General features: G+C 42.2%; 4 protein-coding genes across 6 annotated transcripts; 3 read left to right on the top strand and 1 right to left on the bottom strand.

The window, feature by feature from the left end:
* Positions 1-8,408: 8,408 nt before the first annotated feature.
* Positions 8,409-28,599, top strand: Gemin8 (gem nuclear organelle associated protein 8). The gene is made up of 4 exons (XM_059251041.1): positions 8,409-8,492; positions 16,855-16,893; positions 19,060-19,516; positions 28,153-28,599. Exons 2-4 carry the CDS (start codon positions 16,891-16,893, stop codon positions 28,407-28,409), a joined length of 717 nt encoding a protein of 238 aa, XP_059107024.1. The 5' UTR covers positions 8,409-8,492; positions 16,855-16,890; the 3' UTR covers positions 28,410-28,599.
* A 43,960-nt stretch (positions 28,600-72,559) lies between these two features.
* Gpm6b (glycoprotein M6B) lies at positions 72,560-227,488 on the top strand. 3 transcript variants are annotated; one of them, XM_059250248.1, is made up of 7 exons: positions 72,560-72,753; positions 208,200-208,386; positions 213,659-213,815; positions 218,421-218,592; positions 220,921-220,994; positions 222,362-222,427; positions 225,416-227,488. In XM_059250248.1, the coding sequence occupies exons 1-7, from the start codon at positions 72,750-72,752 to the stop codon at positions 225,563-225,565; spliced, it is 810 nt and encodes a 269-aa protein (XP_059106231.1). In that variant the 5' UTR covers positions 72,560-72,749; the 3' UTR covers positions 225,566-227,488. The 3 variants fall into 3 exon arrangements, with proteins under 3 accessions (XP_059106231.1, XP_059106230.1, XP_059106232.1); XM_059250247.1 differs by lacking the exon at positions 72,560-72,753 and adding an exon at positions 180,592-180,988; XM_059250249.1 differs by lacking the exon at positions 72,560-72,753 and adding an exon at positions 180,592-180,988 and having other exon boundaries at positions 223,869-225,533.
* A 2,275-nt stretch (positions 227,489-229,763) lies between these two features.
* Positions 229,764-268,888, bottom strand: Ofd1 (OFD1 centriole and centriolar satellite protein). Its single transcript, XM_059250215.1, has 23 exons — positions 268,559-268,888; positions 268,296-268,394; positions 264,450-264,650; positions 261,842-261,910; positions 261,727-261,757; positions 258,442-258,549; positions 255,668-255,804; positions 255,182-255,355; positions 253,264-253,370; positions 250,750-250,869; positions 249,077-249,150; positions 247,642-247,733; positions 246,194-246,383; positions 245,076-245,206; positions 244,322-244,433; positions 241,950-242,561; positions 241,309-241,483; positions 239,316-239,416; positions 236,845-236,958; positions 232,258-232,415; positions 231,487-231,639; positions 230,910-230,977; positions 229,764-229,890 (listed from the first exon to the last, which is right to left on the bottom strand). Exons 1-23 carry the CDS (start codon positions 268,565-268,567, stop codon positions 229,848-229,850), a joined length of 3,078 nt encoding a protein of 1,025 aa, XP_059106198.1. The 5' UTR covers positions 268,568-268,888; the 3' UTR covers positions 229,764-229,847.
* A 71-nt stretch (positions 268,889-268,959) lies between these two features.
* Positions 268,960-282,846, top strand: Trappc2 (trafficking protein particle complex subunit 2). Its single transcript, XM_059250214.1, has 6 exons — positions 268,960-269,075; positions 275,747-275,819; positions 277,836-277,947; positions 280,143-280,285; positions 280,957-281,044; positions 282,698-282,846. Exons 3-6 carry the CDS (start codon positions 277,855-277,857, stop codon positions 282,794-282,796), a joined length of 423 nt encoding a protein of 140 aa, XP_059106197.1. The 5' UTR covers positions 268,960-269,075; positions 275,747-275,819; positions 277,836-277,854; the 3' UTR covers positions 282,797-282,846.
* The last annotated feature ends 5,512 nt before the right edge of the window (positions 282,847-288,358 follow it).

The raw sequence follows: 288,358 nt of genomic DNA, 5'->3' as shown, positions 1-288,358 counted from the left end.
TAGTTGGGGGTTACAATTATCCATTTGGGGCAGTCCTGGACAATTCCCAGGCTTTGTCCTTGAGCTGCCATGGAGTCTGGCTGGCCTAGCACATATTGACTGTGGGGGCTGACTCAGTGGCCCAGGCTCTGTCCTTGAGCTGCCACGGAGGCTGGCTGACCTAGCACATTCACATTGACCCATGCACGTAGCTCTAAGTTGGTGAGGGGTCCCAGACAGTAAACAACTGGCTGAACCTTGAGCAGTCAGAGTACATGCAGAAAGGGAGCTACTGCAAGGACTATGTCTTTTGTTCATGGCCCTCCCAGAAACTGCTTGCTCAAGTCTCAGGAAACTGAAATCGAGGCCTGATCTATGAGAGAAGACTGTGTAAGGATTATGTCCTTAATTATGTCACCAGCCTGTGATGGTGTCTCAGCCTAAAAAGTGGGCGTGCCTTCTCTGCTCTCTCCTTCCGCACTCTCTCCCTCCGTACTCTCTCCCCTCTGCACGGTTTCTCTCTCTCTCTCTCTCTCTCTCTCTCTCTCTCTCTCTCTCTCTCTCTCTCTTTCTCTCTCCCCCCCCCAATAAAGCTCTAGAAAGGTAACCATGGCTCGTGATTCTTCAGTCACCGATACATCCAGTGCTCTCTTCCATCGGCATGGCCGCCTCGAGCGCCACTGCTTAACCAACAGACTGAGCACCTGTTATGGTGGCTGCTTGGTTCTTTCAAACCCATACATTAAAATAACAACAATATGGATATGAATTAGTCTCTTGAGAGTTCCCCACATCTCAGTAAACTTAAAATTAAGCTTTTATTGTTTGTTTGCTTAGGGCTTTGGTTTTTAGAGACAGGGTTTCACTGTGTTGCCTTGGCTGTCCTGGAACTCACCAAGCTGGCCTGTAGACCAGGCTGGCCTCGAACTCACAGAGTCTGCCTCTGCTTCGGATTAAAGTGCTGGGGTTAAAGGTGTGTGCCACAACTGCCCAGCTGAAAATTAAGCTTTTGACCATAAAATTTAAGTTTGTAAATAACCAAATAACCACAAGTACCGTTCCATTTTATTTTTACTATTTCATTTCACCACAACTTATTCCCTCATAGTATAGTAGATTTTGATAATAACCAAATAAGATGTGGTCCAGTTCTCAGGAATCCCTACATGGAGTGGCAGGCAGTAAGAGGTAGATGAACAGTTGTAGAGTTCCCCGCCTTGCAAACACTAGATTATCCTTCAACAAAAGGCTCCAGTAGAAGAGAGCCACTACTTTCAACATCACAGCCCTCTCCAGGGGCCTGGATCCAATGACTGGTCCATGTCTGAGAACAAAGGCCCTGCCACCTCAGCCCTCCTTCCTACAAGTCAGAGTAGCCATTCTGGTTCCTGGGATTGACACAAGGTCCTACTGTTAGGCTCCCATCCAATCAAAACCCTTCTTGCTACTCGAGGGGTTTTTAACTGGGGGTGGTCTGATACCTATACACTAGCGTTTGGCAGTGTTGAAGTGGGGGAAGGGTGCTGCTACCGGCATCTAGAGGATAGAGACCAAGGATGCTGCTAAGCCCCTTAAAGTGTGCTGGACAGCCTTGACCACAGAGTACTACCCTGCCCAGTATGTCAGTCAGCCACCACTGAGGGTCTCTGCTCTACCCAACCCTGGGTCTTCCTCCACCTTTCCTAGGTATGGTCCCAAGGTCGTTTCTTTACTAACTGCCCTATACTCTGAACTCCATCCTAACAGTCAGCTCTCTAAGAACAGTGACACAGTAACATCTCCAATAAGAGACCATTGGGGGTTTACATGTGTAAGAGAGAGGTTATTGCATCCATTCGTAAACTTAGAAAATTTAAAACAGAGGATTAAAAGAGCGCAAAACCAAACTGGAAAGACTGACACTAAGTGTAAAGAGTGCTTAGTAATGATGCTGACAGTTACTCTTGCGTTTGCTTCTACAATTGGGGTGTGTGTGTGTGTGTGTGTGTGTGTGTGTGTGTGTGTGTGTGTATGTTTTTCTACTGTTTATGAGACTGATGTGCCACGGAGGCAGATTTTATCTTACTTAGAAGTGTGTGTGTGTGTGTGTGTGTGTGTGAGAGAGAGAGAGAGAGAGAGAGAGAGAGAGAGAGAGAGAGAGAGAGAGAGAATGAACTCCAGGGAGCAATTGTGGAGAACTCAGATCATCAGGCTTGCACAGAAAGTGCTTTTACTCACTGAGCCATCCCAACAGCCTTGGTTTGGATTTTTTTTGAGACAGGTTCTCTCTATGAATCCCAGGCTGGCTTCAAACTCTCAATCCTCATATCTCACCTCCCTGGTACTAGATCACAGACAGAGCAAGTGATTCCTAGTCTTTTCCTTTGTGCTTCAACTACTGGGCTTTCCAAGACTTGTATTGTATTGCTGTAGTTGTTGTCTCTTCCTGCTCCTCCTTCCTCCCTTCCTCCCTCCCTCCATCCCCTCTCTCATTATCTGCTGTATTAAGCATGTGTTACTTTTGTAACATGAGATGGATGTTCTAGTTGCAAACAGAAAAAGAAGGCACAGTCAATGTATGAAAAGCAGTGCAGAGAAGTAGATGAATGGTAAACAGTACACCAGGAAAAGTCTGCAGTGGTGTCCGAGAGAGAGAGAGAGAGAGAGAGAGAGAGAGAGAGAGAGAGAGAGAGAGAGAGAGAGAGAGACTGAAAGAAAGAATGGTGAGCCTAGAAAAGGTGAAGAAATAAAGGCAGGCCGATTTTGACAGAAGGGGGACCGAAAGAGAGAACCGGGAAGGAAGAAGACCAAAGAGAATGGACTGGAAGACCCATCGAGGTATTGGAAGGATCAGAGAAGCCAAACAAGTTTGACGCTCTGAGGGACGGGAGTAGAAAAAAAAAGGAAATGATAATGGAGGAGTGAGGTGCATTTGTACGAGAATGGAGAGCCTCTGAGGCTCTGGGAAAGATCCAGGAAAGACCGTGACTGCAGCGGCCCAGGCAGGAGAAAGGAACAAGGAGCAGGGCTTGGATGGCAAGGCATCTTGGAGTGATGACATGAGCACCTGATCTTGTCAGTAGCGGGGCAACCGGCCATTGAGAGGGCCTGGCTGGTGAGTCACGAATCCCAGAACAAGGACAGAGCATAGGAGAGGACCTAAGAGAGACAGGAACTGAGGATAGGCCGAGGTGTTCCTAGAAAGCTGCCCTTTGTCTTTTGAGAAGGTGTGTCATGTAGCAGAGGCTGGCCTCAACCTTGTTATGTAATCAAGAATGACCTTGAATTTCTGACCCGCCTGCCACCACCTCCCAAGTGCTGCTGTTACAGGAATGCGCACTTCAACCACTAATTCCATGACTCGTGGGTTCTAGGGTGGGATAGGGAGGTCCATAGAACCCGTGAGATTAGCTATGGACTCCTCAGCTCCGCTGCATCATCCACACCTGTACGTCCCATTTGGGGGCATAGCCTAGGGTTACTCTGTGCTACTTCCGCTGTAGATTACCAGCCTTGGCATGTGGGACTTTACACTCGTCTTACTTTGCCACTAAGTTCTGTCTATCTCTCCTTCTACTGCTGGGATGAGCAGGAGTGAGATTTGGCAAACTGTGGAAAGGAGGGCAGAGCTGGAACCTCACTTCTTAGGTGCATGTCTTCCTATCCTTACCATGCAAGCCATTCCCAGGATGGTCTAAGGCAGTGGTTCTCACCCTTCCTAATGTTGAGGCCCTTTATTATAGTTCCTCAGGTTGTGGTGGCCTCTAACCATAAAATTATTTGGTTACTTCATAACTGTAATTTTGCTCCTGTTGTGAATCATCATGTAAATATTTTTGGAGACAGAGGTTTGCCAAAGGGGTCACAACCCACAGGTTGAGAACTACTGCTCTCAGACTACTGTGCTATACAAACTGTAAAAACAGAAAAATGTACATTACTTGCTTAAAGGAGTGGTTCACAGCCAGGAACAATCCTGTGCCACAGAGAACATTTGACAAGATTTCTATCTCTTAGGAATGAGGGGCAACATGAGACACCAGGTATGTTTCTAAATACCCTACGATGCATCAGACAGCCCCCACATGTGTTACACAGCCCCAAATGCCAATGGTCTCAAGTGTGAGAATACAGTACTTTAACACTCCTCATCATGGGTAACCTTTTAAATATTTGCATAATCTGAAGTTTAAACCAGAGCAAAAGAAAGAAAATGCTAGATGAGGACTGACCAAATTATACATTCCCACCAGGTGGCGCTACAAGACAAGTAATCCAATCTCCCCCATCATTTCCAAGTCCTCTCACCCTTTTTTCCCCCCTGTGGGGAATGACCAGCTTCTTAAACAGAATTCTCACATTTTATTTTATTCACAGTAATTTTCCCTTTAATCATAAGCAAATGTATCACATGCCATCCACACATTTATGTTGCTGTCTGTGGACAGCATTAATTTCTGCGCTAAGGACTGGGAGGGTTGGGTTCTCACATTTTAGGTGCTCACTGTTAAACACCACCAATGTTTTTATGCAACCAATTTAAAATAAACAACAACTAACATTCAGCCAAGAGGAGAGCCACCTCAATCAGAGATGAGGGGTGAGAAAATCTGCTAGCTTCTTGACTTTGTCTTCAGCTAACTTTTTGCTGGGCACCTTGACCACCTGAAAGACAGAAAATTCCAAAAGTGCTTTGTCTTTATGACGGATGAGTTGCGACATTCGAACCACTATTGAGCAGTGTTGTGGGCAAGTCCTAAAACAATAAGTCTCAACTGAGGGTGACTTTGCCCCCAGGAGACAATTTGGCAATATGTTGGGACACTTTTTTTAGTTGTCACTTGTAAGGAATGCTACTAGCGTGTAGCAGGTAGAGGACAGATATGCTGCTAGATATCTTATACAGGGCAGTCCTCAGAACACAGAATAATTCAGCCTCAAATGTAACTAATGCTGAGAAATTGTATCTGGTAGGAAGGGGTATGCAAAGGGGTTTCCCTTTCCCCCTCCCACTGAACAGAAAAAAAAAAGGTGCCATGGTAAGTCAAATCGGACTAAGCTCTCAGAGTCAGGAAGGCAAGATGGATGAAGCTAAAAGACAGGTAGAGGATGAATTTCTCATCCCATGGAGTTTCCACATTATTCTGGACTCTTCACTCACTATTATGAGAGAGAAACCTACTTCTTATCACTTTGAACCACTCATCTGGATCTCTGAAACAAAAGCCATGACCCCAGCTAAGACTCCTAGCAATAGTGGAGAGGGTGCCTGAACTGGCCTTCTCCTATAATCAGATTGGTGACTACCCTAACTGTCATCATAGAGCCTCCATCCAGTAACTGATGGAAGCAGATGCAGAGATCCACAGCCAAGCACTGGGACAAGCTCTGGGAGTCCAGTTGAAGACAAGGAAGAGGAATTATATGAACAAAAGGTGTGGTGATATTGTGTTCCCCAATATATTGTGTATCCTAATAAACTTATGTAGGGTCAGAGAACAGAACAGCCACTAGACAGACATAGAGGCCAGAAAATGGTGGCACACGCACCCTTAATCCTAGCATTCTGGAGGCAGAGATCCATCCGGATCTCTGTGAGTTCAAAACCACACTGGAAACAGCCAGGCATGGTGACACACGCCTTTAATCCCAGGAAGTGATGGCAGGAAGCAGAAAGGTATAAGGCGTGAAAACCAGGAACTAGAGCTGGTTAAGCTTTTTAGGCTTTTGAGCAGCAGTTCAGCTGAGATCCTCTTGGATGAGGACTCAGAGGCTTCCAGTCTGAGGAAACAGGATCAGCTGAGGAATTGGCAAGGTGAGGTGGCTGTGGCTGGTTCTGTTTCTCTGATCTTTCAGCGTTCACACAATATCTGGCCCCCAGTTTGTTTTCATTAATAAGACCTTTTAATATTCGTGCTACAAAGGGAGCTCAAGATCATCATGACGGGGAAACCCACAGAGATAGCTGAACTGAGCTCTTGGGGGCTCATGGACTCCGCGGACCAACAGCTAGGGAGCCTCCACATGTGGGTGACAGTTGTGTAGCTTGGTCTGTTTGTGGGGCCCCTAACAGTGGGATCAGGACCCGGCACATGAGCTGGCATTTTGGAAGCTTTTCCCCATGCTGGGATGCCTCGCCCAGCCTTGACACAGAGGAGAGGAGCTTGGTCCTGCCTCAACTTGATATGCCATGCTTTGTTGACTCTCATGGGAGGCCTGCCCCTTTCTGAACAGAGAAGTGGATGTGGGGAGGGTAGACAGAAGGTGGGGGTAAGGAACAAGAAGAGAGGAGGGAGAGGAAACTGTGGTTATGTAAAATAAATGAAAAAAATTAATTAAAAAAATAAAAAGAAAAAAAAGCCAAAGCAATAGTAATATAACAATATAGTGTACACATATATACTGGTGTGTTTGTGTGTGTGTGTGTGTGTGTGTGTGTGTGTGTAGATATCACAGTATTTCAGGATATTTCAAATAAATTTACTTTAAGTCCCACCTTGTTCTGCCTTTCCTAAGAGTACCCCAGCTCTTTCTCATTATATTACCCTCTTTTCTTTCCTTCTTTTCTTCCCTGAGGCTCCAACTGATTTGCCTGCTTCAAGATATACCTGACATTTCCCAGAAGATGCTCACATTCCTATAAATACACACATCACAGCCCTTTCTACCCATAGATAAGTCATTTCTTGCCTAAATCAAACTGCGTGCGGGGGAAGGTATGCACCGTCCCTTTCTGCAACATATTCTTCATATAATTTACTACAATATGCCAGGTATGGTAGTGAACACTTTCCCACCTGGAAAATAGGAGCAAGAAAATGAGGAATTCCAGTTCACCCTCGGCTACATAGTGAGTTCTATCCCAGGCTACATAGACTCTTTCTAAAACAAACAAACAACAACAAAAAGGAAACATAATTGCACTTCCATTTACTGTCTGTCCTCTCTACCCAACCAACTGTCAATTTTATGAAGTAAAAAAATTGTCTTGTTCACCAGTGTACATTGAGTAGATAAAATACTGCTCTCCATTAGAATCATTATTTACACTACATATACAATTTCATGTTCTACTGGACACATTAATCAAGTAAAAATATAAAGATGAAATTAATCTTACTCTTATTGAAGGTAAATTCTCCTTTCCTAGGGCAAGGATGTTTTCCCCTGGAACAGAGCTTCATGTGGCTGGCCTCAGATTCACTGTGCAGCCAAAGACAACCTTGTCTCCATCTCCAGAATTCTGGGGTTACAGGTGTGTCACCATGGTCAGTTTTAAGCTGCACTAAGGGTATAATCCAGGGCATCAGGTATGCTAGGCAAACATTCTGTCAATTGACCTATATCACTGCCTGGTAGAAGATTGCTTAAAATTTGAGATAGTTAAGCCAGACTTGGTGATACATGCCTTTAATCCCAGCACAGAAGGGGCAGGTGAATCTCCTGTGAGTTCAAGCCAGCCTGGGCTACATGGTGAGTTTCAAGCCAACCAAAAGTGAGATTGTGTCAACAACAACTAGATATTTTACATTCTTTTTTCAATATTAACTCTTTAAAATATACTGTGGAATTTACTTCAGCACATCAAAAACTCTCATATTTCAATATCTCAAAGCCACATGTGCCTAGACGCTATAAGACAATGCAGACACATAGCACACAGTAGGCAGTTGGTATATATTTGTTAAATATTCATTAATTCTACTTTGATTCGTCCATATTACAATAATAACAAGGTAATACTGTCTCACTATTGACACTGCCTAATTGTCTTAGCCTTTTGTTTGGCGTTTAAATTGTCCCCAGTTTTCACTTTTTGGAATAATCATGCAATAAGCATCTGATCCAAATCCAGTTTTCATTGGAACAAAGATATGGCACATTTTGCCAACAAATTCCACTTAGACTTTTAGTACTTTATATCTGGTTATTAAGGAATCTCCTGCGACTCTAGCAGGGCGTGTACTGCTGATGATTATGATGACAGAATTATTGGTTCTTTTTTTGTCTGAGGTAGTGCACAGTATATCAGGCTAGGTACAAGTTAAGGTTGAAAAATAGCAGACTGAGGCAGTTAAATACACAGGGCTCAGAGCTGAGTGAATCTGTATTTTCAAAGCAGTGGCATTTCTCACCCTCCATTTTAGTTAAGTAGGAAGAAAGTGAAAGCTAAAGAAAACTGAACAAAAATGGGAGCTAACGGTCCCGCTTCGGCTCTGGCTGCGCCCTGGAACCCAATAGGCACTCGGTTCTCGGCCGGGACCGCCCTCTAACCGCCTTCGCCGCTCCGGGACAGGCGAATTTCCTTCCCGCGCCGCCCTCCCGCTCTCTGTAGCCCCGGACGCGAGGTGACGTCAGCCGCCAAGGCGGGACTTCCGTTCTCCTGGACCCGAACCGGAAGCGCGTTCCTAGTTGTCCAGGCAACACCTCCCGCCCTCTTTGTGTCTCCTCTCCCCCCCCCATCCCCCCCCTTCGCCGAGAACTGGGCCCGTGGTTGCCCACCGCCTGAGATCTGCAAGCTGCATGCCCACGAGGTGACTTCGGGGACTGATGGGTTGCTTTGGGGGAGTAAGGGAGTAGCCTGGAGGCCCCAGCCTGGAGTACTGTCTTGGCGGTGATGTTGTGGCTCTAATTACCATCATCCGGCGGCACGAGGTGGTTGCAGAGACCCATGAGAGTTCCAAACTCTAACATATTGTTTAAAGAAGCCTAGTTCTAATTTATGCTCTCAACCCCATCGTGCTTCCTAATCCTTGGATGCCTGCTAAGAATTCTGATGCCCCCACCAAATTTCCATCCAAATCTTTAGAAGTGAGGCACAAGCATGGGAACTTTTTTTAAGTTGTGATTCAAATATGTAATTCCAATGTGCTGTAAATCATCGTTTTGCAGTAGGTCTATAGGTGAATTTGATTTTGCCTATCCAGCCCTAGCTTGGGACACATCCTTGGAGGGATGTCTAAGATATTGGCTCATTTTTAAAAAAAAAGTTTTCTTTCATCTCCCTTGCAGCTTTGAGCTCTGTAGGTCAGGGCTCTCAGTGGAAATTACCTAACAGGCAAGTTCACAGTGAAGTGTATAATCCCCTCTGTTGACTGCTGCACTGGGAAAGTATACAAACTAAAGTTGCAGAGAGATATTTTCATTCTAAAACTATTTTACAGCTGGCAGAGAAATATTTTGTGTTTCTTAAAATCCAACGTTTAAGGAGAAATTGAGATAAGACGGACTGCAGGAAATTAAACATTGCTGGAGTATAGCTAGATAAGAGAGTTCACAATCACAATACGGAACATTCAGAATTACTTCTTTACGTTAGGAAATCCACTGATAAAGCACTTGGACAGTGAATGCAAATTATAACTGTTTGATTAAGGCCAGATAAATTGAAAATATATTAATGTGTTTAAATGTACTTCGGAGAACATTTGGAGCTTTTTACTGTTTAAGTTACTGCACCCTTAATAATTTGGGGGAGCAGAGGTAGGAGAGAATATTATCAGGATACAACAGACAATTTCAACAATTCCAGTAGCCTCCAAAGGCAGGAAATAATACCTGTTATTCTCTCTGTTGGAAGAAAAATGGGATGGCCAGGAGGTGGCGCACACCTTTAATCCCAGCACTCAGTAAGCAGAGGCAGGTGGATCTCTGTGAGTTCAAGGCCAGCCTGGTCTACAGAGCGAGATCCAGGACAGGCTCCAAAGCTACACAGAGAAACCCTGTCTAGAAAAATTAAATTAAAAAAAAAAGAAAAGAAAAGAAAGGGAAGAAAGAAAAAGAAAAAAGAAAAGAAAAGAAAGAAAAATGGGAACTCTAAAAGGAATAAATTGTAGGATTTATCCCTCCAAATAAGTGCCCAGAGCAAGTACAGTATTCAGAAAAAGAAATTAGCATGGAATTTTTAGGAATATGTTTCTATAGAAAGAAATTTGAAATAAGTCTGTGGAAATCTAAAAGTGGCTTTAACTGCTTAAACTACAGATTTTCACTGCTGTACCAATTCTTTGGAGTGTGTGCTCTATTGGGCCCCCATTCTTTCATGGTCACACTAGGCTATGTTGTATGAAAGACACATGCCTGAAATGGAACAAACGCCATCTGTTCCTTTTGAAATGGATTCTCATTGCCGATCTCTGTTGTCCCCGTTTTCTGTTCTCCCGTTGTCTGTGTGATGTTCCTGACTCAGTACCCTGCTCTTTCATGGCCTTGTAGTTCATTTCTGATTGACACTAGCCACATAAGGGTTCAGTGGACTTGCAAATAAAACCATTCACAAATGTTTACCACCCTTGCTGGGAAATTAAACAATGTCTTTCTGTGGGTGGAATGTGATTTGTATGAGAGGAGAAGGGCAAGAGTTGTTAACTATCTTCTTTCGGTCTTCTCCCCGACTCGCCACACCTTCCTTGTGACAACACTTACTGCCACACCCAGACAAATGTAAACCTGGGCTTGAGAGAGTGAAAAGGAATTAAATAGTACTTGTCTCCCTCCATCTTCAGCTTTAACGGGGGCTGTTACAGACAGAAACATAGTAAGATGTGTGCCTGTAAGCAGGCCCTGTGTCCAGCTAAAGATGGAGTTTGGGGGTTGGCAAGGTGGCTCGGTGGGTAAAGGCACTTATCATCAAACCTAACACATGCACACAATAAACAAATGTTCTTGTTTTAAAAATGGAGCTTGGAATTAGGCCATCTTTAGTGTCTAAATGACAAGAGTAGGGACCATACAAAGCCGTAGGAAGAAATCCATGAGGTGTCAAACCTGATGTGCTCAGCCAGCTACCACAACCAGCTAGGGGTGGCATGGAGACACCCAGAGTAGGAGGGCAGGAAGCAAATTGTCAGAAGTCGGCATGTTATTATTTTTCCTCATTGAGCTAACTGTTGGTGTATGTACGATTGAAAGGCATCTCTGATGGGGTTCGTGTTATATGTTCATTCAAGCAGAGTTCTTAATCACATGGGACTTAACTTCCGTTACTCAGGGCACCTTCATTTGCTTTGTTTTAGTCTCCAGCATACTCCTTCTTTGTGGCAGTGTGTTCTGAGGGTCTAAATTACATCCCCAAACTATCAGTCTGGCTCGGAGCCAAATCGGTGGGAACCTCAATAGGAAAGTGTTGATTCTCCAGGCTGTAGCCACATAGACTAATCCAATAATTGATTTTGACTCTTCCTTTGCAAAAGTGAAAGCAGATGAGCTTTCACGGATTTAATTTTCAAAATTGTATGAAAAGAAGAAAAGGCAGAGAGAAAATTCCTGTTCTAGAATACACCATTATAGTTTTGGAGGGTGTTTGTGGTCTTCACTCTCGGGTTTTCATCCTATATTTATAAGAAATATATTCCAAAAAAAGGAAGTCTATAAATATGCAATAAAAAGAATACATACTTTCAACAGAGTTTTCAACAAAGCACTACAGGTGCTTTCAACAAAGCCATTTATAAATGGAGTTTTTTAGTAATTTAGTGGAAATAGTCACATTTTATCTGTGGAAAAATGACAAAGCTTTTAACTGTTGTTCTTCATGTATAGTTATGCATTTAAAATTATATCTTTCAGAGCAAGCAAAGACTGCAGAACAAATGGGTTATTGGGTGGTTTTGTTTGTTTGTCTTTGTTTTTTTTTCCTTTTTTCTTTTTCTTTCTTTCTTTTTTTTTGCCTTAGAAAGGCTGTATGGGAAAATATATCATTCAAGACTGGGAGGCTCTGTCTTGTCAGTAGGCCTCAGCAGTGTTTAGTGAATGACCTCAATGCTGGTGTGGTTTTTTTCCTCCCTTCTTTGGTGGTTGAGGACAATGAATGGTCTCTGTATTCCCCAAAGCTCAGCTGGGTGGTGACCATGATGCCATTGTGTTGGCTGTGGAGGGCTGCCCAGTTTGCAGAGCTGTGGATCCGGCCTTCCCTGACATTGCCAATCCCTTTTCTCTCAGTTCTACCAGCCCTTCAGAAGAAAACTTGTTCAGTCCCTGAAGGCTTGTTCCAGAAGGGAGTAGGAGAATTCGGGGCAGGGGCAGGGGAAGGGGGCGTGAAAGGTAAAATGGAAGACTTTAAGACCCGCTACGCCGCCCCCCCCCCCCACCTCCCTGTACACTTGCTTTTCTTGAGATGAGAATGCTACTGTAATGCCTGGGCATGTTGCAGTGTTGGCTTTGCCAGGGATGCCAAGTTATTACTATTAAATTCTTAGCCAGCTTTAAAAATGTTACCAGACTCATTTGGAGAGGAGGTGTTTTTAGGAGCACATACCCATTTGCAAGGAAGACTGTGTCTGTCTACTCAAAACCCTGCCATACCTGCTTCTTCATGTTGCTGTCTAGCATTGGCAAGTTAGCTGTCTACGTCAGAAATCATGGGCCTCCCCATGCTTTCCACTGTTGATTGATACTATTTCACTGGTCTCTTTTGTTATCGCTTTTTAGAAAAGATTTATTTATTTTTGTTTTACATGTATAGGTGTTTTGCCGCATGTATGTAAGTGCACTACATTCCTATAGTGCCCAAGGAAGCCAGAAGACACATGGGATTCACATGGGATTCCCCTGGAGCTGGAGTTACAGATGGTTGTGAGCTACTATGTGGGTTCTGGGAATTGAACCCATTCTCTGCAAGAGCAGCAAGTGCTCTTAACCCCTGAGCCATCTCTCCAGCCCTTGTTGGTGCTTTTAATTAAGTCTTTCAATATCTATGAAGAGCTTTAATAAATGTTCCAATTTCCTTACTTATTCATGGAAACATTTCTCTTCTTTTGCCCCAAATAGTAGGAATCACTTACCAAGATTAGAGTTGATCCTAATTTCTTTCTTGTTTTGCTAGTCTTATGTAGAGCCTAATAATTTGTGAGATATATAAGAATTACATGATTCTGCCGGGCGGTGGTGGCACACGCCTTTAATCCCAGCACTCGGGAGGCAGAGCCAGGCGGATCTCTGTGAGTTCGAGGCCAGCCTGGGCTACCAAGTGAGCTCCAGGAAAGGCGCAAAGCTACACAGAGAAACCCTGTCTCGAAAAACCAAAAAAAAAAAAAAGAATTACATGATTCCTCCACTGACTTCCAAGTAGAAAGTGAAGAACATTTGGAATGCTCAATATATTAGGGATAGAACATAATATTATCATATTAACCTAAAACTGTAGTCAACAGGATGCTAGGAATTGATTTTAATGTTTTAAAAATGTGGGAGGGGCTTGTTTTGTTGGATTTTTTTAAGCAAAGATGAACATTATATAAAAATGATTATATGTGGCCCACAACCCTAAAATATTTCTTATCTGGACCTTTACTGAAAATGCTAGCATAAAATATGAAGAGTGATACTAGAAATACTGAGCTAATAATTATATAAAGCTCAGTGGAAATTGCTATTCCTTCAACGTGTTTCTCTGTGTTTTATCTGATTTGAGTTTTTTGTTTTTGTTTTTGTTTTGTTTTTTTTTTGGTTTTGGTTTTTGTTTTTAAAGACAGGGTTTCTCTGTGTAGTTTTGGTGCCTGTCCTGGATCTCGCTCTGTAGACCAGGCTGGTCTTGAACTCATGGAGATCCACCTGCCTCTGCCTCCTGAGTACTGGGATTAAAGGAATGCACCACCACCGCCTGGCCTTATTTGAGTCCGAAAGATTAATTTGTAAATGCAAATCTCCAAACTCTTCAAAATTATTCATTTGAATATCTATAGGATTTTGGGGATCCTAACATGTAAAGGAATATGGTTTGGGAATTCAGGAAGGAAAAGTATCAAAGCCTAGGGTGATGTGAGCATTTCTGATATCCAGCCCCAGTGACACTACTCAGAAGGATGGCAGCAATTTGATTTTAAGTATTCCAGTGGCCAAAACGAATTGAATTCCTTTTCTACTTGGTATTCAAAACCAAACAAAATTGCTAGCAAAGTTCCTATAGTCCATCATTGACATAAATTGTCTCTTTCCTTTATGGCCTAAGTCTTCAAAGTGTCTGGGAGCTGGACCGGGTCTAGAACTCTGTAGAGTGCTTGCTTAGCTTGCACAGGGACCATGGCTCTCTCCTCAGCATGAATGACAGAATTTGATTAGTTAGTTATCTTACGTCATCTTCTAGGTGGTGGGACACCAGGCTCAACATGAACCATTTCTGGTTGGGAAGCTAAAACTCAATTTCTTTAGTGAGCAAAGATGGTTTTCCTGGCTTCTGGCTTGCAGAAATGCTTAGCGTGAGCATAGTGTCACTACAACCCTGCTACCTAATTATTTGTTGAACCAAGTCATAAGCAACCTCCAACTCGTTTGAAGCCCCTTTTCATCATGGCCATTGACATGTTAGCTGCTGGGAAAATGTCACTAATTACCCTTAAACCTCTTCAAGGCTTACCTGCTTTCCCACACTACCCAAACATCTCGCTGTAGCAGAAGAGCCTCAGCTGTCTCGTAGATTTTCAGAATATGCTAGTACCTTTAAGACCAGATTGGATCTTCCCAATTATAAGTCAAAACAAGATTTGACCTATAATAAATATTCATTCACAGTGGGGTTTACATTACATTTGAGATTATCAGACTTGACCCACTTCTATCATTTGTAAGGCATGGAATAAAGTCTAGATCCCAAGCAGTTTGCTTTGGTTTACTTTTTTTTTTTTTTGACACCTATATAGCTCAGGCTGGTCTGGAACTTGCTAATGTAGCCAATTCTGGCCTCAAACTTGCTATTCTGCTTCAGACTCAAGAGAACTGGGATCACAGGCATGTACTGCCTCACCACACCCAACTAGGAGATGCAAAGCTCTTGATTTCCAGATGACACATGCTGACTCTTGGACTTCTCGTATTTAATTCCTATGCTCTTTGTTAACCTAGAAAACAGATTTGATTAAGACACTCATGGAGTTCACATCGATGTCATTGTGTGCTGCAGACACTGAAAGCTCTTCAGGCTTCATTGATGGAAATATGAAACCTGGCTTTAGTGAATTAGCCACTTACAGGCTTCCTTGCAGTTGAGCACTTAGGTGTGCACTGATTTCTACCATAATTGCATTTGCATTTTATTTTGTTGGATGGTAACATACCCAATTACGGACTATTTTCTATTTCCTCCGTAGCCTATAAAGAGCATTAGCTGCTAGCTGTGTTTCCAGGAAATGGACCCTGTTTGAAACCTTTAAATTAGAGTTGAAAAGATCAATTCAGCTTACACCCTCACTGCATTTGATAACTTTCTCTCGGTTTCCATCCACTGTGTGTGTGCATATCCCTGAATGCAGGGAGGTATGTGTGTTTAAGAGAAGTCTGTAGAAGGTCATGGCGACCCTCTTAGCAATGCCCTACTTGAAAGCTTGTTACATTTCATTGTGAATGATTCTCTTTAAGATAAATCTGAAAGCAAGGATAGACAGTGTGACATCTTAGTTTTTAACATACTCATGAAAACATTTCACTGAAGTCACAAAATAGGTCAGCTTTATTTTGAATAGTTTGGGGCTTTTTTTGGAGTCTTGTCTTCTAGTTAAGTAAGACAAATGGGGTTTCTTCGGGATCTGATTTCTAAAGGTTCTAAAAACTTAAGTATCACATTGTTTGTGTTTTTGTTTCATACGATCTTAAAGTTATGTGCATTTTAAGATTTTTTTGTTTAATTGTTTATCTGTTTGTTTGTTTTGACACAAGATCTCTGTAGTCCAGACTGACCTTGACCTCATGATAATCCTCTTGCCTCAGCCTCCCGAGTTTTGGAATTACAGGCATGTACCACCACGCCTGATGTAACTATTTTAGAAGTACTTTCTGGTGTTGCCAGACATTTTAGAAACTCTAACCAAGGAGAGGAAATTAACTTTTAATTCATTATTTGTGTGTGTGTGTGTGTGTGTGCGCGTGCGTGCGTGCGTGCGTGCGTGCGTGTGTGGTGTGTACAGGCCAAGGTCAGAGGACAACTTTTGGAAATTTTTCTTTCCACTGTGGGTTCCAGGTCATCAGTCTTGTGTGGTAAGCACTTCTACCTGCTGAGCGGTCCCAACCGCCCGAACCTTTATTTTAAATGGGTAGTAAAAGATGTGCAGGTGGAGCTGAGACCTCACTTTTTAGCTAGGCCATTCAATGGATGAGTGAGTGGACACAAGTACATTGGTGGCTAGTAGGTAGGAAAAGGAACAGTACTGGCAGGGCAGAGCTCTTGGCCAAAAGCTGTTAGATCATCAGGCCATGCCTCAGGAGCCTCCTGCAAGGAAGCAGGATGATTAGGGAAAGAATATCCTATGAAACCAAAACCAAAGTGGAGGCTGGAGAATCCTCTTGTTTGAAGAGGCTTCTACAAGTCACAAACTTAAGGCAAGACCTAACAGAGGATTCCAGTCAGTCGGAAAGATAGTCTCTTCTCATGCCTCAAGATTGGGCTGGCAAGATGGCCCCATGGGTCAAGATGCCTACATAGCACCACACCTGACAACCTGAGTCAATCCCGGAGCCCACAGAAAAAAAGAGAACTAACTCACTCACATGTGACTTGCACACACACGTGCCATGGCACACACAGCACACCCACATACATAATAAATAAGAAATAAGTGTTCAAAAGGCTTAAAACTAGTAAAATAATATTGTAGGCTTGGAGCCCATGCTCCATACATTATTTGTATACACATACTAAGTTATGTAGTTATTTTTATAGACTTTTCTTTCAGTAAACAAGTAGCTAAGTACACGACCAGGCATGGTCCTTTGACTCAGTTATACCTAAGGGGATTGCTCTTCCCAGACCGTGAGATCATAAGCCAGATGACAGGTTCTTGTTGCATGAAGATCAGGCGTGATGCTGGCAAGGGGCAACCTCTTAAGAGCTATTCTGAAGACCACGAAATAACTGTGACTGTCTTATAGCAGTGCTGATCAAATGTTCATGCTGTGTTTGTCTTTCAGTGCCCACTTGGACTTTTGCAGTCAGAGATAGCAGCAATGGTAAGATTACCTAGTTTTCTTAGGAATTTGGTAAAGTTAGTCTTTGTTGACATTTAGGATGGGGATAGAGCTCAGTGGTAGAGCACTTGCCCAGCATGCACAGCACCCCTATGTTCAACTCCTAGCAGTCCTTGATAGGCCCGTTTTACAATGCTGAGCCAAGGAAAAGGTGTCTGAGTATCACAGATCCAAACACTCAGAGTTCAAAAGTGTTTGTACACCAACACAACACACTAAATATTTCAGATGTTGAGGTAGTACAGATTGTGGATTTCCAGTAATATATATATACAGACATTCCAACTGCCACTGAAATCTGAAACACTTCTGGCCCCAGCATTTCAGGTAAGGGACACTCATCCTGTCTATCAGACAACTAAAAATTAAAGCACCATCTTATACGTGTTAGAGAGATGTCTCAGACATCGAGGAGTGGAGTAAGCCAGAAGATAGTAGGAAACAAGAAAAGGAACCAGAGGCTAGTGTGGTCATTAGAATTGGCAGGCCATTTCTAACTTGGAGCTAGTACAGATAGCCAAAATGACAAATGTCAGGAACTCTTTCTTGTCTTACAAAAAAACAAAAACAACCAGTAAAGTAGAAATGGGACTAGTTGGGAAGAACAGCATTAGGAGTGGGAGGGGGTGAAAGAGGGTAATGGGGTGAATATGATCACAATACATTACGTACTAGTATGAAGTTGTTGTCCTTGAGACTGTTATCACATATACTAATGAAAAACTTCAAATGAACTCTTATTAGAAATATTGTGAATCATATGAAAGAAAGCATTTTTGAAGAAAACAATATTTGTCTCTGTCCTCAATGTCATGGTTTCTTTTCCTGTTGTTGTGATAAAATACTCAGATAAAAGCAACTTAAGGGAGAAAAAAATAATTTTGCCTCCTAGTTCAAAGATCCAATTCATCATGGCAGTAATGTTGCATATACAGTCAGGAGCATGGGGTGATGAATGCATGCTTCTGTTCCATTTATAACAATCTAAAATCCTCGCCAGGAAATGGTGCCACCTACTGGACAGGTCTTCCTGACTCATTTAACATAATCAAGATAATCCCCCCCAGGAGAATCTAAAGCTGCCTCTCAACTGATTCTAGATCCTGTGATGTTGTCAACACTAACCATCACATCATATAAGCCTCCATAACCTTCAGCTATAGTCCTGTGGGTAACTTAGGAAATATATTACATTTGCCCCCTGGCGTGGGTACAAACCTATTTTACACTTTTTCTTTCTTTCTTTCTTTTTTTTTTTAAGCTTAGTAGCGTCATCAGGGGAAGTAGGTATTCTTCGGTAGATTAGTGTAGTGGTTTGAATGAGCAATGTTCCCTCTAGGCTGATGCAATTGATCACTTGATCCCCAGTTTGGTGACACTGTTTGGGGAGGTTATGAGAGAGTGTATAGCCTTGCTGGAGAAAGTACATCACTCGGAGGGGGCTTTGAGAATTTATAGCCTTGTCCCACTTTCAGTTCACTCTCTCCTTCAAGTTTATGGTTGAAGATGTGATCTCAGCTTTCTGCTCAGGCTACTGTGTCTGCTGCTTGCTGCCATACCTCCCAGCTGTGGTGCAGATTCTAATAGGTCTGAATAATAAAAAACCGGAGTCAGATAACAGGATGAAAACGGAAAGATCAGAGGCAAAACAGCCAGCCACTAGAAAGACCTCTTACCTCTAACGAAATCCTCAGACTGAAGGGAGCCGAGCTCCTCTCTCCACCCCTGCCTCATCACTTCCTGTTTTCATCTCCCAATGCTGGGATTAAAGGCATGTATCTCCCAAGTACTGGGATCAAAGACATGAGATTCCAAGTACTGAGATTAAAGATGTGTGCCACGACTGCCTGGCCTCTAGTGGCTAGTTCCCACACTCTGATCTCCAAGCAAGCTGTATTTGTTAGAGCATAAATAAAACACCCGGCCATAATGGACTCTAACCCTTTGAAAGTGCAAACCCCTCTTTAACACTTTCTTCTATAAACTGTTCTTGCTTCTGTATTTTTATCACAGTAACAGAAAAGTAACTGATAACACTTAGTAAATAGCTGTTGGTTAGTTGCTTAAACATTTGAAGATTCTCTGAAGGATGAACCATGTCTGTCTTATATGTCCATTTGATGTCTGTCTTATATGTCCATTCCATAGACATCAAAATGGAGAGCTACTGCATCTTGGTATTCTCACCCAGTATATGCAAGATACTGGCGACATTATCATCATGCAATGTTTTGGATGCGAAGCCACCAGAATGCCTACAGAAAGTCCAGGGATTCCCATTTCATGTCCCCGTGGTTCTCCCCTCATGGAGTTCTTCCGTGGAACTCTCTTGCTTATGAGGCTAGGCATCCTTGGAATTTTCAAGGCCAGCACACGGCCTGGCAGGAGCCTCCCTACAGAGTTTCACATCTCCAAAGCTCTGGGCTGCCTCTGTGTGATAGCAGTAGAACCCAGGCCTCCACAGGAGAAGATGAAGCCCCGCATGAAGACGAAGAGATGGAGTCCGATTCAGATAACGAAGTAGAATGCGACTTGAGCAATATGGAAATCACCGAGGAGCTCCGCCAGTACTTTGCAGAGACCGAGAGGCACCGAGAGGAGCGGCGTAAGTTTCAGGCCGGTTACCTTGTACTCTTTCCACTGCCCTGACATTTGCATGTGCTTTCTTCTCTAACACACCAAGTTCTTTTAGAACTTTCCATTCAGGTACAGTTAGTAATCTAAATCTGGTCCTGAGCCCAGAAAAAGTATGCTGATGTTGTACCTAAATTATATTGGTCCTCAGAGTTTTTATATAGGACTGTTCATTTGAGTTCCTAATAATATCTCTGCCATTTTTTTTAGCATTAGACACTGAACCAGATAGAATGTGTGTGTGTGTGTGTGTGTGCGCGCGCGCGCGCCCTCCCTCTCTAATCCATGCAGCAGTCCCTCAAGGCATGGAACTCATTTTACAAATGAGAAAAGTGAGGCTTAAGGAGCTTAATTACACAGCTACTCATTTACTGTTAGGATTTAACTCTTCCAGACTGCACTCTACCATGCATCTTTCCCTCGACCATGCTTCTCCTTGACACTGCTAGGTTTCCCAAATACTGTTATGAATCTGAACACTTTCCTGGGACAGAGCTCAGAGCTGGTCCTATAAAGCTCCCTGCAATGTAGAGTCGGTGTGAACCTACACAGAATAACAAAATGCCTTGCACGTACAGCTTTCCTGTTTGGTCCATCCTACAGGTTAGAGCATTGCAATAAAGGTCTTACCACCATACATCCAAAAGCAGGAATTTTTCTGTTTAACATTGCCAGTGTTCACTAGACCATTTATTATTGTTATAAGTGCCCTTGAAAATTTACAGATATTTCTTTCCTATTAAAACCAATATTCAGTCTCAATACACCTTTAAGTAGGGTCTCATTGTGTATTTTATGCAGAATTTTCATTTGGTTGGTTGATTGGTTGGGTTTTTAAGACAGAGCCTTCCTGTATGGCCCAAGCTAACCTAGAACTTATGACCCTCCTGCCTCAGCCTCCTGAATACTGGAAGTAAAGATATGCACCACTGAGGCCAGCTCCTTGCCCAGAATTTTCTAATAAACAGACACCTAGAAGCTTCAAAGTAGGAAAGTTTCCTTTCCATTTTAAAATATCTGTGCCCTCTTAACAATAGATTAGCATTTATTGATCCCCAATGGATGAGGAACTGAGCAGCAGACTTTGGATGAACTATTATTTCCTTTAGTGAGTCTTCACTAAACCATTTGTTCTGTTATTTTTACCAGTTTTCTTCTGATTAAACTGTTGATTTCTTTGATGCATATTAGAAAATATATCCACGGGCTAGATTAATGCCTCAGCAGTTAAGAGCACTGACTGTTCTTCCAGAGGACCCAGGTTCCATTCCCAGCATCCACATGGCAGCTCACAACCACCTGTGACTCCAGTTCTAGGGGATCTAATGCCTTTTTCTCACCTTCAGGGACACAAGACATGAACATGGTGCCCAAACATATATGCAGGCAAAACACTCATGCATAGTCAATTAAAAATAATAATTAAAAAGAAAGTGTATCCAAACAACTGTATGAAAACAATACTTTGTGTTTTGCACAAAGTACATTTTTTGTTATGTTTATTTATTTATGGGGGGGACTACAGGTCAAAGGACGTACTTGCCAGAGTTGGTTCTTTCCTTCCACCATATGGGTCACAGGAATTGAACTTGTCATTGGTCTTGATGCTAAGTGCCCTTACCCACCAATCCATTTCATGAGGCCCATAGAGTACATTTCTTTCCTTGATCCCCAGAAATAAATTTTAGCTTTTCTCAAAATTCATAGAAAATGGTAATTAGTCTAATTTAAGACATATACCACAAATGAAGAGGTAAGGTGTGGAGCATGTTCACATGTACTTGTAACACTATGAGTTACAGCATGGGTTAGATAGAGAACATAGGATTTTGCAAAATATTACTGCCAAAGAAAGGCATATCTGGATTTTGTTTTGTTTTTGGAGACAGGCTTTCTCTGGGTAGCCTCAGCTGTCCTGGAACTCACTCTGTAGACCAGGCTTGCCTTGAACTCATAGAGATCCGCCTGCCTCTGTCTCCTGCGTGCTGGAATTAAAGGCATGGAGTACAACTACCCTGCTACATAATCTGAATTTTTAAAACTTAACATTTCAGAAGTAGTCAGCCACTGTGAGTTAGACAGCCCATCGCCATCAGTGAATTGTTCAGCCTGGACTGCCAGCATGTTCTTGTCTGTGTCGTCTACCCTTCCCAGTGACTTACATCGTCGTTAAATGATAAAAACACAAACCATGAAGTAGGATGAGGAACCCCGGAGGGTTTTATGGAGATGACTCACCTGATAAAGTGCTTGTCTCACAAGGGGAAAGACCAAGGATCGTATCCTGGTACTGACACAAAAACTGGCCAGCCATGGCATCTACCTGTAACCCCAGTACTTGGGAGGCAGAGATTTGATCCCCAGGGCAAGCTGGCTTTCTAGAGTGGCCTTCCAGGAAGCTCCATGTTCATTGAAAAGACCCTGCCTCAATAAAAAGAAATTTTTTTAAGGTAGAGAGCAATCAAAGGAGCCCCCAACACCGACTTCCGGCGTCTGCAGGCACTCGAGTACACACAAGTTCTGAAGATAGGGCTGTAGCTCAGTGCTAAGGTAATTGCCTAGTATGTGCATCCCCAGCAGAGCAAAAAGAAAAAACTCCTTTTGTGTGTTGGGACTACCTATGCTTTCCATTATGTTATGTCATCCTTTCCTCTTAACATACTTCCTCCAAATACTACTTATGAGAAAATAGACACTTGTTGTAACATTTTAAAGGTCAGCTGTAGTTTCAGTTATTAGGAAAAATACGTTTAGCTTTCAGAAGGGGAAATTTTAGTCATAAATGGCCATCAATTGAAACTGCATGATTATTTCCCTGATACTTAGAAGGAACATGAATGAAAGTTAACATCCCCCATAGGAAAGTGCGCCCTCCAAAACAAATATTGCCCCTGTGGTCTTGGTGCCAGTCAGGTCTTTATCAGATGTGATTCAAGGGTGGTTGTTGGCTCAAAACAAGGACATGTTCTCAGAGAACATGGTATTCTTAAATGAAGTTGAAGTAAAATCCTATTTCCAATGAACTGTAGAAGAGTGTCTGTGGTATACAGCCCCCACACAGTTACTGTTACAAACAAGTGCTAGAGCCAGTGTCCACGTGGAAGGATGGCCGTTGACAGGTAGCTGTGGAGAAATGGAGCGGGCTCTGGACTTTGACCAGTACCATCTGTTGGGAATGAGAGAAAAGGTAAGTTCACTTGGTGCTTAGACTACTGTGGTATTTTTCCTAAAGAGCCCAGATGTGTTTGTGCATCTCATGGGAAACATTGGCTCCATTATGTTCTGTATATCCCATTCTGAGGGTTTCCTCTGCTGTGCCCATAGTCAGTGCACTGAAAACCCACCACTTTCTCCCTCGGTCTAGAAAACCTAGAGCATATAGCAAGGCTTACAGTGCGGTGTTCCTGAGCTGTTTGATTTAGGTAATGTGATTAAAGTATGAAATCACACTGACTATGCGCCATTCCTCCATCTGTATTCATCTCATCAGTACAGATGTTCAGAAGAAAAAAAAAAGCAGCTATCGAGATGATGGATGTGGAAGGTCAGAGCAAATGGAAGGGGCTGGGTAAATGCACTTTCCTCGTAAAAGCTGAAATGGTGATTGTCCACTAACGTCAGGGTTCCATTTAACGTGGAACAGTGGACACAGAACGAGGAGACCACTCAAATGACTCTGCTTGGCAGGCACCTGTGTTTTGAGTCTGTTGCTGATGAGCCAGAAGGGCATTCTTAATGTATTCAAGTTTGTGCTGTCCCTTGGTTGTGCTATCATCATTAACTTTGGCAACATAGCAGAAAAATCTCATCAGAAAGGCATGCTAATCTTAAAAAAATGAGGGGAAATAACATTCTTTAATACTCATTATTGTAGTGCTTTGTCTCTCAAACGGTTCTGCCTTTGAGCTAATTATCTGTGGAATATTTAATGAGTGTTTTCCTGCTGTGTAAAATTTCCCTAAAGTCCAAGTAGCTTCCTGTGGTTATTTTTTCCCATTATGGATTTTAATTCTACATTAGTAATATCTCTTTTTAAAAATCATGTTTAATTAGGTGTGGGGAGGTGGGGAAGGTTATAAGAGTGTTAGTATAATGCCTATAGAGGCCAGAGGAGCCTGGAATTATAAGCAGTTGTAAGTCCCCTGCTGTGGGTACTGGAAACCAAACCTGGATCTTCTGCAAGAGCAGTCAGAACTCTTAACCACTGAGCCATCTCATATACCTATCTCATATATATACATATAGATGCATAGACTTGAGGCAGAAACATGTCAAAACCATGTACCCTAAGCTTAGATGGAGTCCAGTGATATTTTTCCTTTAAAATATATTGCTGATTGGAGATGGGGTATGTTTATTTTGACCCCACATGAAAATGATTGTATTTGCTTTATAGGGTTGCTGTAGAAAATTACAGAAAATTTAATGGTGAAATGGTAGAGGTTTATCTTTTCAAATCCCAAATCAAGGTATCCTCAGGGCTGCCTTCTGATAAAGGCTCTAATACTTTGTTTCTGGCAGCTTCTGTTGTCTCCCAGCATCCCTTCACTTGGAGCATTTTCACGGGCTCTGTCTGTACATGGCTTTCCCTGTGTGTCTCTGTGTCCTTTTCTGTCTCATAGAAGGTCACTGTCATTAGATTTAGGGTCTGCCCTAATCTCGTACAATCCCCCCATTATCTTTAACTGTCTGTGAAAACCCTCTTTCCAAGTAAGCTCCCATTTTGATGCTGCGGTGGTAAGGAAATGCTGCACAGCCTGCTTCAGCCCTGTGTTGAAGCGGGGATGGACCTCTGAGTGCTGTTTTGATTTGTAGTTAGTCAATTCCCTTGGCCAGATGCCCTTAAGTTAGTCAGGCTTTCCGTGGCTGTGACAAAATACCTGTCAACCAGAAAGGAAGGATTGATTTTGGCTCAGAGTTTCAGAAGTTTTATTCCAAGGTAATCGCATGGAATCATGGCAGAGCATCAGGTGGGAGCAGAGAGAACATGCCTGTGCTGATGGGCTTCCTCCTGCTAATCCTTTTATTCTCTCTGGGCCCCAGGCTTTTGAGGGTCACCACCCACATTCATGACAGGTCTTTCTTCCTTGGTTGATCATCTAGAAAAATACTCCACACATGCAGAGGTGTGCTTTACTGTATCGTAGGTGTCCCTCAGTGCGGTCATGTTGTTAATCAAGACTCACTATTAGAACCCTAGGAGAAAACAGTGTTCGGTAACATTGAGTGCTAGCGTTGTTTGCAATTTTAAGATGACCCAGCCTGTTTTCCATGCAAGGCAACCATGCAGCTGTCTCCAGTGTGATGTTGATGTTACTCGGCTTCAGTTGGATCATTTACTATCCAGTGGTCTGAGCCTTCACCTTACCTTGACAAAGAAAATGTGGAGGGTTTAAGGACCCTTTCTTTCCTTGGGAGGAAGGAAGAAAGCAATGACTAATAAACAGACTAGTTAGAGGCCTTCAAGCCCCTTGTGTCCTACAGTTCTTGGTTCTCTAAATCTGCGTATTCTAAAGCAGTGGTTTGCAACTTTCCTTATGCTGTGACCCTTTAACACAGTTCATGTTGTGCTGACCCCAACTGCAAAATTATCTTTGTTGCTACTTCATAACTGTAATTTTGCTACTGTTACGAATTGCAATATAAGTATCTGTGCTTTACAATGGTCTTAGGTGACCCCTGTAAGAGGGTCTGGTATCACAGGTTGAGAACTGCTGTTTTATAGTATTTTCAGACACCAACTGATCATAAGTACACAGCCTGTTGGTCAGAGAGTATTTAATTTCGAACTAAATTGTTGAGTCTATGATACAGCCCAGTTGCTCAAGTGCTTGCCTAGCCTGCCCAGAGCCTGAAGATCCATCCTCAGCACTGTCTAAACCAGGCATGGTGGCACTCTACTATAATCCCATACCTCAGAGGTACAGACCATAAAATAAGAAGTTTGAGGTCACCTTGGCTACGTAGCCAGCCTGGGCTAAGTGAAGATCCCAGTGCTTGTTAACACTTTGTGTCTCACCGGGCAATCTAAGGTTACTTCAGAGTTCTGCCAGAAGAACCAGAGGTGATTGATTCCAGGACTGCGGTGGGGATGAGCCCAGGGAAAAGACAGTCCCCAGCTAGGCTTCCACCCGATCTCCCACATCAAAAACACAGCAATCTATAGCAATAAGAAGCAGATAGAGAACTGTCGAGTGGTTTTCCTTGACTCAGGTTTTTTGTTTTGTTTTGGTTTGGTTTTGGTTTTTGTTGTTGTTGTTGTTATTCCAGTAGAAGTGAGGTCAGAGGTGAAATGACCGTTTCCCCTGGCTAATTGGGGCCCAGTTCATTCACCGTCAAACTCCTACCAGAACTCAGGTTTAAGGGTGTAGAATGTGCATACCTCTGAGGACTGAGCAGCAGAAATGCTGATGTTTTAAAGCTGGCAGAAAGAGCAGTGTTTTCAAGCAAATTCTTGGTGACCTCCGGTTCATTTGTGCATTAGGCCTCTTATGTGCATCTTCCAGTAAAGATCAGTACACATCTCTTTTCTGTGGCTTCACAGTCTTTTGCCTTATTATCTATTACTTCCCCACGTGACAGTAAAATGCAGATGTTCTAAGACAACAGTGGCCAGATATGTGTGGACAAGCCATATCTATCTATCTATCTGTCTGTCTGTCTGTCTGTCTGTCTATCTATCTAGCTGTGTCTATGTCTATGTGAGTGCCAGATGTGTGGGGTGCTCTCAGAGCCTCAGACCCTTCGGAGCTCGAGTTACAGGTAAATGTGAGCTGCCCCACTCGGGTGCTGGATTGAAATGTGTATCCTCTGCAACAGCAGTATGTGCTCCCCAGGGTCTCCTCATGCAGTTCTGGCTGTCCTGGACTCACGATGCAGACCAGTGTGGTCTGGAACTCCCAGCTGTCCCCCTGCTTCTGCCTCCGGAGTGCTAGCATTAAAGGCATGTGCCATCAGGCCTAGCTCTATCTGTTCTTAATAATGGTTTCAAGTTTGTAGAACTCCTTCTTGCCAACTGCAAGGTGTTAGTGATAAAGAACTGGATTTACAAGGGTGACTGCGAATAGCTGTATAAATGTCTTCCCTTCACACTTGATTAGCTCACCGCTGTCTTCCCTTCCAGATACTAGCAGAGAATGGCCCAACAAGGGAAGAGTGATTTATGCCATTGTTTGATTCCCCTGCAGCCATCTTGACTCCTTATCTTGAGGCATTCCTCTTGGTAACAATAGCAGCTGCAGATAATGTGCTTTCTGCTATCCATTTCCCTCTTGTCAGAGTCACTTGCAAAATCTGCGGGAGCCGGCTCCATTTTACCCTCTGCAGCATCGCTCTGCTGACATTTTTATGTGGCTATTTACATAGGAATAAAAATTATACTATTGGGACTTGATGTGGTTTAAACAAAAGTAGAAAGGGGGCACACGTTGAATAAATGCCCATTTGACAGAGATTGACTAAATTAGTAGACTTGCAGGTTTCACCTGGGCCGAGCTGTGAAATGACAAGTGAAACTCCACACCTGGAAAAGCAGATTCCTCATGTAGCAGGGAGACACTGAGTCAGATGCAGAGAGGTCAGCCCACGTCCATACCTCATTTGTGGTAGTAAGAACTGCTTCTTGGGGGCTTGAGTAGATGCTCTGGGTAAAGCCTTTGTCATACACGTGTGAGGATCAGAATTAGGACCTCAGCACCTGAAATCCCAGATGTGCGTGGCAGTCCACCTGTAATCCCAGCATTTGAGAAATGGAGACAAGGTCTCAGGAGCAAGCTGGCTAAGCAGACTAGCTGCGTCAGTGGGCTCTGGGTTCAAATGACTGAGCCTGCCTCGGTATATAAAGTGGACAGTAATTGAGGAAGACTCCTAACATCAACCTCTGGCCTCCATGTTCGCATGTGGGCAGGCACACCACACGCATGTGCAAAAGGAAAGAAAGGAAGTGGGGCTGGTGAGACAGACAGCTCAGTGGAGAAAGGCACTTGCTGCCGAGCCTGATAAGCGGAGTTTGATCCACAGGACTCCCAGGGTGGAGGAAGAGAGCTGACTCCCGAGAGTTGTCCTCTGACCTCCACACGTGGCACAATGTAGGCACACCCCAGATCGATGTAACCTTTAGAGATGTGCTTCTTGAGACACTGGACGTTGAAGGAAAACATCCCCCTCGTGGGGGAGCATTGCATGAAAGTAAACGAGGACTGCCGTTCGTGGCCCAGCCGAGGACAAGAGGAAGGCACGTGTTTTCATTTTTTCTCTTGTATTTTCAAGGTCTGCTGCAGAGGATTGGCAGATTGGAATGATGGCTTTCTTGGTGGCATTTTGCCATTTCTGTCAGTGGCTAGTGGCCCCTAAGAAGTGAACAGTGAGCTTTGTGGCTACTAATAGATAATGGGAATCTGTAGGTCATGCCTCAGGATCTGAAGACTACCTCAGCTGCCCAACAGGGTCCATATTTACCATTGGGAAGGGCAACAGAAAGACCTCAGGGGCCACGGGCAGCATGTGAGTTGTAGTGGCATGTGAATTGTAGTAGCAGTGGTGGCAGCATTCATCAGATCCTCTCCCTCCTGCATTTGCATAAATGGTCATGGTCTTATCCATTCCCAGGGCGGCAACAGCAATTAGACGCAGAGCGCCTGGAAAACTATGTGAATGCCGACCACGGCCTGTACTACAACCACCACCGGTCAGCGGAGCCCCCATCTGAGAAGCCTGGGGAGCGGCGCCAAGCGGAGATGAAGCGCCTGTATGGGGACAGTGCCCCCAAGATCCTGGCCATGGAGGCTGCTGTGCAGCTGAGCTTTGACAAGTACTGTGACAAAAAGCAGCCAAAATACTGGCCTGTAATTCCCCTGAAGTTCTGAGTCCTGGGCACAGGGACCCTAGGGAATGCCTCCAGAACCCTCTTACTTTTGGATGTGTTCTCTTCATCTCTCCTGGGCATTTTTCAGAGAAAGAGGCCTAGATACTGACACAGTGGATACAGCCTGTCAGCAGGAGGTGTACTGTTGCCAACACAAGGAATGCCATAAAGCGATAATCATGTGTATTGTACTGGCTCTTGATTTGCTCTCCAATAGTTCATTGAAATTCTTGCCTAGAGATACTGTCTAGTGCTTTGCATTTGTAATTTCCTTCCTTAAACCTTTCTGGATATCACAAAAGTCTTAAGGCACATGTCATCTTTTTTTTTTTTTTTTTGAGACTAGTTCTCATATAGCCCTAGCTGGCCTCAAACTCTTAAATCCTCCTGCTTCCACCTCCCAACTGCTAGCTTACAGGTATGTGCCCCATTCTGGGCTCTAATCCACGTATTCTCACTGACTGTAAGCCTTTGGTTCCCTCTGAAAAGGAGGCAAGTGTACAGTAAGACAAATGCCACTTGTCACTCGGCTAGCTGTCAGCCTGCGTGCTCTATAAAAGGCCTGAAAGTAAATGCTTTGGGCTTGGCAGGCCATGTGGTCTGTCTCAGAACTGCCTAACCCTAACTTTATAGCATAAAAACAGCCATGGATACTGAGTAAACAAGTGGATGTGACTCTATTCCAATAAAACTTTATTTGTAAAATACAGGCCATGGACTGGATTTGATCTACATCTGCTGCTCTAACACAGTGAAAATCACCCATCTGACATTATTGTTACCTTGTTTTCTGTCCAGAGCTTGGATGTCAAACAGAACTGGTAGCAAGGAACAATAATGCCCAAATCTGGTCACTCTTGCAGGCTCTTTGGTTGTCAAAATGCACAATTGAGCTCTTATTGCATATAGTAAATACCAATTTGATAAGCAAATACATCTGTGAGAAGTAAATCTGAACATTGACGGAGCAGTCCATTTGTAGAAGCCAGCTGCTTTTTAAGTAAGTTATTACAGTGCATTGCGGGGGTGAGCCAGTGTTGACCTGAGAAGATTAGCACATCCATCAAAGGTTGGTGGAAAGATTTCTTATTGGCATGTTTCTCCCTAGGAACACACTTAGCTTCCATCCAGCCCCTGCCCCGAGACAAACACATTGCTCTCGGCAGCCCCAGGTGTTGATTTGTTCCAGGCTCTCATTTTATTACTGGCATTGCAATTTAGGCTTAGGTACTGTAGACAGAAATCAGAATTCACTTGCCCCCAAGGTGACACACGACTAAAATTTTCAATGTTCGGTCTTTCTCCTTTTTCTTAGAAACTCTAGCGCCTCGATGATGGAAATTAATGTGACTCAGACACAAACAAGCCAAAGCCTGTTTCAGCAGCAGCAGGTGCTGAGCTGAGAGGACAGTTTTTTAGACCTGCCTTAGAGATGCTGCCATGCCATCCCACCACTGCTGACTTCGTTACCTTCCTGTGTCGGTGCTTCTCTTTGCTCATTGAAATGAGTTCCCCTCACTGCTGTTGCGAAGACCATTGAGCAGTGCCTATAAAACACAGTGCTGACCGCACAGTAAATAGTCAATATTTATATTACACATTCCCTCTTTTTAAAATGCCGTAAAATGTCAAAGGGAGGGGGTCCAGAATGTAAAACTTCCACATATGGAGAACTCTTTCCCGGTCCACTCTTAGTTTCTGGATACCTCATGCCCACCTGTAATTTCTTCCTAGGATAATTCATGATAGAATGCACCCATTGCTTATCCGTTTCTCAGCAAATAATTATTGAATATATTGAGTATCCCTTCCAATTAGCTACACCATAGTCCCCTCCCTTAGGGAACTTGCATTCTAGGCAGGGACACAAACGTGTGCACTATGTTAATTACTGTGTGTATGCACTGCTAGAGGCATCTGTAAAGGAGAGAGCTTAGGGCAGTGGCAATATTTGTGCCATAGTAAACTATGCCCATGTTCAGAGAGTTTGGGACAAGGGGAAGATTTAAGGTGAAAAGAGGAGGGTCAAGACAGATATTTTGAAACAATATCCTCTACCACAATGACTAATAACCAAAGTGATGTCAGAGTTGAAGAAACAGTTGCTTTGTAGAGATTGACCTAAGGGATTCCATTTTGCTGCAACAGCTTTAGTTGCGTGCTTGTTTCTGCTAGCAGCAAGCTCCCAAACCAAGGCCATCCTAGAGCCTAGCAAGAGTTGCTTCACTAGATCCAGAGATGCTCTTAGGCAGGAAATTCCAAGGGATTTAAAAACCCCATACCGTGAAGATCAAAGCCCAAGCATTAGAATTAATATTCTCCTAGAGCTATTTCCTATCAGAGTTTCAGGAGTTCATTTGAGAACCAGGTGCAGAGACCGGTTCATATTGCATATCCTACCACAGGGCCAGAAATGTAGCTCAGTTGTGAGCTTGCTTGCCGAGCATGCATGAAGCCCTGGGTCCTATCCCCAACACTCCATAAACAAGGTGCGGTAGTGTGCACCTGTAACCCCAGCACTGGGAGGTAAAGGCAGGAAGATCAGGAGTTCAAGGTCATCCTCAGATACATGAGTGTGAAACAAGCCTAGGCTGTATGAAAGCTTGCCTCAAAGGAAAAAAAAAACCAATAAATTTATCACAATGTGGAAGCATGTAGAGTATTTACAAGACTATTATGAATTATCCCACTGCTAATCAGAACCATGGTAATTAGGATAACATTCCATACCTTTCAGATAGGCAAGTGTATGGCCAGGCAGTAGAGAGTCAGGAACTCCCACCAAGGAGTATGGGGCCATCTACCTTTACTGCTATGATGAAACACCATGACCAAAGAGCAAGTTGGGGAGGAAAGGGTTTATTTAGCTTACTTAGTTCTCACTGAAGGAATTCAGGACAGGAACTCAGGACCTGGGGGTAGAAGCTGATACAGAGGCCATGGAATGCTGCTTACAGCTTGTCCCTCATGGCTTCCTCAGCCTGCTTTCTTATAGAACCCAAGACCACCATCCCAGGAGTGGCACCACTCACAATGGGCTGGGCCCTCCCCCATCAATCACTAATTAAGAAAATGCCCTACAGCTGGGCGGTGGTGGCACATGCCTTTAATCCGAGTACTTGGGAGGCAGAAGCAGGTGAATGTAAGGCCAACCTGGTCCACAGAGTGACTTCCAGGATAGCCAAGGCTACACAGAGAAACGCTGTCTCAAAAAAACCAAGGGGAGAGGAATAATGCCCTACGAACTTTCTGGCAGCCTGATCTTATAGGGGCATTTTCTCAATTGAGGGTCCCTCTTCTCTGGCGACTAAAGCTTGTGTTGACATAAAACTAGCCAGCACAGCCTGGTAGAATTTTTTTTATTTTATATTTAATTTTATGGGGGTTTGTGGCTGAGTTTCATGGAGCCCAATCTGACACCACATTTTCTATGGATCAGAGGATGACCTTGAACTCCTGACCCTCCTGCCTCCATCTCCCTTGCATCCAGATCAGTTTGCAACCCTGAGATTAGACAGATGTTTATGGTCTGGAACAGACAGCCAAAAGTATCTGCATAGACATGGGCTTTAGGACTTTAGCTCCAAGTGGAGAAGGACCAGGGTGCGAAAAGCTGCTTAGGGTTGCTCTGGCAAAAACTTCTTCAATTCTGTTGTCCAGAAGGAGCAAGAGAGCTGTAAGTGGTGGTGCAGCACTGGGGAGGCAGAGACATGTGGATCTCTGACTTCAAGGCCAACCTGGTCTACAGAGTGAGGTCCAGGATGTCAGGGCTGTGTAGAAAGACCCTGTCTCAAAAAGTAATAATAATAATAATAATAATAATAATAATAATAATAATAATAATAGAAAAATGAGCAAGAGATAATATTAGTAGTAAGGGAACAGAGTGTGAAGTAGTTAGAGCTGGAGAGGGATAGCCCTAGGCACTGAAGGGAAAAGCCCAGGTAATGGGGACATTGACACAGATCTCAGAGATCCTGTGGTACTACTTCCTAGTCTGAGGCACTTGTCCAATTCCTTTACATAGCAATGGGAGACTTGGCAGATACGATGAAGTGAAAGATCTCATAAAGGGAGGTATGTTCCTGTATTCTCCACGTGTGCTGTGTCATCACAGGCATCATAATTAGAAAGGCTGCTGGGTTGGAGTGACAAAAAGAATATTAGAAGCAGAAGTCTAAGACATGACTGGAAAGAGTGAAGGACAGCCACCTGCAGCCTCCAGAAATTAGACGTCAAGAAAATGGATTCTCCCCCAAGAGCGTCTAGAAGAAATGAAACTTTTCATAGGCCTTGATTTTAACCCTGGGAGATTCGATGCAGACTCATGCCCTCAGGAAGTGTAAGAGGATATATCTGTGTGGCTGAAGCCATTGCATTTGTGGTCATCTATCAGAAAGACAAAGCAGGAAACTGAGATAGGAAATGTGAGATTGATTGGTGATGCTATGTGCTGAGCACTTCATGTACACTACATGATTCCACCCTTAAGGGCAGTTCTTTATTGCCCAGATAGAGAAATGAAATCAGAGGAAGTTGCCCAAAGCTGGCAAATGAGGCCACATCAGGAGTAAAGGTTGATCTGTGTTTTGAGTCTCTCTGAGCTCTTGTCTCTGTGCTACACTCTTCATCTGCAGATGGACGAAAAGATTTAAGTGAGCCCCAGATTTCTGGCTTGGGAGACTGAGTCTCTGTAGTGGGTAGCTGTTCCAGCTTTGACCTGGAAGTACTAACCCCATTGAGGCTTCCGGTAACTGCCATGCCTATGAGGCAGGGCCGAGACAGGAGCCCTTAAGACCTGAGATCCAGATGTGCCCGCTCTCTTGGTTCTTGGATCCTGGACGCTGGAGGTAGACAGAGCAGATTTCTACAGAGAACCCTGCTGGACTGCACTTCACCTCTCCCAAACCCTGTAACCTATCCTTTTACTTGTAAGTTACCCCACAAAATAAACCTCCCGTTTAACTACGTGGAGTTGCCTTAATACTACCACCAATAAGTGTCTGTCTCCATTGCCTGGGATTGCAGAGTGGTTGGATGGGCATTTGCTGAAAAACTGAAGGAGAAGTCTGAGGCCAAGGCAGAAACTCGTCAACTGAGGGTCTGTTTGTGGGGGTATATTTTGTGTGAGTAAAATAAACCATTTAGGATGGCTACAAAGACTAAAAGGAAAGAGAGCCAATTGTGGAACATAAGAAGACCCAGTACTGGGAAGATAAGTGGAACAGAAACCTCAAAACTATTATATCAATAAAAGAAGCAAGATAGAACACACACACACACACACACACACACACACACACACACACACACACACGCTGAATGATTTCATTGATATGAAATGTTCAAAGTAGGTAAATCCACTGAACTAGAAAATGAGTTAGTGTTTGCCAGGACTGGGAATTGGGTGATACTCTTGCTGACAGGGTCCTGAAGCAGTGATGGAGCCACATGGGGAAATGCACTGAATGTACGTGAGACCTAGCTAAACTGGGTTTTAGAGTGGACTTGCACTGTCTAATCCATTCAGAGTCCTAACCACCTCTCTAAGGTTCCAATTGAAAGGACCGAGCAGATGCCATAACAGGCTGCTCAGTCTTCTCTCAGAGATCAGGCCCCAATTTCAGTTTCCTGAGACTGAGCAAGCAGTTTCTGGGAAGGCCATGAACAAAAGACATAGTCTTCGCAGTAGCTCCCTTTCTGCATGTACTCTGACTGCTCAAGGTTCAGCCACTTGTTTACTGTCTGGGACCCCTCACCAACTTAGAGCTATGTGCATGAGTCAAGGACAGAGCCTGGGCCACTGAGCAGCCCCCACAGTCAGTACGTGCTAGGCCAGTCAGCCTCCATGGTAGCTCAAGGACAAAGCCTGGGACTTGTCCAGGCCTGTCCTAAAATGGTATCTGTAACTCCCAGCAAACGCTAGCCAATTAAAAATTACTAACACAATTGCAACTCACATAAACCAATCCTGAGTCTGAAGACCGTAAGACCCCTTTGCTTTAAAAACCCTCCCTCATTGCTACTCAGGGTCTCTCCTGCTCTGCTGCTGTGTCAGATGGACGAAGAGTCCTGAGTTAACTCGTAACAATACAAAGACTCTCTGCTTTTGCAACGGATTCAGTCTCTTGGTAGTCTTTGAGGGACTCTGGGTATAGCACCAATATCTCTTAATATCTCATATAAGAATTAATTTCTGACTGAATTTCAGAGGAGACAAGTCGTATTTGAAGTGGAGCAGGTTTTCAGTGTTACAGTTTGGACTCTGAGCAACTTTCAAGTCTTTACAAAGGCCTGAACTGAACAAACCCATTTCCCACAGGATCTGTTTGAAGGAAATAACAGCGATGAGAATCAATGGGACTGAAACGGAAAGTGGCAGTGAAACAGGGGACAGAAGACAGATGTGAGAGTTGGAGCAGAAATGACAACTCCATCTTTCTAGGTGTTCCAGCCACTCAACCCGTTCAGTTTTCCAACCGATCCATCGGAAATCTGGCTGGCTCTGCTTAGATCTCACATCACACCCCTGCCACCCTACCTGCCTTAGTTACTATTCTATTGCTGTGAGGTGACACCATGATCAAGAAATTTTATAAAAGGCAGCATTTAATTGGGGGCTTGCTTATAGTTTCACATTGCTAGTCCATGATCATCATGTCGGAGTGTAAGGCGGCAGGTAGACAGGCATGGTGCTGGGTAAGTAGCTGAGAGCTCACATCTGATCCACCAACTGCAGACAAAGAAAGGGCAAAATTGGGCCTGATGTGAGCTCTTCAAACCTTAAAGCCTACCCTCAGTGACATACCTCCTCCAACAAGACCCCACCTTCTAATCCTTCCCAAACAGTTCCACTAACTGGGGACCAAGTATTCAAGCATATGACCTATGGGGGGCATTCTCGTTCAAACCTCCATACTATCCAAATACGACTATCTGTTTCAAATCAGGAGTTTTTTCAATAGCTTCCTACTCACCCTTGCTTTCTTATAATCTCTTCTACACAAAACTCTCTGATTTGTTTTGAATGTAAAATGTCCCCCATAGGTTCATGTATTTGAACCTCTTTTGGTAGGTTGTGGTACATATGGAACCTTTGGCCAACCTGGTGGAGGTAGCCCAGTGGGGATGGGCTTGAAGGCTATACTTATTTGCTGGGCTGACTACCATGTCAGGGACTCTGGTACAGCTTCCTGCCACCATGCTGCTGCTCTGCCATGCCTTTCCTACCATGATGGACTGTGATCCTCTGAAGCCATGAGCCAAAATAGCCCTTTCCTCCCTTCCATTGTTTATGTCAGGTATTTTGGCCCCAGTGATGAGAAAAGTAACTAACAGAACCTCTAGGTGAAGATCCACATAAATCATTCCCCCCACACACACCTCTACCATACCCAAATGTCACTTAGAGAGGCTAGATGATGGGTACCAGAACACAAGAGAAATTAGTCTAGTGTTCTATAACACAATGGGTTGACTACAATCTATAAGTTTATGATGTAGTTCAAAAGATCTAGAAAAGTATGAAGGTTTCCAACTCATAAAAATGATAAATATTTTAGAACATAGAAATTATCCCAAATCAGTCAGTACATATTTACACATATACTGAACTATCATATTATACTCCTTAAATACTTAACAAATATGACGTGTCAAAAATAAGACATACCTTAGAAACCAAATTAAGATAGCTCACCAGGTAAAGGTATTAGTTCCACACAAGCGGGGACCCAAGCTCCAGCCATGCCTGGAACCCATGTAAAAAGTTGGATGTGTAGGTAATCCCACTTATATAGCAAGCTGGGAAGCAGAAACAGGAGAACCACCCAGAAGCTAGAGGGGCAGCTAGCCTGGAGTATGCGGTGTGGCAGAAGCACTGAGGGGGGAGGGCATCTTTCCCTCACCCATGCCACCACATGGCAGACGAGGAGGATGGGATCAGCTGTCCCACTCTCATGCCCTCAGGGCCATCTCACCTGTTCCCCTGGCCCTGCAAACAGAGTCAGCTCTATAGTGCTGTCCAGGCCAGATGTAGGACCTGCTCTTCCTCGTGCTTCAGCCGGTGAGGGAGAGGATCAGTTCTTCCTAATGTTGCAGCCAGTGAGGGGTGGAGCCAACTCTGTGCAGCCCTATTCTATCAGTCTTTGGTGATATCAGAAGCCATGGACATCAACAGAGACCAAGATTGTTTCAGGGCCATGAACCTAGACATGGGCCCCAGTATCAACCCAGGCTGAAACATCACCATGGCCCTGGGTGGCAATCAGGCCACCCACCTCAGCCTGCTCCTCACCACTTTCACCTCTTTAGATATGCCCCTGTCCACAGGATATAAACCATTCTGTCTCTCTCTCTCTCCCATACCACACCATACATTTGCTCACCATAATAGTGCCCAACTGCCCGGTGACTCAAGGGGGCCTGTGTTTTCTCCTTGGAGCCCAGGATGGACTGCCCTGGTCTTTGTGTGAGTCTGCTTGTCCCACTGTCCATCATAGTGCTAGGCAGTCTACCAACTTCTTAACTTCTGTGGAGAAGTGAAATGAGCAAGTGTCCAAGCAGCCCCCATTGATCTTGAACTCACTATGTAGCTAAGAGTGCCTTGGAACTTCTGATCCTCCTACCTCTGCCTCCCATGTACTGGGATTACAGATGCTGAGGATTGAACTGGACTCTAGGGCTTCATGTGTGCTAGGCAAGCCCGCTACCAACTGAGCTACAATCCTATTCCTAATCACTTGACTCTTAAATTACGTGCATGAATACCTTTCATTTGTTTGATATTAAATGCTAGAGAATAAAAGACCACAGACCCATCCTCACTCCTACCTACCCCATCCCTGAGGTAAAGACCTCCATTTCTAAAAGAAGCTAGAAAAAAAAAAAGAATGGAAAGCCAATAACTCCTTCTGGCAAGAGTGTAGGCACCAAGTACTCTGAAACCAACTAGGAGGCTCAGTGGACAGCAACTGCTCTAGGTCGTCTTCATCTACTAACCACAGGGAGGGAAGAAACATCTGGTCCCTCCTTAGTGCTGTGAGCACCCATTTCTAGTCCTTTTCCCAGCTGCCATACTGTGCTTGGGGTAGATGAGTCACATGAATAGCTTTGGCCAATGAGATACAAATAGAACTCATTATAAACCTGCACACAATCTTCCTTTCTGTTCCATTCCCTGGGTCCTAGAAACACCAGAACTAGATGATGTGAGGTCCGGGCTAATGACCTTCATTGGGCTGTGAGTGAGGATGCAAGAAAAAGGGTTTAGTTCTTGGACAACCTCAAGTCATTCCCACAAAGCAATGTTGGTGCTCATGACTGCTGCATGAAAGGATCATGGCAATGGGGGAGGTGATTTTGAAGAGGCCACAGGGTGACTAAAGGCCCAAGTGTTCTAAACACAGGACATAACTCAAATTTATAAGGTGTCAACTCGTGTAACTTCAAGCAGGGCACAGCCTAGTCTCAACAGCCATTGCTACCATCACTGAACAGTCAAGGAAACAGGGGAGGGTAGGAGGAGTATGTGTAATGCATTCTTACTTAACTGAGAAGCTGGTAGATGCTTATAATTCTAGTTATTGGGAGGTGAAGGTATAAGTTCAGAAGTTCAAGAAGATACATAGGGATTTCAAGGCCTCCCTGGGATGCTGGAATGGAGGTAGGGAGAAGAAAAAGAAACTAGGAACCCAGAAGACGGTCAAGAGGCATCAAAAGTAACACTGTTGACTGGTGGGGTTGGGGACTGAATTCACAACTCAGATACCCATGCTGGGAGCTACCTTGCCTAAGAGGCTGCTTCCTTCTGCTGCAGTAGTCATCCTGGGAGTTTAATGCATTGATTGCCTACTCCATTATCTAATCAGCCCACACACTGCCTGAATTTATCACCAAGCAAACTGCTGTTTGTTTTTTAACAGGAAAATCACCATCCTGAAATGACTTGGAGCGAACTGCAGTCTCAACAACGGTTGCCTTTGAAATCTATAAGCTAAACATGAGGCTTTTGTGTTCTTTCACCATGCCCCTGAAGGTCGTTTTCTCTCCAGCTTAACTTCTTTGTAATAAAGACAGCCAAGAAGAGAAAATTTTTTTTAAAAAAATGACTCCAATGGAATATTTCTGAGACATACTATTCAGTAGAAAAAGCAATGTAGAAGAGTCTGGATGGAATAAAGGCATTTGTCTAAATGAAATAAAAAAATACATATGAGACAATTCCTCTGAAGGCATATATAAAACACTATGGTTGAGCATAGAGGTCTGGAGCAGGACCCCATGGGTATCAATACTGTAGGCCCTCACAGCATTGACTGTTCCTGTTCTGTGACTGAGACTCTTTAGGGCCACAGTGTCTTCTCTTGTTCAGGACAGGTGGACGTGCCCCAAAAGTCACAGGAACCAGACAAGTGGAAATTGGAGAAATATGCCAATTCCATAACATTTGGGGCAGCCTGATCCTAAAGTGTGAACTCTGCTGGTTCCCAGAACTCCGGGGGCTGATAGGGCTCCAGCTGCCCATGTGCAGACCTACTTCTCAGTACTCCCTTTTCCAGCTGCCTATTTTCCCACTCCAACAGCTTCCAAATCAATTACAGTTATAGCTCAGGGCTGGTTTCCAGAGAAGCAGTGCTCTCCAGCAGAACTTTCTTCAACGATGGAAACATTTCCACAGTCCAGTGTGGTAGCCAGTGGCCACATGTATCATTGAATGCAGTTTCTGGGTCACATTTGCAAGATTTCAGGTGTTCAGCAGCTTAGTGGATAGCACATCCGTCATCAACTCCAGTTCTATTGGACAATACTGATTTGCAGTCAGCACTGGTGAGCAAACATTGCATCAAGAGGCAAGCAGCTGGGACCAGTAGGATGGCACAGCCATTAAGAGCATGTGCTGCGCCGGGCGGTGGTGGCGCACGCCTTTAATCCCAGCACTCGGGAGGCAGAGCCAGGCGGATCACTGTGAGTTCGAGGCCAGCCTGGGCTACCAAGTGAGTTCCAGGAAAGGCGCAAAGCTACACAGAGAAACCCTGTCTCGAAAAACCAAAAAAAAAAAAAAAAGAGCATGTGTTGCTTGCTCTTCCTGAGGACCTGAGTTTGGTTCCCAGCACCTTCATGGGGCAGCTGTCAACCTCCTATAACTCCAGCCCCAGGGTATCTAATACCTCTGGCCTTGTGGGGCATGTGCGCTCACATGCACATGGCCACAAACAGACACATGTAAGCAGAGAATTTTAAAATGGTAAAACTAAAATATTTAAAGAAGCAGCAACAACAAGGACCATCAAGATGGTTCGGAGAGTTAAGGCACTTGCCGTCCAGCCTAATGGCCTGATTTCAATTATTGGTACTCATTTGATGGAAGGAGAGAAATGAATCCCACAAGCTGCTCTCTGACCTCCACCAGTATACACATGCAAACTCTAATGTTTATAAATATAATAAAAATCAAGAAGCTATGTTTATTTGTTTGAGATAGGACCTCTCTATGTAGCTCTGACTGTCCTAGAGCTCATTATATAGAACAGGCTGGCCTTGAACTCATAGAGACCCACCTGGCTCTGCCTCTCTAGTGCTGGGAATAAAGGTATGTGCCACCACACTGGGCTTAAGCAGCTGTCTTTAAGGCAGTTGAGAAGTGATGAACCTCTCTGAGCCCATCTGGAGTCTAGGTATAGAGTCTGTGTGAGAAACCTGTTTTGAATTCAGGTATCTTCCCTATGACCCCTGGGTGCCAGCTAGAACAGTTCTGCTGCAAGCTCTCATGACAGAAAGCAAATGAGGCCAAGGCACCCCTCCCATCTAGGGGACACAGCCCCATGCCAATGCACACTACTGTTTAATATTGTCACACAACAGACCTGATGATAATTACAGAGGTCTGCCAGGAGGACCAGGCTTCTGTGTTGTTGGTTATTTTTGCTCTTTTGGAGAGCCCGCCACCCAGCTCCCAAATAAATCACACATGGAGGCTTGTTCTTAATTATAAATGCTCAGCCTTAGCTTGGCTTGTTTCTAGTTAGCTTTTCTTAACTTTAAATTATCCTGTCTATCTTTTGCCTCTGAGCTTTTATCTTTTTTATTTCTGTATACCTCTCTTTCTTTCTTTCTTTCTTTCTTTCTTTCTTTCTTTCTTTCTTTCTTTCTTTTTTTCTTTCTTTCTTTCTCCATGGCTTGCTGTGTAGCTGGGTGGACGGCCCTTGATGTCCTCCTCTCCTTGTTCTCTCCTCCTCTCACTCCTAGCTCTCTCCTCTCAGATTGCTCCTTCTATATATTCTCTCTGCCTGCTGACCCCGCCTATCCTTTCTCCTGCCTCGCTATTGGCCATTCAGCTCTTTATTAGACCATCAAGTGTTTTAGACAGGCAAAATAACATAGCTTCGCAGAGTTAAACAAATGCAGCATAAACAAAAGTAACACACCTTAAAATAATATTCCCCAACACTTCTGAACTTTATTTTTATATAACATCTTATTTATCTATTTATCATTGTATGTGATGTGTGCATGCCTCTGTGTGTGTGTGTGTGTGTGTGTGTGTGTGTGTGTGTGTGTGAGAGAGAGAGAGAGAGAGAGAGAGAGAGAGAGAGAGAGAGAGAGAGAGAGATGATTGGTACCCATGGAGACCAGAAGAAGGCCCTGGAAACTGGAGTTAAAGACGGTTGTAAGATACCATGTGGATGCTGGGAATTGATCTGTTTCTCTGAAAGAGCAATCAGTGCTGTTAACTATACAGGAAACCGAGTCTCAGAGAGAGACTTCTCTCCAGCCCCATCCAAGGGTTTCTATAACCAAGTGTGTGTCTGCTAGCTTTCCATCACCACAACAAATCCCCAAAATAATTCATTTAAAGGAGGAAAGCCTGTGTAGCTTACAGTTGCAGAGATTTCAGTCTATATGGTCACTTGGCCTCATGACCTCTGGGCAGAAGCAATAGTGGAAGCCTATGGCAGAAAAGACTGCTCACATCATATGATGAAGAGAGAATGTCAGCCATGATGACACATGCCATTATTTCCAGGCAGAGGCACGCTGATCTCTGTGAATTCAAGGCCAACCTAGTCTACATAAAGAGTTCCAGGCCAGCCAGAGTTACATAGTGAGACTGTTTCTCAAAAAAGGAAGGAGACAGAAAGAGAGAAGGGTGAAACAAAAAGAAAGCATGCATACACCAGCAACCTAACTCTCTCCTACTAGGCCTCACCTCCTAAAAGTTCTGCCATCTCCCTATAGTGCCATGCACTGAAAACCAAACCTTCAGTCCGTGGACTTTTTAAAAAGCCATGGAAAGGTTCGGTAGAGTTATATATGTCTGAGATCACACAGCCAGTGACCCTAGACTCCATCATTCACGCTCTTTATCCTTTACTGCATCATCTACTTACAAACAACCATCAATTTCACCTTGGAGCTAGGAGATCATTCAGATTAAGAGAATGCTAATAAATAATAGAATGGGCATTAAATGTATAAAGCTTGGGTTTCATTCATCTTACTCAGGAGTCACACTGGAAAAATAAGATAATTTCATCTCTCTGAGACTCGGTTTCCTGATCTTCAAAACAGGGATAATACTGTAGCCTATCTCATAGAACAGTTCAGATATTAGATGCTAATGTTTCAAGCCCTGGGGAATGATGTTTCTAAACCAGCCATGGTCATCCAGTGATCCAGTTCTATATGATGACTTCTTAAGATAGATGATCCTAGAGTTTCCTCCTTGAAAGAAAGCAAAGACCCACTCCTTCCAATTTTGGGTGGTCAGGAGAGAGTGTTCCAAGAGGGCTTAGTAGAGCTGAATGCCTGAATTACTCTGTCAACTTCCTACCTTGTCATATAAAATTATACCTCTCCATGAAAGCCACTTGACCTGTAGCCTCAAGCTTCTAAACCATGGCTCATGGTCTCTAGAAGAAGGGTCTGAGGCATGCCATGCATGGGTGCAACATGCATGCCTGTGTCTCCATGCATCTGAAAATGGACAGTGTCCTGGGGAGCTGAGTTTCCATGGCCCATCTCAATGAAGACATGTCAGGACATTCCTATGTTCCCAAGAAGAAACTGAAAGCTGAGACAAAGTCAAGTCATATAGAGTCTTGACATAGAGAAGAAGGACAGCTTAAAACTGTTTAAAGGTCGCCACATCGACACAGATGTGTTTACATTTCAAAAGAACACAGTAAGTTCTTTCTTACTTACTGGTTGGCACTAATCCCAAAAACCAGCATTGGAGACCAACATAAAGAAGGCACGGTGAGCAATTTTGGCTCGTCTTGATTATCTCTACTATGTGATGTTCTTCCACTGGAGTAGATGTCATGCTTGATCTTAGCCAGAAGTCTGAGAATTGATCAGACGGAAAACTGACTTTTTAAAAGCTGGTTACAGGGAAAGACTGCATTTCCCATTACCCCTTGCTGCTAGTTGTGGCATGTGATTACATTCTAGCCAATGAGATGTGAGCAAAAAGTTCCCATGGCTGCTGCCAGGCTTCTTTGAAAGACAGCTGGCACATGTACACTAAAGCATTGTTCTTCATCTCTTCCTTCTGCTGCCCTGAATTCTTACATAGCAGTTGGACTCTTGACCATGATTTTCAACCACAGGTGAGACGTCATGCTCTGGGAACACTGGAAAAATGAAATGAGTCTGCATCCTCGGGACTGGATAAAGCATAATAGCCATATCGACTCTGAGTTACTCAGTCCTGACTTTTTGCATGAGAGGAAGTTTCATTTCCTTGAGCTGCTATGATTTGGAGTCTGGAGTCTGTTACTTGCAGCTGTACCTAATCAATTTTGATCAGTTGCCAGCCATGGTGAGAGAAAGCCCCCGATGAAGATGGTGAGGATCTGGGCTTTTAAAAATGAAGGGAAGTGAGCTGGGTGCTGCTCTGGAAGGATCATGAGTTCAAGGCTAGCTAGGCTGGACTTTATAGGGAGATCTTGGCTTAAAACAAAATTTTAAAAGCTGGCTCTGTGGATAAAGCACTTGCTGCATAAGGACCTGAGTTCAGATCCACAGAACGCACATAAAGCCAGACATGTTAGCACATGTCTATAATCTCAGTGCTCTATAGTGAGATGGGAGGCAGGGGCAAGAGAATCCCCAGACGCTCACAAGCCAGCTAGCCTGCTGGACACTGTGGCTGGCAAGAGACCCTGTCTCCAACAAAGATGAAGACGGAAGGCAAGGGACCAACATCCAAGGTTGTCTTCTGACCTCCACACATGTACTGTGGCACATGTGTACACACGTTTACGTACATGAACCACAACACACACATAGGGGTGGGGAGGGACGGAGGGAGGGAGGCAGACAGACAGACAGACAGACAGATAGACAGAGATTAAAAGAAAATAGATAAAGGGAAGCCAAAGCCACGGCAGACTGTGCCCATCATTGATTCCCAACTCACATCTCCTGCCCACCTGTGCCACATTTATAGTAACTTGCTCTTTCCGACTTTTCATTTCCCTACAAGTAGTCAATTTCCTTTCTATTTTTGCTTAGGACCATTTCCTACGATATTTCAAGGGTCTTTTTTTTTCCTTTGAAGTACAGTAGAAATAGAACTAGTTACCAAATAGAAACAACACAAGTAGCAGAGAATCTCATTATGCACGAACCTCATTATGCAGGAAGTGAAACACAAAGGGCATAAGAAGCAAGTTTCTAAAAGGAAGCCATAAAAGGCATGGCTGCTCTCTCTTCTGTCACTCCCTTCCACTTTCCCTGGGGTATGTGGCACTCCCTGCACAAGATTCTTTTTATGGTAGATGTGCACATATGTCATTTCTGTCTTAGAAGATAGTGTCTCTCTAGGTCACAAAAGACCATTGTTGCACAAGTTATGAAGAGAAGACTATTAATCCATCATGTACATTTGCCAGCACAGTTCTTTTATGTCATCTTTCCAGAAAAAAAGTGGGTTTTGTTCTAGTTGGAAAAGTAGAATTCTGACAGAATATTTTGTGTTTGTTTTTGTTTCATATAAGGAAACAAAATATACTGAGCAAATATAGCTATAAAATAGCATTCCAAACAAGAGGGATAGGGAAATTGAGAAAGGGTAATGGGGTAAATAAATGGAAAATGTGTATGTATGAAAATGTCATGATGAAACTCATTATTGTGTATAATTAATGTATGCCAAGCCCATAAAAACATTGAAAACATATCATTCCACAAACGGCATTAATAGAGTCTCATTTTGTTTGTTAGATTGTTTAAAAGCCTAAGAAAAAATGAAGATCTTCTAAAGACACTCTTGTCTTCTTCCTCCACGCTGCCCTCGAGGAGGTTGCTGTCTCTTTCATGTCATCATGATCATCAAATAGAGGACCAAGAACTTCATCCGACACCAACAAGACAGATATGGCAAAATGAAGCCATGCTGGCAGAAACCAGAGGTGTGGACAACAGGGTGCATAGAAAATAGAAAGGCCAACTCCTGACGTCCACCACTGGTTACAGGAGAAAACCAAGCACATGCTGCACAAGAGCTTCCTAAAGTTCGTGGTCCACGCATCAAGGAGCTGGAAGTGCTGCTGATGTGCAACAAATCTTACTGTGCTGACATTTGCTCGTGTTTCCTCCAAGAACCGAAAAGCCATCATAGGAAGAAGAGCACAGCTGGCCATCGAAGTCACCAATCCCAACACCAGCCTTCAAAACAAAGAACATGAATAGATAGTACACATGCATGTCTTACTTGTGCTTAATTAAAGCCACAAAAACTGAGAGAGAGCCTGTGGGAGCCATTCTCTTCCAAGCAACCACAGGGGGTTCACTAGTTCACAGGATCTCCTTGTCCGTCTTCCCAATGTGGCCACATTGAATAAATCTCCTTTTTCTGTTTTCCACTTAAAAAAAAAAAAACCAAGGAAGTCAGTCAATCCATAGAAATAATCATCTATGGAGATTAAGATGCCAATACATTTCAGTCCTGTTTTTCTACTCAAGTTTAAGAGGAGCTGTAAACTAAATCAGGGTCCAAATAACAGACATGCAAATATCAACTTGATCACTGGTAAGACGAACGTGACTTTAAATCCAGGTCCAGGGCTGAGGATGTGACCCAGTTGCTAGAGTGCTTTGCCTAGCATTCACAAAGCCCTAGGTTGCATTCTGGAAGTGGAGGCAAGAGGAACAAAAGATCAAGGTCATTGTCAGCAGCATAGTAATTTTGAAGCTAATCTGGGCTACATGCAAACACACACACACACACACACACACACACACACACACACACATCTATATTCAAATGAGCATTGCTGTTTCTGGGGACTGTGTCCATCCTGTAAGCTCTTCTCTCTCATTATCAGAAGGCTAGGTTTATTCAGGCTAACAATGTGATCAGCTAAAAGACTACAGTCCCTTACCCCCCTTGCAGCTAGGCATGATCATGATATTAGTATTTTTCTAGCAAGAGCCAAGCCAAACTCTTGTGTGAGACTTCTTGGGCCACGTGAAGAAAGTTTAATCAATGAAAAGTTGCCTTTTTCATCCTTTCTTCCGTATACCTGCTTACCATTTGGTATTCTGATATAGTGCTGGTGCTCCAGATGCCACCGGATCATGAGGTAACTGGAAAATGGAAGCATTTTCCAGGAGGATGAAGAAGGAGGGTAAAACAGTTTGTGTTCCTGATGACCATGGAGTTGGAGCCACCATAGCAGCCCTAGAATTATCTTTTGTGATGATAGAGGGGGGGGAAATTCTGTCATCTTTAAACCACTGTTATTTAGAATTTTTCTTATGGAAAGTCACATGCCTTAGGTCACCTGATAATCATGGAGTAGTTTCTTAATGCTAACCCAACCCTCTTAGACCATAGTGTCTTGGAGCTAATCTTCTCTGTGTTTTAACTGAGAAGTAGAAGTGCCACTTTCTTTTTTATTTATTTATTTATTTATTTATTTATTTATTTATTTATTTATTATGTATGCAGAAGAAGGCACCAGATCTCATTACAGATGGTTGTGAGCCACCATGTGGTTGCTGGGAATTGAACTCAGGACCTCTGGAAGAGCAGTCAGTGCTCTTAACCTCTGAGCCATCTCTTCAGCTCAAAGTGTCACTTTCATTAAGTTATAATGAGAACCTTATGTGGTCACCTGAACTTCAATTTTTGATTTTTAAATTCTGATTCTAGCTTCCAATCTCTACAAAGCTCTTTTTTTTAATTGTTCAGGAAGATAAAATAACTAGTGAATAAAATACCTTCATAATTGAAACATAGCCCTAACACCATTTTGGAATGCTGTTCAAACTGGAGCCCTATCACCCAGTGGTAAATTATGACATTTTCCAGAAAGTCTGTATATGTTCATAATGATATCTTTATACATAAATGACATATTGTCACCAATTTACTCACAAATGGGAATATATTGAGGTCTGGTTTGTATTCATTGTATCTTACATAATTACAGATAAGCTGTAGGTCACATATCAAACAGCTATAGGATACTGCATTGTATGGATGCAGAACAGCTTTATTAAACAGCACTCCCTTATTACTGGACAATTCAGTTTGTGTTTGTTTTGCTGTGCTGGGGATTGAAAGGCAGGACCCAGTGCATGCTAGACAAGAATTCTACCACTGAGCTTGGGCTACAAATTTGTTTTTTCTTTTCTTTCTTGCTTTCTTCCTTTGTTGTTGTTTAAGAGTTCTTTATTTTGTGTGAGGGGCACATGTCACAGCATGCATGTAGACGTCAGAGGGTAACTTGAGAGAGTTGGTTCTCCCCTCTCAACACGTGGGTCCTGAGGATTGAACTGAGGTCATGTATGAGTCTTAACAATAAATGCCTTTACCCACTGAGCCATCCCTCCAGTCCACAGTTTTGATTTTCAAATGGAAAAAAATACTGTCATGTTCATCCTTAGACATAAATCTTAGTGTGTGGGTATGTGTGTGCATCTATCCACTAAGCAAAAGTGACCTCTGTGATTTAGCTTTATCCACCCAGTTTTAATAAATAAAACAGTTAATAAGCAAGCAGATGTGAAGTTACACACACACACACACACGCACGCACGCACGCACGCACGCACGCACACGCTCATCTCGCTGCTAAAAAACAAAAGTGCATTAGGGAGGCAGATGGGATGGTTCAGTGGATAAAGGTGTTTGTGTCTAGCAACCCCAAGTTTAATACCTGGAACCCAAGTGAACATGGAAGGGCTTTATCCTTTGACTTCTCCATGTGCACTGTGGCATGCACAATAAAAATTATAGTAAGAAATAGTTTGAGAAGAGAAGAGAAGTGTCCCAGGATATGCCAACAGGAGGAGGGCTCTGTCTCTTGCCCTGCCAAATGTAGTCTTGTTTCATGATGATCAAATGGACTGTGGAAATATGGTGCTTCCTACAAAAAAAGGGGAAATGAATCCCATGACAGGGTAAGAGTGTGGGATGGGAATCTTGAAAGAGAGAGGTGTGCATATTTAATTGTGTCTAAAGAAGGCTCACTGTGAAGGTGATGTGTGGGTAAAACTGTGAAGAGGGGAAGGGGCAGCTATGTTGGTGCCTGAGAGAAGAGTGCTCACAAGCCCTAAGACAAGCATGTGCCTGGCCTATTCAAAGGACATCAAGGATACCAGTGTGACTGGAAAAGAGAGAGAGGGTAGGAGAAATCCCACAAAGTTTTGTCAGCTTTCCTGAGGACACTGCCTTGATGAAGTGCTAAAGGATGTTGAACAGAGACAGGAAATTCATTCATTTCAAAACATCCCGTTGGCTGCTAGAAGAAGCAGTAGAAAATCAAGGGGTGGTAGTACTGAGGGCATAGTTCGGTTGCTAGAGTGTAGCACAAATTCTAATTGGTCTTAATAATGAAACCCAGAGTCAGATATTAGGGTAAATGCTAAAAGATCAGAGAAGTAAAGGAGCCAGCCACTAGAGAGACTTCTTACCTCTACCAAATCCTCAGACCAAAAAGGGGTGCGCTCCTGTCTCCTCCCGCCTTATATTACTGTCTCCACCTCCCTAGTGCTGGGATTAAAGGTGTGAGCTTCCCATGTGCTGGGATCAAAGGCATGATCTTCCCTAGTGCTGGGATTAAAGGTGTGAGTCACCACCACCACCACTGGCTCTGTTTCTCTTTTAGACTGGATCAATCTTGTGTAGCCCAGGGTGGCCTTGAACTCCTGATCTTCCTGCTTCCTCCTCCCAAGTGCTGGGACTAAAGGTGTGTGCCAACACTGTCTGGCCTCTATCATTACCTGGTGGCTAGCTCTGTATTCTGATCTCCAGGCAAGCTTTATTTGTTAGAGCACAAACAAAAGATCACCACACTAGAGTGCTTAGCTAGCATGTGAAAGAAACCCTGGTTTTGATCCCCAGCGTCATATTCCAGGCATGGTGGCACACATCTGTAATCCCAGCACTCCAGAGGTAAATGCAGAAGGAGCAGAAGCTCAGAGTCATCCTTGGCTACATAATACATTCCAGGCCAGCCTGGGCCACATGGCCACATGATACCCTGTCTCGTTCAAGATGGGCCTGGTTTACATAGAGAGTTCCAGGCCAGTCATAGTGACATAGTAAGACCCCATGTTTTTTTTTTTAAAAAAAAAAAACAAATAAACAAACGAAAAACCCTTGGATGTCAGTCCTTGCCTTTCACCTTGCTTGAGGTAGAGTCTTTTGTTCATTCCTGTGAATGCCAGGCTGGCTGGCCTGTGAGCTTCTGGGGATTCTCCTGCCTCCAATTCCCATCTCACAGTAGAGTTCAAAAGCTGGGATTTACAGACATTCACTACCAGATCCAGCTTTTTACTTTAGTTCTGGAGATTTGAACTCAGGTCCTCACATTTGCACAACAAGCATTTTACCTACTAAGGCATCTTCCCCACTTTATATCATTAAGTCTGTTCTATGACTATATAAATTTCAACCCGACCATCCCACTAAATTTTTATTCTTGTAGGTTCTTTCCACTTTTTTTTTTTGCTGTTGTAAATAATGCTTTGATGTTTATAAATAATGCTTCAGCGAAGACTTTTATGCATAAATTTTAGTCTGTTTTTTAGATTCATTTGCCTGAGGACAGAATACAGAGATGGAATTAGCAAGTCAAATAGAACATGTTTTAGGCTTTTGATAGTCACTATCAAATTGCTCTCCAAAAAGGTTATACCTATATAAATTCCCCAGGCTTATGAACATCATATACAACCTCAAAGGGGAAAAAAGGTCCCTCATTAGCATCCTCCTCCTTTAAAAAAAGGGGGGAGAGTTCTTTTTATACTAAGAAAGTGCTAGAGTTTCACACATCATATGCATGGCAGAGAGGGTGAAAACTAAGATTCTGCGCATGAAAGAGTCGTTAGAGCTTTCAGAGCAAAGCTTCAGTTAAATTGTGGTACAGCTTGTGGATCATATGAAAGCAAGTGTGCTTTGTAGGCATAGAAGCAGTCATGACTAAATATATGTGGTTGCTAAGATACTAAGCTGGAGACTAGGAATTAACTTTTCACACCTTCTCCTCCAATGAGTCATTTCAGGACTAGCCTTCTCCTCTTGTTAAATGGTATGGCATGGAAACATTTGGAACAAATTGGTGTTTGGCCAGAAGGAAAAGAATTGCACAAAATGAGGACAAGATTTAAAAAAAAAAAAAAAAAACAACAACAACAACAAAAACGGAGGATGTGAGTTCTGAAACAATGTGTTACGTTGTCACTCCATGCCGGTCAGTCACTTGATTCTTTGAGTCAAATAATGGAAGAATATTACTGCTGGGTTAATATGATCTGATCTCTCTCATAGAGCTTTCATGAAGAGCACATGCATACTAATAAGTGACAAAGTGGTCTCGGATGTTATGACTGCTTTGAAGTCTTGGGCCCTCAGCTTTGAGTGAATACTCATGCATAAAGAGGGCCTTGAATGCCGCAGATTCAACAATCTGCTTCTGGGAGAATCTACTCAAAGGGGAAAAATAGTGAATCAGGTCTGAGCCTCTAGTTAGAGTGGCATTTCCTCAAGAACAATGATTGTATCTCATTTGCCCACTAGCTAGACTGTCTACAGCCCCTAGTAAGACAAAACGGGCTCATTCTCTCCTGTTTTGTGTTGTATCTCAGGATGAGAAGGGGTCTAACAGGAATTTCTTTGCTGCCTCTGGGCCTCCTGTCCTCCATCTTGTGTTTTCGTCCCTCTAGATTGCCAGTAAAGCATGTCCCCAAAGACTCTGTCAGCACCCATTATACCTCATTGGAAGCCTGTCCTGTGAATGTTACAATGTTCTTTTTCTTTGCAGACTAGTCAGACTCTACCAGCCTATCCTGATGTCTCCTCCCTTGGACCAATGTCGGTTTCTACCACAGGCTTCAAATGTCTCTGCATAAAAAAATGGATGACGGGCCTGGGAGTCTGTCTTGGTTCATAAAGTGCCAGAGTGCTTGCCTAGCATGTACAAAGGCATGGATCCCATTCCCAACACTGAAAAACAACAGTGGCAGTGGTGGTTCATGCCTGTCAACTCAGTTCTCAGGAGATGGAGGCAGAAGTTCAAGATCATCTTCAGCTACTTTTCAATTTCAAGGACAGCTTGAGCTATTTGAGACGCAAGACTGTGTCGTGAGAGCACACAATCAAGCATGTGTGTGTGTGTGTGTGTGTGTGTGTGTGTGTGTGATGCATGCGCTGTGTGTGACACACACACACACACACACACACACACACACGAACTCATTTTTCAAGTCTCAGGTCACAACAGGAAACAAATACCAAGTAAAAATGAAGCCCTTTTCTATCTGACTTCCAGAAACAGTTTTAAGCCAGTCTATCTACACAGATACATTATTATCTACTAACTGCTTTTATGCAAACTGATATCTAGTATTCCCTTGGTAACTACAAATGTAAAGAATAGAATAACAACTTGAGGTTACTGAGGCCCAATACTAGATGCTAATTGTGATGAGATCTTGTCTCTAAATAGAAAAGCAGAAGATGTTTTTAAATGTGGTCTTCCTAAATTCAATACTGGAAACCTAATTTGATGGTTCTCGGGCATCTGGTGATTCTGAATAGTAGCATACTTTCTAATAAATACGAATGCTTGTGAACCGCCCCCAGAGATTCCAGTGGAATTGATCGGGGTAGGATGTGTGTACATTTTAAATGTTCCCCAGGGGACTGTATATGCAGCCGGGACTGAGAACCAATGCTCTGAAGTGTCTGGGCTTGGGATGACTTATCTTCTAATTAAACCACAATGGGCTTCCGGGACATGTATGTAAAATATTTTACTTGCTCATGCACTCTCTCTCTCAAACGCCCTCACTGTCTTGCTTTCTTCTTATTTACCCAATAAATTGCTCTGAGATTTTGCACTCTGCTCTTCTTCCACACAACACAAACCCGAAGTCTGATGGTTCAAACTGAGGTAAGCTGGCATCTTTAGAGCCCAGACCATAGCAGTAGAGAAACTAGTCTATAAAAGGATGAGGTAATGAAGTTAGCCTTCTACTTCAGCTTGTGTTGTGTGGGTGGCTCTATGGAAGAGAGGGCAAGGGAGAAGCCTGGAGAAAACATTGCCATGTGGGACTTTAACAAACCTTCGTGAAATTTCACACTTGGAATAAGGCACTCCAGGGCGGGATTCCATCTGACTCCCCCGTGGTGGATGCCATGTGGCCAGGAAGTAGGCTAAGATTCTCTAAACCAGGCACTTCCCTTCTTTTTCTTTGGGCTTCTTAGGAACTGTGACACTTGGGTAGAGGATATACTACGTTGTGTCTCAGTATCCGTGACCCCAAAGGGCCTTTGCAGAAGCTCTGCCTTGCATGAAGGGCATGAATCGTGCTGAAGCTCTGATTGAGAGCGCTCAGCAGGCTGGGGTCATTTTTTTTTTCTTTTTTTGGTTTTTCGAGACAGGGTTTCTCTGTGCTGTTTTGGTGCCTGTCCTGGATCTCACTCTGTAGACCAGGCTGGCCTCAAACTCACAGAGATCCGCCTGGCTCTGGCTCCGGATTGCTGGGATTAAAGGCGTGCGCCACCACTGGGTTCCTCTTTCTCATGGGCCTCATCCTTGCTGCCTCTCTCAGAAAGACAGTCACCAAGCAGATATTCAGTGTATGTAGAAAAAAATGCTCTCAAAATCCTCAATATTTCAGTAAACCACAGAAGCCCCTGATTTGCCTTTTGCCAGCTTCAGAAACGGTTAACCTCAAGACTCACAGGCCTTGAGACTTTTGCCATTGGCCCTCTTATGAGTGTGAGTTGTGAACCACAAAGGCATAAGACACAGAATTGTAATGACACAGGTGCCTCTCGGGTATCATGTCGTTCCAGAAGTGACTTCCTGGTGTGTATTGATGAACCAGGAGGTCTTAAAAGGCTTTGGGCTACAGGCTCCCTGGCAGCCACCTAGCTGGGCTCTATCCCAGGGTCCCTAAACTAATCATCTCCTTGGCAACCAGCATCAATGCAGGATTCTGATAGGCATAAGTGCTAGAGGGGCTGAGCAGGACCATTTTCTCAGAGAATTGTGTTCTCCCAGGGGCAGATTCAACTGGTCCTCCACTTGCATTCAATTGTTCCAGTCAGGGTTTCAACCATGGCAAAGATGAAAGAAGGGAAAATCCCGGCGGACAGGGACACTGTTCACAAAACAGCAACGTTGTAACATGTCTTTTGTCTCAGTGCCTTGTTTCCATTTCCTCCCAATACTGTGTTTCTGTTGTTGCTGTAGCATAACTAATTTTCAGGGTAAAAAAGAGTGCTGGCCCACCCATGGCTCAGTGGGTAAAGATACCTGCTGCCAAACTTGACCGCCCGAGTTCCAGCCCAGAGTCCTAAATGGTAGAAGGAGAGAAATGACTCCGAGTTGTTTTCTGACCTCCACACCCTCCCAGTGGCAAGCAGGCACCGCCCTCTGCACACACAAAAGAAATACATGCAATTAAAAAAAAAACAGTGAGTGCTCTTCCCAAGGCCCATAAAAAATGGAAGAAACGAGTCTTAAGATATCTGCTAGAAGATTCTAGAAGTAAGTTCATGGAAACTGCTCAGGGCCAGATATTTGCCTTCCTGCCCTACTCAACATTAACTGATTTGCAAAGACACATTTAATGGAAATCTAACGAACTAGATACATTTCTTACTAATGCTAGAACATGCCATGCTGCCTACAGATAACAAGTCTTCTCATTCCAGGCCAACCTAATTCAAACTAGCTGGGGGCGGGGAGCCCCAGAGCCCCAGGAGAGGCCTCTTGACATTCACACTCATTTCTGGGTTTGACATGTCACCAGTTTGCCAGATCCTGATTCCTGTCATATCATCAGATTTTGGATTTAATCATCGACCAGAAATAAAGCAAGCCATTCTGCAGGGTAGGTGGCTGTGGGGATTTAGAAGCTCTGCCATGAACTTTTAGGAACCTGTGAGACAGAGCAGTACACAGGTTTTTTTTTTCCTGTCTGAGTCTGAATTTAATTCTAGGTGTATTGGATTCTACATTAAACAGATTTGTAGACATTGCTAACTGTGGTAACAATTCTTTCCTAGGATATAAGCTCTCATATGCATAGGAATTCCACCCACCTCTCTGGACAAGGAGTCAAGACACTCAGGCTCTAGCCTTGACCTTTCCTCTCAGTTACACTACCTTCAACACTTTTCTCAATCAGTCTTTCTCTCCCTCTCTCCCCTCCCTGTGTGTGTCTGAATGTGTGTCTCTGTCTCTCTTTCTGTCTGTCTCTCTGTCTCTCTCTCCTCTCCTCTCTTCCTCCACCCCATCCGTCCCAGTCTCTTTCCTTTAAACTAAACCAGTTCCCTCATGCTTAAATTTGAATGTCTGCATAAATCTATTTTCCCCCTGAAACAGGGTCTCCTGTATCCTAGGCTGACTTCAGATTTGCTATGTAGCTGAGGATGACATGGAACTGCTGATCCTCCATCTACTCCTCCTAAGTGCTGCGATCACATGTTTTTGTAGTGTGGCTGGAGACCGGGGCTTCATAAGCATGCTAGGCATGCCTCTACCAACTGAGCTACATTCCTAGCTCCTGTACAATCTATTTCAAAACCTTCCCAACATCTAAAATTCTAACTGAATCCAAAAGCCATTCCCCCAAATATTTTTAAATGAAATAAATGAGGGACTTGGGTATAACGCAATAGGAACGTGAGTTTATCAATCACAAAGCCTGATTTGATCTGCAGCGCCCTAGCTCCCCCTCCCCCTGCCCCAATTCAGGAATATAAAGAAATGGGAAAGGAACAAGAAAAATGTTCATATATATACATATACATATACATATACATATACATATACATATACATATATATATTCAGGCCTGATTTGTCTTAACTCTGTGACCACCATCTTTTCATCTTATTTTAGTGAGAAGGATAGACACTTTTAAAAGGAAAAAAAAAGGCAGAAATAGAAAGCAGAGGCACAGGAAGGAAAAAAGAGACGAAGAGCCAAATCGCGTAGTGACAGAAGCTGCAGCCCCCGAGCCTGCTGTTCCCCACTTCTGCCAGTAGCCCTGAGAACTGTGACAAAATACAACCCAATGAGATCACGAGAGCCCACCCAGGAGCAGGGCCCATTCCCAGAGATCCCAGCCCAACTTACTCCAGCAAATAGTTTCGGAAACTCTTTTTCATAGAAGAGGAGTGACAAGCTCGGGTCTTAGGACCTTGCAGGGAGACAGAGGAGACAATGTGTTCCTAAGGAAACAATTTCAGAAAGTGGAGAATCTAGTCCAAGCCTAAATGATATAGGCAAGATGCTGTGGAGAACAAAAGGCCCCATGTGGCTTGAGGGAGCTGTGGGAGAGGTGTGGAGGAGAGGACCTGATGGAGCTTGAGGGCTGGGTGGTAGGGATGTGTGCAAGGGGGACACTTTCTAGTTCATCCCACTCTTCATGTAGTAGTAGTTGTATTGTATGTGTATGCAGATTCATACATGTGGAGCTCAGAGGACAACTTTTGGGAAAAGGTCCACTCTAGGTTACTGGGATTCCAGTCAGGTCATCGGGTTTGAAAGGCCATCGGGCTTGAAAGGCCATCGGGCTTGAAAGGCCATCTTGACATCCCCAAATGCATCCATTCTTTCTCTGAAAATGGCTCCAATAATCATGCCACAGGCCTTTGGATGACAGTCTCCCATTTTTCTTCAGAAATTCAGCTATTGTTTTTGGTTCTTTGAGACAGGGTGTCAAATCTAATCCAGGCTAGCCTGGAGCTTATGATATAGCCCAGGCTGGCCAACAGTCACAGGAATCCTCCTACTCTTCCTTGCTAGCCCTGGGATTATAGGGATACATCACCATGCCTGCTTCAGTTGTCGTATTAAATCAGCATGCATGTACATACTGTTAGTGAACGAATCAGCAGGGGTTTTCCAAAGGACTCTTTGCTAATGTTTGAAGAAGATTTCTATTTCCTGTTAATGTGAGGTTCATTTCCTGAAAAATGCTTTATTCTTTCTCTTTTTTTCCACTAAGACCTCAACCAGTTGGCAGACTTGTTCTCTCCCTGGGGATTTTACATTGTTAGTTTCAAGATGATCCGCTCATGTGAGTGATTTATTGCTTCTTCTTTCCATTCCTCCATCTCTGGATTTCTATGTTTAGGTTGAGAGGCCAGGGGGCTCAGACGAAAGAAGATGAATTCTCGAATGTGATGGAGTTCAGTTTCACTCAGTGGAATGATCAGATCCTCCGAGGCAGACAAATGGTCTGGCTTCTACACTGGCGGACAATTTTTAAAAGATGCTCAAGAGAGCCCAGCATGGTGGCTCACTCTTGCAACAATTCTGCTTTCACCTCTGCAGATTTGAAGGCAGCCTGGGCTACACAGGAAGACCTCATCAAAAAAAAAAAAAAAAAACCTTACTGTCAAGACTTTGTACACACACCACAAAAGTATGGTTTGAAGAAAGATGAAAAAGGCAAAGCCCTGCAGAATTGGGGCTGTAGCTCCATTGATAGAGTGCTTGCATGAAGCCCTGGGTTCTGATCCCTGCCATCACTGGGCGATGGGTGAAAGCAGGAGCACCAGAGTTCAAGGATATACATAGAGAATTTGAGGCCAGCCTGAGCTACACGAAACCTTATCTTTAAAACAACAACAAGCCTGTGGACACATGTTTGGAGCAGCATTAGTCATAGTAGTCTTGACCTAGAAGCAACTCAAATATCCAAAACAGATGAATGAATGGATAAACAAAATATGACCTATCTGTACAATTGGATAGTAGGTGGGCCAGCAAAGGAATGGTAGTGATGGTGATGCGTGCCACAGCATGAATACATTTTGAAAACTTCATGCTAACTGAAAGAACCTGACATAGAGGACCACATTTTTATGGTTTTATTAGCATGTTAATTATATGTAATTATATAATAGTGTATATATATATATATATATAATGTAGTTTGATCATATTTACCTCCAGTTCTCCTTATCTGTTCCCCTACAGCTCCCACTGATCCCCTTCCCCTTTCTGCTTTCATGTATCTTTCTGTGTGTGCATGTGTGTGTGTGGGAATGAGTTTCATTAGTGTTGCTTATAGGAGCATGGGCATGGGGTTATTTACAGGAGTATGGGCAGATGTCCATATTCGTAATGAATCTATTTAAATGAAATATTCAGTATAAGAAAGTCTGTAGAAACAAAAAATATAGTAGTGAGGTTTCTTTTAAAAATTTATTTTTTCTTTTGAGTGTATGTGTGTGTCTCTGTGTGTCTGTCTGGAGCTGGAGTTGCAGGCAGTTGTGAGCCACCAGCTGTGAGTGCTACGATCCAAACTTGAGTCCTCTGGAAGAACGGCATGCGCTCTCTCTCTCTCTCTCTCTCTCTCTCTCTCTCTCTCTCTCTCTCTTAAAATTATTTTATTTTATCTTATCTTATTTTATTTTATGTGTATGGGTGTTTTGCCTACTTGTATGTCTGTGTACCACATTGGTGCCTGGTGCTCACCAAGACCATAAGTAGGCATCAGGTTCCCTGGAACTAGAGTTACAGATGGTTGTGAGCCTCCATGTGGGTACTAGGAACTGAACAAGTCCTCTGGAAGAGCTCTTAACTGCTGAGTTACCTCTTCAGCTCCAGCAAGTGTTCTTGAGCACTGACCCATCTCTACAGTCCAAGTGGGTTTACTTTTAAATAAAACCCACATTTCCATTTTTTTCCTTCCAAACCAAAAACTCATACTGGGCTGATTTCTCCTGAGTGGAGAACTATGGTGGTGAAATTATATTAAAAAAAAAAAACTGATTAAACTCTACACAAATGCCTACAGACAACTAAGGAATATTGAAAGCAGAGAAATAGTCTTCCTTTGGGAAAAGCACACCCATTGATTATCTAATACCAAATGGTCAGTCCTAAAAACATATATACACATATACATATATGGGCTGAACAGGTTATGTTTAGGAATATGTGTATGTACATATATACACATGAATATACATATACATACAAGCATGTAATAACAATTAATGAAAAAAAAGGTCATGAACTTGAAAGAGAGCAAGGAGGGGTATATGGGAAGGCTTAGAGGGAGGAAAAGGAAGGGGGAAATGTTGTCATTATGTTATAATCTCAAAAAATAATAAACATTTCAAAAAATACATCCTTCCCCATTCCTTCCTTACCGGGAGAAAAAATAGAGGCATTCTCCACCCTGGAATATCATGCCATACAGTGACCAGAAGGAAAAAAACCTTAAAAATATTGTAAGCCTTTATTTTCTCTAAATATTTGTATAGGTCATTTCCTTTTTTCAAAATCAGCCCTAAAGATGTCTCTCTATGTCTCTGTTTGTGTATGTGTGTCTCTCTCATGTGTATGATACATGTGCATGCATGTGTGCATGCATATGTGTGTGTGTGTGTGTGTGTGTGTGTGTGTGTGTGTAATTTGAAGTCTAGACACTGTGGACACCTGGTAGGAATCACTGGCTTTGAGGACACCCACAAGCTGGAGAAAACAGTTTCCACACGAGGGCAAAGCCAAAGTCCCCAGCCTCTGGCTCCTACTGGGGCTTTTTTGGTAGGGGCCAAATATTTGGTCCAATTACATTGGCCCAGGGTCTAGCATAATAGGTGACTGAATATCAATCATAGAACTCAGCTTAGATGAAATTGGGGTTCCTGGTTGGGGATTTTGTCTCCCTGACAGTGCTAAAGTTGGCTGCTTTGTACCTGGTACCCCAGAACTTTGAATGAGACCCAAAGTACATTACAACTGCAATTTCTCTCTTGGGTGAAATCCCAGACACCAAAAAAGGAGGAAAATGCATCTCCTCCATCTTCTAAAGAATCACTTAATCCTGAGAGAGTGTAGCCAGCTTCCTTTTAAAGTGCCAGGGCTACTAGGCAGGAAGGGCTCTCTGAAGTGACCAGAACAGTCTCCAACCAGATCCCATGTCCCTCCCTCTCTGTCCAGCACCTCCCAGCATTCATTAATGCTAGAGAGCAATTGGAAGTAACCGCTAATTGCTGTAGACCAGTTTCTTTCAGAGCCAATGAAAGCATTTGAAAATTTATTATGGTGCTGGTTGCTACCGGAAACCACTGAAAGAAAAACAAAAACAAACATCTTAAAGATTTATATCACTTTGGATGAGTATGAAAAACGCAGGGTCAGAAATCAGATGGCAATGACTCACCTGCTGCTCCTTCCTAATACTGTGCATCAGAACAGTGATAATTGATGCAATCTGTTTCGAACTCAGTCTTTTCTTTCCGTTTTCAGTCTTATGTAGCCCAGGTTGTCCTTGAAACTCTGAACCTCACCTTGACCTCCCAAGTGATAGCATTACAGGTGCCAGGAACCACGCCCGGCTCAGTGAAGCACTCTTGCTGGCACAAACCATCACAGGGCACATTCCATAGCCTGCTTTGTCAGAAGACCATGCTGAAGTCTGAGCACACAAGGCCAGAAGACAGGCATTGCTCCCAGCAATATCACGAAGCATTTCTTAGAGCTAGTATCATTTGGGGGAGGCAGCAACTGGGTTGAGTAGACCAGGAGGCAGGGGAAACATATTATTACTCTGTCATGAAATCTAGATGGAAAACACCAGGTTTTGTGCTTGGAAAAAGCAAGCTCCTGATTTACACTGCTACCTGCATAAACAATGTGTCAGTGTTGTCTCGTCTTGAGCTCTCTATGTAGCTGAGGATGACCTTGAAGTGTTGATTCTCCTGCCTCTACTTCTGGAGTGTTGTGGTAACAGGCATGTGCCACCATGCTCACTTTATGCAATACGGAGATGAAATACAGGTCTTCCTGTCTAATAACCAGCCACGCTACCAACTGAGCTACACCTTTCCCTTGTCTTAATAAACTCACTAACTATGCTTCCCTCTGGCACATGTTATAAGTCTTTGCAGCCTATTCAAAGCTCCAGCTTTAGCTGAGAGGCAGTCCCCGAGGGGGAAAGGACACCCTGTGTTTCTCTAGCACCCTTGGTACCCTCAGACCCACTGGATGAGAAATCCTGCCAGTGAAGTCCAGGACATTCAAGCTCCTCCTATGATGTGGTACAAGTTACCATTTGATCTAGAGACTGGCAGAGTTTCACTTCTCTCAATACCAGAAGTAGTAACTGGTAGAGTGCCTGCCCAGCGTGCACCAGGCTCTGGGCTGTATCACCAGCACCACATAAACTGGTTGTGGTGGTTTGAAAGAAAATAGCCCCCAAAAGGAGTGGTACTATTAGGTGTGGTGATATTTCATTTGTGCTGAAATGTGGTGATATTTTATTTGTGCTTTGATAAATAAAGCTTGCCTGGAGATCGGGGGGGGGGGGGGGGGTTTCAAGGCCACGAGGCCAGCCATTTTAAGTAAACAAAGTCAGGCAGCACACGCCCTTAATCCGATAACTTAGCAGGCAGGGTCTCTGTGTGTTCAAGGCCATATTAGAGAACAGAGTCAAGTGTGGTGACACACGCCTTTAATCCCAGTACCAACCATAGAGACCTGGAGGTCTATACAGACAGACAGTGACAAGGAAGTGAGGTAGCTGGGCTAAGAGCCAATGAGAAGGCAGAACATCAAGGCATATAAAAGTGCGGGTAGACAGGAAGTAGCTCACATTTGGAAGCTGTAGAGTTGATGAGGTAAAGTTGGCTGGTGGCTTTTCCTTTTTCCCTGATCTCTAAGGCTTTCATCCCTATATTTGGCTCTGTGTTTTTTTAATTTAATAAGACTGTTTAGAAATCTGTCTACAATTAGGAGGTATGGCCTTCCTTGTTAGAGGAAGTGTGTCACTGTGGGAGTGGGCTTTGAGATCTCATTTATGCTCAAGCCATGCCCAGTTCGCTTCCAGTTGCCTGAAGGATCAAGATGTAGCTCCTTCTCCACTCTCAGCTCCTTCTCCAGCACCATGTCTTCCTGCACGCCACCATGTCCCACCATAATGATAATGGACTAAACCTCTGAAAATGTAAGCCAGCCCCAATTAAATGTTTTCCTTTATAAGAGTTGCCATAGTCATGGTGTCTCTCCACAGCAATAAAAACCCTAAGACACTGAGTGTGGTCAGCATGCCTGTAAACATAGGACTTGGGAGGTAGAAGCAAGAAGATCACAAATTCAAGGTCATTTTCTGATATATAGCAAGTTCGAGGCCAGCCTGGGCTACATGAGATCCTGTCTCTAAATATATAAATAATAAATACACACACACACACACACACACACACACACACACACACACACACATATATATATATATATATATATATGCTCTAGCAGTAATTGGTGGGAATTCGACAAGAAAGCCAAAAAATAAAGAGAAGGGAGAGGAGTAAGAGGAGTAAGAAACAGGAAATCAAGAAAAGACAGCTTGAGAACAGTCAGTGACTATGAGTAAGACACTAGAACAGCAAGGCAGACAACTGCTGGGAGCCCAAGCCAAGGACTCTGTGGGAGTGGGAGAATGGCTTCTGAACAGCTACTGGCTTCTGCCAAAGGGCGTTGGCTATGCCATGCCCCTCATCCCCCACTTTGGCATCCCCTGAGGACACACTTGGCACCTGGTGAAGTGCTAGAGAGAGGGTTTGAACACATACAGACACAAATCTCTCCACAAGAAATGAACACTAGGTTTAGAACTCCATTCCAGAGATCCAATGCTTCATCTGATAAAACCTGCGTGAAATGAGACAACCAAGAAAAGCACCACTCCACGCTACCAAAGGGGAGCAGGTATCAATATTTGGATAAAGACATGTGCATGAAATTAAACCCATACTTCTACCCAGCAACATAGAAACATAAAGGAGACCAGAGAGAAGGCTCAGTCGGTTAGGGAGGTTGCTGCCAAGCCTGACATCCTGAGTTGGTTCCCTTGAATCTCCATGGTGGAAGGAGACAAATGACTTCCAAAGGTTGTCCTCTAACCTACACACACACACACAGACACACAGACACACAGACACACACACACACACACACACACACACACACACACACGGTCTTCTAAAGACTCCATGCCTAACAAGGAAGATGAGGTAGTACCTCGTTGGGCCCTTCCAGGATGACCCTGGACTCTCAGAATGGGGAGATATTGTATAAGGGATAAGGCCTGCACCATAAATACATATCTAAGTATGTTATCTATTCATGTTCTTAACAACCTCTTAGGAGAGTTATGGCTCCTCTTCCATTCTACAGAAGACAACACTTGCTCAGGTAGATTCAGATCGTGAAATGTACCACAACGCAGGTAGTGCCAGAATGGGTTTGAGCAGCTGCTGGCTTCTGTCAAGGCAAACTGGCTATGGTGTGAACCCTGGCTCCACATCAGCATCAGCATCCCCACATCCCCATGTAGACAGGCCTACTGCATCACCTGGTGAGCCATGGGCAGGGTCGGAATTAGAACTTCAGCCCACCTACCCTCAAAGCTTACCTCTCCCCTAACTCCATGAGCGCCTTCCTAGCTGAGTGGACTGTGCGGGGACCAACAGATCAGCATCACCTCATCACCCACCCTTCTTAATAGGATTTTATACTTAAGCAGTTGCCCCAGCAGCAAGGCAATAGACACACACATATGTCAGGAAGGCAGACCAAAGCTCCCCACCAGCAGAGAGGCTCAGAAAGCCTGGTCTTGAAAGCCACTGCCAAGGGGGCAGCTCTTCCAGAGAGGAGAGGGGTTTTGTAAGACCTCAATCTGCTCATGCCACCCACACAGAGCCCCTTAGCACAGTAGAAACCAAATGCCTCATAGCTGCACGCCTACATATTTTTTTTCATGGCCTTTTGCTTTGATACAGAGATGTACGCGCTCAAAGGTCGATCAGCATTGGCATTTTGTGCGATAAGCTTATGTCCCAGACCCACTGTTTTCAAGCACACGTGGGGCTGCAGGAAACACAGGACACAGACAGGATAATGGGCATGCCATTCAATGGCAAAAAAGAACGCTGTGCTTCATAATTGCCTCAGAGCCAGTCATTCGGCAGTACAAAGGGGAAAAATTAACTGAGATAAAATTCCCTTTTGGGGATGTAATTATGATTATTCTAAACCAATTATTATTCATTTTAAATATTGGGAAATTGTTCCCCAAATATGACCTGTTTGGTGATAGAAAGCTACTTCAATTTAATTTAAATAAAGGACTTTGGTTCTATCTCAAATTCAATTGCATTTTGAGACATCAAAACAAGTATGAGAGTTCTTAGAATTATGAATCACAAACACCTTGTTTTTTTTGTTTTTTTGTTTTTTTTTTTTTAGAGAACATTATGTTGGCTGACTGGCACGCTAATGTTTTATCCTTGTGTGTGCTATGCTTTTATTTGTGACCCAAAAAACACAAAGGATATTTTGAAACCCATGGCTAGGCAGAGGGACAAAGCATGAATAGAAGTATGGTTGGGGGCAGATTGGACGACAGAGAGATTACTTTCCTCTCCTTTGACAGGGAGCGAATAATAAAAATAAATAAGTATGTGGAAGGAAAGAACAAAATGGAAGTGGCTACCATTCTGAAAGGGGGGACTGAATTAAACTGAGTGTAGGAAAGACAAAATACAGAGGAGCTATTCTTTATATGGCCAACCCAACCCTTCTAGGGTACTACGGTGGGGAGACTCAGGCTCTGCTAATAGGGCCTGGTACTGGGTCTGTCTTCTCATCCATTAATTCATTCTTTCCCTCAATAACCATCCAATGAGAACCTCACAACAGGAAGAGGAGGACATGGAGAAGAACTCGGCCATCTTCAGGGTCAGTCAGAAATGAGAACCTCCACTATGACTTGAACATTTGTACCTGCAAATTCATATGTTGAGATCTCCAGGATAATAGTATTGGAAGTTAATTAGTATCCTTATAAAGGGAATTCCATAGCAATTCTTAGTCTCTTCTACCACATGAAGACAGAGGAATGGGGAGATGGCTGTCTGTGAACCAGGAAGCAGCCCCAGCAATAAATAATTTGAAAAGATAAAGAAGGAGAGGGGGGAGAAGGAAGGAAGGAAGGAAGGAAGGAAGGAAGGAAGGAAGGAAGGAAGGAAGGAAGGAAGAAAAAAGAAAGAGAAAAAAAGAAGGAAGGAAAGAAAGAAAGAAAGGGGTTCAAAGGGATTAGATAAGAATTTCTGGAAAGAAACCCACAAGCAGCCTACTCAGTGCTGCCTGCCTTCAGTGGGAGAGGGGCTGGGTATTGAACCCGAGACCTTATGCATGCTAAGCAAGCACTCGACCACTGATACACTGATGCTGGTATGAGGGAAAGGACAGTGTGAAGAAGCTCTTGTGGCTCCAGCCAAGCAGTCATCTACGGCCATTCATTCCACAGCTAAGGTACTACCCCATCCTGAGACTAAACCTTACCTTCTGTCAAGTTTTCATAATGTGCCTCATATTTGCTGAGTCCTATGGGGCACTCTTGGGCAATGTGTAGTGTGCATATATGAATGTTGGTTGGGTAGAGCTGAGCATATTTGAAGAGAAAGGGCTTATGGAGTCATCATAGCAGGTGGCTGCCCACCCCCAACATCATTGCTTTCCTGGATCAAGCTTCTAGAATGAATAAGGATGCCACTCAACTTCCTATCTGGCCTTCAGGAGGTGGAGAAGCAGCGCGCGATGAGCAATGAGAGCAAGGAGAAAGCGTATCAGATGGCCTTGCTAGAGCAGCTCTTTGACCTTGCTCACAGTGTGGTATGGGAAGCAGCTCCTTCGCCAGGAGACATGGAGTTACGACATAAACTGCAGCTCTGGGATAGCTGTTCCTCTTGCTGAGGTTTTAAGTGGCCCTTGCTCACTCGGATTTTGGAAATCACCCTGCCAACAGGTGCTTTCCCCAGCTGAACAGCTGCACAAGCCCGGACCTCTGTGTGTGCTAAACAGAGGAGGGTATTTTTCCACAACAGAAGTTCTTCAATCCCTATGGACAACATAGAGAGACGTGTGCTGCACAATCAAGTTCTATCCAGGTGGCTGAAAACAACAGCGCCTAAAGAATGCTGGCCAATGACTTGAGGTCAACCCAAAGGAAGAAAGATAGAACAGCCGAGAAAGGTAGCCAGGAACAGTAGAAGGAACAGTGAGTATGTCCAGTAGGAGAATCAAGACTAGAAAGGATGATGTAGGCAAGGCATGAGGATCTTTTGGACCTGAACAAGAACTTTAACAACTTTCTTTTTTTTTAGGCTAGAGGTATATCTCATGGGCATGTGCCTAGCATGTGTGAGGCTCTGAGTTCAATCCCTTGCACCCAAACAAAACATGTTCAAAATTGCACCAATTCAAATTCAGTGAACAAAGACTTGATGGGATGCTCGAAACAAACAAGATTCGTGCTCATAGGAAGCATTTCATTTACTGAGTGAAACTGACAGGAAAGAAAGACTGTGAAGGGATGAGAAGATGGCTCACATCTGATGACTCAAGTTTCATCCTTAGAATCCAAAAATTTACCCTCCAACCTCCACATGTATGCTGTGGCACATGCACATGCATGAGCACACATCATCACCACCACCAACAACAACAACGAAAACAATAAATAGGGATCAGAGAGAAACTCAGTTGGATAAAGGTGCTTACTGACATGGTAGGCGAGAACCAATTCTCAAAAGTCCTCTAATCCAGGTGTACTGGTACTTGCCTTTAATCTCAGCACTCAGTCAGGAGAATCTCTGTGAATTCGAGGCCAGCCTGGTCTACAGATTGAGTTCCAGGATAGCCAGAGCTACGTAGTGAGATCCTGTTTAGAAAACAAACAAACAAACAAACAACAAAAAAAAACCCAAAATGCTGTTCTCTGACCTCCACATATGTACACACACACACACACACACACACACACACACACACACACACCCCACAAATTGACTAATTATTAAAGGGGGCATGCTTCAGTGCTAGAGTTCATGCTTAGTATGAATGAGACACCAGGGTTCTGTCCTCAGCAAAGAAAGATGAAAGAAAGTAGGAGAGATAAGAGAGGGCAATGTTTGGGTAGCAGCGAAGAACAAGCAGAAATTGTGTCCTGTGAGATAGAAGGAGAACAGGAATGTCCTGGTTCTCAGAGGTTCAGATAAGAAGCTGCCCGGAGAAGAATGTAGGGATGCAGAGCAAACATCCTGTCTTGCTCATGGCCGTTATTTGTGTCCTTGATAAGAGCAATTGCAGAGACAGGGTGGGGGCACTATACTTACTGAGGGGGCAGGCTTCCAGAGATGGGGAAGGTAAGAAAAATGTGCACAAATATGGGTGACTTTCCTGAGGTTTGCTGAGACAATGATACAATGTCTACAACAAAAGGGAGTCAGCTCAAATGACCTGATTAAAAGTTATGGTTCACAATAGACAAAAACAAGCAGACAAAAGAGCACTGTTATTGCAAGAGCAGAGTCCTAGGGAAGGAAGAAATCAGACATTTAGAGAACTCAGAATTTAGAGAACTTTTTTTTTTTTTTTTTTTTTGGAGACAGGGCCTCATGTATCCCAGGCTGGTTTCCACCTTACTATATACCCAAGAATGACTTTGAACTTCTGCTTCTCCTGTTCCCAACTCCCTAGTGCTTGAATTACAAGTATATGCCACTATGTATGGTTTATGCAGTACTGGAGATGAAACTCAGGACTTCATGCTTGCTACTCAAGTACTCTATCAACTGAGCTCTACCTGAATCTGAACTGAGAGAAGTGTTACAATTTGTTCCCATTACAGTCATGGTCTGATGGGGAACAACGTACATTGCATACTCACCTAATCCAAAGTAAATTGAAGCCCTGACAGGGTTTAGGAGAGGTATTTGGCATGGTGAAATGCCACTGGGTTACTGGATTCAACCAACAGGTCAACCAGGACTTTAGGGAGCAGATGATCCTCAAGCTAAGAGCCTGATGCTGAGAGAGATGTAGAGAGAAAGAGGAGGTAGAAGTGATATGCACAGAGGTCCTATACTGGAAGGTAGCAGTGAGGGTGTAAGCTGGAGCAGGAAGAATCAGGGCAGGTAGTAGGAGGTTAGGGTTAGCCTGGGCATAGCCTGGAGGGTGTTGCAAGGAGAGCTGAAAATATAGATAACTAGGGATATGAATGTATCCCCACCGTGATGGCTATAATGAAAAAGCAGAAAACAGCAAGTGTTGGCAAGGAGGTGAGGACATTAGAGCCTTTCTGTACTGATGATGAGAGCATCAGATGGCACTGCTGTTGTCTAAGGCATCACGAACGTACCAAATGATCCAGCAGTTCCAACAGGTTTAAAAGAATTATAATCAGAAATTTGAACAGATCTTTGTAGACCGATGTTGAGAGGAATGTTATTCACAGTAGCCAAAAGATAGATGTCTGAGTCAAGAAAATGAGTGACATTTATACAATGGGAAATATGCAGCCAAATAAGTGAAAGAGAGTACGGAAACATACAGAAGTGTGATGTTAAACAAAAGACGTCAAACACTGAGGCTACATGAAATATTCCACTGATAGGAAACATCCAGAAGAGGACAATCTATAGGAACAGAAAGTATGTTGATAGTGGTTAGGGCATGAGGGAGGGAAGAAATGGGGAAACAACAGCTTAACTATTCACTAGAGCTACACAGTGTTAGTGTTTCTCTCATAGTGTGAATACGCTAAATGTCACCAAGTTCTACTTTACAATACCTCATTCTGGCCCGGTATAGTGGCATATGCCTTCAATCCCAGCACTTGGGAGACAGAGACAAACAGATCTCTGTGAGTTTGAGGCCAGCCTGGTCTACATAGTAAGTTTCAGGATAGCCAGGGCTTTGTAGAGAGGCCCTGTCTGAAAAAAATTAGAAAGTCTAAATTCTATGTTATGTGAGTTTTACCATGAGAAAACAATAATGACAAAGAATCAGAAAAGCATACTTCTAGAATGTTTCCAGCCTGAGACAAGAGAGACTTCTTTCTTGAGCAGCAAGATATGGATATGCTATTGAGAGCCCCTTACCTGAAGACTGACTTTGGGCCGCCCTGGAATGCTTGCCATAGGATAGACAATCCAGGATGCTGAGATATTTTTAAAACATTCCTGAAATGTTGTAAACAATGATAACTTTGACTTTTATAGCAATCAAGGAAGCTTCGACTAGCTTGGAACGGTTTTTCCAAGACTGTTAATCTACACTGTGAACTGAAATTCTCTCAAATGAGCTGCACCCTACTTTGAACCTTCAACAAAGGCTGATTGACTGATTAGAATTGAAAAGATTGTGGCATGGTTGGAATTGTGCGTGTCCAGAGCTAAGTTATCTTGGGATCTCTTTAGGTCCCTTAATAGCCTATCTGTGTGTTTGATCTAACATCTTTGAGACTTTTAGGTAAAATCCTTTTGGAATGTACAAACAGACTCCTAGCTTCCATCAACCCTACAGCTAAGAAAGTCATCAGATAATATCTGAGGCCTGTAGCAAAGATTTCTCCCATTTTCCCATAGTAACTCGACGACCTAATGTTCCCACTACTGTATTTTAAACGTGTCTTGATGCCAGTGAGGTGGTTTGTCGGGGAAAGGTACTTGCTACCAAGCCAGACCACCGACTTTATTCCCAGGATTCACATGGTAGAAGCAAGTTATCCTCTGCTACAAGCACACCATAGCAAGTGCGCACACACACACACACACACACACACACACACACCCCACACACACACACACACACACACACACACACACACACACACACAATGTAATAAAAATTGTGTCCTTTTTAAAAAGACACTTAGGACTTTTTTTTTAACTGTGTTATTTGAGGTAACCTGAATCTGTGTTCCCTGACCATGATTACACATATTTTGTTCCAGAATAAACTGTTTTATCTCCTTTGAGGTGACAGTTGTGGTTTTCGTTGTTGTTGTTGTTGTTGTTGTTTTGGTTTGGTTTGGTTTTTTTGAATCAACATATCAAATTCATTTTTTCTATGCTATAGGAATGTATAGAAAGAGTAAGAGAGATAATTTCCTGTTGTTAGAAGTAATCAGCTACATGGTGGTTAATGTTAACTGTTAACTTGACACAACTTAGAATACTAGAGAAAAGAGTCTTCATGGGGAATTATCTAGATCAGATTGTCCTGTGGAAATGTCTGTGGAGGATTATCATGATTGTTAAACAATGTAGGAAGACCTAGCCCATTGTGGGTGGCACCATTCCTTAGGCAGGGGATCCTGAACATATAAAAGAAGAGAAAGCAGCTGGGCAGTGGTGGAGCACACCTTTAATCCTAGCACTCAGGAGGCAGAGGCAGGCCAATCTCTGAGTTTGATGCCAGCTTGGTCTACAAAGCTAGTTCCAGAACAGCCAGAGCTATTACACAGAGAAACCCTGTCTTGGGGGGAAAAAAAGAGGAGAATGTTAGGTGCGAGTGAGCAAGCAAGAACTCATGCATTTGTTCCCTCTCTTGATTGTGATGAGATGCTTTAAGTTCCATCTTGACTTTCCTGCAGTGATGGGCTGTCACCTGAAACTGTAAAGCAAATAATTTTTTCTTCCCTAAGTTGCTTTCTGTCATTATATTTTATCACAGCAGCAGAAATAAAACTAGAACAGGTTAAATACTTTGGGAGCTGTATGAATGGTTCATTTTAAAGTTTGATCTGCAGATGCAAGGAGACACTGTCAGATTAGCGCTAGTCTCCATCAGGTTAGCCACGGTCTTGGGCATTTGTTGTCAGTCCCTGATGTACTGCTGTGAACTGTGATCTAAACTCACACATGTGGGAAGCTTGGCCATGGTACAAAAATATGGAATATCAATGAAAGACCTGGAGACAAACATGGCCCAAACTGCTGGACTGAGATGCTCAATACAAACCACATTAAAAAAAAATGCTTGCCAATTGCTATGCTATGACTCACAGGAGCAGCATGAAATGACCTACGTTTTACAGGCAGGATCTGTTTTTAGTCAGCTTTGAAATCCAAAGCCCCCAGGCTGCTGCTCATTTCTGTGTGCCCTAGTCCTTCCCACTTCTAACCTTGGACTCTGTAAGACCCGGCCACAGGATGTAACCCTTTACCCCATTCTCTAAGCCATAGCCCAGCTGGATACCAATTCTAAAAGAGGGCCCCAGGATGGACCCCAAACCAGCAGTCTGGAAACATCTCTAAAGGTACCGTAGTAGAGAGGACAGAGATGGGCCCTCCTACCTGTTTATAATGCTCAAAATTCTCCAGAGATGGCTAAATGTCTCTAGGGCCTCTGGGGGATGGAGAGCAGGACAGACTGCTCAGGGCAGGGTCACAAAACCCCTTTTGGTTGAGAACCATGGAGCTAACTCAGCCAAAATTTTGCTGTAGCTACTTCCTGACAGTTGAGCAATGGTTGTGTTCCTGGTTTTGTTTTGTTGTTTTATTTGCCACGCTCTCTTGCCGTCTGATAAACATCCTTTTGCATTCATTTTAGCTTTAACCGTTTTTATTTACTGAGGAGAGAGTCTCAGAAGGGGACTTATTAGGTCAGGGACAATGAATATTTTTAAGTCTCTTGATAAACACTGCCAAAGGGCTTTCCAGAAAGCCTTGCCCAATTTATTCACCCACCTGCAGTGTATCTTGCTTTAATTTGTTAAGACTTTGGTTGCTTAACATGAGAACATTAGTTTTATTTTAAGAAAGTATTTAGTAGGGAATTCAAACATGCTGGTTAGTCCATCTTCTGCACTCTGGTTTCCCAAGATTTTCTTAGACTTTTGGGGTCAATTGCTTGGTGAAATCAGTCCACGACACTTGCAAAGTGAGGGAAAGTTTTTATTAAAATGTGACTTCCCTTTTTAATCATAGCAACCCATTGTGACTACCTCCAATATTTAGACAGCTGTTCTTTCTTTTCTATGGTTAAAGAAAATCTATTATGTCTAGGCAATTATGGTAGCAGACCAAAGAGTTGACTATCATCTCAGTGCACAAAACTTTCCAGTTCTTGGTCCTCAGGTAGCTCACAGAAGCCATAAACATGCTACTTCAGCTGGGCGGTGGTGGAGCACGCCTTTAATCCCAGCACTCGGGAGGCAGAGCCAGGTGGATCTCTGTGAGTTCGAGTCCAACCTGGTCTACATAGTGAGATCCAGGACAGGTTCCAAAGCTACACAGAGAAACCCTGTCTCAGAAAAAAACAAAAACTAAAAACAAACAAACAAACAAAAAAACATGCTACTTCTGATTTCAAATGCCCAAACCCCATTCTGGTGTTTTAACCTCATTCTGGTGTTTTTGCTGTTTCCTAGGAGTCTGTTGAGGTATAGGAACAAACCAAAGGGCTCTTCCAAAAACCAGGACTTGACATGGATTCCTCTTGTCTTCACTCAGACCACCTTGGACATTCTGTTCTTCACAGGCAGCCGCAGGTAGTCACCTGCGGTCGGATTCCTGTGTAAAGGTGCACTCAGGACTCATTCAAAGGGATTACCCAGTAATAGGAAAACTGAAACCTGTGAGATCCCTGCTGCTTTACTACCGCACGAAGATAGGGTAGGAATGATTGTTCCCGTGGGATTGTGAAAATGAGCCAGTGATCCGCCTAGCACAAATCTCTGTCCTTTTATGTAAAATATTATTAGGCTTTCTAGAGCTCTGCCTTGATAAAATCTTTCCTAATCCAATAAATTTCAATAGATGAAATGTTCGCTTCCTCCTCCCTTTCTCAATCCCAAAGCCTCTCTCTTCTGGCTTAAATGTCCCTTAAATGTACTATCTAGTGTTACTGTTTATGTAACCCTCTGTTCAAGTATCACGCTGTATTTCCAAAACCATAAAGGAACACAACATAAAATATTCCCGGTGAACATCGGCCTCTGGAACTGCCAGGGTCTTAGGGCTTTTCTAGTACTTCTGTTGACAGGAAGGTTCTTCTCTTTCTAAAGAAGCAGGAAGAATTTAAACGCCTGACACTGTTAAACCATTAATTCGCTTAAAGGCTCAGCGCAAGGCCTGAACAGCTGGAAGCTGGCACAAATCTGTGGTCTCCAAGAGCCTACCAGGGTGGGCTTCCAGGGGTCTAGACAGCTGACTAACTATGGACACCTCCAAATCTGATTCCACCCAAGACTAGCGGGTGTCATCTGAGCTCTTCTAAGTCACTTGTTACCCACAGGTAACTCCAGTCGGTGGTCTGAGTGAGGTCTTGTACCAACACGATGACTCTGCCGGAGCAGTGTGGGAGCCCTAAGCCTGGAACCCACCTACGGACGCCCTGATGAAATAGGTGGTTCTAAAATGCCGCTAGGATTGAGGCCCAATTGATTAAGTCACCACCTGCAGCTTGTGAGCTGTGCAAAAGATGTCAGGAGGTGGGTTGAGGCAGCTTTGCCCAAGGCTACCCTTGGAGCAGTGTCCTCATCCTCAGTTTCTTTATCTGTACAACGGGTGGTGGCTAAGACCTCAATCCCCCACCCCCTCCCTCTTAATTGTACTAGTTTTCATCTGGAGCGTAGATTCACGCCCCCAAGATACTAGAATCCCGCTCCCCTCTTTCTGCATTTCCCCCCTCTTGCTTCTCAGGTTTCCATGCCCCTAGCTCCAGGGTCGCAGTGAAAGCTGCGGGCTTGGCAACAGCGCGGGCGCGGCCACTGCCCCCAGCCTGGCCCTCGCTCCGGGTGCACAAAGCCCCCGGCGCTGACGTCAGGGCCCCTCTCGGCACGGCCGGCCCCCAGTGCAGGCGGAGCTGCGCGGCGCTCCCACCCCGGCCAGGAGCGAAGAGCCAAGCGGCCAGCCCAGCTCAGCCCAGCGCAGCCAGCCCGGAGCCCGGCCCCGCGCACGTGCCCGCCAGACCTGCAAACTTGTGCCACCGGCTCTCGTGCGTCCCCGGGGAGCCCAATCACCCGGAGCCCGCACCCCTCCCGCCAGTCTCCAACCATGGGTAAGTGATCGCGCTGGCCCCATGCCACCGGCACGGCCACCACCACGGCCACGGCCTCTCGTCCCTGCCTCGCAGAGGGGCGCGCCCCGCCCTACCCCCAGCTCAGGTGGCGCTACTTGAGCCACCTGGGTGACCCAGTCCAGACCGGTGCGGGAGGGGAACGGAGGTTGGAGGTGGGAGGGGCACCGCGCAGGTGTCCGCAACGCCCAGGTGCTCCTCCTTGCCCCATCCGCGGGGACGTCCCCACTCTAGCTGCACCCACACTGTACCCTGGCGCGTGCCAAGCGCGGGAGCTAGAGAGCTGGGCCCCGCGAGGGGTGGCGAGGCGGGGGGTGGGTGTGGGTGTCGGGCAGCGCGTCCCGGACTGCGGGCTCCTGCTTTATTTCAAGGGGTTGGTAGAGAGTGGCTTCTTGCCCATTTCCTGGGACGATCTCCCTGTCACCCGAGTTCCCAGCCCTGAGTCCAATCTTGTGTCGCTCTGCGGTCCTCCAATTCTCCTGAAGCCCAAGGAAACATCTGTACCCCCCGCCCCCTAAAGCCAGGATCTTCCAAGAAAGCTCCTTTCTCGAAACCCAGACCTTTGAAACTAGCGAAGTGGAAGGGGATGGGAGGGCACAGGATGGGACATATGGTGAGTCTCTCTTTGTCCCCACTTCCAACTGCCTAAGTGGGACCCCTGAGCAGGTGGAGCCGGTGAGAAGTGGGTTCCAGTGCAATTGGGGAACGACTATCAACAGCGAAAGACTCTGCTCAGGGAAGTGAGAATCTTTCACCTGCCCGGAGGTGGGTGTTAGGCGGCAGGAGAATCCTTTCTGTCACTTCCTAACACCCCGAAACGCTGCCGTCAGCAACACGTCCTTAAACCGGCACCATGGGGAGGGAAACTCAAGAGCTCCTTGGAAATAAGCCTTGTGCCGCTGCTCTTAGAGCTCTGTCTGAGAAAGGGTTTCCTCTCTGCTTCCTTATCGTTCTCTAATGACAGCTCCAGCCACAGCGCCACGAGGACTAAGAAGGGATCCTCGGAAGTGTTCCAATGTGGAAAGCAGTGGGCTTAACCACTGAAGGTTAACAGCCAGGGCTTGGGAGTCACAAGCAAGCCCTCAGCTCTTGCCACTACAACTCCCTCCTCTGAGTGTGTGGGGGCGGGGAAGTGATTTTCTTTTTTAACTGATTAAATTTTGGGGAAGAGATAGTAAGGAGGACACATAAAAGAAATCTGAAATAACTTTATATTTAAACAATTTTAAAATATGTAATGATCAAAATATGAAAGAAAAAAATTCATCCCAAAAAGTTAGATGAAAGCTAGGATAAGCTTCTTCTCGAAAGAGGAGAACTGAGTGGCATGTAACTCTGGGTCTTACTTATTTCAGTGTCCTCTTGGGAACAGTAACCATCCACTCAGTCTCCCCTTTAAATGAGGTTTCATACACAAAAGTCAGAGGAGGACAGTGGTGCAGCTTGTAGCTGCTTTAGCAAACATTGCTGTCCAAGATCATCGCAGTTTCACAGCCCTGCAGGATCGAGGAAAACACAAGCTCTGCTGAAATGAAGTTCTTTCTGGTGTTTGAACTCTAGACATTGAGATTCAGATGTTGAACTTGAGCACAGAATGAGCACAGGAGCACCTTCTGCACAGTGGGCTTTGAAGTACGCTGCTCTTTATTGGGGGTGGGCTTTGTTTTTAAGTGGGCGTGGAAGGGAGCTGCAGTTCTCATGAAACAAATATCCAAGCCAAAAGCCTGCTCTCAAGGAAGTACTTTGTGCCTCGGACAATTATTGGTTCTACACTGCAGTTGCCAATTTATGTTAATTTGTGCATACTTCATTGCTTCTGGCAGTAGCCTTGGTTTTCGTTTTGTAGTTTACGTGAAAAAGCAAGTTCCCTTCATGCCAGAAAGGAAACATACTGACTTCCTTTAAGTTCCCAGTAAATACACTACAGGGCCATGAACTGGCTTTATTTTTCCAGATGTTGTTAATTACTGAATGTGCCCTTGTGAATGCGCTAATTCAAATGAGTTAATGCCGGGAAATTTCTGACCACTGGCCCATTCTGTTGATTCTTACACACACATCACTTCTTAACCTAACATCAGTTACATCACTGGTAAAACAGATGAAATTTGTAGAAATAAAAGCCTCTTTGGGTTTGCACTTTAAGCTATTTAAAAACAAGAATAAGAAGAAAGAAGACACTTTCAAAGAAGAACTAGAAAAAAAAAAAAAAACAAGATAAAGAACAGTGACCAGACATATAATTCTATCTTTTGGTGCATCTTCAGAGAAAATGAGTTTTTATTGCTCAGTCAATTGATTTTCTTTTCTGCCCTGTTTTAGCTACCATTCACATACAATTCACACATTTGAAGCATACAAACCAGCAGGTTTTGATACAGAGTTGTGTAACTATTGCCCCTGTCTTCACCCCCAAACAAACCTGTGCCCATTAGCAGTCACTCCTCATTCTCTCCTCCCTCCAACCGTAGCAACCACTATCTCTATGGATTTAGCTCTTCCCGATGTTTTGTGTAAATGGAATGAGCCAATTAATGTTTGAACTGTATTGGACTATTCAGTAACTTGGAATATTTGGCACAATGAAAAGAGTTGGTGGACTGTTTATATAGATAGAGTACACCAGCTAAATAAGTATGCTGAGACTAATTATTTCTCCCGCTAAAGGGTTGGTTCTACATAGCACAATGTGTCTTCTCCCTACCAGTATTACTCTGTTGTATCTGATGGGAACCCATTTGGCCAACACAATTTTGATTTTGCTTTTCTGCTCATAGGCTTGAAGACATAGTAACTAAACAAATTCAATGCCATAAATTCTCAGAAGACAATGAGCCATATATATGTATAGAGAGAAATGCTGACATTCTTTCATTAGCTGTCTATGACTTTAAGGGTATGTGAAGTGATCTGATGTCACAAAACATGGATGTAAATAATTATTTGACCCATTTTACAATAAGGGAATGTGTTTTAGTTTAAGACAGGTTCTCACTATGTTGCCTAGACTGTTTCAAACTCATGGGTTCAACTGATCCTCCTGCCTCTGCTTCTGGAATAGCTGGGATCAAAGACCTCTACACCTAGTTGACAGGAATGTTTTTATGATTATGAAATAAAATTATTTCACCGTTTCCTTAAAAAATCGTTTAAGTTATATATGGTGGCATGGTAGCTCACAGCTGTAAACCTCAGCACTTAGGAGATGGAGGCTGGAGGATTTGGGGGTTCACTGTCATCTCTGGCTATATAGGTAGTTTGAGGCCAGCCTGGGCTACATCAGACCCTGTCTCAAAAAAAAAAAAAAAGAATACGAAAGGGCCAGTGTGATGATTCAGCTTGTAAAAGTGCTTACTGTACAAGCTGGCCAACATAAGTTGAAGAAGAGAACTGATTCCCAAAAGCTGTCCTCCGACCTGTACATGCACACACAGACATACACAAACAGTAGATGAAATTTACAAGAAAATCCAAGGCCACTGAGATGGCTCTGCTGGGCTGATAAAAGAGCTTGCCATAAAATTCTAATGATCTAAATTTAATCCCTGGACCCCACAAAAAATGGATTTGGTGGTGTCCATCTGTAAACCCAGAACTTCTAGTTTGAGATGGGAGGTAGAGAAAGAATTGCCCGGAAGCTCAGGAACTAGCTAGACTAGAATGCACAGCAAGGCAGAAACAACAAGAAAGAAGTTACCTCAACAAGATGGAGACAACCCACTCTGGAAAGTCGTCCTTGGCTTTCACATGCATATCACTGGCAAGTGGGTTCTCTCTCTCTCTCTCTCTCTCTCTCTCTCTCTCTCTCTCTCTCTCTCTCTCTCACACACACACACACACACACACACACACACACCACACACACACACACACACACACACACACACACTTTTTTAAATTTAATAATGGTGTATCACAAATCATCTGGGGATCTTGGTAAAAGACAAGTGCCCTGATTCAATCAGCCTGGGAACAGCCTTGGTGACATTTCTAAAAGTCACACCAGCACTGCTGCTTCTGCTGCTGGTAGTCCAAAGCCAGAAAATAGAAAAAAGCCTGAGAAAGTTAGGGACCTGGTCCATGCCCCCAGCTTACCCTCAATACGGTATGATCAAGATACATCATTCTCACCTCTTCAACCTCAGTTTACTAGGGAAAACAATCTATAAAATGACTTCCTTAAATCCTTACAATCTACAAGTGTGTAATTTAGGGGACAAACATAAGAGAGTAATGTTATGCTTGAAAAACAGGAGCAAACAGCTCCCTAATTGTTTAAACACTGTTTGGTTCTGTCAAGGCAGCAGCCAGACCTCATTTGTAGTTGGGTAAAATGCTGGCATCTTCCATGTGCCCGCCTACAGGATGGTGGCTGTTCTCCAAGGCAATGGGTGGAGGGATCCCAAAGGATGCCTTCTTTAACACTTCCAGCTTTGGTGTCTGCCCTCTTGTCTTTACAGAGCTTTTCCTGACCCGACACCCAGGCTGTGCCCCAAAAGGAAGCAGCACCCTGAAGATCCCTCCATTACAACATTTAGTTCTGGAAGTTGGCTCAGGAATTCAGATGCAATTGGAGACAAAAGAGTGGTGTCCTGATGCATAACTGGGCAGGATATGGTCCCAGCATGTGCTAGGCAGCCTCCTTCTGAAACTAAATGTCTAGTAAGGAGCCCACCCGGGGCCTCAGAGAGGCTCTTTTCAAAACAGACTGAAATTCTGAGTAAGCCTCAGACCAAGTCCACTGAGGACTGTTTGTGACAAACAAGAAGTAATTGATTCTTTACTGTATTTTTGCTCTAGCAGTAGCTGTTGGCCAAACCACTCAGCCTCCCTGGGGGCTTTTTAGAGGACAGTGACATCCGGAATCAAGCAGTTGGATGCTTTATTGAAAAATGTCAAAGTGGCAAATCCTATAAAGTGCCATGTCTATGTCCTAAATGTTTTAGTTATCTTTAAACATTAATCGGCTGAAGTTTTGTTGTTGAGTCAAGGCCTTTCTTTGACCAAGAAATCCTGATTGGAATTGGGATTCCTTGAAGTTTTCCATATATGAATCATAGCCGATCAGTGGCTTCTAATGACCAGTTTGAGGTACTTTTAAAGGAAAATGAGACACAAAGGTGCTCATATGCAGTTTGTGCGCAGAATCCTTTCACATTACCCACCCTACTCCCCCCAAACAGTTTATTGCCATTAATTATTTTGGCAACTATTTTCCAAGTGACTCATTTTGGATAAGACTTTGCAAAGCAATGGATCCGGTTTGAAAAGAAAGAAAACTTCCTTTGGGGGCTCATATTTCGTTAGTTTATGCAATATTGAATTAATTTGCATAATTATGATAACAAATATAACTGTTATGAATACCTTTTGAGACAAAGACAAAGGACTCTTCTTAAGTACACAAACTGATGAGAGAAGTAATACTTATGCTCGGGAGAAGATTCTAGAACCCCAGCTTTGTGGACAGTAGTAAGTATGGTTTAGAAAGAGAAAAGAGGATGAAAAGTGTTTTAGTTACTTGGTCTTGATGCTGTGATAAAATGCCCTGACAAAAGCAACTTGAGGAAGAGTTTATTTGGCTCATAGTTTGAAGGTGCAATCCATATGGTAAAGAACCCATGGCAACAGGAGTTTGAAGCTGCTGGTCACATTCCAGCCACAGGAGACAGAATGATACTCAGCTCACTTTCATTTTTATGGAATGATGCACTCACAGGTAAGGTGGGTCTTCCCACCTTGACTAACTTAATCTAGCTATTCCTTACAGGTATGCCTGGGCGGGGGGCGGGGGTGTGCTTGCCTTGTAGGTGAGTCAAAATCTTGTCAAGATGACAGTATTAACCATCATACAAGGCAATGAAGTGAGTGGGGTATGTTGGGCGAATGATGTTGGTAAGAGCACTTCTATTATATTTTGGGGCCATAGTCATCATAACACAATTGATCATGGTCTCACATATTGGTATATTTATTAGTAATATGCCTCCCTCGTAGTTCAAATAACCAACTGTTTCAAAAGCAGAGGTTATTCCATGCATTGTGGCTGCCCAGTGTTCATTTGAATGATCAGCATATTGTAGGAGCTCCAGACATATCTGTTGGAAAAAATATGTAATTTATCATATAAGATGCATCTTATTAAGGTATACCTATAATAGAAATATGTGGATTTTAAGGTATGCAAAATCATTATAAACTATGATAAACCATACTTGATTAAATAGCACAAATAACATCACAGTTTAATAAAACTAATATTTGTATCACAGCATTTCATGGAGTGACAGACTTTTAGCATTGGAAATCACCTTCAAAGTAATTCCATTACTTCAGACATATCTAGACACAAAAACAATTTACACAGTAGTTTGAATGTTCCTCCGTTGTTGTTGTTGTTGTTGTTATTGTTACTGTTTTTTACCTTTAGCTTTTCTCCTGATATTAGATTTTCTTCTCTCTGGTGAAAAATAATTTCTTCTTGTCCAGTTTTTGAAGTTCAGGAAAGTTAGAGGAGAGCTACTTTGTTTCAGTGAAATCTCTCATTGCCTTGAGAATTAAAAGTCACCCAAAGTTTCATTTTTCCATTCTCAACAGTGTTAGGATTAAACCAGCTTTACCACAGTGCCTCGCAATAAGATGTGCAGAATGGACTGCAAGCCTCTGCCTTCCTGGTTAGTACCATACCCCAACTGGAAGACTATTAAAGGAATGGGGGGTCCTGCTCAGGTACACCGAGGACTTGTGCTATGTCTTGAAGCAAAAAATGGACAAGCATAGGCGCTGTCCTCCGATACCCAGCTATTTTACAAGAGCCGATGGACAAGGTCCTATAGGGAAAAAGAAAACGAACATTGAAGGAGCTGTCTGAGACAGAACATTCAGGGCCTGTAAACAGATAAGGAAAGAAAGGCAGGAGCCATGACAGAGCTTGTTTTGTGGGTACCTTAAGGAAATGAGAATGGTCAGATGTGGAGGAGTGAGGAGATCTGAGGCCAGACTGTTCAGTGTCATGCTTGAGAAGAAATCAATCATTACTCTGTTAGCCATAGAGAATCATGAAGGGAGTTTAAGCAGGCAAGTGACAGCTGAAGGCTCCTGAAGGGACTGAAAAGATGCCCATTAAAACTGGACATGGTAATGCAAACCTGTAATCCCAGCTACTTGGCCAAGTGGAGGCAGAGGCAGGAAGATTGCATTTGAAGGACCATCCAGGCTACACAGGCAGTTTAAGGCCAGCCAGGACAACTTAATGAGATCTTCCCTCAAAATAAAGTTGGTGTTACTTTAATGCGGAAAGAGAATGGAGAGATAGCTCAATCAATAAAGTGTCTGCCCTGCAAGTATGAAGACCTGAGTTCAATATCCAGAACCCACGTCAAAAAGCTGGGCATGATCCCAAGGCTGGGAAGGTAGAAACGGGTAGATTCCTGGGCCTTGCTGGCCAACCAGCCTGGCCGAATCACTGTCTCAAAAACCAAAATGGACAGTACACAGTGCTTGAAGAATGACACCATGGTATCCTCTGGCCTCCACCTATACACACACACATGCACCTGCACATACATGTGCACCTACACAGTGAACATATCTCTCTCTCTCTCTCTCTCTCTCTCTCTCTCTCTCTCTCTCTCTCTCTCTCTCTCTCTCTCTCACACACACACACACACACACACACACACACACACACACACACACACGGAGGGGGTTAGCTTGGGAAATAGCTCAATGGCAAAGGCTTTCCTACCATGTACAAGGCACTGGACTCCACCCCCAGTATCCCCCAAATTAAAACAAAACAAAGCTAGAAAAAGCCCCACTAACATAGAGGGCTTTCGATCTGGTTGTAAAATTGCAAATAAAAGTATAGACAGAGTTTTGAAGACTGAAACCCCATCTCTTCTCTGAAGGGTGTAGGGGAAGCTCGCATTGAAGGTGTGCTGAGAGGGAGGATGGAAAGAATGGGGCTCCCATGCAGGAGAGGTAGGTGTGAGCAAGGTGTGTCGTGGTATCCTAAAGAAAGTACCTGGACATACAAGGAGTAGGTGTCGGGGAGAATAGAAAGCAAGATTTGGGGTGAGATGGCTTAGCAGATGAAGGCACTTGCCACCAAGCCTGGCAATCCGAGTTTACTCTCCAGGACCCACATGCTAGAGTTTTGAGGACCGACTACCTCAAGTGTCATCTGACCTCTGCACACACAGCACAGCGTGCACACGTACATACAAACATGATAAATAAATGTAATAGAAAATTCAAATAAGGAAAAAAAGATTTGGTGGGCTGACAAAGAGCCAGGCGGGAGTGATACATTTTAGTTTATTATAAATGGGCACATAGAATCTTGCAAATCTATTATTGCCTCCCTTTCAAGCACACAGAACAAAGTGTGAGCTTCCTGGGTTGCAGAGAGATAAGGAGTAACTTAGAGGTGACTCGTGATTTTGAAATAGAATACCATCCCTGTCTATTTATTTGGTTATTGTTATTTTTTAAAATGTCTGCTGATTCATCATAAAGGATTTTCTAGAGCATACAGATGGAGAGGTACATAGGGTAAAGTATGGGAGGAGACACGAGGAGCTTCCATGCCCTCTCTTGGTACACTAACATCACAGAAACTCTATGGGCTTGGCTGCCTAGGAGCTTCCTGTCCCCTCTCCTTCACTTTTTGTCTTTTCAGCTTTTTAAAAATTGGCATATGTTAATTCTATATAATAATGGGCTTCATTATGGCATGTTCACATGTGTATATGTGATTTGATCATATTCACCCATCATTGCCCTCTTGTGCCCCATTCCCACTGGTGCATTTCAGAATGCTTAGCAGCATCCCTATCTGAATATTCCCTATTTATAACAACCAAATGTCCCCAGATATTGTCAGATAACCTTGGTGGACTAGGGGCTGGGGACGGGGCCATACTGAGAACGGTTTAAGAGTAAAAGGGAAGTGGAGAAGTAGCTCAGTTGGTAGGGTGTATTTCTCATGTGCAGGAAGCCCTAGGTTCAGTCCTCAGTACCTAATGCCAATAGCACATGCATATAATCACAGCACTTGGGAGGTAGAGGCAGGAAGATCAGAAGTTCAAAGTCATCCTTGGCTACATAAAAAATTTGAGGCCAGCCTGGACTACATGTAATCCTATCTCCAAAAAGGAGGTGGCTGCTGAAAACCTTTGTGCATCACAGTATCAAAAAAAGTCAGAGTCATGGCCTCATTGAGGACTTGGTTAAGCACATCTGCAAATCAGGGGACCTCTGGTTAAAAAGGTCCCCTCTTTCCAGGATGAATGCTCGCTTTCCCCCTAGCTTAAGAAAGTTGTATTTTGTTTTCATCCTTTTCTAACATTACCAGACAGGATTATACTATAATGGGGAGCATGGCATACCATGTGACCCACGCCTTCCTTGAAGTAAAATGGCACTATAAATCATCTCAATATTGCAACACCCTGTCCTCCCACCTCTCCTGGAACGAGATGCCTGTTTTACCTTGGTTACTTTGTCTAATGCATAGTGCACTTTCTTACTCAAAGGGCTCTATCTCTGAAGTTTGTTTTGCTTACTAAAGTTGTTGACATTATCCTTCCTTGTTTCCAGTAAGTGGAAAGACATGAAGGAGCTAATCACATCCTTAATTACCACAATGGCCTTTCCAAATTTAGACTTCATCCCCTTAGCTAGAATCAAATCTAGCCAGCTTAAGGCTTTAAGGCCGCCTTCCTACCGGCTGTCCTTAGGGCGCATGGCTGTGTCTTCACTATGTTTTCCAAGTTCAAGAGTTGGATACAAGACTGACTTCCCCGTTGTTGCTCAGAGATCCTTCTCCTATAGCTACTGGATCTTCCTACTCTCCAGTCTTAACCCACCCCGGTGGAAACTATAAGTCATTGTTTCCCCAGAGATCTGATCGCAGTTGCAAAAGATGTTTAAAAAAAAAAAACAAAAAACAAACAAACAAACAAACAAACAAAAAAACAGAAGGTACACCAGAAGTGAAGATTGGAAGGAGTTTAGAAATTCTGTTATTTTATTTTATTTTATTTATGTGCACCAGGTTACTGTTTTAGGTGGAGACGTGTAACTTTTACAACCTCTCCCTTAAAAGACTGTTTCAATGGTGGGTTTTCAAATGGGAGCTTGAATTCAGACATCTGTTCCTTCACACAGTGAGCAAAGAATAGAGGCATAATTAGCAAAGTAATGCATGCACTTCTGATAACTTTATTTGATGCAGCCCCTTATTTCATATTGCCCCCTTCATTTTCTCTCTTGGCATGCTCTGACAGTTTCCATAGTAAGTAAAATAGAATCCAGAGCATTAAAGGGCTGATTCTCCAGTGTGAATTACGGCCATTTCGCAAAGCTACTGTACTGGATTACTGAAAACTCTTTGGAGCCCTATTACATAATGAAGGCTTGTCATAAATCCTGTTAGATGTTTTATAAGAGGCATGGATATTCAAACTCATTTGAAATTTGTTGGCATAAGATAGCCACGAAAAGTGGGCAGATCATAAGTGTACAAGTTCAATATATTTTTACAAGTGCAGAACATGGGCCTGGGCATATTTCTCTGTGACTGAGTGCTTGCCCAGCATGTGTGAGGCCATGGGTTCTGTCCATACCACTGAAAAAAAAAGCCAAGCATGGTGGTGGACTTTTTAATCTCAGCTCTTTAGAGGCAGGGGCAAAAGGATCTCTGTGGGTTTGAGGCCAGCCTGGTGGTCTACATGGTGAGTTCCAGGACAGCCAGAGCTACATAGTTTTCAAGAAAGGGAAGTAGAAAGAGGAGGAAAAGGAGGAGGAGGAAGAAGAAAGGAAAGAGGAGAAGAGGAAGAAGGAGGAGGAGAAGGTGATGGTGGTGGTGGTGGTGGAGGAGGAGGAGGAGGAGGAGGAGGAGGAGGAGGAGGAAGAGGAGAATTATTGGGAACCCCTCAGAAGCTTCTCTCAAGGGGCCTTTCTGTCATCCCCACTAAGGGTAATTACTAATTTTCAGCAGTATAGTTTTACATTTTATATTAATTGAATCATAGAGTATAAATGCTGACAGCTTTTGCTCAATATTAACTGTTATTTTAAAACCCAGGGATATTTTCTGTCTGGAAGACAGGCATGTTTCTAAATCACTATGGTTAGAAGCATTTATGAAAAGCCTTTGTCTATAGAAATTTAGTAGAAAGGGTATAAAACGTGGGTTTGTACCTCCTATTTTATGAGTAAAACCTCACCACAGCAGCCATGAGAGAACTTGGAAAAATACTTGAAGAGAGATGGGCTGTTTGCATGGAAAAACAGGATGGCACTGAAGAGATTAGGAAAATAGTCTATCCCCATGTGCACTTTGGAGAGGGAAAGTACAGGCTGAGGAGCTACAACGCATGGAGAGGAAACTGCCACTGTTAGCTTAGATCATTCAGGAAATGATCAATATGGATGCTTTCTGGCTTCAGGATATAAGGCTGTAATAGATGCCAGGGCCTCTCTCCAATGAGTTTCCTGAATAAGATGGAGTTTCAGGATGTCTCTAAATCAACCATAATTCTTCAGAAACTGATGGTAAATAGAGTGCAAGGTTGGAAAAAGTTCCGAAGGACTGTGATGATTTCTGATTGTCATCCTGAAAATATACAAATAGATACAGAATTGTCTTTGACAAACTACTTCTTCATGTGTTATTTGGACATACACAGCTATAACCTGCCTGTCTTCCCTCAGTGAGAAGTTTTATCTTCTTGACCACAGTAAAGACACCGTCAGCACAATGGATACTTTATTGTCCCAAATTCTATCATGTTATTATAGCTTTCTCAGTGACGACTCTCAGATATTCTCCCACCAGGAGCATGTAAGAATTTTAGCTTCTGAGTGTCTTCAGCTTTGGTTTAATTATACGGTTTAGTTTTTAAAAGTCTGGTAGGTATGAAATGGTATTTCGTGATTTTTATGTTGAATTTCCCTTAGAGAGGTTGAAAGTGTAGGCTAGGTTCTTGGCTACTTGGGTTTTGTCTTCCATTTATGTCCTTGTTCGTTTTCATCTATGTTTTGGGTCCTAATCTTTAGAAAAGATGTGGCTAGCGTGAGTTTTTCCTGTATGTTACCCACCTTTAACTTTGCCAAACGTGTCACATTGTACTGAGTTTTCAAATTGTCAGAAAGCCCCAATGATCAATGTTTCCTTTTACTACTTTATCATCTGTGCTTTTTATCTTCGACTCACTTAAAAATCAATCTTAGCTGCGTGGTGGTGGCGCACACCTTTAATCCCAGCACTTGGGAGGCAGAGGCAGGAGGATCTCTGTGTGTTCGAGTCCCACCTGGGCTACAGAGTGAGTTCCAGGAAAGGCACAAAGCTACACAGAGAAACCTTGTCTCAAAAAACCAAAACAAAAAAAAAGAAAGAAAGAAAAAAGAAAAAGAAAGAAGGAAAGAAAAATCAGTTTTGTCCATAAGGTGAGGAGAACTGGTTTTCTTTTCCTTTGTTATTTCTTTTAAAGGTTTAACCAAATTATACTTTGAATTTTTCAGTCTTTATTTGTCTCTGTTGCGTGTGTGTGTGTGTGTGTGTGTGTGTGTGTGTGTGTGTGTGTGTGTGCTTATGTGTACTGATGTGTGCATGGGCACACAGAGATAGAGGAGACATCTATCACTTATTCCCTGAGACAAGATCTTTCATGAATTTGGAGCTCACTCAAGTTTGGCTTGGTTTTTGGTTTGGTTTGGTTTTTATTGGGAAGGGGGATTGGGCTGGTAGCCAGCAAGCCAAGGCAATCGCCTTATCTCTAGCCCACCCCTCCTTACCTCAGCATCAGAGTTCTAGATGTCCATAACAAACCTAGTTTTTTTAAGATTTTATTTACTTTTATGTGTCTGTGTGAGTGCCAATATGTATGTACGTGAACTACATATGAGCCAGCTGCACACAGAAGTCAGAAGAGGGGGTTGTATCTCCTGGAACTAGAGTTACAGAAAGAGCCACCACATGGATGCAGGAAAATGATCCCAAGTCCTCTGTAAGAACAGCAAGTACTCTTAACAACTAAGCCGTCTCTCCAGCCCACGAACTTCTGCCAGCTTATTATGTGTCTGCTGAGAATTTGAACTCAGGTCCTATTTGTTGGGAATTTCTACTCTGACCCTACTCTCCAATTCCAGACCCCGCCTCTCAGAAAGCCCACCAAGGATCAATTGGCTCCTCCTCGAGAGATGTTCAAGACCACGCCTACAGGGTATTTAAGACATGGTCCCTAGAACTGCCATGTGATTTCTCTCCTGCTCTCTTCCCCTGAGAATCACCTAGGGGTGCTTTGCTCATTAAACCTAGACTTTTAATTCGGCCTGATCTGATCTATTGCATCGGTGGAGAAACTCAATATTGGGATACGGAAACTTTTCACTAATGCTTGTACATCAAGCACTCCCCAACCCTTTAGTCCTTTTTCTCCATCAGAATTTTTTTGTTTTTTGGTATAGAGTTAGGCTGAAGTGTGTTATTTTATATAAATCTGTATAGAAACCACACATAGTGTGTAATTCATCCTTTTTGTGCTGGTTTTATATTTTATGCATATATATTACGTGTGTGTGTGTGTGTGTGTGTGTGTGTGTGTGTGTGTGTGTGTGAGAATGTGGCTCTGTGGTAATATAAACAGCCTTGATTATATCCATTTAAAATAAGCCTGGCAATCTCACAGAAGTTTCTTATTTTAGCTCTTCTTCACTGAGTTATTCTTGGTCTTTGCTTTGAGAATTAGCTTTTCATGTTCCACAAACATCCCTGAGTAGGATTTTGAGTGGAGTTGCAGTAAATGTACTGACCAGTGTGCTGATCGCATCTTCAGTGATTTTGAGTCTTCCCATTTGTACACATTTGACCTTCGTTACACCTCCCAATACTGATTTCACATCCTCTTACAATTATTTTAAGGTCCCTCATAGTATCTGTAGCTTTTTAAAAAGTAAATCAAATAAGGTCAAATCTAATTCCATGGAATGTCATGCCCATGGTTCCCTTCTATACACTTGTAACTTTAGAAAATCCAGATAATGGACAAACTTAGTCAACTAAATGAGTAAATTGTCAATACGGGAAAGTTGATTCTGAGTTACCACATACTAGCCTGTTGGTAAGAGCTATATACGATAGCTGTGCGACACTCTCACTGCTTCTGGGTTTTATTTGTTTGGGTTTTTTTTTTGTTTTGTTTTTTACAGATAGCCTCATTTAGCCCAGGCTGTCCTGGAGCTTGATATACAGCTACGTCTGATCTTGAACTCTTTTTTTTTAAATAAACATTTATTTTATTTTTTGCACTAGGTACAAAATCCCAGATCTCCACCTCATTAGTGCACAGACCTAGTCCTCATTTTCTTGTAACTGCTCTGTCTAAAACTCTATCATTTATACAGTTAGTTCATTGGTGGTCATTTGAATCACTTCCAGATTTTTGCTATTGCAAATGATGCACACGTCTAATCATACACTGGCAGTGTGCCTCCCAGGTAGATCTGTAGAAAGGAAATCATCGAGTCCTGTGCAAGTGCATCTATGCAGCTTTTCTAGATGTTACTTACTTTTTTGTGGCTGTGATAAGATACCACAACCAAGGCAACTCATAGAAGAAAGAGTTTATTTGGGTTTACAGTTGCAGAGGGCTGGAGTCCACGGTGGCGAGCAAAGGCAGAGTGGGGAGATGGGGGGCAGGAGCAGGAAGATGGGGAGAACTCTTTTTTTAAATTTTTATTTTTAATGTACATTTGTGTTTGGTCTGCATGCCTACGTGAAAAGTATCAGATCCCCTGGAACTGGAGTTACAGACAGTTGTGAGCTGCCATGTGGTTGCTGGGAATTGAACTCAGGAAGAGCAGCCAGTACTCTTAACCACTGAGTCATCTCTCCAGCCCCTGGTCTTGAACTCTTGATCTTCTGCTTTCACCTCCTAAATGCTGGTATTACACATGTGTACTACCATGCCTAGCTTTGAAAGTTGTTTTTTGTTGTTGTTTTTGGTTTTGTTTGGAGACAGGGAACTCACGTAGTAGAACAGACTGACCTCAAACTTACAGAAATATGTCTGTCTCGGCCTCCTGAGTACTGAGTTTAAAGGCATGTGCCACTACTCCCAGCTTTTGAAATTATTTTTAATGGAGCCATGTTAAAATTTCATAGTCTCCCTTGGTGTACAACCATCTTCAATAGAAGGAAATCTTCTACATCCAACTTAAGCCCTTTCCTTCTTCCTTGTATTGTGCAGAAAGACTGGAATTTGAGGCCCATCTTCAGGGTCTTTGGGGTCCTAAACAAGATCCATTCTATCATTATGTGGAAACAACACTTTAGCATTTAAAGTGTGGTTCCAAACTCATGAGCTCCTGGAGAAATTGTAAAACCAGCAGCTACAGTTGCAGGATATTCTCCACTGCCCACCAGAGTTCCTTCTTGGTAGAAAAGCTGATTTGGATTCTCATTCTATATCAGTACGGCCAGGAGTTCTACGTTCTTTGTGGAAATAACACTACTTAGAAAAAGCAGCATAAGTAATCTTCTAAATAATAATAACTCATGGGGCCAGCAAGATGGTTCCGCGGATAAAAGTGCTTGCCACCCAAGCCTGGCACCCTGAGTTTAATCACCCAGAACCCACTTAAAGGTAAAAGAACCAACTCCATAAAGTTGTCTTCTGACCTCCATACATGGCCTCTCATATAATAGATAATTTTTTTAACTTGAGAAGCAGATGCAGGAGGATCACTGTGTGTATGAGGCCAGCCTGGGCCACATAGCATGATGCTGTCTCGAAACAACAACAACAACCCCAAAATCAAACAGCCAAAAAAGCTGAGAGTGGTAACACATGCCTGCAGTCTCAGCACTTGGTAGATGGAGGCAGGAGAATCAGTAGTTCCCAGTTGGAAGAGAAATGGGGGGGGGGGGGAGAGGCAATTTTCCATTATATCTTAGCAATGTTTAAGTGTTACTTCCAAATTCAGTGATGTTACTTGTGAAAAAAAAAAAGAGAAAATTTTATGGTCGATTCAAGATTACCTAGTTTCCCTAAGTAATTTAATGGAACACTTCTCCCGGAATATTTTACATAACTGCGAACCCTGGGAAGAGGAGGCCAGCAGTTGGCCTGTAGCACGGGCTTGATTTATTTCAGAAAGCAGCTTATTCAGCCGTCAAATGAGATTACGTGTGTGGCTGCTACCCATCACTTCATAGAAATATTTGTATTCTTCAACAAGGCCTCAAACTCTTATTTATTTATTTCAAGGGCAACAGAAACCATAAATGTAATTTTCCTAAAGGATAACTTTGGGAATGTGATCTTTTAATTTTTATTTCGTTTTATTATGGGTAGGGGAGGCTTTCTCTGTGTAGCCCTGGCTGTCCTGGAACTCACTGTGTAGACCAGGCTGGCCTCACACTCAGAGATCCACCTGCCTCTTTAAAAAGAGTGCTGTTACTGTCTCATGGTCAGTGAAGACCCAAACCAAACTTGTGACTGCTTTTTGTGCCCATCTGTGGCCCTTCACTTACACACCTAGTCATGTTCAGATTTCAGCAGGCTTAATGGCCGTAGCCATAAGAACCCATTCTCAGGGTTCGCTTCTTTTATAATCTCTTTTGTCATTGGGTTGATTCATAATGTTAATGTTTTACAATTTAAAATTGAAGTCAAGGGCTGTGGGTATACAGAGTTACTGGTGGCCTTGGAATCTCTCTCCGACACTGCAAAACAAAAATAAATAAATAACAAAGTAAATCAAATTGAAATGTAGCCTAAGGGTGTTCCTTAATGGTAGAGCACTTGCCTAGTGTATATAAGGTCCTGGGTTCAACCCCCAGCACTGTATAAACAAATGGATAAATAAATACAATGGAAATATAGACTCAGGGTGTGGTTGAGTGGGGAAGTATGGGTTCAGCATGCTCAAGACCCTAACTTCTGTCCATAGCACCAATAAACAAGGACAGAAATAAGTGTAACTGAAGTCTAAATTTAGATGTGAAAATTAGCTTATTTTTATTTTTTTACCGTCTTATTTTAACTCTCAGGGATTTGTGTAGACACAAAAGAATTACTTCTTTGCAATCAAACTACAGTTTGAACATGGCAAATGACATATTAAAAAGAGAAAGCAGGCCAGGGACATAGCTTTGTCTGCAGAGCTCTCACCTAGCGTGCATGAAACTTGGGACTGATCTCAAGAACCTCATAAACATGGGCTTGGTGAAACACACCTGACAGTGAAGGACTGGAAGTTCAAGGTCATCCTCAGCTGCTTAGGGACTTCAAGGCCAGTATGGACTGCTAGAAAACTCTTTAAAAAAAAAAAAAGAAAAGAAAGAAAGAACGGAAGGAAGGGAGGGAGGAAGGGAGGGGGGAAAAGCTTATGCCGAAGTAACTGCATCTTTCTAGACAAATCCCACTCAGAAGCAGATGTAGTCCCAAGTATCATTCTTTACTAGTAACAATGCCAACCTCCTCAGGATAACTCTCTTGGTACTCACAGGACTCTTACTATGAACATGCAACTGTGGCTGTTTTTGAGACAGAGTTTGCTTATATATCCCTGAGTGGCCTAGCAGCAGCTATGTTAGACTAGGCTAGACTTGAGCTCCTAGGTGATCTTCCTGTTTCTGCCTCCCGAGTGCTGAGTTTATAGGCATGTGCCACCATGCCCATCAACACAGCATTCTTTATTATTAAAAAAAGGGGGGGCCGGGCGGTGGTGGCGCACGCCTTTAATCCCAGCACTCGGGAGGCAGAGCCAGGCGGATCTCTGTGAGTTCAAGGCCAGCCTGGTCTCCAAAGTGAGTTCCAGGAAAGGCGCAAAGCTACACAGAGAAACCCTGTCTCAAAAAACCAACAAAAAAAATGGGGGGGGGGGACTGCAAATCATGATAGCGTATACAAAACTGCACTGTATGAGCTTCAGAAAAGCCTTTGTGCCCTAAATGTTCTGTTTATGTGTTATTTAACTTTTCTAGCCAACACTCACATAATTAATGTTACAACAACAAAAAGAGAGGATGGAATGCTGAAGCAAACCAATTATTTTTTCATTCATCATTTAATTTGAAGCAATAGGTTTAACCTTTTTATATTTTGAGAGCTGCTAATGAACAGTATAACGGCTGGTTTAAGTATCAGGTTGCCCTGACTTTCCAACAGCTGCTAGGTTGAGGAGTATGAATTACACAATATTTGGGCCTTTAAATATATATATATAAGCATGGCTTTTTCATATGGTTCATTCAAATGTGGCCTAATTGTCCAACATGCTATAAAAGGGGGGATAGAAGCCATAGTCTCAATCTCAGACCCCAGGATTCCTTCCAGACACTTACTCTTGCTCTAAAACTTTGTCCATGATGTCATAATGTCATAGGTTCGTTCCGATCAGTCTTTAAAAGACACTGGTTTTAGGATCCTCTGTAGACCTGGAGTCGCTCTCACAAATGCAGTCCTGCAGAGGCATAGGAGGCCACTCTCCCTGCTGCAACTCCTTTGCCGAAGCAAAGATCTAATGTCCTAGTGTCTGTCCTCTGCAGATGCTGCTGTCTGCTCAGCTGTGTGCAGTGCCTGTCTGAATGGATGCAGTGTGTGGACAAGCAGAGGAAATTCTGTAGCTGGGTTCAGCCTCTTCTTTCACTTAGAGTTAATGAATGCTTCTGTGAGTTTTGATGTTGGTGTATACAGTTGATGATAGGTAATATTTAGAGGAAAGCATTCTTCCTGTATATTGAGTTGAAATTGTTCAATCTATATATATCATTTCCAAATAATTATTAAATGTCAACTGCTTATGTCCATGCAGTTGAATTATTTCTGAAGATATTTATGCCTCTTGTCAGTCAAGGCCTCACATAGAAGTGTACTTTCACATAGAAGTCTGCACAGATTGTTAAGAAGTCTTATTTTTAATTACTTATACACAATTATTAACCAGTCGTGAACATTATTAGATAAGAAAATAATATTTCTCTTTGATGGTGAAAAACAGGGAAGCCTGTACTTTGATTTCCTAGAATTAAAAGTTGATCTATGGACTGGAGAGATGGCTCAGTTGTTAAGAACACTGACTGCTCTTCCAGAAGACCAGAGTTCAATTCCCAGCACCCACATGGCAGCTCACAATGGTCTGTAACTCCAGTTCCAGGGGATGCAAAAAAATTTTTTTAAAAAGTTGATCTATGGGCTATTGAGATGGCTCAGTGGGTAAAGGTGCTTGCCACTGACCCTGCTGACCTGAGTTCAAACCCCAGGACCCACATGATGGAAGGAGAAAATCAACAAGTTGTCCTCTGACCTCCACATGGGTGCTGTGGTGTTTGTGCCTCCCCCTACACACACAGAAAGAAAGAGAGAGAGAAGTAGATTTGTTTTTAAGATTTAGCTAATTAAAATTTAAAAGTTCATCCTTATATGAAACAGCAAGTAATAGAACCTTACTCATTAGATAATTTACTTATATTTGTAGACATTTTTTTGTAGTGCTGAGGATAGAACCCAGGGACTCATACATGCTAGGCAAACACTTTCCACCAAACCACATCCCCAGCTCTAACTGACTTATATTTGAAAGCAGGTACTTGTTCTTGAAAATATCAATGAAAAAAAAATCATAAAACTCCATATTGGCTAGTGAAGAAAATCCCCAAGCATGATGATGCATGGTTGTAATCCCAGTATTCAAGAGACTGAGGCAGGAACATCATGAGTTCTATGCCAGCTGGGTCAATAGAGGGAATTCAAGACTGGCTTGGGCTACAGAAGGAAAGGCTGTCTCAAACAAACAGAAGGGCAAACCAACTCTCTTCTTACTTCCTACTCCCAACCCCAGTCCATCTTTAATGATACCTGCCTGAGCAGTAAGATACTATTTGAAATCTTTATGAAGAAAAAGTTAATGGCTGTGGACCCTTGCCTGAACTTGAAGGGTCATTACATGGTGAGTCCAAATAAGGAAGTTAGAGGGCTTGAAGTGTTAAGGAAGTAACCACAATGAATAGGAAGGTTTCCCTCACTGTACATCATCTGCCTAAGGAACTAGAGGTTTTCTGTGCCTCCATCTTCCTGTCTATAAATGCTGTCGCAAAGGTCTACTGCTTGGTCTTTACACTACCAGCTACAGCAGTACCTGAGGAGAAAGGCTGTAGCCAAGGTCCAAGCTCCAGATGGCCACAGTAGCCATTTGGGTTAATGTTTCTACCTGTGTTGATGCCATCAAAGGCATCCTTTGAGGTGTGGTTTTCTTTCCTAGCCAGCCTCTCAGATCTCCTGGTGCACATTCATTGCTAGAGGGCAGTTTTAAGTGTACGTTACACACTTACACCTTATACTCTCCAGCCCTTGCCTTCGAAGTGGACTCCAATAGTCTGGTGGCACAGACACTTACAAGCAGAGAGATTTGTTTATTTTTATTTTTTCCTGGGGAGTGTGGACATGTCATGGCACACAAGTGAAAATCAGAAGACAACCTTAGGAAGTCAGTTCTCTCTTTCTACCATGCAAGTCGCTAGGATCTAACTCAGGTTATCAGCCTTGGAAGCAAGTGCCTTCCTTTGCTCTTTGAGTTATCTTGCTGTCCTCAGAAGAGAAGTTATGATAAAAGTAAATGCAAAGCAATAAAAACATATTCAAGAAAACATTTCCTGTGGTGATAAAATACTACTTTTTTATTTTTTATTTTATTTTATTTTATTTTTTTTGGTTTTTCGGGACAGGGTTTCTCTGTGTAGCTTTGTGCCTTTCCTGGATCTCATTCTGTAGACCAGGCTGGCCTCGAACTCACAAAGATCTGCCTGCCTCTGCCTCCCAAGTGCTGGGATTAAAGGTGTGCGCCACCACCGCCCAGCCGATAAAATACTACTTAACACATACATGTGTGTATATACAATTCTGTCTTCTTTTACATTGTAGTTGCCTGTTTTCATGACTATTACCAAGTTTCACATTTTACTTACATCATGTGCTGCTCTTTTTGCAAGTGAACAATCTGCTGAAATGAAATATGCAGCTGAGAAGATCCTGACCTTTCCAAAAGGGCATTTTCTGAATGTAGCAAATTATCATTGATAGTGTTATGCAATTTGGAAAATAAAGATGGTTGGGGATAAGACTGATCAAAACCACAAGTTGTACAGGATAGTCAACCATAAACGTCAGTGGCTCTAAATGTCCTGATGAAACATCAGCATTACTTGGTGCTTCCTTCTTCATAAGCCTCATGACAATGTCATGACCTGTGAAAATGAACTAGAGCGATGGTGAGGTGGCTCAGACAATACGAGTGCTTCCTGTTCAAGCTTAGCCACCTAAGTCTGATCTCCAGAAACCATGGTAGGAGGAGAGAACTGACTCCAATCTTAATTCAAATGCTCGATGAATTCTAGTCTCAGATGTTACTGTCTGATCTTGCAATCCAGTTAATTATTTCTATATATTTATCGCCTATGGTAAGTATCTTTGGGGGTCACAGAGACACGCTACATGTTATTATTCCTATGTTAAGTTTGCAGTTAAATTAGCAAACTGTACTTAGTTGATTTAAAAATATCTACAGTTTGATTGCTGGGAGAGAAAAGGAAAGAAACCTCTCTGTGTAACTTCTTCCTGTCCAGTGACCAAGTCTTCGTTTAACGGGCATGTCACTTGATCATACACAGTCTGGAGAAATAACAAGTTATTTAACAAAGCACTAACGTGACTGAAAACAAATGTAATATTTTTAAAAACTACTGTACACGTGTGCTTGCCATGTTAACAGAGTGAAACCACCTTAGTGGAGTGTTTCTTGAAAATCCACAGACACAGTCATTGTGTCTTGAGTGTGACAGGAATCTTCAGCTGATAAGCCATCACTGAAGCCACTGACTTTTCACAAGTCTGTGCAGCACCTCATTTGAGCTTGTCAGTCTGCCCCTCCCTTCTGTTGTCACAGAGGTCCCTTAAATCTTAAATACCTGTTTAAGCTGGAGCTTCCTTCCAACAGGCACACATTTATGAACAACCACATGCTCCTTTCAAATATATATAAGCAGTAAAGTGTGCTTCATTCTTTCCCATTCAGTAGCCTGGACTAGGTACCCAGGAGTGGCCCCATCTTAGGACAGTACATCGGCTAATGTGGCAGCATTGACAGCTCTGCCTTTTGTACAGGACTGCTTTGCAAATGGCTGAGGCTTGACATTCACCGCAGAAAAGTAGGGAATATTAGTTTGTGGAACTATTGGGTTCATATTGATGAAATAAATATGTCCTGCTTTGGATATAAGCAATGACAACTGCCTTTTGTTTGTTTCTTCCTCTGTTTAGATTTCCATTCCAAAAACGTGGGGGCAGCATAGGAGAGAGATTCATTTCAGTTGAGAGCTTCTTTGCTCCACTCTGGCTGTTATGGAAACCTTTCACTGACAGTGTCTGTATTTCTGTGTTTCTATCTTTTGAGTGGCTTAAACAAGCTCCCTTGGTCACTGGGAAAATAAAATTATAGTCGTAGCCTCCCAAGGGCAGGCTCAGAGCCTACTGCCTACCGTGCCCTTCCTGCTCTATACCCATGTGTCTCCTTCCCCTGCTGAGGGTGGGTCCCCAGCAGCTGAGGCTCATGCTGGGCCTTTCACAACCGCTTGCGGGGGATGGGTAAGTGGCAGATGCACTTAATTAGCAGACATATTTCGAATGCAGGAGAATGAGCTTTGACAAGAGTTTTGAAGTCAGGACAAAAGGACACTGCTGTTATGAGTCAACTTGATTTTCACAGAAACTGGAATACATGTATGTATCAGTTAAAAAAAGAACATAAGCATACACATGAGACATATAGCTCCCCCTGCCCCCGTCATCTATGAAAGAAGCATATGTCAGCCATATACATAGATAATGTATGTGCTAGCTAATGTGTGTTGCTTTCATGACAAACACAGTCATTGTTCATATATACATTATATACATATATGATATATGCACATATATCATATATACATGACACACATATTTATATAATGGACTGAGCCCCTACTATGTATGCACTATTCTAAATGCTTTCCTTGATCAGACATTGTAATCCTTACCATATGACTGAGACCACATAGCTTGGAAACATCAATACCAGTCAGTGTTTGAAGTCAAGAACTCTGGCCCAGTTCTGGGGCTCTTATCTCCTCTTAGTGGAGATAGTGCAGTTGATAGCATTTAATGGCACCATTGGTTTGGTTTGGTTGGGGTGAGCGTTGTGGGGGACAGGTAGGAGAGGAGTGGATGAGGGAAAAGGAGAAGAGAGAGTGCCCTGTCTCTTCCCTGAGTGCTAGGATTACAGATATGCACCATCATGCCTAGTTTATTCAGTGCTGGGGATGGAACTCAGGGCTTCATGCATGCTAGGCAAATACTCTACCAACTGAATATACTTGACCAAGTATATACTTCTTTATATGGATGCTTTTTGTAGTTACTTTTAAACAATTTTTACATTATTTATTGTGGGGAGAGGTATACAGAAGTGCATGTGACAACTTGCAAGAGTCAGTTCTCTCCTACCTTGTAGATCCTGAAGATGGAACTCAGGTAGTCAGGCTTGGCAGCAGGAAGGCAATATTTGGGGGATTTACTCCTAGATTTACTATGGACTAAACCTGTAATCAGACTGTTCAGCATTTCCTGTCTTGATGTTGGTCTTCTCCGTTATTTAAAGAGAAGGGTAATAGGACAAAGGAAGTGCTGAACATCATGTGTACTTGTTGGCTGGGGAGAGTGTTGGGCTGGTAACTTCAACATCACAACTTAGGGCAGTGATTCGGGTCAGCTACGTGATTGACTAGTGGTGAAGAATGCTCACATTTGCTTTAGCCCAACACATTTTCCAGCTCCTTGACAACAGACTCCACCATCAATGAGCACGGCGCAATGGGAATGGTTTTTCTTTGCAAGAGATCTTCCTTGACTTCGCTCCATTTTGTAAATCCAATACTTCAGCTCTCAGTAGAGCAGCCTGCTCTGCTGATCTTGCCAGGCCAGGACCCAGAGAAAGCATGGCACTCAAGCTTGTCCAAACTTCTTGGTAGGACTTTCTTTCAATAGAGTTTGGGATGGACCAATGAGCAGCAGTTAAACAGTCACAGACACAGAATCTGCATTTGGAAGTCAAGTTGTGACCAGAGTTTTTAGGATAAAAGTCTAGGCTCTACCACACACTCCGGACATACCAATGAAAGAAATGAATAATAATAGAAAGCAGAGAGAGAGGGAGTTTTTCACTGTGGCCACATTGGACAGTGGACTAGATAAAGAGGTACAATGCCCGTAAGTGTCTCCAGAATACTGGCGTGAGTTTTTGACTTAGAAAAAGAATTCGAATCGGGGTGGAGATCTGAATAATTAAGCAGTCCCAGCCATTCTGAGAACACGTCAGGTTTCTTTCTGAAGTCCATGGCTACTTTAGGTTTAAGACAATTAGACGGACTCTCCTGGAGTAGCATGCCTATGCGGAATCAAGCAAGAGTTACGACCCAAAGTGAATGAAATGGGTGCAAAATGAAGGCAGAGGGAGGTTGCAGGTTTTCATCCTGCATTTAGTTATGCTGTGAGCACTGTGAGTCAAGGCTTTTCAGCAAAAGCAGCTTCACAGTGCCTGTTTCCAATTTGGTTGAAGCGATGATTTTTAAAGGGTGCAAATAACAGACATCACCAAGGCTTCTGTTGCTGTCTGTGCAACATGGCTGTCATTAGCCATTCCAATTTGAGCTACTTAAAATGAAATGAAATGCAGTTCTCTGAACACATTTAAAGACTCCAGTGGCCACAAATGGCTAAAGGCTACTAGACTAGACAACCAAATATAGTACATTTCCATCATCCCCCCAAAAATGACATCAAATGGCACTTGTCTCCAGCAGTAAGCTTGGAATGGGAGTTGAGATGATCCTGTTTTAGCCTGGGATCATAAAGGCTCTGGACCATATCTTAGAAGTACGCTAAGCCTCTGAGAGCATATCTACCCTATAACTGCTGCTTCCACACCCTTGTGTGGAGCAATATTGTGATGTCAATGTGTGGGTCAGGTAAAACCATTATCCTTTTGGCTTGCAAATGTGTCCAACCTGCAGCTTCATCATGCCTTCCATGTGCCCAGCACTGGTTTTCCCCTGGAGTGACTTGACTTGACAATGAGAGCAAATGCCAAGCCAGTGTATTCTGTATCCACCCTGTGTTGGACATAGTGACTGGTGGTGTTCTTTTTGCATAAGAACAAAGGTGCATCCTAGCTATGCACTGTTCTCAACTGGAGAACTTTGAGAATGCTAGTGCCTAAGTGTAGGTCCCACCCACAAAATTTGGGTGTAATTCTGTAGGATGCTGCCCTGAGCATGGGGAGTTTTTGTACTTGACATGTGATTCTAAAATACAGCTGGGTGCATTGAGCTAGACTATACCCAGTGATAAGGAGTGGCTGCTTTTGAAGGGTGGCCGAGCCACTGCTTATTAAAAGGCTACACAAACCTGGACGGAAGTGGCTGCTGGTTTTCAGAGGATTCTGTCCAGGGCCTTTGTTTGTTGGTTTTTTTGAAATAGTATCTCATGTAGCTGAGGATGACCTTGAACTCCTGATCTTCCTGCCTCTATGTCCTGAGTGCTGGGATTACAGGTGTGTGCTACCACACTCCATTTATCCCATGATGGAGACTGAACCCAGGAATTCATGCATGCAAACACTCTACCAGGTAAACTATAGCAACACCAACACCCAATCTTTTTTTTTTTTTTTTTTTTTTTGAGATGGGGTTTCTCTGTGTAACTCTGGCTGTCCTGGAACTTGTTCTGTAAACCAGGCTGGCCTCAAATTCAGACATCTGCCTGCCTCTTTCTCCCGAGTGCTGGAATTAAAGGCATGTGACACCATGCCTGGCTTTTTAAATTATTACAAGGTTTCTCTCTCTGTAGCCCAGACTCACTTCAAACTCATAATCCTACCCCCACCTCTCAAGGGCTGCATAAGCATGCATCAGCACTCCTGGCCCAGGTCTACTTTTTTATCAGGGATAGGAATGCATGCCTAGCACATGAGTCAACCCCAGGAATGATGACGTTAGGCTGAAAAGAGTAGACACTGGCTGACAGGTGCTAGAAGCAACACTGACAAGTTAGAAGGAAAGATGCACATATCTAAAAAGGAAACCCAAAAGGAACACAAAGAAAAAGGCTGTTTGATTATTTGAAATAAAGCCAGTTGAACATGCCTATGATATGGGCAGCTTCGTTGAACAGCTGTGTTGAGGGTTAGATTCATTGACAGTTGCAGCAGTTAAGAGGAAGCCCTAGGAAACTGTCTTAGAGTTAAGTCTGGCTTCCCTTTTTCTTCCAGGATGATCTGAGATGCATTTGGCATCCTCTCTGTGCTTCATTCCCCTGCCCCATTTAGTGGTAATAAGAAAAGGCACCCATCTCGTTCCATTGTGGTGATAATTCAATGATTTGTGTGAACTGAAACTCCTGGCCTACTCTCAGCATCTATGATTATAAATTAAAAAAAAACATGGGCTGTGCATGCAGCTTGTACAGTGCTTGCCTAGCCTGCTCAAAGACCTGGATTTAATCCCTAGCCCCAAATAAATTGGGAATGGCGGTGCACTCCTGTAATCCCAGCATTCAGTGGGTGGAGGCAGGAGGACTAGAAACTCATGGTCATTCTCAGCTACTTGATGAGCTTGAGGACAGCCTGGGATGCATAAGACCCTGGCTTCAAAAAACAAAATTAGTATCAAGTTGGTCTTCATCCTTATCAGAATAAAGAGCCTACTGATAGCCAGCAGAGTAAGTCATGGCATATTTAGAAGCAGTAGGGTGCATGTTAATAGGGGGACTGAGTGTGAAGTACATCAGAACTCTGTGTAGCATCTTGACAAGAATTCTGTGAACCTAAGAGTTCTAAGATAAAATGTTTTAATAACTTGTTACCACAGGAATACTGTCTTAGTAAATGGGAATGAGTTATTTATTCATCACTCAACAAATATTTATATGCTAGCCATGTGCTCAGTAAACCTGATACTAACCCTTTTCATAAAGAACCAACATTTTTATTTTCCATGTTCATGGGGAAGATATTTCTAAGATACATATTTCCATATGTATGCTTAACCAAATTGGATTCATGTAAAATTTTTGTTTACTTCAAAAAATAATTTCATGTAGAAAAAGTCAGGAGTGATGGTGTATACCTGTAATCTCAGCACTTAGGGGGCGGGCAGGAGGGTCAGGAATTTAAGGCAAGTGTGGGCTCCATAGCACCCTGTCTCAGAAGGAAAAAAACACAACCCAATAATAATGATAAAGCACTAATAATACTTTTAGATAGAGAAATGCAATAAAACATCACAACCTTTCTGTCTACTCTTCACATTTGTTTACATAACTGTAGTACTATGATCAAAACCAGGACATTGGCACCAGCACAATGCTGCTAACTAAGCCAAGATGTTCCTCTGGACCTCACTAGCTTTTCTTCCAATGGCCTCTTCTGTAGCAGCATGCAGTTCAGGATCTCACATGACATTTAGTTCTCATATCCCCTCAGTCTCCTCCATCCCATGATAGTTCCTCACTCTTTCTATGGCTTTCAACTTCAATTCTTTAAAAAAAACCAGACGGGGTCTCATGTAGCTAGTAGGCTGGTCTCAGGCTCACTGTATAGCCAAAGCTGACCTTGAACTTCTGATCCTCCTGCCTCTATCTTTCTTGGTGTTGGGATTACAGGTATGCAACGCCCTGCTCCATTTTATGCAATGCTGGGGACAGAACTTAGGGTCTCATGCACTGTACAAAATGTGCTTCATCCCTAGTCCTTGACCTTGAAGGATGTAGATCAAGTGTTTTGGAGCAAGTCCCTCAACTTGGATGTGTCTGATGTTTTCTCACGGTTTGGGGTGTACATTTGGGGCACAAATGCCACACATATGCTATCAGGGGACATGTCATGTCAGTATATCTCATTACTGGTGCTGCTAATCCTGATAGTTTACTTAAGGGCACATCTGTAGACTTGAACTCTTTTTTTTAAGGTTTTATATTTTAGAACATTTTAGATTCACAGCAGAATGAAGAAGAAGGTACAGAGATTCAAATTGGGATCTATTTTCATAAATATCTTTCATAATAGACATACATCCTTTGTGTACCATGTAACAATATAAAAATGATGTGGGAAATATTATGTTCACATATAAAATGGTTTCAAATAGCCCATGCTTCTGACTTTTCGTGTGTCCTTTTTGTAATTTGCCTCCTTTCATCTCATGGGTGCTCTCAATATGCTTGCTTGAAGGTGTCAAAGTTCTGCTGCTGGCAGTGTTTGACAAAGCAGCTCATCAAGCTGTTAGAATTATGTGCAGAGGGAGGGAGGCTATGAAGCTAGACTTGAGAGACTGCTCAGGAAAAGAAGCACATTAACTTTAGAGCATATTCCTGGAAGCATTTGGGTTTTGCTGGCTTTTGAAACGAGTGTACACTATTTACAGCTCTTTTTTTTTTTTTTTTTTGGTTTTTCGAGACACGGTTTCTCTGTGTTGTTTTGGTGCCTGTCCTGGATCTCGCTCTGTAGATCACGCTGGCCTTGAACTCACAAAGATCCGCCTGCCTCTGCCTCCCGAGTGCTGGGATTAAAGGCATGCACCACCGTCACCTGGCGCTTACAGCTCATTTTATATCATCATCATCATCATCATCATCATCACTATTATTAATTATTTTGAGAAAAGGTCTCACTATGTACCTCTAGGTTTCCTGGAACTTACTCAAGCTGGCCTTGAACTCACAGAGATCTGTTTGCCTCTCTCTCCCAAGTGCTGGGATTAAAGCAGCATTAAACCATACTTGGTTACTGCCCATTTTAAAGTTTCACCAACTTATATTAGAATCTGGCTTTAAGGGTACATGTTGAAGAGTAACTTATAGCCAGGCATGGAGGCACATACCTGATGTAATGCCATCACTTGAAAGATGGAGTCAAGGGGATCAGGAGTTCAAAGAATTTCAGGCCACCGTGGACTACTTGAGAGTCTGCCCCAAAAGCAAACAAACAAACAAAATGAATTGAGTCACATAAACCTGTTGGGAAGCTCTACTTCAGACCCACTCCTCCAATTCCAGATCCCACCCCTCAGAAAGTCCGCCAAGGATTGGCTCCTCCCCTGTAGAGGTTCAAGACCATGCCTACAGGGTATTTAAGACATGGTCTTTAGATCTGCCATGTGATTTCTCTCCTGATTTCTTCCCCTGAGAATCACCAGGGGTGCTTTGCTCATTAAACCTGGACTTTTAATTTGGCCTGATGTGATTTATTGCATTGGCAGAGAACCCCAATATTGGGGTACAGAAATCTTTCACATCCTACATAAAAATTGTGGCTTTACCTCTCACTAGCAAGTTCCTTAGCTTTCCAAGAAAAGCTCCCTGGGGTAGATACAAGAGTTAAAAAGAGGGTGCGAGTGATGTGTTGAGCTCTACATCTGTCACTGACAGACTGCATTTACTAAAGCAGTTCCACAAGATTAGAGTGGAGCTGATGTGGGATGTGCTGTCCCATGTTTGGAATCCCAACACTTGGCGAGACTAGAGCAGGATTAGTAGGTTTTGAAGATTATCCTGGGCTACAGAGGAAGTTTGAGGCCACCCTGGGCTATATGAGATCCTATCTCAAAACAAACAACAAAATAGTAATAGAGATGAAGAATTCCTATCACCTGGTGACAAATGTGTTTGGGGTGAAGCTTGTATAAAGAAGCCGACCATAGAGCATTGGATCATTGGTTAAGAGCACTTGTTAGGCAATCATGAAGTCCAGAATTCAGATTCCAGCATCCACATAACAAGCTGGACTCAGTCTCCTGTACATGCACTATAACCCCAATAATAGGGACAGAGGAATGAGGGCAGGAAAATGTTGTTTTACCTTCATCACAGTGGCTGCACTTTAAACTATTAGCCAGACAATGTCTCTGTTGCTGCCACTAAAGGTAGATTTAACTAAATCTCTATGTAGTCAGAAGTTTTTCTGTGTCCCGCCTGGTCTACAGCCACTCAGACCCAAGTAAATACACAGAGGCTTATATTAATTGTAATGCTCAGCCATTAGTTCAGGCTTAGTATTGACTAGCTCTTACACTTAAACTCAGCCCATTTCTGTTAATCTATATGTCGCCATGTTTTCTATGGCTTTACCTGTGTGTCCTTACATCTCTATCATTTTAATAAAACTTGAGATGCAAAAGCTAGGGCAAAAACCTGTGAGCTCAGAGAGTTGGAATAGCAACTGGCTAACTTTCTCTCTTTGCTGGCCCTGGAAACCTTTCACACCACCCCATCTTCAGACCTGTGAGAGCCAAGCCTAAGGCTCATAGGCCTGGCCAGAGGTAGGAGAGGAGGTGCATGACCAGGAACTGCAATAGTGTCCCCAGCTCTGGAGTGCCAGTACCCCTCACTGTGGCAGGCATCCCTACCCAGCACACTGTTTCTACTTAGTGGGAAAAAGGCTGTTTAAGTGCTCTGCTGTATGGCAGAACTTCTTAAAGGAGCCATATCTTTTTTTTAAGAGAAACAAGAGAAACACTGGGGATGCTAGCTTTATTTACTGTAGTTTTTGTCTTCTTTTTTGTTGTTGTTTTCTTTTGGTTTTGGTTTTGGTTTTTTGAGACAGGGTTTCTCTCTGTAGCAGCTCTGTCTCTCCTGGAACTCTCTCTATAGACCAGGTTGGCCTTGAACTCACAGAGATCTACCTGCCTCTGCCTCCTGAGTGCTGGGATTAAAGGCATGTACCATCCAGCTATTTACTATAGTTTTAGTCATCGTCTTACAAAATATTCCTTCTACTTATACAGCAAGAAGTTCACTGTAAAATAATGTGCCAGGCTAAGCTGGCAGCAGCCTCACAAACATTACTTCACCTTTTCTTGGGCATGGTTTTATCTCACATTATTCTGTTCATCCTCGTCCCAGGAGCTTGAGGCTCTGCCTTGTGTGGGCCATTCAGCCTAGTTGGGTAGTAAGCTATAGCACCTAGCTTTGAGTAAGTTCACCTTACAGTGATTGAACAATGACAGAATTCTCAGAAGTTTGTTAAGCAACACAGGAGCATACAGGATAAGGGCCCCATCAATGACAGCTTTGATCTTTGATGTTATCCCATATGGCTCTTGTGGCCCCTTGAGAATTGACAGACCACAAAAGGCTAAACAACTAGCTTTACATCCTTCTAAATCTGCAAGTGGGTTATAGAACTAATGGGAAGCTGCCAGGCAGCAGTGGTGCACGCCTCTAATCCCAGCACTTGGGAGGTGGAGCCAGGCAGATCTTGGTGAGTTCAAGGCCAGCCCCAGTCTACAGAGCGAGATCCAGGACAGGCACCAAAACTACACAGAGAAACCCTGTCTCGGAAAAAAGGAAGAAGAAGAAGAAGGAGAAAGAGAAGGAGAAGGAGAAGAAGAAGAAGAAGAAGAAGAAGAAGAAGAAGAAGAAGAAGAAGAAGAAGAAGAAAGAAAGAAAAAGAAAAAGAAAAAAAGAACTAATAGGAAGCATAGAAACAGGAACAGTAGAAGATGCTTAGACGTTGATTCCCTCACCTTTAAGTGCAGTTAGACCATTCTCAACTTGGTAGCCCTGCCTTTGTGGCCATCAGTCCTGAGTTCTGGAGATAACTTCAGAATACAAAAGGACACGCCAAACCCATGACCCCATAACTACCACATAACTTGACTGTGGAGGCTCATGTCAATATATCCTAGCTCTCAGGAGGCTGAGGAGGATCCCTTGAGTTCAAGATCAGCCTGAGCTTTATGGATAATGGAGTTCCAGGTCAGCCTAGGCTACATAGTAAGACTGTCTTAAGCCCTTCCTCTTTTCCCTCCAATCCCCTTATGACATAACTTATTAAGGAATCATGTCTGAAGTGTTCAAGATTTTTTTAAATTGATATTTATGTATGTATGTGCATCTGTATGAATCTATGCTCTCTCTCTCTGTCTGTCTGTCTGTCTGTCTGTCTCTCTCTCTCTCTCTCTCTCTCTCTCTCTCTCTCTCTCTCTCTCTCTGTGTGTGTGTGTGTGTGTGTGTGTGTGTGTGTGTGTGTGAGAGAGAGAGAGAGAGAGAGAGAGAGAGAGAGAGAGAGAAGACAACATCAGATCTCTTGGAGCTGAAGTCACAGCAACTTTTGGTCCACCCGATGTGGATGCTGGGAAACAAACTGGGATCCTCTGAAAATGCTCTTAAACACTGAGCCATCTCTCTAGCCCCCTGTATGAGGTTTAAAAGCTTATTAAAATCGGTCTGTGAAGTTGATGTGGGAATAATCTCATCACTGGGAAAAACACATGGATTTGGGAAATTCTTCTTTCCCAAGAGATACTCTGGTTTTTGAATACTGAGTATTGCTGATGAATTCCCAAAATATGAAGTCCAATGAGTTGGGTATTTCTTACAAAATAAAACCTTAAAAAGAAAAGACCCCTCAGTAATAGAGCTCTTGACTACCAGAGATGAGGTCCTAGGTTCAAGTCCTGTTAGTGGCAAAAACAAGCAATACCATAAAAACTAGGCTAGATTGCCTCTTTGTCTAGTTAGGTTATAGTTGGAAAGATAGGATTATGTGATTGACATGTAGTGTATCCATTGACCATAAAATTTCTTTTAGTCTTAAATTGATAGTTCAAAGGAGTCTCTTTATAGCCTAGCTCTGAGAAACTGTTGATTTTTAAAATATGGATCAAATATTTGAAACACAGTGGCCAATCAAAGCAAATCTGGTTCCCTTCCCCCTCAGCAATAGGGACATGGTGTCCTGGAAACAGCCGGACCTCTAACTAGATCCCAGTTGAAGCTGAGCCTCTAGAAAGGGTCTTTAGAATTAAATTTGGCTATTAGCCCAGATTTACTCAAATTTGTAACAAGCTCAGCTTTGTATCCAGCATGCCCTGGCCCCCAACTTTGTAAGTGGTTAGGGGAGGGGAAGTGGGAGGAGGCAGTGGAACAAAAGACAAAAGCAGCTGCTGGGGAGAGAACCCAGCCAAGGGAGAGAAGAAAAACAATTCCCTCACAGCAGCTGTGCAGATTCTCCGAGAAGCAAGCAGCCATGGATTTATACTGGATCACTCTGGTGATTCTGACACTTTCAGGATGTTCTTTATCAGGGGAGAAATGAAAGGCAGTCTGGGTAGGAAGAGGAGGAATTAATGCAGAGATGAAGTGGGATCAAGAGACCAGTGACTGTTAGATCAACACAGCTTTTATCTGGTCACAGCAATTCTGGGCTGGTGTTTACTATGTAACATGAAGATGGGTTCTGAAGTCAATTATGACTATGATTTTGTTTTCTGATTTATTTTTTAAGTGTGATCCCATTATTTCGTGAATAAAAGGTATAGATGGCTCAAGCTGAATCTTCTCAAGTCCAAGACCAAATGGGTTTTCTTTTCTTTTTATTTATGTATATGAGTGAGTGCTTTACTTGCATGTGCATATATACCTGGTGACAGCTGAAGCCAGGAGAGAGTTTCAGATCCCCTGGGACTGGAGTTAACAGAGGATTGTGACCCAAGCCTCCTAATAGGTGCTGGAAATCAAATCCAGGTCCCCTATTAGAGCAGTAAATGCTCTTAACCACTGAGTCATCTCTTCAGTCCCAAATAGGGTTTTGAAAAACTATGACAGTCAAAGAACAATATGGTAGAAATTGGGCAAACGGGAAGGACAGGCTGCCTTCTGTTATGGGAAACTATTATAAGAAATAATTAAAATTACTGGCTTTAGTAGAGTACTTGCCTAGCATTCAGGAAGTTCCAGCCATAAACCTGGCATGGTGGTGCATGACTGTGGTCCTAGCACTCAGGAGGTAGAGGCAGGAAGATCAGAAGTCCAGTGTCATCCTCAACTACATATAAAGTTTGAGGCCAGCCTGGGCCACATAGGACCCTGTGTCAAATAAAGTAAAGCTAGAATTACTGGAGGAACATGGAAGAGGCTAGACTAGCTGGCTCTTCTTGGAAGTGCCCATCTCCAAGGTTACAGATGGCTCATGTGTATGTAATACTACTGCCACCCTACTTCCTAGCACCAGAGGCCTTCATTTTACAAGGGAATGGACATTGTCTCCTGGCATGTTGCCACTAGGGCTAAATAAACTGCAGAGAATTCAAATGAATTCTTAATAGAGTCACATTTGCGCACAGGCGGGCCTGGGGAAGGGCACCGCACAACTGTATAGAAAGAATTTGACTTGTTTTCCTCGTGGGGCTGGGAGTTGGACCTAGGGCCTCACACGTGCTATAGTGCTCTGCCACTGAGCTACACTCCCAGGCCATACAAGTGATCCAATTTTTCTTGAAGGTATAAGCAGGTTTAAAGTTGAAGAAGACTATTCTGAGCCTCACTCTTTCTTGGGTTCAGAGAAAACCTGCTTGAACAGTGATGGCCTGCTGCCTCAAGTTCAGAATTGTTCAGGAGGCTTGGAGGGTAGGTGAGGCCCTAAGTAGGTTAAACCTTAACAATGAGCTTGGATTCTACAGACTCCTACCCCGCAGAGGGTCAGGCCTGAGCCCCACCTAGTCCCTGGGTTTCAGAGAGTTCCAGTTCACTGAATGTCCCTGTGCCCCCACCAGGTGTGACCAGCTCAGCCTTCAGTGGGTCCCACTGATCTTCCTCTGGTTCAGCTACCCTTGGTACCAATCACAGACACTCACCCTCAGCCCTTCCTTGTTAAAATGTCATGACTTGCTTATGTGTATTATTGAGGCTCCACAGAGACTGTCAGCTCTGAAATCTAATGGGTTTGCAATTTGTTGGTGAAGAGAGCCCCTTCTCCTGCATAGTGATGCATTGGTGTTGACTAGCCTTGGCCATGAAGATGACCTTGAGCCACCCTGCTCATGCTGGTGTCTCTTCCTAGAGGCTGGCCTCACATTGGAGAAGTTCCAAGAGCCTGCACAGCAAAACCATAATGAGCAGGAGCTTAGGGGCAGAATGCTGATGTGCCCATTCCGCTAACTATGTGCTTGGGAAGGGCCTCTCTTTATTCTCTCTGAACTTCAATTTCCTTGTCTGCGAATCAGGGATTGTACTTACTTGATAGGATGCAGTCAAGACTAAATAATAGACTGACTCAAGAAAAAGTGCTTGGCCTGGTGCATGGAACACATTCAGTATTTGAGAGGTAGTATTTGCCTGGCTGGTCAATAGTTGGATGCCAGGGGTTTGCCTGGTGTAAGTCCAGGTTCTGAGTCATGTATACCCAGAGATGCCCTGAGATCCCAATGTGAGAAAAACAGGTGGTGATGTCTGTATCAAGGAACTCACCTGGCAGAGTCACAGTGGACAGTGGTACACCAGGAGAAGACCTCCTAGACAGACTGGTGTGATGTAACAAAGCATGAAGTAAGTCCGTCCAACACTCTTATGGTCCCGATATCTCTGTTGCTCATTCATAGAACCTAGTAGCCAGCCGTAGAGTCCTCAGATGGCTCCACAATCACCCATAGAATAAGCCTAGGAAGGTCTCACTTGGAGGGGAGGGTTTTGGAGATCGCTCCATTGGGGTAGAGTGCTTGCCTTGGAAGTGTGAGAACCTGAGTTTGATGCTCAGGACTGTAAAAAAAAAAAAGAAAAGGAAAAAGAAAGAAAGAAAGAAAGAAAGAAAGAAAGAAAGAAAGAAAGAGAGAAAGAGAGAAAGAGAGAAAGAGAGAAAGAGAAAGAAAGAAAGAAAGAAAGAAAGAAAGAAAGAAAGAAAGAAAGAAAGAAAGAAAGAAAGAAAGAAAGAAAAAGCCAGGCCCAGATTCGCATGCCCATAATCCCAGAACAGGGAAGACTGAGACAAGCAGATCCCTGGGGCTTTCTGGCCATCTAGCCTATCCTACTTGGCAAATTCCAGACTAGTGACAGACCCTGTCTCAGAAAATAAAGTGGATGATACCTGAGAAATGATACCTAAGGTTGACCTCTGCACATGTACATATGCACAAGTGCACAGGGATGCATATAGACAGATCCCTCTAAGTATGTATCATGTGATTCTCCTTTTGTCTTGATGGAGCTGTATCTTCAGTGTGTTCTCTGGACTGGGTCCTGTGGGCTTCCTGTGGGCTCAGCCTGTGGCACTGTGGGTCATGTGATTGAGGTACCAGTGACTCACAGGAATTATTCAGGCCATTGTGATGATGAGAAATGGGCTTCACTGTCATGGCTCAGCAAGGGCTCTGTGTGTGGGTCATGGGCCCTGAGAGGTTCAGACAGGAGCCTGAGGTTCTCAGTGATTTGCTGCTCACCTTTAGGCAGCCCCTGCAATCCCAACTATTGTGACAGAATAGAAGACATGTTAGACTAAACATCAGAGACGGGGACCTCTACTACCTCTCTGATCTTGGGCAATCCAATTCACTGAACCTCTCTATGTGCTTAAGTGACTGTCAAAAATAGTGTAATCCCTCCCTAAGCAATAAGTTAGGGTAAGGGTTAGGGTTAGGGGCTAGGGTTAGAGTTAGGTGTTATGGTTATGGTTATGGCTATGGTTATGGTTATGGTTATGGTTATGGTTAGGGGCAAGGGTTAGGGTTAGGGGCTATGGCTATGATTAGGGGCTAGGTTTAGGGTTAGGGATTATGGTTATGGTTAGGGGCTAGGGTTAGGGTTAGGGGTTATGGCTATGGGGAGGCATGGTGGAAAGATGTGAGGCAGCTGGTCACCTTGCATCCACTGTCAGGAAGGAGAGAGCAAGGAGTGCTGGTGCTCAGCTCACTCATTTCTTTCAGCTCAGTACTGCAGCCCAGGGAATGGTACCTCCCACAGCTAAGGTAGGTCTTCCCACCTTAATTAGCATAATCTAAATAATCCCTACAGGCACACCCAGAGGCTTGTCTCCTAGGGGATTCTAGATCCTGTCAAGGTGACAATCAGTGTTAATCATGACATTACCTCAACCATGGTGATCCTAAGTCTAACAGGAAAACCACACCCACCCAGATGACATAGTCAGCTACCTTTCGGCTCTTACTCAAGCCTAGTGATCATGACACAATTCTGCACTCAAACCAACCAATGAGTCTCTCTCTGAGAAGCTCATATATGCAGTGTAAGTCTGCACTGTCATCTTTGACTTCTGTGTGACAACTTTTAGAAATTCCCTGTAACAAAATGTCCTTAAAATCCAAGTTCATTTAATGAATTTGTAATAAATAAAAATAAGCAGGCAGATAGACTTCGGTTTGCTGATCCCTTTCCTGGCTGCGAAAGTTTCCTGGCTCTAGGTAAAAGTTTCCTGGCTCTAGGCCTGGTGTGTGGCATATGTTCCGTACTTGAGGGGTAGCATTTGGGGTGGAATGGGGCATCTAAATTTCAGTATCTAGTTGAGCAGGAAGAAATAATAAGTGGAAGACACCAAAGGACTTCAGTCAGATCTCAAGATCTGCTCCAGAAGTAGACTTCCCAGAATCCCTGGGACGAGCATGCACAAGTCTCTGGAGGTTGCCTCATGACCTTCTCTGTCTGTCTAGACTTCAGAACAAATGGTCCTCGTTCCTGACAGATTTAAGGGAAGAGTGGAAAGCAAGTCAGATGGCTCTGAAGTTCCCTCTAGCACCATGACAGGAAGAAAAGATTGGGCAAGAACCATATTTCAGACTCCAGAAAATGAATCTTCTTTTTAGACAAGGAAATGGGACATTCCAGATGTTCATACCAGAAAACCAAGGCATCGAAAGCTAGTGAAAACTCAGGATGAAATGAAACTCTCCCTGGCTCTGTAGAAGCAGCTGATTTTCCCCATACTTGCCCAGCTCCCTGGTGCCTGGCATGTTTGTTTTCGATTCTGTCTGTTTTCACAGCTGCCTCAGTGAGCACTTTATGCTGAAGCAGTACAGGACATCTCCCGCAAAGAGACAGGTTGTGATTAAGGACTGCGTCCACATTTTTAGTCAGTTCCTAGTTTTCTCAGCCTGGCTCAGGTAATTTCAAACTATGTTTTTTCATCCAGTCCTCAAAACAACCTGTTTGGAGAGTTAGATAATAAGGATCCAAGCAGGTCATGCGGGGTCTGTCAGCTGCCGCCTGTGTTCAGCACATTGTATGACTTGGTGAATTTTTGACTCTATGGAAACTGAGAAGTGGAACGTAATGTTATGTATTGGAAGTGTCATGAAGAAAAAAAATGGGCTTCCAGAAAGCTCTGCTTGGGGCTTCAAGACTATAGTTGGATCTGATTCTCAGCTAAATGCCCTCCAGAAAAAGAGAATACTTTTGCATATGGTATATCTGAGATTAAGAAATTAAGATGGGCATGGTAGTACATGCCTTTAATCCCAGCACTCAGGAGGCAGAGACAAGGGGATCTCTGAGTTCGAGGCCAGTCTGGTCTACAAAGACAGCCAGAGTTATGCAGAGAAACACTGTCTCGGGGGCGGGGGAAGGAGAAAGAAAAGAAAAAGAGAAATTAAACAGCTAGAAGATTTTAAGTTTTTTCACCACAAAGAATAGAAGTTTGAGGAAATTAATATGTTTCACTTGATTTGAATTGTATAACGAACATTACAAGGCACCCTCATTGGTATGTACACCTTTTGTGATTTAGTGTTTCCTGTGTAGTGAGACAGGGGACTGATGGCACTTACTTCAGTACTCCCTTGCAGTCTTAGTTTTTAATTAACAATTTTTTGATAAGGTCTCATGTAGCCCAAGTTGGCCTGAAACTTCATATATAGTTGAGGATGACCTTCAAACCCCCAATCTTCCCGCCTCTACTTCCTAAATGCTGGAACTACAAGTGAGCTCTACCCCATTCACTTTACAGAGTACAAAGACTCCAACCTGGATTCTGTGTGTGCTGGGCAAGCTCTCTACCAGCTGAGCTACATCCCTAGCTCAAGAGTGATTTAAAGAAATTAGTGTGTGTATGTCACAGGTGTGGAGGTCAGAGGACAACCTTTTGAAGTCACTTCACATTTTCCACTGTTATGTGGGTTCCAGGTATCAAACTCAGGTCACCAAGCATGTATAGAAATCTATTGGTTCTGCCGGGCGGTGGTGGGCACGCCTTTAGTCCCAGCACTCGGGAGGCAGAGCCAGGTGGATCTCTGTGAGTTCGAGGCCAGCCTGGTCTCCAAAGCGAGTTCCAGGAAAAGCGCAAAACTACACAGAGAAACCCTGTCTCGAAAACCACCCCCCCCCAAAAAAAAAAAGAAATCTATTCGTTCTGAGAATGATCATTTTTAAGCCACCCCATGTTGGTCACATTCTAGCATAAGTGACTGTACACACTCCAAACTTTCCATTTAACTTCCTGCTATTTAATGCTATTTTTTCTAGATGCAATAAGAGAGACTCGTCTCTTTATAGATGTTCTATAACATGATAAAGTTCTGTTTGTGATTTATCCAAAATCTGTACAAGAAAGAATAGCTCTATTTGCCAAAGGAACAAAATTAATGACATTTCAAACCTGTAGCTGAAGATGGTGTCTAATGAAGAAAAGGAACACTCATTGGGTGCCAGGTCTCCGTAGTTGCTATGTTGTGTCTTCATGGCAACTCTTTCAGGTGGTAAGTGAGAAATGGAGGTTCAGAAGTGATCCACTCCAAGTCATGGCTGCCCAGAGCAGTGTGATCCCAGACTGTCCTCCGCCCCACTGTTCACTGCCATTCTGTATTTGTGTGTGTGCCCTCTGTGTATTGTTGACCACAGTCCATGCATTCAGCAAAGCTAAACTGGCATCTTAAGACTTAAAATTCTATTTATGATTTACTGGGAGGGGGACACCTCATGTGCTTTCATATACCTGTAGAGGTCAGAGAACAACTTTTGTGAATTGTTTCTCTCCTTCTACCTTGTGGGTCCTAGGGATCAAACTCAGGTCCTTAGGCTTGGAGGTAGCGCCTTTACCCTCTAAACCATCTTGCTAGCCCTAAATTGGCATCTTAGAAGACTTTGCCTTTTATCATATTTTTAAGCCATTTTTGGTCAACCTATTGTTTCTTTTGTGGTGCCGTGAATGGAACCCAGGGTATCATGCTTGCTAAATGAGTGCTCTACCACTAGGCCATACTCCAGACTAGTCGCTACACTTTAAACAGCAAGATCCTAAGAAAGCATAAAGGCAAATACTATTTTATTATCATTAGTTCATCTTTTAAATTTTTTTAGAGAGTTTCTCATGTGTCCCAGGCTGCCCTTGAACTCACCGTGTAGACAAAGATGACCCTGAACGTCTGATCCTCCTGCCTCCACCTACCAAGTGCTGGAATTAAAAGCCTGCACAACCATGCCTCATTTATGTGGCGCTGGGTATTAAACCCAAAACCTTTAGCATGTTAGGCAAGAGCTCTATTAACTGAGGTATCTTTTAGTCCTTAAACTGTTTTTAGAATTCTACAAAGTCTAAAGTAGTGGTTCTCAGCTGAGCACAGTTTGTTGTCCAAGACCATTTGGTACCATCTGGTGATATTGGCAGTTAGTGGTGGAAATCTGGGAATACACTACAGTGCCAAGATAGCCTCCACCATAGAATGATGTGGCCCCAAGTGTCAGCAATACTGCAGTTGGAAACTCTTCTTTTGAAGAAATCACATACTTATTCTCCCTGATGCAGCACAGACTAACACAAATGCCCCCTCTTTGGTCAGAGTCATCTTGACCCAGCCTGTTGGTACCACATAGTTTATAGTGGTGAAACTTGGCAGTTGCCATGAATAGATACCTTCAATTGATTTAAAGTGAGAGCATATATTAACTACAGTCTAAGTAAACACAGGTAATTAAGTTAAAAGGAAACCAGTCTGGGCAGCATGAGATCTACAGCGAGACCTATGTATACCACAGAGATCTTTGAGTATCTTTGGGAAGGGTGGATGCCTACTCCTTACAGAATGTGCATGTAGTGAACTGACCCGACTCTGCATCCATCGGTGCCGTTACTGGAGTGGTATGTGAGTGAGTCCAGCTGGACATTTTTGGAACAAGTTTAGGACATTCCTTGGACTCTTGACTATGACTTGCAGCTGGGTAACAAAGTGGTGCAGTATTATGATCTGCAGACCTCAGATTCTCTGCAAGGAGAGAAATGTCCCAGAATTCTCTGTGGAAGAGTTTTCTCTTCCAGGAAACAACAAATACAGACTGATACACAGAAGTTCGTATGCTTGTTAACAAACCACTCTTGTTCCCTAGGACATACATATGACAGCATCTGGATTTTTCCATGCAGTGATAGAATCACTTTGTGGTTGAATCATTTAAAACTACAACAGCAACAAGACATTGGAGTAGATTATCTGAAAATGGGCTGCTTGAAAGCTTTCTTTTGTTAAGTGTCATTTTCAGCATGTGTTAAGAACAATTTAAGGGGCTAGGGCTGTAGCTCAGAAGGTACAGTTTTCATAGCATGCAAGAAACCCCGAGTTTCAACCCAGCATCATAAAAAGCTAGGCATTGCGGCACACACCTATAATCCTAGTACTTGGAAGGTAGTTGTAGAGAGGATCAGAAGTTCAAAGTCATCCTCAGCTATACAGAAAATCCAAGGACAGCCTCAACTACATGAGACCATGTCTCAAATCAAAACAAAAAACAACAAAGAAATATTTTTGTAAGTTAACTATAGTAGAGACACTGGAGGACAATGCAATAATAAACCATTGCCAGCTAGAAAGTACCAATCTATTTGTGAAAATAAGTGTTGAATCATTTCAGATGTCTTTAATGCTAGGCAGGGGTGGTACACGCCTTTGATCCCAGCACTTAAGAGGCAGAGGCAGACAAATCTCTGGGTTTGAGGCCAGCCTGGTCTACAGAGTGAGTTCCAGGACAGCTAGGGCTATGCAGAGAAGCCCTGTCTCAAAAAAAAAAAAAAACCAACCCTTGTTGACTGTGACTACCCATGGCTGGTGAGGCCATGGACCCTAGAAGAACCCCTATTGCTGCCACTTTCCTAAACCAGTGTGATTTCTAGCTGCCTTTTAAGTATTTATCCTTATAGCCACAGATAAATGTAGGTCTCATCCCTCATCTGAGAAGCTTCCCTTTGCAGTAGATAGAGAGCATTACAGAAATCCACAGCTGGTCAAAATGCAGAGAACAACAGAGCATGAGCTGCCCAGTACCAATTGATGTAGCTATAATACAACACTTGCACTCAAAACTCAGGGAGCATCACAGAAGTGGGGCAGAAAGACTGTAAGAGCCAGAAGCCAAAGACATCAGCTGTGAGATAGTGTCTCTTACATATGGCAGGAAAATTGCACCTATGAAATCTCAACAATACGGTCACCTAAACAAGACCCGAACAATGCCAGTGCCAATGCCAATTGACATGCCAACACAGATCAGGGCAATCTCACAAGGCTGTGCCCTTAGATGTAGAGCTACAGGCAGAACTACAAGCTCAACTTTTATATGGATATAGAGGGAGACTCAATCTTCTCCAGGGACAAGCCACCCCAATAAGTTATCTAATCCCAAGTGTGTATCTTAAAGTTTTCCTGTATCTCAGCCTGTCAGTGGTCAGGACAAATCTCTCTTACCCATCAGTCCTACAGCTACTAGGACCCAAGTAAACACACAGAGGCTTATATTATTTACGAACTGTATGGCCATTTGTTCAAGTTTATTTCCGACTAGCTCTTACATTTAAATTAACCCATAATTTTTATTTATGTTTAGCTACATGGCTTGGTACCTTTATCCAGTTCTGCCTTCACATCTTGTTTCTCCTGGTGGCAGCTGGCACTGTTTCTTGACTCAGCCCTCCTGTTTCCAGAATTCTCCTCTCTCTTTGTCTTGCCTATATGTCCTGTCTGGCTACTGGCCAATCAGCATTTTATTTATCAATCAATCAGAGTAACACATTCACAACATACAGAGCCATATCCGCAGCACAAGTGGTCAACACTAAATGCATATACATATGAGCAACACTAAATGGACACAGCAGGAGATATTTGTGTATGTGTGTGTAAAACAATAAATAATTTATATATAGTAATTATACATAGCAATAATGAAAGAAGAGGTCATAAATTTGAGTGGAGAGGGGTTACAGGGAGGAGGATGATAGAAGTAATGTAAATAAAGTACTCATGTATGATGTTCTTAAAAAATTAAATTTAAAAGTCTAATTCTGTCAAGTGACCATGTAAAAGTGTAGCCAAACAGTGCATACCTGTAACCTCAGCCCTGGAAGGTCACAGACAAATATATCTGGAGGCTCACTGGCAAGGCAGCCTAGCCAAAATGGTGAGCTCCAGTTTTGTGAATAAATATAAGGTAGAGAAGACATCCTGAAGTCAGCATCTGCCCTCCATAGGAAAATGGGAAAGCACATGTATACACACACACACACACACACACACACACACACACACACACACAATGGTACATAATTTTTAAAAATAGATAAGAAATGGAACACTTAAGATTTGGGCTAAGCATGTTATGTTCCATTACAAGATAAAATAAAATAAAACAAAACAAAATTCTCTTAACCATTGATTCTATCATGTGAAATAAATGTTTCCTATTTTTTGTTCCTGCAAGTAAAGTCAAATTGATTAGTTGAACCAACACAGTTGCCCTCATTTAATATTTAAAACTCTAGACCGCCCTAGCTTGTACTTATCTCTTTATAATTTCTGTTACAGCAAACCATGTCAAACTGAGAGTATACAACCATTGTCTACCTAGGAAACCACCTAGGATTTCCTGTGGCCCACTGTACTATTTAACACTGTGTTTTCATTTTTTGGTTAAAACTAGCTTTCAGAAGAATGAGGTGAACAGCTGGCTTTGTCTGTTGTAGTCTCCATCTCTGCATAGTTACCATGTCTCTCTCCCTTATGAAAAGGGCACCTTTACCAAAATTCTAGCAAGGCTGGCTCTTCTTATTGTCTTCAATTTTTAAGATAAATTAATTTAATGTATATTTTATGGTTATTTAATTTTTTCATAAGCATTATTTTAAGGATTTTCTTTTTTCATTTTGTTCTGTTTGAGACTAGGTCTCTTTCTATGAGCCAGGCTTGCCTGGAATTCACTATGTAGCCCAGGCTGGCCTTGAATTCATGGCACTCTCCCTGCCTCAGCCTCCCAAGTGTTGATTATAGGTGTGAGCCTCCATGCCCAGTTCCAGATTACTTATTAAATTCTGACTTCTAATATTTTTTAAAACCCTATTTGTATCCCAGCTCTTCTGTCCCATTAGCCACATATGGCACGATATTTCTTCTGGAGAAGTGGGGTTTGTGAGGTCTGGAAAATCCTTTTCCTTACTAGTCACTTTCCAGAAGAAGTTGTTAGCAATTGGCTATGATTTTTTTTCCTTCCACAATGATAATCTGTTGGGTTGTGCCCCCCCCCCCAAGTTTTAGATCCATTCCAAAATACACATGGATTTGACCCAGGAATTTTGCTAAAAGAATATTATCCCTCTCCAGGGAAATGAAAGCTGCCTATTTCAACACAAGTTTAGAACTCCTTAAATCAACTATAAATGAAGAAAAAAAAAAAGTACCAGAGCATTATGCTCTGGGGGAAATTGGACTCATTCGTTTTCCTGTGGCTTTTGCCAATGTCATACAGAGAGGCAGGATCATAGCAGGAGGTGCTGAAGAGCTAATTGTCGCCCCCTGGGCTGTCATGATTATGTGGGTAAATTCAGAAGCCCTAAAGAAGGCAAAACATCAGCCAAGAGGCCCCAGTAGACACTCTCAAATTAATATCTCCCCCATGATGAAAAGGAAACCCCAAGTGAAAATATTTTCAGGACAAGGAATGGCAGGCTCATTCGCATCAAAAGGATGTAACGGTTCAGGGAAAATAGTGAGTGTGACTTATTTTATTGTCATTTCTATTTCCTAGGGCTGAGCAGTTGTCAGAGAGGAGAGGGAGAGGGAGCATGTGGGATGCCCGCTTTGGTTCACTGTGTACACAATCCCCCCATTTTTGAGCAAATCTTTGTTTTATCCTTCAAATAGATTCAAAGCAGCACACCCCTTTATTCCAGGTGCCAAAGATAAAAGTGAGGTGTTTCTGTAGCTAAGTGCCCTCCCTGCCTTGTTTGGAACCAACCTCGGATCTGCTGAATTCTTTTTTTTAAAGTTAGATACATTTATTTATTCATGAGTGTGTGTTCACGTGTGTGCATGTGTGCATGCCACAGCAAATGTGTGGAGCTCGGAATACAATTCAGGTCTGTAAGTTTTAGTGACCATCCCACCAAATCCACGTGTAGTTTAAGGATGAAGTCTTGTTATAAAATGACTACCTCATATCAGAGTTTGGTAAACTGTGACCCATGAACCCATAATTTTGCCCACCATCAGTTTCTGAACAGTCTGTAAACTAAAAATGATTTTTACCTTTTTAAATTGTTGAAAAAAAGTAAAAGGGCTAATGAGATCGGTAAAGGCCACCAAGCCCGATGACCCGAGTTTTAGCACCAGGACCCACATCATAGAAGGAGAAAACAACTTCCAAAAGCCGTACTGTAGCCTCCACAAGCACACTATGGCATGCCTGTACACACACACACACACACACACACACACACACACACACACACACACACACACTAAATATATAAACAAAAGAAAATAAAAGAATATTTATGAAGAATAAATTTTAAGAAATTCAAAAAAAAAACAACCCTGTGTCCATAGTAAAGTTTTATTCCAACACAGGTCTCTTGTTTTCATGAATTCAGGCTTTTTTATAGAATCTTCCAGATCTCTCTATGTTGCTTAGTCTGGCCTTGAATTCATGAGCTGAAGTGACTATCCTATTTCAGCCTTCTAAGTACTTGGAGCTACACATGGCACCATGCCTGGCCAGGTCCATTTGTTTGTGTATTGCCTATCTTTGGCTGTGTTTTTGTCAAACTGAGAAAGTTGACTCTTTGTAATACAGGCCACCTGTCGCTCACAAAATCCTAGCATCTTCACCGTCTGGCCCTTTATGGAAACAGTTTGCTGGTCTCTGAGTTAACTGATCCAAGTTGTGACTGCATTGCGTCTTATTAGATAACTCTCCAAAGGCAATCACAAGGTAACATTTCTTGTAGATAACTGGCTGTTGCCTGTGATGAAATGTAACCCCTTGCTCTGAACAAGGCCACGTGAAAACATGACTACAACTTCAGCCTTGAGTTATTCAGTTGTGTGTGTGTGTGTGTGTGTGTGTGTGTGTGTGTGTGCAAGTATGAATGTGTATGTGTATGTGCACATAGGAAGGTTAGAGGTCTACCTCCTCCAGTGTTTTTCCTTAGAAGCTGCCCATCTTGGCTTTAAATAAAAAACTTATTTACTGTTTATGTTTATACGTGTGAATGTGTGGTGTGTAAGCAGGTGTGTGTGGGCTCGTGTATCTCCATGAATGAGCATGGAGTCCACAGAAAGACAACAGGTGTCCTGTTCTATCACTTACTCCTTTGAGACTATATTTGCCACTGAAATAGAGTTGTGTTGGTGGCCAGCAAGCCCCAGGGATCACCCTGTCTCTGTCCCCCACAGCACTGGGGTTATAGGCATAGGTGGCCAGCTTCTTTCATGTGGGTTCTGGGAATTGAACTCAGCTAAGATTGACTTCAGTTTCTCATGCTTGCAAGGCAAGCATTTTATTGACTGAGCTTTCTCTCCAGCCTGTAATTTTTCCATCTTAATACTGAATATCCCAGCCCTCCTCACCAACACACTCAGTATAAGCATGTTTAAACTTTGTCTCCTCTTGACCTACTATGATGTCATTGAGAGCTGCAAGAAAAGTGGCGAATTGGAATATTACCTCTTTCCTCCAGCACTGTGGTCAATAAGAAGGTAGGAACTAGTATTTGACAGGAATAGGAGGGTTTTTTTTTCCTCTTTGAGGGTTTTATATGCTCACCCTTAAACTCAAGAGAATTAGGGATTATTTCATTCTTCTATGCATCCTGAGAACTTCTGCAAGGTGGATGCTGTCTCTTACAGATCATGGTGTTTCTGTCATGCATTAAAAGCCTCAGGTGTGATGTGGTTTGTTTGTATCTATTTTCCCAGGAAATAGTAATTATTACTATGAAGATAGGGCCCCTTATGTAGCCAAGGCTGACCTAGAACTCTCAGTCCTTCCGCTTCAGCTTCCCAAGGCATGTGCTACTATGGACCGGGCTCAGGGAACATTTCTTGATCGCCTCTGTCTGCAGGGGTGGATAAGACACATCTCTTGGCCAACCCTAGGGTGAGATCCCCTGATCAGAGTAATGAGAACTATGGTTCCTGAGATGGTACTTTCCTTGGTAATTTTTTCACTCTTCTGGATCATGATGGGCAAATTGCACCCAGTATGTCACGTGCCTTTATTATTGGAGGAAAGTATGCGTTTCTGTGTGGAAAATCGTTCTGTTTAAATAGCCATATTTGCATTGATTTGTCTGAATCTGCTGAGTGCAGTTGACTACAGGCACAAAGAACAGTAACACAAGCCTGTGTGAGTCTATGACTAAAGATTTTGTTGTACAGAAGGAGTTTCCGAGAACAGGACTAAAAGGAAACTATTCTATATGTACTAGATAAACATTATTTACTTAGGCCCCAGATTTTGTCTGAAGCAGTGATTATTCCCAACTGTCTCCAAAAAGTCAGACTGGGAACAATCTTGGAAGGCTACCTGGCATACTGGGAGGGTATGTTGAATGTTCTCTCTAGTTCTTGAGAGATCTTAGTTACAAAGGATTCTGCTATGACTTGCCAAATTAGTCACCACATCCTCACGGAAACTTGAAGGCAGTATGAGGATGCTGAAGCTAGAGAACGGCTGTGTCTGCAGGGACATTCTTGAAACCCTTTTGGTACACCATCTTTATGTAGCCAGGCCCCTGCCGCCATTTTGAGCATCTGCCTTTGCTTCAGAAAATGGCTTCAAGAAAAAGAAATTATGTCTATCATACCCGGGAGCTATGCTAGACAACAGGCTCAAATGTTCCTTTCCCTGCCCCGACAGGAAATGTTTCTTTGGTCCACAATTTGCTGCCCAGGTCTAGAGCACAGCCCCAGAAAGAAAAATGCGCAGTGCTTGGTAGGCAGAAATTTTTGCCCGTGGACATTCACAAGGCTGCATTGTGGAAACAGAAGCCGTTCAAATTGTTCATTGTTCGGAGGCCCCCTACTTTGGCAGCCAGAAGCGAATTCATTCTGCGGTGATTGGCATAGTTTTCTTCTGTTTATTTCATGCCATGGGTACAGCAATGCTGAAACTTCTTGCTTGGCCTCTTACCTCTCCCCTCCGGCACCCCCTGCCCTGCTGCTTTCCAAAACCTGGCCACAGGCTGAATTGTGCCCGCCTTCCTGAGGTCATATGCAATGGTTAGGTAGCTATATTTTCTCCAACTCCAAGGAAAACACACTTTGTTCTCACATCTGGGGGAGCTAGGAGGCCAGCAAATATTTATTAAGCACCCACGGAGTTCATAGCATGTGTTGGGCCCCCCATGGGGGACTGCAAGCTCAGACAAATGGTAAACACAGCACGTTGCACCAAAGTGTGGCCTCCGAAGCTTAAAAGGAAATTAAGAAGCCATCCTTTCACAGTTAGCAGTTGTTGTTTTTATCCAAGTTGTTTTCTGTAGCTGGAAAGGAAGATTAGCATGTCTGTCATAGTCTTCTTATGAATTCCAGAGCAGTTGTTTCTGCAGTGGTTGTGTGCATTTGAGTCAGCTGGGGTCTGGTTGCCGATTAGTACTCTGCAGTTTATAACTACTTTCCAGGTCCGACGGGAGGCTGCGGTGGATGGACTGGGTACCCTTGGGCAGCTAGTGCTCCATCAATGGGGCTTGACCTTGGCATCAGGTGGGATCACCTGGGGCCTTTTCAGAACTGCTCCTGGGTCAGGAACTGGCTTAGCAGGTAAAGGTGCTTGTTGCCAGGCCTGACAGCCTGAGTTCCATTCCAGGAACCCACACGGTAGAAGGCGAGAGCCAACTTCTTTCTGCAAGTTGTCCTCTGACACATATGCACACGCACTAAATAAGTGCAATTTTTAAAAATATAGAGAACAACTCCTGGCCCAGCTCCACCCTCAGGGATTCTGTATTAATTAATTCTCTAAAGTAGTGGTTCTCAACCTTCCTAATGCTGCAGCCCTTTAATACAGTTCCTCATATTGTGGTGACCCCCAACCATACAATTATTTTTATTGCTATGTCATAACTGTCATTTTCCTACTGTTATGAATCATAATGTAAATATCTTAGGTGACCTGTGACTGCCCACAAAGGAGTTGAGACCCACAGGTTGGGAACCACTGCTCTAGAGCATGGCCTGGGCAGAAGGGGGTTTAGAAATGCCTTAGGTTGGGTCCAGGGATGGAGCCAGATAACTAGTCCAAGGTTCAGCCCCCAGCACAACGTAAACAGGATGTGATGGCACAAACCTGTAAACCTAAGAAGCAGGGATCCAAAAGTTCAAGATCATCCTTGGCTATATACCAAGTTTAAGGGCAGTTTAGCTACATGATACCCTGAGATGAAGGAGGAGGGGTGGGGGGAATCTTGTGATTTCTTGATCATTGATTGGTTGGACCATAAACCATAGGCTTCCCTGATTGTAATCTGGAAACATCAGGCTGTCCTATCTTCACATTAGAGTCAGAATATTTGCTTCCTAGTACTTAGGGCATGAAACCAACCTGGCTTTGTGTTACTGAGTGGTGCCCTTCCTCACCAAATTGTCACTTTCTGACAGCAGGGACTAAGTCTGCTTTATTTGTCACAGGATCCCTAGTACCCGGGAGCATTCCTGGGATTTAACAACTGTCCCACAAATATTTGCTGGCTGGATGAATCTGGTAGGGCATCTGTTAACTTCCTTAGGGACAGGAACTCACTTACCCATGCATTCATATTTAATATCTCTGACTTCCAGCCCTCTGGCTGTGAGATGAGTCGTGAGATAGGCAACTTGAGGTTCAGTACTGTTTTCGTGATGTTATTCTTTGGAGATCGGCATAGATTAGAATCACTTGGAGTGGTTTATGCCCATTAATGCCCAGGCCACAGGCTACAGATTCTCCTTCCATTGACCTGAGGGCCTGCCAACCCTCCAGCCTTTATAAAGGAACCCAACAGATGCCAGGGTTTTGAACAGTCAGCTAGGTCCCTGCTTCCCAGAGTGAGGTCTCAGGACCAGGAGTTTCGGGAAGACTTCAGGGCTTCTTTGAGACATCTGAGTCACAAGTCCAGCAGCCCGAAACTACTTAGCCAACGGCCTCAGGTGAATTGTTTGTGTGTTAAATCAGAGAAGCCTACAGGCCCCTTTGTTGTGAATGCGGCACTGTTTTAGTTGCGAGCTGGAGATCGGCTGGCTGCACCATGAAGGAAAATGTTGTGTATTTCTGGAGGCCACAGACGCCGGCAATGCAAAATTAAAAATAGTCCACAGAGAAAGAAGTATTGTTGCCATCCGAAGCAGTCATGATTCTATTTTCAATAATTGGCTTTGGAGACAAAAGGCACAAAGCATTTTTTTTTAATTTGCCCTATTTCATTTCTAGTCCCAGCTCGTAACACCACCACCAAACAGAACAAGAGAAGAGAAGGGGGAAAGGGAGACCCCAAAGAGATTAAACAAAATAACCTTAGCCTATGTTGAAGAAAAATAAGAGGCAAAACGCTACATCTTTTTCCTCCAGAGAATAGAATGTATTTCCTGTTTGCTTTTACCAGAGGCCTGGACATAATGCTTCAGCGTGTGCAGAGCTCCTGAACAAAGAATGTTCAAGAAATGGCCGAGAGGCCTGAGTTGGAACTGCCAAATATTGGCTCAGTTAGAAACCATGTGACAGATGAAGATCTTGATTTCATTTACCAGGGCAAAAGGCAATGTGCACGTTTCTATCCTTTGTGGGTTCCCATGGGAAAAAAAAAGGAGGGTAATTAATGTTACCCACAAAGAGTTTCTGCATGTACATTAGATCTGTTAGGGCTGAGAATATTTTTCTAGTCCGACCTCATAAGCAATGGCTTTCTTACAGCAAGTGGGCTTTACAGTAATCCCTGGCTGCTTACAGAAATATTTGAAGACTCTAGGGGCTGGAGACATGGCTTAAATTCCATCCTTGGCAACCATGCAAAAAGGCTGGGCACAATGATATGAGTTTGTAAGGTGGAGCCTGGTGGATCCCTATGGTTCCCTTGCCTAGCAGGCCGGCATAGCTTATTGTCAAACCCAGAGTTCCAGTAGAAGACTCTCCCTCAATAAACAAGGTGGATTGCACCTAGGGAATTGATACTGAGATTGACACCAGCACCCCCCCCACACACACACACACACCATGCACATACACCCACGGATATACACACAGAAAAAAAATTAAAACATGAGCGCACTTTGCCGCTTTTTCTTAATGTTGATTCCCATTATGAGATGATGGGAGATGTTATTACAGTCCCAGAAACATGGCCTCTGAGTGTTGAAAGGGGTCATGAAATGCAGTGCCACCCCATCTGTTTTCCTGCCCCTGTCACTTGTGTAAAATATAAAGGCTGCCTGTAGGTAGCATCAGCTACCTGATCCGGGGCTGTAAGCCTGGTGGGACACAGCAGACTCACAGGAGGGCTTGAGAAGAGATCACTTTAGAGCAAAAGCACTGCAGCCAACTGCTGGCTCTCAGGGAGGCTGTCAGTGGGATGCGCTGACTGTCCTCTGGTTGCACCTTGAGGGGCTCTGATTGATTGGACTTAGGGGTAGAGCAGCAGCCGCAACAGAATGCTTCTCCAAGTGGTTCTAAGGGCAGCTGGTGTTAAGACTTCCTTCTTACACACCACTGCCCTTCTGTCCTCCATTTTCAGTTCCTGGAGAAGCAAAGTAAGAAAGGATGGCAAGCTAGTGATGGAGAGTGCCTAGCGGCCTTCTGATAGTCTCTTTAACCCCTGCTGTCTTCACAGCCACTGCGAGAGGGGTGTGACAGAGTTTGGTATGACGGACACGGAGAAGAGTCGGTACTGTCCCCTCTAGCAGCCTCACCTCTGTCTTCCCTCTAGGTAGCCCCCCACGTCCCCTGGAAGGAGAAGCCTGAACTCTTTCCCCTGTGCCCATGTCATTAGATTTCCACCTATACCCCAAATGAAAACACAAAAGCATCCTTCAGTGGATGAACAGGCATGAGCAGGAACACACTTGCTGGAAGATGAAGGGCATCTTTCCTGGGGACACTTGTAGCCGAGCACCCAACTCCACATCTTAATAAGAGTGAAAACTTCTATATTTTTTTAAATAATTTATCTTTATTTTATGTGCATTGGTGTATGCATGTATGTCTGTGTAAGGGTGTCAGATCTTAGAGTTACAGACAGTTGTTAGCTGCCATGTGGGTGCTGGGAATTGAACCCAGGTCCTCTGGTAGAGCAGTTGGTGCTCTTAACCACTGAGCCATCACTCCAGCCCCGAAAACTTCTATATTTTGACATCAGTTTCTTCAGTGATAATAGCTTGGGTAGAGACTGAAGGGAGAGAGAGGGAGCTGGGTTCCATGTTGAGAGCTTGGTAAAGGAGTGATATCACTGGGAGAGTGAGCCCTGAGAGTAGTGTGATGCCTTTTCATGTACGCAAAAACAGGAAATGTAAGAGGCCTGGAATGACAGGATTATATAGGGATGCTATCCGTTCCTGGCCCTGTAATGTCAACAGTGCTGGGAACTTATAAATAGTGCCTATGTGTGAAAGCATTTTTCACATGCTCCAGCAATGCAGCTATATCCTGATACATACTCTACTGTAAACATAAAGATGGAGGAATGTACTAGGCACAGGCAATGTTTACACATTTCTCTGGAGAAAAATGGTGTGGACTACAAAGAGATCAATTTAGCTCCTAAAGGCATTGGGTTAAATTAATCATTGATTAAATGTGGAACTTCAGGGTGAGCTTTTGCTTGCTAATTCATTAGCTGAAATTTGAATAAATTTGCCTCCTTGAGTATGTTGAATACTAATTCAGCAAAATCTTTTTGGCTCACAACCCAGAAATCAAGAAGCATTTTATGCTCATGAGTCAGAAAATCAGGAGACTGGCATGGAGAGCAAGGTCAAGATTTCACCTCTGTTGCTGATTGAACAAATTACAAATGCAGTACAGATGTCCACATGTAAATTCTTTTGTTTTGTATTCATTTTCTGTTCGGTTTTAGTTTTCAAAAAACTCATGTGTTTGTGTGCGTAGGGTTTGGGTTTTGTTTTTGTTGGGGGACAAAGTCTCCTGTAGCCCAGGCTTGCCTCGTCCTCCTGAGTTCACAGGTGTGTGCCATCACGCTCAGCTCAAAAAGCTCAGTTATCACATTTGAAAGCAGAGGGGGTGAAAAACTAAAACCACTCCAAACTCAAGTGAAAAATCAGGTTGGACTTTTGAGTATAAGGCTAACCTCTTCTCTTTTGGGTCATTGTAGTCAGCCAAACACCCTGACTGTACTGAAAGGAATGAAGGTTTTGGACCCATAATTGTACATATTTATGAGTACAGTGATACCTTGATAGAGGTTTATAGTGTGTAGTGATCTAATCAAGGTAGTTAGCATGTCTACCACCTCACAGGCAGTTTTAGTGTCTTTGTGTTGTGAACATTCAAATTCCTTGCACCTAGCTATTTTGAAATTTCCAAGAAATTAAATATACTTGTCCTATTGTGTTATAGGCAGGTTTCTGTCATCTTGACACAAACTGGAGTCACCCAAGAAGAGGAACCCTCAATGAAGGAATTGCCCTCATCAGATTGGCCCGGGTACATACCTGTGGGGCATGTTCTTAATTAATGATTAGCGTGGGAGTGCCCAGCCCACTGTGAATGGTGCCCTTCCGAGGCCAGTAGTCCTGGGCTGTGCAAGAAAACTGGCTGATCAATCATAAAGAGCAAGCCAGTAAGCAGCATTCCTCTATGGTTCTGCTTCAGTTCCTGCTTCTGAGTTCCTACCTTAAGTTCCTGCCCTAGCTTGCACTTGATGATGGACCTTGAAGTGTGAAATGATTCAAACCCCTTCCTTCCCCAGGTTACTTTTGTTTTTGTTTTTGTTTTTGTTTTTCGAGACAGGGTTTCTCTGTGTAGCTTTGCGCCTTTTCCTGGAACTCACTTGGTAGCCCAGGCTGGCCTCGAACTCACAGAGATCCGCCTGGCTCTGCCTCCCGAGTGCTGGGATTAAAGGTGTGCGCCACCACTGCCTGGCCCCAGGTTACTTTTGATCATAGCGTGTATCACAGTAATAGAAAGCAAACTAGAACAGCCATCGAGCTTTAACTTCCAGACATCTGGGTGTTGTCTTCTGTCTTTTTGCTCTGTTTCTTCTCAGTGATGTTGGCCGAACTCAGTGCCTCCCTACATGGAATGCAGGCCTGGACATTTATTTGAACAGTAAAGAGTTACTTTTTTCTAAGCAAGTGCTCTGCCATTGAGCTACACCTCTCTCCCAAGCATTTCTTTTTCCAAGGTAGCAAGTGGCAAGCAGGATAACTGATGGGCTCTTTGGCACTTGTGTTAGCGAACATGTTAGTTTGGGATAAAAGTCAGTGAACTTTCATATTTTAATGATGCCATATTTTAATGAGCCAATCTTCCACATGTATTTGATGACAGTTAACTTATGCATGCTTTACCAACTAGTAAGAAAAACAGTACAGGATCTAGAGAGGTGGCTCAATGGTGAAGCACACTTGCTGCTCCTGTAGAGGAGTCCAGCACCCTCTTCTGGATTCCTTGGGTACCTGGACACTTGTAGTATACATAAATATATTCACATACACGTAAACATAAAATAAAGAATAAATACACATAGACATAAAATAAAAAAATAAAGCTCTTTTTTAATGTGAAGGCTATTTGGTTCTCAGCATCCACACAGGTAGATCACAACTGCCTGTGAATCCAGTTGCAGGAGATCTGGCACCCTCTTCTGGCCTCCCCAGGCACTGCATTCATATGCACTGACTGCACTCATGTGCACAAATCTCCCACTCCCACATGCATATATACACATAATTTTAAAAGGTTTTAAGTGGTACAAATATATTTTTAAATACCCTGTTCTGGGAACTCAGAGCCAGAAAACTAAACTCCTTTCCAAACAAATTACTCAATGTCTCCTTAAGTGAGATGACACAAAGTATGTATACATGTTCGACAGATGTTGCCTTCCCCCTCCCCTCCCCCTTTCTCTCCATTTCCTTCTCCCATAAAGATTTCAGGGCAGACCAGGATCATGTCGTCTAAGTCTTTCTCCTACTTGGATCCTTTCATGTTTTGAATGCTATGCAGGCAAGACGTTGTATATTTCCTTCTGTCATTGATTTGTATCTTTCTTTCTGATTTAGAGTCTTTGGCCAGGAATGCAAGCTCAGTTATCTAATGTCTATGGAGAAAATTCAGCCTACTTCATGATATGATGTATTATAGTTTATAGCTCTCAGAAGGAAAAAATGAGACAATATAGAGACATCATTTCTTTCTTTCTTTCTTTCTTTCTATCTTTCTTTCTTTCTTTTTGAGACAGGGTTTCTCTATGTAGCTCTGGCTGTCCTAGAACTTACTCTGTAGCCCAGGGTGGCCTCAAACTCACAGAGTTCCGCCTGCCTCTGCCTCCCGAGTGCTGGGATTAAAGGTGTGCATTACCACCACCTGACTAGAGACACCATTTCTTACACTGTATTTCCCAGATCTTGGTGGGGAGCACATACTCTCACGTTCACGTACACGTGTACCTAGAGGCTGATTACTGATATCTTCCTCAGTCAATCTTAACCTTATTTTCTGAGACAGGGTCTCTCACTGAACTTGGAGCTCACCTATTTGGCTATACTGCCTAGCCAGCAAGTCTCTTCTTCCCCAGAACTTGGATTACAGACACCCAGCTTTTTATACGAGTTCTAGGGACAAAATGCAGCTTCTCGTACTTGCATGAAAGACATTTTACTGACCAAGCAATCTCTTCAGCCCCAGCTCCCAGATATTTTAATGGCAGCAAATAGAGACGAGGTCAAATCTACAGACTCTTGAGCGTTGGGGGTTTGCAGTGTCTCTTGGCAGACCCTTAAAAGTATTTCCCCGGGTTTCAGAACAGCACAGAATTCTATTCAGGCAACTGAGTGTTCTCTGCTTGAAACCGGTGAAAGACAGAACATTAGAGTGTTTAGTTTTGTACATTGGACAAGTTAAAGAAAGCATGGTGAACTTACTTGACATTCAGTATCAAGAGGACTCTGTGGCTGGAGAAATGGCAAGTTGGGTAAAGTGCTTGTGGACACAAGCATGAGGGACCTGCCTCCACATTCCCGGAACTTACATAATCAACTGGGCATGGTTGCATGTGCCTGTGATCCCAGCACTTGGGAGGTGGAGGCAGGAGGATCAGAAATACAAGGTCATCCTCTGCTACATAGTGAGTTCAAGGCCAGCCTGGAATGCACAAGACCCTATCTCAAAACTGAAATTAATAATAATAATAATAATAATAATAATAATAATATTTTTTTAAAAAAAGCTTCCCTAGCGTAATGACTTGGTTCCCAGCCTTGCAGATTTTGGAGTTTTTGTTGTTATTGTTTTGCTTTGTTTTGTTTTATTATGTATACAGTGTTCTGTCTGAATGTGTGCCTGCACAGCAGAGGAGGGCACCAGATCTCATTACAGATGGCTGTGAGCCACCATGTGGTTGCTGGGAATTGAACTCAGGACCTCTAGAAGAGCAGCCAGTGCTCTTAACCTCTGAGCCATCTCTCCAGCCCCAGCCTCCCCAATTTTGTTCCAGCCACTCCTGAGCGCTGCTCTGTTCACTCTCTGCCACCTTATTAGGTGCTCTAATAACACTAATGCAGGGTTTCTGTCACCTTTCCATGCCCCTGGAGACAACCTTGGGATCCTGTTACATTGGCTTTCTTGAATACCTCAATGGGCTGTTCAAAATCTAAAAGGGACTTCCTTCTAGGAGAGCAGTATGCCAAAGAGAACAAACTCCAGTCAAAAGCAGCTCTGGCTGGTGGGTGTTTCCTTTAGCTTCCTGGAGATTAGGGGAGGGGTTCTTTTGGGGAGGGTATGGAGGAAGTGTCCTCTCCTGCCCTGTGACCCAGGCCTTTTGGTGACATTGAAATGCACAGCTGGAACTTTGGGACCCAAAGAATGGCCTTGCCTGTGCACACACATGAGCTCCAACCAGCTTTCCAATTTAGGAGTAGAGATAGTGTTCTGAAATTACCCCAGAGGCTTGTCCATTATTCCAAAGGGATGAGACAACATCATGGCATGTGATGATGTCACCTCCAATGCTGCCAGACAACGGCCACACTCAATGTCGGATATACAGCACTCCATCGTGGCCACTGGATTCCCTTGGGAACAACTCTTCTCTTGTTCACTGTCACCAGTGGTTTTAGGTGAATATTCTGTGACTTGAGCTTGCACAAGCTGACAGAAGATTCCCGCTGCCTCTAGAGTCAGCCCATAGGCCATCTTGACAAACAGTAGATTGTTCCAGATTACCCCAGCACGTCTGTCTGGATCCATCTCTGTCCAACCACGTTTCATTTCTGTGTGTGTCCACATGCATACATGTGCCTGCATGTACTCACATGAGTGCATGCAGAGGCCAGAGGATAACGGTCGGTGTTGTTCTTTAGGTGCTGTCTGCCTTGTTTATTGAGACAAGGCCTCTCATTGGTCTGGAACTCACCAAGTAAGCTAAGATGGTGTGCTAGCAAACACCATAGATCCTCATGTCTCCCCCTCCCCAGTGCTGAGATTACAAGCATGCACTTACTTTTTTTTTTCTACATGAGTTCTGAGGCTTCATGCTTACCTTACAAGTACTTTACTGACTGAACCATCTGTAGTTCTGTGAATGCTGCTTGTTCAGCTAGCTCTTACTGGACAGACTCTGACATGTGCCTTCTCGCATCTCCATCTGAGTCAGCCCTGATCCTTGGGGCTTGCATGATGTTTTGATGCTTTTCTACCTGCACTCGGCCATCAGCTTCTCAAGGACGGAGATGGGTACCAATTCTCTGTGCTCAAAGGCGCTTGTTACTATTTTTGTCTTTCTATTGTTGGGCTATTCTAGTAACAACTGGAAATTGCAAAAATAGTTTGTGGGGGCTGGGGGTGCAGCTCAGCAATAGAGCAAGCTCCCAAATTCAAAAGTTGTATCCCCCAGAGCCTTCAGAATGTGTTACATGCACTCAGTGTTCTGTGAGTCTTCATCAAATCTAATTAACCAAGGAATATAACATTTGTAGTCTTTCTTTTCCCCAATTCTTAAGTTGTTCTCCTTAAACCCCAGAGAAGTCTAGCCTTTTTCTTTATGAAAATGTTTTATTTCATTCTTAGACAGGAGTCTCGTTCTTTATTTCTATCTGTTTACAAGCCATTAAAACAAAGATTTTGACTGCCTCACAATATCTTCCTTAATCTCACTCTTTTTGAATAAGAATAGCATTAATATATCTGTTGTACGTTGTTGGCAGCTTACGTTGAGATGTGTCTTTTTGCACAATATGTGCTATTGAGTAGTCTCATGGCTGTTGCTCAGGGTAAGAAAAGATGACATGGTGAGCTTTGTTATTTAAAGCAGCCCGGTCTTTTAGATGCTGTGTTTAATTTTTAAAAAGACAAAGTACAGCTTAATGAAATGAGAACTTGTTATTTTAGTGAGGGAAATTGTGAAGGATAGGATACCACAGAGACATTATTTAAACAAATGCATTCATTATGATTTTATCTCGTGTTTCTGAAACAAGACCTCACATAACCCAGTCTGGCCTCAAACTCCCTCTTCGTCCTTCCTGCCTCTACTTCCCAAGTGCTAAAATTACAAGCATTCATCACAATGTTCAGCTTAGGAACTATGCTTTTAATATGTTTGGTTTTGGGTCATTTATTAGGCAACATTGCAATAATGAAACCATCTGGATCTCTTGAGCGTGTTTCCATGGCCCTTATGTGGAATGAAGCATCTCTTTGTAATCTATGTCATTTAATCTAGAACATGTGGCAGGCATTGTTCTAATTGGTCCATTTAATCCTGAGACTGCCTTATGAAGTAAATACCATCACACCTTTTTATGGAAAAAAAAAAAGGATTGGAGAGATGGCTCAGTGGTTAAGAGCACTGGCTGCTCTTGAGGAAGACCTGGGTTTGATTCCCAGTACCCATATTGTGGCTCATAGCCACTTGTAACTCCTGTTCCAAGGGATCTGATGCCCTCTTCTGACCTCCACAGGGACCAGGCAGGCATGTGGCAAATAGACATACATGCAGGCAAAACATTCACACAACTTATTTTTAAATAAATAAAGATACAAAAACAGAAAAATTGAGATTATATTTACACAACATAAAGTGGATCATTTCAAGGTGAAAAGTTCAGCTGTGTTTAGTAGTACATTGACAGTCTTGTACCACCCCAGTTCCAAGGCATTTTCATCACCCACAAAAGAAACACTGTCAGCATTCTTTATGATTATTATTAAATTTATTCATTTATTTTACATCTCAACCTAAGTTTCCCCTCCCTTCTCTCTTCCCACTTCCTTCCCTTCCCTCCCCCCACCCTCCCCCATCTATTCCTCCTCTGTTTCTGTTCAAAAGGAAGCAGGCCTCATCTTAAGGTTAAGGAAACATATGGAGTGAACCATTCAATGAACTTCTATGCTTGACTGATGGAGTCCACATGGGAACCTGAACCACCCTGTACCACTTTAAAAACATCAAGCTTGCAGTAGAAAATTGGCTCAATGATTACCAGCACTGGCTGCTCTTCCAGGGGACCCAGGGTTCAGTTCCCAGCACCGACACGGTGGCTCACAACTGTATGTAACTCTAGTTCCAGGGTATCGGATGCCCTCATCTGGCCTCCAAGGGTACCAGGCATGCTTGTGGTGCACAGTCATACATGTAGGCAAAACACTTATACACATAACATTTTAAACAATTAAAGACCATTACACTCAAATCTGAGCTCTCTCTTGTGTCTCAGCTAGTAGCAGAAAAGCACTTGACTTCATCGTTGTCAGTGAAAAGCAGGTGATGTATCTTGTGGCTGCTAACACCTCAGAGTGACAAATTTCTTATGCTATTTCCATGAGGAAATCAGGCAAACCCTTCTCTCCTTTTGTTTCCCTTCAGACCCTCATTCTGCAAACATCGTATGGGGTGGTAATTCTCCCGTTCCTGATGTTTTGTCTCTACATCTGTCTCCGTTAGGACTTTACCATGCATGTTTCTGAAGGTTTCGGTACCTTCACCATGGCTGAGGCTAAGTGTGGAAGTCCTAAAGGAGTGTGTGCTCTGAGTCATATGAGCTGAGGGCACTTGCTTGCCTTACCTGGCTTTGGTTTTATCCTGGACTTCTTAACCAAGGTCATATTCAGTCGTTATTTCTCCTTCCATTCCTCTCTTCCCTCTGTTGAATCCTAGGATCCTTTTTACTTCTGATTCTTTGTTCTGTTTCTCACTTACTTCAGTCCTCTCTGACATCCCCCCTGCTCTACTAACACCCTAAATGTGGGCAATCTTCATTTACCTTCCTGTTTGCCTTTCTCTACAGATCCCTCACACCCACCCTTGGATCTTCCCATGCAATCTGCATTTCCTTGTTTTTGTATTGATGGATTCCAAACCCACAATTCTAGCCCTGTTTTCTTTTTCACCCTCAGCCTAGGTAGCCATGCATCCTGTAAAGTTAGCCTGTAAAGTCCAAATTTATTTTGTTCGTTTGAAATCATTATTGAAAATATCCCTACCACTCTCAAAAGTGACATATAGTGAGCTGGAGAGATGGCTCAGCAATTAAGAACACTTTATAATGTTCTTACAGAAGACCTAGGCTCAGTTCCCAGTGCCCACATTGGCAGTACACAACCATCTGTAATTCCAGTTCCAGGGAATCTGATGCCCTCTTCTGACCTACCCAGGTACCGAATGCAGACAAACACCAATACACATAAAATGGAAATAAATCTTTGTTTTATTTTCTAATGACTTGTAGAGCTGATCAGATGGTTTAGTTAGTTAAAGCACTTGCTGCACACATGAGGACCTGAGTTCAAAACCCCAGAACCCATGTAAAAGTTGAGCAAGATCATGTGCATGCCTATAACGCCGGTGCTGAGAGGTGTAGAGATGGGAGTACTGATGGGGCTTGCCAGCCACCAGCCTAGCTTCAGATTCAGTGAGAGACTCGGTCTTGAGGGAATAAGATGAAAAGTGGCAGTGCAATCCCTCTGCCTCCTGGGGAATTGATAGAGCAGGACATCCAATATCCTCCCCTGGGATCCCTACAAGTACATCATCATACATCTTTCCCAATCCCTAGCCCTCAACCCCCACATGCACATATAAAGTGACATATAGTAATCATGTTTTTAGTTTCTCAAATCTATCAACCTTTTAGTCTTTAAATGTTAGATGGAGAATTCCAGAAGTTGGACTCCATTTTGAATAGTAGAATGAAATATTATATACTGTCTTGGGCCTCGATGGGAATCATTGTCTGCTTAGTATATCCACATGGTATAAGCTACCCATCCATTAGGTACATGGTAGCTATTTTAGTTATCAAAATGACTCTCGTGGTATCATAGTGCTTGTTTTCAAATTACTCTTATTTTCCTTAGTAATAATAATTGTGGCACTTGGGAGGTACCTAAGAGAAATGCTTCCTTTAAAACAAAAGATGAAAGTTCTCAGCTTAATAAGGAAAGATGAAATCCATATGCTGAGGTTGCTAAGATCTACTCTGGCCATGAGATTACAAAGAAGGAAAATTAAATTTGTATTAGTTTTGCTATCACACTTCAAACTGTAGAAGTTCTATCTAATAGTGCAAGACAAGTCCTTAATTAAGATGGAAAAGGTGCTACATTGTATACACATTCTGTCCTATGAATGTTCTGGGGAATTCATTGGCAGTTTGGAGCATGTTCTTCATGAGCAAGGGACAACTGAATGGTTAACATACTGAGACTTCTTCTAAGCCCCTATTCTACTAGTGGAGTCCACAGGCATGTGAAATACAACAGATGGAAAGAGTCAAACTTCTCAGTGTCTTCTCTAAAGACACTTGGTTTTCCTCTGTCTGTCTTAAAGGCTCCACTGGTCATCTTAATTTATACACAGAAATGAGCAATGATATTCTTAAGCTTGACATTGTCTCTAGCCTCTGGCAGATACCAAGTCAATATGTTGAGCCCATGAAAATTCGTTCTAAATTCAACTTGTCAGTAGAGAACCTTAGCAGAACCCACCTTAGCCAGATGATCAAGGTGCATGTCAAAAAGTAACATGGATCAATAACACATGTAAGTATCATTCACTCCTGATACCACAAGCAGTGATGTAAAGAGCATCCTTATTTTGATTTCCCTTCAAATGCACAACCTCAACCAAACAAGAGGAAGTGTCAACTAAAGGCAGGGTGAAGATTTTTCTCCAAAATATGTACCCAATCATCTTGAAGAGAGTCAAGGTCATAGGAAAGACTGAGACTGTCAAATTAAATTAGACCAAAGATATTTGAAAAGTAAACATGGTGCAAGATCCTAGGACAGAAAGGGGATAGTACTTGGAGAACTGGTAACTTTCAAGTAAGTGCTATAGTTGAGTACCAAGTTTGGCTGTCCAGTTGTGAGGACTGTTGAATAGCAATGTAAGATGTTAACAGAAGAAGCTCAGTAGTAAGAAGCTCAGAACTCTTATGACATTTACCCATTGAGACAAGGTCTCATTTTGTAGCACAGTTTGGTCTTAACTTTAGAATCCCTCTTCCTCCCAGATGCTGGATTACAATGCTTGGCTCTATGACATTTTGACAACCCTTCTGAAAGGCTAAAGTAACCTCAAAACAAAAATAGTTGTTTAAGAAATTGGAAGGTTATTGTGTCCTGAGAGGGAAAAAAAAGGCCAAAGAGAAGATAATTATTTCAACATGGAAATTAAATCAGATAACCAGAGATTACAAATTGAGGGTCCCACATTTTGTCACAATTCCATTTTTTAACAATTAAAACAGGATTTATATACCACATAATTCACCCATTTAACGTGTACAGTTCACCATGTTTTAGGATAGCCACAAGGTTGTGTCACTATCATCATAGTCTAATTTTATTTTTTAAGATTTATATTTATTATTTTAACTATATGTATGTGGTGGGTATATGCACATATGTAAGTGCTCACATGGCTCAGGGTTTTCAGCTCCCCCTGGAGCTGGAGTTACAGGCAGTTGTAAGTCACCTGATGTGGGTGCTGGGAATCAAACTCAGGTCCTCGGGAAGAGTGGTATGTGCTCTTAACCACTGAGCCATCTCTCCAGCCCCACCACAATCTAATTTTAGAACATTTTCTTCCCCCTAAAATAAAGAGTTGGGTATGTGGTTCAGTGATAGAGCACTTATCTGGTATTCTAAAAGCCCTGAGTTCTATCTCGAGTACCTCAAAAAAGAAAAAAAGAAAAAAAAAAAAAAAACTCATTCTCTGGCATCCAACATGCCTTCTCCACTTCTAAACAGCTCTAAGCAACCCTCATTTCCTTTCTGTCTCTATAGGTTTTCTTATTCTACATCTTTATTTTAAGTGAAATCATACATGATCTTTTGTGTCTGACTTCCTTCACTTGGCACAATATTTTTTGAGGTTTATTTATGTTGTAACTTCTATTTCATTCTTTTCCATGTTTCAGCATTGCATTGTATGGGTATATATGTACTACATACATTTATCCCTTGACCATGTGATAGATACCTAATATCTCTGGGACCATTAGCACAATGATCTTTGGTCAAATTCTTCTGGATAATTGTTTCCTAGTCTCCCATGCTCTGTATATCTGTTGTTTCAGAAGACAGAGTGTTGGGAATCGAGAATCTGCACATTTCCACATTTCTGAGCATCCTACCCAGTACTATTTACTTATACACATAATTAACCATGTTAGAAAGTCTTTAGAATTAAGGCAAGAAATGCTTCCCTGGGGTTCCAGAAATGGGGGTTGGGTGTCTTATTTTATGTGCAAATCAATAATCACTTTGGAGAATTATGCAGTGAATTGCTTTATTGAATAAGTGTGAGAAAGGAAAGATATTACTTGTCCAAGAATGCTATTGCCAAACTTTGTGGAAACAGAATGTTTTCTGTGGAAACAGCATACGTTGCTTTCTAGGTCATAGAATTTCCCCTCATTTGACCCAAGGGGTAAAGGAAAACTCTTATGTAACCATCATGTTTTAAAAGCTAATCTTTTGCTTGTGGGATGGTTAATAACCAACACTAGACAATTTTACCTAAGGAGAGATGACTAAGAGCCTATATTTTGCTTTTAGCAAGAGTTGATTTACATATCTAATTCATGTTCTATTAACAGAAATAAATGAAATAGAAGGGGAAAGCCCAGGCTTGTTTTGGAGTTGAGTTAAAAGTTCCATGGTTCCGTTCAGTTGTGAAGGCAATCTTCTAAAGTCAAGACCAGAATAAACCCTGGAAACTTAACTCTAAAATGTTGGCCTTTTATTTTAAAAAATCTGGAATTTTCAGCTATTGTATAAAGTGATTTTTAATGCAAAGCATTTCCTGTCATTTCAATGACTCTTTCTAATAATACTTTAAAACATATTTGCAAGCAATTTAAATTTCCATGAAGAATTTCTCACTTCCTGGAAAATTCTTTACCCTACTTGAGTTTTTTTCAGTGCTGATGTTTCACTTGTGCACAAAATGGAGGCATTTTTTCAGAGTGTGGAGTTCAGGAAAGGAAGTGGCCTAGGTATTTCTAATCCACCTACATGCTCTTCCATATGGTTACTAGACTCCTTGTTAAAGACAGTACACATCCAGAATGGAACATGGATATTAGCATTCCTATTTGGGTCCTAACATAGATGTTTACCCAAAATAAACCCATTCAATTGTTTTCTGTTGCTGTTGAGTCTGCCCCTCATCTTCTATATTAGTTACATTTCTATCACTGTGACAAAACACTATGACCAAGTCAACATATAGAAGAAAGTGTTTGCTTGGCTTATGGTTTCAAAGGGATAAGAGTCTATCTTGGTGGGGAAGTGTGGCAGCAAGCAAGCATGGTGGCTGTTGCAGTGAGCTAACTGCTCAAATTTTCAACCACAAGCATGAAGCAGAGATTGCAAACTCAAAATGGTGCAAGTCTTTAAACTCTCAAAGTCACCCCCAGTGACATACTTCCTCCAGCAAAGCCACACCGCCCTAAGCCTCCCCAAACAGTGCAACCAACTGGAGATCAAGTATTCAAATATCCAAGACTATGAGGGACATCTCATTCAAACCACCACACCTTTTTCCCCTGTCTTGAAATCATGTATTTAGTTCCTAAGACCCAGACATTTGTCCTCATGACATTCAATCTTTCTAGACTCCCCATCTTTCTGGCTTTCCATGTTCCTTTACGTACACAGTTAATTTTGTCATGGCTTGGGTTGACCTTACTTCTTGGCTTCAAACCACTTGCGTGGTTCATCATGAAAATACCAATAATGTAATTTTAGACATTGATAAATGTTGTGATTTGGATATGAAATGACTGTGCGTTTGAACACTTGGTCCCCAACTGGTGATACTGTTTGGAAAGGTCCTGGAGCATTTAGCCTTGCTGGAGGAAGTATGTCACTGGAAGTGAGCCTTGCTGTTTTAGAGTCCAGCCCCACTCTCTGTTCCCTTTCTATTTCCTGAGTGTAGATGCAATGTGGCCAGCCAACTTCTTGCTCCTGCCATCATGCCTTCGCTAGCCTATGCTATGTCTTCCCTGCCATGATGGGATGTAACCTTCTGCAACTGTGAGCCAGAATAAACCCTTGGTCCCTTAAGTTGTTTTGTCAGGGTATTATATCATAGCAACAAGAGAATAATTGATACAAATAGAATGCAGAAATACCTGCATCCCACTCAGCCACTTCATACTTGATCACTGCTTTCAGACACAGCTTCAAGATCTTTTGAGAAGCAATCTCACTGAAGGACTTTCTTCCGGATTCCCTTTTGAACAGGGGAGCTTGAAGCTTTAGCAAATCCCTTGTGATGCTTAATCTTGATTGACTGGAGCTATGACTAGGAAAGGCAGGGAGATAGCTCAGTTCATAAAATTCACTTTGAAAGCATGCAGACCCAAGTTCAATCCTTAGCCTAAATAAAATGTTAGTCATGCTAGTGTATGTTAGTAATCTTGGTGCTGAAAAAGGTGGGGCAGGTGAATCCCCAGGGCTTGCTTCTAGCCAGATTAGCCTTCTTGGCAAGTTCCACATCAATGAGAGACTCTGTTTCAAAGAAACAAGGTGAGTGGTGTCCAGGGAATGATCCTGGTGTTGTTCTGTGGCTTCCGCATGCATGTGCACTCTTGGACAGGGACACACATATGTACACATACATAGTGAAAAAAAATGTATGCTTATGAGATTAGTAAAGCATGTGTCTGGCTATGTTTTTGAGGATTTTTCCAGAGAAGACTAACTAAGGAAGACCACCCTGAATAAGAGCAGCAACCATTTTATAGACTGGGTGCCCAGGTGAAATAATAGGGGAAGAAGGAAGAAATGCAGATTTTTTTTTCTCTCTGCTTCCTAGCCACCATGATGAGAGTAACTTTGTTCTACTGCATCCTCCTGTCATGGTGTTCTGCCTTACCACAGACCCAGAAACAAGGAGACTGAAACTATGAGTCCAAATAAGCCTTTATTTATTTCCTTAAGTTGTTTACTTCAGGTATTTCATACAGTAAAAAAACTTGACCAATATACCTGTCCAAATCCTGGTAGTTGGTAGCTAGAGTATTTCCTGAGCCTAGCAAGGTAACCTTATCAAAAGAAAGGAACAGAGGCTGCTCTTGCATCTAATAATCACTGTACCCACTCCTAAGTACTCACACAATATTTCTCAAAAATCTATTGTAGACTTTTGGCTAGGATGTATATCAAGTTCCTCACTCTATGGTTGTTAAAACATATATCTTCCTTCCCCTTTTTCAAATTGCAGATACGTTTTCTGCTATGGAATGTCTTCCTGTATGCTGTGAATATGTATTGCTTTGATTGGTTGATAAATAAAGCTACATTGGACTATGGCAAGGCAGGTTGGAGCCAGGTGAGAAAATCCAAGAGAGACAGGAGAGAAGAAAGGAGAGTGGGGGCAGACATTGCTAGAAGCTGCCAAGAGAAGCAAGATGTAAAGTACCAATAAGCCACAAGCCACATGCAAGGTATAGATTTATAGAAATGCGTTAATTTAAGATATAAGAGCTAGCTAGCAAGAAGGCTGCCATGGTCATAGTTTAGAAATAATATAAGCCTCTGTGTGTTTATTTGGGTCTGAGCAGCCACAGGACTGGACAGGACACAGAAACACTTCCAACTACAGTTTTCCTTACCCCATTTAGTATTATAGGGGAAGACTTAGTTACTTTCTTTAGTGTCTTCACTAGAATGCTTAAATTTGTTCATAATATCTTCTAATCATTTTGAGACCTCAGGTTTCTTTTCCTTCAATTATTTTTCCCCTATTCTTTTCTGACCAAAGGTCACTTTTTCTTGTCCAAGCAGACAATGCTTTTGTTATTTTGTTTTATCTTATTTTGTGAGATAGGGCCTCATATAGTCCACACTGGCCTTAAACTTGACCTTGAACTTCTGAATCTCCTGCCTTTTCCTCGAAATTACTGGTCTTGCAGGCATCTACCACCACCCATATCCAATTTACACAGTGTTGGGGATAAAGTGCAGGGCTTCATCATGCTGGGCAAGTATTCTACCAACTGACCTACATCCTCAGCCCTTGTCTGACTGTTTATATTTACATTCATTTGTTTGTTTATTGGGGTGGGTTGCCACAGTGGCATATAGAGGCCAGAGGACAATTTGGAGCAATCAGTTTTCTCTTTCCATTGTGTGGATTCCTAAGATGGAACTCAGGTTACCAGGCTTGATAGCAAACACCTTTAGTCTAGAAACCATCTCACTGACCCTGTTTATTCTTTTTGATCACAAAGTTATGAGCTACTTTACAGTTTACCAGAAGCTCTCACATGCATATGATATTTATAATCACCCCGTGAGTCAATGGTTGTGTGGAGAATTGAACTTCTATTTAATGTCATTGGGGGTTGAGGGGATTCTTCTAAGCCAGGAGACCTGTTTTGACAGAGTCTGATGCCTGCTAGCCTTTACTGCGGGTTGCATATATTGTACTGGAGAAGGTTTCGGAAGCTCACCTTTCTGACTTTATTCCCAGAAATTCTTGTTTGACCTTTTTTGCCTGCCATTCACAGAAACACAGTGTGGGAAGGGTGATTCTCACAAAGCACTCCAACACGCTGGCCTTCCCATTTGCTTTTCTGTGAGACACTTTGATGATAACCTCTCCAGAGCATCACATCTGAGATAATCCAGGTCTCTAAAGCAGCTGTCCTTCAAGAAATTGATCCTGGGCCAGACAGATGGCCCAGCAAGTAAAGCCACCTGCTGTCAAGCTTGGCTAGGCCAGTTCCATTCCATTCCTGAGACCTACATTGGAAAAAAGAGAGAACTAATTACCCTGGGTTGTTCTTTGAGCTCCATAAGTGGACCATAGCACATGGGTACCAATTCTTTCTCTGTGTCTGTGTCTGTCTATCTCTGTCTCTGTCTCTCCTCTAAATAAATACAGAAAGTTCAAGTAAAAATTCCAGGTACAAAAGTCCACCTAGCCCAACTAATATGCTCCTCTTCCACCTCACTATGAAATAGTTTTGTCATATGTCTTAGCACTGAGTGATGTCTGTTGTGACTACTACTATTGTGGTATCAGTTGCCAAAGTAAAGAGACATGGATTTCTTTTTTTAATCTGGGACCTGAGTGAAGGACAGGGAAAAAGTAATTAATAATAATGAAGAAATTGTTCCTGGGGGCCCAGGAAGATGGCTAAGTGGGTAAATGGAGACCTGAGTTTGGATCCCTAGCACCCACATAAAACATTACACACTGTAGCATATGCCTAGAATCCAAGCACAAGGGAGGCAGAGGCAAGAAGATTTCTTGGACTTGCTAGCCAGCCATTCTAACAGAATTGGTGATCTCCAGGTTCAGTGAGAGAGTTTATGTCAAAAAACAGGGTGGCTGGACATGGTGGTACATGCCTTTAATCCCAGCACTCAGCAGGCAGAGGCAGATGGATCTCTTGAATTCCAGGCCAGTCTGGTCTGTATGATACATTCTAAGCTAGCCAGGACTACAAAATGAGACTCTGTTTCAAATAAATAAAAAAGTGAGGTTGAGAAGGTAGAGAGTGAGTAAAGGCAATACTGCCTGTAAACTTTGACCCTCCACCTGTACACACACACACACACACACACACACACACACACACACACACACACATATTGGAGGAGGGAAGAGGAGACTTCCATCCAGGAAACAAATTTGCTTTTTAAAAGAACCTTTAGAAAATCCTAAAGTCAAAATTATTCCCTTCGTAGCCCCTTGCCTGCACCACCTAGCCTGAGAAGTATGCCTGCCTCCCTGAAAACAGTGCCCGCGGCACGAATAGAGCAACCCCCCTTGTCTGCCTTCTACCAGACGGAACTGGCAGCACATCAGCTACTCTGCCATTTTGCTAAATGAGACCCTCCACAGACCTATTTCACTGCTTCACTGCCATTACTATGCAAGCCCTTGGGGAGATGGACTGAAGGTTAAAGGGTCAGCATCAATTCGTCCAGCTTTTGTCAAGTCTCTTGTGATTCCCAGGCTCCCTTGTGCTGTAAAGTGGGAGATAGACATAAAGTCAAGAGACAGACAACCTTTTTGATATCACTTCATTGATTCCATTTAAAGTTTTTCTTTTTCTTTTTCTTTTTTTTTTTACCTTGTATTGCTTTCCAGAAAGAAATTGACCCTAGTCCACTAGTTTTCTGGGTGATAGTAAGATACCACAAAGAATTGCCTTAGGAGTTGCTGCACTATTGTGAGGACTTGAGTTCAGATCCCCACAACCCACATAAAACTTAACCTAGTAACCAGTGTCTGTAATTGCAGCACTCTGTGGTGAGATAGGAGGTGGAGTCGGGAAAATCCCAGAGGCTCATAAACCAGCTAGCCTGGTGTGTATGTAGTAGACCCCAGCTCAAACAAGGTAGAAAACAAGAAACGACACTCAGTATTGTCCTAACCTCCACATGCACATATGCACACTAGGCACTTGTGTGCGCGCGCGCGCGCGCACACACACACACACACACACACACACACACACACACACACACACAGAGGAAAAGAACTTGTTTTAGTAAAAAAAAAAAAAAAATATGAGTATCACCTACAAAACTGCAACCCGAGTACTTCCCCTGTTTCTTTTACCCTTTCACTCCAAGCTTTAAAGCAGACAAGGATAGACTAAAGGGAAATTATTTCTTTGTTGTTTTGCCAAGGACTCCATCCCTTTCCTTTCAAAAACGGCACATATCCTGGAGTTTTGAAAACTGCTATAATTGTCACAGGGCAGCTCATTCTCTGGGAATAAAGTGAGTGAATTTCCCATTAGGAGATCATGGTTAAAATAACCTATCGGTGCTGGGACCAAATAGAACTAGAAAGTGTATTCAAAAGCCGCATTCATTGAGGAGGGAGAAAGAACAACCTTTGTCGTAATGAGCCCTGGGAAGCAGCCAGCATGGAAAAGGGGCACACAATGGCCAGCTTGCTTGGCATCAGAATATACACAACCAGCTTGCTTTTGCATGTGGCATTGGGGCTCCTGGGTTTTTTTCCTCTGAGGCCAAATCCTTGCAGTTTTCAAGCAAAATTTCTGCATTGTAGCACTGTGATCTACCATTTTTATAGGAGATGGAAATAGCTACTATGGATTGAGCAACTCAAATGGAGCTTGGTACATTTTTATTTCAAATGATTGTAGCACATGGAGAGAGCATTAGCTTTAAATCTAGAAATGAGATTAACTACGTCGCTATGAAACTATTTTTTGTGGCTCATTTTTCAAGGATTATCCCTGGAGGATGTTTTGGTGAAATTAATTAGGTAGCGTGTGAAAATGTGAAAGCTCCTTGATCATCAGAACAGAGTAGAGACCATTGCTGCTGTCTGCCAAAGCAAGATCTGCTGTACTGGTGGAGTTGAGGGTGGGAGAGGGCAATTACTTTATGGCTCAATGGCTTTGTGTGATTATTCCAATTCTTAAAGCAGAAGTAAAACAGATAGCTCTTGGGAAGGGATATTTATAATTTTCTCATTGGATATTTTCCAGTAACTCTATAGTGCTCAGTCAGCCCTTGATATCTGCAGGGTATTGGTCTCACTATCCTCTTGGATACCAAATCCATGGATGCTCATGACCCTTATATTACAGCATATTAATATCTGCATATAAGATGTTTGAGATTCAGTTCAGATGATGTAGAAGAAACTCAAAGTAATAGAATTGATGTCAAGTAGAAATCGGTTAAGAGAGTGCTGTCTCCAAAATACCCCAAAGATAAATAGTATGCTAACCAGACCTATTAGAGATAAGTAAAATTTACAGTGCTAGGATATAAATGCTTGTTCACCAGGATTGACCAGCCATTAGGCCCATCCCCCAAAATATATCCCTCTGACAGTCAGCTCAAGGGGGCAGCACAGGGTAACAAATACCATTAAGACCTGCCTGTTCTGCCATTAAGTGCCCTCTTATCAGGAAAAGCACAGTTCTGCCAGGTGGACAAGTATTTGAAAAGGATAACACTGGTGTGCTAAAGAAATAATTCTGACAGTCTCTGTGCTGTATAAATCTCCCATCTGGCCAATAAGTTAGACTTACAGGCTCTTGTTTCTGTTTAAATGTTCAAAGTGTAATCTAGGGCCCAGACCTAAAAGAGATTTAAGGATGACAGTTTATGTGGCATGCATAAGCCTAAGGTGTATATAAGTTAGTGAAATCTATTCAAGGCCAGCTCTTTTTTGGATAGTAGCCACAGCTAACCACACACCTTTTTTTTTTCAGTAAAGAGCTTTTCCTGTATTAATTTCTAAGTGTGAAGAGTGATTTCTCTCTGGGAAGGCAGATTATTTCTATAACACAGGTGCTAGACCAATGTATGCCCTGGGTTCAGTCCCCAGTATAAGGAAAATGGACATATAATACATGTTCATCTTCCCATATTCTCTTGATCACTTACAGTACACGCTACAGCATAAAAGCCATGAAATTCATTCTGTAGTTTAGAGAATAATGATAAGAAAAACATCTGTTTTATTATTTACCAAATCGCTCATTTTGAAACAGTTTTATGTATCCCAAACTGGCCTCAAACTCTCTATGTAACCAAGGATGACCCTAAAATTTTTGATCATCCTACCTCCAACCCAAGTGCTAGAACTACGAGCATTCAGCCTTACACACATTTGATGTGGTGGTGGGGAGCAAACACAGCATCTTTTGCGTGCTAGGCAACCACTCTACCAACTGAGCTACATCCCTAGCCCTAGGAAACAAATTCTGTACGTGTTCAGTACAGACAATTTTTTTTTCAAATTCTCAATTGCTGCTTGTTGGAGCTATATATGAATACAGGGGGTTGGGTGTGCTTGTATTTTTTGCTAGTGCTTCACAACATTTATATTGCCCATCACGTTACTCTTACACTTTAATGCTATGAAAAATAGGCTTAGACTTCAAAGACTCTCCATCCTGGGGACTGGGATTACAGAACCCAGAGCCTCATGCATGCTAGGTGAGTACTATATCAATTGAGCTACAACCCAAGACTGTCTCTCTGTGGCTTTTAACTTCTGAATACCAATAGGCACTATGCTTTTGACTGTGTAACAATTTGCTTTATCTACTGACTTAAGAACATAACCTGAGAACCCTATCATTATCTACCACGGATGATTGTCACCATTTCTGAGTCATGGACTCCTGAAGAATCTACTGATTCTCCTTCCCTTGAAGAGTGTCAGTACAAATGGAAGCAGAGTTTGGCTATGGCTTTTCAGGATTTGTATGCATGAAACCTATACTGGGGGTCTTATTTTCTATATATATACTCTTTGTTTATGTTTTCATTTTGGTATTACTATGTGCATATACTACTTTAGTTAATCAAATCTGTTCAGGTTATTTTTAATTAACAAGTTCATTAGAATGCCATGAGCCTAAAAATAGATTTTTCTTATTTGGTGAAACATAATATTGAGTCCTGAGAGTGAATTTGGAAGCACAATGTTCATTATTAACTTTTTAAGTACTATAATATTTATCATGATGATTGCCAAAACCAGTGTTAAGAGCCAAAATAATAGATATTCATCAGTTAAAGTTTTAAAAAATTTATTTTGTTTTATGTGTATCAGTGTTAGCCTGTATGTACGTATGTGCACCATGTGTTCAGTGCCTGCAGAAGCCAGTAGGGGGTGCCAGATCCCCTGAAGCTGGAGTTATAGGTGGTTGTGAGCTGCCCTGTGGGTGACTGAATCCAGATCCTGTGCAAGAGCAGGCTCTTTACCACTGAGCCATCTCTCCAGCTTCTTCCTCATCAGTTAAAATTTTATCTGAGTGATTTTGAACATGAAACCTAAAATAAAAGCATATTTATTTATTTAAGACAAGGAGTGGCTGTGCTGCTTAGGCTGGTTTTGAAGTCCTATGCTCCTCCCTTAGCCACCCCAGTAGCTGAGACTAACACAAGCCCCAAATATAGCCAGCTGAAACAAAACACTTCACTTAGCGAGGTGTAAGTATGTTGAGAAATTGGTCATTCTACTGGTCTCATATCCAGTTAGGAAAAACTTTACAGTTGCCAAAAATGCTTATCTGATCAGATCAAAAGGGCAAAAGTGGATAATTATGGCACTAGGAACAAAAATACTTCAATTCCTTCCTGCAGGGTTTTCATACACATTTCTCATAAGTGGCTCTCTTCAAAAAACTAAGCCAGACTGGTGGTACATGCCTTTAATCCCACCAGAAGTCAGAAACAGGTGACTCTCTTTGAGTTCAAGGCCAACCTGGTCTATATAGCCAGGCTAGCCAGGGCTACATAGTTGAGACCCTACCTCAAAACCAAAACAAAACAAAGAAACAAACAAAAAATCCTCCAACTAAATAAAATCCTTCTTTGAAGGGTTATGGGAGTCCTATGGTCTTACTGGGCTCTATATAGGAACCATTTTTTAAACTAAATCTTTTGTCATCCCAGAGGTTACTCTGTAGATATGTAGATATGTAGAAATCCTCAGTGTGTGCATATCTACATATATGTATATGTATATTTATACCCCAGATTCCTTTCTATTTTAAATGAAAGTCATCTTTTGCTCTTCCAAGCCAGGGTTCTGTAATATCTTTGAGAAGTATTCTTCAGATCCACAAAACTCAAGTGATTCAAGAAAAGTAAAACGGTTGATGATAGGGCTGAGGAAACTCTAGTAAGGATTATCTTGTTTTTCTTGTCAAATCCCAGGTACAAAATCCACTTGGCCCAACTACGAGGCTCTCCTTCCACCTCCAGTGCAATAGTTTTGTTTTATGCGTCGACATTCAGTGATATCTGTTGTCACCACTATTGTGATCTCAGTTGCCAAGGTGAGGAGACGCAGATTTCTTTCTTAACCTGGGACCCAAGTGAAGGACAGCGGTAAAACAGAGACAAAAGGGACGGTGCAGCATTATCCATTTACTTCAGTAGCTGTGCAGCCTTATTTCAAGCACTGTTGAGCACTCTGTGGGTGGGAGGATCGTGTGTGGGAAAGAGCTTAGTTATAATAGCTGACATTTATTGAACGCCTGCTATTCTAAGCACATTATATGTATTAACTCATTTGATCCCCATGACAACCACATGGATTAGCAGAGTTCAAATCCTGACTCCTCCACTTCCTTGTTGTATAAAGTTGTGCAACTTCACTCTTTTGGGTGATCTGAAACTATTCCTGAGGGTTGATGTTAGCATGAAATGAAAAGCATTTATAATTGGGTTTGGTATATAAAAGAACTCATGACTGATGCCAAAGAACATAAAACTCCGTTTACACTAAGAGTTATACATTAATGTTCATAGCAACATAATTTGTAGTGGTTCAAAACTTGAAACAATCCAAATGTGGTTCAAAAAGTACAGCTGTCATCATGGCATATATATTCTATGGAATGCTACTGATCAATGAAAAGGAAAAATCAGAGATCTGGGAAAGGAGATGAGTTGCAGAAAGGTAACGAGGGTACTGTGAACAGAAAGAGCTGTTTTGTATCTTGATTATTGTAATTATACAACTGCATATAATTACTAAATTTCATAGAATTATACACTTAAAATAGGTGAAATTTTATGTATGTAAATTATACCCCAAAGCTAGAAGTTGCTGCAAATTATAAAACTGCTTAACATTAGACTTTCTTGTATTTTGGGAAAGGTGAATGAAAAATCTTAGAAAAGATTTTTTTAGAGACTGTTTGCATTTAAAAATATTTATTTTATTTTTAATTATATCTCCGTCTCTCTGTGTGCCTGTGATGTGAGTAGAGGTGTCTATGGAGACCAGAGGAGGGTGGTGGATCCCCTGGAGCTGGAGTTACAAGCAGTCATGAGCTATCTGACTTGGGTGCTGGGAACTGACCATGGGTCCTCTGCAAGAGTAGTATACACTCTTAACAGCTGAGCTATCTCTCCATCCCTATTAGAATTATTTCAAAGAGGAACTAATACAGATGTTACCAAGACTTCTCCATACACCTGTATACTATCAAAGTTACAAAGCAGGAAGCCAGAGGGACTTAGAATAATCTGTATCCTTTCAGAAATTATAGGGAAGTTACACAAAGAACCACCATGAAATCCCATGAGAATTTAAGATGTGCTGTTAATGGAGTCCTAGAAGACAAGCCTGACTGGGCTTGGGGGTAAGGGTAGATGCATTAGGTCCAAAGAGGAAAGGCAGAAAAATGATTGTAATCCTAGGTAGCTATGAACTTCAGAGAAGAAAGCAAATAGAATGATCATGGACACCACACAAACATATTCATATGGGAGGGTGGACACTACAAAACAATCCCTACTTTATGTTAAAGTAGGAAGTAGTGGGATGGTTTTGTGTAGTCTCCATGAGAACTGAAGCATCAGGGTACTATATCTGCAGCACAGATGTGAGGAGCATTTCATGCAAACACGTTTTCAGACCTTTTAGTCAATGGTGCTCCCTCTCTTCTCGACTTCTTTTGAGATATATGAAACATTTGAATTGTCAGTGTCCCACAGGTCACACTGAATCCTTTCTTTATGCCTTCTGGTATTCTTCAGGCTTCTGACACATAGAAGGTAAGCATACTCACTGAATGAATAAAATCACTAACAAATTATTTTTTGGTACTTAAAAAAAAGTAACCTACAAATCAAAAGGTTTCTTCATGGAATCTTCATATTGTTCACACAAAAAACAGAGCTCTCATTTTAAAGGGAACTAGAGACAGTTTATTCTGGAGCCATTCTGAGTGACCATGGCCTGGGAACACAGATTTCGGTTGCTCCAAATTTTATGTTCCAATATGGAAGCAGTTTCATGAAGTCCTTATGGTTTTAAAAAACAAAAAACATCATGGATCAAGGTAAATTTTAAATACAATGGTGGGTACATCAGAGAGGTGGGTACAGCCATGATGGGGGAAGGTTTTCTATGGGCCCAAGATGCTATCTGATGGCATTCTTATTGGTAGAAGCTAGTATTCTGCTAAGCCTAACAGATGTCAAAAGGTTTCCATCTACTAGTCACAAGATATTAATTCTGACACAGAGATAAGCAAAGAATGGCTGTGCTGGAAGACAAGAACTAGCTCAAGATAAGGTAGTCAGTCAGTCTGTTTCTGCAGACACAGTTTCTTTCTTTTAAAAAATATAATTTCTTTATTGATTCTTTGGAAATTTCACATCATGCACACTAATTCTGCTTACCTCCAGGTCCCCCCATATCCTCCCCTTACCCTGCAGTGCTCCCCTAAAAGAAAATTTTTAAAAATCAAACCAAAACAAAGCATAACAAACAAACAAAAACAAGAATAAAGCAGAACAGCATCAACAAAAAAACCTCTTCACTCCTCCATCTTTCCCACCTCTCCAGCACCTCTTCCTTCATCCTAGTGGCATTGGAAGTGGTGTGTCATCCTGGTGGCATTGGAAATGGTGTGTCATCTAGTAAAGCTAATTGTCCTGTTAGCTTTATTAGCAAATGTTCATTGCGATGAGTCATTGGTCTGGTTCAAGGCCTTCGGTTTCTGGTACACCACATCACTGGATCCTCACTGGAACTCCTCTGGGATATCCCACCACTGCCCCAAGTCACCAAGTCATGGAGATCCTGTAGGTATCTTTCCACAGGACCAGTGCCTTCACGAGCTCCAGTAGATCCTAGATGGGGTAGATATTAGGGTGGACCTGGCTGCAAACACAGTTTCTTTTCAGGAGTTTTTCTTCACAATATCTACTTAGTTTTGGTTGACTGTTTGATTATTTGAGTTATTGTTCTTTCAGACAGGATCTTATATAGCCCAGGCTAGCCTCAAAGTGGCTATGTAACTGAAGATGACTTAGAACTTCTGATCCTTCTGCCTCTACCACCAAGTGCTGGGATTATAGACATGTACCACAATGCTTGATTTATATGATCCTGAGAATTGAATCTAGGACCCCCTGAATGTTAGGCAAGCATTCTACCAACTTAGCTATGTCCCCAGCACCAAATCATAAACTATTTCTTATGATGTTGCCCATATTGTACACCTACAACACATGCAAGTACACACATACACATAGAAGGGGGGAAAACACCTTCGTTGTCTGTGTGCTTTGTGTCTCATTCAGGCACAAACTCCAGAAGAGTCTGGCATTGTGAATCTCTGGGTGCCCTTACACCCTACTACTATCCAGTAGGTGCTCAAGAAATGCTTACTGGAAGAATGCATTTAGGCAGTGTCCATTGCAGAGGACAAGCAACTATCAGATCCATCTTATACAATAAGCCCAAGCCTTTCCTCAAAGCTAGGAAGAGGCAATATATTGGGTGATTGTGTCATCATTAAAAGGAGAGAAGAGCTAGCTAGTTTATTCTAGAGCCAGATATGAATAACCACAGCCCAGGAACGTAGACACAGGTTTCCCCAAATCCCATGTTCCGATGTGGTAACATATCATGAAATTTTTACAGTAACCAAACCATAAATTAAGCCTTTAATCCTAGCACTTGGGAGGTAGAGACAGGCAGATCTCTCTGAGTTTGAGGCCAGCCTGGTCTACAGACTGAGTTGCAGGACAGCCAGGGTAATGTAGCATGATCCTTTCTCAAAAACATGTAAACAAAAGAGATGTTGGCAAATAATTATGCCTCTCTCTGGCCTCTTTTACTTTACTTGTGCAAGGCAGAATAATGAACAACTCCTGTAAATGCCCTGGCCACACTCCCCAGAACCTGTGAATCTCCTACCTTACATGGTAAAAGAGACTTTGCTAGAATGTGAGTAAATGTCTAGCTGGGTAAACTGTCATTGCAAGGGTCCTTAGGAGGTAGGAGAGTCTGAAGGAAACTGGCAAAGTGTGTCCTCCCAAGACTTGAATATCTTTGCATTCATACCTTGGCCTCACCTGGGGATACTGACTAGTCAGACCTGGAGGAAGGGAAACTGTGGAGGAGTAGGCGGCTTTGTGATTTAATGGCCCTCCTGAGATGCAAAGTGATATGATGATGATGCCCAGGCTGGCTGCCACTGCCCCCCTCCAAGACTTTGAATAGGAAGGCTCTGGATGATCTCTTCATTGTCTGCCTTGTCTCTCCTTAATCACCTTTGCTCAACTTGACTAAAATATTAGAGTCCGTTGGGTTCTCCTTTTTAGAAGCATGTAGATAATTAGAAGATGTTTGCAGAGAAAGCCACAAAGACTTGGAGGAGAGCCAGTTTGGGGAAAAGACAAAAGCTACAATTATTCCACCATAAGCAGAGACAGCTGAAAGATGATTTAATAGTGGTATGTAAGAAACTGGACCGGTAACAAGCAGGAAAGTGGTGATTAACTGTTAACAACCAGAGATCACCACAAGGATTCCAGTGTAGCAAATAAGCACTGTTTATGGGTTTCTTTGACTGACAGGAGCTGCAAAGTGCCCCGGTGTCCATCTTGTTGCAACCTCTCATTTGCTAGACGCTCCCCCCCCCAATATGGTCACCAAACAATGACAGAGGATGGCCTAGAATTGTGGCTTAATGTTGTGCACTGAGCCACCTCAGTTGGAGGCTGTGCTATATGTATAAAAATTTGGGGTTTGCTCCTGGTTTGGGAGTGATTTAAAATAGAAGCCATCCCCTGGGAAGCTGCTTGCTCTTGACTTTGGTCACATGGGTTATACTAATGGGTTGGATGCCAAACTCATCAAGTTGAATACTTGGAATTTGTATACTTGATCATGGGCCTGCTATTTAATTATTTTGAAAATTCTTACTAGCATTTTGGGAAACGAATGCATCGAACTCTTCCTCCTAACAGCAAATGCAAACCAGTCCAAATGCCTTTTGAAGGAGACTGGCTAAATCAGCCATGGTTTATTCCTGTCATGAATTTCTACACAGCTCTTAGAGTGAATAAGCTACTGGAACGTGCAGCAAGGCAGGAGAATGTCTCAAGAGAACATGCCATAGAATTCCACTTCTAGAAAAGCCCAAACTGAGCAGGCTTATTAGTGGCATTACAAGTCAGGGTCAAGGGCTGGGGAAATGGCTCAGTGGGTAGACAAGCCTGAGAATCTGAGTTCGAATCCCCAGCGCAAATGTAAACCACCAGGCATTGCTGTGCTTGCCTGTAACCCTAGTATTTTCTTTCTGTGTAGTCTATTAAGCCTTGGTGATTTCAGAGAACTAAGTATTCGAAATAGCAATACAGAATCCCTAGAAAAATGCTTGCTTTAGCGAGAAAGTGCCTGTTAAGGAATTTGTTTGTTTAAACCCCTACTTTCAAATCAAAAGCCACATATTCTGTATCCTGCTTTCTCACTGAGCTGGTACAGTCTTTCATGAAAATCCCTGAAGCCAGTATCAGCCCTGTTCCCTTTTGGCCCTTTGTAGTGCTGAAGAATGAAAGAATGGGGTCATTTTTTTCCCTCTCAAGCAGCAGCTTGCGATAAATAGTAATTTTGTTAGGAGACAGTTTTGTCATGCCAGGCACATTTCCTTGCGGCAGCCTGGAGAGAGCTGCAGTTCAGTTCAAATGGTGTGAAGTGGTTCAAGGCAAGCAGCTGGGAAATCAGAGCCAATCCCACGGAGCCACGGTTTGCCCAAAGCCACATCCGCTTCCTGCCTTGGGTGGTATACATTCAAACTAGCTGGCTGGCTAACCTGAAGAGACCTCATCTTGCTAGACAGTGCAGGGAAGAATTGGCATGGCGGAGCCATCTCTAAAGGGGAGTGTGTGTTGGGGGGTGGATGTCTGTGTATCTCTCTCTCTCTCTCTCTCTTTCTGTGTGTGTGTGTGTGTGTGTGTGTGTCTGTCTGTCTGTCTGTCTGTCTATCTGCTTTACATAAGAGAATTTAGGTGATGAGCTCTTCTCTAAGGGTCAATGACATTCTCCCCCTCATCACCAACCCTCTTATAAAGCTGCTTCAGGTTGCCTGATTGTGTGGACATGGTTGATGCTGAGTACTGGCGTTCCTTCCCGGACTCTGGAACTTTGCCATGGGTAGGCAGAGGATGACTGTGGGCCCAGTCTGCCTCTTAAATGGGCTTCTCTGGCTAGAACTTCGACACAGGAGACAAGCTTTCATTGCTGGGGCCAGAACGTGCCAGGTGTCAGCTCTCCTGGAAGGGAGAGAGCAGAGGAAAGTCTGAACACGGATCCTCCTAGGCTCTGTGCCATCTTTTCCCCCCAGGATCTGCTGGTGTGCACTTATGCTTTCACTGTATTAAGTACTGCCTGGAAGTTCAAGACGCTGAGTGCTGTGAGGTCTTCTGTGGAATCTTTGAGCATAGGGTAGTCTTGAGGACAAGTATAGGAAAGAGTGTTTTGGCTTTTCTTTTTCCTAGTACAAACATGGTCAGATGGTACTCAGAGGTGCTGCTGGAGGGACTAGAACAAGGTGTGGGAGGACAGGTCCCTTTGGAGCAAAGTCATAAATTCACCAACTCTTTGATCCAGGAATCCCACTTTTAGATCTGTTCTGTACCCATCCCTGTACCATGCGATGCTCATAAAAGTTGAAGTTGTGATCTTCATCCCTAAACTGTAAGAACAAAACACCAGAATTCTGTATGTCCTGTGCGAGGCTAGTAGAATTTTGAAAGGTACAGCTGCGGGGGAGTAAGGAGGGAATAAGAAAATAAAAATGAGATCCACAGCAAGGCATGGCGGGGCATACCCAGAATCCCTGGACTGAGGAGACTGATGCAGGATGCTTGATGTCAGTTTGAGGCTACATAGCAAGACTTTTGTCTCAAAAAAACAAAAAACCAACCAAGCAACAAAAACAAAAACAAAAATCAAATTAAGATACTGAATAACAGTTCTAGTATCTGATTTTGTGCATGCAAATAACTTTTTTTTCTTTTTGAGACAGGATCTCACTATATAGCTCTGTTATCCTCCTGCCTCAACCTCACAAGTGCTGGGATCGCAGGTGTATCCCACCACAGGAAGCTTTCACTGTATCCTTTAGTAATACTGTTTTGTCAGTTGCGTCAATTAGAGCAATTTTAAAGAATAAATGAAAATGCTTCAATGTAGATGACATATCAACATCAAACTAGAATTCCTGGAGACAAGTGTGCATTCGCTTGGCATGGTGGCGCACACCTTTAATCCCAGCATTTAGGAGGCAGAGGCAAGTGCATTTTGTGAATTCAAGGCCAGTCTGCTCTACATAGTGAGTTGCAGGACAGCCAGAGCTGTGTAGTAGACACTGACTCAAAAAAGGGGGCCAGTATGCATTCTCTGAACTGTTACCTTTGCTTGTACCAATTACAGCACATGATTCAGTGACCTGTTTTCATAAATAAAATTTTGTTCAAACACAATCACGACCACTCTTTACAAATTGCTCCTGGCTACTTTTGTACTAGAATTAATGGTAGAAATAAGAAGTTGTAACAAAGGTCAGATGGACAGCAAAATCTAAAATACTTACTATCTGGTTTGGGGGTTTTGTTTCATTTTGTTTTGTTTTTTTATAAGAAGTTGTATATGTGCTCCATTATTAACTAAAGGATCATTATTGGATGTGTGATTGTATTTTGTTGTTGTTGTTTTCGAGATAGGGTTTCTCTATATAGCCCTGGCTGTCCCAGAACTCACTCTGTAGACTAGGCTGGCCTCCAACTCAGAAATCCTCCTGCCTCTGCCTCCCAAGTGCTAGGGTTAAAGGCATGTACCACCACTGCCCAGTGTGTTATTGTATTTTTAAAGGTTTTTTATTTTAATCTTAAGAACATTTCATTACACTTTTGATTGTTTCTATGTATGTGTAGAGACATGTGTATCACTGTGTGCACATGAAGTTCAGAGGACAGTTTGTGGGACTTGGTTCTTTCTTGCCATCTTGTGGGTCCTGGGGATTGAACTCAGGTCATCAGGCTTGATAGCAACTTGTCTTTACCCACTGAGCATCTCATAGGCCTATTATTTTTCAGTCATATGTGTGTGTTCAGGGGGTTTGAAGTGGGAAGTGGAGCTCAGCTATAACCCTTAAGACCCACTCTTCTGTCACTGTTTCCTTCAGCTGGACTTCACCTACTACAGGCTCTACAACCTCCCAAAAGAGCACTACCAGCTGGGGACCAAGTATTCAAAGTCTTGGGCCTTCAGAGGGAGGGCATTTTTAAATGCAACCCAGAACAACCATAGTGTTGATGACTTTGCAACTTCTATGCAAGGGGAATTGCTAGCTTTATTGTCTTAACATTATGATGACTGTTAGGAGAATACAAAATAATTGATTACATTCAGCTTTAAGCTGATTATATTCAGTTGTTACATCATGCATTTGTTTATATTTACAGTGCACACATGTATACATCAGCCTCCAGGCAATGACTGTGTGCTCCAAATAACTGATAGTGTACAGCAATACTTGATTATGTCCAAATAAATGGGGCAGGAGATTGGCAGTGCTACAAGAGTTCTCAGAATGCTGCAGTTGTAAGGAAAGGGCTGTGGACATCCAGACAGCTCTGTCCCTTACAATCTTTCTAATCAGCTCTCTTTTGTCTAGTTCTGTTACAACGTGTTCCAAAAAATGATAATTTCATTACTACACCAGCTCTGTACCATTTCCTCCACATCTATTTATTTACTTCATTTTGTTTGTTTGAGACAGGGTGTTGCTATACAACCTGGATGTCCTGGTTCTTGTTATGTAGTCCAGAATGGCCTCAAACTCATAGCAAGTGCCCTGCTGAAATAATAGGTGTGCACCACTACACTTGCGTGTGTATGCCTGTGCATGTGTGTGTTTGAAATAGGATCTCATGTAGTCTAGTTTGGCCTAGAACTCACTGTGTAGCTGAGGTCGCCTTTGAACTCTTAATCATCTTGCCTCTGCCTCCCTAGTGCTGGGATTACAGGCATGAACATCATGCCCAGACTTCCCTTTATATTCTTCTGCCTTTCAACATATTAAAAAAAATTATTTATCATTATTGCTTTTGGAGGTTAGAGGACAACTTAAAGGAGTGGATTCTCTCCTTCCACCTTGTTTTGTTTGTTTGGGTTTTTGTTTTGTTTTTCAAGGCAGGGTCTCTTTTGTTTCTGCCTCATTATGTAACCTAGACTAGCCAGTCTGTGAGCTTCCAGTTGATTCTCTCGTCTCTGCCTCCCATACTGCCTTCGGAGTTCCAGGATTACTGAGTTGTGCCACTACACCTGGCTTTTTCTAAAGGTTCCGGGGTTGAATTCTGGTAGTAAAGTTGCACCGCAAGCTCTTTTACCTACCAAGCCATCTCGCCAGACCCCCACCTTATATTCTGAGACAGGGTTTCTTACTGAAACTGGATCTGTTTGGCTAGATCAGCTGGCCAGCAAGCCCCGGGGATCCTCCTGACTCTGCTTCCACTTGCCGGGCCAGGCTTTTCACAGGGCTACTGGGCTCTGACTTTGCTTGTGTCTTCATGCTTGCACTACAAGTGCTTTACCCAGCGAGCCAGCTCTCCTGCACCCCTGAACTTTTCTGTCAGGTTTCTGCAGTCCTGACATTCTCTTACAAACTCTTTCCATACCAAGGGAGTGTCCTTTGTGAGGCCCATTTAAATAGTGATCATAAGACTATGCTTTCCAAGCCCCTCTCCACAATCAGATAGATGAGGTCCCAAGGTGAAATTATGTGAAGGTGTTTGGGGTGTACGGGAGCTGATTGAGGGACATTTGTAATAAGCAACAGAAGAAGTTGGAATCACACGAAATGTGTTGGAAGTTCTTGATTTCTTTTGCAGTTCTGTCTTCCTTGATATCTTTGCAATGGCCATTGAATATTCATGTAGTTCTAGGCTTAGATATAGCAAAAAATGTGGGTGTTTCTCTTCTACTTCACCTTTGATGTCCTGAAACAAAGGAGGTTAAAAAGTGACAGTGAAGGCTGGGGGTGTAGCTCGGTGGTGCTGTGTTTGCCTAGCATGTGCAAGGCTCTGGGTTCTATGCCTGGTACCATTTTAAAATGGAGTAATAGAAAATGGTAATGAACAAATAATATTTAAAGCACTCTTTTAGTAAAGATACTTGTAAAAGGAACCTTGATAAACAGTGAATGCCAAAGCCATCATTTGGAGGGCCCTTTTGGCTTTACTACAAAGTCCAATATTGGGAATTACTCATTTGGCGTGATCTATAGGGGCCATTTTCTAATGCGGTCACATTAATCTCCTTAAAGCTGAGTGACTAGTGGATTAACAAACACATTTCCTGTGAAGAGATGGCTATGGGGAGGGTCTGAGTAATGCTGAGGAGGGGGCTGAAGAGAACCATAATTCATATATTCAATCTACGTAAAATGAACTGTAAATGGGATTAGTACTGACTTAGAATTTAGATAGGGGCATTCATACATTTCTTTGAGAAATAATACACTGGAATCCATAAAGACCAGAGATCCTTATTTGTTGAAAGAAGATTTTGAGAGACAAAGTCATTGGCAAATAATATTATGTGATTTCTGAAAATTTAATTGTATTAAGTTAATGTATGGTTGATGATCATTAGGTTTTGAAAAATTACCTTCTCCTCAATTTTCCTCTCATTTTTAGCATTATTGCAGATTGAATCCAAGGCATTGTACAGGAGAAGCAAGAGCTTGAGCACCAAACTGCATCCTCTGCCCTTTTAAAAGTTGGCATGGCATGGGCCACTTAAGACACTGTCTCAAAAAAAGTGGTGGAATGCTAATGACTTAAATAATATGTTTGTAACTATTGGTCACCTGCAATCTAAGTGACAGGTAAAAATGAGATTGGCACTCGCAACTTTTGCAGGAAAAAGTAAGCTCTACCTTCTGTATGTATTGGAAGCATTTGGACTCTTGGAAGAAGTGGGGTGGAAGGCTATTTCTTTCCAATGGACAAAAATCCTGAGATGGAACTTGGCAATTTTTCCTAAATAAATAGAGTTGGAAGCCATTCAGGTGCTCAGACTTCTACTGTTAAAAAAAAAAAAAGAGAGACTATCCTGGCAAATAGGAGGAGACACTTGAGTAAATGGAAGCAGGCTCAATCCCAGCTTTTGCTCTCTTGTTTTTGCTTCGTGTTAAAAAACAATGGAAAAACTTATATGGACAGGTGAGATGACCCAGTGGGTAAAGGTGCTTGCCACTGTGCCTGATGATTTTGATCCCTGGGACCCACATGGAAGAAGGTGAGAACTGACTCCCATGAATGCACGTACGTGTGTGTGTGTGTGTGTGTGTGTGTGTGTGTGTGTGTGTGTGTGAACAAAGGAGAAAATAGGTAAATTGATGTTTTTAACAAAATTTAAAATTTTGTATTGCAAAAGATGATCAGAAAAATAGAAATGCAATCTACAGAATGAAAGAAAATATTTAAAAGAGAGTGTAGAGCTTGGCATGATGGCACATGCCTTTAGTGCCAACACTCAGGAAGCAGAGGCAAGCAGATCTCTGTGAGGTCAAAGCCAGCCTGGTCTACATTGTGAGACCCTGTCTCAATAGAATAGAATCTAAGAGACTTGTATCAAGAATGTATAAAAAGTGCTCACAATTGGCAACTCAGAATGAAAGTAAAATATTTAATCAAACATTCCTTAAAAAAAAAAAAAACAGAGAAGTGCATGCATGAAAACATGTCCTTTGGGACCCACAAAACAAAATCACAATGAGATACCACATCACACCTGCCAGAGTCAAACAGACAGAAAAAAAAAGTGTTGATAAGGGTGTGGAATATTCAAAACTCTCACACTATTGGTGGAAATGGAAAAATGTGTAGGCTAGCCATTTTGGAGAACAGCCTGGCAGACTCTCAAATGGCTAAACATAGAGTTCCCATATGGCCCAGAAAGTCATCCCACTTCTAGGTATCTACAACTAAGAGAATTGAAAACTCGGTTCACATAAAGGTTTGTCTGTAACGTTAATATTGATGATAGCCCAAAAGCCAAAACTCAGATGAAGGAACGAATTTGCTACACACTGCAATGGAATGTGACTCGGCCATCAAAAGAAACATGTTAAGTGTGGATGACCTTTAGAAATCATTATGTTAAGTGAAAAAAGCCTGTAGTTAAAGATTACATATTGGGATTGGAGAGATGGCTCAGTAGTTAAGAGCACTGACTGCTCTTCCAGAGGACCTAGGTTCAATTCCTGACACTCACGTAGAAGCTCACAACTATCTAGAACTCTAGCCTGAGGGGATCTGCCACCCTCTTCTGGCTTCTGTGGGCATTGCATGAATGTGGTACACTTACATACATGTTGGGCAAAACACTCCTACAGATAAAAAATAAAAATACATGTTTTTTAACTACATGTTAAGTGTCCAGAAAAAGGCAACTTTATAAAGAAAGTATGTTACTTCTTTGTGTCATAGTTAGCAGGAAGGGTAGGAACTGAATACTGGCAGGATTAGGCATTCTTTTAGGGAGAACAAAAACATTCACAATCAGATCGTGGTAATAATTGCAATAAGCAAAAAGGTGGGAATATGTTCAAAACAGTTTGTGCAATTAGGTGAATTATAAGGTATGTCTGTAATACGTTAGAAAAGCTGTATTTGGTTGGTTTTGTTTAAAAATGGGCTCTGGCTCTAATCATACATCATAACCAGCAAAAGAAATAGGTTGGGTAAATGTTAATAACACATGATTCTGTGCTGTGCCCACTGACTCATATTTTAATCCAGGAATAATGAATCTCTAATTATTGCTATTGTGCAGCTGAGGCTGATGTGTTTGGATAGATCTTTTTGACCATGGAAATTGTTGTTCTTTAATCAGGTCAATAAAACAATTGCTGCTGGCAGATGGATGTGTCTCCTGTTCCACAGTGAGGTCATGTGGGGCCCCCTGGGCTTCACAAACCATAGGTGGAAAATGAAAGCTACTTAGTAGCATTTCTATGTATTGAGCTCTAGGGATACAATGCATTAGATGCATAAATTTGCACTGCACTGTTTGCCAAATCCCTTCTGGTAATGAAATGCTACTTGCTTAATATTATTTGTTTTTGTTTCAGCTTTGTGTGTGTGTGTGTGTGTGTGTGTGTGTGTGTGTGTGTGTGTGTGTTAGAGAGACAGACAGACAGACAGACAGAGTGAGCAGGTGAAGGCTGGAGGACACCCTTGGGTGTCATTTGACATCTACCTCATTAGAGATGGTGTCTCTCATTGACCTAGAACTCACTAATTAGGCTACACTGGATGGCCAGTAGGCCCAAGGATCCTGTCTCTATCTCCCCAGTGCGGGGATTAAGAAATAAACACCACCACACCTGTCTTTTTTATGTGAGTTCCAAGGATTAACCTCAGGTCCTTATGCTTGCAAAGCAAACACTTTATCAATTGAGCTACCCCCCAGTCCGCTTTTTATTTGTTTTGAGATGGGGTAAAGAGGTTCTTGTTATGTTACCCAGGCTGTTATTGAACTCCTGGATTCCAGTGATCCTCCTGCCTCAGCCTCCCAAGTATCTGCGACTATAGGTACATGCCTGGATACTTAATAGTTCCTGGATAGAGATGATACTTTGTGGTTATTTTGTTACTTAAGGTAGAGAAATTACATCATAATTTTAAAATCAGAGAGCATAAGTAATGTCCTAGGCCAGTTTCTATGACATGGGACCAGAGGGGAAAAAACATATAGAAGTCTTTATGAACTGCAAGACTTGACATACATGGATGATTTGGAAGAAAATATAAGGTATTATAATGAGATACATTGGGGGAACATAGATGGTGAGAACCAAATCATGGTTTTGTGCATACCATGACTCTTGAGTTGTACCTTGAAAATGAAGAGACATATATCAATTTGGAAGGCAAGGAAAAGTGAGGAGAAAACTGGTCCAAGAAGCAGAGGCAAGAAGATGCACAAAGGTTAACTGTGAGGGTCCTGGCAGTAGAGCAAGAGGGACCCTTGGTTTGGCAGAGAGGAGGGTAACTCGTGTGGGTCACTGATAGACAGCTGGGCTAGTGGGGAATATTTTCACTGCACATGAGGGTAAAGACTCCATGAAAACTTTCATTTGGGGGAAAAAAGTTTGGTTTTTTGTTTCAGGTGGGCAATTGTAGAGGTTGCAACTGGCCACTGCTAATGATACAAATCTGAGGTCAGAGAAGGTTAAAGAAAGGGGGTAAAGAGGGATTTGAACTATTGACCTGCTGGCCCATATCCATTTAGTAACTAACATGAATGAGTAGCAAGCATGCATGCACAGCATAGAGAGGGACTTTGTCTACCGTGTATGGTTATGTTATATGGTGATATGGGAATGTATTACTACAACCACTATGCAGATGCAAACTTCATCCATGGAAGTAGAAGTTGGCTAACTTCCCAATGTGGCTTAGCTAGTACCTGGCAGAGCTGTGATTCTAAAGTGTTGGGAGTAAAGATGCCTTTGATGAGAAGGAGAGCATTGGGGTTGGGGTGGGTATATGGGAGGCATCTGATGGGGCTAGGGATCAAGAAGAGGAATGCAATCCCAGCACTAAAGAGGTACAGCCAAGGGAGACCTTTATAAATGTAGATCCAGCCTGATCTACATAACTAGCTACAGGCCAGCCAGGACTACATATCAAGTCTGGGTCCTAAAATCCTCAAATGGGGACCAACAAGATGGCTCAGCAGGTGAAGGCACTTGCCAGCAAGCATGCCCACCTGAGTTCAATCCCTGGGACCCACATGATAGAAAGAGAGAACCAATTCCCACAAGGTGTTGACCTACATAAGTGCACCGTGGTATGCATCCACACACATACCTAAATAGATAGAAGTTCTAAAAATTCTTTTTCACCAAAATGAACAAATAACAAAAAGAGGGAAATGTGGGGCTGGGGAGATGGTTTAGCAGTTAAGAGCACTTGGTTGCTCTTGCAGAGGACCCACATGGCAGCTTACAATTGTCTGTAACTCCAGTTCCAGGAGATCTAATGCCCTCTTCTGACTTCTGCAGGTACCAGGCACACTTGTAGTGCACATATATACATGCTGGCAAAACACCCATACACATAAAAAAAAAAAAAAACTCTAGAAATTTTTTAAGGAATTAAAAGTGAACAAATAACAAAAAAGGAGGAATGGCTTAGTGGTTGAGGGCACTTGTTGCTCTTGTGGAGGACCCAGATTCTGTTCCCAACACCCACATAGCAGCTCACCTGTCTATAACTCCAGTTCTAGGAAATCCAGTGTCCTCTTCTGATCTCCACAGGTACCACGCATGTATGTGGTGCACGTATATACATGCAGGCAAGACACTTGTACACATACAATGAATCTTTAAAAAAAATTTAAAAGAATTCAATTTTGCATACTTTGAGTTTAGAAGAATGTAATATATTTAAATGGAAGTATGTGTATAAGTATATGCATGTGTGTACAGCATGTTTCCATGATTTTATGTACATAGGGGCACATGTGCATTCACACATATATTTATTATATATCAATGCATATATTATGCCTATATATGTGATGTGTGCATGCATACGTAATGTAAGTGCCAACATGTATGTACACATATAGTTTCATTTAAATATTTATTTATTTTATTGAAAATAGATTCTTCTCTCATACAATACATCCTGACCACAGTTTCCCTTCCCTTCACTCCTCCCAGAGCTCCCCATCTCCCTGCTCCCCCAGATCTGCCCCCTGTTTCCCTTCAGAAAAAAGTAGACCTCCAAGAGACAATGACCAAACACAAAATATTTTAAATCCTTCTAAATTTAACATATTCTAACTTAAATTTCTCTTCCCTTCTTAATAAGATTCTATTTCTTTCCATTCATATGTAAACTGATGTGTATATGTGGAAGTGTGTACATATACATACATATATGTGGCTGTTTGGTAAATAAAAAGAATGGAGTTAGAAAAGAAATCTTGTCCTCAAATCTGGAATGGAGGCTTTGGGGCCAGGAGGAATCATTTGACTCTATAATATAAGAAATAGTGATTTTGTGTGTTTCACATATCAGTAGATGGACCCTAGGGAAAATAAAGGGGGTAGTCCAAACAGGGAAGACAGCCATGGGTAGGGAGAGCAGAATTGCCTCTCCATGGGTGACTAGCTGCTCCAGGCAGAGCTCAGCTGGAAGTAGGAGCCCAAGAACCATCATCTGAATGTTTGTCAATGTTTTTTCAATGTTTGATTTGGCTCTACTCCGCACCAAGCGACAGATGGAGACCACTGACGTTCTCTCATAGAAGGAGAGGGAGAGGAAGGCCGGTAGACCCTCAATTGAGATTCCAGTCAATCCTTCCTGTACTTCCCAGCCATTAGTGTGCGATTCTGCCCTAAATACATGTAGCATCATGGTCTCTGAACATGCTAGAGTATATAGATGTACCCAAGCTATGCAGCTATGGGGAAGTCTCCATGTTCAATTGAACATTTCTGATGGAGCAGCTGCTTTGAGTAACCCTGTAAGTAACCCCTCACCCATGCTCTGTAAAGTGTGCCCAATAAACTCAGTGCTTCCTCAAGTTGAACTGTGGTGGAATTGTACTTTGGGTAGCTGAGGCCCTGGAACCTGTGTGAAGGAAGCCACCCTTTTAAGGACTCCCTAATGGTTTTGAGCTGCCGTAAAGGCTCAGAGGCCTTTAAAGAATTCATTCTGAGCCAGATAAATCTCCATTTTTTCTTTTTCAAATTGAGAATCAGTCCTTGAGAGAATTAATATTTCATGACATGGACCATGAATCATTTCTTTTGCTAGTCCTAGAAATTTACTTGGTTGACTTGATTGTGTTTGTGTATGGGGAAGAGGGGTGTGGATCTACACACATGTGGGGAGGTATTCATGCCCAATGCAGAAGCTAGAGGAGGAAGTCAGGTGTCCTGCTCAATCACTCTTTGTCGTATTCCTTTAAAGCAATGTCTCTCACTGAACCTGAAGCCCCAGCGATCCTCCTGTCTCCACCCCACCCCAGCACTGGTGTTACAGCCCTCCCTGGCTTTTTGCATGGGTTCTGTGATCTGAACTCAGGTCCTCATGCTTGAGCAGCAAACACTCTGGCTCACGGAGTCATCTCTCCGGCTCCTCAAGTGACATTTTTGAGACCTTTCAAATGGGTTAGGCCTGTTGTGTTTTGGGCGTCTCCTTAGGTGAAAGCAAGCATGAAATGTTTGCTGGCATTCCACAGACAAACCCCAGGCTAACACAGCCATGATGTTGCTTTCTGTTATATTTTCCCCTCATTATTCATGGAGGTGGGAAACAGGTAAATAAATGTGACAGGGGTGTCCCCTCAGAGCATTTCTTCTTTTTGTCAATTTCTCTCGGCAGAGGATGCCGTCCATGCTCTGTAACAGGATTATGAAGGAAGGACTGTAGGTTTATAATCATTATTTTTTAATCAAAGAATTGAATTGCAATTTAATGACAAGAGGGAGGCTGTTTATCACCCAGTGGCCGAATAAATACTTCCTAATAAGTTCCTAAGCCATTTGAGAGGAGGTTTGCTTGAAGAAAATTGAAAAACATACAAACTGCTTTGAGGGAGTGCAGATCATTGAATTTCAGACACTGTTGCTAAGAGCTGCCTGGTGGTTCCCCTCCCCCAGGCAAGCCCCTGGTTTTTAAAAAGCAGAAGCTTAAAAGCCTCTTTTGTGTGTGGGGGTGGGGGTGGGGGTGGTGGGATATGCTAATTGGTGGCACATTTCCCATCAGAGTCTTTTTTAGTCCTGTCATAGCTGAGATATGAATGATGATAGAGAGGAGAGGGCAGCATCCCGAGGGTTTGGAGGCTCCTTATTGTACCAGGAGAAAGGGGATGAATAGGGTAGCGGCTCCAGTCACCCGGGAAACCCCTCAGGTCTGCAGGCTGCCCAGCACCGGGTGGGTTCTCATGAGCATGTTTGGCCCTCCCTCCTCAGATGCTATCTCCTGTCATCTTTGCTCCATGGCATCATCCTCTAGGGGACTGTCCAACCTCCTTCAAGAGAGACTTTGTGCTTCAAATTAATAAACAAGCCAGGATGGGGGGATGGGAGAGAGACTGAGGTCAAGCTTCCATATCCTAGACAAGGCATCGCCAAGGGGGGAAAAAAGAGAAAGAAATCAGTGTTTTGAAATGGCACCACCCACCTAGTGATACCATGGCAGCAACTTAGGCCTTCAAAGCCTTGGCTTGTCATGGTTTAATAGTGTGAGCTATATTTATTTTCATTGCCAATTTACCCAGTCAGTTTTCTCACCAGATAACCATAAATGTAGCTCAGTTTTTATATTCAATACTTTCACTTTTATTTACGAATTTTGAGATAGAGTCCAGCTGTATAGCCTTGCCTGGCATGGAAGTCACTATGTAGATCAAGCTGGCTTCAAATTCATGGGAAATCCTCCTGCCTCTGCCTCTCCAGTGCTGGGGATTACCGGTATGTCCCACCACACCTGGCTAAGATTGTTATTATTATAAGGCATATTTCACCAGGATTTCTGCAAAGTGAGAAAAAAGTATTGGATGTGGAGATTCCTATGTTCCACAATAGAAAATAAACATGTTTCCCCTCCTCCTCAGAGTAGCTGATTTTTATCCGTGAAAGTGCACTGACTTAATTCCTTGTAGGGACATTTTAGCTGGGCTGCTTTTCAAATATGTGGACTTTTTTATAACTGAAGAATAATGCATTCATTAGCAAGTAGCCATTAAGACTGGCAAAAGTGCTTCTAAATTAAAATTTCACATGATTCATTAGAGGCTGTTTATGTATTTGTCATGTGTACTTGTGGCATAGTCTATGTAGGTCACAAGTGTTAGCTGAATTCTAGCTTTGTTTTGGTAAATATTGATGGCAGTGTGCTTTATGTGTGCAACAAAAAATATAGGCTTATAGTCTTTATTGCAGTAGTTGCTAATGTTATTGTTCTTTTCAAAATGAGGGCTGGAGAGATGGTTCAGCTATTAAAAGCATGTTCTGTTGTTCTTTAAGAGGACCCAAGTTTGGTTTCCAGCACTCATGTTAGGTGGGCCATAGCCACCTATAACTCCAGCTCCAGGTAATTTGATGCTCTCTTCTGGGCTCCATGGGTACTTGCAATCACATATTCACAGACACCATGCTCCCCCACCCCACCCCCCCACACACATATACACATAATTAAGTAATAATAATTTTTAAAGTAAAGTACTTGACTGCATCTTTTGGTTCCTTGGGTTATACAGTTTTAAGAGTTAAAAGCATGATAACTCTGCACTGTGGAAATGGGAAGTTGCAGTCACGGGCTACACAATGTTGTTTTGATTAAAGGGCCACATGAACGACAGTGGTCCCATAAGATTACATTACATAGTGGCAGTTTAGTTTTCTTACTTTTTAGAAGTACACTTGATCTCACAACAAAGGAATCGCTTAGTCATTCACTTCTTGGAATATAACCCTTCTTGGAGCAACACACAACTGCATTTGTGTCCACAAAATTCCATAGGTAGTAATAAAGATCAGAGGTTGTTCACTTTACCCCGCTTCACCCTACAAAGAAGGAGCTCACTTATGTGTGCAGGTGTTAACTGACTGAGGCTATAGGTTTTGTTTTTTTTTTTTTCGTTAAATTAAGTCTGGAGTCTTCTGTTTGGTGGTCTGATTACTTGCATGGTAAGCATACTTTAGCATTTAGAATCACAGCCTGTGAACAGCAATCATTTTTCCAGATGGTTGATATTGTAGCAGGTCGAGGATATCAAAATGAAAAAGCATATCAGTCACCTGTTAGTGATTCAAAGCACCACCAGCCAGTGGGTGCATGCCCAAGCCTTAGCTCACACCGATCACAGTTAGCATTGTGTGTGAGAGAGAGGGGTAGAGGGGAGAGAGAGAAGTAGAGAGAGAAGTATCTATGGTGGTGTAAGGGACAAATTTAAGAGCCACATTAATCTAAGTCGCATCTTGCATTTGGTTCTGAGTCAGTTTTGGCATGGCCCTATGCTGCTGCTCACAGGAGCTTGGGGGTAACAGCCAGGCGTGGTGGTGGAGGAGTGTAATCCCAGTGCTCAGACAACAGAGGTAAGAGGGATTTCTTCTAAGTCAAGGTCATCCTGGTCCTTATAATACATCCCAGCAGCTAGGGCTGTGTAGAGAGAGACAGACTTGTCTCAAAAAAAAAAAAAAAAAAAAAAGCCAGGCAGCCGTGGTGCACACCTTTCATCCCAGCACTTGGGAGTCAGAGCCAGGCAGATCTCTGTGAGTTCGAGGCCAGCCTGGTCTACAGAGAGAGATCCAGGACAGGCACCAAAACTACACAGAGAAATCCTGTCTCAAAAAAAAAAAATTAATGCAATGTAGAATCATGAGTACTTATTTCTATAGAATCATTTCTGAATTTCCCCCTATGAAATGTATTAAGTATAAGGGTAACAGGCTTGAAAGTCCTCTAATTTCTATGGAATTTCTATGGAATCATTTCTGAATTTCCCCTATGAAATGTATTAAGTATGAAGATAACAGGCTTGAAAGTCATCTAATTTCTTTTTAATATTTTCAGTAGCGCTAGTAAAAATTAGTGGAAAAAAGCTACATTTTCACAACTAATAATAAATATATTACATAATTCATGTGTTGACTGATCTGTCCTTGGATGTGAACATGAATTACCCAGAGCTTCCATCTGTGAAAGTGGCAAAGAGAGTACACATCAAGTCCTCTAAATAACATTCTTGATTAACACAAACCAGGTGCTGGATGTCTACTTAGGGGTAAAACTAGTTAAAGGTACTTAAATCATCAGAGTGGATGCCTGTAATCTTGGGCCATAAGAGGCTGAGAGGCAGGGGGAGTGTCCCAAAATTGAAGACCAGCTTGTGCTATATAGTGAGACTACGTCTCACAAAACCAAAACAAAACAAAGAAGAAAGCAAACATCTTAAATTCTCTAAACATATTGGAACTTCATTTTCTAGCACATTGTCATGCTTCTCTGTCAATCCTTAGGATCAAGTGCTTAAAAAAAATGGCTTCAAACTCATATTTGGGTCGGGGATTTGAAGAATTATCTCAAATCAAGGACTTGCTTTTTGTCCCGTTAGCCCAAATATCAATGAGTGTTTCTTCTCAGCTGTATAATTATAGCAGCTTAGCCTCTTTGAGCACTTTATCATTTTAAGTGCTTAGAGATACTTCATATTCTTCTAAAGCAGCCATTCTCAGCTATAAGCACGTTAACCCTGTGTGCTGCAGTAAAGCTATTAGCCTTTCTAATCATTTGTTATACAGAAAGGCATGCAAATGGGCCTACTGACCTTTTCTTAAATGTATACATTCTTTCTGCTCATATGCCACTGCCTCTGCCTTGCACTTGGCTTTGGTTTTCCTGAGTGGGTGGAAATAAGTGGGCTCTCAGCTTGGAGCTGAGATTTGTCCACAATCCAAGTTTGTCCCCCGAGAGTGGGTGGAGCAGGTGACCATTATCCATCCATTATGTTCTGGCGGAGGCAGGTTGACAAGCTTGGTCCTACAGCTTACTGCCTTTGTTAAAAGCATTTCACACCCAGCTCTGGTCCCACCTATTCATCATAACAGCTACTTCTCATGGAGGGTTCCCAGGTCTCCTGGAAAGCCTGTAGCATACATTCATTTACTTAATCCTATGGCATGAGTTATCAGAGTTTTATTTTAAAAATAAATTAGCCATCTGTAGAGGTGCACACCTTTAATCCCAGCACTCAGTAGGCAAAGGAAGGTGGATCTCTGTGAGTTGGAAGCCAGCCTGGTCAACAGAGTGAGTTCTAGGATAGCCAGGGCTATCCAGTGAGAGCCTGTCTTGAAAAATACAAAACAAACAAACAAAGATTATCGAGTATTGATTTCCAAAATTTTATGCTGTCTTTTCCACTGTGCTCTGCTTTGGCTCAACAGGGTTTTATTTTTGAAAAGTATTTTGTAGAAATACATTAAACCTGATTTTTGCAAAGATGTGTATTTTGGGAAGAATTATCTTTATCAAGCATACATGTTGTGGATTTGGTACTTGTACCTTATTCCAAGAGAATATTTGCTAGCTATGCATCAGATAAAAACAAGAGCATTTGAGCTGTGGTCAAGAGAATTGAACTCTCTGGTCCTGTCTTGTCCTGACTACAGGCTGGGAAAGGAGAGAAGAAGCTACATGCTCTTAAATTTTCTCTTTTGTTTTGGATTGTTGTTGTTGTTTGAAACAGGGTTTCTTTGTGTAGCCCTGGCTGTCCTGGAACTAGCTCTGTAGACCAAACTAGCCTCAAACTCACAGAGATCTGCCTGCCTCTGTCTTCCAAATGCTGGGATTAAAGGTGTGCACCACCACCACTCAGCTGTTTTAGAATTCTTTGTATATCACATTTCTTTAAAATAAGATCAGAAAAATTGAACAAAATTCTTGTAGTTTTCTGTGAAGAAATTCTAGATTGATTGAAGGTTTATACCCTGCCTTCTCAAGGTTGTAGGTGACTTTCTCACATCTGTGGCATAGACCAAGTACAGAGATGAGTGATGGAGAACTAAACACCTTACTCTCTGAATTGACAGCTACCATCTAGTAGCCACTTTGAATACACAGTCGCCCACTCTGTATCCACTGGAGTTTATAACTGAGTGATGCCACCAACAGCAAGCTACCTTCCCCTAACATTTGATGGAATTTTGCCAAATGCTTTAAAGTCAACACGGACATTAGCATCTGCCTGATCCTATTGTTATAAATGTAGATGTTGACAGCTTACTAGACTAAGCCTCACAGGTAGGGCTAACTACAAAATTTTCAGAGCTCAATGCAAACTGATAATGTGGTCTGCTTGTTCAAAGTGCAGGGAAAGGGCTGGTAATGGTAGCTCAATTGGAAGACTGATTGGCATGTACAAGGCCCTAGGTTCAATCCCCAGCATTGCATAAATTATGTGTGGTTGTACATACCTGCAATCCCAGCACACCAGGGTGGGATACATAAGACCCTGTCTCTAAAGCAGGGATTTCAAGACCTTGATATCAAAGGTTCATTTTGAGATAAGGATGGGATACATGTTGCATGCTCCTGAAGGTAGCTCTGTTTGTGTGATCTCTGACATGAAGAAAGTCAATAGTGTTTGAAAAAAAATTGAAACTAGAGGCAAATCTAATTTTATCCCAGATGTTCAAGTGCCACCCCCCAACTTCCAGAAACAAATGCCATCTATCTGTTAAAGGGTATTATTACCCTTTGAGGCATGCTTTCTTTCATCTTGTTGCTATATTCATCTCAGCCCCACTTATTTATTTATGAGGTATTATATCCTTGGGCACCCTCCTCAGATAGGCCTCCTTGGGTATGCTCATGGGTCAAAAAGTGGTCTAGGGCAGGTTGAGACTGAGGACAGAAGTACCCCTAGAAATCCAATCAAGCTAGACAAAGCACAGAAGTAAAGCCAGGCACAGTGGCTCATGCCTGGAATCTCAACACTCAGAAGGCTGAGGCAGAATGATTGCTAGGAGTTCCATGTCAGCCCAGACTACAGAGTGAAAGCCTGTCTCAAAAAAATAACCCTAAACTCAAAAGTATGTGGGAGGCCCTCAAGGACAAGGAAAGATCTAGTAGGATATGCGATCACCCACTAGTCCTTCCTCTGCTTCACTCTTCCATAGGACTGTGTGGCAGTAGTGGGAGCATGAAAACCTTCCAAAATAGAAATAGCATTTTGTTAGTACCAAGTAGGAGGCATGTTGAGGCTTTGCAGCATCTTGCTATGTTAACAATAGCCCAGTGGAGGATGCTCCTGCATGAGTTCTTCCCATAGCTGATGAATCCAAGGCTCATGCAAGGTCAGGTGACATCACCAGGCTGGTCATGGGAGAGCTGCCTAGAACAGATGGTGGGCAAGGATGTGGCCATGAGATCCTCATTCTGTCAGGGAGGTACATAGTGCTGAGTTCTACAGAGTGGGGGAGGCAGGTAGAGTGCTCTAGGTTACCATGTTTAGGGGAGAAAGTAGTGTAAAAGAGTTTTCTTTTCTTTCTTGTTTTTTTTTTTTCTTTTCTGTCTTTCTTCCAGTCTGCAGTTAAGGATGATCTTGAACTTCTGATCTTTCTGCCTCCACCTCCCAAGTGCTAGGATTACAGGTGTGTACTGCCATAGCTACTTTATGAGTCCTGGGGATTGAACTCAGGGCTTCATCTATGCTAAGTAAGTACTCTATTAACTGAGCTACATTTCCTACCCAAGAGAGCTGTGTTAAGAAAATTATCTGAACTGTTGAAATTAAATAGTTCATGATGTTGAACACCTTTTTTGCAAGGGCCCTTGTTTAGCTTTGTGTCTTTCCAGCCTAACTGCCAGATTCCTGAATTCCCAGCATTAGCATCTGAGAGCCAAGACTCTGCTCAAACTCTGGCCTTAGCCCAAGTCCCTTTGGTTCCCTCTGCTCTCAGTGTCTCTGTACAAGGAAGATGGCAAGACCTGCTCTTACTATTGTCCTACAAGCACAAAAAAAAAAAAAAAAAAAAAAAAAACCAAACATGGGTCAGGTTCCCTCTACAATGCTGGTGCAGAGGTCACCTGCAGTCCTTGTCCCTGAGTGCAGGACTGTGTCACACATCTGGCAGATGGGCAGCTGTGGGGTCCTATAGAGACACTGTTGAGCCCAATCACTCTAGTAGCCAGAAACCTCATCTGGTCAAAAGTCTGTGGTGCATTGGAAAAGGTTAGCCAAATACAATTATTTGATGTTTTCTGTGAGTATGAAATGAGAACTGTTGTGAGTGGACCTAAATGGGTCTGCCACTCCAAGAGGAATGTGGTGGTGAAGTCCGCGTGCCTGTCTGAGAAAGCACCTTTCCCTAGAGGCCTAATAGAAACTCATTCATCTTTACATTGACTTGATTTGGGGGAAATATGTGTTTGAAAGGAGTCACATCATCTTTATTCTTACCCTGCCAGGCATATCCCATAATATTTCAACTTGTGTGATCTTTTTATCATCCGAATGTCTTGTGATTTAACTTCAAATTGTCTCTCTTTGACAAAGCTGGCCAAAGATACAGAGACGTATACATCTGATTTAAGTGGACTTCCTTAGGGGTACCCCACTGAATGTTGGGTTGCTCCAAGTGATCATTTGCAACCCAAGTAGAAAGCGGGTAAATGTGTATAGCTGTCTTCTAGTGGACAGAGCTGGCATTTTTCAGTGAGAGAGAGATGGAAGGGTTAAAGTGACTGCCGAAGTTGCAGAGGGGGAGGTCACCCAGGAAGCTACCTAAAGGAGAAGGACTTGGGCCTGTGCCCTCGTGGAACTGAAAAAGCTAGCTGGGGTGGAGTTTTGACAGACGATTTGAGACAATTGCTTAGTAGAGCACCCTGGGTTCCCCCGGCTATAAAGTTGAGCAGCTCACTCATGGTAGAACACTGTACCCTCTGAGATTTCTGGTGCTATAAGAAGGAGTCACAACAGAGTCATAACTGGAATTCTAAGAGCTGCAGTCAAGACCTAACAAAGGTCTGCCCCTTGTTTATACCGATCTGGTACATGTGGTAGACGTGTTTGTTAATCAGGAGACTTCAGGAAGAGCTTGGTGGTGTACCAGTCTTAATGAGAAAATCCCAAATCCCTCCGGAATGTGATAATGAACCAAGAAGCACCTCCTCATTAGATCAGCTGTCTGTCTCCTGATGTATGCCTTGTGTACACAGCAGAATTTTTCATTTATTGAAGTCATTAGAAGGCGGGGCTGGGGAGATGGCTCAGCAGTTCACAACATTTAACAACTCTTGTAGAGGACCTGGGTTCAGTTCCCTGAACTCACATGGTGGCTCACAACCATTTGTAACTCCAGTTCCAGGGGATTGGATGCCTTCTTCTGACCTCTGTAGGCATGCATGTGGTGCATATACATACACATAGGCAAAACACTCACCGGCATGGCTTTTTTTAAATAAATAAAAAATGTAAAAGAAATAAAAACAGGGACTATGAATGTATCTTAGTCGGCAGAGTATTTGCCTACTATACACAAAGGAAACTGGGTGTGGTAGTGCACACTTAGAATCCCAATACTCAGGAAGTGGAGGCAGCATCAGGAGTTCAAGGTTATCTTTGGTTGTATAGCAAGTTTAAGGCAAGCTTTGGTTATAAGAAACCCTGTCTCAAAAATAATAACAAAAAACAGTCATCTGGCTCTCATTTTTTTCTTCATTTTTTATTAAGTGTGACTGTCTTGCGGGGACCCATTCCCCAGTATAATGATATAGTAAGGGTATACTTTCTCTCTCTCTGTCTCTCTGTCTCTCTCTTTCTCTCCCTCCCTCCCTCTCTCCTTCCCTCCCTCCTTGGGCCTCTGATATATTGAAAATTTAAGGTCTATTAATATCCACAAGCAATCCAGACTCAGGCCAAGACATCATCTTTCCACTGTGTCATCCATTGGGACTGGTTATCCCTCCTAAGACTGACATGGATGCTATCTGGTAATGAATGTACCCTTCTCCACACAGGACACGCTGCACCAACAACCTCTTTTGAGTGTTCTGAGTCTTGGAATTGGATAGACATCCGTTTTCCTCTATTTCCTCTGTCCTTCCTTGCATGTTAGAAGGAGAGCTGTCCCCACTTGCCCTCTGTAGCTGGTGCCCACTCTCCTGTCCTTCGGATTCATTGTCACTTATCCACCTCCGCTTACATCGTAATCCAACCCCAGCTGCTTTTGCAGGAGCCAACATTTGATGGACTTGCTCTTGGCCATGAGTTTCTCCTTCATCTGCTACATCTTTCCCCCTGCCTTCTCTGAGTACATTTCTTTAGAACATGGCCCACACTTTCCCTCTCTTCCTCACTTCCCAGTCCTTCGGTGATCCTTCTAAAAACTGGTTTCCATTCTAGTCTCTGTGATGCCACTGGCAAGGAAATTGGAATTTTCCGTTTCAGTGGTCTTTGCCACATCCTCCCGTCTGACTGCTTTGACTGTGTCACGTCCCCCGCTTCTCAAAATTCTCTCCTCCGTGACAGGCCCCTGTCCTGGATCTTCTCCAGTATCCTTGGCCTCCTTTGAGAGTACTTCCCCCGAGGCCCCCTGAATTTTGATGGTACTTGCATGGTGTTCTCCTCTGCGCCTTCTGCTTTGGCATCACACCCACTCCCATGATAATTTGTTCTTCCCTGCTGCAAGCACCCAATTCTTCATTTCCAAATTCTGCCTAGACTGAGCAGTTTTACGGGCATCGCTCACATGGCTTCCAAACGTGATTGTCTTTCTCAGTCTCTCTCACCTGGCGGGAGTTGAGTCATACATTGTCCCCCAGGTGCCAGTATAGCGAAGTCTTAACTCCAAGTACCTGTGAAGGTACTATTATTGGGAAAATAGTCTTTGTAGATATAATGAAGTGGGGGTGCAGCCACAATTGATTGGGGTAGGCCTGAGTCCAATGTGATTGGTCCCCTTATGAGACACACAGAGAGAAAACCATATGGTGACATGGGTGGAGGTTGGAGCATAATATCAAGCCAATGAAAGAACAGTGAGGACCACTGATGACTGCTGGAAGCTGGCAGAGGTGAGAAAGAATCTGTCTCATGGTCCCTTCAGAGAAAACACAACCCTTTCCTCACCTTGGCTTTGCACTTTTAGCTTCCAGAACTGTGAGAGAATAATTTCTGTTGTTTAAAGCTATCAAGTTTATGCCCCTTTGTCACAGTGGCTCTAGGAAATCAGTATATCCCCTGATCTCCTTATGTTCCCTGTGGCCTCAACATTGACTCCCCCATCTCTTGTCTTGGTGCTCAGTTGGTCCTTTCTGTCCTAGTTAGTCATAGTTGCTCTGACTCTGGTCTCCTATCAAATTCCCCTCTCTGTACTCTTCCAAAAGTAGCTGATTGTGTCCCAAATGCCTATGTGCTTGCTACATGTTCAAATGCCCTGGGGGAGATTTTAAAGGTCTAATGACATCACACCACACAAGCTGACTAACCAGTCACAATCTCTGGGGGTAGGGTGTGTTGTTAAACCCTCCCAGGTGACTCCAGCGTCCAGCCAGGCTTTAGAGCCATTGGTTAATAAGAGAACGTTATAGTGCCATAGAAAACTCGATCGAAGGTAATGGTTCTCAGCTGGGAGTTGACTTTACTCCCTCAGAAACGTACACTTAGTGAGTGGAGGCCAGGAACACTCTCAAACACGCACTGTGTTCAGGACATCCCCTCAGTAGAGAGACCCCATGCTAATGTGCCTTCTGCTGACATTGTGCAACCTTGATATGAGAAAGAGGAAGGAAGCCACAATACTGACATTGACTCTGAGATAGATGTGGCCCATCCTACTTAGGAAAATTCACATGCCACCCCATGCCACCCCATGCCACAGTGCCTCCTGTGCTGAGCCAGTGCCTCCTGTGCTGAGACCGTTCCTCAGCTGGGAATGTGGAAAGTGCCCAGGTTGCCCCTGTCGCCATCATGTCCAGCCCTACTCTGTGTATGCCAACTTTAGTCTTACTCTCTGAACATTTGGTTCTGTGAAGTCTTTTGTCGTTGTTGTTGGGACAGAGGAGCTGGGCACACCTCAAGCTGACTGTTGCCAAACTCAACAATTGCTGTTTTGGCAGCTCCTGAATCTTCTAATGAGGTTACTGCCTGACACTAAGCAAACAGCTGATGAGGCTGGAAAGTAAGGGGAAAAGCTCCTCTTCTTCCCATAGTTGTGGACATTAGCGAGGATCTACCCGAGAACAACCTCTGCCATTAAAGAGAACTACTGTGGATAATGGCTCACCCTTACAAAGATCCATCATTTATTTTTTGTAGTATTAATAATGGAAGTCAAGGCCTCTTGTATACTAGGCAAGTACTCTACCAGTGAACTACATCTTCAACTCAAACTTCACAATTTTAAAGTAATTTTATTTTATTTTATGTATACGGTGTTTTGCCTGCATGCATGTCTGTGTGCCACATGCATTCCTAGTACCCTCAGAGGTCAGAAGAGGATGTCAGATCCCCTGGAACTGGAGTTACAGATGGTTCTGAGCTGTTGGGAATCAAACTCAGTTCCTCTGGAAGAGCAACCAGTGTTCTTAACTACTGAGTCATCTCTCCAGTCCCTAGCTCACAATTTCTAACAAGTGTTCATAAATATCATCTGATTTGATCTATGCTTTCAGCTCACTATAAGGTGTAATTTCCTATAAAGTATAGCAGATATACAGAAGATATGGAAGAAAGACATCAGGAGGGAAAATAACAATAAGTAATGAAAAATTACATGAAAAATTAGAAATTCAGTTACTTTTATTTATAATTTAATTATTTTGTGTGCAAAGGTCACACGTGCTACAGCACACACATGGGGGTCAGAGTACAACTTTATCTCTTTTCATCATGTGAGTCCCAAGGATCCAACTCAGATTGTCAGGATTGGCATTGAGTGCTCTTATCCACTGAACTAGGGCACCAGCCCTCTTTTGATTTGTGTGTGTGTGTGTGTGTGTGTGTGTGTGTGTGTGTGTGTGTGTGTACATGTGATCACATTTCAAGCCTCGTGAAAACCTTCTGGCTAAAAAAAATAATAAAAATTGAATTATCATGAAATACAAAGGCTTTACCAAATTGGTAAGTTTTGATACAATCTAGTTCTGGATAAAACCCAATTCTTAACAATCATAGTCTTAATTTCTAGCACTATTCTGTTTTTCTAGTTTGTGTTTCTTATATTTATGCAGCATTTCCTTTGTGGGACAGTGAGGAAGGATTATGGCAGAACATATTTCCCGTAATTTACAGGTTCTATGAGCCAAAAAGGCTTGTAGAAGAATTAGACTTAGAATGAATTGAAAAATAGAAACAATTCTTCCTTGTGTTTGTTGACTCCAGCCATTTTGAGCCTTGTTCCTCAAAATAAAAAAAATTTAAAAAAAAAACTAAAATATAATTCTAGAAAGCTGGGGAAAAGAGGCAATTGGCAAAATTGTTCTATGGCCATGAAGTTAGGCTAGGCAGATCACTGTGCAACTTGATGAATTTTCTGATGAACAACCATGGTCACATATCATAGAAAGGTGACTCAGCTCCTGGGGTGCACTAGATGCTTAAGGAATTCTCCTCTGCTCTTGTGATATCACTGGCAGGAAGGGGTGCTATGGTTAAGCAAGTTCTCTGTGGCCCATTAGCCCATGGACCACCCAGAGAATACATCATGACTTGCTCATGGCCGTACTTGTAGACATTAGCACTTGGGAGACTCTTCCAAGGACATGCATGTTTACTGAACTCACTGTGATGCTCCAGCAGATGTACAGGGGGACGAGATAAGCTCTGTGAAACTGCACTTCTTTTTAGACAGTACCAGCAATTTCATAAGGTTTAATCTAATGCTCCCATTTTCTGTCAACATCTCTTATTCCTGCATCAGCTTTAGGAGTATCTCTGGTGTCTTACATCACAGGGTTCAAAGAAATATTTTCAGCTCAGGGAGCCATTTTGTATCCTGTTCATTCTATATATTCAGCTTTTCTGGCCGAAAAAAAATATGGATGCACACCTCAAAAGTATTTTAAACATGAATTCTGTTTTGCTCTTCTTGACAGGATCTTTGTTGCTTCTTTCTATTTCTGAATCAGATGGCTTATCATAAACATCTGTGAGATTTTTGAAGCTGCTTATGACCTGGTACAATGACAGTTTCCAGAAGTGTTGTCATAAATCACGGTCCTAACAAAAGTAAAGTTGTGCCGGGTAGTGGTGGCACACGCCTTTAATCCCAGCACTCAGGAGGCAGAGCCAGGCGGATCTCTGTGAGTTCGAGGCCAGCCTGGGCTACAGAGTGAGATCCAGGGAAGGTGCAAAGCTACACAGAGAAACCCTGTCTCGAAAAACCAAAAAAAAAAAAAAAAAAAAAAGTAAAGTTGTAAATGAGGTAAAAATAATAAATTGCTTATTTACCTGTAGAAATGCAGAAATGAACATTTTGCCCAATGGTTTTGATTTGTCACTACATTATAGAACAACAGCTGTCCTTAAATTTAGAACTTTCATATTTTGCCTTTTCACTTGTATTAATATTAAAATAATGTTCCTAATGAGATCCAGTGGTGGGTGCCTCACCCAAGCCAGATCCTGCCTCTTACATAAATATCAGTCTCAAGGAAGAGCCAAAGAAAATCAGGCTCCTCTGATAGTTCTAGACACTTTATAAAAAAAAAACCACTGACATAGTTAATCACAATTATATTTTTAATTTTCAATGGCGTTCATCTATTTCGCTGTGCATACTACACACACACACACACACACACACACACACACACACACGTGTGTCATGATATATGTGTAAAGGTTAGAGGATAACTGGATGTCGGTTCTCTTCTCCTATTGTGTGAGTCCTAAGGACCAAGTTCAGGTAATGCTTAGCAGCAAGAGCAATCTTACCAACCCACAAGGAAAACTTTTATATGCTGTCTGTCTGTCTGAGTAGACCTAAGTTGTTCTTACACAACATATGTCAAATGACCCCATTAGGGCACACTCTAAGTTTTCCCATGGAGGTAGTTACACCCTCCTCTCCTCCCCAAAGGCTGAAGTTTTAGGTGGTGTCTTCCCAATCCCTTTACCAGGAGACAATAGTATTGGTTGAAGTCATTTTTAAGGGGAATAGCTGCCTGTGGGCGTGATCTTCAGGGATAATGGGTAAAGTGGAAAGTGAGATGGAAAATAGAAGAAAATGTTGAAGCAGGCCAAACTGGTTTTCAAAGTCTTTCCTTGTTCAAGACGGCAGAAATGTTGAATATAAAAGGGCATGAGAGATTATCTAAACCAAAGCATTAAAAGATCAGCTGCACAGGATTTTGATTTGGGATCTTCCCACATTGTTTGAGGTATTGTACATAAACTCCATAAAACTTTGCAGACTGTTTTTTTAGGAGAGGCAGTTTCCACCTTTTCTTTTTAAAAAAAAAGTGTGTGTGTGTGTGTGTGTGTGTGTGTGTGTGTGTGCACATGCACGCATCTGGAGGTCAGGGGACAACTTGCAGCAATCAGTTCCCTCCTACCATGGGGGTCCCAGGGATGGGCTCTAGTGGTCATGCTTGGCAGCAGACAGTTTTACCTGTTGAGCCATATCACTGGCCCTCTAACTTGCCTTTAATGTTACTCCCCAGGTGGTGTCAAGCAGACTATGGTGGGTCCAGGATTCCTTTATCCTGTGGCTATCAATAGTTATCTTTGTATGTGACTTTAGTCTCTAGAATTTTTACAGTAGGGATAATGAAGGTGAGTGGGTTAAATGCAATTATAAAATGTCTCTGAAACTGGTGATGCTTGAAAACTTGTAATCAAAATAAAGATTTCAGTGCTTACTGTGAATTAAGGACATTCTGCTTGTGCAGAAGGGCTTGTGAAATCAGCCATCAGAATCATTGGAATCCTGTTGGTTCAATAGCCTTTAAGCCAGATGTTTAGAGTGCTCTTTAAAAGTACCCTCTTGAGATTTTGACTGAGGAGTTCTAATGAGTAAAATTCCATGCAGATGTATATTTAAAAAAAAAAAAACCTTGATTTTCGTATTTGAAACCACCAAAATATCAGCTAGATATACCTTCATTATACTGATTGTTGAATAACCATGGGCCCCTTTTTAGAAATTGAATTTAAGCTAAAATTTCTGATATATTAATACAAAAGAATTAGATTCCAATACTGAATTGCTATGTTGCCGTTGTTAAATCTATTTGGAATTTCTTCCCTCTTGCAGATTTTTATTCGCTTGTCTTTAGTATTTCTTTTAAATTAGCCTGTCTAGAGATTTGTGAAACAGAAGTATTTTTTTAAAAAAATATAGCAAGGACACATCTTTTAAAGATTCTTTGCCAGGGCTTGGGGATAAATAGAATAAGGAAAACTGATGCCCCAGAAAGGGGAGGCATAGGAAAACAGGCATTCTCCTGAGAGATAACATATAGTGTGGCCTGACCAAGTCACGTGGTGGGAGGGGCTCTTTTCTTTCTCCTCCACATCCTTTCCTCTGATGTCACAAGTCTATTATTTCCTGGGAGAATTAATTAGTATTCATTGGGTTGCAGTTGGCAAGAAGAAAGAAGGGAGGGAGAGAGAGAGAGAGAGAGAGGGAGAGAGAGAGAGAGAGAGAGAGAGAGAGAGAGAGAGAGAGAGAGAGAGAGAGAGAGAGAGAGAGAGATCTTAAGAGGGAGACAGCAAGGAGAAGAGCTGGGTGGGGGAACAGGACCTTCCCGGGATGCACTGGGAGTGGGGGGCAAAGAGTGGCTGTTTTATAACTAGGATCCTCGGTGACGTATGGTCGCCTGCTCCTTGGCAGCTGTCTTTATGGACCAGTAGGCAGAGCGAAATTGACGCTGACAAGACTTTTGCATCTTGGATGGCACTGTAATCTACTGTAGTGAAGAACAGAGCCTCTCAATCAGGCAGGCGGAAAGAAGAGAGACGGAGGGGAGAGGGGAGTCCAAAAGAAAAGAAAGAGGAGGGGGAAAAGTGTGTGTTGGGGGGAAGCAGGGAAAAGCATTTTTGGTGGATGGTATGAAGCCAGCCATGGAAACTGCAGCCGAGGAAAATACTGAACAAAGCCAAGAGAGAAAAGGTACCCAGCGCTCTGACAATAGCCTGTTTTAAAGCTTTTCACTGAGGGTGCTTAAAAGGGGTTATCCAGGTTTTGTCTCTTGTAAAACGGCTCTAAAACAATCCCCGAAGGTGTGGTCTTGTTTAGGGTGGGTTTTGTCTTTATCCTGGGGACTAATGTTAATAGTGTAGCCTCTCTTCTATTTCTGTTGCAAGTATTTCAATGTAACATGGTATTTCATAGAAGGATGTCTGTAGTTTGTCACCTTGGGCTGCTGAAGTGGGAAAACTATCTCTTTTTTAAAAAAAAAAAAACTAAAATAATTAATCATAACTTAAGTCCTGTGTTCTGCATGCTACGTTCAGGGATTAGGGGACGTGTTATTCCGTGCAAATGCTAAGAAGGAACTGGAGAGACGTGCATGCTAAATATGCTTTGATTCCAATAATACCGGAGTAATTTAGATATGTTGTAAGTTTCTTATTCTAACATGATTGTTCTTTCCATGTATCAGACTATGTCATGTAATAACCATTTATAGTGGGAGCTTGACATCAGCTTTGTCCCCCAGCACTGAAAGGAGGGAAGAGGTCTTTTGCTAATCATGACTTTAAGATTTGGAGAAGGAAAACTGTCTAAGGGCTCCATCCTTAAAGGAAGTCTCCGACCATATCACAATTTTGATATCCAGACTTTGGAGAAATTGGTGTTATTGCACCAAGAAAATGGCAGGAAATAGACGCTATGCTGAGGTCAAGTTTGATGCCCCATAGAAACAGCTCAGCCACTGTTAGGTTAACTGTGTCTGTCTACGCTGTAATTGATCTCTTCACTTCAAGACTAAAACTGTCATAAAATGCACAAAAACATGTTTTATAATTACACTGGCTCAGGTTTTTAAAAAAATAATCTATCATGCTAAGGTTCTTTCTCATGGCTTTTACACCCAATTGTAGTCACTAAATGATAGTAATTCTTCAGCCACATTCTCTTTATGAATATATGGGTTGAGCCATATGAAATTGCTGCTGTCAACCATTTTAAACACGAAAAGCACATCTATATGCAGGTCAACTTCACAGGACATTGGAGTAAAGGCTGCTTATTTTCATATAGATTTTTTCTGCCTATATTAATTTTCCATCCTAAACAGACCAATTTCATTTTTAAAATATATTTTAGAAGCATGATAAAAGTCACAAATTTTCCATTTAACCACTTCTTAACGCACAATCTGGGGGCAACAAGTACAGAGCAATTTAATTTTGAAGTTGGTACTTTAGTTCAATCCTTGTATCAGGCCTACCCCTCCCCTAACAAAAGACACTCTGTCTTTTCTTGCATATGATTTTTCTCTCATTTTTTTTCTAATCTACATGAATGGTCAAATAGCAATAAGAGAAACTCGGCTGTATTTATCAAGTTTCATTTCCATCACAATTAGCTACTAAGTCATTGCATGTGTGATAATGTAGTAGTGTCCCGAAGGAAACTTACTACAGTTTAGAGCATTTTTCTTGTAAAGTGGATGATTTTCCTTTATACACTTTTTTTTTATTAATGTCGTGTTGCCTGTGGCAGATAAAACCACAGTGACCTCTGCAAGACCATCTAGGTCTGCAGAAATGGATCCGAAAAACAAAAGGCATCAAATCTTTACTACACAACTGTGTGGCTTATTCCCATTTAGTCTCATAGACTTTCATTATTTTACATCATCTACATATTTAATGGCAGGTCTACAGGTTGTCACTGCATCCTCAATATATGAAAACTAGCTAGCTATCGTTATAGAGGCAAAATTAGAAGCAAAATACCATTTTCAGAGGAACTTTAAAGATGACTAGGATTCATAAACACTAGTTGTTAAATAATTTTAAAAAGACAAGCTACTAAGCTAAGGTCACATGTGTGATACATGTTTGGATAAAAATCTGGTCCAGGAAGTTTATTCTTAATCTGCAGCAACAAGGATTGTGGTCACTGTGTGGACCCCCACCCCAAACATTCTGGAAGATGACTCATCTACGCATCTTGATTTGAATGACCAAGTTCATATGCTAGCTGCCCAAAGTCCAAACTCTCATAAGTATCTTCGTCATTCCCTTTGCTGGCCCATTGTTATAAAACAGTAGCCGTGAATAGTGCGGTATGCTCATTATTTCTTTATTCCTTCAGATGTAATGTTAAGTGTCTAAAACCTGTGCTTATTTCATTGACATTAACGTTTACAAACTTAACAATATAACTTATAAAATGAACTGTGTCATTTTTGGAACTTAGAGAATCTTTTTCTTCTTCTTGCTGCAAGACTCCTTAGTTGCTAAGTGTTATCCTCTACATTTTTGTTACACCACAGAGGTTTGTATGCATATATGTGATTTCCTCTGTTCCTCTTTCCCACTGGTTTTCAGTTGTTGGTTGCAGGGGCAATGTCTGTCTGTTAATTAGGGGTATTGTTGCCCAGTGGCTAGCACCCAACAGCTTGTGAATGAATAGTTTGGATAATTATTACAGTGTCTATGAAGAATGTAAATTAAACTAAGGTTTCAAAATTGACCTCAGCTTTTTCTGGTTGGTGTCCATTCCCAGAGGGAGTTTACATAGAGAAACACATCTGAGCTATTGCAATGCACTAACTGCCACCAAGAGGTCTGTTTCTTTAGAAACTCAATCAGAATCGCTTTGTTCTTATTTCAGACAAAAATGATCCAAGTCTTAACAAAAGGGAAAGCGTTTGTGTTTTTGCAATGCTCTCATAGTGTTATCCCGAATGCTGCTGAGCAACCCAAATCCACACAAAGTGCTCAGGGATAGACAGGGGTTTGCTTTTGGGTTTTTGTTTGTTTGTTTGGGTTTGTTGGTTTTTTTTTTTAAGAAAAGAAAGCAGGTTTTCTCAGACGAGTATAGCAAATGCAAAATTATTACAAGTGACAGGTTTTTTTTAATGCGAGTATAGAATTAAAGTGGCAGAATTGAGTAAACAGATTCAGCAAAGATGGAATGAGCAGAGAAAATGAATAAGGCAATTAAAGGAAGTGGATGATGGCTCTGCTAATAAAACGATGGAAAGCTAGCTTTCCATTTGTTTCTGTGGAGTATCACTTAAGCGTCACTTCATTTGTGAAAACAGATGTGTCTGGAATCGCTGGAAGCACGTCATCATGGGGTAGAAAAACAATTGAATCTCTAGCAACTCTGAAGCTCCATTATGGGGGAACAGTATCTGTGCTGAAAATTATTTTTATTGCATGTAGGAAATTGGAATCTCCCAGAATAATTATAAGCAGGCTAGTTCAGTTCCTGTAAATCATTGCTGAAATCAATTCCAGAATCCAAGTATCAAATTAAGTTTCTAGCCATGTAGGAAGAGAGAAATGTGGTAAATTGGAAATAATGTTTGACTGAAAGTAAATTGGAGGACAGGGTCAGAATACAAGATGAATTTGAATCAGCGACTTGTTTACAGCAGTAACAGATTCATTGTAATCTTTCTGCTTTTTTTTAATCTATCAAAACATGTGCATGTTGGTTCTCCATTTTTTTGTTTAGGGAAAAAAAGCAATTCTCTGGAACATTTAACGTGTCAACATTATTCTGAAGGATCCGTGGCATTCTTACTGACATTTACTAACTTGTTTATGTGAATGTGATACTAGGAAAGTTTTAGATGCTGTTATTCTCTGTAAGAGTTTGCCAAGGTGAGCATCTGAAGTGATGGGGCCTGGGGAATAGGCTGTAGCGGAAAATGGCTGGCCAGATGGTGGGGAACATATGTGGTAGGTATGACATGGCATCCTTTAATGGTTTGGGGAGAGAAAGGGTTGTAGGGGGGTTTTTTGTTTGTTTCATTTTTAAGAAAATTTAAATGTAGAGAAAGATCTGAGCAAGTTGGTCTAGCTGTTCCATTTCTGTTATCGGTTCCATGAACACACTTTCACGACTTGGCCATGTTATTTCTTCCTTGAAATTGAGCATAAACCTCCACTGTGGCAGCAAGTTGTAAGATCGTGTTTTTCTGTTACTTGGAAATACAGGTCAGTTTAGGGTAAGAGATCTTAGCGACACCATTTCCTGGTCTTGCTGCATCCACGGACATGCAGAACAACCAGTGTCTGCGTGATGTCCACTCCCCTTCACTAGGACTGGTGATGAATTGGAGTATTCCAAAGACACCCCTTTCTTCTTTTTCCTTCAGACCAAATACACATGCACATGAGCTAATTGGCCAGGAGAAGGGGTGGCTATGGGATGGAGGAAGAATGGGACACACACTGGCTTCTGAGACAGGGAGGCTCCACTCCCAGTTTTACAAGTGTGCTTTGTTGCTCACCATTTGTCAGTCATTTATTCATTTCATAATATGCTCCTTTGAAATGTCATCCTGCCTCCTGTGCCCTCAGCTCCTGTTGGCGAAGTGAAAGGCTGCTCACCCATTTAGGCAGCATGAGAAGTCGCATCATATGGGTTTTAACCATATTGTGCTGTTCGGTTGCAAATAACCAACAGCAGTGACAGAGACTTTTGACCCTCAGCCAGCTCCATGATACTTCTCCTTAGAGAGTGGATAAGAGAAAATAAAAGAATGCCTTGTTTGCAGGCTGATTTTATTAATTCTATTAACCACTTTGTATACCAAGCCCTACCTGGCACTTGATGCCAAGGCACAGTGCACTTTTCCTATAAATGGCTAGGGAGCACATATTTTACCCTTCCAGGCCACAGATCTGGGCTTTGCCTGCTCATTTCGGCCATCCTAGCATGAAGAAGCAGCCACAGATGTATGTGCACAAGGGGATGTAAGAATGTTCCAGTCGGATTTTATTTACCAAAAGGCCTGTCCAGTATTCTGGCAGGACCTTGGCTTTCCCTTCACATTCTAACTAATGGCTACAAAGAGACAATGACAAACACAGCTTTGAAAAGACCTTGTTTAGTGAATGTGGTCTTCCTCACCAGCCATATTTGTCACTTGGTTGTTTCCAGTGATCATTTGTAAAAGCATTCCAGCCTGGCAGTCACTTGTCCCTACATCGTATTATCAACGTCAATGGGGGACGTGGAAGGGAGCCAAGGTATTGTTTTGTTTTTCTTTCCTCAATTTCCCATTATTTATGTCATGGCCCACCTTGGTGATAACCACTCACAATTGTAAGTGTCCCCATGAGGCACCATAGCCACATTTCTTCTGTCATCTCAGAGGGCGCTCATGTTGTAGTCTGTTTGTAGAAGAACAGGCCATTTCCTCATTCTTGCCCATGCCTAGAATCAGCAAGGTGTTTGACTTCTTCTAGGTATCTGGATCCTGTCCTTGAGATTAAAATGTGTAGTCTTATGTCATAAATGATGCAAATAGCTCTGTGTTTAATGTCTCTGTTTGAGTTTGGCTCAAAAGTACTATATAGAAGTGAGTTTTCTTTTTTTCTCCTATCCAAAGATTTGCTGTTGTGAAAAAGGCTTCTCCAGAAGTATTAGTCCAAGGGATTGGAAAACGGCCATGCAGTTGTCTGATCTCATCTCTGGATCTGCTGCAGTCATCGTATTTTCACATTCTATGAAGCATCTTGAGAAGGCGTAGCTGCCATATTTTTCTCAGAGAAATTGTCAGTTTGAGGGCTAGAGAGAAGGCACAGTGGTTACGAGCGCTTGCTGCTCTTGCAGAAGACCAGGGTTTGGTTCCCAGTACCCATATGGTGGTGGCCTCTTCTAACCTCTGTGGGCTCCAACTTGCATGTGATACACAAACATACTTTCAAGCCTGCGCATGTGCATACATGTGCACACACACAGAGAAAGCAATTTTAAAATAAAATCACAATTGGATAATCAGGCATTTCCATCCATGTGAGGTTATGCATAGACAGTCCCTCTGAATTGCAGCCATAGATATTATATACACATGTTCATGTGACAATGTTCCAGTCAGACTTTATTGACTAAGAGGAAAGTCAGCATGATGGGGGTCCATAGGGCCCTAGGGTGGTCCTTCGCTTTCAATGAAATACTCATCCAGCAATCATTTATTGGGAACCTATTGTGTGCTGCACATAGAAAGATAAAATTTAGAACAAGATGAGGGTTGTGGGGGTAGATCAATGATATAACACATGCCTAGTACGCATGATGTTCTGGGTTCAATCTCTAGCACCGTCCCCCACACTCACAAAAAGAAAAGAAAAGAAAAACTATCAAAGGAGATTAAACTACTTAAAATCTTTTTACTTGAGAGGTCAATGTGAAGAAGGGCTCACAATCAACTTCACCAAAAGGAAATCAGCTTATACTATGAGGTGACTTGACCCTATGGTTCTTTCTGTCTGAGAATGTAGTATAAGCTTTGTCTAAGAGAACGGCTTTTGAAAACTGGATGAAGTTTTTGTTTTGGTTTTGGTTGGGTTTGGGTGGTACCAACGACCAAATCCAGGGCACCGCACATGCTAAGCAAGTGGTCTACTGTTGAGCTATACCCTCAGCCCTAAACACCAGAGGACAAATATCTAATTCCAGGGAAAGCAGGGTTAATTTTATGAACCCTGAGTTAACAAGGGACAGGGACTATTTCTTTAGGAACCACAGAAGTACTGCTCACTTTCACATGGACCTTAGAACAGCTTTCACTGGCCTTAACAACTTGAGAAATAGGAAAAGGTAGAACTTCACTTGGCCCCAAGGGTGTGGGAGTGGGGGTGGGAAGGGTTGGGGAGGTTAATACTAGGGTTTTGAAAGTACACCCTCTGGAGGCTGATTTTCCAGCTGCATAGCTGGGCTCCACCTCCAGGTTGTGTCCCTGGGCAAGTGATGGGTCTCTTCTTGAATTCCATTTTTCACTTGTCGAGATTGAATGATAATTTCCGACGGCGGTTATAGCTAGTGAACCAACAGGCATCACGTGTGTGACACTGTGGCTAGCACACCATAAGCACTCCATAAATTATAGCTGTCATCATTATTGACAACACAAACAGGAGCAGCAAAAATAGCTTCATGGTATGCTTCTGTTCTTACTTGAGAACCTTTATTTACCTAATTTTTTTTTTTGGCATAGGAAATTTAACCCAGAGTCTTACATATGCTACACAAGTGCTCTATCACTGAACTACACCCCAGCCCTTCTTTTTCCTTTTTAATAGGACATTTTTATCTGACCTTAAATTCAAAAGGCTCTTCTTGAAAGCATCACTAACCAAAGTATGTCTCAGTCTCAAATCTCTTGAGGGTTTTCAGAGACTGGTGAGTGGAACCGGAATGTTTCTAAGGCTTGGTAAGCTTTGTGGTGTATCTGGTGAGGATGGGCATTTATTAGCCTCACAGTGTGCTTATTTATCTGGGCTTCAATGATTTGAGGTGCCACTCGGAACATTAGAACCTCGTCTTCTCATGGACTCATTACCTACCAAAGGCATTTTTTTTAATATTTAATATCTAAGTTTTTGTTGTACCTCACCACTTCACATATTTTATGGAATTTATAGGCATGAATGGCCCATAGTGACATTTTTAGCTTCTTAAGAACGTCAGAATTAGAATTCAATTAACGGTGACTGGAAGCCTATATTGCATGCCAGACAAATTGAGAAATACTGTTGTTGTTTCTCCAATCCCCTAATAAGTGGGAAATCTATTACCAGATAGAGACCTGAGTCCCTGGGAAACCATTTGTTACCATATGAACAAGCAATTCCTTCTTTATGATGCACTGAAAGATTACTGAAACAGAATTCAATTCAGAATATTCTGGACTCCGTGATGTCCTGAGCTGAAGATGAAGTGATAGAGACTACCTCAGGTATCAGTGGGAGGATGGGAGTTTCCTCCAGAATTCAACAGGCCATGGAAGAATTTCCAGAGTTCTAGAATAAGAACTGGGCAGCATGATGGAGAGTGAGCCACTGTGAACCTTTGCGTGTACAGCTGGCAATAATTACAGTGTTGTGTTGGTCTGAACAGGAGAGAAACAGAAAGAAACACATTATGAGAAACCACATTTTTACCACCAATAGTATCATCCTCAATGAACATTTTAGGGGAGGGGATAATACAGAAAATAGAAACAAAGAAAATGTTGGTAATTTGTGGAAAGTTAAATTCAAAATTGGAGGACAAGAGTCCAACTGATTCTGAAACTTATGTTGAATTGATAAATTGGTACTGAAGGGTTGCATTTTGATAGCATATTTTTAACTCCCCATTTTCCTTTACTATATAGTAAGAGAATAAATAGAAATGCTGATAATAGAATCTTTGCTGGAGATAGACACTGACTCTTTGCCACTGAAATTGGCAGTGAACAGCAGAGCTGAAATGGAAATTGGCAGGTACCACTGGATGTACCCAGGCTCAAAGAACCATCAGTACCGTCCCGTGCCAACCCTGGGGGACAGGGCTGGCCCCTTGAGCAGTCCAGGTAAATACAGCCTTGGGGTGAATTCCACAAACAACTCTACTGTTATCTTGATTGTGATTTATAATGGCTCTTTCAGTTTGGTGATATTTTATGTCTTGCTTGGTACATTCATTTGTTGACATGGGTGTGGGTGGAAATGGCCCTTTAATAATTTTTTAATCATTTTCATTTTTCTTTCCCCCTTTCCATTCCACCCATTTTTCTCCACCTTCCCTCTCTTCCCTCAACCCACTTCTTTGTATCAAAGGGAACAGTGTACAGTGAGCTATGCTCTTGGGTTAACCACAGACTTTCAGATGTCTGAATCAGTAATGAGGGAAGAAGTCTGTACATACCCACTACAGGGACCAGAACTGGGTCAGAGATCTCAAGGAGCCTCATCTCTGAAAGTTTTGAACATGTCTATATGTCTCTTCAATAGTACTGCTTTGAACTACCCTCCTTTAGTATCAACCCATACTTGCAAGAAAGGAAAACTCAAAGCTTGTGAAATTAAGATCAGATAGCTATCCCACTAGGATATAATCCCCACAAGGTAGGTCCTTTGAGTCCACACTCATCTCTGTGGCCATTATGGGGCTAGGTCTGAGCAAAATGTGTGTGGGTCAATTGGAGATTTGAGATAGAGAGGTTGCTGAGCAGTATGAACCTCCCCATTCCCCATCCCCAAAGCCTGACTGTGCCTTAATGTTCAGCTCAATTAGCTCAGTGTAGGATGATAGCTCAAGCCATGTAAAAGGTGATACAAAGGACCAGTGGTGGGTCAGATAAACTCAATAATAAGCGTAACAGTATCGCTATCATTTTGTCTCAACCTGTGATGTCATTTCTCCCAACTGAGTTGTGTACTTATTTCAGGGATCAACCAGAAATGGCAGTAGTAGGGGCTGGGGAGGTGTCTCAATGTAAAAAGTGCTTGTTGCACAAGCATGAAGACTAGAGTTCAGATCCCCAGCACCCATGTAAAAGCAGATGGCAGTGTGCATCTGTAATCCCAGCATGAGAGGTGTAGAGACAGGTAGATGACTGGAGCTCAAAGCCAATTGGTGAGCTCTAGGTTTGGAAAATACCCAGCATCAACCTTTAGTCTCCAAGTGCACGCACGCGCGCGCGCGCGCGCACACACACACACACACACACACGCACACCTAAAAAGAACAAAGAATGGCAGTGTGGTGAATGACACTAGAAAGAATCATCTTGGGGAATAGTATAAAATATCCTGTTGAATGGAAGACCTGTTCTCTTTCCTTTAAGATCTAAAATGGAACCATGAGGTTAATTATCAGGAAATCCAATTTTGCATTTTGTCTGTGTCTTGGGTCATGCACTCCATCATTCCACACAGGACTGATAGGGTGGCTGCTGCTGCTGCTGCTGCTGCTGCTGCTGCTGCTTCCTCTTCCTCTACCTCCTCCTCCTCCTCCTCTCTTCCTCCTCCTCCTCCTCCTCCTCTCTTCCTCCTTTCTTCTTCTTCTCCTTCTTCGAGACAAAGGCTCATATATCCCAGGTTGTCCTTAAACATCTGAAGGATGACCTTGTACTGGTTGGGATTACAGGTATATGCCACCATACTCAGTTTATGTGGTGCTGGGGATCAAACCTAGGGCCTCATCATGCTAGGCAAGCCTTCTACCAACAGAGCTACAGCCCCAACCCATAGGTGCTTGCTTGTTCTATGTGTGCCTATAAAGTGAACAAGAATCGATCAAGCATCCTTTAACATCGATCCTTCAAAGAACGTGGTGTTGAGGGCTGGGATCTTGGTTTAAAAGTTGCTGGTGCCATTCACTGTAATACAACTATACAATGTACTCCTGTTCAGCAATGAAAAGGAATGAAGTACCATTACATACTGTGACATAATAATACACATTAAAGGCATGAAGCTATATAAATGAAGCCAGACATAGGAGCCCAAGCACCATAAGACTCTATTTGTATCGAGTTTCCAGAACTGGTAACTCCTTAGAGACACTTCGTAGAGCATGGTTGCCAGGGGCTCAGGAAGTATGGAGAGGAGATTAACTACAGATGAGCACCGAGGATCTCTCTTGGGGTGATGAAAATATTCTAAAATTAAATTGTGGGGATGATTATACAACTCTAAATTAATTCAAAACCACTGAATTGTAGCATTTAAAATAGATGACAGCCTGGCACACATCCATAATCCCAGAACTTGAGAGGCAGAATCAGTATGATTACCATGAATTAAATGATAACTTGGGCAACATTGTTCCAGTGATACATAGTAAGACCCCACCTTTTAAAAAAGTAAGTTTTCTAGTATATAATTTATATCTGAAAGCCATGTTTTGTTTATTTGCTTGTCTGTTTGACCATATATAGCCTATCCCACTAGATACATGTAATTCAAGGGCAAAGAGAAAGGGAGTATTGCTACCCACCAGGAATCAGAAACTGCTGCTTTTGAGACAGGATGGTATTTATTTTAAGAATAAGTGTTGGGGATGGCAAGATGGCTCAGTGGGTAAAGGCACTTGCTACCAAGCCTGACGACCTGAGTTCAATACCTGGGACCCACATGGTGGAAGGAGAGAACTAACTCGTGCAATTTGTCCTTTGACCATAGTGTGTGTGTGTGTGTGTGTGTGTGTGTGTGTGTGTGTGTGTGTGTGTAACACACAAAAATAAATAAATGTAAAAAGGTTTAATGCTACCAAGGCAGTTGGAAATCTAGAAAGAGCTTTGAGTCATTCCTGGACACCAGACACTAAGCTGTGTGGTAAAGAATAAACACTGTCATCTTCCTAGAGGAAAACATACCTCTGTCTGTGGCTCTGGAGAGTTCTCCAGGCATTAAGCAGTTTAACAGAAGAGCACGATGTGTGTGCTTTTCCCCTGACAGCCTGACCTGAGAATGTGGGCCAAGTGAAGCTGCGGTTGCGGCTGAGAAACAAACAGCAGGGCTTCGAAGACTTTCCTGAAATCGGTTGTTTTGGGGAGCCCTGAGGAACATGGGTCTTTGAAGGTGCTGTGCCTGTTCAGGATGTGCCATCCATCCCACTAGCAAGGTCTGACTGCCCCTGCAGTCACTAGCCCACGAGGCTCCATTGGCCATTAACTCAAGGTTCAGCACCAGGGAAGTTGAGTCCAACACGAGTTTGCCCTTCTTTCCTCCATGCCCCAATTTAAAAATTACTTTTGGGGGCGTTTTGAAATTGTAGCTATAAGGAGAGGTCCAGGCTGCCCGTAGTATCACATTGCTGGTGATATTACAAGGAAGAATTCTGGCAGCTATCAGGTTCTTGCCCAGGGGAAATAAAAATCTTTGCACTTGATTTGAACTTTTAATTTTAAAAAATGATCCTCCGAGATCCTAAAATGGTTTATATGTGTTTTAACTTTTGCATACATTCACCTCAATCCTTGGCTTCTCAGGTGCCAGATGTATGTCTGAAGCCCCATTTGCATCTAAAGTGACATTATACTGGACAGTGTAAAATATGATGGATGAGGTCACAGAAGGAGGAGACCTGGCCCAGCCATGTCATTGTCTCCACAGGAGATGTCTCCCCGGGTTTTGTTGGCTCCAAAATCAACACAGTTTTGCCATCCTGTACTTAGATTCTAAACCAGATGGTATGAGGGGAAAAAATAGAGAATTCCATATGGCTCCTGTGCCTTTTCTCCACCCCCCTTTCCCTACATAATTTTCAGTTTCTCTCCGAGGAGGCCAAGGAGGTGTTGATACTAGCTGACCAAGAAGTCTTTGCCAAAGAAAAATGCCTCTCTCACCCATGCAGTCACTAACAGAGACCACCTTACCCCAAGTCTTGTTCCTCACCAGAAAGATCAAAGTCGTCCAGTATCTTTTGCCTTGACCCTTCCTCCATAGCTTTCTTTTCTTTTCACCATAACTGCTAAGGAAATTACATTTTTAAGACTTGATAGTTACTCTTACCATTACCTGCCCCCCCAGTGCCACCCCCAGAGAGGGTCTCATGTAGCCCATGCTGGACCTGAACTCTCTATGTAGATGAGAGTGACCTTGAACCCCTGATCTTCCTGCTTCCACCTCCCAAGTGCTGTTGCAGTTTGATTTTATTTTATTTGTAGTTTAGTTCTTTTGAGACAGGGTCTCACTATGTAACCTTAGCTGTCCTGGAGCTCTGTATGCAGACCAGTCTGGCCTTAAACTCATAGAGATGCACCTTCTTCTGCTTCCCAAGTGCCTGGATTAAAGGCGTGTGTCACCAGACCTGGCTCTGTGACAGTTTTCAATCTTTCTTCCTTCTCTGCTTATGAAGACACACAAGTAGGAATGATGGAGGAGAAAGTTATGGATGGGAGCTTGGGGAAAAAACCCAAGTGTCTCCTATCTTCCTCAATACAATCAATTATGTATCAGGGGTGATTATTTAACATAGGCTGTGAACTAACAGACTAAGAATGACTGTTTGTCAGTAAATCTGATGCTCAGACTTCAACCTGAGAAGTAAAGACATCCACTTACTTCACCAACCTCTAATTCTTCTTTTGTCCAAATGCTGGGCAGTGGTGGCTCCCACCTTTAATTCCAGCACTTGGGAGGCAGAGGAAGATAGATTTCTGTGAGTTCAAGGCCAGCCTGGTCTACAGAGCTAGTTCCAGGACAGCCAGAGCTACACAAAGAAATCCTGTCTCAAAAAAAAAATGCAAACTACTCTGATGCTTGGATTGAGATGTCCATAGGTAAGTCCAGAAGTCCAAACAAGGAGCATGCCCTCTCATTGTGTAACAGGGTGGCGAATGTAGGGAGAGGCAGGCTGGAGGAAGGGCTGATGGCCAAGCTTGACAATTGCATTACCAAGAATGGATCCCTAAGTAGCGGTGGAGGAGTGCTGAGAGGGGAGTGCCTGAAAGCACCTTGAGGTCACTGCTGTGATTCAGTTCACACTCTGAGGCAGTTCATCCTCCCCTTTTACTGCTGACCTTTGGAAATTCTCCCTCGGGATTTGCTTTTAGCCTGACATGGAGGAGGGTTGCTACTGTCCCTTAGGGCCACTCTGTACCTTCAAACACTTGAAATGTATCTCAAGAGAGAAATCCTTTTCTTACTATTTTGACATGTGCCAGGAACACAGTGCCTGTCTGTGATGGGGTTTCCTCCGTCATTGGAAGGGTGATAATGTAATGTAGGTTCTGATGGCACTTGTCACTCTGTTCCCTGGAGTCTAGGTGCAGCAGCTTTCTGAGTGTGTACAGCGGAAACTGGGGAAGCTGTCTACCTATGATATGCTTCTAGGCACTCAGGTTTTCTGGTTCAGTGGAGGTGAAGACAGTGTGAGCATATCGTAGCTCTGATTTGCACTCCGAAGTTCTCTGCTTTCCAGGATTCTTTTGCTTTTTATTTTTATAAAATGTGGTCTATCGTACGGTAACTATTCCATGGCTTACTTAGAAAAACCATAATCAGCCATCTTATATATCCAGAAAACTCTTCTTGATTGTTTACAAACAATTTGGGGCTGCTATTCTGCCAGTACATGAACAGCACTTCTTTGTGTCACAGTGGCCCAATGAGTCCCCACTGCGCTAGCTTACCTGGCCTCTTACTCTTGTGGATGTTCCTTAGCTCAGAGTAGGCAAGCAAAGAAAGTGAAAACAGAGGAGAGACTCCATCAGCCCTGGATGCCGATCTGGAGCTGTTTGTCAGGCACAACAGATAGTTTTAGGAACAAAGCTTAGATTATTCCAGAATGAGTAATTCTCGGTCTTTTGCCAGTGGTAATGTCTGATTGCTGCTGCTGCTTCTTCGCATTATTTTCAGTGGTAACTATTTAATTTTGCCCTGGCGTCTTTTGACCCTCTTGGCGATAAGTGGAGATACCTTAGCATAGCTGAGAAGACAACACTGGCAGCTTGAGTCATCCCACCTCTTCAGGTTGTGTCCTTTCGGTCATCCTAGCCACACACATAACCAGTTTCTGTGTCTGTGGCCAGCTAATGCTAAATGGAATGCTCCTGGTCTCTCAAAGCCATTTAGACAGGTTTAGCCTTTCTCTGAAATTACGCTTGGATTTTGTCTAGACACTTTCATGGACGATGCTTTTGCCCTAAGAAGAATAATGCCAGTGATGAAATGTCTGCCTGGCAGGAGACACATGGGATTGAAACTCTCTCACCTTACCTTCCTGTGCTTCCTGCGCTGGTTCCTGGGGGTGATTAGTGGAAATTTCTGTGAGGGCTGTGATACCACCCATTGTGTTTTTATAAAATTTTATGTAAACTAGCCATGCCTATTCCCATAAAGTAAAGAAATAAAGTCCTTGATTTGAGGTGGAAGCGTACATTGATGCAACAAAATACCCAATCAAAACAGCTAAAGGAAGGGTTTGTTTGAGTTCATGCTTTGAAGGTGTAGACCAGCAATTCTCAATGTGTGGGTCGAGAACCCTTTGGGGGTTGAATGATCCTTTCACAGGGGTCGACTAGGACCATTGGAAAACACAAATATTTACATTATGATTCATAACAGTAGCAAAATTACAGTTATAAAGTAGCAACAAAAAGTTTTATCATTAGGAGTCACCATAGCATGAGGAACTATATTAAAGGGTCTCAGCATTAGGAAGATTGAGAGCAAAGAAGTCATGGCAGCATGAGCATGAAACAGCTGATCACATTGCGCCCATAGTCGAGGATCAGAGAGAGATTAAAGCAGGTATTGCACCCACCCTCTTTTATATTCAATCCAGGACCCCAGCCCATGGGATGATACTGCCTTTCCACCTCAGTTAACCCAATCTAGAAACTCCCTCACAGCCATGCCCAGAGGCTTATCTCCTAGGTGATTTCAGATTCTGTCAAGTTGACAGTCAGGATTGACCATCACCCTGACTCTATTTCAAGGGTTAAGTCTTGGCTTCCTTGTGTACTAAGTATGACAATGATATTTTGTCATGCCCAAAGATCACCAAGCCCTTCCTTGTTCCTCCCTCCCATAATCAAACTCTGCTTTGCCTTCTCTCTGGATTCCTGGGCTTTTTCTAGAATGGCCTTACAAAGATGGCTTCACGTAAGTTCTCTTGCCCTTTCTCATTTATCTGTTCCTACAAATTGGCATGTGACATTGATTGCTTAATAGCTCTGTGGCTTTGTCTGTTTTTCATCCTTCCTGCTTCCCTTGAAGACGCCCTGTCCCCTTTGAATAAAACTCAGAAAGGCTGATTCTGCCTCCACCCACAGCTGAAGACTTTAGCTTGCACCCACTCAGGCCCAGCCTACACACCAGTGCCAGATGAATCTCACAAGCACATCTCCGATCATGTCACTTGCCTGCACACAAACCTGCCCCCTCTCCTGCTTGCAAATGAAGCGCAGAGGCTCAGGCTGGCTTGACTGCCTCCTACAGTTGGAGGAGGGCCCACCTGCCTTTCTTTCCAACTTCTCCTAACACTACCCTGGTGTCCTTGAGAAACTCAGCTAAACCTTGGCTCCCACATCACGTTAATACAGCATTCCTTCCCCAACGCCTATCATAGGAACATGCGTGCTCTCCAAGGCCTAGCTACACTCTGTCTATCCATAGTCCCTTTTGTCAGTGTTACTAACCAAGGACAGCTATCCCTCTCTCACTCCCCATGTCCCTATGTTGCCTCTCCTCTAATTCTAATTAAAAGTTATATACTTGTCTGTTGCTCCCTCACCACTGGCTACAAGGATCAGTGTCCTGAAGGGAACGCCTGAAAGCCCTGCCACAATGTCTCTGAAATAGCAGCAAATCAACAGACTCAATGAATGGATCCAGGAAAGCAAAGACGCTTACCCCCAAATGGTCAAGGATGTTGACTGTCACCAGACCTCAGCCTCACTTCCCACAGATCTCCCTGCTCTGAAAAATCAGTGTTGTCTGGACTTAGAGCTAGCTTTCCCCACTCAGTGTCAGTCTCCCTCACCCCCTGCTTCCCCACTTTACCAGGCAAAGTGTTAATTAAGCATGATCTTTAGGAAAGCCAAAGCCAGTTCCCATCAAAAAACAAAAGAAGTGGATAACAAGTATTTGTTTCTTGAATTTGTTTATTCCCAGTCATGTACGTGTCTAACTTTTATATGGTCACCTAGTTTCCATTGCTCACATATTATTACAAATGTTGAAGGTTAATCTATTTTAAGATTTTTATGGTGTGCCACAAAAAATAAAGTTCCTTGTTAAACAGATTTTAGGGCAAACTTTTAGAAGTGTCTACTGAGAAATGATTACTTTTATGACACTAGAAATAGTCTTAGTATTCTTATTATTACACGGTTGAACATGCATGTCTAGGTCTATAAGAGAGTCGAAAGGACTGGACGGTAAGTTACTTGTTTTCATAATACTTTATAGTGCTCTGAATTGGTGATTCTCAGACTTTGGGGTATTAAGCCCCTTTATACTCATAAAATTAGAGTCCCCCTGAAAAGCTTTTGCTTTTCATGGTATTGGTTATATGTATTAGTATTTTTAAATAAGAAATTATAATCAATATTAAACTCTTGGTTTGGGCAGAATGAAACCCGAGGCTGCCTTGCACATGCTAGGCAGATGCTCTGCCACTGAGCTACATCCTCTGTTCAACTTACATATTAAAACAATGATAAACTCATCCTATGTTATCCTAAATAGTGTCTTCAAAAGATAAATGTTTTCCAAATCAAAATACTTCAGTGAGAAGAGTAAAGATTTGTTGTTGTTTAATCTTTATAATACGGGACTTAATGTGAGAGGCAGCTGGATGCTGCCTCTGCCTCTACACTCATTCAGTGCTATCTTGGCATGTCTTATTTTAGTTGAAATATATGAAGAAAACTCCATCTCTCACAAGCATGAGGTTGGAGGAGAATTTCAATGGCCTTTTAAAATAATTACAGAATTTGAAATTCTTTTCTGCTCATGACAAGATTCAAGTTTCAGTTTCTTTGTAAGAGAATATTTTATTATACTTTTTTGGGGGGTGGTCAGAGGACAACTTGCAGAAGTCATTTTTCTCTTTCCACCATGTGGGTCCTAGGGATGGAAATCAGGTCATCAAGCTTGGCAGCAAGCACGGCTTTACCCACTGAGCCATCTTGCTTACCCAAGTTGTAGTTTCTTAAAGACTGTTCACAATGTGAAATCTGAAACCGTATTGATGGTCCTTTTGTACCCTGATGTATTAAAATCCCATGCTATAACCTGGACTTGGATTAACACTTACATTCAGAAATGATTTTTGTGAAGTTGCACACCAATTATTTGGAAAACACTAGCAGTGTGTGTGTGTGTGTGTGTGTGTGTGTGTGTGTGTGTGTGTGTGTGCCTATGTCTGAATTCCCAATATTGACACGTTTTATTAAACCACATAAAGTCCTGTATCTTTATATCACTGCCAAGACTTCATCAAGAAGTCGTCTGAGCTGGGGAAACTGTCAGTCTCACTGTAGCAGGTACAAGTTTCCCCAAGTTCATTGGCAATGGATACCATCAGTTGTTTTCTTTGAAATGACAAGCTGTTCACTTAGTTCATTTCCGAGAAAATTTCTTCTAAATAGCTATGTCTGAGTAACTGCAGCCTGTCAGAGCTTCTTTCTAGAAAAAGAAAAATAGTGTTCCATGAAAAAAGGTGCTAGGTGAGCTTGTAACACAACTGAACCAGAACTTTCCCGAAGGTTATGGCCATCCCTTGATGTGCGTTATCCATCCAACACGTCCTCCACATTCACTGTGCAGAATATTCAAAGATGCAGTCTCAGGGTTGTGATTTAATAAAAGTCCCATATATTAACACACATGGCATTGTAGATAGATGGACGTCTTCTTTGTACTGAGGATGCTTTGACACAAAACCAGCTCCACAGTTTTCTTTCTCTTGCTGTGATGCTTCGTGCTGAAGAATGTGCTTACTACACTTTGGAGTCAGTGTCTGCTTTGTGCTATGGCATCAGCACTTTTACTGTGCAAATGTCAGTACAGTGGCAAAAGTAAATAACGCCTTCGTGATGTTATAGAAAGAGTTGAGACTTCGTGGGCCTCCTGAAAGGGCCTCAAAATCTCCCAGGGCTCAGCCAAGCTCCTTTCAAAAACTCTACCTTCCTGACTCAGGGTGGGCCTGGCAGACCTGCACCAGAGAATCTTCTGGGAGCTGGTCAGAAAAGCAGCTGCTTGGTTATCTCCATGGACTTAAACAGACTGAAGGGTGTGTGTGTGTGTGTGTGTGTGTGTGTGTGTGTGTGTGTGTGTGTGTGTGTGTAGTGCATTGAGGGGAATGCACTTGTGGAGGCCAGAGGGCAATCGCAGGTATCATTCCTCAGGTACCATCCACCTTGTTATTTGAAAAAAAAAAGGTTTTTCATTCAGCCTGGAGCTCTCCTAGTAGGCTAGACTGGCTGACCAGCAAGCCCTAGGGACCTGCTCTCTACCTTCCCAACACTGAAATTATAAAACCCCACCTCACATTTTTACATAGGTTCTGGGGATCAAACTCAGGTTCTCATGGTTGAGCAGCAAGTGCTTTACTGCCTGAGCTCTCTAGCCCCTAGACAGAGTTCTGCATGGTAAAGTCTGCCAGCCACTGTTCTACAGTAGAGTCTTGAAGGCTCTTCCTGTAAAGGATCTGATGTAATATCCATGGCCAACCACTCAGCTCTGCCTCCGGAACTTGACTGAAATGAATGTGGGTGGCCATGTGCTAATAAAGCTTTATTTATGGATACACAAGTTTGAATTTCATATACTTCCCATATGTCACAGAATATTTTTCAAGCCTCCTCTTTCCCCATTTAGATAAGATTGGGCTCGCTTAGGGGTAGTATGAACACAGAATAAAGGACTAGCCCAAACTGGCCTTGAACTTGTGATCTTACTGCTTCATCCTCTTTGGCATTTTGTTTCTGTCATGTACTACCACAACTGACTATCTAGAAACGTAAAAATCATTCTTCATTTGTAGCTATAAGGAGAGCAAACCAGATTTGCCCCATGGACACTTTGTTGATCTGTGTTCTGTATCCTTGATTTTCTATTGAAATCACCGGGCAAGCATAAAGACTTGAACAACAAACTCTAGTTTCTGAACATTACCTACTTATCAACTGGAAATTCCAATCTAATCAATCCAGGTCAATGGAGCTTAGACATCAGGATTCCCATATATTTCTACTGTGCACGTTTTTTTTTTTAAACAAAGTGAATTTTATCTTAAATATTACTTTTTTAAAAAATGAGAATTTGAGGACTGAAGAGATGACTCAGCAGTTAAAAGCATTTGCTGATCTTTCAGAGGACCCGAGTCTCGTTCCTAAGCATACACATCAGGCAACCTACAACTACCTATACTACAACAACTACCTGTAACTCCAGCTGCTGGAATCAGATGCCTCTAGTCTCCATGGGGCACCTGCACTCACATGCACATACCCACACAGGCACACACACAGACACATAATTTTTAAAAAAAAAAATTTAGACAGCTAGTGACAAAGTCAACTCCTAAGACCAAGGTTGTACATTATAACCTCAGAGCAGGGTTCTTCACCCTTAGCATCAAATGCAAGCACCATCCTCTGAGCATAATTGACCCTAAACTATCTCCAGACATTGCCCAGTGTCTCCTGAGGAGCAAGATGGCCCCTTGTTGAGAACCAGTGCTCTAAATACTGTAACTTTTTGTTTATAGTATCTCAGGCATTCTCCTCTTGGACTATATTGACATTCAGGTCCTGATAAGTCTTTGTCGTGAGAATCTGTCTTGCATGTTGTACAATATTAACAACATCCCTGACCTATACCCACTAGATGCCAGTAGCATCCTTTACCCCAGCTGTGACAACCAAAAATATCAATAAACTTTGCCAGATGTCCCCACGGGGCACAATCATCCTCTCTTAAGAATGCTACTTAGCATCCAGGAGGCTTCTATCATTTACTTCATAGGATTTTTAGCTGCTTCTGTTTCCCTGTAGTGGTGGCCTGAACATTGTGAAAGCTCCTTTCCTTTTGAATTTTGTCGCTCAGTAAAGGGGCAAGGCATGCCCTGAGTAGAGGGGAGCATGGTGTATGCATGTGTGTGACATTCATTCCCTGGGGAAGAATCTGAGCCCTTGTTCCCGCTGGCCCTCCTTCTGAGCCAGTATTAAATCTGCAGCCAAGATCACGGATGACTTGGGCAAATCACTTGGCCATTATGAACTCACAGCCATGGCAACGGCCATCCGCAAGCCCGAGGACAAAAGGTGTTTTATTCTGTTGTTCTGCACAAAAGGTTCTAGGGATGCTGGGGACAAAATGGCCATTGACAGTTGGAGGCATTGATGTGTCCTTTTTTCTCCTTACTATGTGGTTTATATTTAAACTGTCTTAGGCTAATGCACACTGGAGCTTTTGTGTGACTCAAACCTAAAACTATCTTTACACAGAGACCAGCTAAATGAAGGCTTAAGATATTAGCTCAAAAGAAATTTGGGAGTTTGGTGAGAGAGATTGAGAATTACTAGTAAAAATATGTTTGAAACCCTGGCATTGATTTTCTTTCATTTTAATATAAGATCACAGCCATAAGAACAAGGGGCAGGGAGTGCTTTTCTTGTCCCTCTGGTTTGTGGTAACTAATATTGTGAATTCTGGTTTGAAGCTTGGGAAAATTCAAGTCTGTGGGTTTGCAAGTGTACTGAAGCAAAACATTAGTCTTCCTTAATGAGCATTGGCTTTTAGCAACCCAGTGCTCTGCTGATAGGGAATGCCACCCCCATACTTCAAAACATCACTTGCCTGGGACTTCCTACCCTGGAGCTAGACCGAATCTGAGGGAGGCCCACTTCCTTTGCCAGTATGCACACCTGGCACCTTGGTGGGGGTGAGGGGTGCATGTAAGTCAGCTTTCTCCCGTGGTCCCATATCTATTTTCTCAGCCCCTGCCCACATCAGGGTAAAAGGTATTTTTAATGTGAGAAGTGCTGAGGTCGTCAGGACTTTCTTGTCTCTGAGAAAACACTGTAGTTGCAATCTTTCAAGACAGCAGAACAGTTCAGAACATTTTGTTTCTCTTCCTTAGCCCCAAAACTAGTGGCTGGAATGTTGTGGTTGGATCCTAGGGGGCCTCCATTTTTCAGGGGATAAAATGGCAAGCACTGTGTGAAAGTAGGTTTTTCGCTTGGACTCAGGATGCCACATCTGATCCTGGGAAGATGCGACAGCTAACTAGAGTGGCTTCTCCAACCTGTGCATACCACTCCAGGAAGAGGGGTGCTCGCTATGGCGCAGTACGCACTAAGCTGGTTGGTAGAGACTACACCCAAGATTCTGCATAGCTATATAGCTCACAAGCTCCCCACTTCTCAAAGCCACAGCTGCTCCTCCCAGAACCACCCTGTGCAAGGCACTTCCAAATAACACATGCTTCCTCCCTCTCCCTCTGCTCTCTGATCTTGTAGCACTTCTTGGCTTTGGGGCTGAGAGCCAATGGACACATAATGCAGCCTGGACCGGCTTTGAATTCACACTTCTACCTCAGCTTCCACAGTTGCTGGCATTAGAGATGTCCACTGCCGGGCCCAACTCATATCTCTTCTTGACCCCTGGAAGTTTTTGTTGCTGTCCAGTAGAAGCTGTTTCCTCTCATCAGCCAGAGTCATCTTGAACAATCCCTATCTGTTTCCCGGCTTTAAAATGTTGAATGGCTTTGCATGATTCTGGGGATGCATTTGTCGACACGGAAAAGCAGCTGATACCTCAAAGTGATAGATAGTTCATTCTAGAGCCAAATATGAGTAACCATGTCGCAGGAACACAGATTCAGACCCCTAAATACCACATTCCAATAAGGCAATAGTTTTCATGAAAGCAAAGAACGTTCATAAACCAAAGGATTTTTTAAAAAACATAGGTGAGAACATCAGATAAACAGATTGCAGAAAGCGAGGAAATCTATGCTGCAGGTCTGAAAGCTATCTGATGGCATTCTTAGCCCTTTGGGTTGGTAAAGACTAGAATCTATTTGCATATTCCAAAAGGAGCTACCTAGTAAATCATAAAGATGAGTGTTATAGCAAACACAGAGGTGGGCAGTGATGGTCTGTAAAAGGGCTAAAGATAGACCAAGATTATTTGGTTCAGGACCTACAACATTCCAGGTCTCTACAATCAGGGAAAATCTAATCAATCAGTCAATAGAATCTTTTTCTGGGGGTGGGGTGGGTAGAGGGCTGTTGAGACAAGGGATCTATACTCTGTTGAAGTCACTCTGTAAACCCCTGGCTGTCCTGGAACTTACTCTGTAGACCAGGATGGCCTTGAACTCACAGAGATCCACCTACCTCTGCCTCCCAAGTGCTGCAATTAAAGGAGTGTGCCACTACACTCAGCAGAAATCTTTTAACATACTCCAGAATTAGTCAAGTAACGTGATAAACCCTACATGATCAAGCACCTATTGACATTCATGCCTTCACCCCTCCACCCTCTCATTGAACTGTTTCTGGCTTCTTTTGCCCTTCAGGTGGCCTTTGAATGTGATTCCTTCATGTTCTTCTCACTGTCTGGATCACTCTTCCTCCCCATCTTTTCCTCCCTTTACCTAACTCACGCTCCAATTTAAGCTCAGGATAGCTTCCCTAATCACCTCCTGAAACCTGAGCTGTCCCCACTGTTCATTTGCCTCACATTTGTTCATTTAAAATAGTTTAGTGACCCTCCTCACACTCCATAAACTGCAGACTTCAACAGAGTATAGATCCCACATATCTTAGCTCATTGTTGTGTCCCCAGCACCTAGCGTAGGACACTAAAGGCATTCAGTGAACACTGTCTACTCTTTGAAAGGCATGGAATGGCTGGCCATCCTTGCTTTGGTTCAGAATCCTGCCTCACAGCAGCTCCAATAAATAAGACTATCTTCCAAAAGGCCCCAACACTTGTAATAATGGTTAAGGGAGGGGACTTCTTGAAGTTTAAGTGAATACCAAGCTGTGCCTTCACATAGACCTGTACTGTCAAAGCTGCTTCTTCGATATGATTTAGCAGTCATGTCATTAGCCAATGATAGTTCTTCGTAGACTGTTGTCTATTCTCTTTATACGTATATTATTTCATACACTCTGTCCAGTTTTCTTGTTTCAGGCAGGAAGTTAAATTTGGTCTTTGTTCTTCCTCCACCTTGGACGAAATCAAGAACTGTTTTGTGAAGTTAGATTTCATTATGGTGGAATTTGACATGTCATACAAGAAAGCAGCTGGAACTGGCCCATTAGGAAACTTGTATCAGGGTAGCTGATCTCAAAGTTGAGCTTCCATGAGTGTTGAGGGCTTCTACGGTGATACAGACACAGCGGAGAGCAATCCAGTTGTGGGGAGCTGGATATTCACCACACAAGGAATTTTAAATCTTTAGATAACTGGCCAACAAAGCTAAAAAAAAGCTCTAGGTCCACCTGGTAGTAGTACTTCTTAACCAGTTTTTTTTTTCCATGTTACATATCACAAGCTTCTAATTATATTGTCTGATAGGGTCTGTAAGAGTTGTATCTGTGTGTATAGAATGAAGATGACCAGTATGTGGTTTCTGTTCTGGAGGAGTCACGGTTACCAGCCACAAATAAAGCCATCTACTGGAAATGTATGTTGGTCAAGACTGGCATTCACTGATGTGGTTGTGATTTCCCCAAGTTCCTGAATCTCTGGTTTCCCCTGCTGTTACCAGACTAGATCTACAACACACGGTGTATGGTGTCTGTGAGAGCGAGAAATTGCAGAGCAACATTAGCCTTGATCGAGTGTTGAATTTGGGACTGGACGGCATTGTTCTCTTAACCCCACTTGTGTTTTTGAGCCTGGGAGCAGCTGTGATAGTTCCTTTGAAAAAAAAGGCAGAATACTCTAACCCTCTGGATAAAAGAGCCTTTCAGAGCAGCCACTGTGGATTTGGAAGGATGTGTTCCATTGTTAAGGGCTGAATGAATGTGCTATACTGTAACACTTAACCCTAACTCCAAATGACAAGAAAAGATATGGGTTGTTAAAAATACATATGCACCCAAAATATCCCGAAATGAATGAACCCTTTATCAGGTTATATATCATGGTCATCACATGAGGGAGGGAGGCATTGCTGCATGAAGCCGTACTGCCCCATCTCCAGTCTGAATTACATTCCCTCTGGCACCCCTCCCTCTTCTCTGCTTTTCTCCACTGGTCCTCTGATAGTCTGTGTCCTGACCCTCATCATGCTACCAGCTGTGGCTATGCACCACTGGATAGCCATGAATGTGCTTCAACACAAAATAATAAAAGTTACCAAAAACATGAGGGGTTTTTTAAATTCATTTTGTGATTCAGTTGTGCAGTTCTTGAGTGAGAGCTTTGTAAATGCCAGTGTTGTATTGCAGTGTTAAAAGGGTAGACATGCCTGAGTGAAGTCTATTCTTTGATGCAGCATCAGACTGATTTTGAAGGTGAAAGCATCTTATTTCAGATGTGTGTACCTGGTGCTAACCCAGTAGATCTTCAAAGGTACCTAATGAATGAAATCCAAGGTGATTTCATCGGGTTCAGTTAGAACCCAGTTCATATTACAAACAAGCAAATAAATGGTAAGTCTGAATTTTGTGATAATAAAGCATCGTTAATGTACAACATCCATTATGGCAGCCACTAGCTCTAGTGGTTACCCAGGGAACGTGGCCGGTGTTACTGAGGAAATGAAGTTTTCTTTTTACTTCGTCTTAAATAACTTAAATTTCAATAGTCACATGTGCCAGTGACTGCTTGATCAGATGGCACAGTCCTGGAGCCACACGGCTGTTTAATAAAGATGAGATACAACAGCAAGCATCCATCTTGTTCTTCATATTATCACAGAAACTGAGAATAGGAGGAGGTCGATAATGATCCAAAACACACTGGTCTATCTTTTCTTTATCTTTCGGGACAGATCAAGGCCAAGGATGTAGGTTTCTCTTAATTTAGGAGCCTTGGGAGAATTTGGACTTAAGTTGCATCCCTTCCACTCAGTCCCCAGAAAGCCATGTGACCAAAAAAATAAGCAAACAAACCAAACAAACGAAAAAACTGAGTTCCAACATCCATGTCCGCAAAGCTCTGTAAGGAATTAACTTGATAATGAACTTGGAACCATTTTGTGCACTGGTTCTTTTATGAGGTTTTTCACATCTGAGTTAGACCTTCCTGAATAAAGCTGGTCATCTTTTTGAAACAGGAGGATGCACAGGATCCTTGGGAAACCCTGCTATTTTGCATTTTCCGATGAGCTAAAGAGCAGTTTCGGAAAGCCGAGAATCCAGTCGCTTTCTTTGGTAGAGTGAAATGAACATTATCTTCACATGGGATGCTCATCTGAAGAAAGTTCATCACTGGTTTGACTGCTGGCTTTGCAATCCCTGAATCCTATGAAGACCATTTGAGGGAAAGCCTTTTAAGCGGCTTAGTGTGCTTACCCGGAGCTAATGAATTGCCCTTGATTGCTGTTAAGGATGTAATGCATTTAAAGTAAGATTTTCCCTGACAGGCCATTTACTGGAGGGTCTGGATAATATAAACATGGATGGGATGTCAGGAGAATTACAGACATTAATTATCCCCAAGGCCAGCACTGTGATAATTGGAAGATAAATGTCTTTAAACTAAAAATGTCACCTGACTATGGAGGTCAGACAGGCCTTTATGGACATTTCAAGGAAAAGGTTCTTTAAAACGTAGATAAAGGGGCTGGATAGCTTGCCCAGTGGTTAAGAGCACTTCTTGCTGCAAAGGGCCTGGGTTCAATTCCCAGCGCCTACAAGGAAGCTCACCACCTCCTCGACATGAGGCATGCATAGAGTGCACAGACGGACGGACGGACGGACGGACTTGCAGGTAAAACACTCATACACATAAAATAATAAAAATGAGTATTTTCTCAAAGTTGATAAAAGCCTCATCTTCTCTATACCAAGTGTGAAGTCTAGCTCTGTCTCCTTCATTTCACTTCATGGAGTCTCATTTTGTCCTTTTCCTTCCCTCTTCTGTTTCTTCTCCCCTTCAATGATTTAACTGTCACCTACTGGGGTTGAGTTCTGACTCTAAGCATGTGGCATGTGTATTAAGATGGAAGCTGGGGAAGAGGAGGAGGAGGAGGAGGAGGATGACTGTAAATGAATTTCTTGTGCTGCCCAGGTTGGAGAGGGGGAGTTTCTATTAAACAGCTGAGGTAATTTCTGTTATCATTTTGAAGCAAACTTGGGTGGACCCACTTGGGTGAATGTTGGTGACTTGGTACTTCAGTACCTTAGAGGCCCTTCCCAAAATGATCCCCTTGGTATTTTTCCAAATCTGGCAACAGTCTAATTACCACATTGGATTCTTCCAGTCTCCCAGGACATCAAGGGCTTGGGAAAAGCCATCGGGTGCTACAGCAGTAGATGTATTTGAAACCCCAGAAGGCTGGGTTGAGAGAAAGCCAGATTGTGGCTTTTCTTCATGGAGCCACAGTGGCTCTGCAGTCCTCTCTTTGTCTTTATCAGTGGAATGAGTGCTCCTTATTGTCACTTGGGCAGATGCCCCTCTGCCTCATAGTCAGTCAGGAAGCTTGTAACTTAGGTTACATCTCATGACTGACAATTGATGGCTGTCACTCACTACCTTTGGAGACTCTGGATTACAGCTAAGCTACACTCCCCTTAGGAGTGCCAGAGTCCTCACTTACAGAATGTGAGACCGTGGGAACTGCCCCTGTGGTCCTTGGAATGTTCACATATTAGTCATAAAGCTGAGAAGGGCGATGGATAGAAATTTATATGCTCATGGTAGTATTCATGAAACATGAAAACCAGAGGCATCCCTGCCCATTATGGCCTCCTTTTTCTTCTTTGGTCTAGGTTGCTTCGAATGCTGCATCAAGTGTCTGGGAGGAGTTCCCTATGCCTCCCTGGTGGCCACCATCCTATGCTTCTCGGGAGTCGCCTTGTTCTGTGGCTGTGGGCATGTGGCTCTCGCAGGCACCGTGGCAATTCTTGAGCAACACTTCTCTACCAACACCAGTGACCATGCCTTGCTGAGTGAAGTGTGAGTATCCCTTCCCTTTACAAATAGATTTAAGATGCAGCCACCTTAGTGGATTTTTTTGTCAGACTGCCCTGTCCTTCAATAGAAAATCAACACCTTTGATTAAAGCTTGCTATATTCAGATAGAAAAAAGTCCACGAGGGAGGGGGATGTAGCTGAGTTGGTAGAGTACATGCCTTCCATGCACAACATCCTGAGATCCAGCTCCAGCTCCAGCACTGCACAGAATGGGTATGCCTGTATTCCCAGCCCTCGGGAGGTAGAAGCAGAAGGATCAAAAGTTCAAGTTCATGATCATATTTAGTTGTAATGACACAAGAGATTATCGGAGAATACTTTTTTAAAATATTAAAAGTTCAAAGTCAGCTGGGTGGTGGTGGTGAACACCTTTAATGCCAGAACTTGGGAGGCAGAGGCAGGCGGATCTCAGTGAGTTCAAGGCCAGCATTATTGATTCCCCAGGATCCAAGGGGGCTTTGTTATTTATGTCCAGCGTGGGATATCAGGGGAAAAAATCTTCTTACACTATGTTCTTACGTCTGTTAACTTTATTCCTCTAAAACAAAATTACATCAATTCAGCTATAGCTCCACCAGGCATTCAAGGCAGGAACAACTCTAGACATAACAAGCTCTATATCCGTCTACTTTATTTCTCTGGGATGAAATCCTGTCTCCATAACTGCAGTTCCGTCCAGTTCCCCAGCTCATAGTCCTGCCAACGACTAACTCCTATGTTTTCAGCCTCATCTTCATCCTCTGTATCCTTCTTCTCCATCTCTGCTACTCCTGGCACTCAGAAAACTCTACTCAAGATCTGCTTACCCTCTAGGGAACCTCTGTCATCCTCTCTTCTCTCTCTGGCCATGCTGTTCTGTCCTTGTCTACAGAAAATGCCTGTTCTTTCTTTCCCTGGGCACCTTGTTCCCTGCCTCCTCAGGAATGTTGTTTTACCTCTCACCTTGATATGTAAAAACCTCTTTTGTTCTCAGTCAAAATGCTCTGGAGAACCACTAGGCCTCCTCAAGGCGAGGGAATGGTCTGAGCTTCATTAGCACAGGAAACAAAGCTATGTGTCTCCCGACAGCTCCTAAACTCAGCAGGGCAATTAGTAACTTGGTAGGTACAGCAGGTCTGGGGAGCTGAACTGTTTACCAATAGGTCTGGGCACACAAGGATTTCATAGCAGAAGACAGCTGGAATATTAAAGGCTGGGTAACACCAAATATTCATAATTGGTTTTGCCTTTTGACAGACCCTTGGCCGGTCAAAGTTCAGCTTTAATACACAGCTGAATCTTTATGATATAGTCTTGTGGCCTGCAAGAGAGCATGGTCTACAAAGTGAGTTCTAGGACAGCCAGGACTGTCATGCAGAGAACCCCCCACAAAAAAGTTCAAAGTCATAGCAAGTTTGAGGCCAGTCTAGAATATGGAACCCTGTTTCATGAAATAGAAAGGAAATGGCTCAGTGCGGGGGGGTGGGGGGGTGGGGGGGGTGGGGGGGGGGTGGAGTGGGGGTGAGAGGTGGGATCCATGATACAACAAAAAAGAAAAGGCCAAGAATGTAGTGGGTATTTGAGGCCCTGAGTGGAATCTCATTTGCACATGACAAGGTGTACATACCCCACAGAGTAGCGGTAGATGTGGGGACTGTAACACAGTGACAGGCTGATGCTGTAGAGCACCTTTCCAGACAGTTATCATTGTTCCCAAGTAACAAGAATCCTCTAGTTTACCCTTGAAATGGCACCTCTATGGAGGACTCACTCAAGCCTAAGTCGACAGGAACAGTATTTTTACATCAATTCTTCTGGCAGGAGAACTCAGCCCAGAGCATCCCAATGCAGCAAAGAGGAAGCTCTGGAAACATAGCCCTGGCCCTCTGTCTTCCTACTCTGGCACAATTCTCAGTGGAAGCTCAACAGTTCTCAAACTTGATCTCATAACTGCAAGCCCCACTGCCATGTGTACGTGCTTCAAGTAGCTTCCCCTTGCTCAATTCCTTGGGCCTTTTTGGTTTTAGTTCTGAAGTTTCAGTGTTTATGGGTTGTAATTGTGAAGAAACATCACTATCAGAGTGGAAAAGACATAAATGGCTATTTGTGGCTTTTGGGTTGGATGTTAAGGGTCATGCTATGGCCCTGGCTGCCCCTGGACTTGAGGTGATCCTCCTGCTTCTGCCTCCCAAGTGCTGCAATTACAGGTGTCAATTACCATGCCTGACACAAATCACATTTTAAAATCTGTTCACAAATGACATCTAAAGAGATGAGCAAGGCTGAGAAAGCTGTAATGGGGGAATCAACCTGTACAAATGTGGGGAATGAATGCATGTGCAGAGGGCTGGGGACATAGCCTGATCAGTAGCATGCTTGCCTAATATGTATGAAGCTCTGGGTTGGATTTGAAGCACTGCATAAACTGGGTACACACACCTGTAGGTGCACACACCTGTAGGTGCACACACCTGTAGCCCAAGTGCTCAAGCAGGTAGAGGACCAGAAGCTTAAAGTTATCCTCAGTGTTGATGCAAAAATATGTATTGGAGCCAGATGAGAGTGAGCATGGCCCAAGAACACAGATTTAGGTCACCCCAAATTCCATGTTCCAGTACGAAAGAAATTTCACGTTTTTATAGTAACAATTTTAAAAGGCCACAAATCAAGACATTCTTCAAATACATTGATGGAAACATCACAGAGGCAGGTTCCAGCAAAGCGGGAAACCTCTATTGATTGCTCAGATACTATTTGATGAAACCTGTAGCTTTTGGTTGGTGTTCCACTAAGTTAATATATTCCAAGGGTTTTGTATCTGTTAGTTACAGGATGTTAGGTCTGACACAGAGGTGGACAAAGAATGGCTATTTAGGGGGTTAAAGATAGCCCAAGCTCATATACCCAAGGAATGCTCAATCATACCACAAGGGCACTTGCTCAGCTATGTTAATAGCAGCATTGTTTGTAATAGCCAGAACCTGGAAACATCCTAGATGCCCTTCAACCGAAGAATGGATAAATAAAATGTGGTACATATACACAGTGGAGTACTACTCAGCAGAGAAAAACAATGACATCATGAGGTTTGCAGGCAAATGGATGGAACTAGAAAAAATCATCATGAGTGAGGTAACCCAGACTCAGAAAGACAAACATGGTATGTACTCACTCACAGGTGGATACTAGATGTAAAGCAAAGGATGATTAGACTGCTACTCACAACTCCAGGGAGGCTACCTAGTAAAGAGGACCCTAAGAAGGACACAGGGATCGCCCAGCGACAGAGAAATGGATGAGATTTACATGAGCAAACTGGACATGGGGGGTGGTAATGGAGGGCAAGGGTCAGGGGAAAGAGAGCTTAGGGGAGCGGGAGATCCCAGCTGGATCAAGAACAGAGAGGGAGAACAAGGAAAGAGATACCATGATAAATGAAGACCCCATGGGAATAGGAAGAAGCAAAGTGCTAGAGAGGTCCCCAGAAATCCACAAAGATACCTCCACTGTAGACTACTGGTAATGGTTGAGAGAAAGCCCGAACTGACCTACTCTGGTGATTGGATGGCCAAACACCCTAACTGTCGTGATAGAACTCTCATCCAATGACTGATGGAAGTGGATGCAGAGATCCATGGCCAGGCCCCAGGTGGAGCTCCAGGAGTCCATCAGCGAGAGAAAGGAGGGATTATATGAGCAAGAGATATTGAGACCATGATTGGAAAAAGCACAGGGACAAATAGCTAAACTAGTGGAAACACATGAACTGTGAACCAATAGCTGAGGAGCCCTCCAACTGGATCAGGCCCTCTGGATAAGTGAGACAGTCGATTAGTTTGAACTATTTAGGAGGCCCCCAGGCAGTGGGACTGGGACCTATCCTTAGTGCATGAGATGGCTCTTTGGAACTTAGGGCCTATACTTTGCTCAGCCTGGTGAAGGGAGGAGGGGACTGGACCTGCCTCAACTGAATCTACCAGGCTGAGCTGAATCCCCAGGGGAGTCCTTGCCTTGGAGGAGGTAGGAATGAGGGGTGGATTGGGGGGAGGGGGGGGAGAGGAGGGAGGACAGGGGAATCCGTGGCTGATATGTAAAATTAAATTAATTATAAAATTAAAAAAAAGATAGCCCAAGCTAAACTGTAATTAGGCTCTGGACCTGTCCACAGTCATTAATTAAGTACTAACCAGTTAATAAGCCTTGTAGAAGTTTCAGTTTGAAAGTGCAGTTTCTTTCTGGGAACTCTTGTTCACATCAGTTACATAGCAAGTTCAAAGCCAATCTGGGATACTTGACAGCTTGTCTTTTCTTTAAATAAAAAAAAAGACAGACAGAAATATGCAAAAAAGAAATACCAGAAGCCGGGCGGTGGTGGCGCATGCCTTTAATCCTAGCACTTGGGAGGCAGAGCCAGGGAGATCTCTGTGAGTTTGAGGCCAGCCTGGTCTACAGAGCAAAATCCAGGACAGGCTCCAAAACTACACAGAGAAACCCTGTCATGAAAAAAAAAAAAAAGAAAAGAAAAAGAAAGAAAAGAAAAGAAAAGAAATACCAGAAAAGGTGTATTAACTCAATTAGCTAGTGATCTTAATCCATGGCTCTCAAACATCCAAGAAAATTTACAATATGCCCATGCCTCACTGCACACCAGTTAACTAAATCTCTTGGAGGTGTTATCCAGGTACTAGTATTTTCTGAAACAACCCAGATGATTTCACTGGGAAGCCAATGCCTGACGATCTGCTTTCAAAGGACAAACTTAGTTGTGAATGAACTTTCTGTAATTTACATGTAAGTTGACAATCCCATCACTTGTGTAACAAGGATCTACACAAATTTCTCCTTAAAGATACCCGGAGGGCTGCCTTAGGTGTTTTCTCAGAATAGCATCAACCACCAAGCCTGGTGGGGAAGCATTTTGATATGTTGGAAAAAGCATGCTGCCTATTGAACCAGGGTTCAAACGCCTACTCTGGCACTGTGTAAATCTGAGTAGGTAGCTTGACTCCTCAGTGTCCATGCTACACGTGAAATGGAGACACAAACCTCCATTGCACAAGACTTGATCAAAGGAAACTCTTGCCTGTTCCTTGAGAAGGTGTTCTACCTCACCCACAGGCCTACCATGAGAAGTCCTCGGCTGCTAGAATGGGCAGAGATGTCCCCGTGGACTGCCCTATGAGCCTGCTTAGGCCACAAGAGATGCCACAGTAAGGGCGCCTTGTGTCCCCACTCCGCAGTGCCTCTCACATTTGCAGCCATCTTCTTTTCACAGGATCCAACTGATGCAGTATGTCATCTATGGAATCGCATCCTTCTTCTTCTTGTACGGCATCATTCTGTTGGCAGAAGGCTTCTACACCACGAGTGCAGTGAAAGAGCTGCACGGTGAGTTTAAAACAACTGCCTGTGGCCGATGCATCAGTGGAATGGTGAGTACTGGACTCGGGTATTCAGTGGAGCCACGCGTGGCTGGCTTTCTTTTCTGCTAGGTGCAGCGGGAGCTATTTGGAGCCATGCATAGTTGGTTTTCTGTCCACTAGGTGCAGCGGGAGCTATTCATGGAGGGTCCATGACACAAATACTGTTCTTACCAACATGGCCATAGGAATTTGAAAACCTTTGTGTTGTTGATAAAATTTGTGATTGGCAGTGTTAAGCCAAATGTTTCCCTTTTTGCTTGGCTCTGTTCTAGAAGAAGCTAAATCTTCAAAGACAGGCTTAAAAACTGCTCCATCACAAAAGAAAACCATGACATATGGTACATGTGCATGTGTATGTTGCACTGGGAATCAAACCCAGGGTCTTCTGCATGCTAGGCAGGTACTGTACTAGTGAGCTACATCCCAGTCCTTGTACAGATTTTATACATGCTATATCTCTATCAAAATGTTGCACAGACAGCTGGACATGTTGGTATTCATTGAAAGAATGGTCAGATGAAGAGAAAATATTTGGAAGTCTGAGAAAAGTACTAATGCTGAGGAAGAAACGTAAGGCATGGTGTGGGCCCTCCCAGGAGGAAAGCAGCAGCCCTCAGGCCAGGGCTGTGGGATTCCTAGTGTATATCTGTGACTGTACCCCACTGCAGAGGAGGTGAAAGAGAGTACCAGGAAGGAGAGGATGTGGGGCTGGCTTCCAGCACCAGGAGAGTCCACTGTTTACAACAGTTATCGTGAAGGAGACATGCTGATTGGGGTGGAATTCTTGGTGACTGAGTGGTCTGAACCTGGCCATGAAGGATATTATAGGCACTATTGTATCTTAAGGTAAATGTGGGCCTGGTGAGATGGATCCGTGGTGAAAATGCTCACTGTACATACTATAGCACCTGAGTTCAAACGTGAGAACCCACAGCGGAAGGAGAAAAACCAACTCCCTGAAGGCTAGCCTTTGACCTCTGCAAGTATGCTATGGCACCCTTCGACCTGTATATCCACAATACTCACACAGTGATTGAAATTTGAAAGATGATCAAGCTAAATATGATGCTGACTTCGGCAGAAGTATTAGCACCCTGGGAAAGGCCTGGGAAAATGATGGGGACAGAGCTGTCCCCAGCTGCTGCTCTGCCTGGCCCTGGGTCTTTGTGTTCTTGGCTACACAGACAAAGGGGGAGAGTGGAGAGTGGGAGAGTTATGATGCTAGTTGAAGCGAGTGGCGCCAGGCCAAGCGACAGGGACACTGAAGTGCAGAATCAGGAAGGGCTTTCTGCCAGACAAAAACAGAGGAAATTGCTTCACATGAGACCAGGAAAGAGGAACCAATGTGAGCAGGGGAGGCCCAGAAAAGTTAGTCACAGGAACAGGCTGAGCAGGAAGAACGGAGGTGATGGGAAAGAACACTGCTTGGAGAAGTGGTAGGGACCCAATCAAGATGAGCCTTGACTCTCAAGTTAGGAATGGCACTGGGAGGCCTAAGAGCTGCCCAGTCACCTAGTGGTATGGAGGATGAATTTGGGGAAGTGAGGATGGAAGAGGCCATCTCGAGACTCAAGTGAGACAGACTGTGGAGAAGCCAACTGGGCCCAGGGTGTGGAGTAGAGGAGGGGGTTCCGGGCATGGTCATGGGTGGGACAACGAGAGGAGGAAATGAGTGACAGATCTGACTCCAGTACTGTGCCGAAGAGCTACGTGCCATTAAGATATGGAGAAATCGGTGGATTCAGTGTGACCCACGGGGGCTTAATGCAGCCTTGGAGGGCCATGTGCAGTTAGCCAGTGTGTCACATACAAGCTTGGGGCTGGAGTTTCTGAGAATACCCTAGGCTGAGATGACTGGGAGTTGCCTGTCTAAGAATAAAACTGTGAGCAAGTTTCCGGCAAGGTTTGTAGAGGAGTCCTGAGGTACGTCATCATCTGCTAGGTAGGTACAGAAGCTACCTAGAGACAAATAGTGTCTCTGAAAGTTTAAGAGAGAAATAGCCAAGATGTCTGCAAAGGATCCAGATCATTTGATGTATCGGGTCCAGTCTGTATATCATCCTTTCTATTAATGGCCTCCTCACCATTATAGGAACCCACATCCTGAAGGCTGTGGCACATGGTACCTGAAGATGCCTGGGCTGTCTACACCCTTGCCCTGATATTCTGCTAGTTCTGTCCAAGTGGTACCACAGTTGAATGGTTGTGCCTCAGGTGTCTGCTGTTCTCTCACAGGGACGGCCAGGCCTCACTTCCTCCAGCATAAGACAAGGCCATGAACAGTCTTATTGAAAGGAAATACCACTGTGGCCACCGTTCCTGTTAGGGACCATATGCCTGTTGCCTCCCATCAGCAGTGTCTTTTGGCTGGTCTGGAACCTGGGACTTGCTGATTAGACCACACTGAATAGGTAGTGAACACCAGGGATGTGCCTTTCTCTGCCTACCCAGCACTGGGATTACAGGTGTGTGCTACCACACTCTGCTTCTTATGTGGCTACTGGGGATCAAACTCACGCTTGCAGTAGTAAGCACTTTACCAACTGAACTATGTCCCCAGGCCTACTTCAACTTTAAAAACGTTTGTATTTATTTAGTGGAGTGAGGACCATAATAGCTTGATATATAGCATACCTGTCATGATACACGTATGGATGTCTGAGGACCAGTTGCAGGAGTCAGTTCTGTCCTACCTTGTGCGTTCTAGGGATTGAATAGGTCACCCTCAGGCTTGGTAGCAAGTGCCATCTCACTGGCCCCCACTTTGGTTTTTAAAGGTTAGATTGACAGGGCAAAAATATGCAGCGTTGATAGCAGCCCAGCAGCATGCTAGCGTGAGGTGAGGAGATGAGGACCGCTCTTTGCTGAGGAAGGCCTTGCTTTCCTCAGGCCTTTATTGGAAACAAACACCTACTTGCCAGGGGTGGGGAGGCTACTGAGGAAGGCTCTGAACACCAGATTTATCATGTTAGGATGAGCAGCTTCCAGAGGGTGCTCTCTGCCAAGCACTGGTGTAACCTCTGGGACCCGGACCCTCTGTAGGAAATAAAGCTCACCAAGGCCAAGAAACATCAGCCCCTTCTCAAGTCCCTGCGATGTTACTAGAAAGCCCATCAAGGGCATCAGTCATCTATGGATAGGGAAAGAACAAGAAAACCTATTCTGGAACAGCCAGCTTGGAAGCCTTGGGGAGGAAGAAGAGGTGGGACTCCTGAAGTGTGTTCATTTGCATAATTTTAGCAATGCAGGTGCTTCAGAAATCCTCCTGTATCTGCAGTTTCTCAGGGTGGCCAATAGGGGGCAGCAAATCAACCCTGATGTCCAGGTCATTCTCCCTCTGGACAGACATCTCCTATAGCATAAAGTTAGGTGAAGGTGAAATAGATGAGGAAAAGGAGAACCTTAACAGATTCATCATGCTTGTGCCTGTTTGAAACTTTTGGTCAAGGTTCAAGCATCTAATGCTTCCAGTAAGTTCCCTGGATCAGGAAGCTCGCAGAGTTTTTTTTGAGAGAAGGCTTCCCGTGGTAGTTGCTATTTTCCCATCCCCACATGCAAGGTAAAACAAAGGGAAGTGCTGAGAAGTCAACACGATGTTATGATTCAGTGACCTGTAAAGACATCCTGGACCGATCCCACGTTTACTCGGATGTGGGGAGTTTTCAGAACTGCTGTTTAGAAAGACTATCCCATGGGCTGGCCCAAGTGTGCTGGCCTGTGAGCTCAGCTTTATGCAAGGTGGAAGGAGGAAAATCAAAAGTTGAAGCAATTTAGTGAGACTGTTTTTCTAAATAAAAATATAAAAAGGGAACTGGGGGTTTAGCTCAGTGGCAGAGCACCTGCCTAACATGTGCAAGGCCCTGGGTTCAATTCCCAGCACAAGCACAAAACAAAGATAAACAACAATAACAACAGTAAAACATAAGCCTCATTGAGGCAGGCCCTGTGACTAATTAGTTGGATGAATAAGGTCACCTCTTGGGTTCTCATGAACTTGATGGTTAAAAGAGGAGAGATGACTCAACTGGGCAGTCTTGAAAATTCAACATAAAAAATACAGGCATAGTGGCCCAGCTGGGAATCCTCCCACTGGGAAGGCAGAGACAAGAGGATCCCTCAATGGCCAGGTAGTCTAGCCTACTTGGTCTGTTCCAGAACACTGAGACACACTGTCAAAAACAAGTGGAAAGCACCTGAGAAACGGGAAGTCAAGTTGTCCTCTGGCCTCCACAATCCACACACACATGTACATGCGTACCTACACACACACACACACACACACACACACACACACACACACACACGTGGAGGGCTGAGACAGCTCCAAGATCTCTTCAGGCATTAGGGCACTACCATGCTAGATCCTTCTTGTGGGGCATGACAGCAATGCCTCCCCCGCATGCTGGATCCTTCCTGTGGGGCATGACAGCAATGCCTCCCCCGCTCGTCTATGCTGAGTAGATGTTTCTTCCTCACTTGCATAGCCAGGTCAGGTCCCTGGATGCATCCTGTATCCCACGCGTCCCACACGGGGCAAAAAAGTGCAGCCCTTCCTCTGAGATGAACTTGCCCATTTCAGTGAGATCCTTTTTCCTCCTCTCATCTTCTGCCTAGTTTGTTTTCCTCACGTATGTGCTGGGAGTGGCCTGGCTGGGTGTATTCGGCTTCTCTGCAGTGCCGGTGTTCATGTTCTACAACATATGGTCAACCTGCGAAGTCATCAAGTCCCCACAAACCAACGGGACCTCGGGTGTTGAGCAGATCTGTGTGGATGTCCGGCAATATGGTACCTCCTTTCAATCCTGTCCCCATTACTCCTTCATTGTCTTGTGCCTATGTCTGGGTTGTAATTAGCACATAGACCTCTTTTTAATCATCATCACACATTTCCTGCCTTCTTCATAAATAGTTCACACTCTTCTCTATTTTCTGGAGGCAAGCAATTTGAGATTTGTAAAAATATTTTTCAGCCGGGTGGTGGTGGCACATGCCTTTAATCCCAGCACTCAGGAGGCAGAGGCAGGTGAATCTCTGTGAGTTCAAGGCCAGCCTGGGCTACAGAGTGAGATCCAGGACAGGTGCCAAAGCTACACAGAGAAACCCTGTCTCGAAAAAACAAAAAAAATATTTTTCAAGTTAGGTATATAGTTTAAAAAAATAAGCAAAACTACTTTATAATGCAGTTCAATGAGAAAAAAAAAAAAACTTTTAGATACCCACTGTAAGAATTTGTATTTTTTTCAGTTTTTCTTTTTTTTTGCCCTTCTTCTTCTTCTTTGTTTTTATTTTTATCTCACTATGCCTTCCAGGCTGGCCAGCTGGCCTTGAACTCATGGCCCCACTTCAGCCTCTTGGGTGCTGGGATCCTGGCATGTGCTCCCATGCCCAGACCTTTTCAGTTTCACACCGACTTTTCACCTAATACATCTGCATGCCTGACTCTTTAAAGGGAGTGTTTTTTAAATGGCCAATTGCTTCAACTTATCTGTACTGAAAAACACCATAAAATGCAGATGTATTTCCAAGTCACCATGATGGACTCTGGGAGAGCTGTCTTCAGTAGTCAAAAGCTGGCTCAGACGATTTTTTCTCCCAAATGGGATCCTCAAAGCACAGCTCCTGTGACAAGCCGCAGAAGGCGCCACTGGGGCCTCTAACCAATTAATTTGGGTGGAAATTGACTTCCTTGCTCAGGGAATGCCACATCCTAAAGAGGGAGCGTAATTACTGTTCTAGCTAAGATAGTAGGAAATGTGTTCTTGCCAAAAGACGGGGGTGGGGAGGAAGAGAGCTTTCCATTAGAAATGAATATGGAATGTGTCCTGGACAAAGATGGCTCTTTCATTTTTTTACATAGATTTTCTTATGTGGCTTATTCTCAACATCTTATCTTATAGCATGTTATAAAACCTGCCCAAAACTGCCCACAGCAGATCTCTTCTCACAAAGGTTCGGCCTTAAGACAGATTGAAAGTACTCATAAAGCTGGGCGCGGTGGCACATGTCTATAATCGTACGAGTCAAGAAGCTGAGGCAGCAAGATTGCCAGTTTCTGGCTTGCCTGGGCCACAGAGGCAGACCCTGCTTCAAAATAAAGAGTATCCATAAGGAAAATGTGCAAATAATCTCTGCACTCCTTACAAAGACACTTACAAACTCTTGTTGCCGTGCTGATAATTTTTTTAAAAAATCCTCTCTCTGCCCAGCTGGTTATTTTTGAGAGTATTTGCTTTAGATAGGAGAGAATGAGGACTTAACAGAAGTCCCTCCTTACTTCCTGGGAGAAGTTTAAATTGAGCCATGCTTAATATTCAAGCACATTCCCATGCATTAAAGAGGGAGAAGAGTGGTGACCTAGTGGACAGTTGTCACTGAGAGAGAACTCAAGACTTACAGCTAGAAAAAGAGTACAAGCTGTGCTCCTGTGGCCAGGACACAGACTTTAAGATTCATGTGATCTAAGCAACATGATCATGCTTCATGAGGGAGTTCCCCTGCATATTAAATTCACTACAGGAAAAAAAAAATCTAGCCTTGAAAATGTGGGCCAGGCACTGCAATACACACGTTTAATTCCAGAATTCAGGAGGCACAAAAGCAGGCAGATCTCTTCAAGGCCAGACCGGTCAACATAACTAGTCCCTGGCCAGCCAGGGCTACATAGGTAACCTTATCTACAAAACTAAAATAAAATCTGACATTTACAAATACTAAGCTCCACTGAACAAAGTACAATCTAAGGAGAAAAAATGCTCAGCAGTTGAAATCTTGCACGGAATGGAGTGACTTTGCTCTTGCTCTGTTGCCCAAATAGACTTTGTTCCTCATTGCCTAAACTTCAGACACCAAGTACCTTGATTAAAAAGGAATATAGCTAACCATTGTAACTGGAATCCAAAGTGGAAAGGTCTACTAGGAATGTTAGGTGGGCTGAGATCATAGCAAAGCAGTTGTTGTGTGCTTAGCATGTGCAAGGACCCTAAATTCAATCCCTAGCTTTGGGGGTGGGAGAGACCACCACCACCCCCACAACAAAACTAAAGCAACCTAAATTGAAGCCAAGCCCCTGGGCACTACAGCTCATCCTCACACTCTGTTTCGGTTCACTTTGCAGGTATCATTCCCTGGAATGCTTTCCCAGGCAAAATCTGTGGCTCTGCCCTGGAGAACATCTGCAACACGAATGAGGTAAACCAGTCACAGTTCTGAATACTCACACACTTGGTGACTTACAACCTAAGCTGAGAAACAGGGCTCTAGATGACAGCCAGAGTGTTAGGAAAGGAAGGTCTTTCATGGAAACTGCTGACTCCGTGTAACCATCACTCTATTTTCCACCGACAAAAAAATAATGTCCATTTCATATGGTCCAGCCCATCTAGGAAGGATCCTTAAGATGATGGGCTTTTATTCTCTGCAATAGTTTGTGATCCCAAACATAAAAATCTGAGAAATTATTTTTAGGAATGTTTCCAGAAGAAAACACTTGTCACAGGCAAATTGAAGTTAATTCCATTATTTAAAAAGTCTGGGGCTGGCCAGGTGGTGGTCGTCGCGCACGCCTTTAATCCCAGCACTCGGGAGGCAGAGGCAGGTGGATCTTTGTGAGTTTGAGGCCAGCCTGGTCTACAGAGCGAGATCCAGGACGGGCACCCTGTCTCGAATAACCAAAAAAAAAAAAAAAGTCTGGAGCTGGAGAGATGGCTCAGCAGTTTAAGAATACTTAGTGCTGTTCAGGAGGATCCAGTTTCAATTCTCAGCACCCATATAGCAGCTCTCAACCATCTGTTAACTCCAGTCCCAGTCCCAGGAGACCCAACATGCTCTCTTGGCCTCCAAGGACACCAGACACACATGTGGTGCACATATTATTATACATGCATACATATTATTATACATCCATACCCACAAATACAATTAAAAACAATAACACATCCTAAATTTGTGCATAGGTCAGATTTTTAGTAAGAGACCAGAGCTCTAATCATTTCTTTCTAGAACAACTTGTTATGAGAGCCTTTTTTTTTTCTTTTTAGTCCTTATTTGGCAACATACCCCAACACTCTGAAATCAAACTTTCTTAACACTATTCGTCAGCTGTGGGCTTACAACTGTTTATGAAACAAAAGTCTTCAATGCACTGGTGGGAGTGTGTATATTTAAGAAAACATTGATGTGTTTTTGGAAAGCACCAAGTTATAGAAATAATCGGCCTCTACCCTATCTGGCTTGTCAGTGTGTATAGCCATAACATGGAGTGTTGGCTCAGAGCAGAGGCTCCTAACCTTGGCTGCACATTGCAGTCATCAAGGGACTATGCTATATCCAAGGTTGAGGCCCAGACCTCCTCCGCTATTCCGATGTGATTGGTCTGGGGTGCAGCCTGAGCATCAGAAAGGCTTGAGGCTCCCACCGTGGTTATAACATGAGCCAGGGCTCCAAGGGCATGTGGGCCTATGGCCCGGCTGGCAGCCAATAGCTGTGAAGGAGAGTAAAGCAGCATGTAAGGCCCTTCACTCCACACAAAATGCTCACGGTGCCCTGTTCTTTCCTAGTTCTACATGTCCTATCACCTGTTCATTGTGGCTTGTGCTGGAGCTGGTGCCACCGTCATTGCCCTGGTGAGTAACTACCCCAGAACCACCCTAGAGAAGCACTTCTTCCCCTGCCTCCAAACCACAGATTTCCCTTTCAGGTTTTACCAGCAGATGAAGCAAAGGATCTGTGTATTCAGCTGTGGTTAACTGTTCCCTCAGGAAACTTACCGAATGTCTAGTTTGCAGGAAGTACTAGTAGCTGCCTTGGCACCGACTGATGCAATTTGGACACTGGAAAGAAGAGAGGGTACCAACACCTGCTGACTAGGCATAGCATGTTGCCTTATCGCATTTAGCAATTAGTTCCATGACGTCATTCATGGACAGAGACTCACGTGAGGCACTGCCCATTTCTCTGCCAAGAAATCTTGACTTCCAAATAGAAATATAATATACACATATAGTTGATCTCCTTATGTGCAGAAATAATGTTCTATAAAGTCAATTCAAATGCTAAATTGTATATATTGAACATAGCCTGTTGGGGAAATACAGAGTAGCTTCTGGGTCACATTATTCCATATAAATTTCAGTGTAAGACACCTTAGTTAATGTATTTTTTTTTGATTCATTATTACTGAGTTCATGGCCAAGATCACTATCACGCATGCCTGGATAAAGGTTCTATCACACACATTATCTCGGGAAGGCACTAGCACACCTTTCTTGGGAGCTATTTTAGCAAAAGTGGCACTAGATGGTATGCTTGTTTACAGCGTGAGCACAGAACAAAGGCAGCAAAGCCTCACCTCAGTAGACCTCAGCTAGAACTGTGCACATGACAGGACTCAAATCTTTAACTGCTTTGCACATGTCCAGTCATGGGTGAGAGAATATTGTTTTGGTGGTTACATATCTTATCAAGTAGGCAAACTTGGAATCTGCACATAATGAGAATCAACTTATAAGCAAACAGGCTTGCATGCATGTGTGTGTATAACTGGTGGTGGCGGGGGGGGGGCTTGGTTTATGACTTGTAGAAAACTAATTTAAGACTGAGAGAGCAAGGAGATTTCAGCTGCTCGAGGATGGCCCATCCCAGTTTTTCTAATCATGAAGTCATTCCTTCCCATGAAATCACCATGGTGACCTGTTCTCTTGGCTGAGCAACAGGCAGGAAGAAGACTAATTGCTGCTGAGCAGGCAGTTTGGGAAAGATGAGAAGAAATAGGGCAGTGAGCTTCATCTCTCATACTGCTGACCTAGCTCTCTATCTTGTTATTCTTGAAACACATCCAAGGCTTTTTAATAAGCTTATTGAGGGCAGAGCCAAGGACTTACATTATGTATGTGTGATCAGAAAAAGTCATGTGCTAGATGAGAAAAATCATCTGCTTTGATTAGAAGGTGGGGAGAAAGCCCTTAGACTGTGAGCTGGCACTCATGCCTGCCCCAGTTTAGAGGTGTCACACCATCCGCCCCCACTGCCTGTGTCTTACTATCCTGTTTTGTTCTCTTCCACCAGCTGATCTACATGATGGCTACTACATATAACTATGCGGTTTTGAAGTTTAAGAGTCGGGAAGATTGCTGCACTAAGTTCTAAATTGCATAAGGCTGATAAGGAGCTTTAGAGAGCTCGGCTGTGTAGCGTGAATATCACTGACACTCCAGACTAAAGCAGAGTCTAGCTTTCTGCAGTTTTGCTACAGTAATTTGTAAATAGCTTCAGTTAACTCACTTTGCATGGTAGACTAAATAATGACTTACTGTACGTGGGTTACAAAAGAATGGGGTCTGGCTATTTCCACAGTTTGAAAAGGGTTGATATTTACTGACACTGGTGAGCATCCTTTGAAAAATAATTTTCTTGAACTTAAACTTGGAGCAGTATCTCTAAATGAATTATTAACACTTTGACATACCTACATCTCCCATTATTCTCGCTTGCTTGATAACCAGCCTTAATGATGGGAAAGAAAACAAGTGCTGAAGATGGAAATGTTATAACCTAGATTTCATTTTGTCATACTCTTTTCTAGGAACTATTTTGCAAGTATATTTTAAATTCCATTTAAAAGATTCTTATATCACATGGTTCATTTATTACCAAGTAAATGCCCTTTCAAGTAGACCAGATAAAAATTTGAAGAAGGGTGTCACCCATTTGATTTTTCTGAAAAACAATTACATATTTTTGGCGTTAACAGTCACTTCTTTAGAACCCACAAAACTAGTAACTTCAAATTGTCTTGCTGAATAGTAACTGTTCCCTCACAACTAGGTTCTTAAGTTGCATATAAGATTTTAATGGGGAGAGAAGTTGGGCCCAGATCTAAAGGTCTCATATATGTTGAGAAGGAAGTATGATATGAGAAGGAAGTATGGCATTTAAGGAAACTGAGCTGTGTAGATTCATGTTTCAGGCAATAGGAAAATACATGGGAAGGATGTCTGTGCCACATAAAACTGTAAAGAATAATAAGGATTTTTATGTGAAATGAACTTAGAGGAAATGAAGTAATGGTAATTACAAAAGGAAGAATATAGTTTTCACTGCTAAAAATGTGTTAACATACAAACTGCATACTTTTAATTTTGGTTTTGACATTTAATTTTTTCATGTTAAATATATAGTTCTATAATTATTTACTCAAAATAAACATTCTTCACACTTGTAGGCCTTTGGGGGGATTTTTTTTTTACCCACTGATAAATCTTTGCCCTACTTTTTTTAACCTAAAAAGCAATGTTTCTGAACTTCTGCATTTGTCTTTGAAATGACTCTCCAAATGGTCGAAGGCACTGTCATAGATTTCATTTTGACTTCTTAACTAAAATAACTTGGGCCATTTTATTCCCAAGTGGACTCTACTTGCATACTAACGTGTCTCCAGCCTCTTAGTATGAAGCAAAGTAGTAGAGCATGCTCTGCGTCTGACAGCTCTGCTAGCAGGGAGCATTAATATCGGTAACCCTCGCCCCTCTCCAGCTGATCCGTCTAATCTGACTACCAGCTCGCTTTGCCTTCTCACATGCTCACTAGCCATCATGCTCACCCTTCTTTTCCAGATCCACTTCCTCATGATACTGTCTTCTAACTGGGCTTACTTAAAGGATGCAAGCAAAATGCAGGCTTACCAGGATATCAAAGCAAAGGAAGAACAGGAACTGCAAGATATCCAGTCCCGGTCAAAAGAACAACTCAATTCTTACACTTAAAAGTGTTTGCCAGAGTGTGTCAGCCGACGAATTTACAGCTCTGACAACTCATCAGACAGCTGCTCTGCAGTACAGATGTGTATCCCACCAAACTAATGTAGACACACCAACATTTCACTGTCTGTCTCAAGCTGCTGGGGTAGATCTTTAGGAAAACCTTCCAGTGGGCAAATCATTTTCTTTAGAACAAATATTGGAGGTTTCATGTTAGCCATTTTAAAAGGCAACACTTTGACAGAATGACCGTTTTCATCCTTTGGAAAGTCGTGGCATGTGTACTTAACTGCTAGAGCAGTGCTAACACAGGCAATGGAACTACATCATGCTCCTTGAAAGGGACCTGTGGCATGCCAGTATCAAAGGATGTGATGCTAGATTTACATATGCCACCTGTCCTCAAGTGTTATCAAAACTAGAATTGATGTGACGTTCATTTCTGATAGCTGACCTTTATTTACCTCTGGCTCATCAAAGATGTGATTCCTTCAAATTTGTAAAAATTAGCATCCCCAAGGACTCACTCATTCATTTCCCATGCCACTCTGAAATCTGTTTTTTAGTAAAGCTAAAATGAGCTGCAGTCATGTTAAATTTACCAGGGCAGAAGGTGGATTCTGACTCGAGCTCTGCAGAATCAGCTTTGTAGTAGCTCACATCGTAACAAAAGGATAGTGACGATTTGGTGATCACCATTCTTGTTTGGAAACAAGTGTCAGCTCTGCCTTAATATTTGCTTTAAATTTCTAAGAATTTATATTGTAACAAGAGACCCAAATTTCTTCATAGACTTCTGTTCCATGAATATTTTTCTTAATTAAGAAGTGTTACCTTGTTAAAATGACCACCATTCTTAAACCATTTTTAAGTGGTCTGGATAGTGAGTTTACAGTTTCATATCAACTATCTAAAACCTAACTGCAAATTGACCACAGATCTCTGACCTCCTACTTTTATAGACTTTAATACATAATTTAAATTAGGGTTGGTATTTGTTTTCTTATCTAAACCTTAATTTCCTGGAATAATAATGTTTGATGTTCAGCAAGAAAACTGCTTGAGTTTAAGCCATTTTCAAAAGAAACTTGCCTTCTAACTCATTGTGTTCCAGAACATTAAGTGACTAATAGGTACTGGGTATTAGTGATGGTAAGCTTTGTGTTGTTCTTTCTGGAATGATCCATATAACTGTGGGGTGCATCAGTGCTTTTCAAAGGGGCTGCATACTATAGGGTTAACTATGTATATTCATGTTAAGAGTTACCTTGTGGTTTGGCTGTTTCCTGGATTTTAAAACATATACATGTGCAAAAATGTATTCAAATGAAAGGAAGCATACCTTTATCAAGATGCTATTAAAATTGAACATCAACTATCGTATTTCATTTGGATTTTTTCTTTTGGTCAATGCCGAAAAACACCTATTTGGATTCTTTTTAATTGGGAGACGCTCTCTTCTGTGTAGAACAGTTGTTCCAAGATAGCTTAGTGTTTTGTTTTCCTGTTGCATGACAGAATTCCTATTTTTCCCAGCAGTGGAGGTGCTGTTAGAGTCCAGTGTTCTAGAAGAGGCCGTGTCTAAAGCCTAATTTTACTTTTCTAATTCTGGTAGCTATTGCCAGGAATTTATGAAAGTTTTGTTGACGTAGTCTAATATTTTTTATGTAAAGAGCATTAAATTTTGCTATGTATAAATTTTTGTAACCTAACAGTGAATCAATATTTTCTATCAGTGCCAAGGGCTTCCTGTAGTTCTATTCAAGTGTTACAATAAATATTTGTAGATAATAGTCAATACTTGTGTATGCTTATTTTAAAGATCTATTTAGGTGGAAATAGTTGTGGATGTACTAAAGAGTAATGAAATAAAATTATAGCTTCATTTGCTTGCCTTTTACCATACATAAATCTTATCTTTCTCTGTTTGCAGTATGGTGTCATTTTTAAATAATGTATGTCAAGATTTCACATTGGTAGAGAAATGTAGTCCATGGGAGAATGCTATGGGTTTTATTTTGCGCGCGCACGCGCGCGCACACACACACACACACACACACTAATCTGTTTTTAGCAAGAGCAATTTGAGAAATATTGTAACCAACTGTGCTGTATTATTTATAAAATGCCACTAGCACTTAAAAGGTCTGTGAAAGGCTCAGGGTTTTCATAACTTGTTTCTCCAATAAAAGGCCATCTACCTATCTACAGAATTAACACATAGCTTAATCTTGGGCAAAGTAGAAATAATGAGGAATCTTAATAGGGTCTATATGCGCTGACTCATTTTCAAACCCAAAGTCTAGGGGAAAGGATCTATTTGGGGATATAATGAAATCTAATTCTAACAGTTATTCTTTGAAGCAGCAGCACTAAATTTATTACTTGAAATTCCATTCTATAATTTGAAACATTACTGTCAGAATGATTATGCATTTGGATTGTCTACACCTGACCTTTCTTAGTGAGGCCCAGCTTTTGGCATTATGGACATAATAACATCTCTATATGAGGTGGTGACTTTGGATCACTACTCTTCATTCACATACTGCAGAACAAGCAGGAGCTCAAATGCAATGCAATTTGCCTCACTTAATGCCTCCTGCTTAGGCCGCGTTTTGTGTCATTGGATAAGCCACAGGAACCTCCTGAATAAACTCTAATGGTTTAACAAAAATCACTGTCTTAATTGATAGTAATTCCACCATCAAATATAGGAACCTCCAGAGGGCATGGGTTTTTCCAATTACCTCTTGTAAAACATTTTAGAAGATGAAAATGAGACAGGCAGTGGTGCACACCTTTAATTCCAGCCCTTGGGAGGCACAGGCAGGCAGATCTCTGTGAGTTCGAGGCCAGCCTGGTCTACAAAGTGAGTTCCAGGACAGCCAGGGCAGTCAAAGTTACAGGGGAAGCCTACATACTAAAAAAAAAATCAGAGCCGGGCGGTGGTGGCACACGCCTTTAATCCCAGCACTCGGGAGGCAGAGTCAGGAGGATCTCTGTGAGTTCGAGGCCAGCCTGGGCTACCAAGTGAGTTCCAGGAAAAGGCGCAAAGCTACACAGAGAAACCCTGTCTTGAAAAACAAAAAACAAAAAAAAAAAAAACAAAAAAAAATCAGTAAGTCCATTCATTGTAAATAAGGACCAAGTAAAGATGTTGGCTTACTCCTACTATAAAATATCTTAGACCAGGTAACTTATAAAGAAGGACATTTGGGTTTGGGTTTGATTTTTTGGTTATTCGGGACAGGAATTCTCTGTGTAGCTCTGGCTGTCCTGGAACTCACTTTGTAGACCAGGCTGGCCTCAAATTCACTGAGATCCACCTGCCCCTGACTGCCAAGTGATGGGATTAAAGGTGTGCACCCCCACCACCCCACTAATTTTGGGGGGTTTTGTTCTGTTTTTACAGTTCTGGAGACTGAGAAGCTCAATAACGAAGTGCTGGCAACTTCAGTGATTGGTGCTTATATAGTAGTCAAGGTCTTTGTACTTCTGAAAGGGGTGATTGCTGTCTCCCCAAAATGTGAGAGACAAATAATGAACCTATAGTAAGGTCATTTAGTCTATTTAAGAGGGTTCTGCCTTCATGCCTTAATCATCTCCTAGAGGTCAACCTCCTAATACCATCACACTAGGGTTTACGTTCCAACATGAATATTGGAGGACCTACACATTTAACCACAGCAGATGGCAAAATATTATTTATAGACATTACCATGGAAAAATCTGTGTTCCTGTCTAGGGAGAAAACTCTGCTGGCTGGCTGGCTTCCTGTTTTACACACCAGAGCCTAAGTGTGGAACAGGAGGAACACAGCTTAAATTTATCAAATGCAGGCCTGGAGCCCAAGAAGAGAAGTTTTCAAATAGGTGTAACTTGAGAATAAAACCAGACAGGGGAGTGTCATTTTAGTGTAACAAATAAATTCCATGGCTAAAGAAAGGATGGCAATGCATGCCTTAAAAGGGAGGCAAGGCTGGAGAGATGGCTCAGCCGTTAAAGGCTAGGCTCACAACCAAAAATATAAAAGGGAGGCAGAGGCAGATGAATTTGTGTGAGTTCAAGGCCAGCCAAGGCTTCAGACATGTCTCAAAAAAATAAAAGGGATGCTGGAAGGGTTCAACCGATTCTGTTACTGTTGTTTCATACATTATGGTACTAAATTAAAACCATGTTAAAAAAATCACTACACACAAAGTTTTTATTGACAATTTTAATCACAGAAAAATAAGTATACCATTACACAATTTCTTGTATGTAAAAAGCGGGACAGCTAATGTGATTACCAGATGTCATCTGGTTCTTCATGAGAAAAGCCTGGAGAACTAAAAAGAAAAACTAGATATTAAAAAAAAATCATGTCAACTTCTAGATCAGTTGTTTTCAAACTATAGGTCGTGACGGGGGGGGGGGGTATGGTGGGGGGAATGAGTGTCAAATGACCCTTTCAACAGGGGTTGCCTAAGACCACCAGAAAACAGATATTTACATTACAATTTATAACAGTAGCAAAATTAGCTATGAAGTAGCAATGAAAATAATGTTATGGTTGGGGTCACACAACATGAGGAACTGTATTAAAGGGTGGCAGCATTGGGAAGGTTGAGAACCACTGTTCTAGACCTTCATAATGTTCCTACTCCTTTTCAACTAAAATCACAATTTCAACTAAAATCACAATGAACTTTTTTGAAGCCAGTGTTGTTTTGGTTTGTTTGTTGTTGTTTTTTAATGCAGGGTCTCATGTGTCCCTGGCTGGTCCCAAACTATGTACCCGAAATTGACCTTAAATTTCTAAACCTCTTCCTTCCACCACTGAGGCATGCAGCACCACACTGTTTATGAGGTGTTGGGGATTGAACCCAGGGATTTCCACATTCTAGCTAAACACTAACTGAACTAAATCTCCATCCCTTTTAAATTCATTTATTTGAGAGACTCACTATGTAGCCCAAGCTAGCTTCAAACACTGGAATTACCAGAATACACTATTATGCCCAACTTTCAAAAGTCAGGCAAGGTCTCCCCTGGGGAGTCAGCCTAGCCTGGCAGACTCAGCCAAGGCGGGTCCAGTCCTCTCCTGGACCCCTCACCCCCGCCCCCACACAGTGTTCACATTAATGTGCTCTCACCGAGTCAATCTGCACTGCCAAAAGTAAATTCTGTAACTCTGAACCACAAAATATATTTACATAACATAATACAACATTTTGTGGTTTTTGATACTAAGGAAAAAAAAGTCAGTAATTTCTTTAAGGCAAGCCCAACTATCTGATCATTTTTAGCTGACAGAATGAGCAACAATGGTTTGTTTGCCTGAGGGACATGCTTAGGGAAACCATACCTTTCATCCTTGTCACTAGGTGCCACCGTGTCCGCTGGTGAGCTTTCTCTGCCGGATTTCTTTGAGCTCTTCCACAGGATGCAGAAAGAATTTTGAAACAAGTTAATGTCATGAACTGGAGGCTCTTACACTTGATCTTAGCAGGAAGGCCAAGAATCAGTATACTTCAATTCCTCTAATTATTTTGGAAACATATGTAAGAGCCTAATAAAAGGCCTCTTTAAGTCAAATTTAGCAAGCACATCAAAATAATCCAATCGCATGCATTTTCAATACTCATAATTTAGACAGAATAATTTTTCACAATTCATGACTCAATGATACATTACTACTGCGTGTTTTCAAACAAGACATCCCAACTGATACAAAATAACAAATCAGGACAAAACAGTTTCAATGTTTTACCTAAACCAAGACTGAAATTTTGTCAACAGTGTAATATATTTTTAAATATTCAAGTTCCGTTTCAAATATTCACTTTTTAGCCTTTAACCTTTTTGTCTTCAATAGAGAACACATGTCCCCAGTGACCACCCTCTCCTCTGCCACCCGACGTTGCTATCCATAGCACAGGCACCTTATCTGCACTTGATAGCTCCTGTCGCTGCTGGATGATTTTCATGTATTTCTCTAAAGGATTTTCATCATGAGCTGATTTGTCCTTCTGTTCTTGAACACTTTTTTCTAATTCTTCTTCTATTTCAATCTTCAGTGATTCTTCAATCATCCTCTAGAAACAGGCCAGTGCCAAAATAGGAAATACATGAACATGTTTTACAAGTTTCTCAGTGTTTAAAAAATCATAGTAATGTGATCCTTATCCTGGAAGCACAATTTGCATACCAGAAAAATGTGTGTGTATATTTAAATCGAAGTCACTGCTACTATCAGACAAATACATCATTTCAAGGAAGGAAGGGACTAACCAGGAGGCCAAGAAACAGTTCTAAGGTATGTTAAGTGGCCAAAGTAATCCACCTGCCTAGCACTAAAATCAGAACACGAAAGGCAAGGAGAGAGGTAGACAAAGAAGATGTGTGTGCCTAGAAGCCACTGCAGACTGCCTGGAAGCACCTCCTTGCCTTGGCTCCTCCAGGCTGGCTAGCTAGCTCTGTTGGAATGCATGTACAGAGGGAAGTTACACAACAGATGAGAGTACATGTGAATGTCCTTTCAAAACCAAGATGCTCGCAAGGCAAGCAGAGCAAGGAGAGGAGAGGGAATGCCTTTGAAGTTACCTGCTGCTTCTCTGACCTCACAGCACTACTGGCTCACATCCCTGAGCTCAAGATACTTACTGAAGGTGTCCACTGGAAAAACTTGTACAGGGATTTAAGTGACACATTACCCGCTCCTGCTCCAGTTTTTCCAGCTCTCTTCTTTCCCTATCCAGAGCTTCTTGCCGTTCATTCTGCCTTTGTTCTTCTCTCTGCCTCCGTTCTTTCAGGTGGAATTCCCATAGCTGTTGTTCTTCCTTTTGTTCTCTAGTTTGGCTCTGATCAGCACCTAACAGGACAGAAAATAGAGTGAGTGGCTGCCAACATCAGATTTTTCACATCTAGTCTTCTGCAGGCCTGCTTGATTTTCCACTGATTCTGATGAACTACTCTAAACTGTTGCTCTATTTTTATTGTCTTCCAGCCCATAGACTGACCCCTCGCAACATACCCAGACTTTTACTTTCCTGAGATGGATATAAGCCACAAATAACCTCAACTGTCCTCCCTCTATCCCATATCCTTTTCACGCATCTCTTCTCTCCCTGCTTCAGCCTCTCCATAGCAAATCCTGCACTTCTGCCTTCACATTTGAGTGCAATCCCTCGCCTATCTTCAGAACCATTAGTCCCTATATCCACAAGTTTCAAAACCCTCTCTCCTTACTCCTAAAAAGATGCTCAAGTCATTCCACCCCCAAACAGAACGGAGCTCCCTCCTCTGTTTCATCCTCATCACCACTCTAGCTATGTTCACTCTTCATATCCCTATGCACCAATCCTGGTCCTTCGTAGGGATCATCTTTTTCCATTTTTATTTTATGTGTTCAGTTGTTTTGCTTGCATGTGTGTCTGTCCACTATGTGTATGTATGCAATGTCCGAGAAGGCCAGAAGAGGGTGTCAGATACCCTTGGACTAGAGTTACAGATGGCTGTAAGCTGCCATTGGGCTGATGGGAATCAAACCTGGGTCTTCTGGAAGATCCATCAGTGCTTTTAACCACTGCGCCACCTCTCCAGCCCCTCCCTAGGGATCATCTTAACCCCTAATCATTTCCATGTCTTTCTTCATTCCCAACCATTCTCCCCAGGCTCACAACCAGGTTTTTAATGGGCTTTCTGTCATAGGCATGGAGAAATTCCACAATACTAGTCTCCTCCCAAAGTTACACTGGTTCTTTCATCATCTTTGTCTAGGCAGGCTATAGACACACAAATATAGTGCTAGCAATTCAAGAGGTTGAGCCTACAAGTTCAAGGGCAGCCCAGGCAACACAGTTTATCCCATATCCACTGAGCCACCAGCGCTTATGTGCTTCTACGATTCATCTTGCTGCTACAAAGACAGTTCTGTGAAGTCTTCCTTACCCTCCAAGTAATACATAAACAAGCCAGCGAGTTACTTGCCAGAATCTTATCCCTTCTTTCTAAAGCATCATGCTTTATTATATATGCTTATTTTCCCCCACTTTTATTTCTTCTGAGCAAGGCCCATTTTCCTAGTCAGGGTTTCTATTGCTATGAAGAGACACCATGATCATAGCAACTCTTATAAAGAAAAAACATTTCACTGAAGGGGCTTACATTTTCAGAGATTTAGTTCATTATCATCATGGTGCGACATGGTGGTGTGCAGGCAGACACGGTGCTGGAGAAGGAGCGGAGTCCTATATCTTGACCCACAGGCAACAGGAAGTGAACTGTCACACTGGGTGTGGCTTAAGCATATATGAGACCTCAAAGTCCACCTTCACAGTGACACACTTCCTCCAACAAGACCACAACTACTCCAACAAAGCCATACCTCCTAATAGTGCCACTCCCTATGAGTTTATGAGGGCAATTACATTCAAACTACCACACCCACGTTTTAATTACTTGTCTGTTCCCTTTCATTCTTTGCACAGGTCCTTATCCTTTAAAGGTTTAATTAAGTCCCAATTTCACAGATGACGATGCTGGCCATTCTTTTAGCTTTGGCCCATGACCTACATTTTTCCCCCAAACAGTGCCAATCAGCAACAATGTCACAGGTTCACCAGAGGACTTCAGACTCTTGTATTATGCCTTGTCCCAAATGCTTAGCAGGAATGGAGTTAGCTTTACTGACAAGAGAATGACAGCACAGATTCTCTCTCTCTCTCTCTCTCTCTCTCTCTCTCTCTCTCTCTCTCTCTCTCTCTCTCATATCCATTCATCCATCTATGTTTGTCATGAAATTAAAATAGTAGAGGCTCACACTTATACAGGCACAACCACCCTGTCCTTCCTTACTGGTGGAGGAGAGGTCACTTCAAATAGTTCTACTTTCTCACAGGGAATAGCAATTAACAAAATAGGACTGTTGCTGAGAGAGGAAAAAGAAGAAAGGAAAAAGGAAGTAAGAGAAGGTGGGAGGAAAAAAGAGGAAACAGAACAAGATGAAAAGGGGAAGCAGAAAGAGAGAGGAAGTGGCAGTATTATATAGACACTTCTTTGGACACAAAAGCCAAGACCAGAAGTGTATGCATTAGGCACCTACCTCTAGGACACGACATTTTGACCTTTTTTGTCCCTAGATCAAGAGCAGAGACAAATATATGAGAATTTCTCACATGACCAACACATAACCGTGCTGCTTACAAATTATTTAAAAAGCCACGGATGTAGTCTCCTACACATCTCAAGGCAGCTACTCACTGATTCCCTTTAGCTATTATTTTGGCTCCTTCCCTCAGGTCTGAACATGGCTGCTATACCTTCTGCCTCTCGTACCGAGGGCATGAGTCATGGCCTGCTAGACTCCTTCACTATACCCACCCCCTTTTCCCAGACTCTCCATGAAGGTAGGAGCTTGGTTTGGCTCACTGATTATACCCAGCCCTAAGGCAAGTACCCAACAGAGAGGTGCATGGTTGAGTTTGGTTAAATGAATTACCTTCCAAAGCACACTTACTCAGGAGTGAGTATAATCAAAATCACTTGCTCCTTTCAGTAGTTCCTCATCTTCCTGAGTACTGTGGCTTAAACCAAGAAACTACTACGGAGAGACTTCGAGTATGTGTGTGGAGGTTGATGATGGTGTCCTGTTTAGGCAGCACTAAGAGGCAGCTTAAGTAAGACATTTCCTTTCAAGTTTGAGGCCAAGAAGAAAAGGACCTGGCTGTTGGCTGGGCTGGAACAAAGCACAAACCTCCTCTCAGTTCTGCTCTCTGCTCCCTCTACCACCTGACAGAGATGTGGATAAGCTGAAGAGGAGAAAGCCGCACTGGCCAGGCGGAAGTCTGATGATCACTTTCCTCCAGTGACAATGTAACGCTATCAAATTTTCCCAGGATTGAAATATGAAGTTTTTTCTATCCTAGCTTATGACATAAGTAAAGAAAGACAATAAATACTAAGATGTTGTGATTATATTAATGAAATACAATGGGACCTGACCATTACTTCAGATTTTTACCACAATTTCTAAGGATGATAAGGTTCCTTATGGGACAATTTTTGCAGAAGAGGAGTTTTAAGGGAAAAGTATAATTGCTCTGTCTAACTCTGACCAAGTAAACATTTTTTAAAAAAGACTTAATGAGAAGCCTTCCTCTTAGAGGTTTCCTTAGGAGTTTATACATGTTCACATAGGAAGAGTTCCCTTAGTATGTCATTAACAATGATTAATACCACAAGCTAAATTCTCTCAATAATCTATATTTATGAAATTCCTACAGGGCCAGAGATGGCTCAGCAGGAAAAGGCACTTGCTATCAAATCCAAGTTTGATCCATGAGAACTGACTTCCACAAGTTGTCTTTTGACTTCCACAAATAAACACACACACACACACACACACACACACACACACACACACACACACACACACAAAACCCAAACAAACAAACAATGTTAGGCCTGGAGAAATGGCTTGGAGGTTAAAGTGTTTGCTACTCTTCCAGAGACCAGCATTTGGTTTCCAGAACCCATCACCAAGCAGCTCACAACTACCTGTAACTCTAGCTCCCAAAAATCCAATGCCTTCTTCTGGCCACCCCAGACACCTGCACTCTTGTTACTCGAATCCTAAATGGTCTTATAATAAAAACATGGAACCAGATATTGGGGTAAATGCTGAAAGATCAGAGGAAACAAGCTACAGCCACTTCTCACCTCGCCAACTCCTCAGCAGATCCTGTCTCTATGAATCCTCAGATTGAATACTCCTAAGTCCTCAGCCAAAAATGTTCTAGTTCCTGTCTCCCCACACCTTATATGCCCTTTTCCGCCCAGCCATTTCACTTCCTATCTCAACCTTCCTAGTGCTGGGATTAATAGTGTGTGTGCTTCCCAAATACTGGGGTTAAAGATGTGTGCCACCACTGCCTGGCTCTGGTTCTCTCCTAGACTGGATCAATCTCATGTAGCCCAGTGTAGCTTTGAACTCAGAGACCCAGATGGATCTCTGCCTCCCGAGTGCTAGGATTAAAGGTGTGTGCCACCACTGCCTGACCTCTATGTTTAACTCTGTGGCTGGCTCTGTCCTCTGATCTTCAGGTAAGCTTTATTTCTTAGATTGCAAATATCACCACACACTCTCATGCACATATACAGACCAACACCAGTGTACATAATTAATGAAATAAATAAATGTAATAAGAGCTTTAGTAATAGGGAAATAATCTACAGAGCACACACATCAGCATGCAACATGTGGTATTGTTTCCTGCTAGTTTAAGGAAAGAACCACTTACTTGGGTAGTCATATGAAATAGGTCTGGAAGGCAGAGCAGCTGCAGCAACATCCATGATAGGCATGTCACCAGCAGGGTAGAGTCCTTCTGCTTCAAACTGTTCTGGCTTGTTCCCTGCATTCACATGAGGTGCAGCTAATTGTGAATGAGTCCTTAGTAACAGCAGAAAGTGAAGGGGGGGGGGCTATGTAGTGCAGGGGTGGAGGGTGGGTGGAGGTTAGGGACTAGTGGGGATAGATCTAAGCATGGAACACCAAAACTGTACTAAAAGCAACTGGTGGCCCTTTCCTACAGGGTTCTAGGTCCAACCACTTACAAGGTACTCAACTCTCAAAGTTTCTATTTTAAAGAATTACATGTGTTTACAAAACTAGATTCATTACTTAACAGATAATTCATCTGTTTGCAGATAAAATCCTTTGAATTCAATTTAAATATCAATGACTGAAAGCTAGCCAACATCATGGCACAGATGAAGGAGGGGATCAATCTGCCCCACTGCTTAACTGAGGAGCTTTGGTAGCTGAAAGCTACTGGAGTAGCGAGAGACAGTTTCTTTCTTTCTTTTTTTTTTTTTTTTTTTTAAGGGAAGAGGCTAGGTCGCCCCTGCTCTAGTGAATGACCCTACACTCATGCACATATAAGCAGATCTGACGGGACTCAGAGGGTTATCAAGTTGGGAGGGCAACATGACAATGGGGAGTCAGGAAGGAGTTTGAGGGGGAGTAAGCAGTGGCTACAATCAAAGGCTATAATCAAAATACATTGCATATACATGTATGAAATTCTCAAAGAATGAAAAAATTAATGACTTAACAAAGTGTATTAACTAGAGTTAAAAAAACATTTCACAAAATTTACTAAGCCTTCTCAATTAACTATGCAAAATGATTCTTTCAGATTTGACAATGAAATTACAAGCCCAAATGATAGGTTGTATACGAACGTAAAGAATTCTCAAGCTGGAAAGAGTCTCAGAGGTGATGGACCCTATATCCTTATTATACCTATAAAGTAGGCTGATACAGTCTAAAGCAAAGTTATAGCCAGGCCACCACTTTATTGACTCTCATCTTAAATTTGTGTGTGTGCATGTGCAGGCCAGGTCAATGCTCGGTGCCTTTCTCAATCACTCTCCACCTTACTTTTTGTGACAGTCTTATCACTCAACCCTGAAAGTTCAGTGATTTGGCTAGGCTGGCTGGCTAGTGAACCCCAGGCATCCTCCTGTCTCCACCTCCCCAGTGTTGGACCACAGGAGTGCACCACTGCACCCAGCTTTTATGGAGGTGCACTTTACAGACTGAGCCATTGCCCCAGCCATTCATTTGAACATTCTTTCACCTCCATTCTATCAGTATAACTTAAAGAAAATATCTCATATTCCACAGAAAGGGAAAAGAATGAAGAATTACTTATTTTTTAAACTGAAGTAACCTCAACCTTGAAATAGTAAAGATTCACTTTAAGGCCTTAGTTTTAACTTAGAAACTATGAGTTATACCAATTTTTTTCAAAGGAAACTCGAATGCAACCTAAAATCCTTTGTGATAGAAACATGAAGCAAGGCTGGCAAGATGGCTCACCAAGTGAAGGTGCTTCCCAATAAGCTTGACTACCTGAGTTCAATGCCTGGGACCCACAAGGTGACAAGAGAATGGACTCCTGCAAGTTGTTCTTGGATCTCCACATGTGCTGTGGTAAACAGATACACACACATGCTCATACATGTGCATGCACACGCATAAATAAGTGTAATAAAATTGCTTAAAAGAAAAATAAAGCAGTGTATCTATCTTATCACAAATTAGAATTGTCCCAATATACAACTGTTTTGCCAAAAGAAAACTTTCCTACATTTTTCTGCTTATAAAAACTGATGTATGTGTGTCAGGATGGGAGTGAAGAGAAGGCTCACTGGTTAAAAGCACTGGCTGCTCTTAAGGAGGACACAAGTCAATTCCCAGCACCTGGCATACTCATGGCAGCTAACAACCATCTGTAACTCCAGTCCCAGGGAATTTGACATACTCTTTTGGTCCCTATGGGCACAAGGCACACAGACATACAGGCAGACAAAATACCTCTACACATACAAATACCAATTTCAAAAACTGGTACATGGCAAGGGAGACTGGCTCCATGAGTGAAGAAGCACTTGCTTTCCAAGTGGAAACATCTGAGTTAGAATCCCCAGAATCCCATGTAAAAAGGGTCATGATAGTAAATGTCTGTAATCCCAGCATGACTAAAATATGATGGAAGGCCAAGACAGGAGAATCTCCATGAGTTAGCTCACTGGCCGCGTAACTTGGCATACTGGTATATAATGGTGAATAAAGACATACTGCCTTAAACAAGGTGGAAGATGAGGTATGACATCTGAAGATATCCTCTGACCTCTACACAGATGCCATGACACATTTGTAAACATGCACATATATACACAAAACTTAATATTCAAAGCTTACATCCGAGAGGCGGTTCACACTCCTCATTATCTTTCAAAGATTGCTTGTCCACATTTGAAAACTCACTTTTGTCTTGAGTCTCTGTTTGTCTCTGATAAAAACTGGATTGGAAAAATAAAATACACGAATACAAAGTTTTAGTAACATAAAAGCCAAGGTAATAGGGTGACAAAGGTTTTTCGGTTGCTGAAAATAATTTACAAAACTTTTGATTTTTTTTTTTTGAGACTGGTTCTCTGTGACTGGCCTACAACTCACTACGTAGCCTAGACTGACCTCAAACTCTTGGTAATTCTGTCTTAGCCTCCTGAATGTTGGGATTATAGGTATAAGCAAGCATGCTTGGTTCCAAAACTCATTTTTTCTTTGGCTTATAAAGAATGGCTCTACGTGCTGGAGAGATGGTTCAGCAGTTTAGAGCATTAGCTGCTCTTCCAGAGGACCTGGGTTCAATTCCCAGCTCCTACATAGTTTTTCACAACAGTCTGTAACCCCAGTTCCAGAGGATCTGACACCCTCTTCTGGCCTCTGCAGGCACCAGGCACGCATGTGGTATACAGACATACAAGGAGGCAAAATACCCATACATATTAAAAAATAATAAAGAATGGCTCTAGGCCCCAGTTGTAGAGTGCTTGCCCAGCAATCATGAGATCCTAGTTTCTATCTCAATACATTTCAAAAGAGAGGATAAATGAAAAGAAATAAGTGTGTGTGTGTGTGTGTGTGTGTGTGTGTGTGTGTGTGTGTTGGGAGAGAGAATGGCTCCAGGGGACTGAGCCTGCCACCAAGCACTGTTCTTGGTAACTAATCTATATTTACTCAGCCACCTCCCTTGTTACCACCCCATGTCCTTAAGTAGTCATTGCTCCAGTTAACAAAGAATATCGTACTCTCAATACTATTTCTAGGGTAGTTTTCTACTAACCACAAGCTATTTTCTCAAAATTTGTCAAAAAAGACAAATTCCATATGCCATCAGCACAAACCAGCTGAAAATGGAACTCTACAAGCCCAACTATGTGTCAAAGTGTGCTGAATCCACATACTGTAGGTCTCCATGCTCTTTTTGGCTTTCTCATAAGAAAATCCAATACAAGCTGGGCATGGGGACTCACTCCTGTTGCTTCAGGGTGCAAGAGGCAGACAGGCAGGAGGACCACTACAAGTTTGAAGCCAGCCTGGGCAACAGAGCAAATGAGCCTGTCTGGAAAAAAACAAGTACAATATAAAAAATATTGAAGAATATCAATGCCCTAGGACCATGGTAGGCACACACCGCAGTTTTCAAGTCTGAACAGGTACCACTCATAAACATCAGGTGCCTAGCTGGAGCCCACAAGCAGGGATTCAGAATCTTCTGCTGTGGTCCTGCCTGTGAATCACAGCCCCAGCGATCCACCAGTCTAGTTTCTAAAAACATCCACTTCTTTCTACTTTGACAATCATACCTTAGAGCCCACCATCACTTTAGAATTTGTTTCAATGGCACACTAACTGAAACCCTGTTTATATTTAAATGCCACAACATACTTTGTTTGTTTTTCAGATAGTCCTAGCAGTTCTGGAATTTGATATGTAAAACAGGCTGGTCTTGAACTCAAGAGATCCATCTGCCTCCTGAGTGCTGGGATTAGAGGTGTGTGCCACCACTGCCTGGCCCTCAAAGCATATTTTTAAATGTTATTTTGATGTGTGAAACTTCTCCAACTTTAAAACTGAGCCAAATTTAATTGCTCTAACAAAATTTATATTTGTCTATCTTTAAGAACCAAATCCATTCATAGACCTATGAAGATGTTTATTTACACAATTATCACACATTCTCCTTCATAATTCAGATGACTTCCAAAGACCACAAATGATATAATCTAACTGTAATTCCAGACTGCCACATTATCTTTAATATTGCCTTCAAAAGGCCAAAGGGGTTGAAAGTCAAACAGTAGGTCAGTAGAATGAATCAATAGAAGCTAATGAGAAAATAACTTACCAGGCATTTTTCTCTGGAGCACAGGAGAAAGAAGGACCAGAGAAACTGTGCCTAGATGGAACAGGAGATGGCTGGGCTGTTGTTCTGTCAGGACAAGGACTAGAGGACGCAACATGTGACCCAGCTCCTTTGTCAAGACAAGGGATGGAGGAAGCAATGTGTAATCTACCCAGACCTATGAGGTAGAAGGAATCAGGTTAAGGATATTATAAACTACATAGAGAAGGTATAAAAGTGGTTTTTTTAAAAGCTCTGTTAAGTTGAAAATAAATCCTATGCCATCCCTACAAATAGCCAAGCTTGATGTATGATATCCACAAAGGCAATGATTCAAGATGATTCAAGCACCAAAATCAAACTATGTAAGTAACATGGAACATACGAAACTAATCAGAAGCAAGACAGAGGCCATGCTGCTCCTTCAATACTTCTGTGTGCTAAGGAAACTCTACACCTTAACACCCTTTGTGCTGCTGAGTTCCAAAGCAACCCTGTAACATGGGAGGGCTACCACTGTTGACCAAGGGTATGGCAGTATGAGAACACCCATCACTGCTGGAGCAGGTTCCCCCAGGCTGACTACTGAGAATACTACCCAAGTCTAAACCATCTATGGCACAACCCTCTGGACAGTGGCTTACCTTCCAGATACATTTCATTATCAAGGCTTCTTCTCGATTTTGGATGGGGTGTAGAGGAGTGGCGTGTAGAGGAAGAGATCCTGCGGGGCCGTGAAGTCACACTGCCCATGAATGCTTTGGACGTGTCATTCTTTTCTTCCTTCAGCATGTCCACAAGAGGCTGTTCAGAGACAACTCTGTCCTCTGCAGAAACATGTCTGTCCATGGAACTAGAAGCTGCACTTCTAGGAACTCCTAGTGAGTATACAGATGAAGGACTCTTTGCTGGCTGAAGAATCACAGTAGGATTCCGAGAAACTCTTCGATGGTAATTTCTGAATGCCTTTTCCAAGCGTTCAGCCTCTTGCTCTAGCTCTCTTACTTTGGCTTTAGCACTACTGGCTACAAACTCAAGGTCAGAGTCTGGGGAACTAGCCTCTGTCACCGTATTTGCATAAGGTAGGACCCTTGACATAACTGCACCTGCCATAACCTTGTTCTGTTCAAGGGGCACATTCAATAAATCCCCACTTGTATCCCCATTGTGAGGCGCCATCTTGCCACTCACTAGACCACTCAGGGAATGAAGGGTTAGAGACTGCTTTGGATTTCGGAACACTTCATTCTCTAGGGCTGCAGGTCACAAAAAGAAAATTTGAGAAATGAGAAGAAAAAGCTGTGAATAAAATTAAATTATATTCAAGAATATTTTTTAAAGTAGTAGGAACAAGCTTGTACATTAAACAGTTTCTGAAGCCATAGTCATAACTATTAGCATTTACTGAAAGCCAACTTCATGTATCAAGCCTTTATAAACACGATATAATTTCACAATCTGTTACAAATGAGTCTGAAATACCTACATCTAGATGAGAAGTGAAAATATGTAATTTACTTGGTTCAAAGTCTAGCCAGACCCGAACTATAGCAAATCCATTTAATAAATCTTTGTTTATCCCAACCAACATGAATACTCACACATCTGACTGCAAGATAGTGTCCTCCCCAAGCCTAAGTGTCAGATAACCTGGCCACGAATTCTCACTGCTCTCTGCTTGGAGAGGTGATGGAGTCTTCCTGAGGTGGAGGCACATGGTCAGCAATTCCTAGAGCTGCTGAGATTTCCTAGCATAAATCTAGCACTTATGCTGCCTCTTACCCTGCAACACCTCCTTCTGATGCTTACAAAGAAAGACAAGTGTACAATGGACTAGGTCCATGTGGTGGACTGCAGGAGGGAGGGCCCGAGCTTCACTGATCTGCTTCTACATTACAAGACTATAATTTCAGTGGTGGACAGTCTGGCAAACAATTGCTAGTAGAAAATGAAGAACTGAAGAAGAGTTTAGAAATGAGTGAAGAGCTAGAAATAAAACTAGTGGAGGTGGAAGGAACAAGGGACTGATGAGAAACATGAGTCCAAGCAGGAACTGAGGAAGGCTCAGATCAAGGAAGGAAGAAAAACAAGCTGAACTAGTAACAAATACACACTGGACCCAAAAGCAACCAAATAAGAAAGTACTCAAGGTTTACTACTCTCTTCTATGAAGCAGGAGAGAATGAGAGACATCCACAGTAAAGACAGAATTAACGAATCACTAGCAGTAACTAGTGCCTGAGTGGTTTCCATATACCAGCTCATGCCCGATATCCATTCCATCCTTGCTCACTGTGGCCCAGTAGTATCATTATCCCCATTACAAATGAGGAACTTCAGGAAGTTCTAAAGCATTACGCCCAAGATCAAACAACTTAAACTGAAGGCCAAAACAAAAATAGGTCTCTAATTCTGAAAGGAATTTTCTCTGCACCCAGCTATCCTGATTCTCATATGTATTAATACACACGTCTGCTAAAGACTATATAAAAACATGGGAAAACCTGTTAGCCTTCTCAGGGTCACACAAAAAAGAAAGGAAACATTGAGTTGGGGGGAATCAAGAGGACTGAAGCTGAAAGGAAGATATACTGACAGGAGGGAGAAGCTGGAAAGAGGGAGTAGGGCAGACATGATCAAGATATACTGTATCCATCTATGAAATATTTGAAGACTAAAGAAAAAGACCTGGATGTACTAGCACACATCTGCATTCCTATGGCAAGATGGGAGGTAGGAACAGCGGGTCAATGGGCAAGTAGCTCACAGGTTAGCTAGCCTGGAGCAGGCAAGTGCAGCCACCAAAACAAGAGACACACTGCCTCAGCAAGGTAGAAACAGAGAACCAATTCCTGGTAAGTCTTGTGACCCTCCCCCCAAGTGCCACAGTGTTCTGGTACTCAATGTGTCTAATTCTCTCTTACACACACACACACACACACGCACGCACGCACGCACGCACGCACACACACGCACCACAATTAATAAGCTATTTATTTTTTAAAAAGTCTCCAACCTGTCTGAGTTTGTTTTAGCTGTGATTTTAAATCAGCAACCTGAATGGTTAACCTTTTAACAGAAGCATCGTATTCTAATATCTGGGCCTTTAACTGTGCAGAATGTTTAATCTGAAAAAGATCCAAAGAAAAAGAAATAAGTACAAAACAATTACAGCTTGTTTCAGAAGGAAAATTCTCTTATTGTGCTTATATTCTTTCTTTTGCCAATTCGAAGACGCTTTTATTATTAAACCTCTATTAAAATAACAACACCCAAACAAGTTTTGTTTTTTTGAGACAGGGTCTTTCTGTAAAGCCCTTGCTGTCCTAGAGCTCACTGAGACACACCTGCCTCTGCCTCCTGAGTGCTAGGATTAAATGTGTGTGCCACCACCTCCTCCTTACCTTTTCATTTTAAGTCTAAAAACAGCTAGTTATTTTTACTGCACAAAGGCAGAAATTCCAGAGACACAGTGGATGTGTATATGCTACAAAGTAGGAATCAAGAGACTCATGGTGGGAATTACCAGGTCCTCTGAGAAGATTAGGTCTAGATAAATTTACTTTCCATTCAGTGCTATTACTATTAAGAATATAAAGTCAGAATCACCAGAGAATGTTCTCATATGAGAAAGGCTCCTTTGCAATGTTGGGGGGAGAAATTCTTTGTATTCAAATAATCTGGTTTTCGTTGGTGTAGCATGCATAGTTTCTATAAGTACTGCGAAGCGGCCTGGCATAGTACCCACAAGAAGGACAACTACTACTCACTTCACTCTGCAGCTGTTTCTGCAGAGCTTGCCTATGAGTCTCAAACTCCTTGTGCTCCAGTGCCATAGCATGTTCTGCTTTCTTTAATTCTTTCTGATAAACCAAAAGCTCAGGAGGTGGCTGAGTTATGCCTAAGAAGGGTTAAGAAAAAAAGAAAAAAACATTCCTAGTTATTATCAATCTTAAATTTGCTTATTTCACTTAAAAAAGCAGCTAAAAAGGTTTAATATCATTTCTTTTCTTTGTACTCATGCAATTAACATTCTACCACTTCTATTAAATGGCCTAAGAACAATCCTGATTCACAAATTTCAGAATAAAATAATTTAATTCATGTTAATATAACTATTCCTCCAGGGGCCCTCTAAGTTAAAGAATTCTTTCAAATTCTTAAATTAACTCAGTAGCCTATCTCTTTCCTCTACCACATGCAGATAGTACTTTAAGAAAGCGTTCCCCAGTTGTCACCTGTCAGTCCCTGTCCCTGGTTTCATCCCATCTGAACAAGCAGCCCATGGCAGTCAGGCTCCAGAAATAAGGCTGATGGTACTCTCCATCTGGGTCACCTGAGAGTCCCATTAATAAAGTGTACCTTATGTAGGCTAATCATAAAGGATAGTGCAATAGAAACAGAGCCACAATGCTAGTGCTCCCTTAGGACTAGGAGGCATAGGAGAGGGAGAAATTTCCAGAGGTACAATAAGTAGGCACAGGCACAGAGCATTAGTGGGAAGCTCCCAGCAGGGACTGCGAGCTCTGTTGCCTGAGAGGCACAGTCAATAGGCAGTCCAGACTGCTGTACCTGGAGACCAAGGCTAGGAGAAGAAAATAACCATTTCAACCTCCTCTCCCTGCCTCGCTCCGAGTGCTTACTGGCTCAACTGAGGCAACAGTCAGAGGGCATGAACTCTGAAGCCACCCACAGAGGCAGTTACGTAACAAATACTACTTAAAATGAAACTACTAATTATGCAATAGCAAACAAAAATGAAGCAGCTCCAATATAAGGATCTTAAAAGATTCTCCCAATGTAAGCCTCCCTTACAGATACAAAGTTGTTCTATAATCCTGAACTAATGTAAGTTACAGAAACATGCAGATCAGAAAAAAAGACATACGGTCTAGGAGACGTAAGTTCTCATTCCTATTCTCTTCCAGTTGCTGTTTAAGTAATTTATTTTGTGCCTGAAGCTCCACTTTCTCTTCTTTCAGTAGTGAGTAATCACTCATCTCTTTCACCTTTTCATTCAGCAAGTGGTTTTGTTTTGACATTGCCAAAAACTGGGCTTTGACAGACTCTAGCTCCAGCTAAAATTGAAAAAGGAACACTTATATCTGAATAACTTTTACAGCACTGCAAAGGTAAAGGCTGGAGGCCTGTCTGAATCTAAGCAGCATAAATGAATGACAGTGACCACCAGACAGAGGTCAGGCCCTCTGCCCTGCTCACAGGCCAGGGGAAGCTCAGAGCCTGTATCAATAGACCTGTCCTACGAAGTAAGGAAAGAGGGTATGGTATGGTGAAGGCAATTTGGAGTCAACTCTCAAATGCCACCAATACATGACTGAACAAGACATTTTAAAAACATGAACAAATAAAAGGTGAAAACAATCTCTACTGCTGTGAGGTGCTTTCTTTTTCTTAGTCTTATGTGTCTCATATCTGAATCTGAAAGCCTACACAGATCTCATGGCTGCAAAGGTAAATTTTACGTATAGTATCTACTTCAGTTTGTTTGTCTTAGACAGGGTCTCCCTTAGCCCTGGCTGGCCTGGAACTCAGAGATCTGCCTGCCTCCTGGGTGCCCAGATTAAATGTGTGCAGCGCTACACCCAGCTACAATCTCCTTTAACTTCCTAAAGTTTGAGTCTTATCCATTACATGACAAGCATACCACTGAAGAAAATATAGTACCAGTGGCATGTAAAAACTGGTACTTTGTCTAAAAAATCTGCAAGAGAATGATATAGTGATAGAAACTTGAATTCCTACCAATGGAATAGAAGAGGCTAAGATAGAAGCTAAGATATGCTGGCCATCTCTTATGGGTAGTTCACCGAACTCACCCAACAATCATGAATTGTTCGAAATATCTCCAAGATTACACTCACAGAACTTGCCTAAGGCACATAAGCAGTAAGGAAGGGAGACACAATTTAAGCAGCAGGACTCTTAGATACAAGGTCTGTGTTCCTTTGCTTGAAATTAGAACCTACTGCATTAACTTAGCCATCACCTTCTTAGTCATAAAGCAATCAGTCCAAGCACAACAAAAAGAAGGCCTAAGGGACTGGAGAGACAGTTCAGTGTTAAGTGCATTGACTGTTCTTCCAAAAGACTGGGGTTTAATTCCCAGCACCTACATGACAGCTAAGAACTCTCTGTAACTTCAGTTCCAAGGGATCTTATGCCCTCCAGAGACACTGTATACACAGGCAAAACTCCCATACACATAAAATAAAAATAAATAAATCTCAAAACACCCCAATGTTCTCTGTAAATAAAAAAATAGTATTAACTCTAACATGTCATTAAAGAAACTTAAAAAATAGGTTTAACAATTACCTCAACTTCTTTCATATGATTTACAGATTTACTGAGTTCTTCCTTTTTTGAATAAATAACTGTGAGTTCCTCTTGCAAATGAATAGTTTTTTCTAGGGAACAAAAAAGAACCAATTAAATAGTGATTTCCTATTGAACACAAAACACATTTAATAATTATGGCCACTCTATGAGACCTAATCACTATTGCTTCATAGTCTAAAGCAACAAGTGTATAAGTCAAAAATTTAGTGGACAAATAAGAAATAAGTCCCATTACCCAATGAGTGATGAGTTACATTTGTCACGTATGTGGTGAAATTCCTACTACATGCTAACCAGTTACTCCATCTGGGAAGGGCCTTGGACCTGCTAACAGCACCTACTTTCCCTAAAAAGCAAAGATCTGTATGTTTTCCTTCTGTAGTTTTTCCTTCCTGTAACACAAGTCTATGCAGATAAATATCATCAGAAGAAAATTTAATAAATCTAAGTGCACAACAGTGCTAAACTAAAGAGATGCATCTGCTTCTATAAGACATGAGCAAAAGGAGCCAAACAGTTGGTATCTAGTCAACAGCAAGTAAGCAGCTCCAGTTTACTTAAAAAAATGCTTGAAATTTAAAAAGTGCATGTCCTTTTCACAATTTCCCACACATATACTGAAATGTAAAATTAAAATATATCTGAAAATTGAAAAATTATTCAACTTTCATAGTCTCAAGTAAACTTGAGAACTTAGGAAGTATAATGAATGACATGTAAGAAAAAAAGAACTAGGCCAGTCATGGTGGTGCAAGCCTTTAGTCCCAGCACTCAGGAGGCAGAGGCAGGCGGATCTCTGAGTTCGAGGACAGCCTGGTCTAGGCTCCAAGGCTACACAGAGAAACCCTGTCTCAAAAAATCAAAAAGAAAGAAAGAACTATGAAACCTGGTCACAGAGGACAGAGAAAGTAAAATTTTCTGTAATGGGGCTGGAGAGATGGCTCAGTGGTGAAGAGCACTGGCTGCTCTTTTGGAAGACCTAGGATCAATTCCCAGCACCCACGTGGCAGCTAACAATTTGTAACTCCAGGTCCAGGGGACTGATGCTCTCTACTGGCCTCCACAAGCACTGCATACACAGGGCACACAGACATATGTGCAGGCAAAACACCCACACACAAAAAATAAAAACAAATCTGAAAAAAAAAATAAATGAAGAGCCAGTGAAATGGACTAGTGGGTAAAAACACTTGTTGCTAAGTCTGACAACCCAATTTCAATGCTAGGGACCCACATGGTAGAAGAAAAAAACAAGTCCCATAATTCTTCTGACTTTCACATGCACACCATGGCACATAGACCCCCCTCCCTCTGACAAATAATATGTAGATAAATGTTTTGTAAAAGGCAAAGGCAACTTAGGAGCTAATAAGCTAGATGAGAACTAAAATAAGCCAGCCACCCATATCACCTTTATTCTTCCTTTCTTCTTCCAGTAGTTTATTTGTTCTAGTGATGTAGTCATCCTTTAGTTCCAGTTGGTATCTGAGAATCAGAATGACTAAAATGAGGTCCTTGCCATCTCCCCGAAAAAGACCACTAACCTTAAGAAGCTTATCTGTGGCCCAGCATAACCTAAGGGTGTCAACATGGCTGAGGAGAAACTTCAAAGTCTCAATTCTAAGGCCAGGCAACTGAATTCTAAACATCAAAGGTCCAATAAAACCCTGCCTCCATCCTGTAAATGTGGCCCCAAAACTCAATCACATAAAATAAAGAGTGTTATCATAGGTCTCCATTGTACAAAGAACATTAAAGGAAACAAAGCAAAGCTTACCTAGCACACAACAGATTCTATGTCCCCAGAGATGGCAAGGCAGTCAGTCACTTGTAATCTGCCTGCACAATCTCCCCAACCCAACCAGGATAAGAAATTTTGCTCTTAGAGCTTTATGTACAATTGAGAGTGTACTGGTATTTTATCCACATCAGCAAAAGCAAAAGGGATGTTTCCATAGAATTTTACTTATTTTCTTCACTTATTACTAGTCAGAAATGATTGAAAAGAAAGACAAACTCTCCCATGATGAACATCCTCCACCCCTACATTTGCTGAAACCAAAGAATATTCAAGGTTATTAGGTGGAACATGTGCAACTGCCACTGAGAAAAGTTGCCATACAATTGTCTTTGCTTCAGGATTCTATTCACTGGCACAAAAGTCCAGACTAGAGAAAAGCTAAAGTACCTGGGCATGATGGCATACATCTGCTATCACTTAACTTAGGAGTCTGGAGCAGGACAGTCAAGAATTTGGAGTCAACCTGGACTACATAGCAAGAAGCAGGAGGGAAGGAGGGTAGACCAAAGTAACCAGAGCTGTCATATTTTCCTTTTCCTATATCACCTTTTTTTTTTTTTTGCTTCATATAGTTTACTTTAGTTTCTTTTTGATTCTGGCTTTACAAAGTCTTGAGGGAATACAAAGTGCATACATGTTCACAATCCAACTCTCCCTTAAGTAATTTGTAAATTGTTATTGACAGTCATCTCAGTGGCAGCATGAGAAAGATGACTAAAGTGATTAGAATTCCAATTTTACACCTAATCAGCTACACAAGCTAAGCAAGTCATACGGTACCCCAAAGTTAAAGGGAATAAATATACAATATAATACATATGTAAGGTTAAAGTAAATCATAAGCCCTTACAGCCAGAGAAGCTATGAATAAGAACATCTGATATAATTCTCTACAGTGGATGCTTTAAAAACCATCTTAACTCAAGTATGCATCATAAGGGTTTGATTTGTCATAGGAAATAGATTCTGTTCAAACACTAAACTTTGTCATGTAAATGGTAGCCTTATATACATCATCAGTTTTGGTTACATTTTCACCAACTTAATTCAAAGACATTACCTCTTTAAAAACGCCAAACAAGGCTGTGCAAGGGTCAACTGAATGTACCAGGCTTTGCTGACTCCCCATGGAGTCCCCTTACCTTTTCAGAGGAGGGGATGGGGGTGGGTTAGGAGGGAGGCTGGGTGGGAGTGGAAGGAGGGATGAGGGGGGGAAAATCTGTGGTTGGTATGTAAAATGAATAAAAAATTTCTTAATAAAGAAAAAAACGCCAAACAATTACTTTAAAAGTTCAGTTTTGAGCTTCTGATCATAGGTCTCCTCAATGTTCTTTAGATTCTGTTCCCGTCTCTGAAGTGCCTCCGCCTCACTTCTATTTTTTTCTTCTTGGAGCTTCTGGGTCCTGAAATGAACAAAAACCATACAAAACAAGCCCAGTACAATATCTGCTGTAACGAACTTGAAGAAAAACGTCTGTAGGACAACAGACTGTACTCATAGTCTGTACTAATAGACTGTGAGAGAGACAGAAATCTCCCTATAGTTTACAAACTGACCTAGTTACAGTATATCAGAACTAGGGAGGGAGCGGGACAAGGGTATCTGGCTTAGAGAAGCAGAAAGGAGCCAAAGCCAAAGTAGTTTCTTATAGGAGCTAATTAACCCTTAAAAACTGGTAGGAGAGCAGTGTAAAGGCACTTGTTGCCAAGCCTAAGTTCGATCCCCAGGATCCACATCCACATGGTAGAAGGAAAGAACTGACTCTCATAAATTGTCCTCTGACCTCCATGTGTGCACTGCTGTGGTACTCATTCACCCAGTCACACACCAATAAGTAGATTAATTTTAAAATTAAACACACATACAAAACAAGCAAACTGGTTACATCATGACCACAGTGCCTCATGCCTATAATCCCAGCACTAGATAGGCAAAGCAGAAGGATCATTACAAATTCAAGGCCAGCCTGGTCTACATAGTGAGTTTCAGGTTAGCCAGGGTTAAAAAAATGAGACTATATCTCAAACTAAAACAAAACAAAAACCTAGTTATAGATGGTAAGTGGCCATAATCAATTTAGAGGTAAAGAAGGATGTTACAAAAGCACAAACAAAAGTGACCTTACATACGTAACTTTTTTTATAATGCTTATTGCAACTGTTGGATCTGTTTCACTAGCCCATAGACACCAAAGGTTGAAGATCTGCTTTCATCGCGTACGTACTAATCTATTGATTAAATACTGAAGAGAGAGAATGGAAGAAGGGAGTTAAGGAAGAAGGGAGGGAGGGAGAAGTCATATCCTTGCTATACATTTACTCAACAAGGTCTTCCTAGTGAGACTAGATGAGCAGTATGAGCAGTTCTCCACTTCCCAGGTGCCGCAGAGAACAAGCCGTTCTGAGAAGCACTACCCAAAGCTCATTGGTCCATGAACTGGGGAAAAGCTCCAGGTGTTAGCACCAGCACCCTCTGCTGGCTAACCTGAAAGGCATGCATCAGCAAAGTACACTTAATTTACCTGAACGCTTAGGAGGGCAGAGCAGGAGTGGAGGGAAAAAGTTAGAGAAGAAATCAAATGAACTGAGCCTACAGAAGTGAGAAAACAACAGTGATGAAGACAGTGACAATTTCTTTCATGTATTAGACTCCTAGAGTACCTATTGAGTGCTAACAGCTGATTCTAATTGGAAAAAAAGGTTATATACACACACTACAGATGGTGAGCTTGCTAGCAGTCCCAGGTAAAAACTGAAGGATGAAGCATCCTAAGCACTTAGAAAACGTTAAGTAGAACCCCAGCCCCAATCACTAGAAATAGTTCCATGACAAGCCAAATTAGACCAGATTTCCTTACTGGAGTACAAAGTAAGTAAATAGAGCAGGCCAGGATGCCTGGTTCAGCTACATATTTGAAACTATCAGATCTGATAACTGAAGGTAGCTGCAAAGCATACAATCTGTTGAAGCATTAGGAGTAGCTTCAAGTTGTCTAGCCTCAAGGCTGTCTGATAGAAATATTTCATCATGGTGCGCAACTTATTATCTAATTAATAGTTTACAAAGAAAACTCCAAGCTCCGCCCACAAGCTGTACCTTCTAAATCAGATGATACCACCTTTACAGCCAGGAACTCTCCCTGGCAATTTTGTTTTGTTATTAGGTGGGGTATTAACACCATGAGAAATAACTCCATCCATGACAAGTCATCAGATTATTGTATTTCCTTTTTTGAGTACAGAGCAGGTAAATGTAGCAGGTCTGAACACCTGATTCAAGTATCCAGGTTGGCCTAAAACTCACCATGGAGCTTGAGCTGGTCTCAAACTCATGGAACTAATCCTGTCTCACTCTTCTAAAGTGCTGGAATTAGACATGCACTACCACACTAGGTTTCTATTAGGCTGGGGAGATGGCTCGGTAAATAGAGTGCTTGCTATGCAAGCATAAGGACCTGGGTTCAGATCCCCAATACCCATATAAAAGCCAGGCATGGTAGGGGAGATGAAAGAAACACATGGATACACAGAGCTTGCTGTCTAGCCAGTCTAGTCAATCAATGAGCTTCAGGCCAACTAATGAAAGACCCTGTAAAAAATAAGGTGGTGAGTGATAAAGATGCCTGACATTGACCTCTGACCTTCACAGGCACATATGGGTGAGTGCACTTGCATATACCCTTGCAGACATCACACTCACACACACACACACACACACCTTTTGGAAAAGGCTAGAAAATTTAGACATAATACTTAGTACAAGTTTTGCATATTCAAAAAGAACATGTATTACTCACAATTCAAAAGCTTCGATTCTTTCCTTCAGCTCTGCTTCTCTACCTCTAAGCAAATCTATGTCATTTAGTAGAAGTTGTCTTTGAGCATAAATTTCTTTCGTTTCAATCTGCATAGGAAAGCATTTATTTTTAGCGAGCAAAGTAAAAAGTAAAATAAAATAAAAACACTGGAACTCAGACGTTGCTTCTTAAATTCTAGGGCACAATGAAAGTTACAAATATTTAGGGTAACAATTTCTCCTTGAAGAGATTTCAATCAAGATTTGTTTTTTAAGTTATAAAGTTTGCTTTTCATATTATTATTTGCATAAAAGTGAACTTTTGTGCACACAAAAAAATTAGTCCAGCCGGGCGGCAGTGGGAGGCAGCACTTGGGAGGCAGAGCCAGGTGGATCTCTGTGAGTTCGAGGCCAGCCTGGTCTACAGCGCAAGATCCAGGACAGACATCAAAACTACAGAGAGAAACCCTGTCTCGAACCCGCCCCCCCCCCCCCAAAAAATTAGTTCCTCAATGAATGGGAAACTACACTGCACTATACTCCTAACATGCCTAGTCTAGTTCTTTAACACTCCTCATATTCCCTTACTCAAAAATTTGATAAGCTCTTCAGCAGGAAAAACTTTAAACATGTACAGTCAGTAATGAGTTCCAAAATAGAATTTCTATGGTGATTGAGGACAGTACCTAAATGTTTCAGTTTATGGGTCATTTGCTTAAAGGGTTCAGGTGAACTCCTAAATGAATGGGCTGGTCCATCCCATCACTGAAACAACACCACCAGGAGCAGAAAAGTTCCTCATCTTTAAAGATCTCACAATTTGTTTGAGGGAGAGAGAAACAATCACGTGAGGATGTAATGATCTCATAACTGAAGTATATAAAGACCACATATAGGAATAAGACCTGTATGAGTCACTCAGTGAGTTGGGGAAGTCACTGAGGTGACATGAAGCTAGGTCTTTGAGAAACAGCACAGCCTTAGCAGGGAGAGATATGGACAAGCATCCAAAGGCAGGGTATTGCTGAATAGGTTGACAATCTTCAGTACTTTCATATAATATTAACTAAACAGGGATCTAGTCAGTCACATATGTTGTTATTCTAAACATAACCCAGTATCTTAAATGTCTATGCTTATTCTCATAGATGAAATTAGTCCATTTCCCAGATAGATAGTAGACACATAGTAGAGGGGCCCTATTTAATGCTGGATAACAGGTTTTCCTGAAGGAAATCTCTACCTGAAATGTGACTGGGCTACTCTGAACACAGCCTCTCAGAACCTACTCCTGGATCACTCTGAGACTGCCATGTATCTGCATTTTCCCCAGGATGGGGGGGTCACTCACCTTCTTCCCTGATTCTCTTTGCTCTCTTCATCCCCTAGCAGAGACCCAAGGTCTTTAATTCTTGAGACTGCCTTTCTCAAGTCAAATTAAGCTTGGCAAAACAGCATTCCTTAACTACTGCTACCTTTCTACCCTCACAGAAAGGGGTGAACAGGTGCTCAGTCTAAGGACATGGTTTGCTCTTCCACTTCCAGGCTAGTGCCTTAGCTGGGTGTTGCAATAGTAACATCCTCTCTGCTTTAAAGAGCTGCTCCTCCTTGTCCATAGCAAACTACTTACCTCCCAGCCTCTCCCAAAGCCCTCTCTCCAATTTGCCTGACAAGATAGATGCTGTTTGCTGAGTGTCTCCCAATCCCAGTATGGACATTCACTCCAGCTCTTTCTTTTCTGCCCTGAAGAGCAAAGTCTACATGGGCTTGTCTGAGCTCAGCCTTCTCTCTGGACTCCTGACTACAGCTCCAACTGCTCCTCTAAAGCCTTGTTCTATCAGCTGTCCTTTCTGGATCTTAAACGAAGCTACTAACAGCAGCAGGACATAGCTACCTAGTAAAATATTTCCAGATATTACCTCTCGATGCTTTTTGATTCTTTCCAGGGTATTCTTTTCCTGAGAAATGAGGGCTTCATTTTTTGCTTGACAAATTCTTTCAAATTCATTCCGGAACTCAGCCAATTCCTTTTCATACTTTCTTTTCTCTTCCACCTTAACTTTCATTATTTCAGTTTCTCTAAAATACTTCAACTATGAATTGAGCACAAAAACTGAAAACAGTTACTTAAAAATAGTACAAATTGACTCTTCATTAAGTTTAATAATAATTTTCTGTCCAAATACATCTTTAATCCATTTTCAGTTTTATCTCATTTACTGTCCTATAAGATTCAGTCCAAAGTGTGAATAAATGACATCAATGGAGATGAAAAATGTGCATAACAGTCTAGTATTCCATTCTTTAATAAAAAGCTTTAGATGTTTGCCCACATATCTAAGATTAAGATAGTAGAAGATAAATGGGAGTAGCTGTCAGTAACAGCAGCAAGAACTACAGCTTACCTTTTGACACATTTCTACCTGAAGCTGGTGTTCTATTTCTCTTTTATATTCGTTTAACTTTGTCTCTAAAGATTCTAGCTTGGGACGGTGAGGAAAAGCATCTGCAAATTGATCATCAATAAGCTGAAACTTCTCGGCTATCAAAAAAATAACACAGCAAATTAGGAAATATAAAATTAACTCAGTCAGGTATGTAAGAGGCCCAAAGCAGATTATACTAAAAGGGGAAGTATAGAGATATCTGCTACCTACATTGAAATACATTAAAAAACTGAGATGGCTAAGTGCACAGATAAGTGATAAACAAGAACAATACAAATTTCACAGCAGCATCTATGTAAGCAAATATTCCCTGTAACATTGTTTCAACTGTTCTGCATGTTTGGAGATGTCAATGATAAATTGACAAGTATGAATCAATCCCTTCTTAGTTTCTAAGTGCAGGGACCTTTGGACTTGGATTAAGTTGACACATGTTCAAAACAAGAACTTTAAAGTATGAAAACTATGTACTTTAACTCTTGCATTTTACAGATAAGGAACAAATGTCCATAGAGTTTGAGTGGCTTCCAGAGGGTTAAGTAACTACAACACAACCAGGGCCAACTCAAGGCCTGAGGACTTTCTCATGCCGATCTCTTTCCAGGAGGCCCTTGGCCCTCAAACCAACCACACAGCCAAATCAACCATGAAGTAGAGGGTAAACCTGAACATAGAGTACAATCCCATGCACAACAGCACACGTGGGAAGAAAAGAAAAGCAGTAGATTAAAATATTGAGTGTTTGAAGCAGGCATAATTTTGAGTATGTCTTTCCAACCACTTCACTTATTTTCCAATGAGCAATAACCACACAGTCTGACAGAGGACTTTCTAGCCACATGTGGTCACTGAATATTTGAAATGAGCCCAATCTGAGTTGAGATGTGCTCTAGTGAAAATAACACACTAGATCTCCAGGAATTGCTATAAAAATGTACGTGAAATATCTATTAATATTTTTTTACTGAGTACTTGCTAAATATCCTGAATGTTTTGGGTTAAATAATTAAAATTAATTTCACCTGTTTCTTTTCATCTTTTTAAATATAACCACTAGAAAATTTAAAATTGTTTATGTGCTTTGTATTTTTGGAAAGCTCTCCTTTGCAATTAACATATAATATTTTGCTAATGGTACTAAAACTATACTTAAGGGCCTAGTTGTAGAGTATGCCTTTGTAAATGATGAGTTCCTTATCTTCCTACAAGTTAAAGGCACTACTATGTAAGGATGAGCCAAAAAAAAGTGGGTAAGCACATCAGTATAGATAACTGCTTTCTATCTCTTTTGACACAAAACCAAAAAGTAGCCATCTAGTTTGCTTTCTATGCTGTGACAAATACCATGACCAAAAGCAACTAGGGAAGGAAAGGCTTTATTTTCAGCTTTTACTCCAGGTCACAGTCCATTACTGAGGGAAGTCAGGCAGGAACTCAAGCAGAAACACAGAGGAATGCTTGCTGCCTTGTTTCCTGGCTCATAATACTAGCTTTTCTATACAGCTCAAGATCCCTTCCTAGGTGATGGTGTTGCCCACAGTGGGCTGGGCCCTCCCACATGGATCAAAACAATTCTCCACAGACTTACCCATAGTCCAATCTGATGGAGGCAATTGTTCAACTGAGGGTCTTTCATTCAAGGCAACTCTAGGTTGTGTCAAGTTAACAAGAAAAGCTAGCTAGCATAGGGATACTATAGAAAGGTGCAAAGTGCAAAATCTCTAAGCCTTGGACCAGACTTTGGACTCTACCCAAATGGGAGTTTATAAGTTATGAGGACCTCAGTTTCAACTATTAAGTGAAATAGTGGGACAACGACTTCTCTAACTCTCTGCAAAGCAAACGGTTTGTAACATATTGTGGTGGTTGGAGTAAGAATGCCCCCCAATAGGCTCATATATTTGAATACTTAGTCACCAGGGAGGACTAGGAGGTGTGGCCTTGTTGGAGTAGGTGTGGTCTTGCTGGAGGAAGTATGTCATTCAGGGTGGGCTTTGAAGTTTCAAAAGCCCAAACCAGGCCCAGTGGCTCTCTCTCTTCCTGCTACCTGTGGATCTGGATGTAGAACTCTCAGCTACTTCTCCAACACCATGTCTGCCTATGTGCCACCATGCTCCCTGCCATGATGACAATGGACTAAACCTCTGAAACTGCAAGCCAGCCCCCAATCAAACGCATATCTTCACAATAACAGAACACTGACCAAGACACATACTAATTTAATAGCTATAAAATAAGGTTAGAAAAAACATGAGATGAGTTTCCTAGCTAAGAGAGGTTAAACTCCATAAGTAAGGAAGAACCTTGTCTTGGGATCCCTGCATGACTGGCCTGTGTAACCCTGGCATTCAGAAGGATAGATTATGACAGTGGAAAGCAATTCCTAGTCCCTCCAGCAACACAATTCCAGACAAAAATGAATTTCCTTGTCACCTACATACAGGTAGCATTTTTCCAGATCTGGGGAAAAGAATCACATAGTATGATAAATAAGCTAATTTTCTTCTTTCAAAAACAAAACAGGGCCAAGTGAGGTGCTACACATCTGTAAACACCAGCATTCAGAGGAGGCAGAGGCAGTACAATCAAAAAGTATGAGGCCAGCTCTGTCTATACAGTGAGTTCAAATCTAGCCAGGACTATATAGTGAGACCCTGTTTGAAAAATAATCAGGCAAAACCAAAATCACAACAAGATACCTAGCAGAATTGAAGTAAGAAGGCTATAATTACCTAGGGACACTTTGCTAGGAAATGTGTCACTCGTCTGCGTTTCCATATCACAGCTCTCTTTAGCTTGATGATATTCTGCCAATTCCTTTAAGAAATTCATAAGAAAACCTATAAAAGCATAACATACATAGTTTCATTTCAGAACATTATTTAATCATTGCTTTATTGCTGTTTATTAGTCTTGGTTTATAACATTATTTGATTACCAAGAAAAGATCTTTCCAAGCATGATATAAACCTTAAAAGGAATACAGAGATTGCTATAACTACAAAAAATTATAAACTTATATATGGCGTAAAGTAAAGTCAAAAGACAAATGATATATTGGAAAAGATTCTGCAACACACAGGGGCTCATGATAGTGTCAAAGAACTCTTACCAATCAGTAAAACAAAAAAAAAAAAAAGAAAAGACATGGACAAAGTTCACAAGAAGAAAATTAAAATGGAAAATAAACATGAGCACCTTTTAAATATTAAACAAATGCACAGAAAACCCATAAATAAATGCAAATTAATAGCATAAAAGAGAGACCAGGCCAGGCGGTGGTGGTACACGCCTTTAATCCCAGCACTGAGAGGCAGAGGCAGGCAGATCTCTATGAGTTCAAGGCCATCAAGGCCAGCCTGGTCTACAAAGCGAGTTCCAGGAAAGGCGTAAAGCTACACAGAGAAACCCTGTCTCGAAAAACAAAAAAACAAAAACAAAAAAAACAAAAAACAAAAAAAAGAGAGAAAGACCACATTTTCTGCATAACACTGCTAAGATTAAATCACTAATGTCAAGTGTTGATATGGGAATCTAGGAAAGCAATTTGTCAGTGTTCCTATCTATTTCAAATGTCGTCATTCTGAGTTTACACTGTTGTACTAATTTTCAGTAAGGGCACAAAATGTGTATGATGTACATTTATTGCTTCTAATAGCAAAAAGCAAATGACTGAGTCTCCATCAATAGGGAGTTAAAATAAGTTCTTTAAAAATGGTCTTAACAGCTGGGTGGTGGTGGCGCACACCTTTAATCCCAGCACTCAGGAGGCAGAGGCAGGCGGATCTCTGTGTGTTTGATGTTAGCCTGGTCTACAGTTAGTTCTAGGACAGCCAAGGCTACACAAAGAAACTGTCTCAAAAACAACAACAAAAAATGGTCTAAACAGTTCAGAGAACTCCTGCTCCATCAGCCAAGTTACAATTTTTTATCCCTCTCTACTAAAGATATTAAAATTCTACTCCTAACTGTAACTTCCTTTACATAAGCAGAACCATATGGAAACCTCACAACTTCCCCTTACAAACACAGCACTCCCCTATCTAAAAAATCACACACAAACTACCTAAATTCTCAATCATAATGAGAGTCAGTTCCCTCTTTCCATCATGCGGATCCTTGGGATGGAACTCAGGTAGTCAGGCTTGGCAACAGGCACCTTTATGTGCTGACCCATCTTGATGGCCCAAATTTCCATTTTAACAGGAGAAAGTTGGCTCTTACTATCTACTGCCTTTAGACTTAACTGCAATTTCACAATTATTACTAAGTCTTCCCATATAAGTAAACTATCAGTCCAATTCCTTCAGCTGCTAGGCTCCACTAATTTACAGTTAGGAAGCTTAGCACTCTCCAAGCCTAAGTGAGAACATTACAGTAACAATGTTTGGCCACAGTCTACATTCTATCCAGAGATCACCTAATATCCTAAATTTGAATTGTATCTCTCCTTGTATTGATTTTTGCCAAAATTAACAAAATAGTTGCAAAGAGCTCTATCCAAATGTTGTACTTGGATGCTTAACACAACTGCTACTCAGTTTCTCTGACTTCCAGAAATGTTATCCGATTAAGAAGGTAACAGTTGTTATATGTTTTTTCAACCAGAAGCATTTAAGTAGATTATGAAATCATGGGCAACAATCTTTTAAGGATAATATAAATATCTATAGTAAAGTGGATTATTTCTAAATATTGCTTCAAGCTCTAAATTTCCTTCTCAATATTTTGGCAACAGCTATTAATGGCATAGTTTAGGCCAGTGCTTTCTAATACAACAGCCATGTGGGTAACTAAACTTAAATTCAACTAAAACCAAGTTCACTGTTCAGTCACATTAGTCCCATTTCAAGTACCACATGAACTTAGTGGCCACCACACGAGACAGCAGAAATAGGCATCTCCATCAAAACCAGAGTTAGGAGTTCAGAATGTAGTCTATCTATTCATATACTTAGCAGTATGAAATAAAAGATAGCCATTTTTTATTTTATATAATGATTCACTTGTATTTAGAGTGCTCAACACTTTATTTTGTGATATTATAAACTGATCTAGCTTTAGCCTTTGGGAGCTGTTTCACTCTGGAATGTAGGGTCAGTTGCCATAATGAAATTCAATAGGGATAATCTATGTTGCAGGAAGCCTAGAGCATCTTGTAAGCCAATTTACTTACCCACTGCAAATATCACTTTCAAGAGACCTGGCAATTAAGTCAAAGACTAATGGCTAGTCACAAGTAGACATGCAAATATTTGCTCATTAAGTTCCAACCTTATGAACATTCTAGCAGGGACAGAAAAACAAAAATCCAAACACAAAAGGACCAATGTAACATGTCATAGACTACTTAAAAAGACCAAAAGATTAAGTATCAGTGGCAGCTAAGTTGCCAGTTTATGTTCAAGACACAAAGCCCATTAGCAAGTCTGAAGTATGGTCTGGCAACCTTAGTAACAATATACAATATGAAAGGTCATTATCAAGGCCAGGGTTGAGGTAATTTATCAAGAATGTATAAAAACTTAATTTATAAAAAAGCATTGATATTTTAAAGAAACTACTAATACATTTAACACTTTATAAATTACATTTGTGGGGGATAGTTAATATATAAAAATAGTCAGCTCATGTTAACTAGATTTTTTTCCATGGGGAGGGGAGATATTGTATAAATTTATTATATTGTGCAATATAATAAACATATTGTGTAATGTTTAGAACATTTAGCTAATGTTCTAAACAGTAGGTATTCTGTAAAGAGTATTTTGATTTGCTAGTTGAGATCTCGACTACTGTCTGCAGTGTCCTTACCTGAATATCTAAGACTTATTAAGAACATAGAAATGTGGGGGAAATAAGGTATTTTTATCAAAATAACATATGAACAGTTGCTTATTTATAAGCAAGCCACGGTCAGCAAGGAAAATCAAATGTTTTAATTCTAATTAAATTTCCTACTCTTCTCACTAATAACCATAAGCCTTGCTATTCTCCACAAAGATGAAGTCTCCTACCTTTTTGGTTTTCTTTATCAAATCCTGAAATCTGTTAAAAAGAAAATATTTTGCCTTTATTAAATTACTCACTTATAAGTAGCAAATCAAAGTAGATCATTAAAAACAATCTTACCAGTGATTTGTAAAGACTGGATGAGGGGTTGATGCGAATGAGTTGTAATAGATCTTGCATCGTAAACACCTTAAAAAGAGGGAAAAAAAAGATTAAGTAGTGTATCAGTAAGTTTAAATAATTATATTACTGAATATAAAATTAAGGCTCATTTCAGATTTACAATATTGTAATTAACCCAATAATACAAAAATAAAGCTTTTATGTTGTCAACAAGTTACAATAAACATATTGAGGTCAGAAGGATCAAATAATTTGTTGCTTTTTAAATTACATTCATTTATATTTGTGTGTACTGGGAGGACATGAACATGCTATATATATGTGGAGATCAGAGGGCAATTTCCAGGAATTAGTTCAATCCTTCCGCCATGTAGGACCTAGGATTCCAACTCAGGCCATCAAACCTTGGTAGCAAGTGCCTTTATCTGCTGAACCATCTTGCCTGTCCAGATAAAATATTTTTACCCAAGTAATTAACCTCCAAATACTAACAGGAATGAAAGAAATCATTAATGCCTTACAGAAAACACTCAGCTATCTGGTGAACCACCGGGTTTATGAATGAATTTCAGGATATGTACAGGTTTTTAAAAATGTAAATAAACTCCAGGTTTTATTATTCTACAACTATGGATGACTATTGTGTGCCTGAAATATTTTTAATCACACAGCTATTCTTGATATACATATTTCTACTATAGTATGTATTGTGTACTAGCTCTACCCTTAGAATACTGATACAATGTATTTTCAAATGGTTTCCCTTGAAAGAAAAGGCTCTGGTTAGCATTTACGTTATTAGAAACTATTAATGATATGAACTGGTTTAATTATCACTGAGGGGGTCCCTGCAGGTGTCATACAGGGACTGAACTGCACAGAGATAAGAATGAAAACCTGGTACAGATTGCCTTCGTTAACCTCGATCACACTTCAGGAAATCTAATAACAGGTAGTTTATTCCCAATGTACTTAAGTCCAGTATAATATGGAAAAAAGTTTCTTGGTGTGATACAATCTTTGATGTACAAGGAAGCATAATTACATCAAAACTCAACTCAGGGCACATGTCATTTCTTTCAAGAAGATGGGTTCTAGAGATATACTACCTGTACTAGCCTTAAGGGCCTAAGGGTCTGGCCTGGTCTCTCTGGTCCTGGTTGTAGGAGCTTGATGTAGCCTAGCCCAACAGGTAACACAGATCACCAGGCTATTAATCACTTCTAATTGTCAGCTTTGTGGATGGAAAAGGTTTTTTCATTTTTCCCATTGGGAAGACAATCCTGTGGGCTTAACATTCCTGGTTTTTCTGGAGATCTATGGGCTCAAGGACCTTTGTGCTATGCTCCCAACATATTACTGTAATTAACTACTACACAGTAATCAAAATTGTAAAATGTGTCATTAAAAAGATGAGCTAAAAATGAATTCTTGTTTTAAGGCAGGGTCTCACTCACTATGTATACCTGGTTGGCCTAGGACTCACTAAGCTGGCCTAAAATTTGGGATTCTCCTGTCTGTCTACTGCTAAGACTACAGATGTATGCCACCATGCCTAGCTTAAATAATAAATTATTTATGCTGACAAGATGAATATAGTTGTTAATAAAGCATAGCACATTTAAAGTTCAATCTTTCATCAGAATACTAACACTGTTCTTATTTCTTAAAACTTTTGGACAATTACAGATTAACAAACAAAAACACAGAGACAACACCTAATGTAAAAGATAGACCTGATTGACAATTAAGTGCCAATTTCATATCACTGACTACAGCCAATGTATCCCTAGATGTAAAAACTGATAGTGTGGGACTCTGTGCATGGGAAAAGGATGGAGAGTATATGAAAACTATTCTCCACTCAATTCTGCTATAAACTTAAAACTTCCAAAAACAAAATTCTGTTTTAAATAATATACAAGTACTAAGAATGTCTGTTAAATTTGACTTTAAAATAATTAATAAAATGTGACTACTATGTTCAATGGTGAAGAGAACTAGTTAAAATAATTAGAGTGATAAACCATAAGACATGTGCTTTTATAGTTGGGAACTTTATAGATTTTCTTAAATGGTGTATTTTGCACTTCTCTTATGTAATTACAAAGCAGAGAAACAAGCGATATAGCGATATAAATGGAGCACATGTTAGAAATCAAAATGTTCTATCCTGCAATGCCATTTAGAAGCTCCTCACCTTGGGCAAATCACTTCCCCTGTCTACATTCTGAGTCATCATTTATAACACATGTGTTCCCTGCAGTGTACCTAGCACAGTTCAGTTTCACAGTGAACATTACAGACATGGCAGTTATCAGTCTAATTTAAACCATATGGACTGCAACATTACCTTTAGCTCCAAAACATTTAGTGATTCCACACATCACTATTTTACAAAAGACTGAAATACCAAAGCATTAACAACAGTCACATTTGATACTCATTTGTTATCTAACAAATATATTTGTACAGGGATGATGTGAATCAAAGATGAACAAGAAATGAAGCAAGCCAGTCAAGGGACAAGCAGAGTAATTATGTAGCACTTCAGTTATTAGAGGAAGAAACTATAAAGAGAAAATTCAAGAATACCAGAATTTACCTTTTCTTTTGCCAAACCACTTTCTGGAAAGAAAACAGAAAGTGAATATTCATAGCCACATCTTTGTAAGTGATCTGCCACCAGCGAGTTAGAAGCACCTATTAGGAGGGCACTCCCTTCCACTGAAATGGATGGAGGCTTCACTTCTCCACTCAATACAGGATGCATCAATTCATGAATTAGCTGGTTTCGGAGTTGTGTCTAGCGTGAAAATAAAAAAACATAAAATAAAATAAAAATTAAAAAAAGGAAGACAAAAGGAGATATATTTCACCAGAACAGAAATATACACAGATCTGTTACATTAATTGAATTCTTTTATTTTCAAAATGACTCTAGATCCATGGGCAGAAGGTAGGAAGCACTTCCTTCACAATTTGTCTTATCCCTCAGTGGACTTGAGCAAAAACTTTCTTTCTCCAGCTCCCACACCCACTGTCCATAGACCATAACTTGGCTTCTCTAAAAGCAGCTGCTTATGATCAGGAAATCAAGCCAAGGGAAAATTCTGCCACTTCCTCCCAACTGTGGATTGTGGCAGTCTATGATTCAGATAAACTGGGAAATTCAAGGTCATCCTTGGCTCTATAAATAGTTTAAGGCCAGTCTAGGCTACAAAGACCCTGTCTCAAAAAAAAAGTAGTTAAGAGTGCCTGTTACACAATCCTGAGGATTGGAGTTGAGATGCTAGTACCTGTGCAAAAAGCCACCCAGGTGTCCTGCACAAGGGATCAGCCAGACTGTTCTGGCCTGCCTGTACGGATAAGCACACATACCTACACATGTGCACACACTCAGGCAGACATAAATAAACCTTAAAAAATATACAGTAGTATGAAAGGACAGTTGTCACAAAGTGAGTGGGAAACTCAGAGTATGAGAAAAAGATTTGTCAGTCTTTAACACACATCTCAGAAATGGATTAACTAGACCAAAAACAAAGAAACAAGATTTGACAAGTTTCATTTAATACATACCAAAACTAGATGTAGTAGAAGATGCCTGTAATCCTAACACTAGGAAGGTTGAGGCAGGAGGATCACCATGAGTTTGAGGCAGTATAGTGAGTGAGACACTGTCTCAAAAACCACAAAAATTATGACAAAACCTACAAAACAAACAAAAGCACCCTATACCTAAATGACTTTGTAATTGACATAAACACAAATTCTTTTCAAATGATAAACAGAATATAAACTAAGCCACTAAATATTCTATAAAATTTAAAAGTTATAACTTAATCCGTATCAGTTTTTGAACTGAGAAAGTAAAAATTAGCGAAGGTTGAGAAAATGAAAATCTGCCCTACCTTTCATACGGTTGGGCTTATAAGAGACTGAATAGCCAGTCATGCTATAGCTGTGAAGTGAGCAAGGCTCGCACAAAAGGGCTACAGATAAAGATATCCACTGGTCAATACCAAATAAAACCGAGATGTGAAGTAAAGGGCTGTCAAGTCTAATTTGAAATATGACACACCCAGGAATGAAAAGATTTTTCAATATTATAGATTAATGAAGTGTAATCAATCCAGGTTGTTTAATCCAGTATCATTAATGGAGTTAATGAGTTAATCATAAAAGATAAAGCCTTTCTAATATTTCAAATGAGAGAGCTGGGGAAATGGCTTAGCTGCTAAAATACTTGCTGTGCAAGCATGAGTACCTGAGCTAAATCCCTAGTATACACATAAAAAGCTAGGCATGGTGGTGAATGCTTGTAATCCCAGTACTGGGTTGATGAAGACAGGAAGACACCAGGAGCTCAATGGCCAGCAAGTCTACCCTCATCAGTGATCTTAGGTCACAGCAGGAGACCCTGTCTCAAAACACAAGGTGGATGGCTCATAAAGACAGGAATACGAGCTGGGCAGTGGTGGCACACGCCTTTAATCCCAGCACTCGGGAGGCAGAGCCAGGCGGATCTCTGTGAGTTCGAGGCCAGCCTGGGCTACCAAGTGAGTTCCAGGAGAGGTGCAAAGCTACACAGAGAAACTTTGTCTCGAAAAACAAAACAAAACAAAAAAAAACAACAACAAAAAAAAAAGACAGGAATACACACACATGTATATTCAACTGTATACACAGGAGCCAGAACACACAAGGGCACACATCCTCAAAAGTGAATAATCATTCAATGATATGAGAATAAAATATCTGGTTTGACTACATAAAAATTGGACATCAATATTTTTGAAGCCAAATTAAAATAGAACACTGAGATAAAGTACAGCAAAAGTAGAAAAAGATCAATACTTTCTATTAAAAGAGCTCTTAAAATAATATCACCCTAACCATTCTCATAGAAAAATAGATATAAATAGAAAAGTACAATGAGCTTAATAATCAAAGAAATGAAACAGAAAATGATTGAAGCAATGAGATTCTTTTTCAGTGTTACACTGTTAAAAGGTTTAAGGGCAACAATGAAACATATTCCCAAACTGCTTGTGAAATATAAACTGTAAAAACCGTTTCAAATCCAGCTGGATACACTGCTAAAAATGCTCATACTTCAAGGCATAATGGCACTGGCCTGTGATCCCAGCACTCAAGAGGCAGAGGCAGAAGGAACACTGTAAACTGGCCAAAATCTACTTATGCCTTTGTACTCAGAAATGGGACTTCTCTAGGCTAGATAGAAAATGACAAGCATAATAAATAGATCATGTGTAGACTTTAGTAGAGGCTAAACATTCAATAGGAGAAAGCTACCTAAATGACCTTTGACTAACTGGGATGAATCTGCTGCCACTGAAAACAAGGATTTCATGCACCTTGAGGAAACAGGGAAAGGCTCGTCATATAACCTAAATTGTAAAATGATACACACACCTTATACCAGTTTGTGGTTATAAAAGATATTTTTCTCCCTTCTGCTTTTTTGTATTTTCAAGACAAGTCTTACATATTTTTATGAAGTTAATAAAACACTAAGAGTGGGAAAAATCAGGCTCGTCTTTCCTTAATTTCCAATTCTAAATGTAAAATATATTTCTGAAAGGTATATTGTAGTGAAACACATTGAACTAACTCACTCCACGCCTTGCTGTTACCCAAATTTAAGGTGCATGAATAGATATTTGCTATTCATATTAAATATTCACGTTCTAATATATTTTATTTTTACTTACTATTACTGAGACAGGGTCTCACTATGCAGTCTTGGCTGACCTAGAACGGCTATTTGGCCAAGGCTGCCCTCAAACTCAGAGAGGGGCCTGCCTCTGCTTCCCAAGTGCTGGGGTTAAAGGCGTGTGATACCACACCTGCTACCATTCCAGTATAAAGAAGAAAAAAAAAACCTCCATTTCTCAAACTGTTACACAGTAAGCAGCAACTTCTTCATATTTTCTATGTAGTGTCATCCAAACTAGACTCTAAAAGCACCTATTAATTGTGAAAAGTGTGAATCTAAGTTACTGGGTTTATTGTTTTGTAGTTAGCAAAGAAAACAATAGGTTTCATTTTGATGTTTTCATACATGTATGCTGTTGTACTCTGTTCATATTCACCTCTCTAGTCCTGTCCTTTCCCCACAATAATTCTCCTTCTGCTTTCATTACATATATGTAATATGGTCAAATCTACAATGTAAACAAGATTTGTAACAGCAGCTTAGTCTTATTACAATGTTTCACTATATACATGTTATGTGCTGCTGCTACCTTAATGTCACTTCAATAAATCGATTATATGTTCTTTAAGACGACTGAAACGCAATACAACCTGTATTTTAGTAATTTAAATTTAGAAAGTCAAGCTCTGGATCAATTTCAATGTGGAACTACCTACTGTCAAAGGTTACACTTGTGAAACTAAGGACAATCATGTCTAAATCTGATACCTTAAGTGTGTCCAGTATACCCCGATCCTTAAACGTCTGGTATAGTTTTTTGCGTAGTTCATCTTGACTCAACACATCACACTTGAGGGACATGGCGGACTGGAAGAGAAAATAATGAGTTACCTATCGGCAAAGGGGACCTGGATTTCAGAAATCAGACCAGTTGTCTCCCGGAAAGCCCTAAGATGCTTAACGGAGCTTTAACGAGCATAAACAAGGGACTTCCTTTCATAAAGACCCTAGGAAGAGGCAGGTGGAACTACCTGAGCCATTATTATCTGCTTCCTCCTGAGCTCGCCCCTCTACGGCCAGACTCCGTGGGCCAGGCCAGACCGCGGGTGGAGAGAGCCCCTGACTTCCGAGCCCAGCCTCTGTCTCTGGGGACCCGGAGCAACAAGGGAGCTGAACATTCAGTCCATTACTCCTGCAAGCGCGCGCACTTCCTCCCGAAGTTCCAAAGGGTGGGAGGGGCCGTGACCCAGGAGGGACTCTGGACAGAAGAAAGATGGAGACCAGAAGCGGCCGCTCGGGAGACAGTTTTCACTACATCCACAGCTCCCGCCAACGCTGCTCTCTCCCGGTCAGCCAGCCCAACGTACCGGCCAAACGTACCGCCACGGGTTGGAGGGCTGCGACGCATGCGCGAACTCAGGCCGGCCAGGCCATATCTCGCGAGAGCGTACCCTGAGATCTCGCGGGAATGACTCCGGGTTTCCCGGCTGAAACTACCCAGCGCGGGTTTCAGAGGCGGTGGTTTCTGCTGTCAGCGGCTCCCTACAGGTAGGATTTGGAGGGAAGGGGCGGGGCGGGCGGTCCCTCCGGATCCGCGAGGGACGCCGCAGGCCCCACGCGATGCGGATGTAGGTCTTGTACCTCTGTCCTGCCCTGACTCGGAACATCAGAGCCAGCCCCCGGCGCCTCTTAATCACCATTCTCCTGGTAGATACACCACCCCCACCCCCACCTCCCGTTTCCACGTGGAAACGACCTCCGCGCTCCCGGAGCCTTGGCGTTCTTGCAGTCAGTCAGTTAACCCAGTGTATCTTCACTGCAGTGCCATTGCAGTGGTCTGCTCCCATTAAATACCAGTAGTACCTTGTCCCCGCACACACGTGTCTCCGGACTTTGACAGATGCTCTCAGAAGCAAAAATCGCATCTTGTTGAGAACCACAGAGTTTAGTTTTATAGAAAACCCCTATTTTATTTTTTTATTTTTTTATTTTTTTGGGTGTGTGTGTATGCTGTGAGAAAGATAAAGATGAACCAAGTGCTAAGTGCCCAGGATGCCTAGCTCAGATTACAGAGATCCAGACATGGTGGCTCGCCTGTAATCCTAACATTGGAAAGACTGAGGCAGGAGTATTGCTTAAAGTTGGAGGTCAGTTTGGGTTATGTGCCTAAAGAAGAAAATGTAAATGTGGGGTTGGGGAATGTAGCTCAATTGGTAAAGTACTAGCTTAGCATACACAAAGCTCTGGATTACATCCCAGGCACTGCATTGAAAAACAAAAACCCCACAGTATTGGAGGCAGGAGGATCAGAAGTTTAAGATCATCCTTCACAACATAGCGAGTTGGACACCAGTCTCGCATAAATAAGACCCTATATCAAAAAAGAAAAAAATAAATAAAATATAATTGAAAAGAAAAGAAACCAGAATCCCCGGAAGCAAGAGTGAAAAACATTGCAGTCAGTGAATTGAATGATAACTAAGAAGGCTTGTGGACTTGTGGATAGTTTAGCAAGAAAGGTGGTTGCAGGTGGAAGTAATTGAGGGCATCTCTATGGAGAAAGTGTGATTTTTTTCAGTGCCTTGACTGGTAGCATTTGGATAGTAAACAAAAGGATGAGCACAGGGAGAGGGGAATAGGCAGAGGAATAATGTCAGGGCTCACTTGGGGCACTGGAGATCCTAGCCTGACTCCTGTGTTATGTGCTGGGGATGTTAGGTATTTAAGTTCTATGAAGTCACAGTTGGATCATTGTTAAAGCTAACAGCACAAAGGAGTACAATGAGTTTTGATGCATAGCTATAAAAAAATAAAAATAATCAAAGTTGAGAGGTGGTAAGAATAGTAACAGACTTTATTGGAGTTGAACAAGCTTTGGTTTTTTGTTTTTTTGGGTTTTTTGTTTGTTTTGGATAATTACAGAAGTTGGAGTGTAAAGAATGGCTTAAGGATGCACACAGAATTAGAGAGAGCATTTAAGCATGAAGAAGAATCTGGAGCAGATATAGTCAAAATGAGTTTGAAGAAAGTAAACTGGTAGACTGGTCCACTCCAGCAGAGGTGAACAGTAGGACTGAGGAGAGACATGGAGCAATGTGGGAGGACCTGTTTTGAATACTAACACATGATCATGAGAGGCATTAAAGCTTTTGAGCAGAATAGTGAAGACTATTCTAAAAGGATGCTGATGTGTTGTAAACACTGTTTTTAAATAGCATTAGTGCCCAAAGATATTTGAACTCTTCACACTGTCTTTGGTCCCAAAGTTAAACAGAAGTAGATTTAGTGGTCTCTAAAAGCCAACATAAACTCACTTGGGGGTGAGGGCATTGCTTCTGACATTTATAGGGACATTTTCCTGTTAGAGATCTGTCAGTAGTGTTCATACAGCTCCTCATTACAGCAGACATGTTCCATGTGACACCAGTTTAGTTTTGCAGCCCTTAATTTGTGGAACAAATGAAACCACTGCTGTGAGGAGCACAGGGCAGTTTCTAGAGGTTCCTCTGGTTCCTCCAGGTCTGTAGAGAGATTGGCTATAAAAATGGATAGCTTTGAACTGGGGTGTGTGAGTTTTATCTTGTATTTGCCTGTAACTCAAAAGCTTAACTTGGAAAGGATTTCTAAGTTCATCCTCCCGCTCTTGCACCGGAGGTAGTCCACCATCATGAATTTTAGTGTTTTGCTATCTTCAGATGACAGCGCTGTGTGTGGCCTCTATAGCAGTTTAGAATAAGTCTGTCAAGTCCAGAGTTAGCAAATACTTGGTCTCATGCACATACTGCACTTCCCTAAACCCATAGCTGACATGAATAATTGATCACAGTCATTCACTGCTGACCACACTGTGATCTCAGCACCAACTCCTGGCAGTCATGCCAGCTGATTAGATTTTGCTCTCAAGAAAGCCTTTGCTGTCCCTAGTGAAATTCCTTTCTACTAGACATTGTATTGTATTTTAATAATATGTACCCCTTCCACCAAAAGAACACTTCCCACTTAGTTTAAAACACCTGTAGTTCCTTCTATTGCTCTTGTTTTCTTTCCAGAGCATTCTTTGTCTCTATCCCACCTTTCCTCAACACATAGTTTATTGTATTCATCATTTTAAACTATGATCCCCAGAACTGAGTACCTTCTGCAGAGAATTTAGTGAAGATGACAGCAGCCTTTCTCCACCTTGCTTGGACATTGTCTTACTCAGCTTTGGTTGTTGTTTGTTTTGTATTTTTAGATTTATTTTGTTCTGGGATGTGTGTGTGTGTGTGTATACAGGTGGCCACAGAGGCCAGAAGGAGTTGGATCCGCTAAAGCTAAGTTACAGACAGTTGTGAACTGCCTCATGTGGGAGCTAGGAACGAAAGTTGGGTCCTCTGCAAGAGCACTAATGTTCTCTTAGCCACTGAGCCATCTTTTTGCCCTAGCTGTCTTACTCTTCATGTAGCCTAGAATGCTTTAGCTTTCTGTTCTTGACATGTCATACTGCCTTACTGAGCAATAAATTCACACATTTGGGTTCATATTCCTTTTTACTCTAGGTTTCTCTCCTTTTGTTGTGTAGTTGGTTTGTTGTTACTGGTTTTGGTTTTTTGAGACTGAGTCTCATACTGTGGCCTAGGCTGGCCCAACTCACAGCTATCCTCTTGTCTTAGCCTCCCAAATGCTGGGATTACAGGTGTGAGCCACTATACCTGGCTTCAGTTGATTTTAAAACTCAAATGCAATACTATGTCTCTGCCTCTTGTATCTTAAGGATTTCATGCAAGGGCTGGAGAGATGGCTCAGAGGTTAAGAGCACTGGCAAACCACATGGTGGCTCATAACCATCTATAACGAGATCTGGTGCCCTCTTCTGTCATTCAGGAATATATGACACAGAATGCTGTATAGGTAATAAATAAATCTTTTTTTAAAAAAAAGAATTTTATGTGACACATGAATTTCTTGTAGCCTTACAGACAGTGTAAGTGTTTGCTTGTTTGTTTGTTCTTATCTTGAGACAGGGTCTCTCCATGTAGTCCTGTGTCCTCAGTCTCATATGTAGGCCATGCTGGCTTAAATTCACAGATATCCACATGCCTCCAACTCCCAAGTGCTGGGATCAAAGGTGTATGCCACTATACCCACCAGTGGAAATCTCTTTTTATTCCTAACTTTTACCTCTTAATAGCTGCCTTGTATTTGAATGTGATAAGTAGTCTTCAAGTTACTGATTCAGTGCCAGGCATGATAGTTCAGACCTACAATTCAAGCACTCAGGACACTGAAACAAGATCATGAGTTCAAAGCCAACTTGGGCTACACAGTAAGACCCTGTCTCCAAAAATGAAACAAAAATTTTTTTTAAAAAAACCTTATAGATCCAAATGCCTATCTGGACCAGGTTAAGGTCAGACTCAAAACCTCTCTGGAGACATTGGACCATAAATTGGTATAGATACTCAGTGTTCCTGGGTATTAATGGTAAGTCAGCTAGCTATAAATCGCCCCTTATTCAGCAAATAATGAGTGCTTCCTGGGCCTTTGGCACTGTTGTGACCCTTGGGATACCATAGAGAATAAGAACAGTGTGTCTGTTCTCATTGAGGGTGCCTTTCTATACTCAGGCTGTAGGTCTCCAGTGTTCTCTTACGTAGATACCAAAATAACCCAGAAAGTTTGCTGCCCACCTACATTTCCTTTACAAAGCAGAAAAAAATAAGTTTGATGTGGTTTGTTCTTAAAGTAGAGAATGTGCATGAATAATAACTTGTTTTGTTGTTGGTGGTGGGTTTTTTGTTTTTTTGTTTTTTAACTTATACTGAATGAGCTACTGTACAGAAAAAGGTCCTGGCATGGTGTCGGACCAAAACCAGCCAAGTAATACCTACTTATGTTGGTGTTTTTATCTCTGGATATACCCAATTATGGAAGAGGAGATAATCCTTTTACCTGTTTTTGAAAATAGGAATAACATTTACCTATCTTTTAGCAGATAGAACCTTTCTGTGCATATGATTTCTTTAATGTCACTTAACAGTAGATATAGATTTGTTGCTCTAAGCTGTATAATTTGCCAGGACCTGAAGATTTGTTTGAATTGAAATGCCTAGGAATTTTTCTAATGACTAATATGCAGTCTTGAAGTTTGCATCCTGCCCAGCCTGGCTTGCTGCTGAGAAGGCATGCTTTGTAACAGAGAAAATAGGAATTAGGCAGATTTGCATCTTCAGTTATTTCAGTGTATACCCAGTGCTGGAAACCCTGCTTTTCCTAATGGTAACCTACAAAAGGCATTTGCTTTTCTTAACATACTTCACACACTTCAGTTCTTTTATGAATTTTGCTCTTTTCATGGAGCCTGGCTGGCTTTGAACTCATGATCTGCCTGCCTTAGCTGCCCCAATGCTAGGATTGCACTGTCTGGCTTAATCTCTGTATTTGGGGTCAGCTAATAAGCACCTTTTCTATCCACAGGAACCGTAACATATTCAAAAGATGCAGAGATTAGAATATGGATATCTTCAGAGAGGGAGGTCTATTAATTAGGCTTATCTGAGCTAGGCATTTTGAAACCATCCTGGATTCTTCCTTTTTCCTCTGTGTCCCAATATAATCTCCTACGAAATTGGGTGTGTCCATCTCTTCAAACTAGCCTTGTGGAGATGCTTCAGGGGTCTCCAGGGCATTGAAGAGTTGAGCAGACACGTACATTGGTCAACACAGGTACTTTTAAACACAGCAGTTACTTTGTGTTTGCTTGTTTGTTTGTTCTTACCTTGAAACAGGGTCTCACTCTAGTTCAGGCTGTTCTGGAACTCACTATGTAATCCAAACTGGCCTCAGAGCCACAGTGACCCTCCTGTCCCAGCCTCCCAAGTGCTGGGGAAACCGGTATCAGACAGTTTGTATTGTTTTATATGTTGGAACTATAAATAGTAATACTTGTTTTGTGGGTTGAGAAGGTGCAGAGTTTTATAAAGAGTTTAGAATAGTTGATCTAGAGTTGAGCTATTCTGTATTGGAAGTGCTAGCCCACACAGATACTTAGTTCAAACCAAAAAATTAAAAATTCAATTCTGCAGTTATACTAGCTACATTTCAAATGCTTAGTGGCTTCCATATTAGACTGTATGGTTGTACATCATTTCTATCTTGGCAGAAAATTCATTAACGTGGACAACAAAGAAATGTTTCACCTTTGCCCAGTACCCAGAGTGAGGTAAACCAGAGAATAGTTGCTAAAAGGTTGTAGGTGCTCCCTTTCTGAGTCCAAATGCTGCGTGTTTTCTCTTACATATGGGATCTAGGTTGAATAACATTTGCACATAAAAGAAGAAGTGGGGACTATTTGAGAGAGGGCATCTGTAAGAAGGAAGCAACAAGAGAGGGTGGTGAGGAAGTGGGAGTGATCTAAGTGCATTGTGCCTGCTTGAGGATGTCCTGGGAAAGCCATTGCTTTATGCAGTTAATAAGTTCTAAAGGAAAGAAGCTCTGTCTCACTGCCCAGCTGGATAAGTTGTAAGAGAACCCTCATATGTCTGTCTTTTGGTTCCTATTTTTATCTCATGCTATCTAGACACTATGCTTCTTTAACAGTTGCTCATCCCATAAAGGACCAAGTGTGGGGCATGATGTGGGTTATCTTTCTTATGCATCCACTTCCTTCTGCTGCCTGAAGGCCCCCTCCTATGCTGTTGTTGCTTAAAAATATATGTGCTGAGCAAATTAAATCCTTCCTTTGGCAAACTGCAGCCCTGCAACCTATTCTAGCAAGAATTCATATCGTTGTTGACTTGGTTCACATTCCAAGTTCTTTCCTTTCCTTTTCTCTGCGACTACTACCAAGTCTCCCCAACCTCACATAGCTTTTTTGTCATTCCTGCTTATCTTTGTTACTCACTTTCATTATTGGACCCTTTTCTTATCTTTCTTCTAAAACAAGCAGCTTTTTCTGGAAAGGACTAAATAGTAAACACTTTTGGCTGTGTGTGCTAGATAGTCTCTATTGCCGATGCTTAGCTCTTCTACTGAAGGGCAAAAGCAGTTTTTAGACCATAGTAAGAGGATGCATGATGCATGAGGTTAAATTTTGGCCTGCAATCTACGGGTGTAGGCCCTTGTCCCAGATAATGTTCTAAATCTTCATTGTGTCCAAAGAGTCTCTTGTTTGTCTTCCACAATCATAGCCTTCCATTTTGAACTAAAAGTACTAACTTCGCCTTGCTTTCCTTCTTTAGGAAACACGTTTCAGATTTCTTTGGATTTCATTGATTTTTCTGTGTGAATCAGCAGAAGACCCAGAGAGTCTTGGTGAGTTGTGGTCTCTCACATCCTCAGATGTCCATGAGGCTGGACACCATGGTTGACTAGATTCCCACCCCATGTTGAGGAGTTACTAGTTGTCATATCCCAGTGTCATATATTCGTCCATGTTATTCTACATAACACTTACCGAACACTCATTGTTAGCCAGACATCCTATGTTAGAATTTCATGCTTTAAATATGTTGGGTTGTGTAGTAAGCTTCCACAAATATCAGTGAAGTAGCTCCAGTGGTACTACTGTTGTATAGATGAGGCCACAGACAGGGAGATTAAGCTGGTTCCTGTAGTCACATTGCAAGTAAGAGTCAGAGCCTGGCTTTGTCTAAATCCAGAGCCCTTGTACTGAAAGTACAAGCATACTAGAATCCACCCATCTACCAACCCAGATGATTTCTGTTGAAAGCCATGGAATAGAGCTGGTGCAGTCACTTGCCACTGAGTTTGATCCCTGGGACTAACATGGAGGAAAGAGATGACTGATTCCACATGCATGCCTTGGCTCACACCCTCACACACACACACCTAACACACACAATAAATGAGTGTAAAAAATGTTTAATGTAAAACCATGGAATACTTGGTTTCTGCCCACCCTACCCCAGTTTCTCTTAATTTTGTTGTTTGTTTTTGTTTTGAGACAGAGTCTCACTGTTATATAGCTCTGTCTACCCTGGAACTTGCTATAAAGACCAGCCTGGCCTGGAAGTCGCAGAGATGCACATAACCTCTGCCTACTGAGTGCTAGGATTAAAGGCTTGTCTACCATGCCCAGTAAACTGTTTCTTAATAAATTAGTATATGAAGAGACATATCATAGGCCTTTGCATTTTCAGAGACTTAAATTTGTAGCATATATCCTTCTGATAGAAAACAAGTACACTGTATAATCTGTGAATAAATGTTACTTTATCTCTTCTATATAAAAGTGGTCTGTGGTATAGCTGGTTTTTAGCCTCCTCTAAAGGGTACCTCCTGAACATTTCTGAGGCAAGCTATTTATTTCCTTTGCCTTTTCTACTTTTTATTGTATTTAGCTAACCAGCAACCTCTATTAGTCTTTCCAGGTGTTAATATGAACACACGAACCCATGTGGTCCAACTTAAGCACAATATACTCCATCAGATATGGAGACCCTTGAGCTAGCTGAATGTTTCAAATTTTTCAATCATGAGACTACTTATGATATACTACAGGTTTTCCATTTTCCTCCAGAAGATATAGTACATAGGGTTCTAAATGACATATCACAGATATTTAATGTGTAAAATCCAAAAGTCATATGCCTATGATAGTATACCGGAAAGCAGACCATGTTGCCATTTTTTGTTTGTTTGTTTTTGTTTTTTTGACACAGGATTTCTCTGTATAACAGTCCTGGCTGTCCTGGAACTTGATTTGTAGACCAGGCTGGCCTCGAACTCACTAAGATCTGCCTGCCTCTGCCTTCCAAGTGCTGGAATTAAAGGCATGCACCACCACCACCACCACCACCTGGCCCATGTTGCCAAATTTAAGAAAACTTAAGGGCTGGAGAGATGGCTCAGAGGTTAAGAGCACTGGCTGTTCTTCCAGAGGTCCTGAGTTCAATTCCCAGCAACCACATGGTGGCTCAAAACCATCTACAATGAGATCTGGTGCCCCCTTTGGCCTGCAGGCCGAACACTCACTGTATATATAATAAATAAATAAATCTTTTTTTTAAAAAAAAAAGAAAACTTAAAATAGTAAGCCGGAGAGGTAGTGACGCATGCCTTTAATCCCAGCACTCGGGAGGCAGAGGCAGACAGATCTCTGTGAGTTTGAGGCCAGCAGCCTGATCTACAGAGTGGGTTCCAGGACAGCCACAGCTACACAGAGAAACTCTGTCTCCAAAAAAAAAAAAAAAGAAAAGAAAGAAAGAAAATCAAAGAAAACTAGAATTCTGTACTTCATGTTAATCATTTGGGTTCTCAATATTGAGGACTAAAAGTGTGTGTTATTTTTTTATTTAATTTGATTAGGAGCTATATATTGAAGACAATGTCTGGAAGCTTCTACTTTGTAATTGTTGGCCACCATGATAATCCAGTTTTTGAAATGGAATTTTTGCCACCTGGGAAAGCAGAATCCAAAGTATGTATACAACCTTAAATTTCATTAAGAATTTTTAGGGCGTTTGTAATGGTATGGAATAATAGTGTTTTAGAACTGAAATAGATCTGGAGAGATGAAGCCACTGAGATATAGCAACAATTAAATAAGGCTTTCTCTGGAGTCTCACGGACTGTTAGAAAGCAGCTAGAGAAGGAATGTCACCTACTGTGAAATGCTTCTTAAGCATGTGGAAGTATAGCCCACCTTTCAGGGGCCTGGAACAATTTTTGTTGCCTCAAAATGCCATAGTAGTCCATTCTGTTTCAGTAGATCACATCTTTCAGCAGAGCAGACATAGATCAATTTACACCTGAGGATTAAAAATAACCTTACTCCCATGTGTTGTCCACCTGTCATTGGGACTATAGCACTTCATATCAGTGACTTTTGCAGCACTGCTTACATTGTTCCCATCCTACTGGAACCCAGGCTACGTCAGGAAACTCTAAAAGCAACAGCAGAGGTGACACTTTCCTTGTTGGAATGGTTCCAGAGGAACAAACTTGATTCAAGTCATAATGCCCATCATTCAGAGTAAGCCAAGGAGTTGACTTTTTAAAATTAATTGTAATGTACAATCTTAACTAGGAGATACTTTTCAACTATTCAAATTGTACCACCAAAATACCAGAGAAATTTGTTTAAGTATTTTTTGCTAGTTATTGGTCCTATGTTATTTCAAAGCTTTGTTTCAAGGAAAACACCTAAGCTTTGTTTTGAGGTAATGGCAGCAATAAGCTCCATTCAAGTTGCCACTTACATCCAGTTTCTGTGTATTCCAAAGGCCTATTGGGTAGTAGCACATGAAAACACTTCTAACTTGACTTGGTCTTAGCACTTTCTCTGGCTGCTATCACCTTCTTAAAGCATCTCCAGTTGGCCTCCAATTCATGGATGATTCTCTGTCCTCAGCCTCCTTAGTGCCAGGATTACAGGTATGAGCCAGCACACACAGTGAACCTCTTTCCAAGGACATCAAGAACACTGGACTAGAGGTCTACTCTACTCCAGAATGACCTAATTTTAACTGACCACATCAGCAGTGACCCTCTTTCTAAGTAAGGCCACATTCTGAGGACCATGTGTTTCCTCAAGGAGAGATTAGCAGTGGTTCTCAACCTTCCTAATGCTGCAACCCTTTAATGCAGTTCCTCATTTTGTGGTGACCCCCAACCATAAAATTATTTTAGTTGGTACTTCGTAACTGTAATTTTGCTACTGTTACAAAATGTAATGCAAACATCTGATATGCAGATGTTCTTAGAAGACCCCTATGAAAGGGTTGTGTGACCACCAAAGGGGTCACGACCAACAGGCTGAGAGCCTCTGCTATATACTATATAGAGTATTTTATAGCAGGTAGTTTTTGAAAAAAAAAAATTCTGAAAGAGAATTCTATGGGAGTAATACTACATCCAGGTTGTGAGGGTCCTTTCTACATTATAGTGAGTCATTCCTACCTTCTTTCCATTTGGGCCATTTTGCCCACAAAGAGAACACTCCTGATTGTGACAGGATTGTTTCTGCAGTTGACAGATGACAATTCATGGCTGAGGCTGAATATGACCTCCCTCCCCATCCCAGATCCCAAAGCCATGTAAGTTCTTGTTCTGTAAGAGGCCTAGCATATATCTTCACCAAGTGTCTCTTTGTAGTCAGGAAGCTTGGCTCTCCCTGTTGCCTCCAGCCCTTGAGGCCCCATGTGCATGGCATCCCTTTGTATCTTTCCTTGACATCCATTTTGGTCTAGGAAAAGTGCCCTCTTTGATCCACATCTACAAACGCACACTTTGTGTTTCTTTTCTAATAAGATATGGGCTTCTGGAAAGTAGGATCTGCCTTATTTCCCCCCTTAAAAGTAGTAGTCTTTTAACATAATCTTTTACATCTCATGATGACAATACATAAGTAAATGCAAAGAATCCTCCCCTAATAAAAACATGCATGTACAGAATGAAAACCAGGCATGCTGGTGCACACCTGTAATCCTAGCACCTGGGAGGCTGAGGCAGGGTCAAGAGCTCAAGACCATTCTAGGCTACATAGTAAGGCCATATCTAAAATAAGAGAAAACACACATGATAACAAACAAATTGACAGAATTTCAGAATGGATTGTCTGTGATCCCAATGCCATATGGAAATGTTCATCTTTCTCCATTCTCTGTCATTTAGGATGATCACCGTCATCTGAACCAGTTTATAGCCCATGCTGCTCTTGACCTTGTAGATGAAAACATGTGGCTTTCTAATAACATGTACTTAAAAACTGTGGACAAATTCAATGAGTGGTTTGTATCGGCATTTGTCACTGCAGGGCATATCCTTTCCTTATGTTGTAGTTTGTTTTCTGTTGCTATTATAAACAACTTCAGGAAGAAAGGGTTTATTTAGGTTACACTTCCCAAGTTACACTCTATTGTTGAGGGAAGTCTGGGCAGGAACTAAAGCAGAGACCATAGAAGAATACTGTATACTGGGCCTGCTCAGTCTTAAATTCATCTACCATTCTTATAAAGCCTGGGCCCACCTGCCTATGAATGGTACTGCCTACAATGGGCTTAGCCCTCCTACATCAATTAACAGTTAAGAAAATGCCCCTGAGACATTACTACAAATATTTAGCCAAAGGCTGAGTTAGAAAACACAAACTTGAAACATAGAGGCAGTCTCTGAATTTGAAGACTTCAAAGAGTCAGGCTGAGATTAAATTTTCCATTTATGAGGCTTTTTTTTTTTGTAAACACGTTTTGTTTAACAGATAATTTTAAAGTGTCTCACATGCAAAACTAGGGTTTATCTGAACCATACCAAGGGCTATTTTACTTTGTTTCCTAATTTTAGAAGATTACATTCTCCTGAAGATAACTTGAAGCCAGCTTATATATTCAGCTTTGCCATCACAAAATGTGACTAATATGAAGATTATCTTATCAGATAATTGCTTTGAATTTTCCATTTCCAGTAAAGATTATGCCTTAATTTTTTCACATATGAGATTTATTATGCTTCATGATGTGAGGCAAGAAGATGGAATAAAGAACTTCTTTACTGATGTCTATGATTTGTATATAAAGGTATGGTATACTCTATAATTTAAAATAACCTGATTTTTAAAAAGAATAGTACTGGAGACATAGTCTAGATTAAGGCATAAAAATCAATTCCTTGTATCATTAGTAATTCTACTTTAGTGTTTTCCCACATATGTTATGAAGTACTTATATTAATTAGCTAAGGAACTGATGAGTTTTAACTTTATGTTAAAGCAAAGTATTAAAACCCAAATTAACAAATGTCTGGGAGGATCATGAGTTTGAAGCCAGCTGAGCTACCCAAGAATTCGAAAGAAAAAAAAAATGACTACACTTAACAGCAGTATGGTGTAACTTTTTTTAACTGAACATAAGAGACATTTACCATTTGTTTACATAGTCCAAAGGGTCATATAGATAATCCACATTTATAATGAATTCAAGATAGATTCAAGATCCATGTTAATGTGTATAGGTCATATCAATCATACGGCTATTAGGTTAGCTTCAGGTACTTCTCAAAACTAAAATATTGAAATACAGAATTCCTGAAGAGGTGCCAGGTAAGGTGATGCATGCCTGTGGTACCAATACTTGGGAGGTAGAACAGGAAGATCAGGAATTCAAAGCCAGTCCCAGATAATATGGTGAGTTTGAGGATGCTTTGGATTGCCTAAGACCCTATTTCACACAAACAGGCGTGGCATTTTACGCCTGAATTCTAAGACTTGGGAGACTGGAAGGATGACAGTGAGCTTAATGCTAGTCAGAGTTAGAGTTCGAGGCCAGGCTAGGCTACAGAATGAGAAACTGTCTCCCAGAAAAATTTTCTTTAAGGGGAAATTTCTGTTGTTTGTTCATTTACTTATTTACTTATTTTGGTTTTTCAAGACAGGGTTTCTCTTGTGTAGCTTTGGCTGTCCTGGAACTCACTCTGTAGATGAGGCTGGCCTTGAACTCAGAGATCCACCTGCCTCTGCCTCTGCCTCCTGAGCGCTGGGATCAAATGTGTGCACCACTACCACCTGGCTGTTGTTTATTTTTTAAAGATTATTGTTGCATTTTTCTGTCTGTTTGTTAGGGGTTGGGGGCTGGAGAGAGTTGGCACCTGCCGTGGTGAACATAATGGAGAGAGGTTAAAGCAGCTTGCAGGAATCAGCTCTCCTTTCACCATGTAGGTCCTGGGGATGGAAGTCTGGTTGTCAAACTTGACTTTAGGCACTGAGCCACTTGATTGATTGGTTGATTGATTCAGTCTCATGTAGCCCTACCTGGTCTTGAACTCATTATGCAGCTAAAGCTAGCCTTGAATTCCTGATCCTCCTGTACCTCCCAAGTATAGAAATTACAAGGGTATGCACCCACACCTGACTAAGATATTACAATTTAACAATGGGTATCCTTTGAGAAGTCCACACAAATGCCCTGGGTGTGCCTTACTTCCTGGGTGTCTCTTTCTCTTTAACCTTTGTGATTACAGTCTATATTTAAATACAGTTTATATTTAAGTACCTTTTTAAAATCCCAATTCTGCTTCTTTTAAAAAAATGAACAATGGAGTACTTTCAATGAGAATTAAAAATGAAACTCAGGCTTTTGTCTTTGCTAAATTTTAAGTTAAAATTTAAATTTCCTTTAGCACCCTGTGATTTATTAGGCTCTTTAGCAGCTCACTAATACCTTCTTCTTTCCTAGTTTGCAATGAATCCATTTTATGAACCCAATTCTCCTATTCGATCAAGTGCATTTGACAGAAAAGTTCAGTTTCTTGGGAAGAAACATCTTTTAAGCTAAATGGAGAAAAACTCTGAAATAAACAGTATCACCATCATGGGGTATACTCAGGAATGTGTGCGCTGTAAGTAATTTGAAATAGCCTGGAAACCTTTCACTTAAAATTGTACGTTTTCATGTTGATTGTCAGCATTAATTTTGTTTGTGAACAGTGTTATTTATAAAGAGCTCTTTACCAGTAATTTTAAATGTTTTTATTTAAAAGCTTGAGGATGAACTTTTGTCTTTCCTGATTGACATAATTTGATCTTAATTTATTAATTCAAAAGCATATGTCATAGTTTACTATTTGTTAGATGTGTTTAAAACTAAAAGCTTCTGCAGACATAACATATTGAGTTATTTATACTTTTAGATAGATTCTTTTAAAATGCATAATACACTGTAGTACCAAGAAGCTGCAGCAGAAAGCCCCTGCCGTGCCAAGTGTTACATGCCTGCCAGCCTCCATCAGGGGCTCAGAATAGTGATCCTGCTATAACTCTAAACCCTAGACCCATGTACACTGAACCAGTAACAGGCCACGGCAAAATGTGTGGCCTCTGTCATCTCATATTCTTGTTTTTCCGTTCTTAGTAAACTAAAATGAGCTTGTTATATCTGTACTTAAAAATGTTGTAATACGGCTTTGGTTATTACTATGAAAAGCCTGGGTTACACTGACATTTGCATTTAGCCTTTTAAGCTATATACAGAGTGGGAGGTGGCAGATGTGGTCTATAAGAAATATTGGTTTGATTTTATGGTAGTACATATGCATGGAAAAGCAAGTAAACCAGCTTTTCATGTACACACTGGAAGACTTTTTTTCCATTCTAATTTTTTAGTAAGCAGTTATAAGTCTTGTATCCGTTTGTGAAGTTGTTACCATCACTCTTTGATTTCTTAAATAAAGACTTATATTCAAGATTGTGGTAGTTAGATGCCTACTTTTAAAATGCAGCCCAACACCAATACTTTTTAAATCCCATTTCCCTGCTGAAGTCTGAAAACTAATATGGTACATCTCAACCCATTTAACAGCTCAGATCACAGATTACCTTTCACTGACTGCCAAAGTCACTCAAGTAAAAATCTAGAACTTGAGGCTGGAGAGATGTTACTTGGCAGTTAAGAGTATGTTCTGTTCTTGCAGATGACTCAGGTTGGCTTCCCAGCACCTAGGTGGAGAGATTCTAGAGATATCCAATGCCTCTGGCCTCCTTGAGCACCTGCACTTACAGGCACATATTAAAAATAATAAATCTTTTAAAAAAGGTCTAGTACTTTGAACAATGCTAATAGGAGCAACCCAAATATGTGCTTATCATATACAACTTTTCTCACCCTCAGTGAGTACATAACCCACACCCAAGGAGGTGCTATAATTCCAGACAACCAGCAGCAGCATCATATTATAGCATGAAGTCAAGGGTGAGACTTGGCTTCTAGCCCTGGAGAGTAAGAGGTACCTTTCAAAGAGCCTTCCTTTTCTTCAGGCTTATGATCGAAAGATGGAACTAGGACCATTCACCTTGTATGAGTATACTGCCAATGCACTAATTTTCATGTGTGAGTGTCAAGCTCAAAGGGAAGTCCAGCAGTCACTGGGACCTCAGGAAAGCAGCATTCCAGGCATAGAGACATTGGAGCCAGAACCTGTGTAAGGGGCAGAGCATTAAGCAAGCTCATCTGACAAAGCTTAAATCTGATAGGAAAATCCCTACCAGATGAGAAGTTTTTTGTTGGCACTAAATTTACAGTATACATTTATACTCCAAAGGTGAGCCAGATAAAAATACACAAACCTATTTGTGTCCTTTCTGTAGCTGGAAATTCTTAGGCTACTTCACTCAGTATCATCCATATTTTTGGTGTATTTCTAATATATAGGCACTATTAAGTCTTTACTCTGTCCATACTACTACCCCTGTGGCTTTTTAAAGTTTGATTTATTCGTGTGTGTGCGTGTGTGTGTGTGTGTGTGTGTGTGTGTGTGTGTGTGTGTGTGAGAGAGAGAGAGAGAGAGAGAGAAAGTTTGGAAGGAGGTTACATATCCTGTGGCACAGGGACAGGGTTTCTCTGTGTAACAGCCCTGGCTGTCCTGGAACTCACTTTGTAGACCAGGCTGGCCTTGAACTCACAGAGATCTGCCTGCCTCTGCCTCCAGAGTGCTGGGATTAAAGGCATGGGCCACCAACGCCTGTCATATTTTAACTTTTTAAGATTTTCAAACTTCCTAGTTGACAGTCCATAGCATCCCAGAAACCAGACTGGCTAGACTGTCCCTTTCACTAGGAACTTATATTGGTCCATTTTTTTTCTACTTAACACTTTACTGCTGTTGGAGAGAACTTGCATCATGGCATTATGAGATTAATAAGAAAAGTTAGTGTAGAGATGTAAACAGTTTAAAGCCAAGGAACATCTGGGATGTTTCAATTTCAACTACTAAGTTTCTCAAAAGGGTAGAAGAGCAGAAGTATTTCTACTCAAGTGGCCAAATGCACCTTTATCTGTTTTCCAAGTTCAGTATTATGCCTCGTAAAATGGAACTTACTCAGAAGGCTCTGTATTTCTACACAGCTTAACTTTAGCTAGTATGACTACTGTAATGAAAGTCAGACACCATATAGTGACTCTACCAACAGGGCCTCCCTCCTCAGGAGCAGTGAAGCATGACACAGTTCCTCCCATCTATCTGCTTTCTTCCTGGGTAGTTGCTTGCCACTATTTCCACTGCCATACCACCTGCTTAGTTTCCCATCTTGTGCTTTTCTGTATTGTCCATGTTTGTCTAGGTAATACCAGCCATCATTGCACCCCTGACTTTTCTCAAACAAAAGGAAACCCTATCTTCAGCTACCTCTTGCTTTTCTTTCAGTGTTAGCTACAGTTGAATGCCAAGGCTATCCTTTAAGGTTTTGTTCCTCCTCTTCCTCATGTTTTATACAGTTGTGTAATAGGTTAGCCAGTGTTTACTGTGCTCCTTTACCACAGTGTGAAGCTGGGTACTCTGTACAAAGCCTTTCTTTTGACCATTGCTTGCTACCCAGCTCTAATCATTTGAAAGCCAACTCTGAAAACCAACTAGTATAATCCTTCAGTAGTAAACTGAAAGTTATGAAAATATTCTTTAAAGTTAAAATGTTAAAGGTGGGTGGGGTTTTGCACACCTGGAATCCCTGTACCTGGAGATAGAAGCTGGAAGGTCAGGACTTTAATGACAGCTTCAGCTACAAGAGACTGTCTTAATTTAATGCCAGCTTCAGCTACAAGAGACTGTCTTATTAAAAAAAAAAAAAAAAAAAGAGCTGCCAGACGGTGGTGGCACACGCCTTTAGTCCCAGCACTCAGGAGGCAGAGGCAGACGGATCTCTGTGAGTTCAAGGCCAGCCTGGTCTACAGAGCGAGATCCAGGATAGGCACCAAAACTACACAGAGAAACCCTGTCTTAAAAAAAAAAAAAAAAAAAAAAAAAAAAAAAGAGCTAAAATGCTAAGACATTCAGTCTACAACATGGTCACTGCACTGTTGAACTCAGCAGCTTTGATTATCTGCAGAATATTGGGTCTGTTGGAATTCCATTATGGAGGGACTCATGCCCTCCCCCCCCCCCCAGGACTTACTGGCAGTTAAAAATTGCTAGGAAGGAGGGGCTCATGAGGTTCCACTCCTCCCTGAGGATCTGTAGGCAGTTGATGGTTCCTTGCGGGGAGAGGAAGTCATATTCCTTAGTGGTATAGACGCTGGTAAAGTTGCCCATGCTACTGTAAATAGCTATCCTCCAGAAAGTAGCCCTAAATACACGTGTCTCTCTTTGTAGTAAAAGCCATACCTATAGGCTGTTATGTCCCCCTAAAGTTCATATTGAAACCTTAACCTTCAAAACCTTTGATGGTGTTACCAATTTGACACAATCTAAAATCATGTGGGAAGTCTCCATGGTTGATCACCTTATGTTGAAGTGAGAAAACCCACCCACTGTAGGTGGCACCATTCCCTAGGCAAGGGATTCTAGACTGTGTGAACACTGATGTCACGTCCCCAGGAAATTCAGAATAAATAGCTGTGGCTGTATTCTCCCTCATATCTACAATAAAATCCTTCCCAACCATACCTTGGAGTGGGCATGTCCTCATTTCATTCATCTGGTGCTTGTAACCCAAGGACATATATGAGCTCTCTTCCAAGGGACTCTTCCTCTCCTAACTGACTCAAGCTGCTGATCTGATTTTCCTATATGTACGGATCATTGTTTATGCTGGCTTCTGCAACCCACTATATTTGACTCCAAATTCTAAAGTTCACATCTTCGGCTGCTTCAATTAGCATGCATGTGTGCATGTATTCATTGCTCTCCTGGCTGTTCTCTGAAGCTCCTGCCACTGACTTTCCTGCCATGATGGACCTGTGAGCCAGAATAAACCTTTCCTCCTTTAAGTTGCTTTTGTTAGCATATTTAATCATAGCAACAGAAAAACAACCTCAAAATATGACTACATTTAGGGTAGGGCCTTTGAAGAACTGATTAAACTGAGGCCATCTGAGTGGGGCTTAATACAGGTCTGTTAACAGAGATCAGGAGTTCAGGGCCAGCCTAGACTATATGAAACTGTCTCTAAACCTATCAATCCAGTTACATGTATGTATGTACACGCACACATATGAATGCTTACTATAACGAGTTTGAATTGCCCCAAATTTAAAATGTTCCCATATGACAAAAACTGCCTCCTGTTAGGAAATTACTTTAAAAAACTTAAGCTTACTGCAATGATTTGTTTCTGCCTAGTTTTCACATTCTACCCTTCCCCAATCCCCAACCTAGCAACGCACTCTCCAACTCCAGTATGTCCTTAATTATCATAGGGAAGGGTCGTATCCATATTATAACAGCAGTCAGTCTAGGCTTTGATTGATGTGTTCCCATGGGACCGGACTGTTGTCACTGATACCACATATGAAATCAACTCGTGAAAAAATTCTTACAAGAGGGGAGAGCCTCAGTAACATTAGGCAGGTCTATCTATAGGGTGTCGGAGGGCTCAGCCCATTGTGGGTGAGGCCTGGTGGTCCTGAGTTCTATAAGAAAGCAGGCCAATTGCCGGGCGGTGGTGGGGCACGCCTTTAATCCCAGCACTCGGGAGGCAGAGCCAGGCGGATCTCTGTGAGTTCGAGGCCAGTCTGGACTACCAAGTGAGTTCCAGGAAAGGCGCAAAGCTACATAGAGAAACCCTGTCTCGAAAAACCAAAAAAAAAAAAAAAAAAAAGAAAGAAAGCAGGCCAAGCAAGCAGGACCCCTCCATGGCCTCTGCATCAGATCCTGCCTCCAGGTTCCTGCCTTGTTTTGAGTTCCTGACTCCTTTGTTGATGAACAGTGATGTGGAAGTGTAAGCCAAATAAACCCTTTCCTCCCTAAGGTGCTTTTTGGTCATGGCGTTTCATCACAGCAGTAGTAACCCTAAGACAGACCATTGCTGCAAGTTGTCTTTTTAGAATAAAGTTTTGAGAGCAAATCACTGAATAGTGATAGGGAAGATACCAAGGAAATACCTGTGTAAACATGGTTGCCTTCATCAC

Source organism: Peromyscus eremicus, chromosome X (assembly GCF_949786415.1).
Source record: "Peromyscus eremicus chromosome X, PerEre_H2_v1, whole genome shotgun sequence".
Taxonomy (NCBI): Eukaryota; Metazoa; Chordata; class Mammalia; order Rodentia; family Cricetidae; genus Peromyscus; species Peromyscus eremicus.
This window is presented reverse-complemented; position numbering and strand designations above follow the sequence as displayed.

Bases quoted from the DNA above. Each gene is read 5' to 3' on its own strand.
- Gemin8 (XM_059251041.1), top strand. The intron at 19,517-28,152 runs GTAAGTTTCAGG...ATCCATTCCCAG, and splicing joins GAGGCACCGAGAGGAGCGGC to GGCGGCAACAGCAATTAGAC.
- Ofd1 (XM_059250215.1), bottom strand. The intron at 264,651-268,295 runs GTATCAGATTTA...TTTTCACGCTAG, and splicing joins GTATACTGGACACACTTAAG to ACACAACTCCGAAACCAGCT. The intron at 230,978-231,486 runs GTGCCTGTGCTA...ATCCTGTGGAAG, and splicing joins AGCTATCAAGTGCAGATAAG to AGCTCAAAGAAATCCGGCAG.
- Gpm6b (XM_059250247.1), top strand. From the start codon at position 180,928: ATGAAGCCAGCCATGGAAACTGCAGCCGAGGAAAATACTGAACAAAGC. The intron at 213,816-218,420 runs GTGAGTACTGGA...TCTTCTGCCTAG, and splicing joins GCCGATGCATCAGTGGAATG to TTTGTTTTCCTCACGTATGT. The intron at 220,995-222,361 runs GTAAACCAGTCA...GTTCTTTCCTAG, and splicing joins ACATCTGCAACACGAATGAG to TTCTACATGTCCTATCACCT.
- Trappc2 (XM_059250214.1), top strand. From the start codon at position 277,855: ATGTCTGGAAGCTTCTACTTTGTAATTGTTGGCCACCATGATAATCCA. The intron at 277,948-280,142 runs GTATGTATACAA...TCTGTCATTTAG, and splicing joins CTGGGAAAGCAGAATCCAAA to GATGATCACCGTCATCTGAA. The intron at 281,045-282,697 runs GTATGGTATACT...CTTCTTTCCTAG, and splicing joins TCTATGATTTGTATATAAAG to TTTGCAATGAATCCATTTTA.